The following is a 288,358-nucleotide window of genomic DNA, read 5'->3' as shown; positions in this document are numbered from 1 at the left end:
TGTAAATATCCTCTTCCTATATCTTTGAGTAAAATTCTTGAAGGTTTCGATGCCCTTCTTTGACTGACGTACCCACCATGGAACCTCTTCTGGATTCGGGCGACGTGTGCGGCCATCGGGTCTCGGTGTCTTTCCGATTATAATTTATTGCTTCGCTCCTTAGCCGTTTCCCTCACGTTCTTCCACCGAGGGAAAGGCCTTATTTGCTTTTTCTTCCAAAAACCACTGTTCTTTATTTCATGTTGTACGTTTCCAATTGACTTTTTATGTTCCCTTAAGTGCGAATGAAGTTTCCTCCAAGGTGTTTACATTGACACCTCCTTATAAATGTGTTTTGTTCATTATTTAAGTGCTAGCTTGTCACGCTCGCTGCTAGTGCGGCCTGATTTAGAAAAGCCCTAGTTAAATCCTGCCTGTGAGATGGAACGTTTTTCACAGCCGGGGATTGCGTAATTTTGGTGACAACGTGGAGATCGGTGGGATGCGTCAGAGGGGTGACGGGAAAATACTTCACACGAACGTCGGGGAAGCTATTAATTATTGATTAATTCTGGGAATTGAAAGTTTAAACACAGCTGCGACTAGAGATTGTGGTTTAGACTGGTAACAGGATAATTTACGGCCTCTGAATTACGGCCTGAGGTACGTAAACCCTCATTAAGTGCTGGCTTAGAAATTTCTTCCAAAGCTCAAATTTAGGCTGAAACTATAGTTCTTGAGTTTCCTCAAGTAGGCGTCATGTCGGTAAGCCTATAAGTATGTTTGTCTGTTTATTGTTTAAAACTTTCCTGATGGCGGCCATTTTGGAGACATGTTTCCTTTCAGTAACATTTGAATAGGCCAGGTATGTGCAAACTCTTGGAGGGGTACTCCAGGGCTCCCAACATGACCATATCTGACTACAGATTTATTAGGGATGAAATAGCATTGCTGTGTCATCAGTATTTCTTCAGGATTGCATTGGTATTTTTGTATAGTATATATACTGATGGGTTGTTTTCTACTACAGCCAGCCAGACTGTCTGCCTGGCATTTCTGGCAAATTCCAGATGGGCCAGTCCCCTGCATGGGCAAACTGGGGTCTTATTGCTCACACAGAACGTCCTGAGGCTAGCGGGCATCAGGAATAGGCCAGGTATGTGCAATCTTTTTTAGTTTAAGGGCCATGTTAATCCCAACACAACCATATCCACCTAACAGGTTTATTAAGAATGAAATAACGTTGTTGTCATAGGGATTGCATTAGCATTTCTGTACAGTATATTTACTTATGGACTGTTTTCTACTACAGACAGCCAGGACTGTCCCCCTGCCATTTCTGGCAAATGCCAGATGGGCCGGTCCCCTCCATGGGCTGGAATGGGGCCTTAGCTAGCATTAGGACATTGTGTGTGTACAGTGATCTTCAGTATACAGTACCATAATCTACCCAGTGTTCCTATGAGGGCACCAAGGTCATGGAGAGTCCATGTTATAGTGCTCAGTTTTTTTATCCACAGTACTTGAGTTTCCCTTAATACAAGGCGACATGTTATGATGCATATGTTATTTTATCTCTAGTCAGAACTTTCTCGGTAACAATCTTGTTAATGTAATAACATCGGAGTTGTCTGTAAAACAATTTGATCACCTGTGAAGACTCTAAAGTAAGCCGTCTGGCTTGGTATTCTCCCATCTATACGACAGATGGTGCAACCATCAGTTCCACTGCTCCAAACGCCGATGTTATTTTCCGACTTAAACATTCAGAATTGCTCATTTAATCATCTTTCTTTATTTCTCCGCCTTTTTTTTTGCTGCACATGGCGAAAAGATAACAATGAAGAGAAAAGAAAATGCCACCGTGTACTTATTCCTTTGATCAAACCATATGTTCCCAATCTTACATATTAGGCAGAGTCACGGCAATGTCTTGTTTCATCACAGACAACTCCCGCCGTGGTGATCTCCTGATTTTCTTGGGGAAGTTTCCAGCGGATGATTAAAGTGGTACCTCGGTTCTCGAACTTAATTGGTTCCGGAAGGCAGTTTAAGAACCAAACTTTACTGTATAGCGTCCCCCCCATCCAAGCACTGTAATGTATGGGAGATGGTGGTGCACTGCCTGTACTACTACTGCACTGTATATGCACTCCAGCAGTCTTATACAGCACTGTACAGTATGTGAAGCCTCACCACTGCTTAACTCGCCAGGTACAACCCACCATCCACGCTCGCAAAAACGTTCGAAAAACGTTCGAAAACCGAGCAAAGTTCGAATTCCAAACACTACTTTTGGGTAAATTTTTGTTCGAATACCAAGCAGTTCGAGTTCCAAAGCGTTCGAAAACCGAGGTATTACTGTAGTTTATCTGCAGTGGCCACTAGAGGGGAAGTGTAGTACTGCATCTGGCTATTCAGATTCATGGCCATACATGTTAATTATAGAAACCAATGGGCCATCATGAAATCAGGGTGCAATGAAAATTTAAAGCGTAACTGTCATTTTTCAGAAAACAATAAATATCAATAGTAAAAGCGATTTTAATAAACTCTGTAATAGGTTTTATTTAGCAAAAGGGTTTCCTTCTGTACTGAAAAAGCTGTTTTATTTTTTAACACCCCCCTTACTTCAGAAGACCTTCATGTCTTCTTTCTGCTCACTCATCCCCCGTGGCCTCTCCCCCCTCCATAGGATATAATGGACACAGCCGAACCTGTCTTCACTGGCTTCTCTGTAATGAAGACAGATTTGCTTGAGAATGAAAAGATAAGAAGTGAGAGGAGGAGGCTGGTAAATTTCTTCTTGAGTACAGACAGTAATAAAACCTATTATAGAGTTTATTAAGATCGCTTGCGCTATTGACTTGTGCAACAAAATTAAAAAATAATCAAACATGAAAGTTAATCTTTAAATAATACATACTCATACGATTTCCCTCCAATGCTGTTATAGTGTTGCTTAAAGGGGTAGTTCAGCAAAAAATAAAATGATTTCAAATCAACTGGCCCCAGCTAAAAAAAAAAAAAAAAATCTTTTAGTACTTTTCAGCTGCTGTATGTCCTGCAGGAAGTGGTGTTTTCTTTCCAGTTTGACACAGTGCTCTCTGCTGCCACCTCTGTCCATATGAAGAATTGTCCAGAGCAGCAGCAAATCCCTATAGAAAACCTCTTCAGACTGAAAGGAATACACCCCTTCCTGCAGGACATACAGCAGCTGATAAGTGCTTGAGAATGTTTTTATAAAAGTAAATTACAAATCTGTGGCACTTTCTGGCACCAGTTGATTTAAAAGATTTTTTTTTTTTTTGCTGAACAACCTCTTTAAGTTCTTCCTGCGCACCTTGATACTAGAGATGAGTGCAATCCGAGTATGCTCAAGTTCGATCAGCTGAATAGGCCATAGGCTGTATCCATGTTTTCCAAGAGCTCCAAGCCAATCAAGAAAAAGTGTAGAGCTTATAGAAATCAACCCAAAAGAGCACATTTTGGAGGTGTTTCCAGGTTGTCTTGGGTTGTGGCTTAAAGGGGTTATCCATCCTTATTAAAGCATCCTTGCCTGAGATGTTGCAGAGTTGCACGCTACCTCTGTAGAAATAGCACCACTTTTCTCCATGGGCGACTCTCTAGGAACAAGTAATGTCAGTGGGGAAAAGGGTTGGGTGTGATGGATTTTTTCTGCCCGACTCTTTTGTTCTTGGAGGGATAAGCTGGCACCAGAGTTGTTTGGCTACAGTTTATCCCTCTCCATAGCGAACACATGAACGTTTGGCCATACCCCCATGTGTATGGGTGTGCGGGAGATGCACTTTAAAGTGAATGTACCATCAGGCCCTGGCTGAAGCACTGGACACCCCCAGTGGGAGGTAACCCACTGTGGAGCTGCATCATAGAGGGGCAAGGATTTCCTCCCACTAAGGATGGGTCGGCCTGCCTCCAGTGCTTCAGCCTGGGCCTGATGGTACATTCACTTTAAGTTTGGTTTCTCTTGGGCTGGTTGTTAGGCCCTGTAGACAACAGCATGTTCTTTCAGTATACAAAGCTGTTGCGATAGCTAACCACTAGAGATACGTGAACCTCAAGCACGTTCGGGTTCGGACATTTTATTACCGGCGGATGAAGAAGTTGGATGCAGCCCTAGGGAGTATCCATTTCTTCCAGGCAGCCTTAGGGCTGCATCCAACTTCTTCAGCCACCGGTAGTCAAACTTTGCATCGCCAGGTTCGGACAAACCCAAACGTGCTCGAGGTTCGCTCATCTCTACTAACCACACAACATTGTAGGACTGACTGAACTATTTTATATTCCCATGATACAGAGGGACAAGTATTCGAGGGACAAGTAAAGGCCAGAGAATTGACTTTTTATGGGTATTTCTTATAGGAAATACTAGACTGGATTCTGTCTAATCTGCTCGGCTTCTTATGACATATTGTTGAGGCTTATAGCGAGGCATCTGTATCTCTGCACAGGGATAAGGGATTAGTGAGGGCTTTAACATGTTACTGGGTAATTTCAATTGAAACTGTATACACAATGGATAGGAAATGAAGGCCCATCTTTAGTATCCTCTCCTGTATAGTTACGACTTGAGAGAATAGCGGTTTAATCCTCCTCCAGGTTCCTTCTTCTACCTTACGCCCTTAGGGAGCTGTATATTTCTATCCGGTTGAGGGGTCTTGTCCTGGACGTGATCTTCATATATAACGGTAGACACTACATTCACCGGCCTACTGACCACCGGCTGTTTATTAGGTTATTTGTGGCAAAAGTGCTGAAAGGATCAAGGAGGTACTAAGTCCTTTATAACACCTTTATGACCTTGGGCTGGTGCCACCAATTGACCAATCAGTAGATACCCCAGTATACCCCTCTTCTTTTCCTTGGGTGTGGAAATTGCTTTACTATAAAACCTGTACCCATAGATACAACAGCCATGGTCCTAGATCAATTTCTGTATCATCAACACTAATGTGTACAGTATATAACCACATAACCACATATAGGAGTTATGCTCTTAGATAGATAGATAGATAGATAGATAGATAGATAGATAGATAGATAGATAGATAGATAGATAGGAGATAGATAGATAGGAGATAGATAGATAGATAGATAGGAGATAGATAGGTAGATAGATAGATAGATAGATAGATAGATATGCGATGCCCTGGCCCCTGGGGGCCACTTCCGCAGTGCTGGTGTTATGAGCGGGCAATGACCGGGGCAGCTGCAGGGTGTATACTTGTCACGGTATAGGCCTGAGGGCAGCACAGCTGTAGGGCCGGTCTGAGGAATCTGCGGGTGATGATGGGCATGCGATTCTTCGCTGCACTTAGTCAGGGCACCAGTTAGTGGACACCAATGCCAGGGTTCAGTAACAGCGGTTTTATTATAGATAAGGTAACTAGTAGCAACAGTTCTGTCCGGATGCAACCGGGTATATAGCAGGCTTTGACAAATAAGGCAGGAGTGGTGCTGCATAGGCTGTGAGAATACGTGCCGGATGATGGGAGTAGGAGTATGAGAGAAATAGCGTTGCTGGGTGGATTAGCTTGAGAATAATACTTGCTGTGAATCCTTGCAGCGATGAGGAGAAATAACGGAATGACACCCAGATGAGAGAGAAGAATCCGGTCACTTGAGCAGGCAGATACAGCCGAAGACTTGAATACAGCAGCAGAATCAGTCACTCTTCTTATGGTGAAAAGGCTGCAGAGAAGAAGCCCAACTCCTCTGAGGCAGGAGAGGGACGACACACATCCTCCTTGCTTGGAAGCAGGGGGAAGACCAACTTGTTAGGAGGAAGTGGGAGGTCACATGGTTGCTCCTGGCCAGAACTAGTCGGCCATTGGAGGAACCATGGTTACAGGTCACGTGATCAACAGCCTTGCATACCACTGTACACTGTAATAATATACAGGAATACATGAGAATACACATGAGAATGCACATTACCAGAGAATACTAGGGGAAAACCAGCAGCAGTTGCAGTGCAAACACTTACCAGAACAGGCATTGACACAGCAAGAGAAATGGCCATAATAGGAGTAGTAGTCTGCATGTTCTGGGACACTGCATACCTCCCTAGCAAATTTGAGCCGACCTCGGCGAATCTAGAAGGCAGCAAACATGAATAGACTAGACAATCAAACAACAGGAATGAATGATGAGAGTGAGTGTGATGAGGTGTGTGTTTCCCACGCCCAAGGCACAGGTGAGAAGAGAGAGAGGATGAGAAACCCTAGTGGCAGGACTTCACCTAGGGGTGCCTAACGTACTCTGGCGACCAGGTAGCTAGTGCGTGAACCATCTGACGTGTAAGCCAGGACAAGTTAACTGCTGGCGGGGGACCCTCAATATTCCAGCCAGTTAGACAGTAGGTTTTCTGTTAAATGTGTTACCCTACTGGAGGAGAACGTGAAGACCTGTGTACTATCTTGGCGTGTTTGTGAAATGTCTTGGATACCTGGAAGAGAAAAGAACAAAATAATAAAAGCAAACATACATGGGGGCCCCTTACATACCGGTCAATCATACAACACAATTACTCAATAGGCCAAACACACGAAAGGGTATCCAAGGTGCAATATGTATGGACCAGTGTGAATATTAGGTAAGACTATGTGTGATAACTACTGCGTTGGGACAAGACAGAGGTAAACAAATACTGGAAACAAAAGGAAAGGAAACACAAGGGACAACAAATACTGCGAGGTCTTGAGGAGAACTGGCTCACATGAATCTGAATGAAACCTGAGAGAAATCTGAATGAAAATCTGAGAAAAATCTGCATACGAACTGGCTCAACTAAATCTTTCCAGCTATAGATATGATAATAATACACAATACTGAGACTGGATGAGAAAATACACTCCTACATAAACTGGACTTTCTCTGAGGTATATGTAAACTGACTTCTCTTACTCAGAGGAGGAGCTATCTGTCTTAGACACTGGAAAATATACTGTTTTACAAAAGAGGCGCTCTACTCTGAGGCTATCTATGTAACCTTGTGCTTACTCAGAGGAGGAAATACAAAGACTTCGATAACACTGGAATACAATAGTAGGAAAAGTGCAATAATGAAATAAATGCAATAATACCCTGTGTGGAACACACAATCACAGGAAAGTGCATTAGGAAGGAATGGGTTAAGTGTCTCTGTGAGGTAGAGTCTCTTTTAGGCAATTAGAACATCGTCCATGTAAAAGGCTCTGGGACAGGCACTAGAGAACCTTTTGTTACTGTAAGTGTCCATCAGCTCATGGCTGGTTAGTACAGGGAACTTGGTCAGGGGGACCAGGCACGAACCTTGAACGTTGCATACACTAGAATGGTGAAACAGTTAAGGACTCTGGTCTCTGTAGCGAAGTGGAGGAATTCCTCTGGTAGAGCGCTCAGACCGTCTCAGCGGAGGATCCTCTTCAACAGTGATTGGTGCAGGTACAGGTGGAAGATCACGCCCAGTGTCTGGTTGTAGAGCTGGAGTTGTTGGAGGCACAATTGGAAGTGGAGGGGCCACTGGAATGTGTACAGGGACCGCTGGATAGCCTATGGCCATGAGGAACGGTTCAACTTGGAACATTTCTTCCAGAGAGAGAGGTTTAGCTGGAGCTGCTGGGGGAGCCGGAGGTGTGGATGCAGGTACCGGACACGGTGCTGTAAGGCCCTGTAGGTCCTCCTTAGTGCAACGTTTTATCCTATTCCGGTGCACCGTCTGCGGGGCTAGCCCTGGTTTTTTTACTTCATACACATCAGTCTCTGGGTAAGGGATAGAAGAGATGACATAGGGCTCAGGCTCCCAAAGGCTTTCAAGTTTGTGAGAGCGATGATATTTCTTTAGCCAAACTTTATCTCCCACTTGTAGTGGTGTGGCATTCGCCCTTTGGTTGTAGGCATCCTCTTGGCGCTGCTGAGCTTCCCCCATCCTCCGGTCAACAATTTCCCGGGCATCCTGGATTCTCCTCTGATGCTCCCGAACCCAGTCAGTTTCAGGTAGGGGGTTGAAGGTGTCAGGAGCTTGGACTCCCAGAGCACGGTCCTGAGGAAGTTGGCCTTGGCGGCCGAACATCAGGTAGAACGGGGAGTAGCCAGTGGAACAATGAGTGGTATTGTTATAGATCTCCACTAGTTCATCCAACAAGTGGGGCCACTCTACTCTCTTCGTCACTGAAGCCGTTCGGAGCATGTTGATAAAGACCTGGTTAACTTTTTCACACAGACCATTCCCTTGAGGGTGATAGGCCGTGGTACGGAGCTTCTTACATTCATGGTAGGCACACAGCTCCTGGAAAAGTTGCGACTCGAAGGCCGGTCCCCGGTCCGTCAGCAGAGACTCTGGGCACCCATAGTGCTTTACATACTCCTTGTAAAAAGTAAGGGCGGTGGTCTTGGCGGTCAAGTCCCTGACAGGTACCACGACTACCCACTTGGAGTAATGGTCGACCATGGTGAGGGCGTAGGTATACCCGCATCTTGTAGGGACCAGCTTCACATGGTCCAGGGCGACTAGCTGATTCGGCCGGTGGGAGGTGATTGGATGCAAAGGGGCCCTGACTTCTCTTCCCCCAGCTTTGGAGATATTACAGGCAGGGCACTCGGCACACCAGTTCTCGATGTCAGCCCTCATCCCGATCCAGTAGAACCGCTGTCGGATAGTGGCCTCCGTCTTGTGTACCCCGAAATGACCGGACCGGTCATGGTAGGCATCTAGCACCATCTTAGCGTCTCGTCGGGGAATGAGGATCTGGTGGCACCTCTCCCCGGAGACCGGGTCAAGAGAGTTCCGCAGGATCAGTCCCTTCTGTAGGAAGAGCCTCTTTCTTTGCCTCCAGAGTCGCCTTAGCTCGACATCAGGATAGGGCCTCTTTATCCGCATGGGGACCCGACCAGTAGAGAGGTAGTCATAGATCTCCCCCAGGATGCGGGACTCTTCCTGGATGGTCTGCCACCTGGCCAAGTCTTGCGGGGCCCTAGGTGGAGGCGAAGGCGTTTCAGGCCTAGCTGCATCAATAGCACTCTGGGTAGCGAACCTTTGGTAGAAGGGAGGCATTTCTACATCTTCCCAATCGCTGTCCTCTGGGGCCTCTTCGCCCTTGGGTAGTCGGGACAGGAGGTCTGCATTGACATTAGCCTTGCCACTGCGGTACTTAATTTCAAACTGGAAATTGGCCAGTCGAGAAGCCCACCGCTGTTCCAGGGCGCCCAGCCGAGCAGTGTTGAGATGCGCCAACGGGTTGTTATCCGTATAGATGGTAACAGGGGTGGCAGCCAGGTAGTCCTTGAACTTTTCGGTGACGGCCCACACTAGGGCTAGTAACTCCAACTTGAAGGAGCTATAATTGTTGTCGTTCTTTTCAGCGCCCCGAAGACTCCGGCTGGCATAAGCTACAACTCTCTCTTGGCCATCTTGAACCTGGGACAGCACAGCTCCCAGGCCTTGGAAGCTGGCGTCCGTGTAGAGCCGGAAAGGAAGGTTATAGTCCGGGTAGGCCAGGATAGGAGGCGTAGTCAACAGGCGTTTCAGGGTTTGAAAGGCAATCTCCTGCCGTTCGGACCACTCGACGGGGAGCCGTCGGTTGTAGCTTTCTCGAGGGCAACCCCGGAGTAACTCATTGAGGGGCTCAGCCACTTGGGCAAAGTGGGGAATGAAGCGGCGGTAATAGCCGGCAAATCCCAGAAAACTTCTCACCTCCTTGACTGTCTTAGGGGTATCCCAGTGTTCCACAGCCGAGATCTTCTCTGGATCGGGTTGTATCCCCTCAGCACTCACAACATGCCCCAGATAGTTCACTTGGGGTTTGAGAAGGTGGCACTTGGAAGGCTTGATTTTCAGGCCGTGATCGATTAGGACCTGGAACACTTCAGCCAGATGATGGACGTGATCTTCGTAGGTACGTGAATAGACAATCACATCATCTAGGTAGAGCAGGACACTCTGAAAGTTGAGATGGCCGAGACACCTTTCCATCAACCGCTGGAAGGTAGCGGGGGCGTTGCACAGACCGAAGGGCATGCTGGTGAATTCAAAGAGCCCCATGGGGGTGGTGAAGGCCGTCTTCTCACGGTCTTCGGGTGCCATGGGCACCTGCCAGTACCCACTGGTGAGGTCCAAGGTGGAGAAGTAGGCGGCTGACCCCAAAGCAGCAATAGACTCTTCGATCCGGGGCAAAGGATAGGCATCCTTGTGGGTGATTGTGTTTATCTTCCTATAATCCACGCAGAACCGGATGTTACCGTCTTTCTTTTTCACAAGGACAATAGGGGCAGCCCACGGACTCTGACTTTCTTGGATAACGTTAGAGTCTTTCATCTCCTTGAGCAGTTTCTTGACCTGCTGATAGTTGGCAGGGGGGATTGGCCGATGTTTCTCTTTGATAGGCAAATGGTCCCCAGTGTTGATCCGATGCTGGACCAGATTGGTCTTTCCGAAATCGAGAGAGTGTTTGCTGAAGGCCTCGTGATACCTTTTGGCCACCTTGAGGATGCCGTGGAGGTATTCAAGTGGGGTATTGGCATCGCCAATATGGAGCTCGTCCCACCAAGGGGCGAGAGCCCTGTTTGAGTCCCTTTGAGTGCCACGGATGGATCTCTGATAGGCAATGGTCTCCTCACAGACGATGTCCTCAGGATCGAGTTGGTATAGCATGGCCACGGTGGTGAACTTGGGTAGGTCAGCTGGGGAGTCTCCAAGGTTCACCAGACGGACAGGGACCTGACCATTGGAGACGGTCACCAGGCTTCTAGCGGCCCTGACAAGAGGTTGCCCCTCAATTTCAATAGCATCCAGAAGGGCCACATAGTCAGCATTGTTAAGGCCCGGACGGACCCTGCACCAGATGAGGAACTCACTGTTAGCTGGGATGATGATCGGACGAGCATCTCTAGTGCGGACACGGCAGATTTCTCCTCGAGGATTGGCAAACTTCCGCTGAGCGGTGAGCACTTTAATGGTCTTCTGGACGGCTTGCCTGTACTGAGGAGAAGCACAAGACATAGAGGCATTCAAGGCATCCAACACTTCAGTGAATACATGACGGATAATATTCATGCCTAATACCACGGTCCTACTATCTCCCTGAGCCTCAGTAACAATGATACCCTGACGTGCTAGCTCTTGCTTCCCTATGCAGACAGTGGGTTCCCAGTAACCTAGTTGCACAATAGGACGACCATTACTAGCAATAAGTTTCAGACGGTATTTCTCAACTGGACCTAGGGTTCTCAGATCCCAATGTTCTTCAAACACATGCCTCGGGATAGTGGTAACCTGGGAACCTGTATCTACCAGAGCCTCCAGGGGGACTCCGTCCACCCAGAGAGTCACATGCGGGCATTGTGAGAGGAACCTTGAGAACCACTGTGCTTCCTGCGGGCCTGGATCTCGACCTCCTGGGTATTGGCCCTCGGACCCAAGGGTAGCCCCGTTTAACTGATAGCATTGGGAGCGGTAGTGTCCATGTCGCCTACAGTGGCGGCAATAGGGGCGCTCAGGGGATCTAAGTCTCTGTGGAGGAGGCCGATCGGGAACTGCATACTCAGGGCAGGGGTCCTGTGGTGGTGGAGGTGTTGGATAGGCCCCTTGTAGCCCCCTTAGGGCTTGGCAGAGAGAGTCAACCACTTGCGTAAGGAGAGCAGGGATCGCTGGTGAGCTAGCCGGGATAGACTGTTGGGCAGCTTGTATAGCGGAAACCGGCTGAACCATATTGGGCACTGGAGGTGAGGGTATAGATCCCACCGGGTCCGGGCAATCTGAACCTGGAGTACAGCCGGCACAGGGATTGTCAATGCCAACCACCCTCAGAGCCAGAGTCTTGAAGTCCAGGAAAGGCATTGTAGGGTTTTGGGCAGCTAGCATACGCAGTTGGCTCTGGATGAGTCTAGAGTCCACCCCCTCTATGAAGCGGTCAGTGATCATACTCTCCACAGCCGAGGGGGCTATGGTATCAACCTGTCTCAGGGCCCGGTAGGCAGATTGGAGGGCTAGTGCATAGTCTCTGAGGGTCTCACCTGGCCTTTGTCGTCGGTCATAAAACTTAAGGCGGACCTCCGTGGGTGACTGTACCTCAAATTCTTTACTCAGCCGGGCCAGGATCTGTTGTACATTAGCTTTCTCCGTAGCTGGCCACGACCGCACCTCCTCTGCAGCGGGACCCTCAAGTTGTCCTAGCAGCAACTGCACCTGCTGAGTGGGAGAGAGTGAGACAAGTTCAAGGGTGCGGGAAATTTTTTCCTTGAAATCAGCCAACGTGTGGGGTTCCCCTTTATAACTGGGAAGATTGTTGGGCCCAATGAAGAACGGGACCGCTGCGGTAGCCATAGCAACGGGAGCCGCGGGAAGTCTTCGCCGGGCCATCGGCGGACTGCCGGACCCGTCAGAGTCACTGTGATGGCCGGTGGACATGATGAGGGGTTCTGGTGTAAGGCGTCTGGAAGAAAGCAGAGGTGAGGAGAGCTTGCGGGAACAGCAGGCACCGATAGGCAGGGTGTCCGGGACCGGAGAGGGATAGGGCGGAAGTCAGCACCAACACTTCCGGCGGTCCGGGCACAATCTCCTTCCCTCCTGCAACAGAGGCTTGGATACTGCAGAGTCGGGGCGGAGCTTGAGTGGAGCGCGCGCGCGCGCGAAGACAGTGCGTCACAAGCTGACTTGACCCCTTAGCAGGCCGCAGCGCAGCAATAGCAGAGTCTCTGAGGATGATGAGGGGTAGCAGTACAGTTCTGGGGACACTGACAGTTGGCACAACACAGTCTGTATCCTGTTCGTGACGCCAAATGCGATGCCCTGGCCCCTGGGGGCCACTTCCGCAGTGCTGGTGTTATGAGCGGGCAATGACCGGGAAAGCTGCAGGGTGTATACTTGTCACGGTATAGGCCTGAGGGCAGCACAGCTGTAGGGCCGGTCTGAGGAATCTGCGGGTGATGATGGGCATGCGATTCTTCGCTGCACTTAGTCAGGGCACCAGTTAGTGGACACCAATGCCAGGGTTCAGTAACAGCGGTTTTATTATAGATAAGGTAACTAGTAGCAACAGTTCTGTCCGGATGCAACCGGGTATATAGCAGGCTTTGACAAATAAGGCAGGAGTGGTGCTGCATAGGCTGTGAGAATACGTGCCGGATGATGGGAGTAGGAGTATGAGAGAAATAGCGTTGCTGGGTGGATTAGCTTGAGAATAATACTTGCTGTGAATCCTTGCAGCGATGAGGAGAAATAACGGAATGACACCCAGATGAGAGAGAAGAATCCGGTCACTTGAGCAGGCAGATACAGCCGAAGACTTGAATACAGCAGCAGAATCAGTCACTCTTCTTATGGTGAAAAGGCTGCAGAGAAGAAGCCCAACTCCTCTGAGGCAGGAGAGGGACGACACACATCCTCCTTGCTTGGAAGCAGGGGGAAGACCAACTTGTTAGGAGGAAGTGGGAGGTCACATGGTTGCTCCTGGCCAGAACTAGTCGGCCATTGGAGGAACCATGGTTACAGGTCACGTGATCAACAGCCTTGCATACCACTGTACACTGTAATAATATACAGGAATACATGAGAATACACATGAGAATGCACATTACCAGAGAATACTAGGGGAAAACCAGCAGCAGTTGCAGTGCAAACACTTACCAGAACAGGCATTGACACAGCAAGAGAAATGGCCATAATAGGAGTAGTAGTCTGCATGTTCTGGGACACTGCAGATAGATAGGAGATAGATAGATAGATAGGAGATAGATAGATAGATAGATAGATAGATAGATAGATAGATAGATAGATAGATGATAGATAGATAGGAGATAGATAGATAGATAGATAGATAGGAGATAGATAGATAGATAGATAGATAGATAGATAGATAGATAGATAGATAGATAGATAGATAGGAGATAGGAGATAGATAGATAGATAGATAGATAGATAGATAGATAGATAGGAGATAGATGATAGATAGATAGATAGATAGATAGATAGATAGATAGATAGATAAATAGATAGGAGATAGATAGGAGATAGATAGATAGGAGATAGATAGATAGGAGATAGATAGATAGATAGATAATAGATAGGTAGGAGATAGATAGATAGGAGATAGATAGATAGATAGATAGATAGATAGATAGATAGATAGATAGATAGGAGATAGGAGATAGATAGATAGATAGATAGATAGATAGATAGATAGGAGATAGATAGATAGATAGATAGATAGATAGATAGATAGATAGATAGATAGGAGATAGATGATAGATAGATAGAAGATAGATAGATAGGAGATAGATAGATAGGAGATAGATAGATAGATAGATAGATAGATAGATAGATAGATAGATAGATAAATAGATAGATAGATAGAAGATAGATAGATAGGAGATAGATAGATAGGAGATAGATAGATAGATAGATAGATAGATAGATAGATAGATAGGAGATAGATAGATAGATAGATAGGAGATAGATAGATAGATAGATAGATAGATAGGAGATAGATAGATAGATAGATAGATAGATAGATACGAGATAGATAGATAGATAGATTGATAGATAGATAGATAGATAGATAGATAGATAGATAGGAGATAGATAGATAGATAGATAGATAGATAGACCATTATTTTTGTGGGAATTTTTTTTAGCAGTTGGGGGGGGGGCTTCTTTTAACTATTTTCATGAGTGTAGTGTGTCTGTATCTTGCCATCGCGGTTGCATATTTTTGTGTTTTTTGTGTGTTTGCAACTTCAGCCATAGGAACGTGCTCCTGCCTAGTGTGAATGGTATTCTAGGAGAGCTGACCAAATTTGTCTTTTTTTCTGTGTTCCAGATGGGTGGAGTGGCTGCCTCTACTTGGTCGTGCACTCCACCCATCCCACCCAGGTGGTGTAATTACTTTTGCCGGTATAAAATAGATCTTGCATGCCCAGAGCATAGGCGTATTACATGCCATGAAGAGGCCATAGTACAGTGTAGGGTCCACCCCGGCATGGGGCCACCTTATCGTTGGTGAGGTGGTTTACACTGTTTGCAAATGGTAACCAATAGCCCCATTATTTTTGTGAGAATTTTTTTTTTAGTTGGGGGGGGGGGCTGCTTTTAACTATTTTCTTGTCTGTAGTTGGTCTGTATCTCGCCATTAAGGTGAGCTGTTGCATATTTTTTGTTTTTTTTGTGTTTTAGATAGATAGATGAGAAATACTGGCTCTTCCCCTATTGCAAATCTTAAAGAGGACCTGTCACCCCCCGTGCCGGGGTGACAGGCTCCCGACCCCCCGTTACAGCCCCCTATACTCACCTGATCCCGCCGGGTCCCGCTTCCTGATCCGGTCGGGTCACGGAGATATGAACGCCCGAAGCCCGGCGCGCGCGCTCACAGAAGAGTCCGACGCTCATAGAGAATGAATGGGGAGTCCGATGCTCCGTCATTCTCTATGGGCATCGGACTCTCCTGTGAGCACGCGCGTCGGGCTTCGGGCGTTCATATCTCCGTGACCCGACCGGATCAGGAAGCGGGACCCGGCGGGATCAGGTGAGTATAGGGGGCTGTAACGGGGGTCGGGAGCCTGTCACCCCGGCACGGGGGGTGACAGGTCTCCTTTAAGACCCTATTACACGAAACACGACTTGCTTGACAAAGGATCCTATGGATGGATCTGAAACGTTGCTGTGTGTATCCATGAACCAATAAATCACCGTTTATTTTCACTATTTGGGAGTGCTGCAGTCGTATCCTTTTTGTGGATTATATATATTGCACTGGTGGACCCAGGTGGGACCCGATATACAGCTACTTCAAAGAGTGCTGCGGACTAATCTTATAGATAGATAGATAGATAGATAGATAGATAGAGTGGCGTAGCTACAACGGTCCCAGAGGTCGCAGCCACGACCTGGCCCGCCAACCAGGGGGTCATGGGAGGCTGTTCCTGTCTTTTTATCTGTAACTCTTTATTTATGACAGCAGGTCAGGTTTAACCCTTCTACTGCTCTTCTGCTGCTAATGTAACAGAAGCATCTGGAGGAAAGCAGTCAAAGGGTTAAACCTGACTTGCTGTACTAAAAGCCGCAGATAAGGAGACAGGAGCAGCCAGAGAAGAAAGGGAAGTGTGTATTATGTGTCCCTGATACACAACACACATGTGAGAGCAGCACATCCACATTATAGCTAGCCTTCAAGTGTACCTGTCATTATAGGAAAAAAAAACTTTAGATATGTCTCTATGACATGTCTCTATGATGTCTCTATCTATTCTAATAGTAACTGCTGCCATAAATCACTGCCAGGGGCGTAGCTAGGATCCATTGGGCCTCACAGCAAGAAAGTGTACGGTGCCTCATGAATCTTGTATGCCCCCCCCCCAAATACTCACCCTGCCAGTGGGTGCTGGGAGGAGAAACTACCATAGGGACAGAGGACGTTTGCATGCGCGTGGCGGGAGGGGGTTATAGCAGTCGTGGGATCACCGCCTCCTCCCCTAGATGGGTATACCCCTTTAAAAGAATACAAGCCCTTACACTGCTATCTAAGGGTGCGTTTACACAGAGAGATTTATCTGACAGATTTTGAAGCCAAAGCCAGGAATGGATTTGAAAAGCGGATAGATCCCAGTCTTTCCTTTATGACCTGTTCTCTCTTTATAGTCTGTTCCTGGCTTTGGCTTCAAAGATCTGTCAGATAAATCTCTCTCTGTGTAAACGCACCATAACCCTTCCTGACCTATTATACACATAGTGTGTGCTTACTGTCACTGAGATCACTCTCCACCCATTTAAAGAGGTTTTGTCCAAATCATGTCTATAGTGATGCATTATGTTAAATGAAACATATTACCAATGTACAAGCATTACTTAAAATGTATCGTTTCAGAGATATAGACTCTGTAATCCCCCATGTGCTGCTTAGCTTCAGAGCCTGATACCCTAGGTAACAACCCGCCAGGCATCCTCATTCTTGTGTCGCACATGCTCAGTTCAATCACAGTCACATGATCTGTCTCATTAGTACTGGCAGTTGGTTTTCACTTCCCTTGCAGGCAAGGGGGATTGTGGCAAAGTGTCTAGACTGTTGCCTGGCAACAACGTGTCTGGGCACGCCCATGACATCACATCAGAACCCGACAAGCAGTGACAATAAGTAAGTGATATAATTGGTGATGTCATCCCAGGGCCCTAGAAAAGAAGGTGCAGAGCCCCAGATTCTCTGTTCTTAGGAACTCACTAGCGATCACACTGCCTGTATTACCTGTGCGTTCTGCCTGCGTATACTGTCAGTTTATTTCTAGTGTTCTGATTTTCATCAATCTATGGATAGAGAGGAGAGGATTGACAGGGGTCTTGCCATTTTTGGCAACCTCCTGTGCTATGTGGTTCCAATCCTGGTGGGCTGTCTTTCCACCAGACACCCACTCACCTTGATTGAACCCTTGATCAACCCGCTGAGCTGGGGCAATTCCATCAGCGACCCGCTCAGCTGGGACAACGCTACCAGGGACCTGCAGTGGCCAAATGCTACAGTCAGAGACCTGCCCAGGTTGAACTCTACCATCACCCACCTGCAGTGTCCCAACTTTACCGCCAGAAGTTTGCAGAGGCCCAGCTCCAACACCAGCAGCCTACAGGGTCCAAACACCACCACTGAAGAGCTGCTATACCAGAATGTGACCACTGGAGACCCGATCAGCCTGATCTCGATCACCAGCCATCTACACAGTATGGAAAGCACCTTCTTTGCCCTGGTTAGCTGGATCACCGCTATCAGTGATGTGCTCAGTTGGGTGTCCACCACCAGCCGCCTGCTGAGCTGGATTGTCACTGATAGCCACCTGCTCATCTGGACCACCGCCAGTCTTCAGCAGCTGAGTTGGATCACCACCACCAATGATATAATGTCCTGGATCACCACCACCAGCGACTTGATCATCTGGACGACCACCCTCAACTGCAGCAGCTCCCTGGACATCTGGACAACTGTTACCAGCTGGATCCCCCCCACTACCACCGGTCAGCTGCTAAATTTGATGGGCAGTGTCAGCGAGAAGCTTGTCTGGATAGCCACAACTATTCAGCTGCTCTCGTGGGTGACTAGCCTTTTCAATAGGTGGTCCTGGCTCATAACCGCCAGTGAGACATTAAGCTGGATCAACACGACCTGCAGGATGCTGATCGGCTGTATGACCACCACCAGACTCATACTGAGATGCTTCACCAGCACAGAGGAGCTAAGGAGATGCATCGCCATGATATCCCAGGAGCTGCTCCGTGGCTTCCCCGCCACCACCGCCACACCACGCTCTGAGGGGCATCCCCACCGCCGCCAGAGAATTATTTAAAATACTAAATAAATGTTTTATTTTGCAAAAACGTGTCCTTCTTGTTATTAGGAAATAGACATGGGGGGAATTTAGAATACACCAGCACCTTAAATGTTGGTTTGAAGCAAAAATACATTGGAGTATGGTGTCCCAAGTGTGTAAAAATGACAGTGTGAGACAATATACACCACATCTCTTACACTGTACCTGTCAGCTTGGCTTCCCTAAAGATGGCCGCCCGGCAGTACACACCATTATTGTGTGAGGTGAGGAGGAAAGGAGAACTACAACAAACATGGACGGCACACAGGAGCGCCCCCTGCTGGTCACTCTCCTCCTCCAGCTCTTCTCTCGCCCACTGGCTGTAGGAGTATACTCTGCCTGTTTTTTCTGCCGACCACCAGACAAAAACTCCCGGTGGGCGGGGGTCTCGGTAGATTTATCATGCAGTGTCTGTTTTTCCAATCACAGCTCAGCTTTCACATATTAAATTGCTTTGGTAAAGTGAAAGGGGAGCTCTGATTGGTTGCTATGGGCGACTAAGGGAAATGTATTGTGCTGTCTTATAGTAAGCGACCCATAGCAACCAATCACAGCTCAGCTTTCATTTCTCACATTGCTCTGGGAATATGAAAGCTGGGCTGTGATTGGTTGCTATGGGCAACAAAGAGACTCTTACAATGCCATGGCCTTAAGTGCCATTGCATAACTGTAAATATATGTCATTATTCTTATATCCCCTGTGAGGCGCTATAGCAATTTTTAGGCATCCCATGGGCTCTTGAACTACAGAGCAATCTCATGAGATAGCTCTGTACCTCTCACTGTTAGTAATGTTCCTGCAGCCTGGCCCAGCCTGGGCTAGAGGAATGGGGTTAATAGCCTTAAAGGGGTTATCCAGCGCTACAAAAACATGGCCACTTTCCCCCTACTGTTGTCTCCAGTTTGGGCGGGGGTTTGAAACTCAGTTCCATTGAAGTAAATGGAGCTTTATTGCAAACCGCACCTGAACTTGAGACAAGAGAGGGGGAAAAGTGGCCATGTTTTTGTAGCGCTGGATAACCCCTTTAACCCCTGCCTCCCTGGGCTGGGCTGCAAGACACACTATAATGTACGGCCTTCTTTGTATACTTATGGTCAAATCTGATCCATTAGCAATTAATCTAAGAAAAGGTTACACCCCCGTAATCAGTGGTGCGCCACCGATCCGTGAGAATGCAGCACGGCCCAGGGAGGCAGGGGTTAAAGTTAACCCCATTCCTCCCCAGGCCAGTCTGTGTCCTGAACATGCAGACACAGCGGAGTTCCTTTCTCTCCCCTGTACCTGAATCTTGCACTGCACCCAGCCCAGGAAGCAAGGAAGGGGGGCACTTAACCCTACCTTATAAAATGGTCAATGAGGGGTTTGGGGCATTTTTTTTATAAAAAATATTTATCAATTGTGTCTTGTGTTTGTTTTCTTTACTTTACAGGCTTAGTAGTGGAAGCTGTCTGATAGACGACATCCATTACTAAGTCAGGGCCTAGTGTTAGCTGGTATAAAATGGCTTACACTACCCCCCCCCCCCCCCATTATTACTTCAGTACCCACCGCACCAGGGGTACTGGGAAGAGCCGGGTACCAGTAGTCCCGGAGCGTCAAAATTGGCGCACCTGGACTGGGCGGTAGCAGGCTGGTATTATTAGGGTGGGGAGGGCCAAAAAAATAGCCCTTCCCACCCTTGTACTACTAGACTGCTGCTGTTTGATTTTTTTAATCTGGCTGTTTAAAAAAAGGGGGGAAACCTACATGTTTTTTTTAAGGGTGCGTTCACACGTACAGGATCTGCAGCAGATTTCATGGCGAAGGTTTGAATCTGCAGCAGATCTGGTCCAGATTGATTTGCTTTGAAACAGCAATTTTAAATCTGCACCATCAAACATGCTGCAGATCCTGTACATGTGAACACACCCTTAATTAATTATTATTTTATTTTTTAGCGAGTAACGATTCCCCTATTTTCATAACCAGCCAGGTTAAAAAACAATACAGCATCAGCCTAGTAGTACCAGGCTGGGAAGGGCAATATTTTTTGCCTCTCCACAGTTTAATAATACCAGCCTGCCACCGTCCAGTCCAGGGGGGCCATTTTTAACTCTACAGAACTACTGGCACCTGGCTCTTCACAGTATCCCTGGTGCGGTGGATAGTGGGTTAATAATGAGGAATTAGTGTTAGCCATTTTATGCCAGCTAACACTAAGCCCTGACTTAGCAATAGATGCGGTCTATCAGACAGCTTCCACATCTTTACAGATAGCTTCTTACAGTGTGGCAACCAAGGGGTTAAGTGAAGATAAACACCCCCTTACCCCTTGTTGACCATTTCATTTTTAGGAAGAAAAAAAAAAGGTCATCGACGTAGACCAAAAAATACAACATAGCCATGGACTTCTGCTCTATGTAATGAGCAGTGCAATTAGTTCCGCCCCCATACACAGCAGCCAGACTTCAACAGCAAGGACCTGGACAGGTGAGATATCCCTAGAACTACAACCCCCATCATGTCCTGCTAACAGTTCATGATGGCAGTTGTAGTTTTGCAGTCTGTGTCTCTCCATGTTGCAGCACTACAAAACCCATCATGTCCTGCAGGAAGTTCATGATCGAAGTTTTAGTTTTTCAAATGGAGAGTCAAAGATTGGGAAACAATGATTAGAGAATGACACAGTACAGTAATTATAGGGGACAGTGGTACAGTACATGAGGGGGAGGCGGTGGTACAGTACATGAGGGGGAGGCTGTGGTACAGTACATGAGGGGGAGGCAGTGGTACAGTACATGAGGGGGAGGCAGTGGTACAGTACATGAGGGGGGCATGGGAGAGGGTGTGCTGGGCAGGCCAAGGAGGTTGCACATATATATATATATATATATTTATATATATATATATATGTATGCATAGTGAGCGGCATGGGAGGGGGTGGACTGGTGCTCCAGGATTAGGGTGACACCCCAAAAGCCCCAGGGTGATGCCCCAATTGGGGGCTTCTGTAAGAATGCGGAGGAGAAGAGAAGATTCAGTACCAACCATGCTGTCTTCAGGTAAAGATCTTCTGCGGCATATCAGCAGGTTCATTGGGCTGAACCTGCTGATAGTGCCACTTTAAGTACGAATGTGCGTTCCCTATGAAATACCAACTGAGTTGTGTTGAGCCGTTCATCTGTTATTCTTAGTAGATAGGTATGAATAAGTATCCAACTAGACATTACTAGTTACTAGTTTAGATTGTGTCCTTACATTGTCTGACTTTGTCAATGCTAATTTTATAGTCCTTAAAGGGAAACTCTAGGCATTTTTTTTTCTTTCAAATCTACTGGTATCAGAAAGTTTTATAAATTTGCAATTTACTACTATAAAAAAATGTCAAGTTTTCCAGTACTTCTCAACTGTTGTATGTCCTATAGGAAGTGATCTATTCTTTCCATTCTGATACTTTGCTCTCTGCTGCCACCTCTGTCCCATGACAGGAACACAAAGCGGTATCAAATTCCCATAAAAAACCTTTCATACTTTGGACAGTTCCTGTCACGGACAGAGGTGGCAGCAGAGAGCACTGTGTCAGACTGGAAAGAATACACCACTTCCTGTAGGACATACAGCAGCTGATAAGTACTGGAAGACTTGAGATTTCTAAATAGAAGTAAATTACAAATCTGTTGAACTTTCTGACACCAGTTGATTTGAAAGAAAAAAAAAATCGCCAGAGTACCCCTTTAATAGTGTAGGGGCACACCTCCAGTTAGTAACACCCATTTGAAGTGAATTAGGCTAGGTTGCCATACCAGACACAACCAGTGTACAATGATGGCGCTGTTACCAGAAGAAAGAAACCATTTCTTTTTTCATTTGTTCCCCCCCCCCCCCATAAAACGTATACATTAAAGTGCCTGCAAAAACGCAGTGTGAACCTAGCCTTACCCTTTTGTAGGAGTTGCCCTTTAAATGCAGGCATTTAACCCCCATGTGACTAGGAGGGCTTGTTTGTTTGTTTGGAACAATGGCAGATCCTGATCCTTTCCTCTCTCTAATTAGAAGATGATTTCTATTTCGCTGACTTCCGATACGTCTTAGCTGAATACATTTCCTTTTATCGTGTTTGTTTGTTGGTGTTTATCATGGAAATGGAGCAGATTGAACGCCTCGCGTCTGATTTTATCGTCAAATGAGTATAATTAGCGGTGGGCGGAATTTACGCAACTTCACTTTCCATTCATCTCCCATTTCCGTGGATTGCAGCTTGTTTGCCTAATCAATGGTTATTGTTTATTACATTGATTGAGGCATTGTATTCAGATCTACAAGGAGACCGCAGGGAAACTTTTTAGGTTTTTTTCTATTTTGTAATTTTTTCTTTCTTTCTAGGATTTAGGCGTAGATTGGTGACGTACTACAGACTAAGGGTACTATTACACGTTTAATAACTGTAAACGAGCGCCAATCTGCTAGATCGGCGCTCGTTTACTGGGCCTATTACATGCCCCGATAATCGTTTAACAAGGGCTGCAGGGACATCGTTACCGATGTCCTTGCAGCCCTTGCTTAAACTGTATACATTATCTATCCATGCTGCAGGGCTCCTCTTGCGCTCTGCTTCTCCCCGGGTCCCGCGCGCTGCAGCTTCAGAGCAGTCCCAGCTGACAGGCCGCTCAGCCAATCACTGGCCGTAGCGGTCCCGGCCTGTGATTGGCTGAGCTGCCTGTCAGCTCAGACAGACTGCTCTGAAGCTGCAGCGCGCGGGACCCGGGGAGAAGCAGAGCGCAAGAGGAGCCCTGCAGCATGGATAGGTAATGTATACAGTTTGGAAATCGTCAGCTGCTGGCTGCGCACCGCTATTACACGTAGCGATGCACCGGAATGCAGCCGGGGGGCTATGTTCACACTGCGTATGAATGCGTCCGTAGATCGTACGCCGGCGTACATGTGCGGCTGAAACTACGGGTGTGGGGAAAATCGACATGCGGCCGGATGCGTACGCACCGCGACCATACGCCCGTAGTAGAGTTATGCTTCCCTAGCTTGTTTCGAAGCGATCTGAGGCAGGTCATTTACTTGGAAATCTTCTCCCAGCCCCGTAAACCACACAGAACCTTTTGGATCGAAAAATCAAGTTCAATTCGGCTGAAATAAGTACTCCGTACGGGACCGCAAGGAAATCCACGGCCGTGAGTTTCAACATTTCCGTCCTCAAACAATGGTCTTGTTCATTTTTCACTGCGCCGTATACGATCCGGCGCCGCTCATACGTAGTGTGCACTGTGCGGCCGTATATCGTATACTTTCAAGCGAACGTATCAACCTCAAAACTACGTGCGTACATTCGCGGTTCGCACTACGGACGAATTCATATGCAGTGTGAACATAGCCTTAAGATGTTGAAAGACAAATTACTTGGACAGCAACGTCCTGCGGCTGTCGCTCTGTGCAACAGCCGGCCACTATCTCCTATGGGCTCCCTGCTGATGCTATTACACACGCCAGCAGCAAGCAGGTAAGTGCGGGGAGCTGTGTGTGTGTGGGGGGGGGATGTTGAAAGACAACGGTCAGCCAACATGGTGTATGTCGGCTCGTTGTACTTTTGGCTGAATACGGCCGATAATCGCTTCGTGTAATAGGGCCTTATCTGGTTTCAGCTAGTTTGGGAAGTAACTAAAGGCCTTATTACACAATGCGATTATTGACCATATTCGGACAATAATCGCTTCATGTAAGGGTAGGTTCACACTACGGAACCTGCGCGGATACATTCTGGTGGATTCCGTAGCTCGTACCTGTTCATGGTGACGTGCATATCTGCCGTTCTATGGCCGGGCCAACTCTACATTCTGCCGAAAAAATAGACATGTCCGTTCTTTCAGCGGAACACAGAATCATTCCCCAACCATAGAATGGTGTCTATGGAGCCAGAGGATATGTGCAGCGCCGTGAATGGGTACGGGATATGGTATTCGACGGAATTTATCCGCGTGGATTCCGTAGTCTAAACCCAACCTTATAGAAGACAACGATCAGCCGACATTGTACATGTCTTTCAACATGTTCATCAATGATTTAGATAGCAATGATCTGCTGCCACCGTACCGTGCAATAGGAGCAGCGGCAGCAGACCATTGCTATCTTCCATGGGCTACCCTGTCAATCTAGTGTTCATCCGAGCGCCACCCCGCACAGCTCCCTGAACTTACGATTATCGTTCACATTATCGTTAAGTCGTTTGAATCTAATCGATAATCGTTCGGTTGAACAGCAGTCAACGATTAATGACCGAACGAGAAATCGTTGCTCGTTTAATAAGACCTGGACCTATTTTTATCGTTGCTCGTTCGCAAATCGTTCGCATTGAATAAGACGTCGTTCGGTCTTTCGCAGTAGTGACGAACGCAATAGCGACGTCAAGACGACCGCAAGAACGATCATAAGTAACGATTATCGTCTCATGTAAATGGGTCTTTCGCAACAGCGGTCGTTTGTATCGTTTATCGTTAACGATTATGCAAACGATTATCGTCCCGTAGAATAGGGCCCTAAATGGTGGCCGCAGCGATAAAGCCTGTCTACTTTCTCCTTTGCCGCAAATGAAACTGGAGTTCTAGCTCCGGAGGCGAGACTGTAGACCCGTAACCTGGACTCCATACAATACTATATTTCCTGGTCCTGGTTGACCATTGCAGTGTCCACATCCTGAGAACCTCTGATGAGACGACCCCTTTAAGGGTGCGTTCACACGTACAGAATCTGCAGCAGATTTGATGGCGCAGCTTTGAATCTTTGTCAGTTTTTTCCGGTGCCGCATGGGATCCCGGCTGGAGCGCATACGATGTGTGTATGCTCCGGCCGGGATCCCATTGAAGATAGGCTATGTTCCACCCCGCAAAACTACGGCCGTAGTTCTGCAGCAAGAACTACGGCCGTAGTTTTACGTAGTGTGAACATAGCCTAAATCTACATATAATATAAAGTATCGCATATCACGTCTTCTACAGTCACAACCAGAGCTGCATTGAAATTCTGATGCTTTGCTATCATCAAACGACGGGATTCGGCATCTCCCCGGAGCTCGCAGCTTGTTGAGTGTCTGTACGGCGTACGCTCTTTACAGTAGATAGAATAAAGGAAACGCCATATGCGTCTAAATCACCCAGAAAATACAGAAACTAACAGGCACTAAATATCTGTATGTAACAAGTAATAAATTAGCTTCGGCTTCAGAGGTTCAGAGGCGGCCTCATCGTACGTGACACCGCCAGGTGGAGGTTACGCACCGGCTTAGCCGGGTAGGTGGTAGAAAATTGTTCTGTTTGTTTAGGATGGATCAGCGTAAATCCCTGACAGCGTTTGATCTGTTGCTATAAAGAAGCCTTTGATCTCACTTTCAAGGTGGAAGCAACATGAGTCTTAGATTCCTAAGAAGGAACGGTTTGACATTCAATTAGCCTTCTTAACACGCACAAATAATAACCAAAGCATCTGACAACGAAGACGTCTTATGTCATATCTAAAGTAAGTGGTTACGGTGAACTCTGAGGGTTATCAAGGAAGAAGCTGCAAGTGGTCACATGTTCCTTTGCTGCCCCTACAGGATGAATGGGGTATTACATAAAAATATTGCTACAACACCATAATAGATACGCAAGCCAAGTCTGCCACATTGTAAGCCACTCTACTGTGTTTCTCCAAAATTAGACACCTCAACTAGCCTACCAACCAGCTGAAAATAAGGCACCCCCACCCTAAACTAAGGCACCCCCCCCCCCAAATTAAGGCAAACTCCTCCCCCCCCCCCCCCCCCCCCGAAAGGAAGCACAAGGGGGCTATATAACCGGGGGAACACAGCGGGGGTGCTTTATACTACTGGGGGAGGACAGGGGGACTATATACTACTGGGGGAGCGCACAAAGTGGCTATATACTACTGGGGAGCACAAAGCGGGGGTCTATATACTACTGGCGGAGCGCACATGGGGGCTATATGGGAGGGGGAGCGCACAGGGAGTCAGTATACTACTGGGGGAGCACACAGGTGGGCTATATACTACTGGGGAGTGCACAGGAGGGCTATATACTACTGGGGAGTGCACAGGGGGGCTATATGGGAGGGGGAGCACACAGGGAATCTATATACTACTGGGGGAGCGCACAGGTGGGCTATATACTACTGGGGAGTGCACAGGAGAGCTATATACTACTGGGGGAGCGCACAGGGGTCTATATACTACTGAAAGAGCACACAGGGGGCTATATACTACTGGGGGAGTGCACATGGGGGCTATATACTACTGGGGGAGCGCACATGGGCGCTATATACTACTGGGGGAGCGCACAGGGGGGCTATATACTGCTGGGGGAGCGCACAGGGGTCTATATACTACTGGGGAAGCAACAAGGGGGCTATATACTACTGGGGGAGCGCAACACGTTTACTAATGATGTTCAGCTCGGACCTTCACCTGACAATAGACCCCGGTAAGTGGACCTTCACTAAAAGTTATCGAGTACCCCTGCATCTGTGATCCGGTGACAGAATTATGACCTCCATGGCTACAAAGATGGCTGCTGTAACTTTACATCCTAGGACTAGAATAAGAAGAGTTAAAAAGACAAATGGCCGCCAGAAGAGGAGTTCTCGGCAGAGAGACGTTTTGATTTTGGACCATAAATGTTCCTCATCATCTCATATATAAACAGCAGTTCTGGTAAATTTACTCCAGAAACATTCTTTGCTATGTTATTGTCCTTTAGGTCACACGGTTGATTTTATCTTCACGAACAGAGAGTAGAGAGAGAGTGTGATAGTAAAGCTCTGATGGAGTGTGTCACGTTTGTTTAGATTGGTTGTACTCACTGTCACCGGTGGAGTGATGGCTCTGGAGCACGCTATAGATACAAGAATGCTATAGAAGAGGCGTGCAGTCACTCTAAACATCGTGTACTTCAAGGTAATCTAAGAAGAAGAGGATTTGTCATGACAACAAAAGACGTGTTTTCAGTCTAGAAGAGTCATGGTAAAAGATAATCAAGACTCTTGATACTGGCTGGTTTCTTTAATATACACCTCCTTAAAGAGGTATTACAATGTTTAAAAACTATTCCTCTAATTCTAGTGCCATATAAAAAAAAAATATAATATAAAAACTATACTTACCTATCCTGCTGGTTCCCTGCAACTCCCATTCGGCTCCTTCTATTCCCCAAATATTTCTGCCTACCAATCGGTGTCCCGTCTCGGCCAATGATTGGCTCAGTGAGCAGGTCCTGCTCCAAGTTCTTGTTTCGGAGACAGACAGAAAAGATGAGCTGTAAGATACCTGAAGGAGCCAAGTAAGAGCTGCAGGAGACTAGAGGGGTGGGTAAGTATAGGTTTTTTTTTTGTTTGTTTTTTATAAGATAGCAGCAATATAGCAATTTTTAGTCATGTCAAATCATCCCTTTAAATTACAAAAAAACAAATGATAAAAATATTCGGCACTGCTTTGAAACCATATGTCAACCGCCATGATATTAAAGGGGTTAAAGCAAATATGCAAAATAGCCCCTTTGGTGCACTAGGGGTGATCCCTAGGCCATCAGTGTACTGCTCCACCCACAAGCTTGTATGTCACCTCCTACTTATGCATAGTCACATATGCCTAAAGGCCCTATTCCACCAACAGATCTGACGACAGATTATCTGCCAAAGATTTGAAGCCAAACCCAGGAACAGACTATAATCAGAGAACAGGTCATAAAGGAAAGACTGGATTTCTCCTCTTTTCAAATCCACTCCTGGGTTTGGCTTCAAATCTTTGGCAGATAATCTGTCGTCAGATCTGTTGATGGAATAGGGCCTTAAGTAGTCAGGTATCTTTGCTCTCACCAGATCTCGCACCGGGCTGCTGCGCTTTCTGGCTAAAGCAGAGCAATATAATTATATATTATGCATAAGTAGGAGGAGCCTCGGAGGGAAAAAAGAATAACCAGCGCAGAAATCGGCAACTCTGCAGCTACAGCCACCTGTATGTATGAACCTGCCGCTGATCCCTTTAGTCAGAGTAGACTAAGTTATCTAAAAGTGAGAAAGTGAGTGAAGCAGCATCTCCCTCCCTCCCTGTAGGTAGGCTTTAGATCTACTGGGTACACTTGGATTTAAGATCATCTGCAAAGTTCAGGATATACCCTGGCAGACACCTGCCTTGTCCGATACTGAGGAGAAAGAAAGTACACCTCAGTCGCCTGCGCCAGCAAGGGGGAATAGCAAGGAAAGGAAAGAGTTTTACATGTATCTTCCTTCTGCTACAATTTTCTTTAGCATTCTAGGACCTATTGGGCTTCAGGCCGGGCCTAGTTATCTATGTGATTCTGGATCAATACATCTAGTCGCAAAGGGGGACTGCAAGGAACAGAAATAGTGAGTACTACATGTATCTGCCTTTTGCTCCAATTTCCCCATAACATTCTAGGACCTATTGGGCTTCAGGCCGGGCCTAGTTATTTAGGAGATTTTGAAGCAACACATCTAGTCGCAAAGGGGAATTGCAAGTAACAGAAATAGAGAGTACTACATGTATCTGCCTTTTGCTTCAATTTCGCCTTAGCATTCTAGGACCTATTGGGCTTCAGGCCGGGCCTAGTTATCTATGTGATTCTGGAGCAATACATCTAGTCGCAAAGGGGAATGGCAAGTAACAGAAATAGAGAGTACTACATGTATCTGCCTTTTGCTCCAATTTCCCCAAAGCATTCTTGGACCTATTGAGCTTCAGGCCGGGCCTAGTTATCTATGTGTTTTTTGAGTAACCCATCTGGTTGCAAAGGGGAATTGCAAGAAAAAAAAAGTGAGTACTACATGTATCTGCCTTCTGCTCCAATTTCCCCTTAGCATTCTAGGACCTATTGGGCTTCAGGCCGGGCCTAGTTATCTATGTGTTTTTTGAGCAACACATCTAGTCGCAAAGGGGAATGGCAAGTAACAGAAGTAGCAAGTACTACATGTATCTGCCTTCTGCTCTAATTTCTGATTTTCTACTATTTTGCTAAATCTAAATATTTTATAGAAATCCCCTCTAAATTATGTATTCCATTTACCCGCACTTTTGCTAAAAAACTCGTAGAAGCTTGGAAACTTGTAGTCTGAATTCCGGCCCCGTACGGTATAATTTACTGACTTGTCATCTCCTTTTATTAAATTAAGGCAGAAAATAAATTCTGCGGACAGTGATTTCTCCATGACGGCTACTTTATACTCTCAGGAAACAGCGTGCATGCTTCGTGTAACATTTTAGCCTCGCGCAACACGTGACCCGCACATAATGTAATCATTTTTATGGTGACTGTTTGGGTGGCATTTTGGATTTTTCCAGATGTCGTGTAATGTTCCCAGTTACGGTTTTTATTATATGGTCTGTCAATAAACTTTTATTTTGTAAAATACATACATAAAAATACAGATACATATATACTACATGGATCAATGCATTGTGTTACAATACAGTGTGCGAATATATCCTACGCTCAGGGGACCAATAACTTCTATATATCCCAAAGGTTATGCTGTCAGCTGACCTGATGAGTACAGATGTTTAACGTCAGCTGCTAAGCATGGCCGCAACACTGTGTAATGGTTCTGAAGGTTACTCTATCATAGCTATTGGGAGTAATGATACTCCTTGTGGAGACTGACAGCTGGTCAGGCAATGCTCTCTGGGGAAAAAAAAAAGATATGCAAATGAGTTGCCCTGCTCTGTACAAGGGCAAGAACTCCCAAAGAGCTGTTTACAAAGGGATGTCTCTCTCTTTCAAAGGAAATTCCGGTTTGGTTGACATCCGTATTCATGTTTTAAAGGGGTACTCTGGAGGAAAGAAATTGTGTTCAAATCAACTGGTGTCAGAAAGTTATACAGATTTGTAAATTACGTCTATTTAAAAATCTCAAGTATTCCCATACTTATCAGCTGCTGTATGCCCTGCAGGAAGTGGTATATTCTATCCAGTTTGACACAGTTGCTCTCTGCTGCCACCTCTGTCCATGTCAGGAACTGTCCAGAGCAGAAAAGGTTTTCTATGGGGAATTGGACAAATCCTGACATGGACAGAGGTGGCAGCAGAGAGCACTGTGTCAGACTGGAAAGAATACACCACTTCCTGCAGGACATACAGCAGCTGATAAGTACTGATTTTTTTTTTTTTACATTTTAGTAATTGGCAAATCTGTATAGCTTTCTGACACCAGATGATTTGAAAACATTTTATTTCTGGAGTACCCCTGTAAGGATTGGACATTGGACATTGACTTACAAGAAAAGTAGTTCCAATAGGTGGCACTAGAGAGTTGGTAGAGAGGTCATGTACCTATCTAGACTTACATCTTTTGTTTGAAGGGTCAGTATAAAATGATATAGAGATCTGCTTTCTTCCCCTTCAACACAGCACCACTCTTGACTACAGGCCATCTCTGGTATTACAGTCCAACTTCATTGAGCCGAATTACAATTCCAGGCACAAATTATAGACATTTTCTGGGAAAAAATTATATTGAATGTCATATTGAATTACAGACTGTAAAGAGCGGAGGCATGAAGGACTCTGTATTAGAAAAGTGCAGAATTCTTAATTATTGCCTGAATAAATAGCAAGGCTGGTCTTAGGGACGTGTGACCTGTAGGTCGTATAATAGTTTCTTTGGGATATATTATAGCTTATTCGTATGCTCCGGAAGAAATAACTGAATGCCCTGCAGCACATTCATTATTGGCGCCGATTCCGCGCGTCAAAGCTGCCGATTAGTTCCAGTAAATCGTATAATGGAGTCCCAGTCTCTTCCAGAAATTTTTTGAAAAATCCACCTAGTATGTCTCACATCCTTTTACCCTTTTTACGTGCTATTGTGGCCAATGGGATGTAGGGGACATCATCGCTCCATAGACCCACGACAAGGATCTCGACTCGGAAAAGATGGAGAATAAAGAGTTAACTGCCCAGACATTAAGTTTTTTTTTGTGGTGACAAAACCCAGGCGTCCATGGAAAGGGGGATAACATTACAACTCCAGGGCTGAGCAGCTATGGTCTGCTTTCTATTAGGTTGTAAGGTGCTAGTGGTGGATGCTGTACATCATCTCTACATGTGTATGAATGTCAGCAGATGGCTTCTCTCTCCACTAGTGCCGGCCAACGTGGTCTCAAATGGCGCATAGACATGTGCCTAATATTAACACTGCCGCTACTCCCTATCCCCGGAGTCCTCCTTTATTACTCTTTTCCACCTAGGTAAATTGGAGGAATCTGCTGCTGACTAGTTCTCCATGGTAGTATGCTTTACGCCATACCAGCTGCCTCTTGACATTGGGCACACTAATGTTTTATAGAGCTCACCCTATCTGGAATACAGCTCCAAATCCATTTATAGAGTTAAAGGAGAAGTCCGGCGATTTATAAATTGGGGGGAAATTGATTACAAGTAGGAACTTGGCTTCACCCGTGCCCGCGGTGAAACCGGCCTCAGGACCCGTCAGGCTTCAGGATATCCGGCACTGACACGTTACAACCCAGCTGACGGACTGGCCGTTCAGCCAGTCACTGACTGGGGTGGGACACTGCTCCAGTCACTGATTGGCTGAAGGGCCAGTCCATCCACTATAACAGGCCTTTTTCCCCATCACAACTCAAGGGAAAATGCCTTCCAGCGGGGATCCCGAGGCCGGTCCCGCCACTCACCACAAGCATGAGGTGGAGGTAAGTTCCTACTTGTAATCAATCGACCCCCTGCCCCTGCCAGATTTTAGAAATTGCCGGATTTCTCCTTTAAAGAGGAACTCTCCCTATCTTCTGACCTATCTGTTTTTGGTAAATACTTTGGGGGATATTTATTAAACTGGTGTAAAGTAGAATTGTCTTAGTTGCCCCTAGCAACCAATCGGATTCCACCTTTCATTCCTCACAGATTCTTTGAAAAATGAAAGGTGGAATCTGATTGGTTGCTAGGGGCAACTGAGCCAGTTTCACTTTACACCATTGTGTTCTCCACAAAGTAACAATTCTGGAACTCATCTTTGAACTCTGTGTCGTGCCGTTCCTCTTAGAATAAATTGAAAACTTGGTCTTACCACTTGGGGAGGTGTCCTTAGACTGATACTGACCACCTATCAGTGCCAACGGTATCAGACTGTATAGGAACACACCCCTTTGACAAGGAGAATGGGAAGGCCCAGTTGTCAACTTATAGATGAATTTAAAAGACGATAACGGAGGAATTACACATAGCAGACTTCTAAGAAATTTGACTTCCAAATGTGTCTTTTTATGGGAAATATGAGTATTCACTAAATCAGATGGGTCAGAAGAAGTGGGGGTCATTTATAAATTGTAGAACATTGCCTGCCTGCGGACTGGAGGTGCAGGCAGCCGATGGTGCCAGTTTGACCCCGCCAATGTCCGAGGGATTGGGTGTTAGCGCTAGTTGCAGGTGCCGGCCACGTCAATGCTGCGCCAAGGGGGGGGGGGGGTTGGTTGCTGTTGGTGAGTGAGCTGACAATTTTGTAGGGCCATCATGGTCTTGCACCGTCAAGGCAGACCGCGTGTTTTGCTGATGGGTGCCCCATAGTAGTAGCATGGTCTGCCTCCATAGTAGCTATGCCACTGACGCCTGCAATCATATAGCTGTTTTACTGCAGTTAGTTTATAGTTAAACAAGCCTGAACTTTGCTTCACTTTCAAAAAGTTCATTCATCCCTAGTAGCCACAAAGTGTCTAGGACTGGCCTGAAGTCCTAGTGCAGTTATAGGATCCATGTTCACCTTATCCCCAAAGCCTCTATATCTGCCCATTCATCTTCTCCTTTCTTTGTCTTTAACCTCATGATGGACTGTGAAGTTTCCACTGGGATTTAATCCTCGCTCCGCAGGAATTGATGTGCTCCCAGTGTTTTTGAGGGCTCTCTAACTTTAGAAGAAGAAGGTTTGTTTTTTCTTTATCTACTTTTAGGCTATGTTCACACAACGTAAAAAAACTACGCCCGTAGTTCTCGCCGCAGAACTACGGCCGTAGTTTTGCGGTGTGTAACAAAGCCTTATGAGCAATGGGATCCCGGCCGGAGCGTACACACATCGTATATGCTCCGGCCGGGATCCCATACAGCGCCAGAAAAAACTGACAGGTCAGTTTTCTGCGGCCGGAATTCAGTGAATTCCGGCCGCAGAGAGACCTGTCAGTTCACACAGTGAAGCAAGCGAGCGGTAATGTGAACATAGCCTTAGGCCTTATAGACAGATAGACAGATAGATCTAAAACACCCCAAAAATCTTGACATGGTTTTACATTTTCTTTCAAGTTCGCCGTCGGATCTGTCACAGGAATACGAGGAAGTAAAGACGCCGCTATTTACGGCCGCAGCTTATTTACTCCTATTTCCTGAACATTATGTTTTCTTGCGAGAGAGAAAGAAAGTTCTCAAGTTATGAGGCGTCTGTTACCCTCGTATAATGACATCAATCCTATGGTAAGAAATAATGATAGCCGGCAACAATCAAGTGTTACAGCAATTTACTGCCCTCCACCTCATCCAGGCTGAAAGTTTCACGGTGGAAATAGAAAAGTCAACGATAAAATAAAAGTAATTTGTGTGGAACAAAATAATGACTCAGAAATGAAAAAAAAAAAAAGGCGAGACGACTTCTACCACATGGAAAATGACTTATTAAAGAACATGGATTCTTTACCTTGTAAACCATTTATGATACCAGGCAACTGTGTTTAAGTATAAGGTCTCCAGGGGGCGCTATATTTTACCTAACCGTTTAATAGGCCTCTGTGGGGCGGAGAGACGTGATGCCAGATGGTCTATCTAACCAACTTATGATTGACTCAATAACCCTCACCACTCTGCCTTCACTTTACAGAGAAAATAATTATTTATAATTTTCAAAATTGTGACTTGGTTTAAGAGCATTGCTTTGGTTTAAGAGCTCCCTGTACTGGGTGGGAGGGGGAGTGGAGGAGGGGCATGGTCTGCATAGCGGGGTCTACAGCCCTGTACTCTGACCCAGGAAGTCTCCCTCACCTTCCAAATCATAGCAGATCCACATCAGGCTGGGGCTTCCATCAGGGGACAGCACTGTGGGGGTAATCTCTCCATAGCTGTAACCCCTCTCTCCCCGGACAGAGAGTGCTGCTATACTGTGCTCACATCTGCCCCGCTCATTCCTTCATGCTCCCTGCAGTCTGTCAGCCCTTGTGTTTCCCATCCTCTCCATTACTGTACAGTAACTTATAATATCACATATTCTGCAGTTTCTGAATGTTTGTTTCATTTGTTTTACATATTATTCAGAATAATAAATCATTATTTTTGGGGTGTGGAACCAATTGTCTGCATTTCTATGATTTCTTATGGGAAAATTTGCTTTGGTTTAAGAGTAGATTTGGATTACAAGCACGGTCCTGGAACGAATTATGCTCGTAATCCAAGGCACCACTGTATATATATATATATATATATATATATATATATATATTTGTGTGTTCTCATTCACAATCAGTTTTATCTGTATTGTTGTAGGACATCTAAAAAAAAACTAAGCCATTTTCCTCAGGACTTGACTACCATTTTGTCTTTGGATTCATTTCTAAAGCTCCTTTGCAGTGCTATGTGTCTCCATGGTAACAGACTACAAACGAGTCCTGTGTAGTCTGATCCTGTAGTCATATTTAAAGATCAGCGCAACTCGATTATGCTCAAGTTTTGATCGTTCAGCATTTGAATATCGAATATTCAATTGAATTTGAATATGCAGCCCTAGGGAGTCCTGGAAAACATGGATACAGCCATAAGGGATAACCTACCGGTAAAGGTATACAGGAGATGAAATGTGTTTGTTGTGATGTATTAGCCTTCAATGATGACACCTCTCTGTAATACAGGAAAATAACACCACCATCCACCATCCACCATTTTTTTTGCGGAAATTACATAATTTTATGAGGCACTTCAGCTTCTTAAACTGGATGAAAAGCTTTCTACAATAGGAAACCATAATAAAGGCAACTGGAGCGCTCAAATTCTCCATTGTGATTGTCCTTTCTAAGCAGAAGCGCAATGAAATCCATCACTCGAAATAATTGTATGGGGGGGGAGGGGGGGTCATGGGGTTGGCAAATTACACATAATTCCATCATTGTGCTCCTTTCAAGAACCGCCATCGAGAAGAAACAGAATAATCAGTTTATATATTTAGTCGGGAGATGTGATGTCAACATCGAGAACGCAATTAGGAGCAATTTATCTTTAGAAACTGACACGATTGTTCAGATGTGGCCGGAAAGGATTGTAACATCTCCGAGCTCCGCCGTACAGAGCAGGCATGCTGCGGCGTACAGTGCCAGGAATCTGATGCACAAAGAGCTCGGAAAAATATGGTTGTAAATTTTATAAAAATGAAAAAAATTTTTTTTAAAATAACATGGCATCCAATTAGAAAATTCATAATAAACCGGACGATTATCGTTCGCATAATCGTTAATGATTAACGATCTCAAACGACCGCCATTGCGAAAGACCTGAAAACGTTCAATCATTTCCATGGATCGATAATCGTTACTTATGATCGTATTTGCGATCGGTTTTTCTTCGCTATTTGTTCGCTATTGCGTTCGTATCTATTGCGAATGACCGAACGACGTCTTATTTGCGAACGAGCAACGCTAAAAATAGGTCCAGGTCTTATAAAGCGATCAACGATTTCTCATTCGGTCGTTAATCGTTATCTGCATTTCAACCGAGCGATTATCGTTTAGATTCGAACGATTTAACGATAATCTGAACGATAATCGTCAGGTGGAATAGGGCCCTTAGACTTCAAGTTATTGTCTGGCTAGGCCTCATGAATGATTGCTGGACTGTTCATGAAGCTCTTTATATTGACCGTTGCTGACCATACAACCCCTGTTCACATACGTGGCTAGAGGTGAGCAATACCTCCAGCACGCTTAGGTTTCGAGTGTGGGGCATTTGATTGCCGGTGGCTGAAGAAGTTGGATGCAGCCCTAGAAAGTCCTAAAAAACATGGATACAACCTATGGCTTATGGCTGTATCCATATTTTTCCAGGCATCCAACTTCTTCATCCACCGGTAATAAAATGCTGCACGCTCCGGTTTAGCCGAACTCAAGCTTGCTCCAGGTTTGCTCATCTCTATACGAGGCCAATAATAATAACTTTATTGGCTGCACAAAAGATGGGATCAGCTGACACATAAGGGCCCTATTACATTGGAATCAGGCCAATTCGGCAGATCATTGCTCTGTGTATGATCACTGGCTGATCATGTCTTTTGGTCTGAACTTAAAATCTTTGTCTACTGACCGCACATTGCTACGTGTAATAGTGATGTATGGCCAAACACTGATGAATCTTTACAGAAAATAATAAACTGTATACGTTACCTGGTGTTTTCCTGGCTTCTCCACACTCCTTACAGCCATGGGTACAACCTCAGAGTTGCGCTGTGAAGTGAAAGGCTGCTCAGCCAATCACTGGCCGGGATGGGACTGCCACGGCCAATGATTGGCTGAGAAGCCTGTCACTTCAGAGACCGACTCTGAAGTTGTACTCGGGAGCTGTAGGGAGTGTGGAGAATCACGCATGGACCTCACTGCACGGACATCACTTTCACAGTTACTGGGAACATGTGTTCCTGTGAATACTTTTTCACCTGATAACCGACCTTTGTAAGCTGCTTTTAGATTAAATGAATGGATCTATATCATATCTATCACCTATCACCTATCTACTGTATTTTCCAAAGTATAAGGCGTCTGGGCGTATAAGACGACCCCTGACTTTTAAGAAGATTATTAGGGGTTCGCCTTATATGCTGGAAAATGTTAACCCCTGCCTGACCGCAGCCCTGCTACAGTCAGGCAGGGGTTAACTGCAGCCAAATGGAAAAAAAAAAAAAGTTAACTCACCTGGGGCCCGTTCCCAGCGCAGGTAGTGTAAAGAAAAAAATCCGGAAAATACAGTATCTATCTATCTGTCTGTCTGTCTATCTATCTATCTATCTATCTATCTATCTACTATCTATCTGTCTATCTATCTATTATTTATCTATCTACCTATCTATCTATCTATCTATCTATTTATCTATCTATCCATTTATCTATTATTGATCTATCTCCTATCTATCTATCTATCTATCTATCTATCTGTCTATCTATCTATCATCTATCTATCTATCTATCTATCTATCTATCTATCTCCTATCTATCTATCTATCTATCTATCTATCTATCTATCTATCTCCTATCTATCTATCTATCTATCTATCTATCTATCTATCTATCTATCGTCTATCTATCTATCTATCTATCTCCTATCTATCTATCTATCTATCTATCTATCTATCTATCTATCTATCTATCGTCTATCTCCTATCTATCTATCTATCTATCTATCTATCTATCTATCTATCGTCTATCTCCTATCTATCTATCTATCTATCTATCTATCTATCTATCTATCTATCTCCTATCTATCTATCTATCTATCTATCTATCTCCTATCTATCTCCTATCTATCTAGAAAGGACGATGATCCGCAGCACACCAGTCGAGTGAAAAAGCTTAGTGTTTTATTTTAAAAATTTCAAACACAGCAACACAGCATAGCACGACGTTTCGGCGGGGTATCCGCCATTTTCAAGTGCCCCGCCGAAACGTCGTGCTATGCTGTGTTGCTGTGTTTAAAATTTTTAAAATAAAACACTAAGCTTTTTCACTCGACTGGTGTGCTGCGGATCATCGTCCTTTCTACTTATTGAGGTTCGTGGTCGGAACCAAGTCTGCTGGCACCCGCTTCTCTTGGACTTGTAGTGCCACTCGTATCCAATTCCTATCTATCTATCTATCTATCTATCTATCTCCTATCTATCTATCTCCTATCTATCTATCTATCTATCTATCTATCTATCTCCTATCTATCTCCTATCTATCTATCTATCTATCTATCTATCTATCTATCTATCTATCTCTTATCTATCTATCTATCATCCATTCATTACAGCCATTAGATCCCAGTTAGCCCCTGTCGCATAACTTCCCAGTATTGTGTTCCAGACGTCTGAGCATTCATAGCTTTATATCTGTAGCGGTCGGTATGATGTGAAGCCCACACGTGGCAGGTCTCCCTCTGTCTGTCCTACCAGGATATTTCTCTAACAATCTTTCTCTTCTTGTGAAATGTCCAAAACATGAAAGTGGAAGCCGGGTTATCTGAGCCTCCAAGGACGTGTAGAGTTTGATCTATTCTGGTTTCTTCTTCTTTTAGAAGTCCAGGGTATCAGCAGTAATCTCACCCAGCACCACACTTCAAAGGCGTCCATCTCCTTTCTGTCCTGTTTCTTCACCTTTCACACTGATAGGTTGTATTCCTCGGCTGTCACAGTGGTCGGGGACTTTACACCAGAACTCTTACCCTCCGTGGGCCAGCATAGGGTTGCACTAGCTGTGGTGTCTCCTTGCTTGTGTGCGGTGTCTTTGAGGGTAAAGTGCAGTAACAAGCTGAGGTCACAGGTAACTTGGAACAAATACCTCATGGTTAGTTGGTAGTTTTATATTTTTCTTCAAAATGGAGTTACAATGACTTTAAATATACAATTCCAAACAGGCATGCTGGACATAGCATACAATTTCTCTCCTTGCAGTTCCTGGCTGTGAGGTACACTACTTCAGTGCTGCAATTCCCAACAGTGGGGTGCAACAGATACTCCTGTGGTCACTGCTCACCGCTGGGCGGTCGGTCACAGGTTAGCTGAAACAACGTGACGCCACTTCTGTGGTGGTTGGCCGAGATATAGCTCTGCCTGGTGGTAATCCGTCGTGACGCCAGTGCCGGTTGGGCACACAGGTATGCTGGCACACCTGCTTTTATTTTTCAGTGGGCTGGCTACACCTTTTTCCCCTGTGGACAATAACCGGACGGGCTGTTTCGGGGTCCCTTGGGCAACTATCACGGTGGTCCGGAGTGGAGTAGTGACCCACCCGGACTATTGGCACTGCCACCCACAGAAAGGGGAGATAACCCTAGGAAGTGTGATTACTGTGTTGGTGCTTGGTGAAGAACCACAGAGTCTTTACTGTGAAGATACTTGATACAGGAAAATACAGGATACTTTCATCTTGATTAGTTACTTAATACTTCAGAGTCCAGATCTGTACTGAGAGTAGAAGGAGTGATACAGCTGTGCTGGCTGAATTGCGTGCTGAGAGGTAGAAAAGATCAGAAGAATAGAGAGGAGGATGACAAGAGAGTCCAAACCCAAGTAGTACTGTGCTCTTCCGGAACTTCAGAGGTAGAATAAGTAGAATACTTGAAAGTAGAGAGAACACTTGTACCCGTGTTTTGACTCTTTTGATCTTTGCACCACCTATTGCCCACCAGTGTCGGGTGACCCGTCCTAGAGGGTGACACAAGTCCCAGACCTTGTTAACTGGGATGAGCAGAGTGGTCAGAGTTCTCTGATGACACCAGCGCTGCGAGATAGAGTGCATAGGCTTCTAGCAACTTTGCTCTATCCGGATCAGTTTCTTACTTTGTTGCTCTTGTCCACGGTATGGGTTAAGATGATCCCTGACTTGTCCTCTCTAGTAATGACTTAACACTGCATAGTGTGTACTACAGTTGTTTGAAGAGAAACTGTAGGGAGCATCCTACCTCTACAGAGTCTAAGGCAAAAGACCCCACACTTCCTCTACCCATGTGACTTCCTTCCTACAGCATGTGTAAACTGTGCTGTGAGTGGGTGAGGAGTGTGTGTTAAGAAGTAAAGAAAGAGATGATAGGTAAGGAAAAGAAAGAACTCTCAATGGTTTACTGATCCATGTGGTACATAAGCAAAACATTAACCCTTTCATTCCTACAGCTGTGCAATATCTAGATATACATACTAGTGACAACGACATCTAGTGGCAAAACTTTGGTACTGCTACATCACCACTTACACTTACAAGTACAGGCTTTTGGGAAGGGTGTAACCAATAGCAACACCCATCTATCTATCTCCTATCTATCTATCTATCTATCTATCTATCTATCTATCTTATCCATCCCTCCATCTACCACAGCAACATATTGTGATAGAAGTTTTCTCTTCCACTCTCTATACTAATGACAGTTGAAAAGGAAAAATGAAAAGGCTCAACCAGCAATGTCTCTCTATTACCAAGGCGTTAGATACATTTGCTGACTAAACAGCCCATATTAGTCACATGCAGCGTGTCACTTTAAATGAATGCCCAATAACCCCGACAGGAAGATGAATTCTGTCCAATTAAACATTACGCAGTGTTCCCTTTGCCCACGATGATATATAGTATGGTGTCTACACCGCTGCATTGCCTCAATGTTACCACAGATAATAAATTCTATATTTTCTATGGTTTCCGCGTAATTGGTTGCCTCTCTGTGACCCGGCGCTACCTCGCACTAACAATTAATTTTATGTCTCCTTTATGTTGGTGCGCGTCTCTTTGGCACATTGAGGGCACTTGGTTCAATTATTAGTCTGAAGTGTAAGAAAGTGTCACGAGTTACGAAGACCCTAAGTGTTTAGGACTGACCGAGACACAATGCCGCCCCGCTAGACGTAAATAAGGGCATAGAAAGTGGCGCGCTCTCCTCTTCTTCAGCAGAGGTTTTGGCACTGTGTCATTTATCAGTGTTTCTATGTTCCAGCAACTATAGAGGAGGACACTGAGGGCCTCTTGTGGCACAATTGTGTATAGCAGATTAAAAAAAAAAAATCCAAAAAGCATAAAAAATAAAATTGCCTCGGGCAAAAGGTTTAGAAACCTGAAGGTCCCTTACTCTAAAGCGACATGAAGGGGAGCAGCTGGCAGAAATTATATGCAACTAATAGACATTTAACCACAGACAGGAAATCCTCTCCAGGTCAATGGCATATTACTGTAGTTTTGCTTGACTATATGGGTAAAGACACACTTGATTTTATGTGGTGGCCACTGGCTATATGACTTTGCAGGTAAGCTGTATCTGTATGGCCGTTGTATTTATACCACAGAAACATAACTTATGGCTGCTCCTGGTGAGAGAGGCTAGCCCTTTTGTATTGGTGACCTTGTGAGAAATCCTCTCCCAAGAGGAACACATTTGTGGTGTACCACTGTGGGTGTTGCTATTCTTCACACCCCTCGCAAAAGTCTGCACTTGCTTGTGGTCTTGTTGCAGCTACAGTATTACCAAAGATGACCACTAGATGTCACTGTAATGTATAACTAAGGTCTAGAAGCTGCACAGCCAAAGTGTCTTAAAGGGTTATTGTTTGTGTAAGTCCCAGATTCTGTTAACCAGTAGGATTACTCCTTTCTTCTATCCTATCACCTCTTTCCTTTCCCCTTCTCTATTGCACTCTTTCCACCCAACCACAGCGCATCTTACACGCTGGTTAGGAAGTTAGTCCCTTGGGTGAAGGAGAAGTCTTAGATGAGCTTTGGTGGAGAAAGGACGCAGCTTAGATAACTCTCTACCGTGGTTCTACCTGGGCCCTAGCCCTCTGCCAGGTCCTCTCTGTAAGTTCAGTCTTAGTCAGTGCCCAGCATGGGTAGGACGCAGGACAGAGTACCCTTACAACCTTCTTTCTCGAAGCACCACGCAAGCTGTGTGATGCACTGCTAAACCCTTCAAGAGACGACTAGCCAACAGATAACCTCAACCCTTGCCGAGGAAAAGGAGTCACTACAGTGCAGGACAGTATCCACAAGAGAGCCAAAGAGCTAGGAACTGATCTGAGTGAAGCAAAGTTACTAAAGGTCGATGAACTCCATCTTGCAGTGCGGGTGTACTTAGGAAATCCTAATCATTCAGTTCATCCCAGGTAAAAGGGTCTGGGGCCTGTGTCACCCGTTAGTACGGTTCTGCCAAAGCTAGTGAGCATCAGGTGGTGTGAAGACTATAGGAAAGGTCAATACACAGGCACAGGCTGTTTCTTCCTCTTATTCTACAAGAATTCTTCTCTACACTCCAACCTCCCGGCAGAGCACATTACTACTTGGGTTGAGACTCTCACGGCACCCTCCTCTCTACTACCTCAGTACAACCTTATCAACTCTACTACATTCTACTCTTCACTTATCACACAGATCTGGTGTATTTATTGGAATTGTATCAAGTGTATCTCAAGATTCGTTGTGTTACCTGCTGCACATTTACAAGTAGTAAACCCAGTCAACGTTATCACCTGAGTCTGTTATTATTCATCACCACCTGCACTGCTACAACATCTTCCGGGGGTCACCACATTTATACTGATCAGGTAGAAGCAGCACCCAGACACAGGGTTCCAAGGGCCTCTGTCACATTAGATACAGTACAGGTGTGGTGGGGCCACGTTACAGCTTTTGTACCAGGTGCTTCAAGTTTTGGGTACCATAATGGGGACCAGTTTCGCCCTAGTGCACCCTTTTCTTCTGGTACTTGCAATGCCATAAAGCCATAAAGGTATATCATATTTCCAGTGTTGTGATTGGGTAGAGATGTGTGTAGGTTGAATTCAGTTTGATTTTTTTTTTTCAAATAATTTTATTTTTCCATTATAATGATGACATCATGTCTATACAGCATTGCATGCATTGTGTTTATTTATAAGGAGAGAAACCATTTACATACATGATGATATACATCTAAAATAGAGGCGATCTGCACAATTACTATGTCCCCTATTACAGCTAGTATGGGAGGATTACCCAGCTTTCCTAATGCTTCTGAATGGCAAATCTGTGCAGGTATACTAATCAATAAGGCTTGTTGGCTGAGAAGTAGACCAATAGTCCAATGCATAGCTTCTTAAAAGTGGTCATCCAGGATTAGATTTTTTTTTTTTTAAACAGCACCACCCTGTCCCCAGTTTGTGTGTGGTATTACAACTACATTTATTCAATAGGACTGAGCTGCAATACCACATACTAACAAGAGAGGTGCTGTTTCTGGAAGAAAGCAGTCATGTTTTTTTAATCCTGGATAACCCCTGTAAGAGGATGCTTTAATCTCTCATTGCTCACAGTAGAGGAAAACCTACATCACTATGGAGGTCGAGCAAGGCCAGACATTATTTTCTACTTAAAGGGAACCCGTCACCATGTAAATGCTACCTAAGCTATCGGCATAATGTTATAGAGTAGAAGGAGCTGAGCGGATTGATATATAACTTTATGGGAAAAGAGTCAAGATAACTTGCAATTTATTGATTGAAATCTCTGATGTTTCAATGCTAAAGAGTCCTGCTATTGAGTGACCCCGCCCACTGGACTCCTTAGCCCAGATTTCAATCAATATGTTACAAATTGTACAGAATCTTTCCCCACAAAGTTATATATCAATCCGCTCAGCTCTTCCTGCTCTATAACATGATGGCGATAGATTAGATAGCATTGTCTTGGTGACAGGTTCCCTTTAAAAGCACAAATCCAAAGATCATGGACAAAATAGGAGGCTATTCAATTCCTAATCTTCTTTTCTTTTCTGTTTGCTGTCATTGAATAGAAACCTAAATATTTCTCACAACTGAGTGTTTGTTACAATGTACCCAGCCCAAATGCTCTGTGAGCCCTAGGTTATTAGCCTTCTCCTGCAAGCTACCAGGACAGGAGAAAGACTTGTGCTGCTGATAGTTATCACAGGGAAAACTGCCTGATGCTAAATCTTTTAGCAATTGCAACTTGTATTGTGCTTATACAGTAGTTCGCTAGTTCCTTATCCAAGAACTGACATGTGCAGAAGGTGCTTGGCGGCTTACATAGTATTGTAGGCCTCTTTCTCTTCCTTATAGAGGATATACAGGAAGCAGGCGCTCAGCATCACTCCGGCCAGCTGACAAACAAAAGAACAAACACTGTCAATAAACATGTAAGACCTAAAAGGCACCATGCAAACTTGTTAAAGGGGTTATCCAGAATTCTAAAAATCATTACCGCCTTCTTTCAAAAAGAGTGCCACCCTGTCCTCAGGCTGTATGTGGTATTACAACTCTAATGCTCATCCTGCTACTATAGAGTGCAGATGCCGCAGGGATGAGTTTATCATATGGCACAACTCACAATGATATCTTCTATGTTTTCCATAGGAGGGCGGATTCAATGACAAACTCAACTCTGCTGCATCTGCATCTCCTGTAGCTTCTGTGCCGGTAAGGTTTTAGAGATGGGAAATTCTCATTTAAAGGGGTACTCCAGCCAAAAAAAAAGTTATATAGATTTGTAATTTACTTCTATTTAATAATCTCAACTCTTCCAGTACCTATCAGCTGCTGTATTTCCAGTCTGACACGGTGCTCTCTGCTGCCACCTCTGTCCATGTCAGGAACTGTCCAGAGCAGTAGCAAATCCCTATAGAAAACCTCTCCTTCTCTGGACAGTTCCTGACATGGACAGAGGTGGCAGCAGAGAGCACTGTGTCAGACTGGAAAGAATACAACACTTCCTGCAGGACATACAGCAGCTGATAAGTATGGTAAGATTTAAGATTTTTAAATAGAATTAAATTGCAAATCTAGATATCTTTCTGAAACCGGTTGATTTAAAAAGAATAACATTTTCGCCGGAGAACTCCTTTAACTTTCTTGAGGGTGAGGGTAAAATGCACTTTTCTTCTATAAGGGTCGATGTGTGCAACCTTAAAGGGGCTCTCTGCTTTAGACAAGCCTTACTTGTTTCAAAGATCCTTTAATAACTAGCCGATCACAAAGTGTCTCTGCTGGGATCTCTAGCGATCATAGAAAGGTAGCAGTAAGTGTACAAGTTCCGTGCAGCGCCACCACAGGTAAAATGAAGTATTACACAGCCAATAAGATGTTTGTGTGATACAGGACAGGATAGGAGATCCTATCAGGAGATGCTCTATTAACTCACAGTACCCTAATAGAGTATATGTAAAAATAGTTTTTCGAAATCGGACATCCCCTTTAATAAATCACAGCAGCAATGTGCTGTTACTATGGATACAGCAGCCATGGGGCTATCAGATTCTTGCAGCTGCTTATACACTATATAATATACACAATATAATGTCAGGAGAGAGAGGAGACTGGTAGTTTGTAGTATACTCAACTCTCTTATACTGTAATTTAGAAGAGTTAAAAACACAGGCTGTAATATTACATTTTGTCCAGCAGATGGCGATATTGTCATTAGATTCTGCAAAGGATTTATTTCTGCTGAATTGTGATCGTTTGTAATTTAGATTCAGACGAGAAGCAATCTAAAACCATTCGTATAGGGTCAGGACATAAAGGAGGGCCCGGTTGTTATAATAAAAAATATCTAATATTTTCCATGTCATGAAGGGGATAAGTATGGCAGCGCCCTGAAGTTGAAGATACATCACCCTCTGCCTTTAAAGTGACAATGATTGAAAGCTGGATTAAGTGTTCAGGATGTGTCGTTCCTGTGTAATTTAAAGTGATCCTCTAACTTTTAGCACCAGGTGCTTTTTTTTTTGGCTGAGAGTCTGTGCAGAATAGTTTTCTTTACAGCATTCAGAGGTTTGTTTTTCCGATACAGAGCTCCAAAACCTATGCATATACATAGTATTAAAGCAATCACCGTCAGTCACCACTGGGGAAGCATGAAGCCTGCTGTATACTGTTATATTTTGTATGTCAATGCATAAACAGTATACAGTAAGCTCCTATGCTCCCTCTAGTGGTGGCTTGGGGGAAGCTAAAATGTTATAATTTAAATATTGTTGTTTCAATGTAGAGGAATTAAACTTGCAGAACATTATAGCTCTGAGCAGCGTTGCACTGAAGTTCCTTGGAGCTATCAGAGGCAAATTATTCCGAGCACCCCCTCCCTCTTCCATACTTTTTGTCCATTTTAAAGGAGTATTCCACTCAAACATAACTTTTGATATGTTGCTGCCCATGGTGAGACTAACAATTCTTTCCATACTTGTTATGATCTATTCAGTCTCCTTCCCCCAGTTCTAAGCTGCTACGTTCTGCTGAAGACACAAAAATCTGTGTGTGAGCTTTTCTCTCTGTCCCCCTCTCCTCCCTCCTCCCTTCTGAGACAGATGATGTAAACAAGTCACTGGCAGGCTTTATCTGCAATATAGTAGCTTCTTTGTAATGCTGGGAGGGTTATTCTGAGGTCAAGTTGTTTATGAAGTCGCTGTGATTAACCCTCCAGGCATTACAAAGAAGCTGCAATGTTGCAGATAAAGCAAGGTATCATATGTGTCCTTGACCTAACAGCTATTTAACAGTGTCAGCCGATTGGAACGTAAATTTCAAGCCCGATAGATAGATAGATAGATAGATAGATAGATAGATAGATAGATAGGAGATAGATAGATAGATAGATAGATAGGAGATAGATAGATAGATAGATAGATATATAGATAGGAGATAGATAGATAGATAGGAGATAGATAGATAGATAGATAGATAGATAGATAGATAGATAGATAGATAGATAGGAGATAGATAGATAGATAGATAGGAGATAGATAGATAGATAGATAGATAGATAGATAGATAGATAGATAGATAGGAGATAGATAGATAGATAGGAGATAGATAGATAGATAGATAGATAGATAGATAGATAGATAGATGGATGGATGGATGGATGGATGGATGGATGGATGGATAGATAGATAGATAGATAGATAGATAGATAGATAGATAGATAGATGGATGGATGGATGGATGGATAGATAGATAGATAGATAGATAGATAGATAGATAGATAGATAGATAGATAGATAGATAGATAGGAGATAGATAGATAATAGATAGATAGATAGATAGATAGATAGATAGATAGATAGGAGATAGATAGATAGATAGATAGGAGATAGATAGATAGATAGATAGATAGATAGATAGATAGGAGATAGATAGATAGATAGATAGATAGATAGATAGATAGATAGATAGATAGATATTACTAATTATCTCATACCTGAAAGCAGGCAATGCCTATAGACACGGCCCCAATCAGTAGTAGATGCTTCTGTATGAATTCTCCCAGTATGGTGATACATCCTCCCTGTGGTGAGAAGGAGAGGTCAGAGGAGTGGCTGTAAATCCAGAGGTGACAACTATGTCACATGATGATAGTAGACTATAGTGAGGTGCACACTTAGGGCGAGATCCACCCTACACCCGAATATCTGGACTACATAACCCTTAATCCTTCCAAGTTTACAGGTGATCACTTCCCGCTTAGCCAATAACTGGCCCTGGCACTGTCCCATCTCAGTCAGTGATTGGCTGAACAGGGCAGCTGCAGGGGACACCAAAGAAGAAGGACACCGGGGGGCGGGGACAGGTAAGTATAGATGAGCACTTTTTTTTTAACCTCTCTAAAACAGCTGCCCGCCTGTAATCCTGTAGCTGTTTTAGTGCACTTTGTTCACGGTTCAGTTACATTAAAGTTTGTCGGACCTGCCAAACCGTACTTTTGATATGTTCGCTCACTTCTACTAACCATTCATTCATCATTTCTTACCTCCACTTTATAGATATTCGAGGGGTGGTCCCGTTCCCCACATGCTAGGATCCTAGTCTTGCAGCAGCTGTCGGGCACCTTTCTACGACCGCTATACTCTTCCGTATTGATGTATAGACTGTATCTCCAGTCTTCGTAACTCGTGCTGCCGCAACATCTGAACTGCGGTATACAGATGGGTCACATTATAATCCTATGTCTGCCATTGCACAATAGTTCTATCAATAGCTGGAAACCATCAGCAAGTTGCTGTTGATGGATCTGCAGTCTCTATTTAGTTAACAAGTTGCTGTTGATGGATCTGTTGCTACTATTTAGTACATGGAGGGCATAATGCAATGAGTTAGCATAGGCTAGGTTCACACTGCGTTTTTGCAATCCGTTTTTTCATCCGTTTTTGCAAAAAACGGATGAAAAAAACGGATGCATTTGTGTGCATCCGTTTTTCCATTGACTTCCATTGTAAAAAAAAAACGGATCAAAACGGATCCATTTTTTTTAGCGGACACAAAAGTAGTGTCAGCTACGTTTTTGTGTCCGTCAAAAAAAACGGATCCGTTTTTCTCATCCATTTTTTTGCAAAAAACTAATGAAAAAAACGGATTGCAAAAACGCAGTGTAAACCCAGCCATAGTCATACATTCTCCAACCCTACTTGTTGATGGTTTCCCCAAAGTAAAAACTTGGTAAAATGAAGAAAGTTGAAAAAAAAATTTAAAAATTTATTACAGTAATAAATGTTTTAACGGCTAAATATTGATTTGCCTGACATGACTGACCTTCCCTATATACTTACTGAAGTGCTCAGAGCGGAAATAATTCTTTTTTAATGAAAATCAGGATCCAAAGGAAAATTAGCGATAGAGCGCGGGATTATGGGTTATTTATGTTAAGACCTGAGCTATGCGGCGATTTAATGGAGTGGCCCGTGATCAATCAGGCTTCATTATACGTTATAATCTATGGCGCGCGTTAAATCGCTCTTGAATTTTAAGCGGCGAATTACGGCTTTATTCATCACACATTTAACGGTGGCCGAAGCTGTAACTGCTGGCTGCACTGCTGCATTGTTTAATGATGTTGTCTTCTACTATTGCAGAACTATTACTCCCAGCATGCCCAGATTAGAGATATTAGAATAATACACGTTTTAAATTAACCTCTTATCATATAGCACATGTTTAATCCTACTTCCTGTAATTTGTCCTCATCTAGCTGTCACTAGAGACAGATTTCCCCTGACAACAGGCAGTGGACACTGCATTACAGAGAAGTGAGACATCTAGTGGCCAAGACTTCAGTGCAGTTTTTTTTCAGACCCCCAGCATGGATAGGGGATAACAAGCCCAGATGAGAATATCCCTTTAATGTTACAAAAGCTTACATCCTGCTGCAATTGGTCAATGGCGTAAGTGATGTCTTTCATCTCTGGTTGTCCGTAGTTGTGTACGATGGTTTCGTTGAGGCTTTCTTTAAGTTCTTCGCTTATCTATTCAAGGGGAAAAAAGAATATATGTAAATAAATATGTTGATGATGTCCAATGACCTCTCTACCCAGCAGTGGCAGTGACAGCAGGGGGCAGCATGTATGTTGGTAAAATTTTACATATCCACTCTCATGGCAATAATATTCATCATCATCCTCGCCACCATCTTCAGCGTTTCAGATGTTGTGACTTTCAAAGTAAGATTCTCACCTTCTTGTTTAGGGAGTCACAGAGACTTAATAAAAGTCTCACCTATTACTTTTTCCATCATTCACAATTTTACACATTTGCAGGTAAAATCAGGTCGCTTAAAAGTTGTCAGTGCAAATTACTGATGATGGTCTCATCTTAGTCTTGTTTCTAGTCTCCTGAAAGGATAGGGCTATTTCCTTCTAGAAACATCTCCACTCTTATCCTCAGTTTCTACTTAGTACTGCAGCAAAGTGAATGAAGCCGAGTTGTAATACCACACATGACCTGAGTACAAGTGTGGCGCTGTTTTTTTTTTTTGTTTTTTTTTTGGGGGGGGGGGGGGGGCACTGCAATACCAGACACTGCCTTAAGACAAGGGTGATGCTTTTTTTTTTTTAAAAAAAAAAAGAAAAAAAAAAGAGAAAAGGTAACCTTAAAAGGGATTTCAGGAGCCATCATGATTAATGGGCCCAATCACAGCTGCAACCCCTGCGACCCCTACAGCTAGGCCACTGCTTACAGACCAGATGGTTCTCTGGTCCTTTTGCTTGCATTGTGTAATATAACATTCTGCTGTTCATCCAGGATTATACTTACCGTCTCATAGTACATATAGGAGAGAACGCCAGCCGCAAGCTCTGCTGTGTAAACTGAGATTAGAATGGCCAGGTACTGCAAAATAAAGCAACAATATGTACAGTAACTTATGGCTTCTAGATGGAATTTGAAACAGAAATATTGTGTTCTCTGCCTCCAGTAGAGGGCGCTGTTTTAACATAAAGTACTGCCGCCACCTAGAGGCATTGGCTTAAAATGTATGTATCATTCTGGACAGCTTACCGTGTTATTTTGTAGTACAATATCAATAATAAAATCAAATATAATGGCAAGCACCATATGCTTTTTACATGAAAAATAATTAAGTTCATACTTACCTGTTCTCCTCCGCTGTCCTGCAGCCATGTTCCCCACTCATCACTGACGCTTCTGGCCCTGTCTTTTTAGTATCAGGATGCGCAACCAGTCTCCGGCTGAGACGAGACAGCTCTGCGGTCAGTGATTGACTGAGAAGACGGTGTAAGAAGCATCAGCGGTGAGTGGGGAACATGGGCAGAAGGCTGCAGGACACTGGGGGAGAACAGGTAAGTATGAACATTATTTTTTTTTACATTGTCATCAGCTGTCAACCAATGATCGGCTGATTTGTGGATTAAAAATGAAAAGGGAAATATAAAGGAAAGACTTCAGTATCCTACTGGATTCACTTCTGGCCTTGGCTCAAAAACTGCAGTGGCAGTTTTCAAAAAAAGAAAAAAAACTGCTGTGTGTGTGTGTGTGTGTGTGTGTGTGTGTGTGTGTGTGTGTGTGTGAAACTAGCCTTAAAGCGATTTACAAATATTTTAGAAATCACATAGAGGGAAGTTGTTTGAAAGGACAGTGACCATTTAAATTAGCTTTTTTTTATCTGATAAGATACATTAACAAGATTTGTATAAATCAATAGTACAAATATGAGAAACTTTGTTAAGTGTCAGACTGATTTGAGTGGATGATGAGTGGATTTAACAGAAAATTTATCTGCTCAGTGGAGAACCAGGCATTTTTTTCTGGTAAGATACATTACAAAGTGTCTCATATTTCCTTGTACTACTGATTTATGCAAAGTTTGTTAAAGTGTCAGTTCTATTTAAAAACCTTAAACAATTTGCATTTTAAAGCTGATGTTCTGAACTGTACATATAATTAATAGTTAGTTGTATCAGGCGGAGGGACAGATGGTGCAGATCAGAGATGTCATGAGCAGCATATTATCTTCCCTTCTGGATGAAAAGCGGAGCTGAAATTGTTGCCGATTTCTATACAGAACTACTAGGACAAAAATCATATATGCCGGGTGTTATATACACAAAATACCTGCTGTGATTGTAACATCAAGCCCCTTCAAAGTGAGAGCTATAACCTTCAGCGTGTGTACAATAGAGAGGGGAAGCTGTAGGGGGTCCGAGGTAGCAGTTGCATCAAACAGCCTCTCTACCACATAAGACGGCAGCAGAAGTATAAATCAGAGTTTGTAATGGAAGTTATATCTCCGATAGATATGTATAGTCTATGACAAATTCTAAAAATAAGTTGTCAACTCAAGCAAGTTGTCAGTGAAAGTCTATTTTGACCAGAATATCCCGTTAGAGGGAATCTGTCATCAAGACAATGCTATCTAATCTATCGCTATCATGTTATAGAGCAGGAAGAGCTGAGAAGATTGATATATAACTTTGTGGGAAAAGATTTAATATAAATTGTAATTTGTTGATTAAAATCCCTAATCATTTTATATTAGGAGTCCAGTGGGCGGGGTCACTCAATGGACTGGACTCTTTAGCATGAAAACAATCAATAAATTACAAGTTTTACTGAATCTTTTCCCATAAAGTTATATATCAATCCGCTCAGCTCCTTCTGCTCTATACCATGATGGCGATAGCTTCGGTAGCATTTTCATGCTTACAGATTCCCTTTAAAGGGCTTGTACCAGTCTGCTTTCTAAGAGAACTGTGCTTCTCTAGTTTAAAGGATGTTTGCGGTATTGCCTACTGGCTTGACTAATATACCCCTTCCTCTTCAAGAAGAAACACGCTGGCTTGAGAGTCAGAAGTCATATCCAGGCTCTGGTGCTTCATTTTGCCATGTAATAAAAATACAGTTTATGTAAATAGCGCATTCACATTGGGAACCACAAGCTTAAAGTTACCACTTATAATGTCCCATAGTACCCTTAGGCCCCCTTTTCACACTTCAGGAAACCTGACCCTAAAGGTCCTATAGGGCATGGACACCTTTCAGGATTTTTCCTGACGGGTGTCAGTGCTGGAAAATAGGCCTGGATTGTCTAGAATTCCGGCATGAATGCCCTATAAAACGATTGACTCCTTACCCTGTCAATCCCTTTTCTATCCGGTAGCCACAAGAGGATACTGTTACCCCCCAGCGTTGCAGCTCACAAGTGGTGTCACTGGTGCTCTCGCAAAGTCCGAACAAAGAGAAAGAAACTGTAGGTCACCACTGCAGCCTGCAGCAGGTAAGTATGATTTTTTTTTCTTCTTCGATTTTTATGATCAGGAAACACTGATAGTGTCCTGAAGCCTCCTGAAATGATTCCTGATCAGTGTTTCTTGTAAAAATGGCCAGGGAGGTGTGAAGGAGGCCTTATAATTATAATGCCCCTTATTGTTCCCGATCCTGCAGAATGTCATACTATGGACTGGTTACTAGAGGGAGCTCCACCATGTAGTACCTTGGGCTGGTCAGTAGACGCGCCAGTATACAGTACCATGCCCTGGCCCCTAGATGGAGCATTGGAAACAGTAAAGGTGATACTATCCCTTAGTGTCCCCACTCAGTATTTGTGCCCTCCTTTGTTCTCCTAATAAATGAAAAGGCTAATACTTACCTAGCCCTGCTCCCATGATGACCAGAGCCGCTCTGCATTCTCAGGCTTACAGCCTATGAGATGCTGGAACAGGACCTCTTTGGTAGGTGAACTTGATGACATCACTGACGACCTCTTTGGTAGGTGAACTTGATGACATCACTGACATCACGGGGGTCTTTTCCCAACATTTCATAGGTGTCCTGTATCCTATGAGAGCTAATGTTAACCGCAGCCAGCTCCATTCTCTGCCATAGTATTCAACCGTATCTACATGAGGACACAGATACACTTGATCATTGTCGTCGCCCCTGGTTTGCACTCATAGGGTAAGGAAATGGGGTCAACCCTTGTATAGTATCCGGTAGAAACTTTTTTTTCCCCATGCACTGCACAGACACTGAACCAGCAGGGAGCGCTGTGAGGATTGAGGTCATACCGCAGAATTCTGAATGCAGCTCTTGATGCGATTACAGTTTAAAACCGCAAAATGAATTACAATCAAACATACATTTAGCATAAGGAGCCGGTTTAATTATCGGGTCAGCTTGTGTCCGTGTCGTAGAGGCATATAGGGAAATATCAATCGGCAGACAGCTAGTCTGAACCGAGGAGCCGCATGAACATGAATCATTCAAAACTAATAATGGAAAATTAGGAGATTTGATTTCCGTGGGCTTTAATACTCGGCGCATTTGACATCTCATAAGGAAAAATGAATTCTTGGAATCCCTGTAAGAAAATGAGTGGGATCAGACTTGGAACAGTAGGACTCACCTTCAAAGAGGCAAAGAACGGGCTTATTGCGGAGCCCCCCGCAGGGATAAAAGTGCTGCTGGCGGTATATTTAGCATGCTACGTGTATGGTTAATCATGAAAGGAAATTCTGTATAGAAATTTACAAGAAAAAATAAAAAATTGTACTCAGACTGACAGTATGACATGGGAACATGCAATTACAGCCTGTACTTTGTCTCTTTGTTTTATCTTTTCTTGTCTCGCGTTATATCTGCTGACTATTGTCATATAAAACAAGAGAGATAGACTACTATTGGGAAACTTTTATGTAACCTACCGCCATGTGGACCTCTCATGAACCTGGGTACCTGGGGGGGGGGGGGGGGGCACAAATTATCCACAAACGGGGGCACAACTTATCCACAAACGGGGGCACCTGGCTACCTTAAGGGGGCATCTATCTACTGGAGTGCCCATATCTACCTACTAAGGGTAAACTACCTACTGGTGGTGCCTATCTACCTACTGAGGTGCACAGATCTACATCCTAAGGTGTCTATCTTCCTCCTGTGGGCACCTATCTACCTATGGGGGCACTTGGCCACCTACAGGGGGCAACAACCTACTGGGGGGAATCTGTAGTGTCCCAGAGCTACAGTGAGCCACTACTGTTCTTAGCACACAAGTTGTATTTCTATGTTCTGGGCTGAAGGTTTGCAATTTACTACTTTGCCACTAGGTGTCTCACTGTTCTCATGTACTTGCACAGCTGAAGGGAGTATAATGTGTTAACCCTGCACTAATGTCTTGCCACTTTGTTGTCCAATCCCTGAGCTGGGTACCTCACACACGTCCATCTATCACACGCTTAGGTTATGTCCTTTCCGGAAAGTTCCCCACCAATGGGAGATTAGTCTCGTCCTCTCCTATATATTTCCCTGAGGTTTCCTAGGTAGGACAGCTCAGATCTAGCTTAGTAAGAGAAAGTGTATACAAAAGGCTTTTTCCTGCTGAAGCTTACTCCAGGGCCTGGCCTGGAGGCCAGGTCCCCTGACAGGAACTCTATGTTGCAGCTTATTCTTTCATCTATCTATTTCTATCTATACGGTAGTACTCCGCAGTGCTTAAGCCTAAGGTGGTGTTACTACCACTAACGGTCAACCTACGTGTGGGGTGACTATCCTTCTTCTAACAAGCCAGGACGTTCCTACAACTACAGGTTAGTCTGCAGTGGCGCAAAGAGCAACTACAGCTAAAGAACTCCATTGGTATTCGCTCAGTCATCTTGGCTAACCTTGAGTGGCTGGCTACACCCGATTGTGCAAGCCCGGGGCCCGTGCTACCAGATCTGGCACTCTGTGATCTCTCTGGTAAGCTGCGGTATTCTCCAAAATGTGAGTATGGGTATTTCTTCTATTGTTTGCAGAGGAGCTAAAAGCAGCTACAGCTGAAGAACTCCATTGGTATTCGCTCGGTCATCTTGGCTAATTTTGAGTGGCTGGCTACACCCATTGTGCAAGCCTGGGACCTGGTTAGTAGAGGGAGCTCCACCACTAGTGCTGTTCACTAGAAGCACTAGCATGCAGTACCATGCCCTGGCCCCTAGAGGGAGCATTGGAAACATTAAAGGTTTATAACTGTTAGGCCCCTCTAGACCACTGAAAGTATTAAAGGTATACAACCACCATTTCTTATACTAACTTATATAAAAACGTGACATCTTCCAGGTCACATCTCCAGGCTTTCTGTCCAGAAAACCATTGGTTAATGTATAGTTAATAGCAAATTAACCATAGGAAAATTATATGCAAATTATGAAAAAAATAAATTATTCCCTTAAATGTAATTTTCTAATTGCTTGTATTTTTATTATTATTTTAATATGTTAATTGCTATATAAGTTTTGTTTGTCAGTAGAACAGCTTCCAATATTAGAAGCCTCCAAAAACAGATTGCTCCTAGTCGGGGGAACGGGCCCCTTGATAAGACTCCATGAGATGAGGAAGGAACGATTATTAACATTTTCAGTAAGTTTACACTCCTGGGGAATCAGTGTTCCCTTTAATGGGAATTTTATCTTATATAATTAGAGGTTCCATTTACGGACATTATTGTCACTCCTATTTTTTCCGAGTTATTAGAAAATCAATTAATTTTAAGCGTTTGTTGTCATAGAAGCCTTCTTCAGGATACAGAAATCGTAACGCCATCTAAGTGAATAAAACGTGGAGCAATATGGACAGTAATTCTATCTATACGGTCATACTATGCGGTGCTTAAGCCTAAAGTGGTGTAACTACCACTAAGGGTCAACCTTGCCTACGTCTGAGGTGACTATTAGAGATGAGCGAACCTGGAGCATGCTCGAGTCTATCTGAACCCGAACGATCGGCATTTGATTAGCGGGGGCTGCTGAAGTTGGATAAAGCCCTAAGGCTATGTGGAAAACATGGATATAGTCATTGGCTGTATCCATGTTTTCCAGACAACCTTAGAGCTTTATCCAACCTCAGCAGCCCCCGCTAATCAAATGCCAAACGTTCGGATTCGGATGGACTCGAACCCGAACCCGGTTCGCTCATCTCTAGTGACTATCCTTCTTCTATCAAGCCAGGACTTTTCTACAACTACAGGTTAGTTTGCAGTGGAGCAAAGAGCAACTACAGCTGAAGAACTCCATTGGTATTCGTCAGCTGACCTGATGAGTACAGATGTTTAAGGTCAGCTGTCAAGCATGGCCGCAACACTGTATAATGGTTCTGAAGGTTACTCTATCATAGCTATTGGGAGTAATGATACTCCTTGCGGAGACTGACAGCTGGTCAGGCAATGCTTTCTGGGGGAAATATATATACAGTATATATATATATATATATATATATATATATATATATATACAAATGAGTTGTCCTGCTCTGTACTGACGATGGCATGAACTCCCAAACAGTTTACAAATGGATGTGTCTTTCTTTTGAAGGAGATTCTGGTCTAGTTGACATCCCTACTCTTGTTTTAAAAGGGGTACTCCGGATAAAATAAAATGTTTTCAAATCAGCTGGTGTCAGAAGGTTATATAGATTTGTAAATTACTTCTATTTACAAATCTCAAGTCTTCCAGTACCTCAAGTCTGACACAGTGCTCTCTGCTGCCACATCTGTCCATGTCAGGAACTGTCCAGAGCATTATGAAATGACAGTTCCTGACATGGACAGAGGTGGCAGCAGAGAGCACTGTGTTAGACTGGACAGAATACTTCAATTCCTGCAGAACATATAGCAGCTGATAAGCACTGGAAGACTTGAGATTTTGAAATAGAAGGTAATTTTTTTTGCCAAATTACCCCTTTAAGCGGAAAGCTCCTTCTCCCAAACTTAAACTTAAGTATCATGTGTTTGTGTGTTCTCTATAGAGAGGGGAGAAGCAAGCCCCCACCCACTGGCTTATTCCCTCCCAGAACATTAGGGTCAAATTATGTAAATCCAACACTCCCATCTCTTCTCTTCGCCAACATAATCTGTCTGTAGTTGTTAGAACCCACCAACTACAGTGAATTTGACCAACTGTCTAAGATATATGGGCACCTTAAAGGGAACCTGTCCCCATGAAAATGCTACCTAAGCTATCAGCATCATGTTATAGAGCAGAAGGAGCAGAGCAGATTAATATATATCTTTATAGGGAAAGATTCAGTATAACTTGTAATTTATTGATTGTTTCCATGCTAAGGAGTCCTGCCATTGAGTGACACCGACCACTGGACTCCTTATCACAGAATGATCAGGGATTTCATTCAAGTTATACAGAATCTTTTCCCATAATGTTATATATCAATCTGCCCAGCTCTTCCTGCTCTATAACATGATGGTGATAGATTAGATAGCATTGTCTTAGTGACAGGTTCCCTTTAACACTTTGATTATATATATATATATATATATATATATATATATATATATATATATATATATTTGCATGGTAAATCTGAGGGGTCAAATGCCAAACTGACATAAGAAGTGGGAAAGAAGGAAAATCGGGGACACCTACGTATGGTGCTTCAAATAAAGCAGTATATAGGTAGTTGTACACCATGTAACCATGCAACAGAAGAAGCACCCGTAGTGGGACACTACAACCATACACCAGAAGTGGCCAAAGTAGGCATAATTCAACACAAGGCCAGACCGGTCCCTTTAAAAACCAAAATTACATCCACAAAATACCACAAAAGAACGGTTTTCTGGCGCTCCTACCAGTTGTTCCATGACTTTTGTACCGCCATACATGATATGTTTTAACAAGCCATTCACAGTCATCCCAATTACCATATCTATTGAGCAGAAGGTTCCAGGTGTTTTGTTAACCTATGCGCCTATGAATAAAACTAATCTACAGCATTAATCTCAACAACAGGAACTCGTACTTGAGCCACTAGCGGTATAAAAGCCGCCTTTGTTTTCCCGGGTTTGTCCCTGTGTTACCTGTAAACGTGTTTCGCGCACAATACACGGCGTAAGGAAGAGTTAATATTTCTTTTATTCCCTCTCTGCCTACTTACAACTTAACAAAACTTGGTAAACCTACACAAATTAGTCCCACAGGGCTATAGAAAATCCTCAGCTCCTGGTGGTTGAGGCCTCGCGGGGTTCCCATAATCCCCTGTACATTGGTACACACCAGCTCCTCCATGTCCATAGAAGAGACGATCACGTTCAATTCTCCTTTCCTTTTTTCTTTTCAAATTTGGGAAGATAAAGTAGTTCACTGGTTTTCTATAAATAAGTCGAAAGGGTTTTTTTATACATCTATATACATATAGATGTATATGGTCAGTGAGATTATAAAGGGGGAGACCCATTCACTAGAATGGGGTAGACTATAGTACCAGGCACAGCCATACTCATAGAAGGGTCTTTTTGTCAGGCACTTCAGTGGTTTTGCTAGGGTTAGACGCTCCTGCAATGCACTTCCTGCTCCTGCTGTACAATCTAGCTGGGATTTCAGCAACTTTATCTCCTTACAATTATATTGGGGCTACTGTTGTTGTAATAGACTGGAGGGATGTGGTTTTGCTAGGGTTAGACACTCCTGTAATGCACTTCCTGCTGTCCAATTTAGCTGGGATTTCAGCAAATTTATCTCCTTACCATTATATTGGGGTTACTATTGTTGTAATAGGCTGGAGTCATTAAAATGTAGAAGGAGTGAGATAGAGTCGGCTAGACTGTACAGCAGGAACAGGAAGTCCATTACAGGATGTATACTAGACAGAAAGTGGGACAATAAAGAGAACAGATTTCTGTAGAAGCAGAAGGAGGGTATGAAAGAACACAGAAAGATAGTAAAATAATATAACTTACTAATATATGTTCAGTGGAAAATAGATTCCATCATCATGAAACTCCTTTAAACTTCTTTCAAAATTTTTTTTTAGTACCAAAAAATGTTTACATTTAGTTTTTTAATGCCACTATGGGACAAGACTATGCAGTTTTCTTACAGTATACAGCAATATTTCTGTATTGCAGTGTATGATTGCATACAATTCTATGCAGGTCCTAATACACAAATGCACTGGGCTGCCATGACCCATTGATGCCGACAATCATGGACGACAATGGGGTGTTAAAAGGTGTTCTCTTTCCTTGAGTCCTGAATTTAATAGACCACAAGGAATTAAATACATGTGATTGGAGATAACCTTGATCTCGGCCATTGCAGCAGGGTGTTTGCTACTATCTCTAATCCTGGGAGTTACAGCAGGGTGTTCGCTACCATCTCTAATCCTGGTCAGCGCAGCAAGATGTTCGCTAGCATCTCCTCCTATCTCATCCTGACCATTGCAGCAGCGTGGATGCTATTTATGATCCCGGCCATTGCAGAAGGGTGTCCGCTGTTACCTCTGATCCCGGCCATTGCAGCAGGGTGTCCACTGTTACCTCTGATCCTAACCATTGCAGCAGGGTGTCCGCTGTTACCTCTGATCCTGACCATTGCAGCAGGGTGTCTGCTGTTACCTCTGATCCTGGCCATTGCAGCAGGGTGTCCGCTGTTACCTCTGATCCCAGCCATTGCAGCAGGGTGTCCGCTGTTACCTCTGATCCTGACCATTGCAGCAGGGTGTCCGCTGTTACCTCTGATCCTGACCATTGCAGCAGGGTGTCCGCTGTTACCTCTGATCCCGGCCATTGCAGCAGGGTGTCCGCTGTTACCTCTGATCCTGGCCATTGCAGCAGGGTGTCCGCTGTTACCTCTGATCCTGACCATTACAGCAGGGTGTCCGCTGTTACCTCTGATCCTGACCATTGCAGCAGGGTGTCCGCTGTTACCTCTGATCCTGGCCATTGCAGCAGGGTGTCCGCTGTTACCTCTGATCCTGACCATTACAGCAGGGTGTCCGCTGTTACCTCTGATCCTGACCATTACAGCAGGGTGTCCGCTGTTACCTCTGATCCCAGCCATTGCAGCAGGGTGTCCGCTGTTACCTCTGATCCCAGCCATTGCAGCAGGGTGTCCGCTGTTACCTCTGATCCCAGCCATTGCAGCAGGGTGTCCGCTGTTACCTCTGATCCCCGCCATTGCAGCAGGGTGTCCGCTGTTACCTCTGATCCCAGCCATTGCAGCAGGGTGTCCGCTGTTACCTCTGATCCCAGCCATTGCAACAGGGTGTCCGCTGTTACCTCTGATCCCAGCCATTGCAGCAGGGTGTCCGCTGTTACCTCTGATCCCAGCCATTGCAGCAGGGTGTCCGCTGTTACCTCTGATCCCAGCCATTGCAGCAGGGTGTTTGTTGTTACCTCTGGTCCCGGCCATTGCAGCAGGGTATCCCCTGTTACCTTTATACCTGGCCATTGCAGCGGGGTGTTCACTATTTCTGATGCCAGCCTTTGCAACAGGGTGTCCGCTGTTACCTCTATCCCTGGCCATTGCAGCAAGGTGTCTGCTGTTACTTCTGTCCCCGGCCATTGCAGCAGGGTGTCCGCTGCTACTTCTATACCCGGCCATTGCAGCAGGACGTTCTCTATTATCTCTGATCCCGGCCATTGCAGCAGAGTGTCCACTGTTACCTCTGATCCCGGCCATTGCAGCAGAATGTCCGCTGTTATCTCTATACCCGGCCATTGCAGCAGGACGTTCTCTATTTCTGATCAGCCATTGCAGAAGCCTACCAGCTACATATTTCAACTGCAGATGTCGCCTATATACTGAATATCAGGTGAAGACATTTTCAAGGGTATTTTTTTTTCTATTTTTCTTCATCTTTTCATATTGAGTTTAAACATCTAAAGACACATAAAACTTTCTGAAGTCACTTACCGCTATAGAAAACAGAGGTGACCCTTTGATATTTTCCCACTCGGGATAACAAAGCGTACCTGCTGTCGGTGGAGCCACAGGCTTTAGGAGTAATATGTGCTGCTGGTTTTAGCAGAGGTTACGTGGCAGACCTGCACTATTCTGAGATGTGGATTTGCATTGCGCTCTTCTCTATGCCCTACTTTCTCATTTTCTGTATGGACGGCTTTGAAGAAGTCTGAAATAGCTTACGATGGGCAGAACGCAATCTTCCATGACATGCCCGGATAATGCAATGGAAGATAAAGGCTGCAGATTAGGGCTGACCACTCACAGGATGTTCTCCTTCCATATACACACATTGTCAGGATAGATCTGTGCTAAGATTATTTATGTTATTTCCTAGAAGACCTGCTGTTTAATACAGTGCCGGACTGGAAATGATTCTGAGGGACCACCCTCAATTTCTACAGAGCATATGTATATATCCCCTATTAAAAAAATTCAAGTCTTCCAGTACTTATCATCTGCTGTATGTCCTGCAGGAAGTGGTGTATTCTTTCCAGTATGACACAGTGCTCTCTGCTGCCACCTCTGTCTAAGTCAGGAACTGTCCAGAGTAGTAGCAAATCCCCATAGAAAACTTCTCCTGCTCTGGACAGTTCCTGACAAGGACAGAGGTGTCAGCACTGTGTCACACTGGAAAAAATACACCACTTCTTGCAGGACATACAGCAGCTAATAAGTACTGGAAGACAGGAGATTTTTAAACAAACTAATGAGTAATTATGTTTGGAAGTGGACTGAACAACAGTATTAGTCACTAATAGACTACACTTGGGTATACACTATATACTACATCGGCCTAACTTTCTGCTGTAAATTTGATATATACCCCACGTATACTGCAGTTTTAGTGTCTACGTAGCCTTACTTTCCCCACCGATCCCTGTTTTCCATATGGTATACGGTTCCAAAGTTTCTATCATCTGTCCAGTGATCCCTCTAAGCTGCGAACTCTGGACAGGAAAGAGTTAAAACAACATGCTAATAGGGTTAACAATCTAAGAAGTAGCACTACCTGTCAAGCTTGTTGTAGTCCACAGCTTAGACGCAGGGATGGGGAGCCTTTGGCCCTCCAGCTGTTGCAAAACTACAATTCCCATCATGCCTGGGCAGCCGAAGCTAAAGCTTCGGCTGCCCAGGCATGATGGGAATTGTAGTTTTGCAACAGCTGGAGGGCCGAAGGTTCCTCATTTCTGGCTTAGAGGAAACAGCACTTCTGTCCCTCCTTTTTTTCCTGTCCCAACCTCGGCCTGTCTTCCATTTAGGTTGACCTCCATCTGACCTATTGGACTCCGCTCTTCAAGTCATCGACATAGTCATCGACCCTTTATGCCACACTACAGAGCGGTATGTTTGATTCCCTTTAATTTTTTTTTTAACCATAAAGCCCATGAATATTAATGTCCTCCTCATCGCTAAATAGTTGACACGAAATAAGAAAAAGCGAGAAGCCGCCCAATGAACCATTTGTTTCCGTGATAGTTTTATGGTTAGATGCATAACATTCACTAAATCCTGAGCTATTTTTACGTCTTTCATATTTAGCTTTGTAACTAGATCGAATCTCGACATCAAACGTTTCTCCCTCGCAGAATTCTCCGTGTACGCCGCTCCACATACATTCCACTGAATTCATTTAAATGGCTAATTTCTCTATGGCAGATGCCGCTCTTAATTATAGATAGTGAAAATTCTCCACGCCAATGGAGCCAAATCACTTCCGTTTGACATATTAGTACTATCTATAGGCTGCAAGGGCTATGCGAATACGGGAAAAAAAAAAAATATATATATATATATATATATTTAATTTATTTTATTGGCCAAAGAACAAATAGAGCCTTAGAGAGAATCCTTTGGTTTAAAGGGAATCTGTCAGCACCTAAACCGGACCCCAGATGCTGACAGTGTAGGGTAGGTCTCTGTCCCCTTGTGTGAATTAAATCCATCAGTGCTGTAGATTTAATACAGTGTTGCCCAACACACTGGGGAAGATTTATCAAACTGGTGAAAAGTAGATTTGGCCCAGTTGCCCCTAGCAACCAATCAGATTCCATCTTTCTTTCCTCACAGATTCTGTGGGAAATGTAAGGTGGAATCTGATTGGTTGCTAGGGGCAACTGGGCCAAATCTACTTTACACCAGTTTGATAACTCCCCCTTACTGTAACCAAGTGTCACAGAAGAGTAGTGGCTTGGCATTCGTGCCGCACTTCGGCATGCCTCATCACTACTTACTCCTCCCTAATTCTGCTGAATATTTACCGGTTTACGGCCTTCTGCTCCACCCTGGCGCCATCTTCTTCCACACATGCACCGTTGCTGGCAAGGACCGTGCGCACCGACTTGTTAGTTCGCGTCTGCACTGCCAAGCTCTCGGTCGCACTCTCCAGATAACCATGACTGCACATGTGCCGGAGGAGCACTGAGGGCCTATGGCGCAATTGGGTTGTCAGGGGGAGGGGGCACGAACTGGCAAGTCGGCGCACACAGCCCAGAAGAAGGTGATGCCAGGGTGGAGCAGAAGTCTGGACACCAGTGAATATTCAGGTAGTGAGGCCAACACTACTCCCACTGCTCCTCTGTGACCCTTGGTAAGGGTGCGATCACATTGAGGAATCCACATGGAGAACATCCCTCGGATTCTGGCACTCACCCCCGCATGCTCCCGCTCGCATCTCCACCGGTCCCCTAAACTCCATTCTATGGTCGGCCGAATTCCACTGTCCGCCTAAAGAATTAAAGGGCTTATCCAGCACTACAAAAACATGGCCACTTTCCCCCCTCTCTTGTTTCCAGGTCAGGTGGGGTTTGCAATTAAGCTCCATTTACTTCAATGGAAATGAGTTTGAAACCCCACCCAATCTGGAGACAAGAGGGGGGAAAAGTGGCCATGTTTTTGTAGCGCTGAATAACCCCTTTAACATGTCAATGCCTTGGGCAGATGGCGGAATCCGCCCGACCACAGAGTGGAGTCTATAGCACGGGTGTAGATGTGCGCAGAGTGAGCGGCGGAATCCGCGGAGGGCTATCCGCCCGGATTCTGTAGTGTGAACGTACCCTTATAGTGTGTTTGGCACCACTGTATTAAATCTATAGCACTGGCAGTGTGCACACAAGGGTACAGAGACCTACACTATACACTGCCAGCACCTGGGGTCCGGATTCCCTTTAAAGGAGTAGCTATAGGTGTATAAGAGGACCTGTGCCCTGGATTATAGGTGCCAGAGGGGGCGCTAACAAGCCATTTTCCCTATTTAGATACAAATCTAGGACACCAAACTAAATCGTTGCCCCAGGTGCAGAAATTCGAGGCACCATCACTTCATTTTCCCGTATCTCACTGCCTATGTTCCACTTTCTGACACTCTATACATCACTAGAGTAGTTTATAGAAGAAAAATGATCGCCGTTATAAATTATATGTACAGAGAATGTGCCAAATATTTGTCTCGCTTCAGTAATGGAGGTCTTGTGTCCGAGGTCAGGACAGGCAGCAGCGGGGCGCCCGGATTAGATGTGTCATAGAAATGAAGCTAAAGATTTTTTTATTTTTTCGGATTTACCCTGTAATAAACAAGAATTGCTGACGGCACCTATTCCGGGACCGTATCAAAAAGCGAGCGCCATCATTTGTCTCTATAACAGCAATGTATTCACTGTATAATTGGACCAGGACACCACTGTCTGTTCCAAGGAATAGGACGTGTTCGGAATGTCCTGTTATCTTTAGCAATAAAGATATCCATTTGTTATTGCCTCAAACTATACACCAGGCCATAAAAGAAAAAAAAAGAGAGAGAGATCTGCCATCCAAAAAGTAATTGTATATGGTTTATTCATTGGGATGATTGGGGATGTAACTTGACGCTGGGAAAAGGACTTAAAAAAACGTTTCACGGGAATGTACATATCAGGGGGTTACGCTTCGCCTTGTGGACACTTTTTGGGAAGAGAGGTATGCTAATTAGCTCTCCTCCAGTATGAAAAAAATTGGTCTCTCTAGTGCCACCTATTGGTCATTAGGCTTGAAACGTGATTAAAGTGTCACTGTCATTTAATTTATTTCTTTTTTTAATTTTTTTTTTTTTTAATTGGGTTTATTAGCCAAAAAATGCAGTTTGAAGCTCTCCCCCTGTCTTCATGGTTTTCTATGGAGAGGGGTGGAGGGAGATGAGGTACCAAAACAGGAAAACAAAGAGGTAATTTACAGCTACATCACCGGGCTTTCTCCTCTGAACCTCTGAATACCGGCTTTCACACAGCTCCCACTGTGTAATCCATTGTTCTCTGCTCTCTGCTGGCAACTAACCTCCCTCAGGTCTCCCCTCCCCCCTCCCCTCTCCATAGGTTACACAGGGCCCGACTGATGTGAAAGAGTCAAAATTTCCTGATAATGAGCAGTGAATGAGAGAGAGGAGTGGGGGGAGACCTGGGGAAAGTCTTTTTGAATGCAGATAATAGCATATTTGCCTAATAAACCCAATTACAAAAGGCCGTATTCCACGGTCCGACTCTGAGGAGCAAACGAACGATGTTAGCGCTCGTTTGCTACTTGTTGCCCGCTCGCTGCCGCCGCTATTGCACGCGGCGGCAATGAGCGGGTGAGTCCGGGGAGGGCCGGGAGGAGCTGCGGGGGGGGGGGTTGCGTGGGTGATCGCTGATCGTCCGGGCAGCCCATAGGATATAGCGGCCGTCTGCTGCCGCCGCTCCTATTCCACGTAAAAATAAAAACAATTTTTGTCCCCAAAGCTGCCACTAGGGAAGCTCTTTGCACACCAATTTATACAGCCAGTATTGAAATCATCAGCTGCTGTATGTCCTGCAGGAAATGGTGAATTTTTGACACAGTCCTCTCTGCTGCCACCTCTGTCCATGTCAGGAACTGTCCAGAGCAGGAAAGGTTTTCTTCTGAGATTAGACAGTTCCTGACATGGACAGAGGTGGCAGCAGAGAGCACTGTGTCAGACTGGTAATAATACACCACTTTCTGCAGGTCAATCAGCAGCTAATAAGTACTGGAAGACTGGAGATTTTTAAATAGAAGTAATATGCGAATCTATAGGACTTTCTGATACCAGCTGATTTAAATTTTTTTTTTTTTTTTGCCAAAGTACTTTAACTCCTTTATCTCCTTAGCCCATTAAATCTTAGAGAAAAGATGATTAGTAACAATATGGCATTCTACAATGACCCAACATAGGTTATACTTACTATTAGGAGGCAGGTTTTGTGTTCTCGGATTAAAGAACAGCAGCCAAGGAAACCAGTGATCATGACCACTCCTCCGGCAAAGAGCAGAATGTACGCCGACACTGATAGGGTGCTGTTTGCTAGGAAAGAAATGTAACTACTCTTCTCCAGTAATGTCCATAGGCCTATTCCAATGACTGCAGCCCCTCCAATCTGTGAATAAAAGAAGAATGTTTTTTTTTAATGCGTATCTCAATTAAATAAACAGTAAAACTAGAAATCCAGGCTAAAATACTGAAAAAAAAAGCCATCACTAGGCCCCAGTTGTCATGATAACCCAATGGTACTCTGGGAGCTAATGAGGTAATTGAATAGGCCCACCCTGTGTTTTACCCCTTAGATGCTGCAGTGTCTATTCACCACAGCATCTGAAGGGTTATACATCCAAGCTCCGGAGCAGTATGCAGCACAGGTATCACCTTAGGGCCTCAATTTATCTCTATCACGCTTTATCTCTGGGACCTTCTAAATATAAAGTATAACTCGGATGGCATAGTTTTCAATGGCAAAACCCATCCGTTATTCCTCCTGGAAATGGAATGGTTAACATGCACTTAAAGGGGCTTTCCAGCGAATATCTTTTTCTTTCAAATCAACTGGTGTCAGAAAGTTATATAGATTTGTAATTTACTTCTATAAAAAAAAAATCTCAAGTCCTGCAGGAGATGTTGTTTTATTTTCAGTCTGACACAGTGCTCTCTGCTGACATCTCTGGCCGAGACAGGAACTGTCCAGAGCAGGAAAGGTTTTCATTGGGGATTCATAGAAATCTGAGACAGAGATGTCAGCAGAGAGCATTGTGTCAGACTGAAAATAGAACATTTCCTGCATGACAAACAGCAGCTAGCAAGTATGGGAAGACTTGAGATTTTTTTTATAGAAGTAAATTACAAATCTATATAACTTTCTGATCTCAGTTGATTTGAAAGAAAAAGATTTTCGCTGGACAACCCCTTTAATTATTGTTAGGCTCTCATTGTAGACTCCCCATCGCTCTTACACTAATATACGTACACTAGTATGTCCCACTGGTCTTCTTCCTTCTCCGATCTGGTATTTTGTCCCATTTAAAGGGGTTAATGCAGCCATGATGGGAATTGTAGTTTTGCAACAGCAGAAGGTCCCCCATCCCTGATCTAAACAATCCTTAGATTACATTCCTACAACAAATTTAGCGAGTGGATTTATCGCCCTTGCCAGGTAGGCCTCGTGCCATTGATACGTTTCCAAGAGGAATATCAGAGGAACGCCTAGCTGCAAGAACAGATGGCGTAGAATTGTTTTCCACGGGGGAGACCAGCCGTATCGGGCTGTCTGGTAGCTGCGGTTGCCATATGTGATTCCTCGCATAGTAGACTGATCCCGCGACTGTAGGGGCCGTCCATAATCAGCTGCTAATATCGCCATAAATAGAGAGAAAATTAGCACAACGACTTGACGAATAATTAATGAGTTGAACAGAAGCCCGGATAAAAGTAGGTCAGAACAGCAGATAAAAAAAAAATAAACTGTTTTCCTTAAGTAACTATCCCCACGTCTTCATCACCGAGCGGAAGAAAAATACGCAGATTCCCGCTTAAGCTTTTGCATATCAGGATTATTCAGCCGTAATGATTTCAACCTTTATAGCTCTAGCTGTAAAAAAGAATGTCCTAAGGAGAGTCTTACGAGCGGAGAGATCAGTCTTCTGGTTTGTGCGGTTTACTATCGGCCCCATTTGCAGCGTCCCTGGGGGTGTATCTTTCACAAGGCATATTAAATATACATCTACATGGGACGTGTGAGCCGACCGGCTAGTTTCACCATGTTTCCCTGAGCAAATAAAGATAACGGAATTATACAGGACGTAAGGGGGGGGTGGGGAATTCCCGGATTTCTCCGTAGGCTCTGCGTATTCTAATGTAAGCCGGATCATAATAATTCAATGTTAAATATTTGTTTACATAAAAGATGTGGCTGTCAGAAACGCATGGGATCCTGAGGCCCCCTACCTGTTGCATTCACACAGGTAGCATAAATTACTATTAGGTCTGGCTTAAAGGGGAACTCCAGCAAAACAATGGGGGAGATTTATCAAACATGGTGTAAAGTGAAACTGGCTCAGTTGCCCCTAGCAACCAATCAGATTCCACCTTTCATTCCTCACAGACTCTTGGGAAAATGAGAGGTTGAATATGATTGGTTGCTAGGGGCAACTGAGCCAGCTTCACTTTACACCACGTTTGATAAATCTCCTCGAAGATTTTTAAATAGAAATAATTTTCAGATCTGTATAACTTTGTGACACTAGTTGATCTAAAAAGAAAAAAAGAAATGCCGGAGTATCCCCTTGAAGCATAGCCTCAGGATAGGACCTTGAAAAAGTATTCCCTTAAAAACTGCCTTACGATAGGTCCTTGATATTAGATTTGCAGTGACATACTAAAGTAGACAAACTAAAGTATTACTATAGGAGCAGACTACACAGGGTCTTGATTGTAGTCTGTTACCATGGAGATCTTAATCAAAACCATAGGAGATTTGAAAAAGAAAATTTTAAAGGTTGAAAATCATTAACCAATAAAAAAAAAAATCGGGTTGGAAAAGTGGACATACCCTTTAAATAAAATGATTGTACTTTAATAGTAAACTCTGCAGCACAAGCGGCTCTATACAGATAACTGGACGGTTTTTCTAATTGAAAAATTCCACATTATTTCTTCCCAGAATCCCAGATGAATACAACCGCTCAAGGATGAACTCACCCAAAAGAAGAAATTGAACAGGAACAGCAGATACTTGACACAGACTGTGCCCCTGTCATCCTTCGGCTCATCCAGATCGTGCCCCATCTCCGCCGGATCTAAAAATAAGCAGTCGATAACTCACTAACCGCTCGGCTCGTGTGATAAACGCTTCACGGAGGAGATTTGCATTTAGTAAACAATTGATTTTCCTTCCGCTGCAGAGTGAATAGCAAAGAGGACCAGAAAACATCTCGTCTACACCAGAGAAATCATGTCTTAAAGGGAAACTTAACCTGCTGATATCTCCCAATTGGTAAGTTTCTTACCATCCAATGCGCCATTTCCGTGCTATTCAAAATGTAATCTTTATTCTAGTTAGGCGTTTTGGTGCACTGGGGGCGGGACTACCACCTCTAGTGCACAGATCCGCCCCCAGCCAACCCACCCCTTCTAATAAGTGGGACAGCTGTGGGATATTCCCGCCCCCTGTGCACCAAAATACCTAATTATCATAAAGATTAAACTCCTAATAGCACAGAAACGGCGCCCCATGTGCAATAGGGAGTTAGATTCTACTAACCTGCAGATGGTTTCCCTTTAAAGTGAACCTCCACCTCTTATCATGATGTCATGTTTGGGTCTAAATGTTTATCTTGCTTTATTTCTTCATATATTTTTATAGTTGTTTTTCTGATATAGGACAAAGTGGAACAATGTAACTAGCTGCTTGCAGACACTATTACTATATTCTCTGTATGTTCAATGTGACAGGTTCCCATTGATGTTTGTCATGTTATAATGTAGCATCCCAGTATTTGTGTCCTATTAACCACCCATCAACCCTTCTCTGGCTTGTTTGGTGTACTATAAGTGTACTTGAGTGAACCTGTTTTTGTAAATTTCATGTAGATGTAAGGGGAAAACTGCAGTGTAAGGGTTAGTATTGGCATATTCTGTGTAACAGAGGAATGATGCCTTGGTCACATGATACACAGTTCATGCTAATTGGACTGTGTATCTCCTGTCTGTATCCTGTGCATTACCTGCATTCATATTAGTAACTTTATGTACATTTGCTAAGGGCACACTGGGGACTTTCTCTTTTGTAAATAGGCTGCAAAAGCAATTTTTAAAGGGACAGCGACCAAACAATCAAGGGGGAGATAAACAGGTTCAATTTAGTTGAATCCATCAGATATAAGTTTTTAGATGATAAATAATGTGTTTGTTTTTTATTTTATTTTTTGTGGTTGTTTTCTCAGGTGATGGGTGTGATTATACAGTCAAGCGGTGTCAAGTTGGTGTCACAAGGTTATATGGATTTGTAATTTACTTCTATTTAAAAATGTTATTAGCTGCTGCATGTCCTGCAGGAAGCCGTGTATTCTTTCCAGTCTGACACAGTGCTCTCTGCTGCCACCTCTGTCCATGTCAGGAACTGTCCAGAGCATCAGCAAATCCCCATAGAAAACCTCTCCAGCTCTGGACAGTTCCTGACATGAACAGAGGTGGCAGCAGAGAGTACTGTTCTGCAGGACATACAACAGTTGATAAGTACTGGAAGACTTGAGGTTTTTAAATAGAAGCAAATTACGAATCTTTCTGACAGCAGTTGATTTAAACAATATATATAGTTCGCCCTAGTACCGCTTTATTACCTTTTGCCTATCTCCTCCCTCTTCTATGAAGAAAGTGATTTAGTGTTACTCCATCTTAAAGTAAAGAAAACCTACAGCACCCCACCATCAAGGGCACCCCACCTTTCATCAACCAGGAGACATTGACTCAAAGAGTGCCCCATGGGATTACTAGCACCATCATCCATAAGTGCAATCACTGTGCCAGCCGAACGAGTGTGGAAGGTCTGTTGTAAAGATGCTAACTACCTTGACCAGCCCGTGACTAGAAGTCTCCAATATCCAGCCTCCAAACTGAGTTTCCGTTGAGTTTTTATTGTAAAATAGTAATTTAATGGGGTATTCTAAGTACCAAAAGTTATCCCCTATCTACAGGATAGGGAAGGAAAAGCTAAGGGGTGGAAGATTTTGATTGCTGGTACCCCCACCCACCACCACCAATCAAGAAATTTGAGGAAAATTTCCCCCGCATGAAAAGAGCACATACTATCGTCCTCCATTTATAGACTTCCGATCTGAGCCATTTTAAGCAGGTAGCACTCGAAGAGTTAAGTATCTTATTAATAATAGACTTAATTTTGGCATTTTACCTAAAAAAAAAATGGTTCCCGATTGTAGCTTGATGGAAGAGAATTATCTAAAGGCCATTTCAGCTAATGTATAATTCATCCGTCTGATCGATACATCCAAGAACTGATGCAGGATTCTCTGGTTGGAAACCCATAGACTACACGGAAGGTTATTTCAAGAAGAGATGTTCTACATTGTTGTTGTGTAGCTTGAGGGGATACAGCCACGAAGCGATGGTCTCCATAATATGCTGAACTATATGCTGAAACATCGAGACAGTGGTTACTAAATAAAATAAACCACACAACACGGTGGAGCACTCCTGGCATGGACCATCAATAAGCCATACTTTCCATACCATGCGTGCCTTTGCTTGATTACATAAGTAACATGTCCTCCTCCAAAACTCAGAAGTAACATGTCCTCCTCCAAAACTCAGATTTAGCATTGTATCACTAGCTCGGTTAGCCAGACGAGCACAACTTGAGCATGCTTCAGTCCGTGCTCAAGCATTTGAATACAGGTGGCTGAAGAAGTTAGACGCAGCCCTAGGGAGTTCTGGAAAACATGGATACAGTTTCTAGATCCAAAGTTGAAAAAGATCTGGTACTTTCCATACATTTTCTAAAGAGCAAAGAAGATCCTTAACTTTTTGACCCCCCCCCAAAAAAAACTTGTATTGGATGATCTTAAAAAAATTGACCAAGAATTCTGCACCTAGGTCAACGTAAAAAGGCAGAGCTAAAAATTGTTGCTACAAGTTTTTATGGGACATATGATCATGAACATCTGTCTTGGATGGCTCTACTCCTTGAAGAAACTCATTGGATGTCCCATTGACCAAAAATTTCCAAAGTGGGTCGATGTAAAAATGCAATGGTAAAGTTCTTTTCTACCTTCGAAACTAATTTTTGCATAGTAAACCTGAACAGAGTCTTCGCATCTGTGGTGTTGATCTTAGTGTTTTGGACCTTCCTGTTCCACAACGAACTTACAATTTTTCCGTAAAAACGTTTACCATGAATTTCCTATGTGGGTCAATGCAAAAATGCAATGGTAAAGATCATTGCTACCATCGTAACAATTTCTCATGGTGAACCTGAACATGATCTTTATTTCTATAGTCATGATTTTGATATTTTGTACCTAGTTTTTCAAAAAATTATAGAGACAAAACCAAGGGGTAGCAAGGAAACAACAATCTGCACACCAAAAATGGAAACAATATACAGATGAATTTTATTTAGCACAACATTTTAAAACCATACTTATAGCGAGCACAGAACCTGATAGGGTTCAATGTGCAACCACAACCCCTCCAACTGGAGTAAGGGTGCGGAGAGCTGTCTATAGATGGTTGGAGGGGTTGTGGTTGCACATTGAACCCTATCAGGTTCTGTGCTCACTATATGTATGGTTTTAGTGTTTTTAAATGTTTATATTCAGTAGTTGTGCTAAATAAAATTCATTTGTATATTGTTTCCATTTTTGGTGTGCAGCCTGTTGTTTCCTAGCTTCCCCTTGGTTTTGTCTCCATGTCTTGGAGTTTGAGCTAGGGGCTAGCACTTTATTTCATTTCCAAGTGGTGCCCGCAGGTTTCCAAAAAAACATTGTGGAACTACAATAGTTTTTGAAAAAGTTGACCAAGATGTGGATCAATATAAACATTCAATGGTACAGCGTATGGCCATGTTCACATGGCGTAAGACAACAGCCGTTCTGTGACCCCGCCGGGTCACAGAACAGACGGTGTCAGAGAAGATCACCTGGTTAGTACCGCAGTACCAGCCGGATGATCTTCTTGTCTGATGTATTGGGATATTAGCGCACTCATGTCAGTCCTCAGGTTACACCCACCTTCTCCAGGCAGCCAGATTCAAATGTTAACCGTCTAGGTTTGTAAAAAACCTAACTTTCAGCAGGTTTGTTTGTCTCTAGCGTCCTCCGTTGTTTTTAAAAGTAAGGCTGGCATCCCCCTGCGACTCACCTAATCCCCTCATGGACCTTCACAGACGGCACTGCAGGCATACTGGTCCATGAACCACATCCCGCTGCACGCTCCTGGTCCCACTACTGCTTAAGTGTAGCAACACTGAGGAAATTGGTGAGTATTCCGTGGATGGGGGGGCTGCGGGGAGGCTGTAGGGAGCCAGGGGAGGGCCGGCATTGAGAATCGGGGGAGACTCAGGGGATGGTTGAGGTTGAGAGCTGGAGGGAGAGCCGGGGTTGAAAGCCGGGGGGGGGGGGGAGAGAGAAATAAGACACCCCCCGAAAATAAGACGTAGTGCCTCTTTGGGAGCAGAAATTAATATAAGGCACTGTCTTATTTTCGGGTAACAAACAGGCTAGACAGCCCCTGAACCAAGCACAGAGGGGACACAGAGGTGAGACTGGTGGTGGCTTTGGTTATAAGCGGCCGTCACTGCCGAGGTGAGTCCGTCTCGGAAGTAGCAAACAGAGTGTTTAGCATGTGGCCCAACGTCATGACAGGAGGACACCTGGGGGAATGTGGTAGACGAGAGTAGGCTGGTTATTATTTTCTATGCGCCCCATGAATATAGGAAAAAATATGTCAGCATTAATACTAGAACAAAACTCAACTCTTTGTTCATGTACACACAGGACATATGGCTACGTTCTAGTGAGTTATATTTGTAAAGAATTCCAAAAACAATAGACCGCAGCAAGTCACCTCCATATGGGCTTGTCCTCTACTGGACCTTTGGGGTCTATTGTTGTGCTAGCATCTGGGCCCTTGGGAGGGGGGTCTTCTAGTATTCTGGTGGGCCAGCCTGACCTTGGAGATCAGGATTGTGTATAGATGACAGCTCCTTTGTGATAGAAGAAAGGGCATTGCGGCACAGTGTAATGATGTGATTCCCCTTCCATACAGCTATAGGCGTCACATGCACATCTCTATGAAAGGACGATCACTCATCCAGCCCACTTTATCTTCCCGATCGTTGCTCTTGTAGAGAATCTTTGTCCGTGTAATTATCCATGATTCCTAATACACGGTGAGGAGAAGAAAGCCCCCGGTGACCTGTATTTTCCATGTCTTCGCTGGCTAAATTACCTTTTCTTAAGTCGTGAAAGGAAGCAGGAACACACAGAAAGCAAATAACACATCCAATTCGGAGTTCTTTTCCACTTAAATTGCCCCATTCCGATTCACCTCAATGGTAGATTGCAATTTTAATAAGTCATGAACTCAATAAGTGTTTTCCGCCTGGTGAAATACATCCGAGCGGAGAGAGCGGCCGATCGGAAACTTTGTTAGGTGGTAAAGTATTTCCAATTTATTGGCTGGAAATGAACTGGACGGGATTTGCTTCCTCCTGATTAGTTAATAGGAACGAGATTGCTTTAAGGTCTGATAGAATATTCTCGGTAAATATAGGGCTGCACCTTACGTTTCTGGGCGGTAATGCAGAATTTGTCTCTAGGCCCCAAGCTATCCATTGGCTCCCACATCGGCTTCTATCTCTCCTCCCCTCCCTGCACCCTCCAAAGAGCAGGGGACCCAGGTATTCACTCACTCAGTCAGGACAGTCAGTCAGTGCATGCAGGTTCTGAGCTCTGCTGGGTCTACAGGTTTTGGGCTGGGGGCCCTCCAGTTCTCCGATGGGCCAGTCTGACACTGTCTTTAACCCACTGCTTAAGAGAGAATAATATTGAGAAGTCTTTAGGCACATATGTCCAGGCCATCGGGGCATTGTATCCACTGTTACCAGCCCTAATAACAGATAGTAGCCATTGGGCAGATCTACTTAGGTTGGCTTATACCAAGGGGTAAGTCGCCTATTCTATTGGCTAAGATAAGAAAGACACCAATGATTAACCTGTGTATTCTGTTTGCCCTCAATGCTGCCACCCTTGGTAATAGAGAAGGATATTGAGATGTCTTTGAATACTTCTGTGTAGGTTGACTATAGCGAAGGGGGGGGGAGGGGGATATTCTATTTGTTTGCGCTTATAACATACCTAATAAAAGGGAATAATATTGAGAAGCTGTATGGATGGTCTACCTAGTAGCGGTAGCATAGCTATAGAGGGGTCTACAAATCAGGGGGGAAGCATCATGTTATGGTTAACTGCTCATGTCTGACCTGCCAAAACTCAGCTCCAATGCTCTGCAGTACATGGAGATCTGTGCGGCAGCACCGACAGGAGCAGAGGTGTCACACAGGTTAGAGGTCAGGTGAGAAAAGTCATAAAACAAGAGGCAGCACTAACAGGAGCAGAGGCGTAACAGGTTAGAGGTCAGAGGAGAAAAGTCATAAAACATTTTGTCAGTAGTGTTGGGTGGTCCTATCAAACCGTTCAGATTTGACAATGTTTTCCAAACTGAACGCTCGACATTTCTTTCTCCACGGCTGCAGAAGTTGGATGCAGCCCTAGGACCATAGGCTGTATTCATGTTTTCCAGGACTCCCTTGGGAGGCACCCAACTTCTACAGCTGCGGGAAATTAAATGTGGAGCATTCCGGCTCGGAGAACAATTTGAGCGGTCTGCTGAACATTACTTGTCATGTAACTTTGTCTTTACCATACTCTTATTGAGTGAATGGAGGGAGCCTTGATCTATAACCTAAAGGTGTACGATCATGTATATATGGTGCTTATGCCGCAGGAGAGGCGCTCCGGCAATGTTGCTGCTTTTCTTAGACATGTGCATTTACTTTGTTACACCCTCGGGAGTTATTCTTGCAAACCTAAGGTTTTCATGTTTAAGTATGCACATTTATATCTCGCTATGATTTATTATGTATAGCTGTTTAGTGCTATTAGCAGAGCAGTGATGCATGCAGAATTGTGTGTATGTTCACCTTGGTCATGTTTATTACTTGTGTAATGGTACGTAATTTGCACTTGAGTACTTTGAGATGTAAGAAAACTTGTGTCTGGACTCCTGTGGGCGATAAAAATAATAATAATAAAAAAAAATCTAAATCCCAACATGTTTCACTTATGATGTGGCTTAAAATGTGGCCTCATACAGACGGTAATTTGATGAAGGAAAAAAGAACAGACACGGCGCACATCCACGTGGCTCACACTGACTGTCTGCTTCTCAGCACTATTTAATACTAACATCAGGAGTTAGTTACAATTTGATCATAGTGTATAAGCCCACACACCACCTCAAGGTTCCTGATTCGTGTGGGTTCCTAACCGACAAATGCACAGTGCCACATGGCGACCACCGTCACTACAGCATTGTCCGAGTAGGGTGGGGCCCAGAAGGTTGTCTGCCAGTAGTGGGGTTGCTAGACTGCTGGGTCACTCTCTCCTCAGACAATGTTGTTGTAGCGATGGTGGTCGCCATGTGGCACTGTGCCATGTTGGGTTAGGGACCCACACGAATCAGGAACCTTGAGGTGGTGTGTGGGCTTATACACTTTAATCAAATTGAAACTAACTCCTGATGTTAGTATTATATAGTGCTGAGAAGCAGACAGTCAGTGTGAGTCATGTGGATGTGCGGCCATGTCTGTTTTTTTTTCCTCCATGAAATAAATGTCAGTACAATGTTCAACCCTGACGAGACCGCATTTTAAGCAGCATCAAGTGAAACACGTTGGGATTTTTTTTTTTTTTCATCTTTATCGCCCACAGGAGTAATGGTGCAGCAGTCCAGACACATTTCTGTATAGTATAGTTAGTATACTGACAGTTTCTGCCTGATGAAACCACGTTTTGAGTGTTGAAACATGTTAGGAGAGTTTGAGAGAGATTTTTTTTTTGTAATCAGCAATGTGTACAAATTATTAAGTGCTCTTAGGCCATGTTCTCACAGTGTAAGGTCTATTCTTTTCATCTTCAGTAGTGTTACCCATGCTAGAAGTAAAAAATACCGATAAGCTATTGGGTTCATCTCTTCTGGTTGACGATCCTAACGGTTACGTTGCCGATTCGGTTTGGGTGTAGAGAAGTTTATTGAGAATCTTTTGGACACACAGGTATAGGTTGATGACATTATGGTTGCCACCCATGGCTAAGTTACTGGGCAGATTAGTTTTCCTGTAGCAATATGTTAAATGTCCACTCTTTTTGTCCTCATGACTAGTGTTGAGCAAACTTGACAAACTGTCCAGGTTCGGCAGCGTTCTCCGAGCCCGAACATTCTGCATTTGACTACCTGCGTCTGGAGAAGTTGGGTGCCACCCTAAGGAAAACATGATACAGCCTATGTTTTCAAGCACTCGCTATGGTGGCATCCAAGTTCTTCAGATTCTGGGAGTCAAATGCCAAATGTTGGAGCTCAGAGAACGTTGCCAAACCTGGACAGTTTGGCAAGTTCGCTCAACACTACTCATGAACAGGGATGATCGAACATCAGGAATTTTCAGGTTCGTTCAAACTCGAACCATCGGCTTTCCATTCAAATTGAAAGGAAAGCCGATGGTTCGAGTTCCAACGAACCTAATAATTCCCGATGTTTGATCATCCCTACTCATGAATATCCCCCACCCTAAGTACTGAAAAGCTGTCAGGCAGATCCCTACAGGTTGGCTATACCAATGGGTAAGTTGCAGATTCTGTTTAGCAACAACTCTTCTGTTCTGCATAGAAGCTGTATACCCCAAACGGTAGGATATTCCTCACCTCTATTTTTAAGGTGCACATTTGAGCATCACAGAACCATCATAGTGCTGAATTTCTGTTTGGTAAAAAAAAAAACTTAAAGGGCAACTCTATTCAAGTCTAGCACAACGTTCAACCCAATTTCTATATTACATTATGTAATAAAAGCCTAAAACACAAAGCTTTAATACACCTGGACCTGATTTTAACATAGCTCCGCTTTCTACCCTACACACATTACCCTAAAGGGTTAAACGTCAAATTCAGCTCTGCTACATTGTGTAATTATTAAGAAGAGACAATCTATGCAAAGTACATTGTGGTAATTAGATACATTAATAGCCCTATTAATCGACAGGAATGAGCTTAATGTTCTTTACATCTTCAGTAAAAGTAATGGACGACCTTCTCCAGACGTTCCCATCATTTGTTATACAACCCCCAATACTTTATGGTAAATGAACAACATGCACAAATAATACAGCTACAAGACACATTCAACTCTGCTACATCTATACACAGCTGGTAACCCTAGTACTACTCCGCCACCAGTACAAACACTATTGCAATGCTATAACATAGGTCGTCTTTACTTACCTTCTTGTTGTGTTTACTGGTGCACGGGAGACTTTATGCGTCCTCTGCGGAAACACAATGTAATCAATGTTGTTGTAGGATTTTTTTTTTCCCAGCGGCTTTATTGAGCATGAGACAGCGGCTTTTAACCAGCATGTCTCATCATTAGGCTGACTGAGGCAGATCCTGTGTTATGAGAGTTTCAGAGAATCGAGACGAAGGTTAATTGAACTTTTACTTGGGTGGACTCCAACTTTTTCATGTAGAGTGGAGCCATGATGGTTGTTGACTGCTGCCATCTGCTGGAGGAAGTAGGTATTTGCCTCCAGTGTTTTGTGCTGAAAGACGAAAATAAATATATATATATATATATATATATATATATATATATATATAGTGATGATAAATGGGGTTTAAGCTATACATTTTTGGTTAGGTTACTGAGCCGGACCAGGTGGGGGAACGTATAATGGGGGTATATCACTATAAGTAAGATTGCATAATCCAATCGAAACCCATCGGTCCGGGTATGATGTCACCAGGTCCCTCTTCTATACTTACCAGCAATGCTAAGGTATATAAAAATGTTTTGCACCACACCAACCTTTTTATCCCCTTTCAGTAGTTGGGCAGCCCTTTGTGTCCCCACACAGTAATTAGGGCCCCCTTTGTACTTTAACATAGTAGTAAGGCCCCCTTTTGTGTCCTCTTACTATAATTAGGCCCCCTTTGTGCTTGCAAAAAATAAGCCCCCTATTTGCCCCCTTTTAGTAGTTAGGCCCCCCATTGTGGCTCAAGAACAGAACCCTTTTGTACATCTTTATAGTTGCCAGTCCCTTTTTTGTGCCCCCACCCAGTACCTTGGACCCCCATTGGCAGTGCCCTCTTTGTACCTATAAAAAAGTAAAATAAAATTATGGAAAAATTAACCTCACCTCTCCCTGAGCCCACACTAAGTGACTAGGTTCTCTTCCGGTCATATGCAGTCCCATGCAGACAGTATGATGTTATGACTTTAAAGTGTTGTCCGTGACAAAATGTTGATGTACTACACTGTTCCCAATGCCTTAATTGCTATGGAACTAGGACCTCCTCCGAACCAGGAGAGAAGTGCTGTGGTGCTAAAAGTTGCAGAATAAAGATGACAAGCAGGGGCTTGGTGGGTAGGTGCTCCTCATTAGGCAGACAGCTGCCTTCCTAGCAGATAGTTGCCCCCTAACATGTACAGAATTGTTCCCTACTAGATACATAGCCATCCACAATTAAATTAGATAGTTGCCCCCTTTGTAAGTAATTATCCCTACCACAAAATAGATAATTGCCCCCTAAGTAGGTAGTTGTTCCCCCACTAGATAGATAGCGATCTTCATGTAAGTAGTTGACCTGTATAAGGTACATCAGTTACTCCTCTATTAAACAGTTGTCCCCAAATACTAGATAGTTGCCACACCCCTTACAAAACAGTTATCCCTCATTGGGTAAACAGTTTCCTCCCTGGTAAATAGGTGTACCCTACTAAATGGATATGTGGCCCCCATATTAAAGGGGTATTCCACCCAAGAACTAAAAGATGCTCCCAAACCTAATTGGTCTTACTCGCCAAGTCCCCCTCAGTATTTTGAGTCAACTCCCTTTCTAGTTGCCGCTGTTGCTACATTACATGTTTTTCTAAAAGCCTGTCGATATCCAAGATGGCACCAGCCAGGAAATTTCCCATCATGCAGTGTTTCTCCCTGATTGGTCAGTTTGTGTACCCACCCCTTTAGCTTTCTTTCCAGTGCCCTGCTGTTCATTACCACCTTGCACAGTAAATACAGGACTGTGTTTACTATGCATCTGAAACTGCAACTGAAAGAGAGCAGCCCTGACAGAGCAGACCAATCCCTGACAATAGGAATTATTGAAATTGTGGTGGGCTGCTTGTGTGGTGCTGCAGCTGCGATCGGTCACTTGCTAGATGGTACTATGTGACTCCACTCCTGTGGTGGTTGGTCGGTGGAGTATAGCTCAGCCAGGTGGTAGGTTGTCGTGACACCAGTGCTGACTCAGCACACAGGTATGAGGCATACATGCTTTTATTTTTTTGTGGCTGGCTATACTTTTCCCCAATGGTCGGTGACCTGCCGGGTTGTGATGAGTCCCTTGGTCGCTTATCACGGTGGTCCGGAGTGGAGATATGACCAACCCGAACTGTCGGTGCTGCCACCCACAGAAAGGGGAGATGACCCAAGGTCGGTGTAGCTTGTGTGTAGGTGCTGGTTTAATGATCACTGAGTCCCGATAGAATAAATAAACTTTTTTTTTTACTTAAGAATCTTCTGTGATACAAGTGAGCAGTAAAGTACAATCTGGACTTGAATAGATCTGCACCAAGAACTGTTGAGGTAGAAGTGGAACAGCAGTGCTGGCCTGGTTGCGTGCTGAGAAGAGTAGAGAGGAGTTCAGAGGAATGGAGAGGAGTAGGTCATGAGAGTCCCAAGCCAATTTAGTATTGTGCTCTGCCAGGACTTTAGAAGGAAGAGAATACTTGTGAAAAAGACTTGAAAGAAGATGAATACTTGTGCCTGTGTTTCGACCTTTGTCGATATACCAACTTTTGCCCTGCAGTGTTGAGTTACCCGTCCTATCAGGGTGACACAAGCCCTAGTCCTAGTTACCTTGAGCGAGTTATCCGGTGTCACCTGCATTGCGAGATAGAGCACGTAGGCTCCTAGCTGCTTTGCTCTATCTGGATCAGTTCCCCTAGCTTTTAGGATACTGTCCTGCACTGTGTTTAAGATGTACACAGTGTGGGTTGAGGTGTTCTCTGACTCGTCCTCTCTTTAGTTGTTTAGCACTGCATTGTAGATAGAAGTGTTGCTTTGAGAAAGAAAGTGTCTGTGTCTTCCATAAGCGCCTGTACACTACAGCTGGTCTGTCTCGGACGGGGAACCTAGCAGAGCCAGGTCCCTGGCTAATTCAGCAGGGATGCCTGATCTGTTTGTCTTACTTCTCTGAGAAACAGAAAGAAACTAAGTATGGGTCTACACTTCCTCTCCCCATGTGACGACTTCCTGCAGGGTATGTAACAGCTCCTGTGAGTGGTGGACAAGAGAGTGCAAGGATAAATAAAGATAGAGATAGGCAGAAGAGAAGAGCAGCTCTCATTGGTGTGCAGATCACAAACAAACAATAACCCTTAGTTTACTACAACTGTGAAACATACATACAGAAATACCCATACTACTGACATCTAGTGGCAACACTTACACATGACTTCATTACCACTTTACTTTTGAGTTACAGGCTTTTTCGAGGGGTATTCAAACTAGCAACACCCGTGGTGGGACACCGCAAAATCATTATTAAATATAGTATTATATCATATGCCTTCAAACACCTCCTGAAAATATTCCTACAATACCTCCTGGCATTACTCCTGCAACACCTCCTAGCATGAAATAAGCATTTGTTCACCTACCAACCAGCAAGAATTCTGGCTGTCACAGACCTGTTAGTTTCTCTATAAGAAGCTCCTCCCACTCTGCTCTTATTACTTGGATTAATTGCACCTGCTTGATCTCATTACCTGTCCACACAATCAATCACACTCCAACCTCCAACCAGGGACAAAGTTGTAGACCTGCACAAGGCTGGAATGGGCCACAGGACAATAGGGTAGCAGCTTGTAGAAAAGGCATAATTATTAGAAAATGGAAGAAATAGGAGATGATTGTCAATCTTCCTACGTCTGGGGCTTCATGCAAGATCTCGCCTCGTGGAGCAAGGATGATTCTGAAAAAGGTCAAGAATCAGCCCAGAACTACACAGGAGAACCTGGTATATGACCTGAAAAGAGTTGGGACCACAGTCTCAAAGATTACCATTAGAAGCACTAAGCCGTCATGGATTAAAATCCTGCAGGGTACACAATGTCCCACTGCTAATGTCAGAACATGTCCAGGCCAGTTTGAAGTTCTCAATGACCATCTGGATGATCTAGTGAGAGTCTAATCACCTGGCACCACCTGTATCCCTCGGCTCTGTTTGCTGGTTGTGGGCTCTATAGTCCTGGTTCACACTACAATGTGCTGACACGGGGTGCACACTTCATGAATATCCAATCAATAAATCCAGTGCACAGTAGAGAATAGTCAGTTGCAAACCTTTAATAACATGCTTCAAAAAGTCATTACATCACAGGGAGAAGAGAGCAGAGCATGGTACACCGTACATCGACGGCCCATTTCACACCTATCCGGCGCTGCGTCATGACATTGGACATTGGATAGCAAATATATTTTTTATTATTATTTGTTTATTTTTACATATTTTTATTTGTAAAATGGGGAAGAGGGTGATTTGAACTTTTGTTTAATCTATTTATTTTTACACTTTTTAAGTTCCCCTACGGGGACTATCACAAGCAATCATTTGACTGCTTATACTGATCTATGCTATGCCATTGTACAGCATTGATCAGTAAGATCGGCACTCTGCATGTAGAGGCTGCCTGAGGCAAACTTTAGATGAAGATCGCTGATTGGACAGGTCGGACAAAAGTAGTATTCCTACGTCTGCCAGGAAAACCAGTCACGCTGCAAGGGTCTTGATCAGTCGGTGACAGGTAACACTCCCTTAAATTCCGTGATTGGTACAGATCGCAGCGTTCAAGGGGTAAATGTTAGCAAGCAGCATGAGTACTGCTGCCCATCATTATGGCATGCAGCTAAATGGACATAGATGTCAATGAGTCCTCTCCATTCTATTATTTCCTATTAGAGACAGGTTTCTAGTCTAATCTGTGACCATTGCAGGGAGGGGGAGAAAAGGAGCTGTGACTTTCACCTGTTGCGAATGGTTTGGTCCAGTCTTATACTGGTGTCACCATTTTTCCTTAACAGGAAGTGGTTCCTTATTATTAGGCTTAGGGGCCACAATTTAAAAATTACCTTATGATATAGATAGTAAAATAGAAAATTGGAATTGTAAAATTTTTATATGTTTGTTCTTGGTAATTTGTAAAAGATAAAAAAGGAAGAAATAAAGTAAACAGAAAAAAAAATAGAAAATTGGAAGAAAAAAAATCCATAAAAAGTCTTTAAAAATATGTTTTACATAAGAACATGCTTTGAACAATAGGCGATCATCTGATAATCTGTTCCCTTTGAGAAGAAGCAGCTGTTGCAGTGACATCCAGCAGAGCTATAGAGAGTCCTGTTCTCGGCTGATGAAGTCTAACAGTATGAAGCAGACAAGTCTACAGGTGTCTCGCTGACTAATACTTCTGTCTTGTTTCATAATTCCTCCAGAAAGAAGACATTGACTGATATAGAAGCTACCGGAGCGGAGACAAGAAGACGATTTGCCCTATCTCAGGAGATGTAGACAGGAGGATCTGCTCCACCTATCTACCTATTCACTTCTCTAACCTCCCCCCCCCCCCCTCCGCTTCCTTCTCTGCTCCCCCCCCCCCCTCTCTGACCCCCCCCCCCCCCCAGATACTGTTGAGGTGCTACCCCGTATTGCTGCTTTCTGAAAGGGAAGGGAAGGTGTGGTGCACCCCAATGGGAAATAAATCCAGAGAGTCACGGTTTGCCGTAAACGGCTGACTCCTTTGCTGAAGAAATTACAGGTGCCATAGACTTGTATTGAGTTTCCATACAGGTCTACGGGAATGACACAACAGTTTCTTTCTAAACACAAACAACATTGAAAAAAGGTCATTGAAAAAGGTCTGTTTTTTTTTTATTTTACAGAAAGGTTTCCCTTTAAAAACTTAACCCTGCACACTATCTCACAGCAACAGCGGAAAACTACCAGCTTCTAAGCTTCTTGTGTCATAGATTGGCTTTGTATTAACCCCTTCAGAGTATGGTGCAGGAACAGTGCAATTACACTGAACATAACACAGACACATTACATACAATACAAAGTGCAAGACTACAAAACAGTAAAAGTGTGCATAACAGAACAATACAGTGCAAGATAACCCTTGAAAGTACAATAAAGTCAGATGGCGATGGCCTTCCATTATATAATGTCCATGATCAAAAGTACCCTAACTTCTGGACACTACAATCGCCACTATAACCTACACCACCTTCTCTATCATATACATTTATATCTTTTAGGAAAGAAGAAGATGTGTTTATACCCTGCTGTCTTGTGCTGGACAATGCAGTAGACGGGGGGTCCATGTTAAAGACACTGGTAGATGAGGCTGTCCCTGTTACAGACACTGGTAGAGGTGGGGGGTCTATGTTACAGACTCTGGTAGATGGGGGGTCCCCGGATACAGACACTGGTAGTAGGGGGCCCTGTCACAGACACTGGTAGATGGGGGACCCTGTTACAGACACTGGAAGACGGGGGGGTCCATGTTAAAGACAATGGTAAATGGGGGTCCCTGTTACAGACACTGGAAGACGGGGGGGTCCATGTTAAAGACAATGGTAAATGGGGGTCCCTGTTACAGACACTGGTAGATGGGGGACACTGTTACAGACACTGGAAGATGGGGGGTCCATGTTAAAGACACTGGTAAATGGGGGTCCCTGTTAAAGACACTGGTAGACGGGGGATCCCTGTTACAGACGTTGGTAGATGGGGGACCCTGTTACAGACACTGGTAGACGGGGGGTCTATGTTAAAGACAATGGTAAATGGGGGTCCCTGTTACAGACACTGGTAGACGGGGGGTCCCTGTTACAGACATTGGATTGGTAGATGGGGGACCCTGTTACAGACACTGGTAGACGGGGGGTCCCTGTTACAGACATTGGATTGGTAGATGGGGGACCCTATTACAGACACTGGTAGACGGGGGGTCCCTGTTACAGACATTGGATTGGTAGATGGGGGACCCTGTTACAGACACTGGTAGACGGGGGGTCCCTGTTACAGACATTGGATTGGTAGATGGGCGTCCTGTTACAGACACTGGTAGGCGGGGGGTCCCTGTTACAGACATTGGATTGGTAGATGGGGGACCCTGTTACAGACACTGGTAGACGAGGGGTCCCTGTTACAGACATTGGATTGGTAGATGGGGGACCCTGTTACAGACACTGGTAGACGGGGGGTCCCTGTTACAGACATTGGATTGGTAGACGGGGGGTCCCTGTTACAGACATTGGATTGGTAGATGGGCGTCCTGTTACAGACACTGGTCCCTGTTACAGATTTAACAATGGGGTCTGAGTTTAGGAAACTAAACTTCTGATCTGATGATACTTTCCTACTGGCCACAAGAGGGGAACATACGCATACACTTCTTCTTCCATACACAATCTGCATTGTTAAAATCCAATGATTTAATGTAACCCTGTAAAATCTACTTAACTAATTTAAGGCATAAATGGTGCCAACAAGGCACTTCTCCAATAACCTCCTGTGCAGATCAGCTCCTGCCTGCGGCCGTAAGTACTCGGCTCCCGATCAATACAGAAGAAGAAAATGGATATTGCTGGTTTCAGAAAAACCCTACAGGTAGCTCAGAGCTTTTAGGAGTCCGCTAGAGGTTGGATGGAGCCCCATATGCCGCTAAATGCTTCTCTCCAGGTAATGTGGAGCACCTTGCCATAAATCAGAGGAGGAGAAGGTGCAAGAGGGATGTTATTTATATGAATAAGTCATGATGTTCAGTGCTTCAAGGGGTAGTCCTGTTAGAAACTCATTTATATGTACCCTAATAGGAAATTCTAAGAAAATAGAGGAGGGGTTAATTGCCTCCGGGCCTCGCAACAGTCTGTCATGTCCACAGTAGCGAGTCAGCAGTTCTATCTATTTGTTAGAGGTCAAGAGATTTATATAGGTCACCTAAAACGTAGGGGGAGATTTATCAAACATGGTGTAAAGTGAAACTGGCTCAGTTGCCCCTAGCAACCAATCAGATTCCACCTTTCATTTTCCAAAGAGTCTGTGAGGAATGAAAGGTGGAATCTGATTGGTTGCTAGGGGCAACTGAGCCAGTTTTACTTTACACCATGTTTGATAAATCTTCCCCCCAGGTGAAAAGTGAAACTGGCTCAATTGCCCCTAGCAACCAATCAGATTCCATATTTCATTCCTAGCAGATGGCAGCAGAGAGCACTGTGTCAGACTGTCACTTCCTGCAGGACATACAGCAGCTGATAAATACCAGAAGACTTGGGATTTTTAAAGTAATTTCCAAATCTATATAACTTTCTGACACCAGCTCATTTGACAGGAAAAAAAACCCGCTGGTGTACCCCTTTAATGAACACTATGTAATGCTTCCTTTTACCTGTGGTGGAGCTGCAGAGCGATTGAGCACGTTCCTCCACAGATTAAAGCTGATCTCTTTGTGATCGCCTCATTTTCAAGGGACTCCTCTAATAAAGAGTGATGGTTTTAACCCTTAAACCCCCTATAAAAAGGCATTGCACTCAATGAATTATCCATATCAATGGGAAAGGCAGACATGAATAATTGAGGGTGAGTTCCTCTAAAAGGGCACAGAGCATTTTTAAGAAGGAGCAGACTCTACTCATTACACTCCTGATAGGTCTGCGCCTGTTCTGTTCCGCTCTTCAGTATTCGCGCCCTGTTATATCATTTCTAGCTTACAGCTCCTAAGGGAAAGTGACATGTGCCAGGGGTGTACAGGAGGGGAGAGCAATTAAATTTTATTTTAATAGAGAAACTGAATACATTAACCTAAAAACCGGAATCATCCTAGGCAGCGTAACACTTGCTTTTTTTTTTTTTTTTTTTTTTTTTTAGTTAAATTAACTTTCTAAACCTTTAGAACACACTTATTGACAGCACTTTGTTCCTGCCTTTGCTGTGGAGCAACATGGAGTACATATTGCCCCCTGCTGGTGCGATGATGTGGAGGACACAAGGCCCCCCGCTGGTTTGATGATGTGGGAAGGACAATTCGGCCCCCGCTAGTGTGATGATGTGGGAGGACACAATGCCCCCTGCTGGTGTGATAATGTGGGGGAGGACACATTGCCCCCTGCTGGTGTGATGATGTGGGAAGGACACACTGCTCCCTGCTGGTGTGATGATGTGGAGGATACACTGCCCCTGCTGTGTGATTTGGGGAGGATATGCTTCCCCATACTGGTGTGATGATGTGGAGAGGACGCACGGCCTCCTGCTGGTGTGGGGATGTGGGAAGTACACACTGCCCCCTGCTGGTGTGATGATGTGGAGGACACACTGCCCCTGCTGTGTGATTTGGGGAGGACATGCTTCCCCATACTGGTGTGATGATGTGGAGAGGATGCAGTGCCTCCTGCTGGTGTGGTAATATGGGAAGGACACACTGCCCGCTGTTGGTGTGATGATGTGGAGGACACACTGCCCCTGATGTGTGATTTGGGGAGGACATACTTCACCATACTGGTGTGATGATGTGGAGAGCACGCACTGCCCCCTGCTGGTGTGATGATGTGGAGGACACACTGCCCCTGCTGTGGGATTTGGGGAGGATATACTTCCCTATACTGGTGTGATGATGTGGGAAGGATGCACTGCCCCCTGCTGGTGTGATGATGTGGGAAGGACACACTGCTCCCTGCTGGTGTGATGATGTGGGAAGGACACACTGCTCCCTGCTGGTGTAATGATGATGAAGGACACACTGTCCCCTGCTGGTGGGATAATGTGGGGAGGTCACCAGGCCTGATTTCCTAGAATCCTATCAACTCTAAGTGTACTCATATCACCCTGCAGAGGAAACAACTTACAGCTCAACTTTACATATTAAAACGGTCACTGATATCTCTATAAACTATAAAGAAATAGTAGTGAATAAAAGAATCTTTATAATATCTTACCAGAAAAAAATCCTTTTTTCTCTAATTATCAGGCTCATTTCTGCTCCTCTCATCATTCACCCTTGAAAAACAGATGACGTTCTTCTTCAACTTACTAAGGGATCGAGTTAAATACTACCTATAGAAGTCTATGGAGAGGGGAGGGAGGATAGGGAAAGACAAGAGGATTTTTTGGTGAGAACCAGAAGCAGACAGACCGCAGAGAAACTATAAGAACATACTGTATATTCAGTACTAGATCACAGGGCTTTATTTACAGCTTAAACTGTTCACTACTGCTCTATAATGTCCTCAATGCTGCCACTGCTTCTGAGGGTGTAATGCAGAGATAAATGGGAACGGGATCCACTCTTCTGTGTGAGTGAAGTGGAAAAGAGACATCATAGACACTAGACTACAGCCACTAGCTCAGGGACAACTGAAAACTAGAGATGGAGCCTGCAGAGGGGAAAACTGGTGATATACATGCGATATATAAGATTGTTAAAAATGTATTTGTTATTTCAGTCTCTTTGGAACTAGGCATTGAGTGTTAATCCCCCCGCAATGATAGGTTACATCCCTGGTGGTCTAGGGTAAGGAGGTTAAGGGTAACAAACCAAGTGGGTCAGTGGTCACCTTTACAAATAAAAACTTAAAGGGGGAAATTTATCAAACATGGTGTACAGTGAAACTGGCTCAGTTGCCCCTAGCAACCAATCAGATTCCACCTTTCATTTTCCAAGGAGTCTGTGAGGAATGAAAGGTGGAATCTGATTGGTTGCTAGGTGCGACTGAGCCAGTTTCACTTTACACCATGCTTGATAAATCTCCCCCTTTAAGTAGTGAGAAAATATGGAATTATACATGGAAAGCTAGTCACCCTGCGAAATGCCCAACTAGCAAAGCAATCAGTGGATTATATGGAGTATATCGAGTTACTTTTTCATTTGCAGGAATAGGATTTTTGTGCCAATTTGGCTCCTCGAAATAATTAGCAAGTGACAAGCGCTGTCTCTTACCAATGTATTATTAGTTCAAGGACACTGTATAACAAGGTCTTGGCATCGTCAGCTCCAGATGTCCTACATTTTTTTTTTGCTTTATTATATTAAAGGGGAAGTCCAGCACAGGGCAACAAAAATTATTTCGGGCTGGGGGTGCTCAAACATACAAAAAAAAGTCGTATCCACCTGACCCTGTGCAGTGCTGTGTCCTGCTCCTGGACCCCAGCCGACTGTCTTCTTAGCTCACCTCTGGCTATGTCAAGACCCAGATGGCGGATCCCCTGCTCAGCCAGTCAGTGACTAGGGTGGGACACCGCTGCAGTCACTGATTGGCTGAGCGGCTAAATCCCACCCACTTGTGATGTTTCATCCGGGTTGTGACATACCCAGAACCGGGTATAGGAGCCCGGTGATGCGGCACAACGCTAGTACGGGGACAGGTAAGCTTAGTGTCTTTTTTATTTTCCTCCCACCCCCTCCCCTTAATGATTTTTGGCCTCCCTGCCGGACTTCTCCTTTAATTTTCTTAAAGTGACTCTGTATCCACCAACCCACCCCTCCAAACCGCTAGTACCATCCGTTTGATGAGAGTAAGTCCTTACCGGTCATGTCTTTTAAAATGCACCCGTGCCTTGCAACGCTTTGTCATACTGGCGTGGCCTAGAGTGTCGGTGTCCCAGGTCTGCATTGCCTCTCTTTTCTTCCTCCCCACCCTCCTCATTACGAACGCCTCCAAGCAGGATTTCTATTAATCACCTGTCTATACAGTGCACATGGGCCATAGCGACACAGGTGCACTGTTTAGATAATCAATGAACAGAAATCCTGCCTGGGGGGCTTCCTAATGATGGGGAGGGTGGGGAGGAGAGGCATCACAGACCTGGGGCACAGACACTCCAGGCCACACCAGTATGACACAGCGATGCAGATTAAAAGTTAATTTTTTGCTCTAACCAAGGCATGGGTGCATTTTAAAAGACACGACCGGTGAGTATTTACTGTCATCAAACAGACGGGTGGATACAGAGTCGCTTTAAAGGGGTTCTCTTTTTCCTACTGGATATCAGGGTTTATAGACAATAAGGTGATTTTAGTGGCCCCCCTGTTAGTACCCCAGAAATCAGCTGCTATCTATGATGAAAACTGCCAGTGAGGGTTTAATTTCTTTACAGCGCCACCACAGGAGCAATGAGACATTACTGAATGCCTATTCAAATCAATGGGTTGTCTGTGTTCTATCTATCTATCTATCTATCTATCTATTATCTATCTATCTATCTATCTATCTATCTATCTATCTATCTCCTATCTATCTCCTATCTATCTATCTCCTATCTATCTATCTATCTATCTATCTATCTATCTATCTATCTATCTATCTCCTATCTATCTCCTATCTATCTATCTATCTATCTATCTATCTATGTTCTATCTATCTATCTATCTATCTATCTATCTATCTATCTATCTATCTATCTATGTTCTATCTATCTATCTATCTATCTATTTATTATATATCTATCTCCTATCTATTTAACATCAATCTTATATCTATCAAACCTTCCCATTCACTTCCCTTAAAATCCACCACCTTTCCATCTGGTTTCAGCTGGTTTCAGAAAGTTCTAAAGATTTGTAATTCTATTGAACCTTCCAGTACTTATCAGTTGCTGTATGTCCTACAGGAAGTGGTGTATTCTTTCCAGTCTGACACAGTGCTCTCTGCTGCCACCTCTGTCCATGTCAGGAACTGTCCAGAGTATGAGAGGTTTTCTATGGGGATTTGCTACTGTTTTGGACAGTTCCTGACATGGCCAGAGGTGGCAGCAGAGAGCACTGTGTCAGACTGTCACTTCCTGTAGGACATACAGCAGCTGATAAGCAATGGAAGACTTCCGATTACAAATCTATATTTGATCTGAAAAATCTGATTTCCCCTTTAACATCTTAACACCCAACTATAAATTCCACATAAGATAAATAAACCTTTTAATATTTCAGTGACTCAATAAAATGGAACATTATCAAATATATATATATAAAAAACCACATTGACAAAAACAGAAACCTGAATCTGCGGGATCCCTGACTCATAGAGACATGATGTATTTGATTAATATTTATTTCGGTACAGGAGACATCTGCCGCGCTGCCTGCCTACCCTGGTAGTCATCTCCGGCATGGATGGCGCACGCTTTATTTTAGAATTTCCTTGTGTAAAAAAATTAATTACATTTATAATGAGGAATTTACATCCACATTTACTAAGCAGCGGCCAATAGAAATCCTTCCTGGGCTCCCGAGTCTCCTGGTAATTCTAATATTTGATAATTAATTAGAGACAGCGACAGATTTTAAGAATCATTAATGGCGCTAATAGCGTCTGTGAGAAAATTGTATCCGCAAAATATTTTAAAAGCTGAACGTGTTCATCATAGATTTATAAGGTGGCCACAGAGAGGACAGACAGGTGGTCTACCATTACAGAAAGGTTTTACCCATTATGTAACAGGCCCTGCCATCATATGATAAGAGGTGACACTGTCTCTGCTGCCATCAATGGCTGTGTTGGAAACTGCAGGGCTGCTCAAGCTCTGGTCCTGGCAAAGATACATATTTCTAGCCCTTCATGCATATACCAGCCTCCCCTGATGTCTAGAAATTACACTTGGGGAAGCTGTCTGTGTCACTAGTGCTGCAGCCTCCCCTGATGTCTATTCTAATGTATGTCAGTATTAGAATAGACATTACACTTGGGGGAGCTGGCTATGTCGATAGTGCTGCAGCCTCCCCTGATATCTATTCTAATGTATGTCAGTATTAGAATAGACATTACACTTGGGGGAGCTGGCTATGTCGATAGTGCTGCAGCCTCCCCTGATATCTATTCTAATGTATGTCAGTATTAGAATAGACATTACACTTGGGGGAGCTGGCTGTGTTGATAGTGCTGCAGCCACGGGACAGAGTAGCACAGTGCTTCTCAAACTTTTTATTCTCGGGCCTCACCCGGCAATCCATGTTGATGCTCGGGCCTCACCAACAAACATATACAGTTATGAAGCGCCAGATACCGCCACGTAGTGCACATAATATCCCAGAGCAGCGTCAAAACAACACCAAAGTGCAGAAATAAATGTTGTTTCACCTTTAGTAAACCACCAGCACAGTGCAGAAAATACATACTGCTCCACCTGCAGTGACCCATCACCACATAGTGCTCCACCTGTATACCAGCCCCACAATGCAGCATTTCTTTCTCCATAACCCACCTGGCAGCTTACACACACGCACGCTAGCATGATTCTACTCTTAACCTCCTCTTCCTGTGGTAGCTCCCTTTCCCCTCATTACTCCATTTCTGAGCATTTGGCAATCCTGTCACTGTCAGAATGATGTGCAGTGTTCCTGGCACTGTCAAAGTAGTAGGTATTCCTATAATAGCTCCCATATAGTAGTTAATACCTTCAATAGTGCCTTACAAATAGTAAATTCCCCCACTAGTGCCCCACAAACAGTTAATAACCCCACTAGTGACCTACAAATAGTTAATTCCCCTGTAGTGCCCCGCAAACAGTTAAATCCCCCAGATTAGGTATGTGGGTTGCCCCCTGTGCGTAAGACCCCCTGCTTTTCCCCATATACTAATAATGCCACAGCTTTGACACTCATACAATAATAATGCCTGCTGCTATACCGTTATATAGTAATAATGTCCCCTGCTGTGCCCTCCATATAGTAATAATGTCCCCTGCTGTGCCCTCCATATAGTAATAATGTCTCCTGCTGTGCCCTCCATATAGTAATAATGTCTCCTGCTGTGCCCTTCATATAGTAATAATGTCCCCCTGCTGTGTCCTCCATATAGTAATAATGTCTCCTGCTGTGTCCTCCATATAGTAATAATGTCTCCTGCTGTGTCCCCATATAGTAATAATGTCTCCTGCTGTGTCCTCCATATAGTAATAATGCCTCCTGCTGTGTCCCCATATAGTAATAATGTCTCCTGCTGTGCCTCCATATACTAATAATGTCCCCTGCTGTGCCCTCCATATAGTAATAATGTCTCCTGCTGTGCCCTCCATATAATAATAATGTCTCCTGCTGTGCCCTTCATATAGTAATAATGTCCCCCTGCTGTGTCCTCCATATAGTAATAATGTCTCCTGCTGTGTCCCCATATAGTAATAATGTCTCCTGCTGTGCCCTCCATATAGTAATAATGTCCCCTGCTGTGCCCTCCATATAGTAATAATGTCCCCCTGCTGTGTCCTCCATATAGTAATAATGTCCCCTGCTGTGCCTCCATATAGTAATAATGTCCCCTGCTGTGCCCTCCATATAGTAATAATGTCCCCTGCTGTGCCCTCCATATAGTAATAATGTCCCCCTGCTGTGTCCTCCATATAGTAATAATGTCCCCTGCTGTGCCCTCCATATAGTAATAATGTCCCCCTGCTGTGTCCTCCATATAGTAATAATGTCTCCCGCTATGTCCCCATAGTAAATGCCCCTTGCCCTAGTGTGCCCCCATAGCAATATCCACCGTTCCACTCCCCCCACCACCACCATAACACAAAAAAGTCATACTCGCCTAATCTGGGCAGAGAGCGGGTCTTCCTCTCTTCTCCAGCTTCTGAGCCACTGGAAAAATCACGTCCAGGCCTGGTGTGCAGAGTGAGGTCCGAGGGGGACAGAGGGGGGAGAGAAGGAAAGAGGGGGAGAGAGGAAGAGAGAGGAGGTAAAGGGGGTAGATGAGGTGAAGAGGGGAAAGGGGGGGAGGAAAGAGGAGGTTATGGGGGAAAGGAGGATAGAGGGGGGAAGGAGAGAGGAGGTAAAAGGGGTGAGGGGGAGAGAGAAGGATGGAAAGAGGAGGTGATGGAAAGAGGAGGTAAAGGGGGAGATGAAGAGAGAGCGGAGGTAAAGGGGGTGTGGGGGAGAGAGAAGGGAAAGAGTTGGTCATGGGAAGAGGACAAGAGAGGGGGTGAGAGGGATAGAGGAGGGAAAGAAGAGGTGATGGGGAAAGGTAATGGAGGTGAGGGGGAGAGAGGAGGTAAAGGGGGAGATGAAGAGAGAGGAGGTAAAGGGGGTGAGGGGGAGCAAGGAGGGAAAGAGGAGATGATGGGGAGAGGAGGTGGAGGGGAGAGAGGAAGTAAAGGGGGTAGAAAGGAGGTGGAGGGGGAGAGAGGAGATTATGGGGGTAGAGAGGAGGGGGAGAGAGGAGATGATGGGGGTAGAGAAGATGATGGGGTACAGAGGAGGGGGAGAGAGGAGATGAGGGGGGTACAGAGGAGATGAGGGGGAGAGAGGAGATGATGGGGGTAGAGGAGATGATGGGATACAGAGGAGGGGGAGAGAGGAGATGAGGGGGAGAGAGGAGATGATGGGGGGAGAGAGGAGGGGGAGAGAGGAGATTATGGGGGTAGAGAGGAGGGGGAGAGAGGAGATGATGGGATACAAAGGAGGGGGAGAGAGGAGATGAGGGGGAGAGAGGAGATGAGGGGGGTACAGAGGAGATGAGGGGGACAGAGGAGATGATGGGGGGAGAGAGGAGGGGGAGAGAGGAGATGATGGGGGTACAGAGGAGATGATGGGGGGGAGAGAGGAGGGGGAGAGAGGAGATGATGGGGGTAGAAAGGAGATGATGGGGGGTAGAGATCAGAGAGAGAGAGAGGAGATGATGGGGGTAGAAAGGAGGTGGAGGGGGAGAGAGGAGATTATAGGGGTAGAGAGGAGGGGGAGAGAGGAGATGATGGGGGTAGAGGAGATGATGGGGTACAGAGGAGGGGGAGAGAGGAGATGAGGGGGGTACAGAGGAGATGAGGGGGAGAGAGGAGATGATGGGGGTACAGAGGAGATGATGGGGGGAGAGAGGAGATGATGGGGGTACAGAGGAGATGATGGGGGGAGAGAGGAGATGATGGGGGTACAGAGGAGATGATGGGGGTACTGAGGAGATGATGGGGGGAAAGAGGAGATGATGGGGGGAGAGAGGAGGGGGAGAGAGGAGATGATGGGGGTACAGAGGAGATGATGGGGGGAGAGAGGAGATGATGGGGATACAGAGGAGATGATGGGGGTAGAGAGGAGGGGGAGAGAGGAGATGATGGGGGTACAGAGGAGATGATGGGGGGAGAGAGGAGATGATGGGGGTACAGAGGAGATGATGGGGGGAGAGAGGAGATGATGGGGGTACAGAGGAGATGATGGGGGTACTGAGGAGATGATGGGGGGAGAGAGGAGATGATGGGGGGAGAGAGGAGGGGGAGAGAGGAGATGATGGGGGTACAGAGGAGATGATGGGGGGAGAGAGGAGATGATGGGGGTACAGAGGAGATGATGGGGGGAGAGAGGAGATGATGGGGGTACAGAGGAGATGATGGGGGTACTGAGGAGATGATGGGGGGAGAGAGGAGATGATGGGGGGAGAGAGGAGGGGGAGAGAGGAGATGATGGGGGTACAGAGGAGATGATGGGGGGAGAGAGGAGATGATGGGGGTAGAGAGGAGATGATGGGGGTACAGAGGAGATTATGGGGGTAGAGAGGAGGGGGAGAGAGGAGATGATGGGGGTAGAGGAGATGATGGGGTACAGAGGAGGGGGAGAGAGGAGATGAGGGGGGTACAGAGGAGATGAGGGGGAGAGAGGAGATGATGGGGGTAGAGGAGATGATGGGATACAGAGGAGGGGGAGAGAGGAGATGATGGGGGGAGAGAGGAGGGGGAGAGAGGAGATGAGGGGGGTACAGAGGAGATGATGGGGGGGGAGAGGAGAGGATGGGGGTAGAAAGGAGATGATGGGGGTAGAGATCAGAGAGAGAGAGAGAGGAGATGATGGGGGTAGAAAGGAGGTGGAGGGGGAGAGAGGAGATTATGGGGGTAGAGAGGAGGGGGAGAGAGGAGATGAGGGGGAGAGAGGAGATGATGGGGTACAGAGGAGGGGGAGAGAGGAGATGAGGGGAGAGAGGAGATGAGGGGGGTACAGAGGAGATGAGGGGGAGAGAGGAGATGAGGGGGGTACAGAGGAGATGAGGGGGAGAGAGGAGATGATGGGGGTACAGAGGAGATGATGGGGGGAGAGAGGAGATGATGGGGGTACAGAGGAGATGATGGGAGTACAGAGGAGATCATGGGGGGAGAGAGGAGATGATGGGGGTACAGAGGAGATGATGGGGGGAGAGAGGAGGGGGAGAGAGGAGATGATGGGGGGAGAGAGGAGATGATGGGGTACAGAGGAGGGGGAGAGAGGAGATTATGGGGGTAGAGAGGAGGGGGAGAGAGGAGATGAGGGGGAGAGAGGAGATGATGGGGTACAGAGGAGGGGGAGAGAGGAGATGAGGGGAGAGAGGAGATGAGGGGGGTACAGAGGAGATGAGGGGGAGAGAGGAGATGATGGGGGTACAGAGGAGATGATGGGGGGAGAGAGGAGATGATGGGGGTACAGAGGAGATGATGGGAGTACAGAGGAGATCATGGGGGGAGAGAGGAGATGATGGGGGTACAGAGGAGATGATGGGGGGAGAGAGGAGGGGGAGAGAGGAGATGATGGGGGGAGAGAGGAGATGAAGGGGGTAGAAAGGAGATGATGGGGGGTAGAGATCAGAGAGAGAGAGAGGATATGATGAGGTAGAGAGGAGATGATGGGGGTAAAGAGGGGGTAGAGAAGAGGTGGAGGGGGTGGATTTGGAGTGGGGAGAGGGGGATGTGCTATAACTGAGAGGGGTCTGGCCAGCTTCCGGTAAGGTCAGCGAGGGGGTAGTGGTGCGCGCGGCTACCCTGCCAGAGGCTCCTGCAGCAGTGGATTGTGGACCGGCAGATGTGGCACCACACTTCCACCGGCAGCAGCGTCAGCCGTAGCACGTGGGGGGCCCCATCCCCCGGTCCACAATCCGCTGCAGGAGCCGCGGGCGCGGTAGCCTCGCACACACCACAACCCCCTTAGCCACTGACTTTCCTTGTGGCCGTGCTGTTTCGGCGGCCGCCTGCAGGGACATCAGCCTGCCGCTGCCGCATCTCCTATCCGCCTGTGCGGGCCGACTCAGACAGCCTGCCCAGGACTCCCCCGGCTGCCGCATAGCCTCCTAAAGCCCCCGATCCTCTGACTTCATCCTTCCCCTAGCAGCCTCACCAAGTCCCGTACCCCACAGAACACTGCTGAGCTGCTGCTGGGGGAAGGATGTGAGGGCAGCGGCAGTGATAGGTGCCGGGACACTGCTGTGTGATAGCAGTGTCCCGGCACCCAAAACAAAAGTAATTTTTTCCCCCCACCTCCCCGTGTACCCCCTCAACCTGCGGCCCGCACCCCCTGGGGTACACGTAACGCAGGTTGAGAAGCCCTGATTTAAACAGCAGGTCATAAATCTTGGAGTCCCTGCTGTGTGCCAATGTCAGGCACAGACCGGGACCCTGCGCCTCACCAGACTGTGAGTTGCGCCTCACAGTTTGAGAAGCGCTGGCGCAGCACACTGAGCACGGCGGGATTCCACGGTTAACCATAAACAATCTCGTTTGCGATCGTTTATTGTTAGTCGTTAATCGTTAAAAATCCCTCCGTGTAATAGGACCCTATCATGGCCTGGTCTGGGGAAGAATGGAGTTAACTTTAACCCCCCTGATTGCCGGGGTGTCACCCTTTCTTAGATCCGCCGCTCCATTCCTGAGTTACGGCCTTCTGTACCTGCTAATGGATCAGATCTGACCATCAATATACAAAGAAGGCCGTACATTATAGTTTTTCTTGCAGCCCAGGGAGGCAGGGGTTAAGGCTATTAACCCCTTAAGGTCAAAGCCTATTTTCGTTTTTGCGCTTTTGCTTATTCCATTTTAAGTTTAAAAGTCCATAGCGCTTGCATTTTTTCACCTAGAGACTTATATGAGTGCTTATTTTTTGCGAAACCAATTGTACTTTGCAATGACAGGCATTATTTTTCCATAAAATATGCTGCGAAACCGGAAAAAAATCATTTGCGCTGTCAAATTGAAAAAAAAAACGAATTTGTTTTGATTTCGGGGAGTTTTGCATTTACGCCGTCCGTCCTATGGTAAAACTGACTTGTTATGCATGTTCCTCAAGTTGTTACGATTACTATGATATATAACGTGTATAACTTATATTGTATCGGATGGCCTGTAAAAAATTCAAACCATTGTTAACAAATATATGTCACTTAAAATCGCTCCATTCCCAGGCTTATATCGCTTTTATCCTTTGGTCTATGGGGCTGTGTGAGGTGTCAGTTTTTGCGCCATGATGTGTTCTTTCTATCGGTACCTTGATTGCGCATATACGACTTTTTGATCGTTTTTTATTACATTTTTTCTGGATTTGATGCGACCAAAAATGCGAAATTTTGCACTTTGGAATTTTTTTGTGCTGACGCCGTTTACCGTGCGAGATCAGGAATGTGATTAATTAATAGTTCGGGCGATTACGCACGCGGCGATACTAAATATGTTTATTTATTTATTTATTAATTTATATTTTTTTAAATGGGAAAAGGGGGGTGATTTGGACTTTTATTAGGGGAGGGGATTTTTTATTAATAAAAACACTTTTTTACTTTTTTTTTTACTGTAACTAGAAGTCCCCCTGGGGGGCTTGTATATACATAGCACTGATCTCTCATAGAGATCAATGCTGTTTATATACACAGCAAAGATCGATTAGATTGGTCATAGATTACTATGGCCTGCTGCAGGCCATAGCAATCTATTGCCGAGCCGGGATCAGCGTCATTCCGACGCTGAGGCCCGGCACGGGCGGAAGAACGGATCTCCCCCCCCGCGATCGCATCGCGGGGGGGAGATCCGTCCCACTAGACACCAGGGACGTGAGGTCTGAAGCCTCTAAGTGCAACTGTCAGGTTTGACAGCTGCACTTAGAGGCTTAATTAGCCGACGCGGCAACGGGACCCGCGCCGGCTAATAGAGGCACTGCCCGGCTGCACGTGTCAGCCGGGATCAGCGCCGTTCTGAACACCCCGAGCGGCACCATGTCGTATCAGATACGTCATGGGTCGCTAAGGGGTTAAATCCCCTTTAACCCCATTCCTCCCCATGTCAGGCTGGGCCAGGCTGCAGGAACATTACTAACAGTGACAGCTACAGAGCTATCTCATGAGATTGCTCTGTAGTTCAAGAGCGCATGGGATGCCTAAAAATTGCTATAGCGCCTCACAGAGGCAATAAGAATAATGACATATATTTACAGTTATGCAATGGCACTTAAGGCCATTGCATTACTGTAAAGTAAAAATCTAGTGATGGGTTCTCTTCAAGCTTTCTAATGGTAAGAGTCTCTTTGTTGCCCATAGCAACCAATCACAGCCCAGCTTTCATATTCCCAGAGCAATGTGAGAAATGAAAGCTGAGCTGTGATTGGTTGCTATGGGTCGCTTACTATAGGACAGCACAATACATTTCCCTTAGTCGCCCATAGCAACCAATCAGAGCTCCCCTTTTTCTTTACCTAAACAATTTAATATGTGAAAGCTGAGCTGTGATTGGTTACTATCTGGAAAAAAGGACACTGTGTTATAAATCTACCGAGACCCCCGCCCACCGGGTGTTTTTGTCTGGTGGTCGGCAGAAAAAACAGGCAGAGTATACTCATACAGCCAGTGGGAGAGAGAAGAGCTGGAGGAGGAGAGTGACCAGCAGGGGGCGCTCCTGTGTGCCGTCCATGTTTGTTGTAGTTCCCCTTTCCTCCTCACCTCACACAATAATGGTGTGTACTGTCGGGCGGCCATCTTTAGGGAAGCCAAGCTGACAGGTACAGTGTATAGTGTTTATATTGTCTCACACTGTAATTTTTACACACTTGGGACACCATACTCCAATGTATTTTTGCTTTAAACCAACATATAAGGTGCTGGTGTATACTAAATTCCCCCCATGTCTATTTCCTAATAACAATAAATACACATTTTTGTCAAATAAAACATTTATTTAGTATTTTAAATAATTCTCTGGCGGCGGTGGGGATGCCCCTCGGAGCGTGGTGTGGCGGTGGTGGCGGGGAAGCCACGGAGCAGCTCCTGGGATATCATGGCGATGCATCTCCTTAGCTCCTCTGTGCTGGTGAAGCATCTCAGTATGAGTCTGGTGGTGGTCATACAGCCGATCAGCATCCTGCAGGTCGTGTTGATCCAGCTTAATGTCTCACTGGCGGTTATGAGCCAGGACCACCTATTGAAGAGGCTAGTCACCCACGAGAGAAGCTGAATAGTTGTGGCTATCCAGACAAGCTTCTCGCTGACACTGCCCATCAAATTTAGCAGCTCACCGGTGGTAGTGGGGGGGATCCAGCTGGTCACAGTTGTCCAGATGTCCAGGGAGCTGCTGCAGTTGAGGGTGGTTGTCCAGATGATGAAGTCGCTGGTGGTGGTGATCCAGGACATGATATCATTGGTGGTGGTGACCCAACTTAGCTGCTCAAGAATGGCAGTGATCCAGGTGAGCAGGTGGCTATCAGTGAAAATCCAGCTCAGCAGGCGGCTGGTGGTGGACACCCAACTGAGCACATCACTGATAGCGGTGATCCAGCTAACCAGGGCAAAGAAGGTGCTTTCCATGCTGTGTAGATGGCTGGTGATCGAGATCAGGCTGATCGGGTCTCCAGTGGTCACATTCTGGTATAGCAGCTCTTCAGTGGTGGTGTTTGGACCCTGTAGATTGCTGGTGTTGGAGCTGGGCCTCTGCAAACTTCTGGTGGTAAAGTTGGGACACTGCAGGTTGGTGATGGTAGAGTTCAACCTGGGCAGGTCTCTGATCGTAGCATTTGGCCACTGCATGTCCCTGCTGGCGTTGTCCCAGCTGAGCGGGTCGCTGATGGAATTGCCCCAGCTCAGCGGGTTGATCAAGGGTTCAATCAAGGTGAGCGGGTGTCTGGTGGAAAGACAGCCCACCAGAATTGGAACCACATAGCACAGGAGGTTGCCAAAAATGGCAAGACCCCTGTCAATCCTCTCCTCTCTATCCATAGATTGATGAAAATCAAAAACACTAGAAATAAACTGACAGTATACGCAGGCAGAACGCACAGGTAATACAGGCAGTGTGATCGCTAGTGAGTTCCTAAGAACAGAGAATCTGGGGCTCTGCACCTTCTTTTCTAGGGCCCTGGGATGACATCACCAATTATGTCACTTACTTATTGTCACTGCTTGTCGGGTCCTGATGTGATGTCATGGGCGTGCCCAGACACGTTGTTGCCAGGCAACAGCGCAGACACTTTGCCACAATCCCCCTTGTCTGCAAGTGAAGTGAAAACCAACTGCCAGTACTAATGAGACAGATCATGTGACTGTGATTGAACTGAGCATGTGCGACACAAGAAAGAGGATGCCTGGCGGGCTGTTACCTAGGGTATCAGGCTCTGAAGCTAAGCAGCACATGGGGGATTACAGAGTCTATATCTCTGAAACGATACATTTTAAGTAATGCTTGTACATTGGTAATATGTTTCATTTAACATAATGCATCACTATAGACATGATTTGGACAAAACCTCTTTAAATGGGTGGAGAGTGATCTCAGTGACAGTAAGCACACACTATGTGTATAATAGGTCAGGAAGGGTTAGTATTAGGCTCTGTTCCTACATTGCTTTTATGGAGAAAAAAATAACCCAATGTGGTTTACAACAGTTTTCTTTCTAATTCTTTTTTGTTTTTGAAATACCAGTATCCTGGGATTCAGTGGACTACAAAGATGACCAGCATTTTTTTATTTATTTATTTATTTATTTTTTTAATAAAATGGTCAACAAGAGGTGTTTTTATTTCAATAAACAATTACCCCAGTACCCACCGCCATAGGGATACTGGCATTAGCCCGGTACTACCCATCCTAAAGCAATGACACACCTGGCCCTTCTTACCCTAGGCTTCTGCTATTCATTTTTTTTTTAATCTGGCTGGTTATGGAAAAAGGGGGAGGGGCTACAATGTTTTTTTAATTATATTTTTTTTAAAAAAGCTCAAGTTTGTAAGCGAATATGCTACCACCACAGGGAAGAGTACCCACAAGGCTGTGTTTCCCACATTGCACAAAACTTATCTCCACGCCCCCGGGGCCATCACTTTGGGGCATCAGCGCAAACTCCAGCTACAGGCCGGAAGCAGGGCCCCTTGGTGCTACAGAAAGTTTGGACACTCTCCAAATGTGTGTGGATACCCAGAGGTAAACACCAATGTTGTATGGATCATCTATGGTGCCCAGCAAATGGGACTAAGTTACAGCAGTCCCTGCTCCTGTACATACTTTCTGATACAGTAGGGCACCACAGAAAATATTACCAGGAGTCCCTGTCCATGTGCACTGAGTAGCAGGGATGCTGGAGGCCTTGCTGCGTACACTCACTGGTATATTCACTGGGATCGGTTTCTACCAAATTCATATTAGACAATGAAACCAAATAAAATCTGAATTGACCCTAAACAAATTTTAGGAGATTCACTCATCTCTACCCCTGTCCTATAAATCAGGCCAATAGGATGATAACAGAAATAGATGAGTTGAGCAGGGGTGGACCTGTGAAGAGTTTGGCCTGTGCAGGGGTGGGCTTGTGCAGAGGTTGGCCTGTGCAGGGGTGGGCGTGTGAAGGGTCTGGCCTGTGCAGGGGTGGACGTGTGCAGGGGTGGGCCTGTGCAGAGGTGGGCGTGTGCAGGGGTGGGTCTGTGCAGAGGTGGGCGTGTGCAGGGGTGGGCGTGTGAAGGGTCTGGCCTGTGCAGGGGTGGACGTGTGCAGGGGTGGGCGTGTGCAGGGGTGGGCCTGTGCAGAGGTGGGCGTGTGCAGGGGTGGGCGTGTGAAGGGTCTGGCCTGTGCAGTGAAGGGCGTGTGAAGGGTCTGGCCTGTGCAGGAGTGGACTTGTGCAGGGGTGGGAGTGTGCAGGGGCGGGCCTGTGCAGAGGTGGGCGTGTGCAGGGGTGGGCGTGTGCAGAGGTGGGCCTGTGCAGGGGTGGGCATGTGCAGGTGTGGGCATGTGCAGAGGTGGGCGTGTGCAGGGGTGGGCGTGTGCAGAGGTGGGCCTGTGCAGGAGTGGGCATGTGCAGGGGTGGGCATGTGCAGAGGTGGGCGTGTGCAGGGGTGGGCGTGTGAAGGATCTGGCCTGTGCAGTGGTGGGCGTGTGAAGGGTCTGGCCTGTGCAGGGGTGGACGTGTGCAGGGGTGGGCTTGTGCAGGGGTGGGCCTGTGCAGAGGTGGGCGTGTGCAGGGGTGGGCGTTTGAAGGGTCTGGCCTGTGCAGTGAAGGGCGTGTGAAGGGTCTGGCCTGTGCAGGGGTGGACGTGTGCAGGGGTGGGAGTGTGCAGGGGCGGGCCTGTGCAGGGGTGGGCATGTGCAGAGGTGGGCCTGTGCAGGGGTGGGCATGTGCAGGGGTGGGCATGTGCAGAGGTGGGCGTGTGCAGGGGTGGGCGTGTGCAGAGGTGGGCCTGTGCAGGAGTGGGCATGTGCAGGGGTGGGCATGTGCAGAGGTGGGCGTGTGCAGGGGTGGGCGTGTGCAGAGGTGGGCCTGTGCAGGAGTGGGCATGTGCAGGGGTGGGCGTGTGCAGAGGTGGGCCTGTGCAGGGGTGGGCATGTGCAGGGGTGGGCATGTGAAGGGTCTGGCCTGTGCAAAGGTAGGCCTGTGAAGGGTCTGGCCTGTGCAGGGGTGGGCCTGTGAAGGGTCTGGCCTTTGCAGGGGTGGGCCTGTGCAGAGGTGGGCCTGTGCAGGGGTGGGCATGTGCAGGGGTGGGCATGTGAAGGGTCTGGCCTGTGCAAAGGTAGGCCTGTGAAGGGTCTGGCCTGTGCAGGGGTGGGCCTGTGAAGGGTCTGGCCTGTGCAGGGGTGGGCCTGTGCAGGGGTGGGCCTGTGGGTGGAGCTGGAACCATTTACGGTCAACCCTCTTGTAGTAAGTCTGATAATGCTGATTGTACGGGATACAGTTCATTAATAATAGAACTAGTTTGATTGAGCAGGGAGAGAAGACCATCGCTGAGCGCTTCCTTCCCTCACGTGCTAGTACATTCAAAAGTTCTGACTTCTCTCCCACAAATTTTTTTTTTTTAAAGTGACTGGTACACTTTAACAAAATTAGCGGAAAGGTAAGGGTGGCTACATCCGTAAGGAAAGGAGACAGCTCTAAAGATTAGTTTGCATCTTTCTCGTGTCTACGCTATGACATCCAGCACTATAACATCTGCCGTCTTTACCAACACGGCAGACTGCTAATAGCTATAGTGATGTTATTATGTAACTGTATATATGATGCCAGAAACAATCATGCAGCACTAAAGGCTTTTATGGCAAGTAGCGGCATTCGTGCCCTTTTAGTCAGACATCCCGTCTGCCGTGTATGATATTAAATAGCAGACCAGTATAATCTCCTATGGGAGAATGTTACACAAGACTGACAGGCTGCGGGGATCCTTCCTTATTATACTAGGCTTGTAAATTGCTGCAGATGTTTCTGACATATTTTCAGTTTGTATATTGCCATAGAGCAGCTAATGCCCATCAGATCCGAGCCAAATGCCGGGAAATAGGTAACAGCCTTGGCACAACCACAGCGAGAAATTTCATCCCAGCTTAAATCAGTACGGAAGTTACATCTGTCTCTATCAGGACGAGAGTCATTTAAAGGGGAATCCCAACAATAGACCTCTTTAAGGCGTTTGTGTTGCTGCCCAGTACCAGTGTGATAGGCGATGGTTGGTCTTCATAAGAGACTTTCGGGAGTGCACTTGGTAATTGCCACCACTCTCCATATGTGGTATCCCACCACGGGTGTTGCTATTAGTTACACCCTTTGCAAAAGCCTGTACTTATTGTAAGTCAGTGGGGATGTAGTAGTGATAAAGTGATATAGATATATGTACTTAGATGGCGCACGGCTGAAGTATGGAAAGGGTAATTGTTTATTTGTGTGTCACGTGGATCTGTGAACCTATGGAAGTACCTTCTTCTTCTGTCCTATCATCTCTTACTTTGCTTCTTCTTATGCACTCTTCACCCATTCACAGCACCTGGATATGCTGGAGATAGGAAGTCACATGGGTAGAGGAAGTTTAGAGGTCTTTTGTCACTAGACTCTGTAGGGGAAGGACACAAGCTAAAACGCTCCCTACAGTGGTCCCTTTGGGCCCTGGCCCTCTGCCAGGTCCCCCCCCAGCCTTCATAAGCAGTCTTAGTCAGGTTCCTGTATGGTGAGGAAGCAAGACAAGAGGCACCTAACAGTTTCTCCTCAAGCACTTTACTAAACACTATGCAGTGTTAAACCCCTCACAGGAGAGGACACGTCAAAGATAATCTAAACCCACGTCGTGGACTAGGAGAGTAACAGTGCAGGACAGTATCCACAGACAGCAAACAAGCTAGGAACTGATCCGGATAGAGCAAAGTTGCTAAAAACCTAGGATCTTTATCTCGCAGTGCTGTTGTCAGCAGGGAAACCTCAGCAGTCCGCTCATCCCACGTAACATGGTCTGGAGCTTGTGACACCCTCATAGGACGGGTCATCCGACACTGGTGGGCATAAGGTTTTGCGAAGACCTAAAAGTCAAAACACAGGCACAAGTATTCTCTTCTTCTTCAGTATACTTCTACCTCATCCTCCAACATCCCAGCAGAGCACATTACTACTTGGGTTGGGACTCTCACGACATCCTCCTCTCTGCTCCTCTGATTCTTCTACGTCTCCCTCAACACGCAACTCAGTCGGTGCGACTGTACTCCTCACTTTACTCTTATCACAGATCTGAATCCTGTATTGTCAAGTGTATTATCAAGTGTTTTATCAAGGGTTCCATCAAGTGTACTGTATCCTGTCAATGCACATCTGTATGTCCTGCTGTACCCTAAGAATTTTTTAAGTAAACAAGAGATTATTTATGATAAAGAGACTTTGTGATTCTTCACTCCGCACCAGCACAGTATACACCACATCCTTGGGACATTTCCCCTTTCTGTGGGTGGCAGTACCGATAGTCCGGGAGGGTCACTACACCACTCCAGCCCGCAGTGATAACATCCCAAGGGACCCCTTGCAATGGAGACACTTAAAGGGGTACTCCAGACAATTTAAAAAAATGTTTGAATAATTAATTTACTTCTATTTAAAAATCTCAAGTCTTCCAGTACTTATCAGCTGCTGTATGTCCTGCAGGAAGTGCTGCATTCTTTCCAGTCTCTGCTGTCACCTCTGTCCATGTCAGGAACTGTCCAGAGCAGGAGAGGTTTTCTATGGGGATTTACTACTGCTCTGGACAGTTCCTGACATGGACAGAGGTGGCAGCAGAGAGCACTGTGTTAGACTGGAAAGAATACACCACTTCCTACAGGACATACAGCAGCTGATAAGTACTGGAAGACTTGAGATTTTTAAGTAGAAGTAAATTACAGATCTATATCCTATTGATTTAAAAGATTTTTTTGCCAGAGTACCCCTTTAAGTGCACCATCACTCCATTAACTATCTATGGAGCAGACAGAGATAACTGAATACAGTGTTCATGTATTTTTGGCAGTGTCATAGACAATAACTAATGACAATGACTATGCGTTACTCACTGCTCAGTTCTGAGGTGCCTGTCCTGAGATCATTGGGGATCCCAGCGGTCAGACCTTACACGATCAGAGATGTCGTTCAGGGTGTCTGGCTCATGTAATGGCAGTGTGACATGCTCCTATGGATCACTAGGATGTGCAATCACTATGATCCATGGGGGTCTGACCTCTGGGACCCCTGCTGATCATAAGAATGAAAGTTACAGAGTATTGATGTACAGCTGGATAGAGGATAGAGATGTATGAAGGGATAGTAGCTGTGTCCTATTATGGCTTCATACAGCAAAAAACCTGAATGGAACGGTAACAGGGTGATGCGCATTTCTCATCTACACGCTGCAAATAACCCCCAACCCCCATCCTGCCATGTGTTACAAATGTGCATTTATCTGTCCTAATTCCGAGCCCTGCAGCCTTATCAGCTTAAAAGGTGACACCAATTAAACTACTGTCATCCGCCAGCTGTCTGTATGATACCGCCAGGAACGGACCCCGGGACGGCCAGGTGCACAAGAGATAGATGCACGGCCTAAAAGTCAAAGGAAGGAAGCTTACAGCTGGATATAATTGCCATCCATAATAACTAGATGCTGGGCAGGTGGGCTTTACACCCAGCACATTGACACTAGTCATCAATTTATACTATGGGAAGCCCCTGCCCCGGTTATTTATAGTCATCATCATAAATGGCATTGTATAACAGTATAATAAAATAAAACAGTACAATAAAGCACTGTCTAGTAATGGAGAAGATGCCCATAGACTCCCAGTATTAATCCAAACAGCCAATAAAGTTTACAGTATTTAGTAACTATTGAATGGATTCTCCACCTTCAGTCAACTTTAACATTTTGGTGATTATGGCTTTTCCTTTTACCACAATTTTCCATGTAGACATCCTGGGGTTGGGTAGTATAGTTGGGTGTAACCATTGAGACAAATCATGTGACTGGTATAAGACCCCTAAAGAGAGAGGGCCCGGCCCTGGTTTGTTTCGTACTCTTTGGTACTGGGTAGTTCAAGGCATTGTTAGTAGGGATGAGCCAATTTACAGTACTAGCGAAGGCTCGTCGGTTGGCTTGTCAGCTGTCTGCCTTTGGACTCCAGTCCTAGGAAGCTGGGAGAAGTTTCCCAGGACTGGATCTAGCTTTTCCAAACACCCATAAGGGCGTTATCCTTGTACCGTACTGCCCCAAACATATACTGCCCTTGGCACCACTTACCTGCATGCTGCCAACCTTGTGAGGGTGGATTGGGCCCCATTCAGGGGCGTAGCTACCACAAAGGCAGGCCAGGCAGCTGCTATGGGGCCTGAGCCGCGGGGGGGGGGGGGGGATGCACACGGAAGATAAGAGCCATCCTGTGTCCTTCTGCTTAACCCCTTATGTAGTGCAGCATGTAAGTGAACCAATGTTCACTTACAGATGTAGCCAGGCTTAACATGAGTTGTAGCCAGGATTAACTTGATCCTATGTTGATTAACACTATGTTGTTAGGTCAAGTTAAACGCGTTATTGTGATCAAGTTAACCCTTTAACCCTGGCTACAACTCATGTTAAGTCTGGCTACATCTTTATATGCTGCAACACAAAAAAAGGCTTAAAAAGCAGAAGACAAGGAGATCTCTGCTTCACTGCTCTGATAACCCCTGACCTCTGTTCTCCGGCTGCAAGCTTCGAGGTAAAGGGTTATCAGTGCACAAGCAATGAAGCAGAGATCTCCTTGTCTTCTGCTTTTTAATCCTCTTTTGTGTTGCAGCATTTAAGTGAACTTTGGGTCAATTACACACTGCAGTACAAAAGGGGTTAAGCAGACGGTAGTCTGTTCCTGCATCTACTGTATGTATTTAACCATATGGGCTCCTAACTGGCACCTTTAATTAAATACAGTGGACTGACAGAGCAAGCAGTCATTGGCTCTCTGCTCTGCCAGTCACTCTTGTGGCTGCAGCCAGGATTCTGCCTTTGGTCATGAGAGATTTAGTTTTTTGGATATATATATATATATATATATATATATACAGTATTTGGCGCCTATAGCACCTAGCCTGAGGTGGACATAAGTGTCTGAGGTGGGAAATCCCTGTAACACATTGATCATATAGCATACTGTATGCCTGTGCTCTTGGCACTCCGGGACACCATACCGCATAGAGGAGTATCCGTACTGCTGGAACACTCCATATCATTAATTACATTCATGCAGAACACTAAAAGGCTTTGAGCAGTTCAGTAATCGTATCCAGCTCCGCCGCTCCTGCTCTCAAATGAACCCGACGCTATTCCGCTCTAGTCAGCTGTTTTATGCTTCACCTTTCTCGCAAATCAGGATTCATTACACAATGGAATATTAAACTTCTTCAGAACTTTGAGTTATTGTTCTCAGACAGGAGCGCTGTACAGAACCACAAAGGCTCAAGAGCAGTGGCGTAGTCACCGTGGTCGCAGGGGTCGCCGCTGCGACCTGGCCCGGCGTCGAGGGGGGCCCGCGCCCAACAATCTATCCCCTGCTCCCGGACGTCCTCCGCCGCGGGTTCCCGTCGCACTGATCACTCTTGTGACCGCAAGCATTCTTTCACTTGCGGTCATAAGAGTCAGTGTCGGACGGGCCCCGGGCGATGCTCAGCTTCCCAGTGGTGTCCCCGGCATTCCCGGGCAGCATAGGCACCAGGGAGCTGTGTGCACCGGAGTTGTTACTTCCGGGTCAGGGAGCGCGTCGCGGAAGTAACAGCCCCGGCAGCGCACACTGAGCTCTCTTGTGCATATGCTGCCCGGGAATGCCGGGGACACCACTGGGAAGCTGAGCATCGCCGGGGGCCCGTCCGACACCTCAGAAGAATAGAAGAGAAGGGAGCTGCGACGGGGGAGCGAGGTGTTAGGTGAGTTTTTTTTTTCTTTGTTTTTATCTGCTTTTCAGGTGACAAATATAAAAGGACAACACAGGCAATCTACAAGGGGGGTGGCAACAAAAGGGGGGCATGTATAGGGGAACAACACAGTGGGGGCATCTACATGGGGGGCAGTATAAGGGGGGCAACAGAGAGGGGCCATCTATAAGGGGGGGGCATCAATATGGGGGACAACATAAGAGGGGCATGTATAAGGGGGCAACACAGAGGGGCCAGCTATAAGGGGGGGGCAACATAAGGAGGACAACATAGAGGAGCCATCTGTAAGGGGGGCAACACAGGGGGCTATCTAAAAGGAAGGGGGGCAACATAAGTGGTCCATCTACAAGGGGGGGCAACATAAGGGGAACAACACAGGAAGGCATCTATAAGGGGGGGGGGCAACATAAGGGGGCCATCTATAAGGGGAGGCCTTGTAAGGAGGGCATCTATAAGGGTGACATCACAGGGGGCCATCTAAAATGGGGGCAGAGGGGGACAACACAGGGGGCATCTTTAAGGGGGAATACACAGAAATGGTCAATCTGTAAGGGACACTACACAGAGGGGGGCATCTATAAGGGGGACTACACAGGGGGGGTGTATACTATAGGGGATACAGAGGGGACCATCTATAAGGGGGACTTCAAAGGAGCCATCTATAAGGGGAACTAAACGAGGGGGAATCTACTATAGGGGACTACACAGAGAGGGGGTGCACAAAGGAGATGCACAAGGGGCCATCTATATGGAAGACTGAGCTATGGACCATCTACACAGAGGGGGGCATCTATAAGGGGGACTACACAGGGGGGGGGGGGTGTATACTATAGGGGATACAGAGGGGACCATCTATAAGGGGGACTTCAAAGGAGCCATCTATAAGGGGGACTAAACGAGGGGGAATCTACTATAGGGGGACTACACAGAGAGGGGCTGCACAAAGGAGATGCACAAGGGGCCATCTATATGGAAGACTGAGCTAGGGACCATCTACACAGAGGGGGGCATATACTATCATGGGGATGACATAGTCAGCCTACCCACTTAAAGTGACTGTACCACCAGGCCCAGGCTGAAGCACTGGAGGCGACCGACCCACCCCCAGTGGGAAGAAACCCTAGCCCCTCTATGACGTGTCTCCATTAGAATCAATGGATCCCTATCATAGAGGTGCGGGGGTTTCCTCCCACTAAGGGTGGGTCGGCCGCCTCCAGTGCTTTAGCCTGGGCCTTGTGGTACAGTCACTTTAATGAGGGTGTAAAGGGGCCAATACAGATGTGCAGTGTGTATAGAGATGAGGATGGTGCCAGTATGAGGAGCCTAATATGTTTGTCTGTCAGATTCTGTGGATTCGTGGCTCGGAGAAGTTCTCATGACGGCCCAGGACAGATGGAGAAGAAGATGAAAAGGAAAGAACTCCAATTAGAGAAGACGTCCAATGTGAGTCACTTGATATAACTGCACTGTAATGTATATGGTGTACAGAGCCTGTGTAGAGATGGGGCTGCCTCTATATGACTGGATGAGGTGATGGTGATCTGTGTACAGTGGATGTTAGTCAGTATGCGGTGGTGTTAGTCAGTATGTGGTGGTATTTGTTACTTGTAATCTGGTACAGTGTTTTATTGGTCTTAGTATACTAGATTTGGTCAATAACAATATGGTGGTGATGGTAGTGGTTGTGGTGGTAATATTTCCCCCTTGTATACTGGTATTATTGGTAATATCAGTCTCAGTATACAGGATTCTGTTAGTAACAGTATGGCGGTAATATGTATGGTGATAATATTTCCTATATACTGGTATTATTGGTAATATCTGCCTCTAGCTATTATCTATGTATCGCATCGCTTGGTCGAGGAACGGGGGGGGGGGGGGCCCAAGTTGAACTCTTGCACCAGGGCCCAAGGGACATTAGCTACGCCCCTGCTCAAGAGGCCCGCTAGCCATTGACCTGGGTGTGGTACACAGCTTTGGTATAAGGGGATCAAAAAAAAATAAAAAATTTATCTAAAATAACAACCCCTTTAAACAGGGTTAAAGGGAACCTGTCACCCCCCGTGCCGGGGTGACAGGCTCCCGACCCCCCGTTAGAGACCCCTATACTTACCTCATCCCGCCGGGTCCCGCTTCTGGATTCGGTCGGGTCCCGGAGATCTCAGCCGCTGCAGCCCGGCGCGCGCGCTGACAGATGAGTCCAACGCTCATAGAGAATGACGGAGCGCTGGACTCTCCTGTCATTCTCTATGGGTGTTGGACTCATCTCTCAGCGCGCGCGCTGGGCTGCAGCGGCTGAGATCTCCGGGACCCGACCGAATCCAGAAGCGGGACCCGGCGGGATGAGGTAAGTATAGGGGTCTCTAACGGGGGGTCGGGAGCCTGTCACCCCGTTACGGGGGGGTGACAGGTTCCCTTTAAAAAGCATTAGATAAATATGGCCTTTTCCAAAAACAGCGCCCCTCGTGGTTGCCCCTGGTATTGCACGGCTCCATTCAGTGCTGTTTCAGGAAGTAAGCCACCATCTTTCTCTATTTCTATATTCTATGCCCTTTAAGTGGTTCCACTTTTATCTGTTAATATCAGAAGACTTGATCAATTAGAATCCGCGTTCCGGAAATTCTCGGCACCTCCGTCACATTATCATTCACTATTTGAAGCTGTTTCTGTCAGGAACCTTCCAGAAACTTGACTGACAGGACTAAAGCAATTTAGATTTCTTTTTCCTCGGCTTACTGAAAATAATAAAATTCTCCACTACAAGAGCAGCGCTCGATCTGCTGGTGTCATAGATTACATCCAGATGCGGCGCATGTTCTCGCCTTCAAGAACATAGAACACAATAACTACTTCAATACATCGGGGAGAAAAACAGATCTGAAATTTGTCGCCTGAGGCCACGGTACCGTATGTTCTCCTCTTTATATTGTGAGATCTTTTGCCTAAGCGAGTATCATAGCAATCCAAGACCCCCGATACATTCCAATATATTCTTACATCCCAATAAAAGAGAAATTCGAAATTCTGCTCTTCCATTTTTGTTCTTCCTGGAAAATTATGAATACGTTGACCATTAGGCGTCGCCATGCTTATATCCATGGGATGACCTTAAAGGGGTTGTCCGGCGAAAAACTTTTTCTTTCAAATCAACTGGTATCAAAAAGTTAGATAGATTTGTAAATTACTTCTATTAAAAAATCCAGTACTTATCAGCTGCTGTATGCCCTGCATGAAGTGGTGTTTTATTTTCAGTCTGACACAGTGCTCTCTGCTGACATCTCTGGCCAAGCCAGGAATTCTTGTCTCTGTTTTCTATGAATCCCCATAGAAAACCTCTCCTGCTCTGGACAGTTCCTGACATGGACAGAGGTGGTAGCAGAAAGCACTGTGTCAGGCTGAAAATAAAACAATATTTTCAGCAGGACATACAGCAGCTAATAAGTATGGGAAGACTTGAGATTTCTTAATAGAAGTAAATTACAAATCTATATAACTTTCTGGCACCAGTTGATTTGAAAGAAAAAGATTTTCGCTGGACAACCCCTTCAAAAGGAGCAATAGGGGTCTTAGAAATGAAAATGTACAGCCTTTGTAGCACAATCATGCCTTCAAATTAACAAAGCCACACCCCTTGATTGTTGACTCCTCCCTCGGATGGAATATTTTTCCTTATTGGACTCTTACTGCAACATTTATTTATCACATAGTCAATTGATTTTAACTGAATCTGTAATACTCAATTTCTCCTGCGGGGGCACTGCAGGAGAATTAAGCACCTACTGTAACATTCATTTTAAAGGGGAACTTCAGCAATTCTTTTAACATTTATTAATATATATATATATATATATATATATATATATATATATATATATATACAGCAGACTGAAAGTCTTAAGATTTTTTTTATAGAAGTAAAACACAAATCTCTGACACTAGTTGATTTGAAAATATATATATATATATATATATATATATATATATTTTTTTTTTTTTTTTTTTTTCAAATCAACTAGTGTCAAAGATTTGTGCTTTACTTCTATAAAAAAAAATCTCAAGACTTTCAGTCTGCTGTATGTCCTGCAGGAAGTGGTGTATTCTTTCCAGTCTGACACAGTGCTCTCTGCTGCCACCTCTGTCCATGTCAGGAACTGTCCAGAGCAGCAGCAAATCCCCATAGAAAACCTCTTCTGCTCTCCAGAGTGGAAAGAATACACCACTTCCTGCAGGGCAGAAAGTGTCAGATAGTTATATAGAATTGTAATTTACTTCTATGTAAAAATCTCAGGTCTTCCAGTACTTATCAGCTGTTGTATATCCTGCAGGAAGTGGTGTATTCTTTCCAGTGTGACACAGTGCTCTCTGCTGCCACCTCTGTCCATGTCAGGAACAGTAGTAAATCCCCATAGAAAACCTCTCCTGCTCTCCAGACTGGAAAAAATACACAACTTCCTGCAGGACATACAGCAGCTGATAAGTGCCAGGAAAACTAGAGACTTTTTAATGAAAGTAAATTACAAATATCTGGCACTTTTGGACACCAGTAGATTTGAACGTAAAGATTTTTCACTGGAGTACCCATTTAAATTTCCCCATAACTTGCTTTTTTAGTACGATTTTCTATTAGTTGGCGCACAAAAATGCTAAAAAAGAGTGACTCGTTCTGGATTCATTTATTATATAAAGTGGATTTTACTGGGACTATGTTTCCTTACAGAATTGAACACTCTCACTTTCATTCACTACACAGACAGGCTATTCATTTTAATTAGACCATGTAATTCTCTCTTTCCCCTGTGGGGGCACTGCAGGGGAATTAAACACTGGCACAATTATTCATTACACAGACAGTCTATTGATTTTAATTGGATTGTGCAATACTAACTTTCTCCTGTAGGGGCGGAGTTCAGATCCATTTATTAAACAGTCTATTGATGTTACTCTCTCCTTTGGGGATATTGCAGAGAAATGGAAAACTTTCTGTCACATTTCCTTACAACTTACTATATTTGATTACTTTAATTCAGGGGCTGTTTATTTTAAGACCCTCGTCTATCAGCCAGGGCACAGAGGTGCTAAAAGTAGAGTAATTCTGCTATATTCCTTCATTAAAGTTCATTAATTTTAATTATACCATGTAATGCACACATTTCCCTGCGGGGGCGCTGCAGGGAAAATGAATACTTGCTGCCACATTACCCTACAACTGGAACTTTGGGATATTGCCCATGTTAGGGCCATCATCTATTAACCAGGCCACAGAGGTTCTAAAAATAGAGTGATACTCACTATGGATGACCTGCCACATCCATCCGTTACATTCTAAGTTTTAATTGGACTGTGTAAGGTTCACTTTCCTCTATAGGGGCAGTTTAATTAAACAGTGTAATACTCACTTTCGCCTGTGGAGGCACTACAGGAAAACTGAACACTTACTTCCAAATTCATTAATTACAAGGAAGTCTATTGAGTTTAATTAGACTGTGTAATTCTTCTTTTTCCCTGTGGGGGCACTGGAGAGAAGTTAAATATTTACTGCCACATAACCCTACAACTAGTTGCGAGAACTTTAATTAGTGTGTGTGTAGGGGGGGAGGGGGGACATTTGAGGACCCTCGCCTATTGACTAAAACACAGGTCTGGAGGACCTGCCATGTAAACTCATTACACAATGTATAGATTTTAATTAGACAGTGTAATACTCACTTTTTCCTGTGGGGGCACTGCAGGATAATTAAACACTTACTCATTCCCTATTCATTCATTACAGAGACAGTCTATTTATTTTAATTAGACAGTGTAATACTCACATTCCCCTGCGAGGGCACTGCAGGAGACCTGTACACTTACCTCATTTTTATTAAAGTATTGTATTGCTCTCCAAAAGTTATACAAATCACCAATATATACTTATTACGGGAAATGCACATAAAGAGCTTTTTTCCCTGCACTTACTACTGCATCAAGGCTTCACTTATTGAATGAAAATGGTGATGTCACTTCCTGGATAACATGGTAATGTCACTTCCTGGATAAAATGGTGATGTCATGACCTGACTCCCAGAGCTATGCGGGCTGTGGCTGCTGGAGAGGATGATGGCAGAGGGATGCTCAGTGTCCCTCCAGTGCCTTGTGACCCTCAGTGTCCCCCTGCCATCATCCTCTCCAGCAGCCACAGCCTGCACAGCTCTCGGAGTCGGGTCGTGACATCACCATGTTATCCAGGAAGTGACATCACCACGTTATCCAGGAAATTACATCACCATGTAATCCAGGAAGTGACATCACCATGTTATCCAGGAAGTGACATCACCACGTTATCCAGGAAATTACATCACCATGTAATCCAGGAAGTGACCTCACCATGTTATCCAGGAAGAGACATCACCCTGTTATCCAGGAAGTGACATCACCATGTTATCCAGGAAGTGACATCACCATGTTATCCAGGAAATGACATCACCATGTAATCCAGGAAGTGACATCACCATGTAATCCAGGAAGTGACATCACCATGTTATCCAGGAAGTGACATCACCCTGTTATCCAGGAAGTGACATCACCATTTTCATCCAGGAAGTGACATCTCCATGTTATCCAGGAAATGACATCACCATTTTATCCAGGAAGTGACATCACCATGTTATCCAGGAAGTGACATCACCCTGTTATCCAGGAAGTGACATCACCATTTTCATCCAGGAAGTGACATCTCCATGTTATCCAGGAAATGACATCACCATGTAATCCAGGAAGTGACATCACCATGTTATCCAGGAAGTGACATCACCATGTTATCCAGGAAGTGACGCCTTGATGCAGTAGTAAGTGCAGGGAAAAAAAAGCACTTTATAAGCATTTCCCGTAATAAGTGTATATTGGGGATTTGTATAACTTTTGGGGGGCAATACAATACTTTAATAAAAATTTTCACCTGACCTCCTTTAATTGGACTGTGTAATACTCACTTTCTCCCGTGGGGGCACTGCAGTGAAAAAGATCATGTTCTGCAACATCCTGCCACAACTTACAGTGGCCAAAGCCAAAAAAAAAGAACCCCTTTAATTTCCTGATGACATTTTTCAACGTACATTTTGCACTTAGAGATTACTTTATGAGAAATGAATCTGAACCAGCCTCTATATTAAGCGGCATCACACTGTACTGCCAAGTGCGTCTGCCAGAGAGAAAGGAAAACAAATCTGTCCATTAGCTAAAATGAGCTACAGCAGCGGAGGCCTCCTAAAGGAGGATCCCGACCTCCTGCAGGAGTGCGGTGAGATCTGCGGAGGATCAGAAGGCGGCACAGCTGCAGCACATTGCTGGAGATATATACAACGCCCTATACTGTATATACTGTATACCGCCCAGATGATTTACCGTATGCAGAATACAGAACGGGTATCGGGGTTACTGAATATATCGCAGCACTGGAGGCTTCAGCTGCCGATCAGGATTTATGCCAACGTTTAGTGCTGTAACCTTAGATTTCAACACATTTTTTTCTCTTTTGGGGGATTATGGGGGAGATTTATCAAACATGGTGTAAAGTGAAACTGGCTCAGTCGCCCCTGGCAACCAATCAGATTCCACCTTTAATTTTCCAAAGAGTCTGTGAGGAATGAAAGGTGGAATCTGATTGGTTGCTAGGGGCAACTGAGCCAGTTTCACTTTACACCATGGTTGAGAAATCCCCCTCTATAACTACTAATTTGGCATTGGAGAAATCTGCCCGGATTTTAATGCTAAGAACACACGCTCATATAGATGAGAAGGAAAGAAAATGGTGTAAGAAAGTGTCATAGATTGGTATTATACTTCTATTAAAAAAATCTCGTCTTCCAGTACTTATCAGCTGCTGTATGTCCTGTAGGAAGTGGTGTATTCTTTCCAGTCTGACACAGCACTCTCTGCTGCCAACTCTGTCCGTGTCAGGAACTGTCCAGAGCAGCAGCAAATCCCCATAGAAAACCTCTCCTGCTCTGGACAGTTCCTGACACGGACAGAGGTGGCAGCAGAGAGCACTGTGTCAGACTATAAAGAATACTCCACTTCCTGCAGGACATACAGCAGCTGATAAGCACTGGAAGACTTGAAATCTCTTAATAGAGGTTAATTACAAATCTCTGGCACTTTCTGTCACCAGTTGAATGAAAGAGAATTTTTGGGGTGAAGAACCCCCTTTAAGGCCATGTGCACGTGCAGGAAATTCTTCAATGATTTCCATTAAAGTCTAAGGAAATAACGGACATTGGTTCACCCAGTCTATAAAATAGCGGCCGTGTCATGTTCATGTCATTGATTTTCGGCTGTTATTTTACATTGTTCACACATTGGTTTTCTCCACTGTCCTGTCACCAAATTTCCACTATATTGAATGATACTTTAAAACATTTGAAAATCTCACATCCAGTACTTATCAGCTGCTGGATGTCCTGCAGGAAGTGGTGTACTCTTTCCAGTCTGACACAGCGCTCTCTGCTGCCACCTCTGTCCATGTCAGGTACTGTCCAGAGCAGGGGAGGTTTTCTATGGGGATTTGCTACTGCTCTGGACAGTTCCTGACATAGACAGAGGTGGCAGCAGAGAGCACTGTGTCAGACTGGAAAGAATACACCACTTCCTGCAGGACATGCAGCAGCTGATAAGTAATGGAAGACTGAAAATTTCTAAATAGAAGTAAATTAGAAATCTATTCAACTTTTTGAAAGAAAAAAAAACGTCGCTGGAGTACCCCTTTAAGCAGCCGCCTTCCATGCTGTACCCAAGGGTCTCTGTAGCCTTTGGTTTCACCCCGTCCACATGTGGCTTACAGGTATTAAAATAATTAGAGAAATTATAATGAATTTGGGGACTTGAGTAACTTTCCACCTTTTTACAGATGCAAATGCTGCAGAAAGCGATGGTTTGGGAGTATCCCCAGAAGAGCGCGGCTCATTACCAATACGCAGCTGATATGGATTCCTTCCTAGGCCTCAGTCTGATTTACATATAGAGAACTAATGAGTGCGCTAATGGTGTCAAAAAGTCATAGACAATAGAGACAAATTCACCTTGCTGACGGTTTCCTCATTACAATGGAGCCATAAAAGATATAATAAGCATTTATAGCAAACCCACCTTGTACTTGATCCCATTGTCTTACAGCAGTCATCCCCAACATGAGGCTCCCCAGCTATTACAAAGCTACTGTACAGAATATAATCTGCAAATCCATAAACAGCTGCTTGCTGATGGTTTCCATGCTGCAAAAGGGCCAAGAGAAACCCACCTTGTACTATTGGAATACAGCACTGATTTCCGACCTGTTGCAAAACTAGAAGGCGCAGCAGGGTGTCTGTTAGGGAATACTGGCTGAGTGTTGTAGTTCAGCGACAACTGTAGAGCCACAGGGGAACACCGGTGTAGATGTATGTTTTCCCCATAAAAAAAACTTTTCCTGCTCTGGACAGTTTCTGACATGGACAGAGGTGGCAGCAGCGAGCACTGTGTCAGACTGGAAAGAATACATCACTTCCTGCAAAAAATATCCAGTACTTATCAGCTGCTGTATGTCCTGCAGGAAGTGGTGTATTCTTTCCAGTCTGACACAGTGCTCTCTGCTGCCACCTCTGTCCGTGTCAGGAACTGTCCAGACTCCAGAGCAGTAGCAGAGCAGTTCCTGTCATGGACAGAGGTGGCAGCAGAGAGCGCTGTGTAAGACTGGAAAGAATACACCACTTCCTGCACGACACACAGCAGCTGATAAGTACTGGGAGACTGGAGATTTTTAAATAGACGTAAATTACAAATCTACATTAATCTCTGATAAGTCTTCCAGGACTTATTAGCTGCTGTACGTCGTGCAGAAAGTGGTGTATTCTTTCCAGTCCACACCGTGATCTCTGCTGCCACCTCTGTCCATGTCAGGAACTGTCTAGAGCAGTAGCAAATCCCCAAAGAAAACCCTCTCCTGCTCTACAGACTAGAAAAAATAAATCTATTCCTGCATGACATACGGCAGCTGATAAGTACTGGAAGACTTGAGATTTTTAAATAGAAGTAAATTACAAATCTGTATAACTTTATGGGGGGAAAAAATTGTACCCCTTTAAGTATTATATTTGTTAAACTTAACTACATGTGTTAAAATCTGTATACATATACTGTACATACTGTACAATCTTTGTATATCAGTTCAGGAAAGCAATGGTTAAGCCCACCAAAGCATTATAGACGAGATTATAAAATCTAATGTCAGGTGGCCACATTATGCTGTTATAAATCTAGATTAGAAGAACCGCATAATCCTAATGCTCGATAAAAAGGTCAACGCTGAGAGATCAAGTGGCGGAGCCGGAGCACAGGACGCACCTTCCCAGTCTGCCGTCACATGAACGATCACTCTCTGGAACCTTTCATTCGCAACGGACAGATAAGATTTTATTGGATTCCATATGCTTTCACTATCAATATTATGCCAATATGGGATACCAAGGTTCCCTACCCCTATGCTAGAGGTCGCCCAGGCTATAATGGAAGTGCTGACTGGCTTTGGATGTTTTATTCAGTGGTTAGTACCTAGCAATAGTGGGACCAGGGACAGGGTCATTGGAACCCAAGGATTATTGATGCATTTAGGGAGCGAAGGCCCATCCACTGTCCACTGTACAATGGGAACATGATCATTGATGAGCAATAGAAGGAGGAAGCACCTGGTCTGACGCGTCATATGGACGGACAGGTGCATGTGCATTACTTACCTTAGGGCCCTATTACACGGAGCACTAGCCTGATTCGGTCGATTATCACTCCGTGTAATAGAGACAACGATCAGCCGTTGAAATGATCATTGGCTGATCGTTGGTTTAGGTCATTGACTGCGCATCACTACGTGTAATAGCTGACGATTGCCCAAACACCTGATACCTTACCTCTCCCCGGTCTTCTCTCATGTGTTCTGCGGCTCCCCGGTCCCTGTGGCTGCAGCATCTGAGCAGCTAACAGGCCGTGGCGGTGATCAGCTGAGATCAGCTGACAGGCTGCTCAGATGCTGCAGCTGCGGGGATCGGGGAGCCGCAGAGCACAGCAGAGAAGACCAGGAGCGGGGAGAGGTAAGGTACGGTACGGTCTGAGATTTTTCACCCTCCGTCCCTTTTCCATACACTGTTACCTAATATACTATAAAGATAGTGGAATGGATCTCAGCATCCTGGTGTGTATAATGTACTTAGTGTTCCCTAACCTCTGACTCTCCATCTGCTGCTAAACTGCAATTCCCAACATGTCCTGAGCGGTGTATTTTATTAGAAAAAAATAAATAAATAAATAAAACCCAACGACCTTAAATGGCCTTGAACAAATCCTAAAGAATGAATTTAAAAAGGTAAAAAGTAAAAAAAGTAATACATTAAATAATAATAATAATAATAATAATAATACAAAAAAATAATAAAATAATGATAAAATAATAATAATAATAAGTACTAAAATAATAAAAATTTATATATATATATATATATATATATATATATATATATATATATATATACACACATATATGTATCATGGGCCAGATATACAAATGACCTACAGACTAGTCCAAATTTCTAATACAACCATTCCCTGGACCCATACTTATCAAAGCCATGAGCCCTGTATATAATGTTTATATAGAACTATTTCAATATATCAGTTTATATAAAATAATAAAATATATACCCATACCCATTAAGGCTATGTTCACACTGCGTATGAGTCCGGCAGTAGTTCGTACGCCGCCGTACATGTGCGGCTGAAACTACGGGCGTGGGAAAAATCGACATGCGGCCAGATGCGTACGCACCGCGAACATACGCCCGCAGTACAGTTATGCTTCCCTAGCTTGTAGCGAAGCGATCTGAAACAGGTCATTTACTTGGAAATCTTCGCCCAGCCCAATAAAACTCACAGAACCTTTTGGATCGAAAAATCAAGTTAAATTTGGCTGAAATAAGTACTCTGTACGGAACCGCATGGAAATCCACGGCCGTGAGTTGGAACATTTCCGTCCTCAAACAATGGTGTTGTTCATTTTTCACGGCGCTGCATACGATCCGGCCGTAAGCTCATACGTAGTGTGCATTGTGCGGCCGTGTATCCTATACTTTCAAGCAAACGCATCAACCTCAAAACTACGTGCGTATATTCGCGGTTCGCACGACGGCCGGACTCATACGCAGTGTGAACATAGCCTAAAAATTAAGCTGCTAGATATGGGGAAAAATTGCCATGTATAAAGTGTTGCCTAATAAACATAACAGGCCTGCTTATACCAATACCTACTTCATATCTGTGATAATAAAATGGTGACAGATTTCATATATTTGCCCCCACAATATCTCGGGAGGGAAAATTGAATAGAGGGAGAGATACTGAGCGCTGGGATATATAATTTTTTGTGATTTTATTCAGTAGTTTCATGTAAATTTTGCTTTGTTTTGCTGTAGTCATAATGGATAAAGCCTGTGAGTCCAGCTTTCCCCGCCCACACCCAGTGATTGGCAGCTTTTCCAGTCAATCACTCTGTGTGGGCGGGGCAAGCAGGACTCTCAGGCTTTTTCTATTTTTAACAGATTTTTGTGAAAATACTGAAATAAATCAGAGGAAAGTATATGTCCCAGAATTCAGCTTGTCCCCCTCTATCTTATACTGCCCTTAGATTGGAGATTTGACAGATTCCCTTTAACCAGATTTGGGTTACTCCCCGCTACTTCAGCACAGTCTTAGGAATTCAACCTCCTAGTCTGTATCCTTATGACAATACAGCTAATCACTGGTCTCACTATATACTGCTATATACTATATACTACTTTGGTACATGGGCACAGCTGCAGCCAAATAAACACAGGACTGGAGGGATAACACTCGGTTAGGGTTTATTTTCTTATGTTATCACATTTTCTTGCTTTGCTTTTTTATTTTCTTATGTTATCACATTTTCTTGCTTACCTTTTTTTTTTTTTTTTTTTACATCTCAGAAAACTCCCACTTTGAACATTTTTGGCCCCGTTAACCATATGTGTCAGAAATCTTGTAGTAAATACAATAAACTTGTCCATAGATGCCCATTACCTGACAGATGCCAAAGGAGTGTTTAGGTGTTTTACATCAGGGTTTATGCTTATTTGTTGCATGGAATATTCCACACAGCGGCATACAACAAAAAACATATAGCAGGCGGTGTGTTTTCAATGTTAAGTTCTATTTGTCAGCTGCCTGAGGCAGAAACCCTTGGCACTATAAGTGCCAGCAAACCCACCCTGAAGATTAATGTTAAGGAAGCTGAATATGGATATAGCAGAGACAGTCCTGTTATTTCTGTCATTCCATTGGACTGCAGGTAGATAGATAGATAGATAGATAGATAGATAGATAGATAGATAGATAGGAGATAGATAGATAGATAGATAGATAGATAGATAGATAGATAGATAGATAGATAGGAGATAGATAGGAGACAGATAGATAGATAGGAGATAGATAGATAGGAGATAGATAGATAGATAGATAGATAGATAGATAGATAGATAGATAGATAGATAGATAGGACATAGATAGATAGGAGATAGATAGATAGATAGATAGATAGATAGATAGATAGGAGATAGATAGATAGATAGATAGGAGATAGATAGATAGATAGATAGATAGATAGATAGATAGATAGATAGATAGATAGATAGGAGATAGATAGATAGATAGATAGGAGATACATAGATAGATAGGAGATAGATAGATAGATAGATAGATAGATAGATAGATAGATATGCAACAAAGGGGTCCGTGGAGCCTCAGTTACGAGTCTCAAAACACGGGAATAGCCAGATATCCCTCTCTCCAGAGAAGGAAGCCCATTGCCAAGGGGTGCCTCCTAGTGGGGAGAGCACCAAACCACAATGATACATAGTCCCTCAGGTCCTCACTCTGTAGCGAGCTTTGGGACCTAAATAGGGAAACACCAGGGTGGCCCCTGTGAGTCAAAGTCTAACTCTGTGGCGAGTATAACGACATAAGACAAGGGTTACCAAGGCTAGGCATCCATCCACAGACTGCAGTTTCGGGGTATTTGCCCCTCGTCAGTGTGGAGCAGGATTCTGGCTACTGGGGCAATGAAAAATAGACCAACAAAACACAACAATCACTGAACTCAGGGAGAACAGTGAAAAATTCCAATATAGTACTCATTTACGAGTCTCCATTGATTGTCCCATACAAAATTTTGTTGGTCTATTTTTCATTGCCCCAGTAGCCAGAATCCTGCTCCACACTGACGAGGGGCAAATACCCCGAAACTGCAGTCTGTGGATGGATGCCTAGCCTTGGTAACCCTTGTCTTATGTCGTTATACTCGCCACAGAGTTAGACTTTGACTTACAGGGGCCACCCTGGTGTTTCCCTATTTAGGTCCCAAAGCTCGCAACAGAGTGAGGACCTGAGGGACTACGTATCAGGGTGGTTTGGTGCTCTCCCCACTAGGAGGCACCCCTTGGCAATGGGCTTCCTTCTCTGGAGAGAGGGATATCAGGCTATTCCCGTGTTTTGAGACTCGTAACTGAGGCTCCACGGACCCCTTTGTTGCATATTCAAATTTTGTATGGGACAATCAGTGGAGACTCGTAAATGAGTACTCCATTGGAATTTTTCACTGTTCTCCCTGAGTTCAGTGATTGTTGTGTTTTGTTAGATAGATAGATAGATAGATAGATAGATAGATAGATAGGAGATAGATAGATAGATAGATAGATAGATAGATAGATAGATAGGAGATAGATAGATAGATAGATAGATAGATAATAGATAGGAGATAGATAGATAGATAGATAGATAGATAGATAGATAGATAGAAGATAGATAGATAGATAGATAGATAGATAGATAGATAGATAGGAGATAGATAGATAGATAGATAGATAGATAGATAGATAGAAAGATAGATAGATAGATAATAGATAGGAGATAGATAGATAGATAGATAGATAGATAGATAGATAGATAGATAGATAGGAGATAGATAGATAGATAGATAGATAGATAGATAGATAGATAGGAGATAGATAGATAGATAGATAGATAGATAGGAGATAGATAGATAGGAGATAGATAGATAGATAGATAGATAGATAGATAGGAGATAGATAGATAGATAGATAGATAGATAGATAGATAGATAGATAAATTGGTAGAGACGAGTGGCACTCCAAGTCACAACGTAGCGGGTGCCAGCCGATATGGTTCCGACCACGAACTACAGTCCATAAAGTAACGATGATCAGCGGCACACCAGTAACGTGAAAAACTGAATTAATTTATTGTTCAAACTTCAGCAGGGCCGATTCTGGCTTTCCCGCCGCCTGAGGCAAACCTCAGGTGGCCGCCCCCTCACTGGCCGCCCCCCCCCCCCCCCCGCGCACGTCCGTAACGACCCGAATACCGCCGCCAACACCGGCATCCGCCACCCCCCCTGCTGACCACACTCACCCCCCGCCGTCCCGATCGCCGCCCCGAACGCCTGAACGCGACCTCTGCCGACCCCTGGCACTCACCACAGCCTGGAGGAAGATGAGAGCTGCTGGGTGACGTCACTGGAGCCCGGCGGGACATGGGGGACATCCGTGAGTGTGGGCGGCTGGACGGCTGCTGCGGGACATGTGAGCGGCTGCAGGGCTGCTGTCATTTTAGTTAAGTGAAACTTAACTAAAATGACAGCAGGGGGAACATTTTGCCGCCCCCTGCAGGACCGCAGAATCTGCCGCCTGAGGCGGAATGCTCATTCCGCCTCATGGCAGAAGCGGGCCTGAACTTCAGAACATTCAAAATATGCAGCACAGCAAAGCACGACGTTTCGGCGGGGTGTCCGCCATTTTCAAGTCTTGAAAATGGCGGACACCCCGCCGAAACGTCGTGCTTTGCTGTGCTGCATATTTTGAATGTTCTGAAGTTTGAACAATAAATTAATTCAGTTTTTCACGTTACTGGTGTGCCACTAGATAGATAGATAGATAGATAGATAGATAGGAGATAGATAGATAGATAGGAGATAGATAGATAGATAGATAGATAGATAGATAATCCACTCGTATTGCTAGCGGCACCACCATTCAGGTTCAGAGTCCGAGTGCCAGCTGGATTGTATCTGACCCACGATACCAATAGCTAAACAATAAAGAATGTCCAGCAGCACTTCAAGTGAAAAAGTCTTCAGTGGTTTATTCCATAAAAATCATACAAAATTCAAGTGCAGCACAGCAAATAAACAGGGATATGATGCGACGTTTCGGTGGCCTCCGCCACCTTTTTCAAGCATACCCATTCAGTGAACAACTTCCTTTTTATACATGTGTGTGAAATTAACACGCCTACTAATTAGTTCATGCAAATGTTGTGCAAACTCTTTGCTAGTGATCCACCCCCAGTGGCTAAGGTACGCCTCCTCTAGTCTGGCGTACTACAATTAAAAATAAAATTCATTATATGTAATCCATATCGTGAAAAAATCATTTAAGTAGTAAAATATAGTGCTCTCCAATTAGTGTTAGCAATCTGTTAAAAAAAGGCTTGAATATAGGTTGCAGAGAATTTCATGCTTAGTTACAGAGATAGCTTCAAATGCCGCGGCGTCTGAACTCACCACCTCAACTAAATCGGACTCCGGGAATAAATGGCAGGGTGAAAGTCCATATAATAATATACCGATAATCATTCTCAGTATTACTTCGGACCATCCAGGGGACATACTCATACATGCAAAAAGTTACACTATCGTTTGGCACAGGTAGCATGTTCAGGACGAATAACCTCGGAAATCTTCCCTGCAGCAGACCGCTACTAAGGTTGACATCCATCTGGTTCTCGACGTCCACATCTATCCCGGCCGAATAAGCCTCTCCAGGCTGTTGCATACGATTAATACAAGCAAAAACGCACGTCCCTCCGGTCCATGTAAACACTGCTTAAGAGGTTGTTACACTTCTTTTCCCGTCCTAGTGGTGGTGAGTTCATCTGCCAGGGTTAACAAGTGAAAATTCTTATCTATGAGAAAATAAGAAAGAAAAAATTAATGATAAATGCTCAGAAGTTGTTACAGATATAAATACTACTGGAGAAGACATTCAATTTGGGATCATATGGGGAATTGTTCACCTTCTAACATATTTACTAGTTTTATATTCTACATTAAGGCCCCAAGGTCCCAATGCTTCAGTGTCAAAAATCCATTTTAATTCTCTCTTCTTCAATATTAGTATTCTATCACCACCTTTTTCCAATGGTGGAATACGGTCCACAATCATGCACTTCAGATCCCTTTCATTGTGTCCTGCATCAGAGAAATATTTGGAAACTGGTAAGTCTTGTTTTTTGGATCTTATTGTGTATCGATGCTGGTTCATCCTAGTTTTAAAATCATAACTAGTTTCGCCAACATAGATTTTGTTGCACGGGCACCACAATATGTATACTACCCAATCCGAGTTACACGTCAAGTAATGATTAATATTATACTCCAAGCCAGTCTGGGGATGTATAAATTTTGGTCCCTTTACCATGTATTTACAATTAATACAATTTAAGCAAGGGTATGAACCTGTTTTTTTCTTTTGTGTCAACGAAGTTTGTGTTATACTTTTTTTACTCACGTCAGTTCTTACTATCCTGTCTCTCAGATTTGGCACTCGTCTATAGGAATTCAGCGGAGGTGTCTGGAACTCAGGAACCTGTGGGTAAGTATCCCTGATAATATACCAATATTTATTGACAATTCTTGTGATTTTAGGAGAAAAATGTGTATAAGTTGTGATGAATGGAATTCTTTGTACCTTTTGCTGTTTAGGTTGTTCTTCTAATAATTTCCTTCTATCTAACTGTGTCACCTCTTCTCTACTTTGTTGTATGACCCTATTCGGGTAACCCCTGTCCTGAAATTGTTTAGACATTACATTAAGGGATTTCTGTAAATCCTCAGCTTGTTCTGTTATTCTAAATGCTCTAAGCATCTGACTTTTTGGGAGTGAATCCTTCATTTTTGGTGGATGACAACTATGGTATTGTAAAATATTATTACAGTCTGTGTCTTTCACATACAGTTTTGTTGTCAGTTTGTCATTTTGTTTGGTCACAGTCACATCCAAATAATGGATAGATGTCATGTCACATGTCATAGTGAATTTGATCGTGTTGTCTATTGTGTTTAGATACTTCATGAACTCCTGCAGTGCACTCATCTCACCCGTCCATATCATAAACACGTCATCGATAAAGCGTTTCCAGGTAAGTACTTGATGGAAGTGTGTTGTATTGTATATACAGTGTTCTTCTAATTGAGTGACAACTATATTTGCATACGTAGGTGCTGCGTTCGCACCCATAGCCACTCCCCTTGTCTGCATGTACCATTTACCATCAAAAATGAAATAATTATACGATAAAACAATTTCCAATAATTGCATGATAAAATATTTCTCTTTACTCTTCAAAGACAATTCTTCTATGGCTTTATCTATTGCTCTTAAACCCATCGTTTGTTCAATAGAGGTATATAAGCTTGTTATATCCATGGTCACCAGTATTGCTGTGTCTGGAACCTTGAGATCTTTTATTTCTCTCAAAAAATGTGTGGTATCTTTTACATATGATTTAGCCTTCATAACTAATGGTCTAAGGACCTTATCCAAGAATATTGAGACACGACTGAAAATCGAGTCGCGTCCCGATACAATTGGTCGCCCTGGTGGTCTAGTGAGGTGTTTATGTATCTTAGGTAAGAAATAAAGTTGTGGTGTCTTAGGAAACTTAACAATTAAGTATTCACTCATTTTCTCATCAATGACATCATTATTCACACCTTCATTCACAATATTTTCAATCATTTTGGCTATTTTAAATTTTGGGTCACTACTTAGAGGTTTGTATACTGTTGTGTCTTGTAGTTGTCTATGGGCTTCTTCCATGTATAACTCCCTGTCCATGACCACTATCGCACCACCTTTGTCAGCTGGTTTAATCACGATTCTGTGGTCATGGATCAGGGAGTTGAGGGCCTTGAAATCATTTATAGACATATTGGGAAAAATTACTTCCCCTTTGTCATACAGATTTTGCAATTTTTTTATTTCCATTTTTATTAACTTGTTATATGTTTCAATTGCTGGGGATACATTGGTAGGGTTAAACGTACTTTCCAATCTCAACTCAAGAGCCTGTAAGGAGAATTTTTTGTTAGACAACTGTACAGTGGTATTCTGCATAGTAGATGGTTTATTACAATCAAACCAGACCTTTAAATTCAAACGTCTAATAAAGTCAGCCAAATCTAAATCAAGATTGAACCAGTCTATGGATTGACTAGGGCAGAAATTCAACCCCTTATTTAACAGTCTAGTTTGTTCTGGTGTTAGAATAATAGAAGAAATATTTACCACATTGGGCTTCACTTCTTCCTTGTTGTTGGTCTCGGTGTCTGTGTACGACTGCCCCTCTGTGGTCTTTTTCCGGTCTTGCTTAAATTGTATTAATTGTAAATACATGGTAAAGGGACCAAAATTTATACATCCCCAGACTGGCTTGGAGTATAATATTAATCATTACTTGACGTGTAACTCGGATTGGGTAGTATACATATTGTGGTGCCCGTGCAACAAAATCTATGTTGGCGAAACTAGTTATGATTTTAAAACTAGGATGAACCAGCATCGATACACAATAAGATCCAAAAAACAAGACTTACCAGTTTCCAAACATTTCTCTGATGCAGGACACAATGAAAGGGATCTGAAGTGCATGATTGTGGACCGTATTCCACCATTGGAAAAAGGTGGTGATAGAATACTAATATTGAAGAAGAGAGAATTAAAATGGATTTTTGACACTGAAGCATTGGGACCTTGGGGCCTTAATGTAGAATATAAAACTAGTAAATATGTTAGAAGGTGAACAATTCCCCATATGATCCCAAATTGAATGTCTTCTCCAGTAGTATTTATATCTGTAACAACTTCTGAGCATTTATCATTAATTTTTTCTTTCTTATTTTCTCATAGATAAGAATTTTCACTTGTTAACCCTGGCAGATGAACTCACCACCACTAGGACGGGAAAAGAAGTGTAACAACCTCTTAAGCAGTGTTTACATGGACCGGAGGGACGTGCGTTTTTGCTTGTATTAATCGTATGCAACAGCCTGGAGAGGCTTATTCGGCCGGGATAGATGTGGACGTCGAGAACCAGATGGATGTCAACCTTAGTAGCGGTCTGCTGCAGGGAAGATTTCCGAGGTTATTCGTCCTGAACATGCTACCTGTGCCAAACGATAGTGTAACTTTTTGCATGTATGAGTATGTCCCCTGGATGGTCCGAAGTAATACTGAGAATGATTATCGGTATATTATTATATGGACTTTCACCCTGCCATTTATTCCCGGAGTCCGATTTAGTTGAGGTGGTGAGTTCAGACGCCGCGGCATTTGAAGCTATCTCTGTAACTAAGCATGAAATTCTCTGCAACCTATATTCAAGCCTTTTTTTAACAGATTGCTAACACTAATTGGAGAGCACTATATTTTACTACTTAAATGATTTTTTCACGATATGGATTACATATAATGAATTTTATTTTTAATTGTAGTACGCCAGACTAGAGGAGGCGTACCTTAGCCACTGGGGGTGGATCACTAGCAAAGAGTTTGCACAACATTTGCATGAACTAATTAGTAGGCGTGTTAATTTCACACACATGTATAAAAAGGAAGTTGTTCACTGAATGGGTATGCTTGAAAAAGGTGGCGGAGGCCACCGAAACGTCGCATCATATCCCTGTTTATTTGCTGTGCTGCACTTGAATTTTGTATGATTTTTATGGAATAAACCACTGAAGACTTTTTCACTTGAAGTGCTGCTGGACATTCTTTATTGTTTAGATAGATAGATAGATAGATAGATAATAGATAGATAGGAGATAGATAGTAGATAGATAGATAGATAGATAGATAGATAGATAGATAGATAGGAGATAGATAGATAGATATGAGGGTAGATAGATAGATAGATAGATAGATAGATAGATAGATAGATAGGAGATAGATAGATAGGAGATAGATAGATAGATAGATAGATAGGAGATAGATAGATAGATAGATAGATAGATAGATAGATAGATAGATAGGAGATAGATAGATAGGAGATAGATAGATAGATAATAGATAGATGTAGCAGAGATGACTATTTTTAATGGAAACACACACACACACACACACACACACACACACACACACATATATATATATATATATATATATATATATATATATATATATATATATATATATATCTTCTGTTACATCTGCACTATAGATAGAACTGATGGAATGAGGAGACTGCATTGCCTTCTGTATGGTTATTTGGTGGCTCCCCCCCCCCCCTTACAGGAACATCCTGTCTCATGTGGCTATGGGTTTTCATTAGAAATAAAGTCAATCATATAAAAGGCAGCAAGCTACAGGGGCTACAGGAATCCTCCTCTCCAATCAGAAGGCAAGGGGGGGCTTTAAAGAGTTAATGGGCTGACCCAGAAAGAGGAGATCTATCTGTAATCTGCACAGCTCCATCCCCACAACTAGGAAGTGGCAGATTATTCATAAAAGTTCATGGAGACTGGTTTCATTCTGGAGATGCTATAAGACATAATAACCAGGAGCAGAGGAGACAGAAGAGAGGAGGAGGAGGAGGAGGAAGAAGAGAAATCAGTGCTGCGAGAGGATTTCATTTCCTATATGGAAGTAATATACAGCCTCTTCTAATAAAGCAGCCTCCAAGTTTTCCCAGATGAAATAAAAACACTTGACTCGATTGCAAAGAGCATCCCAGTCTGGAGAAGTTGTAGTGGTGGAGGTGGTCACCATCATCATCCTCACCAGCAGCAGCATCACTACCAGGAGACCATGCTGTGATCTACCAGCAATCCTCCCCCCTCTAAGAACCTCAGGTCATGACATTTCTGAGAGATTTCTTCCACCCTTGGCAACCTGAAGGGTTAAAAAGTGCAAGTTGTGGCCACCTGGGAGAGGAGAAGAACTTTGGGAGAACTTGAGAAGAAGAAGAAGAGAAGAGGAGGAAAAGAGATCCATTGTTTCTTTCTTCTGGATTCTGTTTACACTTAATTTGATACATTTGACAATAAACAATTTATAAATAAGTAAATAAAGGGAAAGGAACTGACTGGCTCTTATGGGAATTAAGCACTCCTCCCGCTGCTTGCTTCTTAGGAGGAAGATGGCTGAAGCAGAGAATGTGGAGGTAGGAGATGTCTTGGTGGTGGGGAGGAGGAGAGGGAGAGGAGGCTCGTGGAGATGCAGCAGGGAGAGTCCTGGACAGGTTGGGAACTTTGCATGGAGCATATGGGGTGTAGTGGAATGTAGGGCTCCCTAGATGCGTGACTAACCCACTAGTGTCCATGGCTGAGTCACTGCCTGATGCTCAGAGCTTCCCTGGGCTCCTATTGGGGGGGTATACATTGTTGCTGCATTTCCAGCTGGGATCTGTAGTCAGCAGTGCAGTGGAATTGTCACAGCCCGTGGATGGCTCCCACGTCCTCACCTGACTGACCTACATTGTGCAGCAGGCAGACAGAAGCCGCATTGCCATCGCACAGGACATGAATATGTGTGTGGACTGCTTGTCCTTACCTAGGATGCAGAGCTATGCCTCTTCTGTGAGTATAGAGGGGGAGGAGGAGGAGAAGGGGGAAGAGGGGTAAACTAGGCAGCTACAGGCACATTGTGCCCTTGACATAGTGTGGAGGGGGGTGTACTTAGTGGCTGTGGAGAATGAGTGGGGTACAGGCAGAGGGGATGGGTGCAGAGATGCATAGTGCCTGTATTGGGGTTATGTAGGTGCAGTGCACTTGTGTATGGAATGCAAATATTTAGGACATTATTATGTGTGTAGTGAGTGGGGGGTATATACACATTATATATATATACTGAAGGACTGTACATGTGTATTGGGGGTCCTGTCCATTAAAGTATTATGTAGCGGTGAGTAGGGGGCATTCACATACTGAGGGTGCACTACAGTGCTGTACATATACATTGGGGGGGGGGGGGGGGGGGGGGGGGATTCTGTCCATTAAAGTACTATGTATGCAGTGAGTAGGGGGCATACACACACATATATATACTGCAGGACTGTACATGTATATTGGTCTAGTCCTTTAAAGTATTATGTATGCAGTGAGTAGGGGGCATTCACATACTGAGGGTGCACTACAGTGCTGTACATATACATTGGGGGGGGGGGGGATTCTGTCCATTAAAGTACTATGTATGCAGTGAGTAGGGGGCATACACACACATATATATACTGCAGGACTGTACATGTATATTGGTCTAGTCCTTTAAAGTATTATGTATGCAGTGAGTGTGTGGGGGGGGGTACACACAGACTATAGGTGTACTACTACAGTGCTGTACATGTGTATGGGGGGACATACATATAGACTATAGGTGTACTACTACAGTGCAGTACATGTGTATGGGGGGACATACATATAGACTATAGGTGTACTACTACAGTGCTGTACATGTGTATGGGGGGACATACATATAGACTATAGGTGTACTACTACAGTGCTGTACATGTGTATGGGGGGATATACATATAGACTATAGGTGTACTACTACAGTGCTGTACATGTGTATGGGGGGACATACATATAGACTATAGGTGTACTACTACAGTGCTTTACATGTGTATGGGGGGACATACATATAGACTATAGGTGTACTACTACAGTGCTGTACATGTGTATGGGGGGACATACATATAGACTATAGGTGTACTACTACAGTGCTTTACATGTGTATGGGGGGACATACATATAGACTATAGGTGTACTACTACAGTGCTGTACATGTGTATGGGGGGACATACATATAGACTATAGGTGTACTACTACAGTGCTGTACATGTGTATGGGGGGACATACATATAGACTATAGGTGTACTACTACAGTGCAGTACATGTGTATGGGGGGACATACATATAGACTATAGGTGTACTACTACAGTGCTGTACATGTGTATGGGGGGACATACATATAGACTATAGGTGTACTACTACAGTGCTGTACATGTGTATGGGGGGACATACATATAGACTATAGGTGTACTACTACAGTGCTGTACATGTGTATGGGGGGACATACATATAGACTATAGGTGTACTACTACAGTGCTGTACATGTGTATGGGGGGACATACATATAGACTATAGGTGTACTACTACAGTGCTGTACATGTGTATGGGGGGACATACATATAGACTATAGGTGTACTACTACAGTGCTGTACATGTGTATTGGTCCAGTGCATTAGAGTATTATAAATGCAGTGAATGGGGACATATATATATATATATATATATATATATATATATATATATATACATATATATATACTCATAGTTGTGCTGAATTGCTGTACTTGTACTTTCCATTAAAGTAATATCCGTGTATTGAGTGGGGGGACATAGAAACACACACACACACACACACACACACATATATATATATATATATATATATATATATAAAATGTACTGCATGACTGAGCTGTGCTTACAGCCAGCGTGTCAGGGATACATAGACAGGTGTAACACTCTCTATTACGATACGTGTTATGTGGAGCTATGTATTACGTGCAGTGTATTCATAGAGTATTTGGAGGACAGAGAGGTCATGTAGTTTATAGGATGATTCCTACAGATACTGAGAGACATCATGATAGAATGAATATTTCACATTAAATGCATAGAGCACCAACATAATCTGCAGCCCTGTACACAAATCATATCTCATTAGCTATAGGTACTAGGAAACATTATTATATTATTAGTATTGCGCCAGCATATGCTGTAGCACTGTACACAAAATGGATCACATAAGTTTATTTTTGATATATATATATATATATATATATATACAAACAGGTGTTATGTACTGTGTCTGAGTAGAATAGAGTCTTGTTAGTGGTATACAGCTAAGAACCCTCTGTATACTGTATGTCCTATGTGTTGCGTTATAATACATAGAGCATTTACTGTATAGATATACTGTAGGACTCATGCAGCAACAGGTGTTATACGCACCCCACTGTACAGTTGTAATAGATGGAACATCGATGTATAGAACATGTATGGATTTTCCGTGCCCTTGTACTGTACTATAGGTAATGGAGGTTACATTTGCAGTTGTGATGGATGCAGGTGTGTATATACATTTGTTATGGCTGTCAGGTGAACAGGTGCATAACACTACAGTGACGTATAACATTGCGCTGTTCATTGCATGAATATAAGGATTCCGACTGTGCCCCATCTCCCCAGGTGAGATCGAACATGTGTCTCTTCCCTAGGCAGGTGCTTGCAAAGAAAGCAGGGAAGCAGCTGCCTGGCATTGGGTATACAGTACAGTCATTAATAAAAGCTTCAACAAGCCATATGATGTCTAACACCCTAAATGGGGGTGGGGGTGGGGGGTATAGGTGACGTCACATTCACCAGATTTATGTGCAGACATCCCTTTCACTGATATATATATATATATATATATATATATATATATATATATATATAAATAATTGGGGTTGCAAAAATCCATGTAGCATAGTTAATAAAGTTGAGAGAAGACAAGAGTCCATCAGGTTCAACCTAGAGAAACCCTACTGTGTTGATCCAGAGGAAGGGAAAACCCCTTATGAGGCAGATAACAATTGCCCCATCACAGGGGGAAAATTCCTTCCCGAATCCAATGACGATCAGAATAACCGTAACATATCGCCAGAAATCCATGTGCTTCCCTTAGGGCCAGTTCAGACTGAGTAAACGGCGTAATTCTGCGGCGGACCTCTCCGCCATGGAATCCCGCCGTGCTCAGTGTGCTGCTGTAAGTGAATGAGACGGCGCGCTCGTCCGCTCCCTCTCCTCTCCGCTCAAAGAAGTGACATGTTGCTTCTTTTAGCGGAGAGTGGCGGCAGCGGACGAGCGCACGCCCTCATATTCACTTACAGTAACACACTGAGCACGGCGGGATTCCGTGGCGGAGAGGTCCGCTGCAGAATTATCTATCTATCTATATTTAGATAGATAGATAGATAGATAGATAGACACACATGTGTATTTCAAAAAGTCCATTCATTTGAATTGCTGGCATGTAATACTACATTTCCCCTGCAGATGTCACTGCTGAAAAATAAATAAATATATAATATCTATCTATCTATCTATCTATCTATCTATCTATCTATCTATCTATCTATCTATCTCCTATCTATCTATCTATCTATCTATCTATCTATCTCCTATCTATCTATCTATCTATCTTCAACCAGGGCTTCCGCCAGTGGCCATGCATGTGGGTAGCTCTCCATTTGTGGATTCTAGATTGCCAGTGGTTAACAAAACCTGCCACCACCTCTGCAGCCATCTGATCCCTAGGTTGCTTCATTATTTAAAAAAAAAAAGAACAATCCCTTTAAGGAATTGCACTGACATTTGTAATGGGAATATGTTATGGATGCATATATGGAACAAAGTGGAATGTGTAGGATCGCCCTTTCCCGTCATTGACATTTCTCTTTAGTGAGAGATATGTGAGTCACAGTGAGAAAGATAGCGGACAAGTCCCCTTTAAATTTGAAAGTTGGTGAACCAGGCGAGATCTCTTTGATACATAAGGGGAGATTTATCAGACATGGTGTAAAGTGAAACTGGCTCAGTTGCCCCTAGCAACCAATCAGATTCCACCTTTCATTTTCCAAAGAGTCTGTGAGGAATGAAAGGTGAAATCTGATTGGTTGCTAGGGGCAACTGAGCCAGTTTCACTTTACACCATGTTTGATAACTCTCCCCCTTAGTTGTGATTAGAGTGCAGTCATTTGTGATATAGTCTGGCAGAGAGCAGATGTGTATTATTAGTTATATCCAGGGGGCTCGACAACCCATAGAGACCTCCATGAAGTCTCTAATATAGTCACTCTCTTATCTCCTTGCTGAGAGTGGGAGCTCTCTGTTACATCAAGACCAGTTTAGATAAAGTGCCTTCATCCATGTCCCCTGAATAGAACAGCATCATTGTTTTCCTTAAAGGGATTGTTCCATGATGACAGCTCCATCTATAACCATTGCCAGAGAGCTTAGTGCGGGACCCTTTCATGTGTCGGCAGGCCTGTAGGGGGCGCCATGCCTGATTAGATGACAAGTCGCTTGTTTACTGTAAATTGGATTCTGTGCAATAAAAAGTCCCATGCATCAAATGTGGTTGTGGAAACGCCATCCGCTCACATTAGTAATGGATCAGCAGCTGATTTAATGCTGGCTTTAGTTCCAGAATCCGGGTCATTTGTGACCTTATAACCTTAACTAAAGCGCTGTATGGCACTATTCATCAGGGCACTATACATCAGGGCACTATATGGCACTATATATCAGGGTACTGTATGGCACTATACATCAGGGCACTGTATGGCACTATTCATCAGGACACTGTATGGCACTATATATCAGGGTATTGTATGGCACTATTCATCAGGGCACTATACATCAGGGCACTATATGGCACTATATATCAGGGTACTGTATGGCACTATACATCAGGACACTGTATGGCACTATATATCAGGGTACTGTATGGCACTATTCATCAGGACACTGTATGGCACTATATATCAGGGTACTGTATGGCACTATTCATCAGGGCTCTATACATCAGGGCACTATATGGCACTATACATCAGGGCACTGTATGACACTATTCATCAGGGCACTGTATGGCACTATTCATCAGTGCACTATACATCAGGGCACTATATGGCACTATACATCAGGGCACTGTATGACACTATTCATCAGGGCACTGTATGGCACTATTCATCAGGGCACTGTATGGCACTATATATCAGGGCACTGTATGACACTATTCATCAGGGCACTATATGGCACTATATATCAGGGTACTGTATGGCACTATTCATCAGGGCACTGTATGGCACTATTCATCAGGGCACTGTATGTCACTATATATCAGGGCACTGTATGACACTATTCATCAGGGCACTATATGGCACTATATATCAGGGTACTGTATGGCACTATTCATCAGGGCACTGTATGACACTATTCATCAGGGCACTATATGACACTGTTCATCAGGCCACTGTATGGCACCTTTAATCAGGGCAATATATGACACTATTCATCAGGGCACTATATGACACTGTTCATCAGGGCACTATATGACACTGTTCATCAGGGCACTATATGACACTATTCATCAGGGCACTGTATGGCACTATATATCAGGGTACTGTATGGCACTAGTATTTAGTTCAATGCATTGCACTTTAAATCAAGACACTGCATGGCGGTATTGATCAGAGCACTGTAATAAAGGTGATGTATGACACTATTCATCAGGGCACTGTATGGCACTATTCATTAGGGCACTGTATGGCACTATTCATCAGAGCAATATATGGCACTATTCATGAGGGCACTGTATGGTACTTTTCATCAGGGCACTGAATGGTACTTTTCATCAGGGCACTGTATGGCACTATCCATCAGGATAATGAATGGCACTATTCATCAGGGCACTGTATGGCAGTATTGATCAGGGCACTGTATGGCACTACTCATCAGGGCACTGTATGGCAGTATTCATCATGGCACTGTATGGCAATATTCATCAGGGCACTGTATGGCACTACTCATCAGGGCACTGTATGGAACTACTCATCAGGGCACTGTATTGCACTATTTATTAATGCACTATTAACTAGAGTAATATATGGCACTATTATTGAGTCCAATTTATGGCACTGTGCACTGCATGGCGCTATTGCTCAGAGCTCTGAATTAATAAAGTCAGTGTATGTTGCTATTTATCAAGGCACTATATGGCACTACTCACCAGGGCACTATATGGCACTACTCACCAGGGCACTATATGGCACTTTTAGTAACTGTATTACACTATTCATCAGGGCAGTGTATGGCACTTTTAATAAAGGTAATGTATGGCACCATGCATCAGGGTACTATATAACACTATCCATCAGGACACTGTATGGCACTATTCATCAATGCACTATATGACACTATCCATCAGGACAGTATATGGCACAACACATTACTGCACTGTATAGCCTGTTTTATGTATTGCTTTATCTGAATAGTGAGGAGGCGGCTCAGGCAATATTATGTAGCATGTAATCTATCTATCTATCTATCTATCTATCTATCTATCTATTTATCTCCTATCTATCTATCTATCTCCTATCTATCTATCTATCTATCTATCTATCTATCTATCTATCTCCTATCTATCTCTCTATCTATCTCCTATCTATCTATCTATCTATCTATCTCCTATCTATCTATCTATCTATCTATCTATCTATCTATCTATCTATCTATCTCCTATCTATCTATCTACTATCTATCTATCTATCTATCTATCTCCTATCTATCTATCTATCTATCTATCTCCTATCTATCTATCTCCTATCTATCTCCTATCTATCTATCTATCTATCTATCTATCTATCTATCTATCTATCTCCTATCTATCTATCTCCTATCTATCTATCTATCTATCTATCTATCTATCTATCCTCTCTCTCTCTCTATCATTCTGCCTAGGTGGTACAGAAGTTGGGCGATCAATACTAAGGACACATACACTACACATCTATATCTGTATTCAGTCAACACCAACATTGTGATTCTGACACAGTGATGAATGGGCCCCTATGTGGCTGGAGCGCCTAACAATTGTATGCAGCAGAGCTGAATCTGTCACTATGTTGCATACATTGTGTACTGACATTTACATGGGGCTGCAGATAAAAGTACAAGTAATGCAGGACACCATGAGCTCTGCTACATCTGTAGTGACTGCATGGTAGCAGAGGAGGGATGAGGAGGTGTATAGTAAGGGCAGCCCATTAAAGAGCCCCTGCCTGTAGCTGCTGGCAGCTCGGATCTGATTTACTGAGGCTGCAGGGAAGCTGCTCATTGGTTTTGCTGCAGCAGAGTCCTGCATCCCAATGAGAGCAGAGGAGCATGGAGGCAGCGCGCATGCGCGGAGCAGTCAGGAGCTCTCCATGGTGCTGCAGATTACCAGAGACCCGAGAGCTGCAGGACAGGAGGAGGGGGACAGGAGGAGGAGGAGGGGGACAAGCAGCTCTGCCGTACTATGCGGCTGCTGTCATAGAGATGAATAGCTCTGCTGGCCTACACTGAATGGCAGCTCCAGGGAACAGTGCAGTCTGGCTGTCAGTCTCATTGGCTGCAGGGATGTCTCTTTCATGTAGATGCAGGATGTCTCTTATAGACTCCGCCATCTCCAAAGTTTTATAGATGAGAATGTCTAATGATACAGTGGTAATGAGTTTGTCGCATAGTTTGGATCCGTGTCTCTTAGATGGAGCTGACTAGAGTTCTAAATATAGCAGAGCTGAGTTTGCGATATCCAACATTTTAGGTGTTGCAAAGCTAAGTAGGTCTGATGTAGTGATGTAGTGGAGATGAGTTTGCTACTTTTGACAAACACAGATCCAAAATATGTGACAGTTTAGAGGTCCAAATATAGCAAAGCTGAGTATGTGGAATAGGAGATTTCAGAAGTTGGCAACTTAAAGGGGTACTCCAGAAGGAAAAAAAAATATTCTTTCAAAATCATTGTCAAAAAGTGACAGAGATTTGTAATTTACTTCTATTTAAAAATCTAAAGTTTGCCAATACTTATCAGCTGCTGTATGTCCTGCAGGAAGTGGTGTATTCTTTCGAGTCTGCTGCCACCTCTGTGCATGTCAGGAACTGTCCAGAGCAGAAGAGGATTTCTTTGGGGATTTACTACTGCTCTGGACAGTTCCTGACATGGACAGAGGTGGCAGCAGAGAGCACTGCGTTAGACTGGAAAGTCTCAACCGCGCGCTAGGAGTGGAAGGTCGTGCAGAGCTCAAAACAGTGTAGTTAGTTGTTTTACAGATGAGTACATCCCATGATGTAGCAGAGCTGTGTTTGTCATACTGGATTGGAGCGGTTGCAGGATTGAGGATGTCTGATGATGTAACATGCCACTTATGTTTGTCTCATGATGTAGCAAATTTGTTGTGTTGCAAAGTTTTCTGTGTTCCAGATATTGCAGAGCTGAGTATGCTCCATGATGTAGTAGAGTTAAGTTTGTCAGATGATGCATAACTGTATTTGTCAAGTGGGAGCGATAAGTTTCAGCGGTTCCAGATCTGAGTACATCAGATGATGTAGGAGAGCTGAGTTTGTCAGATATTATTTTGCTGCCTGTGTCAGATGTAGCAGAGCTGAATTTGAGATGTCAAAGAATAAAGACACAGACCGGCACAGCCAGGTAAGCCTCTAGGAGTCTGCTGGATACAGTAGTACGGGGGGATGTGCGTCTGCTATATGGGGTGCTCAGCCAGAAATATCAATGTCCACTATAAATATAAAAAAGGAGCGGCACTCACCATCAAATCGTGCAGAACATCATGTGTATTTATTTCAGCAAATTCATGAATGCATACAGCTAGCAGACAAGACGCCAATCGGCCATGATGTTTTTAAGTGACAGCTCTCCAGGTCTGGAGAAGCGTTGGATAACGCGAAACAGCTGTCACCTAATAACATCATGGCCAATTGGCGTCTTGTCTGCTAGCTGTATGTATTCATGAATTTGCTAAATAAAAATACGCATGATGTTCTGCATGATTTAATGGTGAGTGCTGCTCCTTCTTGATATTTATAGTAAATGTGAGATGTAGCACAGCTAAGTTTTAAACTGTCAATGTTAAATTTTTTTTTTTTTTTTTTTTTGCATAAATCAATAGTCCAGGCGATTTTAAGAAACTTCGTAATTGGGTTTATTAGCCAAAAAAATGGATTTTTATCATGAAAAAGCAGTTTGAAGCTTTCTCCCCTGTCTTCATGATTGTTTATGGAGAGGGGAGGGGTGGAGGGAGATGAGGCACCAAAACAGGACAACAAAGAGTTCATTTACAGCTACATCACTGGGCTATCTCCTCTGACGTCAGCACTGACCTCTCTGACCTCTGAATATGGCTTTCACACAGGTCCCGCTGTGTAATCCTTTGTTATGTGCTGGTGACTAATCTCCCTCCTCCCCCCTCCCCTCTCCATAGGTTACACCGGGTCCGACTGATGTAAAAGAGTCGAGATTTCCTGATAATGAGCAGTGAATGAGAGAGAGGAGGGGGGGGGGGGACCCGGGGAAAGTCTTTTTGAATGCAGATAATGGCAGATTTGCCTAATAAACCCAATTACAAAGTTTCTTAAAATCTCCTGTACTATTGATTTCTGCAAAAAAAAAAAAAAAAAATACGAAACGACGGTGACACTTTAAGTATTGCAAAACTGCTTTCCTGGGGGGCAAATCAGTGTTTAATATGCCACACACCTGGCTGTCATAACATGCTGGGAGTTGTAGTCTTTCAATAGCTGAACACTGGTGTATATCAGTTCTCATTGTCACAGGTGACCTTGTGCTCCTGGGTTTTTGCTCAGTAGGACAAGACATCACTATTGTCATACATTGTCAGTCTCTGGGGGGAGCGACGCTTCGGCAGGATTACACACTGGAGTGTTTACGGTTCATTGCAGTTTATCTGACATTTAAACGTTTGTTGCATTGCGTGCGGCGAGGACGGCTGGATTATCCTAGGCTTCCTCTCATCATTCCAAGATGCTGCTTCCTCTCCTTACTCATTGCATCCTGCATAGTCCATTGATTTCTGTGTAGAGCTAATGCTAAAAGATATTGATAACATAGATCGGGTCCAAAGACGGGCTACAAAAATGGTGGAAGCATAAAAGTCAAGAGAGACTTAAAGGGAACCTGTCGCCATGAAAATGCTACCTAAGCTATTGGCATCATGTTATAGAGCAGGAGGGGCTGAGCAGAATGATATATATCTTTATGGGAAAAGATTTAGTATAACTTGTAATTTAGTGATTGTTTCCATGCTAAAGAGTCCTGCCATTGAGTGACACCGCCCACTGGACTCCTTACCACAGAAGGAGCAGAGATTTCAATCAACACATTACACGTTATACTGAATCTATTCCCATAATGTTATATATCAATCCGCTCAGCTCTTACTGCTCTATAACATGATGGGGATAGATTAGATAGCATTGTCTTGGTTACAGGTTCCCTTTAAGGATCTAAATCTGTACAGTCTGGAGGAAAAAAGGGACAGGGGGGCCATGATGGAAACCTTTATATATGTTATAGGACTACATAAAGTTCAAGAGGGAAAAACTGAACACAAGAACAGGGAACACAATCTGATGTTACCTGGGGGGAAAGATCAGAAATAACATGAGAATATATGAATTTACTGAAAGAGTAGTAGATACTTGCAACAAACGTCCAGCAGATGTGGTTAAAAAAACTGCAGTTAGTGAATATAAACCTACCTGGGATAAACGTATATATATCCTAAGATAGTAAGATAAGGGCGGACTAGATGGACCAAATGTTTTCTCTCTTCTATGCTTCTATGAGTAGCATTATTTCAGGTAATTCTATAACTTGCATATGACATTTTTCTGCAGTTTTCTCCTCTGCAGACTATATCTGTAATTTTTAGTTGTCTCTGAGCTAGTAGCCTCTACGATGGCTCCTATGCGCCACATACACAGGAGGTGTTTTTCTTTTATCTACATATAGGATACCCCAAGAAGCGGCAGCAGCATATAGGACAATACAGAACAATACTGAGCAGTGTAAGCTGTGACTCAAGCCCTGGGGTAAGATCTAATACAGTTGTCTCTGAGCTAGTAGGTCTATAATAGCATCTATGATCGCTCCTATGCGCTGCATACACAGAAGGTGTTTTTGTTTTATCTACATATAGGAAACCCTAAGAAGCGACAGCAGCATATAGGACAGTACTGAGCAGTGTAAGCTGTGACTGAAGCCCTGGGGTGAGATCTAATACAGTTTTCTCTAAACTAGTAGGTCTACCCTAGTATCTATAATGGCTCCTATGCCACCGTAGAGATGTTTTTCTTCTGTCTCCTTATAATACACTCTAAGAAGCAGCAGCAGCATAGAGGACATTATAGAACAACACTGAGCAGTGTAAGCTGTGACTCAAGCCCTGAGGTGAGATCTAATACAGTTGTCTCTGAGCTAGTAGGTCTAGAATAGCATCTATGATGGCTCCTATGTGCTGCACACAGAAGGTGTTTTTGTCTTATCTACATATAGGAAACCCTAAGAAGCGACAGCAGCATATAGGACATTATATAACAGTAGTGAGCAGTGTAAGCTGTGACTCAAGCCCTGCGGTGAGATCTAATACAGTTGTCTCTGAGCAAGTAGGTCTAACCTAGTATCTACGATGGCTCCTTTGCCACTGTAGAGATGTTTTTCTTCTATCTCCTTATAATACACCCTAAGAAGAAGCAGCAGCATAGAGGACATTGTACCTGAGTACTAAGCTGTGTAAGCTGTGAATCAAGCCCCAACACAGTTCTCTCTTTGCAGTCTTTGGGTGGATTTATTGAGACCGACACATCAGCCTTAACTAAATCCTCACCCCTGTGTCCCATGCGCCCTACCCCCCTCACTGTCTTCTATATACAGTTTTACACTAGATGTATTTTCTGGCATCTGAGAAGGCTTCCAAACATCTATAGACATCCAGGAAAGGAGAACAATAGACCTCCTCTAATATATTCTTCTTTATTCACCTACGCCATTCTTCTGGGGGGCACTAATACATCAGGTGTGTCGTGACTAGGGAGCATTTGTCATTCATGTTGGCAGTTTCTATAGCCGCTTTGTATTCTCCCATTTACACGTATGCCAAGTCGTATATAACACCCGGATTAATAGCAAATGTACAGCGGCTGCGGATTGTGTTTAATAATGACATTTTCCTGGGATGTAACATGAATCTCGCTGTAAAAAAAGCAATTACTGTGAATGGGCCGATGGCTTCTTAATTTGCTAAACTAATGATTTACATCTGAGCTTTGTGTAATAGGTGATAGAGTGCGGCAGATAGAGGGGAGGGCAGGGGATACCAGGAAAGCTTAACTTGTATACAGGTGTATTACCTCCATATAGCTGCCAATATAAAGCCATTGCATATTATCTATCTCCTATCTATCTATCTATCTATCTATCTATCTATCTATATATCTATCTATCTATCTATCTATCTATCTATCTATCTATCTATCTCCTATCTATCTATCTATTATCTATCTATCTATCTATCTATCTATCTATCTATCTATCTATCTCCTATCTATCTATCTATCTCCTATCTATTATCTATCTATCTATCTATCTCCTATCTATCTATCTATCTATCTATCTATCTATCTATCTATCTCCTATCTATCTATCTATCTATCTATCTATCTCCTATCTATCTATCTTCTATCTATCTATCTATCTATCTATCTATCTATCTATCTCGATAGATAGATAGATAGATAGATAGGAGATAGATAGATAGATAGATAGATAGGAGATAGATAATAGATAGATAGATAGATAGATAGATAGATAGATAGATAGGAGATAGATAGATAGATAGATAGATAGATAGATAGATAGATAGATAGATAGATCCTCAGTATTTAGCTGTAATCTGTGACAAATCCTGGCACCATTGTTTGCCTGTAGCACCCCTGCAGGTAAAATAAAGCATTACACTGTTCCTATTAAAATCAATGCACTATCTATGTGATATCTATATATAGGTGTGGGGTCCTCCAGGGTGATACGCTCTTTTTGTAGCTACTGTAGTCTTCTTTCTAGCCAGAAGATGAGGATCCTGATTGAGTTGCCCCACCCCCCACCCCCCTTATTACCTCAGGATTCTATTTTAGGGAACTGAAAATGAGATTTCTGCAGCAGCCTATCCCTTTAATGATCGGTTTCAGTAACGTCCGATGGGAGAGATGTACAAGGTGTAAACACGTCTCATGCAGTTAAATACTTGTCAGGAATTTTAGTTTAGGCAATTGGACGGATCAAGAGATCTAATGGCTTGTGTCAGCCGTCCCCCGAAATAGACAATCCTCCACAACAGATAGCGTGCCGGCCTGCTCTCCCTGGAAGGTGGCTGCTCCGCTAGGTTTAGGTCAAGAATAAATACAATTCAAAAAAAATAAAAAAATTGTTTAAATCCAGTAATTTGGATTGTAGCCTGGATGACAGCAGGAGGAGGCTCCGATGAGAAGTCACGGCAGAAGGGAAGCAAAGGTCGCTCAAGGACTAACTAGAATAGCAGACGGAAAACAGATAATAAAAAACCTAACTTATGCCATCATTTATCCAATATATTTTGGATTATTTTATACCAGCGATTTTCGATGGCAAAGAACTTTTTTTTTTTGTTTTTTTAAAGGGATACTCCAGTGAAAAAAAAAATCAGCTGGTGTCAGAAAGTTATACAAATTTGTAATTTACTCATATTTATATCTTCAGTCTTCCAGTACTTATCAGCTGCTGTATGTCCTGCAGGAAGTGGTGTATTCTTTCCAGTCTGACACAGTGTTCTCTGCTGCCACCTCTGTCCATGTCAGGAACTGTCCAGAGCAGGAGAGGTTTTCTATGGGGATTTGCTCCTGCTCTGGACAGTTCCTGACATGGACAGAGGTGGCAGCAGAGAGCACTGTGTCAGACTGGAAAGAATACACTACTTCCTGCAGGACATACAGCAGCTGATAAGTACTGGAAGGCTTGAGATTTTTAAATAAAAGTAAATTACAAATTTACATAACTTTCTGATGCCTGTTGAGTACATCTTCCTATCTTTAAAGGGGTACTTAATTTTTTTTTAAATATTGCTGCCTATATATATATATATATATATATATATATCCTATTCTTTCTTCACCACTATCCCCGTCAAAGGCCTTCTTAGTGACAGATTTCAGATCCTGTTTTACTGCGAGGCGCATGTACATTGCCATGCAGACCTTCATATAAAGGGGTATTTCTATGTCAACTAATATAGTTATACTTGTAGGACCCATCAAGTTAAATATTTTTGCAAATACTTTAATTTACAAAACTTGCCTCCTTCTCATGATATGCTGTCCTTTCCCTCCCATTGTTTACAGCTCATTGCCTAGGTTACCGATCACCACTCTGCTCTAAAAGCAGTAGTCTGGCTTATGTATATATAGCTTTAGTATACATATTTATATTATACAGTGTATATATATATATATATATATATATATATATATATATATATATATATACATCTACATTATAGCTATAAATACACCAGCCAGATCACTGCTTTTAGAGCAGATCCATGGTCGGTAACCTAGGCAATGAGCTGGGAGGGAAAGAGCAGCATATCATGAGAAGGAGGCAAGTTTGGTAAATTAATCTACAGTAATACCTCGGTTTTCGAACGCTTTGGAACTCGAACTGCTTGGTATTCGAACAAAAATTTACCCGGAAGTAGTGTTTGGAATTCGAACTTTGCTCGGTTTTCGAACGTTTTTCGAACGTTTTTGCGAGCTTGGACGGTGGGTTGTACCTGGCGAGTTAAGCAGTGGTGAGGCTTCACATACTGTACAGTGCTGTATAAGACTGCTGGAGTGCATATACAGTGCAGTAGTAGTACAGGCAGTGCACCACCATCTCACATACATTACAGTGCTTGGATGGGGGGGACGCTATACAGTAAAGGTTGGGGAGGAGTTAGTGACTACTGTACTATAATTGCTGGTTCTGATGAACATTTCTTATGTGTAATGTCCTGTACAGTATAGTGCTGTACTGTACTGTACTGTAGTGATTATACTGAGCACTTATCAGTGTAATAAATGAGTATTGTAGGGAATTATTGGTGGCTGCTGGAACCAATTAATCACATTTACATTATTTCCTATGGGAAGACACTGCTTGGTTCTCAAACTGCCTTCCGGAACCAATTAAGTTCGAGAACCGTGGTACCACTGAATTTGCAAAAATATTTAAATCCTACAAGTTTAACTGTGTTAGTCAAGATAAGAATACCTCTGTAAGCCCCGCCCCTGAGGTTCCTACTAAAGCCTCAAACAGCAGGACTGCCTCCCAATGTCTCATTCTGGGTGTTTCTTACATCATTTTTTTCTCTTTTTATGGGATTGTCCCAACAAAATCAGAAGTAAATTATTCTGAGATTGCTGTGATGTGACTAGGGCTGAGCTGCAATACTATACACGGCCTGTAAACAGATGTGGCAGGGTTTTTGTAAGAAATCAGACATGTTTCTTAGCTCTTTATGCAAAGTCTTCCGAATAAAACCAGAATAGTTTTGCGCACAAAATATAAAATGCTAAAGAAATGAAACTTCCAGCTTTTCAATGTCACGAACAAATAGTGTTTTGTGCATTTGTGCAGTATCTGGAGGGCACAATAGGTGTCAAGAAGTGACAGGTTAGGTGAGATCCGAGCCTTAATATAGCCCAGGCCTGTGCCACTGATAATAGATAGAGTGAAGCTCCCCAGTGACACCTCTCCCCGCAGCACAGGAACCTGTGACTTCCAGTCAAATACCTGTCTGTCCGCTAACAGCTTCCATACAGAGACATAATTCCAAAAATACAAATAATATAGAGGAAGAAGCAAACAAATAAGAGAAGACTGTCTATAGGCAAAAAGGTATTACGTTAAAAGTAATTCATAGAGCATACAAAATAGAGTCATTTAGAAAAAAAATATTGTATTGATCGAATGAAAAACTAATCCTGGCGATATGTAAATTATTACCCTGCTGTTGTGATGATGTGGAAGACACTTTGCCCCCACTGATGTGATCATGTGGAAGACACAGTGCCCCCTGTTGGTGTGATGATGTGGAGGACACACTGCCCCCTTCTGATGTGATGATATTTAGAACACACTGCCCTCTGCTGGTGTGAACATGTGGAGAGGACACACTGCCCCCTGCTGGTGTGATGATATGGTGAGGACACACTGCCCCCTGCTGGTGTGATGATATGGTGAGGACACACTGCCCCCTGCTGGCGTGATGATGTGGGGAAAACACGCTGAACCCTGCTGGTGTGATGATGTTGAGGAGGACACACTGCCCCCTGTTATTGTGATGATGTGGGGAGGACACACTGCCCCCTGCTGGTGTGATAATGTGAAAGAGACACTGCTTCCTGCTAGTGTGATGATGTGGAGGATATACTGCCCCCTACTGGTGTGATGATGTAGAGGACACACTGCACCTTTCCTATGTGATGTTGTGGAGGATACACTGCCCCCTGCTAGTATGATGATGTGGGGAGGAGGCGCCCATGCCTTAAAGCTCCGGGTTTCCTAAGGACCTTTTCCCCCATCACTCTGTATATGAGCAACAAGATCCTTATAGACCTTTGTCTTCCTGCTTCATTTCACTGTAACCCCAGCTTGTGTTGTTGACCTTGTCTTCTTGTCCTCTGTCTGTCCACTGCTCATGGCCACCTCTACCCATCTCTAATTGTGCCTCATCTGACTATGATCTGGTACTTTGGTGCCATGACGAGGTGTCTTCAGCCTCTTTACGATGACCACCCAACCTTCCATGACCACCCAACTTTTAATGGCCACGCAACCTTAGATGACCACCCAACCTTTGATGACCTTCCAACTTTCGATGGCCACCCAACCTTTGATGACCTCCAGGGGCAAAAAACAGTTCCATAAGAAGTATTGGTCAGGAGAATTTCCCTGTTTTACCCACTTTTACCTTTAACACTCCTTTAAAGGAGAAGTCCAAAGAAAATTTTTATTAAAGTATTGTATTGCCCCCCAAAAGTTATACAAACCACCAATATACACTTATTACAGGAAATGCTTATAAAGTGTTTTTTTCCCTGCACTTACTACTGCATCAAGGCTTCACTTCCTGGATAACATGTTGGCGTCACTTGCTAGATAACATGGTGATGTCACTTCCTGGATAACATGGTGATGTCCCTTCCTGGATAACATGGTGATGTCACTTCCTGGATAAGATGGTGATGTCACTTCCTGGATAACATGGTGATGTCACTTCCTGGATAACATGGTGATGTCACTTCCTGGATAACATGGTGATGTCACTTCCTGGATAACATGGTGATGTCACTTCCTGAATAACATGGTGATGTCACGCCCCGACTCCCAGAGCTGTGCGGGCTGTGGCTGCTGGAGAGGATGATGGTGGGGGAAACTAAAGGGACACTAAGCATCCCCCTGCCATCATCCTCTCCAGCAGCCACAGCCCGCACAGCTCTGGGAGTCGGGGCGTGACATCACAACGTTATCCAGGAAGTGACATCACCATGTTATCCAGGAAGTGACATCACCATGTTATCCAGAAAGTGACATCACCATTTTATCCAGGAAATGACATCACCATGTTATCCAGGAAGTGACATCACCATGTTATCCAGGAAGTGACATCACCATCTTATCCAGAAAGTGACATCACCATTTTATCCAGGAAGTGACATCACCATTTTATCCAGGAAGTGACATCACCATGTTATCCAGGAAGTGACATCACCATCTTATCCAGAAAGTGACATCACCATTTTATCCAGGAAGTGACATCACCATGTTATCCAGGAAGTGACATCACCATGTTATCCAGGAAGTGACATCACCATGTTATCCAGGAAGTGACATCACCATGTTATCCAGGAATTGACATCACCATGTTATCCAGGAAGTGACATCAACGTGTTATCCAGGAATGACATCACCATGTTATCCAGGAAGTGACATCACCATGTTATCCAGGAAGTGACATCACCGTGTTATCCAGGAAGTGACATCACCATGTTATCTAGGAAGTGAAGTCTTGATGCAGTAGTAAGTGCAGGGAAAAAATCACTTTATAAGCATTTCCCATAATAAGTGTATATTGGGGATTTGTATGACTTTTGGGGGGCAATACAATACTTTAATAAACATTTTCACTGGACTTCTCCTTTAAGTGTCGCTTGCTCTAGAAGCTGAAGGATTCAGTAGCTGTGAGTTGGCGGCCAGGTCCATCAATCTAAATAGGTTTACTTGAATTATATTCTGAATCAATAGGAGCCGGTCAGCATCTTTGCAGCAAAGATCTCATTTAAATCCACAGTTTCTAAGTCGATGAGAACCTCAATTCCAATTTTAGAAGTGCAAGTTTTAAAGGGCCATTAAATGATGGACAAGTAACAGATTTCCAGATGCCCCCGGGCAAGACACCAGGGAAGCGTCTCAGCAAAGCAGGAAAATGTAAAAATAACACTGGCTGATGGAAACTGAAGGAAGACTTACTAAATAAGGAGCGCTGGTCCTCTGCTACTCCACATACATCATACAAACATCATGGCAGCCTGTGTTATAGGGGTAGTATACAGTGGTACTATAGGGGTAGTATACAGTGGTATTATAGGGGCAGTATACAGTGGTATTATAGGGGTAGTATACAGTGGTATTATATGGGGTAATATACAGTGGTATTATAGAGGGTAGTATACAGTGGTATTATAGGGTGTAGTATACAGTGGTATTATAGAGGGTAGTATACAGTGGTATTATAGGGGTAGTATACAGTGGTATTATAGGGGTAGTATACAGTGGTATATGGGGTAATATACAGTGGTATTATAGGGGCAGTATACAGTGGTATTATAGGGGTAGTATACAGTGGTATTATATGGGGTAATATACAGTGGTATTATAGAGGGTAGTATACAGTGGTATTATAGGGTGTAGTATACAGTGGTATTATAGGGGCAGTATACAGTGGTATTATAGGGGTAGTATACAGTGGTATATGGGGTAATATACAGTGGTATTATAGGGGGTAATATACAGTGGTATTATAGGGGCAGTATACAGTGGTATTATAGGGGCAGTATACAGTGGTATTATAGGGTGTAGTATACAGTGGTATTATAGAGGGTAGTATACAGTGGTATTATAGGGGTAGTATACAGTGGTATATGGGGTAATATACAGTGGTATTATAGGGGTAGTATACAGTGGTATTATAGAGTGTAGTTTACAGTGGTATTATATGGGGCAGTATACAGTGGTATTATACAGTGTAGTATACAGTGGTATTATAGGGGCAGTATACAGTGGTATTATAGAGTGTAGTATACAGTGGTATTATAGAGGGTAGTATACAGTGGTATTATAGGGGTAGTATACAGTGGTATTATAGGGGTAGTATACAGTGGTATCATAGGGGTAGTATACAGTGGTATATGGGGTAATATACAGTGGTATTATAGGGGTAGTATACAGTGGTATTATAGAGTGTAGTATACAGTGGTATTTATATCCACCAGGCGATGGCAGTAGGCAGACAAGCTTTTACAGATAAACTTTAAAAAAAGGGTTACTCCAGTACAAAAAAAACTTTAAAAACAACTGGTGCCAGAGATTTGTAATTTACTTTTATTAAGAAAAACTGAAGTCTTCCAATACTTATTAGCTGCTGTATGTCCTACAGGAAGTGGTGTATTCTTTCCAGTCTGGAGAGCAGTCTTCCAGTACTTATCAGCTGCTGGATGTCCTGCAGGAAATGGTGTATTCTTTCCAGTCTAACACAGTGCTCTCTGCTGCCACCTCTGTCCATGTCAGGAACTGTCCAGAGCAGGAGAGGTTTTCTATGGGGCTTTTCTCCTGCTCTGGACAGTTCCTGACATGGACAGAGGTGGCAGCAGAGAGCACTGTGTCAGACTGGAGAGAATACACCCCTTCCTGCAGGACATACAGCAGCTGATAAGTACTGGAGGACTGGAGATTTTTTTTAAATAGAAGTAAATCTCTGGCACCAGTTGATTTGAAAGAAACATTTTTTTTTTTTGCTGGAGTACCCCTTTAACTTTACAACTTATTAAAGCTATAAAAGACTAAAATAAAAACAAACAGGTTTTCTGATTCCAAAATTCCAGCAAATATTTTTTTTTTACCTTTCTTTTATAAACTTATATAAGTTTTTAATACATTTTTGTAAATGTATAAATTTAGCAAATTTTTACCCTGTCTCTCTGCTGCCACCAGTGGCTGTGTCAGGAACTGCAGGGCTGCTGTTAATTATTCTAAGGCATTCTAGTAATATAATAATGCTTGCACTCTTGGTAATAGGCTTATATCATTTGGTTATGGTGGAGCATGTGTTTATTGGGAAACCGGCACGTTACGGACTTACCTTTAATCATAGTAACTTATGTGACGGACAGAGAAATCCAGACTCCACTCATGTAATCTAACAAAGGAATTATTGTTAAGGAGCTGGAAATCCTTGAGGTCTTTTCTTGTTAGCATTATAATAGACATTAGACTTGGGGAAGCAGCTTGTGTTACTAGCACTGCAGCTACAATATCCTGTAGCGGTGATTGACAGTTATCCCCACTCGCTCTTCTACACTGTAGCCTGCAGCGCTAGTGACACAGACAGCTCCCCCAAGTGTAATGTCTAGTATACTGCTAACATGTATAAGAAGAGATATCAAGGAGGCTTTGTATCTCCATGCAGCAGCACTAAACATAGGTAAGTAGGCCCAAACCAGGGCTTGAGTAGCCTTGGTGGTAGCAGAGGGGGCTGTGTTGCCCCTTACTGCTGCTGATCAGTGCATCAATGTTAAAAAAAAAAAAAAACACTTTCTTTAATAAAGGTATGCTACAAAGTTATATATAACTTTATAAAAGAAATGTAAAAAAAAATTATAACATAAATAAATAAAAAATAAATAATGAAAATAAAATAAATATTAATAAAAATAATATATATATATTTATTTATTTATGTTTTCATTTGCTGGAATACCCCTTTAAGAACTGCCTAATATATCCCACCCACAGGTATCATTGTCATGATGTATCAATGGTATTCATGTCACTTGTGAGTAGTTGTTCTAGGGCTGAGCATTTTCATAAGGCCACTATGTTGTTCTATGTGGGTATGATACTATGCCAGCTGGGCACTATATATGTAACATATGGCACTCTCTGCATAGTATTTGGCTCGGTGAGACAAAGTGTTACACTCGGCTTTGTTTAGCTCCATGCTGATGCAGTACTCAATCCTCTTGGCACTACTTAGCACTAGCTATTTACAGTATGACACTATGTGGGCACTGTTTGGCATTATCTCTTGGAGAGGACTTGTGCCCGCGCCAGACTCTATTAGTAAATACTAGAATTTCCTATGAAATAATTCTAGACCATGTTTTCTTATAACTGTGTATTGTGCCGCCCCTCTGTTTATCTGCAACATTGTAGCTTCTTTGTAATGCTGGGAGGGTTAATCACAATAAGTTCTTTAGCAACTTGACCTCAGAATAACCCTCCCAGCATTACAAAGAAGCTGACACACAGATTCTTGTGTCTCCAGCATGAGGCAGCAGCTGAGAACTGGGGGAAGGAGACTGAATAGATAATAACAAGTGTGTAATGAATTGTTAGTCTCACCACGGGCAGCAACATATCAAAAGTTATGTTTGAGCAGAATACCCCTTTAATCCTCCCATGCATTACAAAGTTGCTACAAAGTTTCAGACATGGACTGCTTTCACACAGTTTTCTGTGTCTTCAGCAGAAAGCAGCAGCTCAGAACTGGGGAAAGGAAATTGAAATGCTATTAAGTATGGAATAAACTGTTAGTCTCACCATGGGCAGCAACATATGAAAAGTTATGTTTGAGTAGTTAAACATTTCTTGTAAGGGAAGTTACCACCAGTAGGTGTCACTGTAGAGTAAGTTCTTTACCTTCTATGCATATTGCATATTTTTTTCCCTATGGAGAATTGCATGGCTTATAAGACTTCATATGCCTCCAGGTGATTGACTACTCTCCTAGCCTAACATTGAACTCCTCACACTAGCAATCCAATGAGAGTCTGCTCACTTGGCACCACCTGGTTACCTTAACTCTGTATGCTGGTTGTGGGTTCTTAAAGCCTCGTTCACACTATCATGCATTGACACGGGGTGCACACCTCAGAAAAAGTCCAAGCGGCAATATCCAATATCAATAAAGAAAGGAATTAGTGGCAAACCTTTAATAACGTGCTTTAAAAGTTTGTTACATAGCAGGGAGGAGAGAGCAGAGCATAGTACACCTTGCAATGATGGCCTGTTTCACGCCTGTACAGCGCTTCATCTGGCTGCATCTGGCTTGAATAAACTACAGTTGCAAGCAGGTCTTTGGTGAGTGTCTGGAACTTTTTTTCCTGCATCTTACTGAAGACACCCAGTTGGCTATTTACATACAAGTGAGATAGTTCTTGGCTCATTCAGCCACCGTCCATCTCACCCAATCATCCCACACACCAGCGCTCTCTTGGCTGGTACCGGATTGCTGTATTGCAGTATATTAACACATAACTATGGACGACGCAATAACATTTGTCTTCTTTAATGTAATTGTGATTGGATTTCCCCCCCAATCTCCTACCTGTCCTATGGGGCGTCATTCATCTCGATAATCAAGCTGGCATTATCCGCCATTGTTTTGACAGTCCGTTCGGCACCAGGCATTTTCTGACTTTTATACTTTTCGAATATTTTAAAAGTCAGATGTGGCGTCTGGTAGATGTTTGGAGGGTGGCATTTGTCATAATTGCTCTCTTTCAATCTATCAGGCAATCATTTCCGCCTTCATATACAATAAATACGTGGCGCGCCTTCCCTTTTGCCGATTCCGTTTTGTAAAGGTTGTCTCAGAACAGATTGATTGATTTTTTTATTATTATTTTTTTCGGGAGCTGGCATTGTTCTTGCCTTTTTCTTGTCGCGATCTGGATTTTCTAAACTAGCGTATCCATTTACTCAAACGTCGGTCCATAAAGTAATTTAGGATGTGAATGTTTTCGGAATTCTAAAGAATTCTATTGTTACTGCTGTATACCGTAATGTCTACCATAATACTTATCAATGCACAGATGGCACTTAAAGGGATACTAACCCTTAAAGTGTCAATGTTGTTCAAATTTTTTTTGCAGAAATCAATAGTACAGGCTATTTTAAGAAACTTTGTAATTGGGTTTATTAGCCGAAAAATGCATTTTTATCATGAAAAAGCAGTTTGAAGCTCTCCCCCCATGGTTCTCTTACGGAGAGGGGAGGGGTTGAGGGAGATGAGGCACCAAAACAGGACAAGAAAGAGTTAATTTACAGCTACATCACTGGGCTATCTCATCTGAAGTCAGCACTGACCTCTCTGACCTCTGAATATGGCTTTCACACAGGTCCCGCTGTGTAATCCTTTGTTCTCTGCTCTCTGCTGGCGACTAATCTCCCTCCTCCCCCCTCCCCTCTCCATAGGTTACACAGGGCCCGACTGATGTAAAAGAGTCGAGATTTCCTGATAATGAGCAGTGGATGAGAGAGAGGAGGGGGGGAGGGACCTGGGGAAAGTCTTTTTGAATGCAGATAATGGCATATTTGCCTAATAATCCCAATTACAAAGTTTCTTAAAATTGCCTGTACTATTGATTTCTGCAAAAAAAAAAAAAAAATGACAGTGACACTTAAGGTGTACCCCTAATTTCAAGTAAGGTTTTATGTCTGTAGCATTATTTCTGGCCATTATATAACTTGTACATGGTATTTTTCTGCAGGTTCCATCTCTATTTTTTAGTTATCTTTCAAGTAGTAGGTGGAGCCTAACCTCTCTGACATCCCCAATACACTGCACACACACACAAAAGAGAAGACTATATTCTATATTTCTGGCCATTATATAACTTGCATATGGGAATTTTCACCAGTTATCCCCTCTAGGGCCACCATTTTTAATTTTTAGTTAACTATTAAATAGTGGGTAGAGCCTAACCTCTATGATGTCTTCAATACACTGCACACACACAAAAGAGGAGACTGTGTTATTCTGTATCTCTAGCCATTATGTAACTTGCATATGGCATTTTTCACCAGTTATCCCCTCTACGGGCGCCATTTTTCTATCAATATCTCTGAACTAGTGGGTAGAGCCGAACCTCTATGATGTTCACAATATACAGCACACACAAACACACACACACACACACAACTCACACACACACAACTGTTATTCTGTATCTCCAGCCATTATATAACTTGCATATGGTATTTTTCACCAGTTTTCCCCTCTGCAAGTTCCATCTCTAATTTTAAGTCATCTCTGAACTAGTGGGTAAAGCCTAACCTCTGTGATGTCTCCCATACACTTCACACGCACACAAACACACAAAAGAGAGGTCTGCATTCTTCAATATCTCTGGCCATTATATACTTGTATTGTCAGGAAGGGAAGGTAGGGATGAGACAAGACAGTGGGCTCTGAGTCTGAACCCACCCACTGTCCCTACCTACTTGCCTCAAACGGCCCTAGGCAGCCGCGGACAACCACAAAGACGTGCCCTATACTGTACAAGTGTAACACAGAACGAGACGGACAAACAAACACAATAAGGAGAGTCAACAAGCCAAAGTCAGAACCAAACGGCAACGCAGTACAAAATCAGGGATCAAACGGATAGTCAAAGGTTAGGCGGGAGGTCAGGTAACAGGTCGAGCAAGCAGAAGAATTAGGAACGGGGATCACAGGAATAGACATGGTGAGCTGGGATCAGGGTATGAACCTTCACAGCCAGCAGAGAAGGACTGGCTCAGCTTTCTTTTATGAGGATCAAGAGCCCAGTCCGGATCCCCAATGGACCGGTGCTCTGATCCTCCAGGTTCCAGACAGGCAGTTGAATATGTCAATCAAAAGCCTTGCTCAGCTGCAGCAATCAGGTCTAGCAGAACTCAGTGTAACTCCTGCATTGCCGGAAGCTGAGAAGCAAGCGGGTGTGTCACACAAAAGTAAAAACAGGCCCAGTTCACACCAGGCTACTGCCCATTCCTGACATGTATATTGCATTTTTTTACCAGTTTTCCCCTGACTCCATCACCAGTCATTTCTGAACTAATGGGTACAGCCTATGTATGGGTTCTTCCCTACTTGCCCCTCCTCTTTCCATAGACTTGTATGGCAACATATAATTTGACCTCTCAGTGGGTTGCTAACCCATCTTTTAAAGACAAAACTAAATTAAGTAAATGAAAACAGTGAATGTCCCAGTTCCAGTAGCAAATTTTTATTTTTATTTTTACTACCTGGTCGCCACCGGCGCAGGGATCCCAGTGGCGTGGTCCATTTTTCATAGTTCTCGGAATCAGTGTAAGTTTTTTTAAGTGCACCGGCCCACTCTATGCACTAGAGGCAGGCCCGGCGCCCCCAGTGCAATGATATTCACTCCCCTCAGTGACATGGCCGGTCACTTGATTCTAATGAAGGTGCGTCACCGATATTATCACACTGGGGGCACCAGGCCTACCTCCAATGTATAGAGCAGGCTGGTGCATATGACAAAACTGGCGCTGATCATGGGAATCTGCGGCATTTTGAAAATGTGAAAAAAAATCACTACTTGAACTGGTACATTTGCTTTAAGAGTGGTAGGGTCAAGAAAGGAGACTGATAAGAGGAGAAAGAAGATTTTTTTTGTCTGATAAGATATACTACAAATTTGTTCTTGCACTTTACCCCCTTATCTTGCCTCTTGTGTATAACATTTAAAGGGCTATTACAATATCAATTGTTACCCTCTAACCACAGAATAAGGGATAACTAGCTGGGAGCACCACTGGTCATGAGAACAGAGGTCAAGTGAATGGAACCTGATAAGAAGAGAAAGAACTTTTCTCTGATAAGATATACTACAAATTTGTTCTTGCACTTTGCCCCCCTTATCTTGCCTGAGTGTGTATAACATTTAAAGGGCTATTACAATATTAAATGTTCTCCTCTAACCACAGAATAGGGGATAACTAGCTGGGAGCACCACTGGTCATGAGAAAAGAGGTCAAGTGAAAGGAGCAGCATTATGTATGCTTCCCCACTGTTTCATTCATTCTTTACTGGATATCTGAACATTGTCTCATATAGGACCATTATAACCATTAGGCTATGTTTACAAGTTGTAAGACACCTGCCGAATGGCCGGTGTCAGAGAAGATCATCCCGGCCGGTACTGCAGTGATGAACTTCAGTGCCACTGAATTCAAATGTGGGCGCATCCAAATTACCCGCTGCTCACAATGGAGTGTGCGTCCGGAGCCGCACGCTCCATTGTGTGAACTGATAGGGTTTTCCTTCTGATCTTAGGGAATAGAGGTCTTTCGGAATTATTTCCAATTTATAGAAAGTATCCTCAGCTGAACCACCCTGTGCCCTCGGTAGCCAGGTACAATTCCTTCATCAGTATTTCGGTCCCGTCCACGTAGATGTTCCTGTTTTAGCATATAATAATCGGGGGTTAATTACAGAGGTGATTATATTGTGGAGGAAGAGAACAAAACAGCTTTTTAATCTGTTATCGGTGTGCACTAATGGACAATTTCTAAAGATGCGGCTTCTGGTAAATTATTATGGATTTGTTTGGGCTATGAACCGATCATTAGACGGCTTTAAGTCAAACTTAATGCTAATCCATGGAAGTAATGATGCTGTAATCTACGGCCAAGAGCTGCCGCTCCACTTGACTGTTAACCAGCTGACTGGGTCTTAAGAACTCTAATCAGATTAGCGTAAACTCAATTTCCACCATTAAGTCAGAGTAATCTGGGTAAATGGAATGTTTTGTGCGGCAGATATCGCGGTGTACGGGTGGTATTGGAAAACATTTGCGTTATGGTTTTAATTAATTGCTATTATGATGATAATCTAGATCGTGAAATGTAAATGACTTATACAGTGTGGATGGTCTAAACCAAGGACAACGGAGCTCCTGAGATCTCCCAGGATCTCCGTAACTGCCTTCCTTTACTCCTTTCAGATCCATAAAAGTAGAACAACTTGCTCTTTTACTCAATGGGCTGCAGGCACTATTGTGAGGCGGTCACAGCTGTCAGACCCCCAACTAATCCGGTGGATAGTTCATAACTAGAAAAGAGCAAGCTGAGCCTCCTGAATCTAGTTTCATTGCGAACTTTTTAAAAAGTTTTGTTTGCTGCAGAAGAAAACTTTTTGCAAAGTTCGGGAAGATGGAGGCCATACATCTAAAAAAAAAGGAAAGAAAAGTATACTTACCTGTCTGCCCTCCCCCAGTGTCCTCTTGTGGGTCTCTTCGGTATCTTCAGCCTCCTGTAGAGTCACAGCCTACTCCGCGTTGCTGGCCCTGTGATTGGCTGAGTGGGCTGTCACCAGAGAAGACAGGACGGGAGGGGGGAAGAAGGAAACCGGGGGAGCACGGACAGGTAAGTATGATGAGCGATCTTTTAGAACCGCAGTAAAACAGCTAAACATCTGCAATTATTTAGCTGGTTTTTGTTTAACGTTTGGTTTGGGTTGGACGAACCCAAACTTTACATTAAAGTTTGGTGAGCCAGGCTAACTGAACTTTTGAAAAGTGTACTCATCTCTGTTCATAACTTTTAATCTGTATTTATTCCTGTGTATGAAACCCTTGCCGATCAGCTATTATGAAGCTATATCCTGAAACACAATAACCTACAGTGGCCTCACATTAACCCTCCCAGCATTACAAAGAAGCTACAATGTTGTTTACATCAGCTGTCTCAGAAGGGAGGGGGAAGGAAGGGGAGACAGAGAGAAAAGCTCACACACAGTTTTTTATGTCTTCACCAGAAAGCAGCAGCTCAGAACTGGGGCAAGGAGACTGAATAGATAATAACAAGTATAGAAGAAATTGTTAGTCTCATCATGGGCAGCAACGTATGTAAAGTTATGTTTGAGTGGAATACGCCTTTAAGCCTTGGGCACATATTATACTTCTTCACGCACGTCTTCCTAGCCACTCACAGTTCATTGCAGCGAAATGTCAGATGGAGTTGGTGTCCAGTTTAGGAGCCTTTTCAGTCTGATTAATAGCCCTGATTACAATGTTTATCCTTAAGAAAATGAGTTTTCCGATTGTTCTAGGAAGCTCCTGACCTTTAATTCCGCCATCAATCAGACAGTGAATTGCAGCGGTGACACGCTTATGTTTTACTGCGTTATAATGACAAAGCTTTCATAGACCATCTCCTGTTATTAAGTGTGGGAAAGTTTCTAAATGCAAAACGCTTCTGGTCATCAACATCTAGTAATAAAAATATAATCTGCTTATAGACATTATGGGGGAGATTTATCAAACATGGTGTAAAGTGAAACTGGCTCAGTTGCCCCTAGCAACCAATCAGATTCCACCTTTCATTTTCCAAAGAGTCTGTGAGCAATGAAAGGAGGAATCTGATTGGTTGCTAGGGGCAACTGAGCCAGTTTCACTTTACACCATGTTTGATAAATCTCCCCCTACATTTCTATTCAGGAATTGTAAGCTGATAGTCCCAAATGCATGGCTTGGGGCTCTTAGGCAGACACCCAATTGTCAATGGCGGTCTAGCAGGGACGTAGCTATAGAGGTCGCAGAGGTTGCAGCTGCGACCAGGCCCAAAAATCAGGAGGGCCTCACCTCTTTAACATTCACTGCTTATGGCTGACCTGCTAAAATTCCAATGATTAGCACAATATGGAGGTCTGTGCAGCAGCACTGACAGGAGCAGAGGTGTCACACAGGTTAGAGGTCAGCAGAGTAAAGACATAAAACAAGAGGTTGCACTGACAGGAGCAGAGGAGATAATAGCTGTGTGTTATCCTCTTCCCCTCAATTTGGTATCTGCCTATACTGCTCACCAAGGGTTAAAGGAGAACTCCGGGCTAGGGTGATTTTGGCTAGGAAGGGGGAGGATGAAAGAAGTAACATGCCCTCACCTCCCCCCCATCCAGCGCTGGTGCTGGTATCCCGCTGCCCTGGGTCTGAGTGGGGACCTGGGACGTGATGCCCGTTCAGCCAGTCAGCAGCCGTAGCAGTTTCCTGTTTCAGCCGTTGACTGTCTAAGACGGACCTAACACATCATGTCCCAGGTCCCCACTCAGACCTAGACCCAGGAGACAGCTATATCTATAAGAAAGACCATACAAGGGGGAGGGACCAAGCCAAGTGTTTTACGTTGGTACTGTAAACCTTCAGCTAAACCTCTGTGGTCTAGAACGGATCCACATATTATAATAAGGGATGTATTATGAGTTTATTGTGTAGAGATGAGTGACTCCCCCCAAATTTTTGTGGGTAAGTTCATTTGAATGGGCTCTTTGATTCAATATGAATTCAACAATTCAAGAGCAGGGACTCCTGTCACAGATAGGAGTCCCTGCTCCTGTACACTGAGTGGCAAGGCATATGTAAGCAGGGATTCCCTGCTTAACGATTGAAAACTAAGCCACAAGGAATAGAAATGTATGCTTCACTGCTCAAACTTCGGGAGCATGGACTCCTGCCTTTGACAGAAGTCCCTGTTTTTGTACTGTCAAATCTAAATCCAGATACTGTATATACCAACAGGCAATTGAAGCTAAATGACCCCAAACCTTGTACTTACTTTCCTATTTTATCACCATAACACCCAAAATGAAACCAAAAATTTGGATTGAGACAAATTCGAAATTTTCAATGAATCCAAAAATTTCAATTGAGATAAATTAAAATTTTTGGGAAAAAAAAATCTAAGCGAATTTGATCAGAATCAATTCACTAATCTCCAATATTCCTGTTACACCCCGCACTGCCCCTTTAAGACACTCCATTATTTTAAGCTAAAGTGTGACTACAGTCCCGACACCATTCATCTGCTTATTCACCATCTTACAGCTAACACCGTCGTCCTTGCTGCTTCATTAAAAGCGCTGCCCGGCTTGAAAAATTCATCTTTACAAATACCGAATTATTAGACAGGAGTCTTTCAATCATGACTGGAGCGAGAAGCAGTTACCAGGAAAGTCTCTCCGGAGGACCCAGCGTGTGCAATTATATAGACAGACAATTGATTTCACTTAGGGTTTGCTGTTTCCATTATAACCTATGAAGGGGGGAGGGGCCAAGGGGGATGAGTGAGCAGGAAGAGGAGAGAAGCAGCTGTGCAGTTTGGAGACTGTATGGGCACATAAAACTCTGGATTCACAGGTCTGAAAGCTCAGTGCTAGTCTGGTAACATGGTGAGATAAGATTCCAGGATGATGTGCTGTGCAGGGATGCCTTTTCTCCTCTTCTTGATCACTCACCCCCCTTGACGCCTCCCTATAATGGATGCAGAAATTCTGCTTCTTCTGAAGTGGGGGGGGGGGGGGGGGGGGTAGGAAAACAGCTTTTTGGGTAAGGAATTCAACTTTTTTGCTTAATAAAACCTATTACAGAGTTGCTTGAAATCGCTTGAACTATTGATATGTTTTGATTTCTGAAAAATTACATTTAAAGGGAGAGTCAATGCTTCTTGTAGGGGGGTGCATAACTTTTTTTTTCTTTCCAGACTTAGGGAGAGATTTATCAAACATGGTGTAAAGTGAAACTGGCTCAGTTGCCCCTAGCAACCAATCAGATTCCACCTTTCATTCCTCACAGACTCTTTGAAAAATGAAAGGTGGAATCTGATTGGTTGCCGGGGGCAACTAAGACAATTCTACTTTACACCATGTTTGATAAAACTCCCCCTTTGTCTCCGTCCAACCTATAACACGCATGGATTTTTCTTTTCTTTTTTTTTCCCGATAATCATAATTAAGTTGAGTGTTTTTTTTAAATATCTTGCAAAACACACCCAATCGATACGGTTTACTGAAAAAGTCGTCAAGGCAAAATTAATCAATCCCAGAGCAATGTGCCTCTTATTCTCTGATTGTTCCCTTATAAATGTTAGCAACCTTCATAATCAATGACCGGTCGATACATTTCCACATATATACTCCTCAGTGAGGGCTCCCAGGCAGGACTAATCAATCATCCAATAATATATTGCAGCTGCTAGCTCCATACTGCAGTGTAATATTATAATAAATACATCACCCAAGATTACATAGGACAAATAAAAATTAAGCCTGACAACATACAGTAGTCCAATCTTGTGCTGTATATGTTGGACAAGGTCTCTTTGTACTCTATGCTGCTTCACCGATGGTTTCTTCTTTATAGCAATCCCGATGGTAAGGCATGGTATTGCAGGCAAAATATATCCATAGTTTTAAAGCAAATGCACCACTTCCTGTAATAAGTTTTTTAAGATTTTAAATGGCCGCCCGGTTCCTGCCATCTGCACTGGTTTCTCTGTATGCAAATAGGGTCACTCGGTGCACTGGAGGCGGGTCCAGCACCCCCAGTACACTGATATCTTCTCTCCTTAAGAATCAGGTCTGGCCTTGTCACTTAGGGTAGGGGATATTGATGCACTAGGGGAGTTTGGTCCGCCTCCAGTGCACTGGGTGGCCCTATTTGCATATAGAGAAACTATAGAAGCTGTAGATAGCGGGAATCGGCGGCGGTTTGAAAAAAGAATGGCACCACCAAGATCTTCACGCCGGTGCCGACCAGGTGTGCTTACAAGATCAAATAAAAAAAATAAATTGTTACGAAAAGTGATACCTTTGCTTTTAGGATTACTTGGGCACAACACTTTTAAAAAACGTCTTGTATGAAAGTATTTTCATCCATTCACCGCTATTATAGCACACCCGATGGTAAGGCATGGTACTGCAAGCAAAATATATCAATAGTTTTAAGGATTATTTAGGGGCAACACTTTAAAAAGACATCTTGTCTTGTATTTTCGCCCGCTCACCACTATTATAGCACACCCGATGGTAAGACATGGTATTGCATGCAAAATATATCCAAAGTTTTAAATTTAGGCATGTCTAAAGTTAGTGATCGGAGAGGGTCTCACTGCTGACACCCACTCTGACCAAAAGATATAGCCAGGGAAAGATGTCGGCAGTGCGATCCACTCGCTAAATGTCAAAATTTCCCTTAGGCTTCTTTAGGGAATTTTGACGGGTTGCTGGCAGGGGATTGCAGGTGAGACCCACTCCGATCAATAACTTTAGACATGTCTGATGAGTTAGTTTTAGTGACAAATACTCTTTAAGGATTATTTGGGGGCACTTGGAACACTTGGAAGTTATTTCCCCGGCTCGTCCACATTATAGCACACCCGATGGTAAAGCATGGTATTGCAGGCAAAATACATCCAAAGTTTTAAGGATTATTTGGCAGTAACAGCACAAAAAATAAAGTCTTACCTGGAAGTCCCACCCTCCATTAGCGCTACTCTAGCACCCTCTATTGGTAGCCAATATGTATGACACAACCCTAGGCCAGCACCAAGATTATCATATATAATTTATATTAGCTCTACTGTTTTAAACCAATTACTTGGGTAATGCCATTCTTCTTAAGAGCTATTAAGGAAATTCAACCTACCCCGCCCCTACCTGAATGAATATAATACCCAGACTGTAAAAGCTATTCATACTCATTGAATTGCAGTATGTGTTATTCGCTGCTGGCACCGACCTCTATAGTTAGTAACATGAATACAATTGCACTTATAATTTTATTATATTATTTTGAACTAAGTACCTTAAATCCATTAGTTGTGATATATTGTCAAGGAGCTGCGGGCTCTAGGCACTCTACTCTATTGACAGCTGTCGGAGAGCTGCCATATAGCCAGGAAGGCAGTGATATACGGGATATTTAAGTGAATTAAGCCAGTAGTGCTTTTAATACGTGCTCTACGTCTATTGTCGGGGTATGAGTTAATGCATCTATTTCCCCACATATAGATTATACCTCCCTGGTATCTTCTTTCTTGTCCAGAAAGCCTTCAGATCTATAATGTTTGTTCTCATTTGGAAACAGGTAAATTGTAGACTGGGTGAATGAGAGTGACTTCATCAGGGGAATAGTAATAGGAGAAGGTAAAAGGTATCACTACATGTATAGGTTGTATAGCTACTGCTGTATACCACAGTATATACGGACAGTATATATGCACTGTTGTATACTGCCTGGCAGGCCCGGGACAAGGAGTTTTGGTGCCCTAGGCAGGGAAGGCAAATTGCGCCCCCCCCCCCCCCCCCCCCCGAACCCAGCGTTATCAGAATCGGTGGTCAGTTTCCCTAAAGGCCCTATTCCAAGGAACGATTGTCGGGCCATATTCGGCTGATAATCGTCTTGTGGAATAGTAGGCAACGATCAGCCGACATCGTTCATGTCGGCTGATCGTTGCGTCGTTTGTCTTTCAAGCATGTTGAAAAACAAACGACTGATTCTATCATTTTACTGCAACACATACTGTACATGCCTTCACCACTGCAGTGGGATCCGGTGACTTGCTAAAAAACATTTTTATCACAGGTTGAGAGTGTCAGGGAGGTGGGTCTGTGACAATGTCTGTGCACGCCCTGCTCTATGGCTGCTGCATCTTCAGGTCGTCTCCACTCCTCCAGCTGTCACTTATTCTGGAGGACGTGGCAGCTTGAAGATACAGCAGTGGCCAGAGAGCAGGGCGTGCACAGACATCGTCACAGACCCACCTCCCTGGGATAAAAATGTTTTTTAGCAAGACACGGGATCACACAGCAGCGGGGAAGGTTTGAGACAGCAACTGTATTGCTTCCCACTGTGCCAGTGCTCCCCCTGTGCCCCCATGTAGTAGACAAGCCCCCAAAGCACCCCATATAAATTGGTTTGCCAAATATGTGCCCCCATACAGTATAGGAGATCTTCTTTGTGCCTCCATTTAGGTAGGGTTTAGTAGTGGAGGTATTGTGGATAAGGGGTGTAGTAGTACAGGTATAGATGAGAGGTGTAGTAGTGGAGGTATTGTGGATAAGGGGTGTAGTAGTACAGGTATAGATGAGAGGTGTAGTAGTGGAGGTATAGTGGATAAGGGGTGTAGTAGTTCAGGTACAGATAAGGGGTGTAGTAGTTCAGGTATAGATAAGGGGTGTAGTAGTGGAGGTAGAGTGGATAAGGGGTGTAGTAGTTCAGGTATAGATAAGGGGTGTAGTAGTGGAGGTAGAGTGGATAAGGGGTGTAGTAGTTCAGGTATAGATAAGGGGTGTAGTAGTTCAGGTATAGATAAGGGGTGTAGTAGTACCGGTATGGATGAGTGTTGTGTCAGTACATGCAGGGAGTTGCAGTGTTGTCACAGGCTGACAGCTAACCTGTGACAACACTACAACTCCTTGCATGCACTGACAGCCTATGACATCACTACAACTCCCAGCATGTACTGGCAACCTGTGGCAACACTACAAACCTGTGGCAACACTACAAATCCCAGCATGCACTGGGATCCTGGGAGTCAGTACATGCTGGGAGTTGTAGTGTTGTCACAGGCAAGCTGTCAGTACATGCTGGGAGTTGTAGTGTTGTCACAGGCTAGCTGTCAGTACATATTGGGAGTTGTAGTGTTGTCACAGGCAAGCTGTCAGTACATGCTGGGAGTTGTAGTGTTGTCACAGGCTAGCTGTCAGTACATATTGGGAGTTGTAGTGTTGTCACAGGCAAGCTGTCAGTACATGCTGGGAGTTGTAGTGTTGTCACAGGCTGACAGCTAACCTGTGACAACACTACAACTGCCAGCAAGTACTGGGAGGGATACACACATATACACTCACTCACTCACTCTCACACATACATGCATACATCCACTCTCACACACACATTCCCATGCAGGCACTTACATTTCATGAGGGATCTCCTTCTATCTTCCCAGCACCTGCAGCTCCTCTGTCGTCCTCCTCACCGGCACTATGCTCTCCCGCCCCTCCCCCTCCTGTCCTGCACAGACAGGAGACTGAAGCCATGAGGTGAGAGCCGGTGAGACCTACAGACTGCTGACAGGGGAGGGAGCACGACCCCAGACTGCATCCTAGTGAGAAGGACAGCTCTGTAAAAGTCTGTTCTTCTCACTAAGCAATGCAGTATACAGCCAGCAGCACCGTCCCCTCTCTGTGAGTCACCTGGCCCCTACAGCACTCCCGTCACTGCGGCCCTGGTTACAGTGCAGGGTGGGCTGGCGGGCTGGCGGGCGACAGGATGGATGGGTAAGAAAATTAATTACCCATCCAGACTGCGCCCCCTGTAGTTTTGCGCCCTAGGCCATCGCCTACCCCTGCCTACTCTTTGTCCCGGCCCTGCTGCCTGGGTAGTATTGTACTGCCGTATGCTGGGGTAGCTATGTGGTGTTGTGGCGACTCTGTGGGTGTTGGGTCACTTGGGCACTTGTCACGGTGGCCAGGAGGGGTGTTGAAACCCACCCCCGGACAAACGGGTACTGCGCCGGAGGTTTAAGTAGCATGGTGTGAACTGGTGTGTAGGTGCAATAAACAATAGACCAGAGTCCTATGACTTAAACAGGAGAACTTCCGTTTACTCAAAATCTTCAGTGAAATACAAGGATATAGGAACTCTTTGGCATGCAGGTGCGGGCAAGAGATAGTTATAGTAGACTTTGCGAAGTGAGAGTAGAATAGAGTAGAGGAGCGTCTTGAGGGCCCTGTCCAATGTAGTAGTGTACTCTGCCGGGATAGCGTAGTGGAGAACAGAAGAAGAAGATATTCATACCCATGTATAGATACTGTGCATCTGACAGCTTCTGCCGTATAGTGTCGGGGTACCCGTCCTGCTAGGGTAGTACAAGGTCTCTGCTTTGGGTTGAACAGACTTTTCAAGACTTCCCAGAACAGCCGTGCGTTGCAGTAGGATACGTCAGTGTACACGTTGCTTTGTCCTACATGGGGTCAGTACCCAACTCCAGGGATACTGCCCTGTGTGTTGCTGAAGGTATCCATGGCGTGGACAAGGTTCTCCTCAGAGGATGTCACTTCCTCCTAAGGGTCTAGCACGGCATGCTAGCAGTAGTTAACAGCAGGAAACTAGTAGCTTGATTGGGTGTCTCAATCCCTCCCCACCTCTACTGACAAAAGACCCTCCCACCAGGAAGTAGCTCCTTTTATACCTTAACTATATACTCCCTTGGCAATGTTGCAGTAGGTCCTATGTAAAGTTGAGGCATTACTGTATGCTTCATGGGTAATGTTATAGTGAGACCTATGTAAGACATGAACACTACTCTATACTCCATTGGTAAAATTTAAGTAAGCCCTATATAAGGTATAGGCACTATTATATAGCCCAAGGGTAATTCTGTATTTGGCACTACTGTGCGTAATACATGGGCAGCACAGTATACTTCATGGATAATTTTGAAGTTTACATCAGGTAAAGTATGGGCACTGCTGTAATCTCATCGAGTAATGTGGGCACTGCTGTATACAGTGGGTAAAGTTATAGTAAGCACTATGTAATGTATAAGCACTGCGGTATACTTTCTGGGCAATGTTATAGTAAACATTATGTAACGTATAGGCACTGCTATATACCCAAAGGGTAAAGTTATATTGAGCACTGTGTAATGTTTGAGCACTGCTGTATACTCAAGGGGTAATGTTGTAGTTACACTATGTAGTATGTAGGCACTGCTGTATACTGTAAGGGTATTGGTGCAGTAAACACTATGTAATATATGGGCACTGCTGTATGCTCTATGGGTAATGTTATAGTAAGCACTATTTAATGTATAGGCACTGTATGGTTAATGGTATAGAAATTACAATGTAATGTATGGTCACTGCTCTATACTCTAATGGTAATGGTATAGTAAGAAGTATGTAATATGTGGGCACTGCTGTATACTGTATGGGTATTGTTGCAGTAAACATTCTGTAATATACTTTATAGGCATTGCTGTACTCTCTCTGGGTAATGTTATAGTAGTTACAGTAAGCACTATACTGTATACTCTGGGTTATGTTTTTATAAGTCCTATATAATGTATGGGCACTGCTGTATACTGTATAGGTAACTTTGTAGTAATCACTACATAGTAATAAATAGTAAGTAATATATAGGCACTGCTGTATACTCTATGGGTAATGTTATAGTACGCAGTATGTAATATATATAGGCACTGCTGTATACTGTATGGGTAATGTTGTAGTAACACTATGCAATATATAGGCACTGCTGTGTACCCTATGGGTAATGTTGTAGTAAGCGGTATGTAATATGATTGAGAATAGATATAATAATAATTTATGGTCACCACTGTATATCTATGCTGTTAAAGGGATCACCCACTTGACTACTTAGCCCTAAATGAGCAGAGATTGACATGAATAAATCACAAGTTATCTTGGAACTTTTTCCCATATATTATAAATCAATGTTAATACTCTAAATACTCTTACATATCCTTAGAAAAATAAAATAAAACAGCACCCATGGTCATAGTGTCCATAATATAACTATGGGTAACATATACTGTTCCTCATGAGGAGTGGTGTAAAGCATGTAAATGCGTGTATAAAAGAGCTTTTCACCATGGATCCAGAGATATAACTCTTATTTCAATCCACTGCTCCAGTGCTAGGCTATAAGCTTTAGAAGTCATATGCAAATCAGGAAATAAAACCCATGGGATGTTGTCTTGGGATGCAAAAAGTCAAATGTTACTGGTCTTTTGCAGCCATGGAGAACGTCCCCTGGGCTTTACCTCATAATTTGCATAAAACTTCTAAGGCTTAAATCTCAGGTCTGGAGTGATGGATTGAAATAAGAGTTATATCTCCTCATTAAGATTATGAAGCCCTGTTGTGCCTTTACTTCAGTCAACATGGCAAGTGCACTAAACAAGAGCATGTCTGTGTCCTATATGTGGCTTATTCCATAAATTAAATTGCAAAGAAGGTGGAGCAGAGCTGCTTAAAGGGGTTACCCAAGCCTAGAAAAACATGGCCACTTCCAGAAACAGCACCACTCTTTTCCTCAGTTCGGGTGTTGTATTGCAGCTCAGTCCCATTAAAGTGAATGGAGCTGAATTGTAATACCGCACACAACCTGAGGATGGCGCCATTTTTCCAAGAAAGTAGCTGTGTTTTTGCTGATCCTGGATAATCACTTCCAGATTGCTCAGCTACCAAAGAAACTAATCTGTGGTTTGTTTACGTGCCATGAAGAAGAAAATCTGAAAGACTATCCAATAAGGGTGGCTAGCCCATATCATGTCCCAGGAGGAGCTGTATAATACAGTCTTCTGCACCCCCCTATCTTCCTGTAACATTCCACTGAAGTGGCAGCGGCACTGCATTACTCCAATGTGATTATTTGCATCTTTTTCTGAAACATTAATGACCCTAGAGACGGACGTGCGCCATAAAATCCAAATACTTTCTGTCTGCCCAGTGCCAAATGTTAGATGTGATGGAGAAAGCAAATGAAGGGATGAAAAAAAAAGAAAAGCTAAAGAAAACTATTTACCAATGTAAATGATATCTTCTTCCTTATTTTCTTGAGTAAAATATGAGAACTACAAGAAAATCAGTCAATTGGAAATATAACAACCAGCAGAGCGCTGCCTGGAGATAATACTGGAAATATAATACTAGTCATATAATACTGGTGTGATAATACTGGAGATATATTACTGGAGATATAATACTGGTGATATAATACTGGTGATAATACTGGTGATATAATACTGGTGATAATACTGGTGATAGTACTGGTGATATAATACTGGTGATATAATACTGGAGATATAATACTGGAGATAATACTGGTGAGATAATACTGGAGAAAATACTGGTGATATAATACTGGTGATAAAACTGGTGATATAATACTGGTGATATAACACTGGACATAATACTGGAGATATAATACTGGTGAGATAATACTAGTGATATAATACTGGAGAGATAATAGTGGAGATATAATACTGGTGATAATACTGGTGATATAATACTGGAGATAATACTGGTGAGATAATACTGGTGATATAATTGTATGTAGAAGAAGCACGTAATAGCACTCACCAGTAGTTTTCAACTTGCTGTCTTTATTTATTCCATGGGAGCGGGGAGAGGAGATAGGTGCAGACGCGTCCTGGGTTCACCTGGTCGACCAGGTGAACCCAGGACGCGTCTGCACCTATCTCCTCTCCCCGCTCCCATGGAATAAATAAAGACAGCAAGCTGAAAACTACTGGTGAGTGCTACTACGTGCTTCTTCTACACACAAATTTATGTCTTCATTCTGTAGCCTGCACCCCTGTACAGCAGTCTTAACTCCACGGAAGGATCAGAACTGAGTTTATCAAAAGACTTCCTCCACTACAGTGCTGTTTTCCTTTGGCATGGTGTGGGTCACTACATCTCATCATAGCACTGGTGATATAATACTGGAGATAATACTGGTGATAATACTGGTGATAATACTGGGGATAATACTGGAGATAATACTGGTGATAATACTGGTGAGAATACTGGTGATAAAATACTGGTGATATAATACTGGAGATATCATACTGGCAATAATACTGGTGATATAATACTGGTGATAATACTGGTAATATAATACTGGTGTTAATACTGGAGATATAATACTGGAGATAAAACTGGTGAGATAATACTGGAGATAATACTGGTGATATAATACTGGTGATAATACTGGACTTATACTACTGGAGTTATAATACTGGTGATATAATTAATCTTGGTGATAATATTGGAGTTATAATACTGGTGATATAATACTGTTGAGATAATAATAGTGATATAATACTGGAGAGATAATACTGGTGATATAATACTGGAGATAATACTGGTGATATAATACTGGTGATATAAAAATGGTGATAAATAATACTGGAGATAATACTGGTGATATAATACTGGTGATATAATACTGGAGATATAATACTGGAGATAATACTGGTCATAATACTGGGGATAATACTGGTGATATAATACTGGAGATAATACTCGAGATATAATACTGTTTAGATAATACTAGTGATATAATACTGGAGAGACAATACTGGAGATATAATACTGGTAATAATACTGGTGATAAAACTGAAGATAATACTAGAGATATAATACAAGTGATAATACTGGTGATAATACTGGTGATATAATACTGGTGATATAATACTGGAGATAATACTGGAGATATAATACTGGTAATAATACTAATGATATAATACTGGTGATAATACTGGAGATATAATACTGGTGAAATAATACTGGTGATAAAATACTGGTGATATAATACTGGAGATATAATACTGGAGATAATACTGGAGATATAATACTGGTGATAATACTGGTGATATAATACTGGTGATAATATTGGAGATATAATACTGGAGATATAATTCGGGAGAAATAATACTAGTGATATAATACTGGAGATATAATACTGGTGATAATACTGGTGATATAAAACTGGAGATAATACGGGTGAGATAATACTGGTGATATAATACTGGAGATTTAATACTGGTGATAAATAATACTGGAGAGAATACTGGTGATATAATACTGGAGATAATAATGGTGAGATAATATTGGTGATATAATACTGGGGATAATACTGGTGATATAATACTGGAGATAATACTGGAGAAATAATACTGGAGATAATACTGGTGAGATAATACTGGAAATATAACACTGGAGACATAACACTGGAGATAATACTGGAGATATAATACTGGTGATATAATACTGGTGATAATACTGGTGATATAATACTGGTGATAATACTGGAGATATAATACTGGTGAAATAATACTGGTGATAAAATACTGGGGATATAATACTGGAGATATAATACTGGAGATAATACTGGAGATATAATACTGGTGATAATACTGGTGATAATATTGGAGATATAATACTGGAGATATAATACGGGAGAAATAATACTAGTGATATAATACTGGAGATATAATACTGGTGATAATAATGGTGATATAAAACTGGAGATAATACTGGTGAGATAATACTGGTGATATAATACTGGAGATTTAATACTGGTGATAAATAATACTGGAGAGAATACTGGTGATATAATACTGGAGATAATACTGGTGAGATAATATTGGTGATATAATACTGGGGATAATACTGGTGATATAATACTGGAGATAATACTGGAGAAATAATACTGGATATAATACTGGTGAGATAATACTGGAAATATAACACTGGAGACATAACAGTGGAGATAATACTGGAGATATAATACTGGTGATATAATACTGGTGATAATACTGGAGATATAAAACTGGTGATATAATACTGGCGATAATACTGGTATTATAGTACTGGAGATAATACTTGTGATATAATACTGGTGATAATACTGGTGATATAATACTGGAGATAATACTGGAGATATAATACTGGTGAGATAATACTAGTGATATAATACTGGAGAGATTATACTAGAGAGATAATTCTGGTGATAATACTGGAGATAATACTGGTGAGATAATACTGGTGATAATACTGGGGATAATACTGGAGATAATACTGGTGATAATACTGGTGATATAATACTGGTGATAATTCTGGTGATATAATACTGGAGATAATACTGGAGATATAATACTGGTGATATACAGTAAGACTGGAGATAATACTGGTGATATAATACTGGTGAGATAATACTGATGATAATAGTGGGGATAATATTGGAGATAAAACTGGGGATAATACTGGAGATAATACTGGTGATATAATACTGGAGAGATAATACTGGAGATAACACTGGAGACAATATTGGTGATATAATACTGGTGAGATAATACTAGTGATATAATACTGGAGATAACACTTGTGATATAATACTGGTGATAATACTGGTGATATAATACTGGAGATAATACTGGAGATATAATACTGGTGATATAAAACGGGATAATACTGGAGATAATACTGGGGATAATACTGGAGAGAATACTGGTGATATAATACTGGTGAAAATACTGGTGATAATACTGGGGATAATACTGGAGATAAAACTGTGGATAATACTGGAGATAATACTGGTGATATAATACTGGTGATAATACTGATGATAAAATACTGGTTATATAATACTGGAGATATTATAGTGGAGGTATAATACTGGTGATAATACTGGTGATATAATACTGGTGATAATACTGGAGATATAATACTGGAGATAATACTGGTGAGATAATACTAGAGATATAATTTTGGTGATAATACTGGAGATATAATACTGGAGATAATACTGGTGACATAATACTGGAGATAATACTGGTTATATAACACTGGTGATAATACTGGAGTTATAATACTGGTGATAATACTGGAGATAATACTGGTGATATAATACTGGTGATAATACTGGTGATATAATACTGGGGATATAATATTGGAGAGGTAATACTGGAGAGATAATACTGGTGATAATACTGGTGAGACAATACTGGGGATATAATATTGGAGAGATAATACTGGAGATATAATACTGGAGATAATACTGGTGATATAATACTGGAGATATAATACTGGAGATAATACTGGTGATATAATACTGGTGATAATACTGGTGATATAATACTGGGGATATAATATTGGAGAGATAATACTTGAGAGATATTACTGGTGAGATAATACTGGTGATAATACTGGGGATATAATATTGTAGAGATAATACTGGTGAGATAATACTGGAGATAATACTTGTGGTAATACTAGTGAGATAATACTGGAGATATAATACTGGAGATAATACTGGTGATATAATACTGGAGCTAATACTGGTGAGATAATACTGGAGATAATGTTGGTGATAATACTGGTGAGATAATACTAGTGATATAATACTGGAGAGACAATACTGGAGATATAATACTGGTGATAATACTGAAGATAATACTAGAGATATAATACTGGTGATAAAATACTGGTGATAATAATGATGATAAAATACTGGTGATATAATACTGGAGATATAATACTGAAGATAATACTGGATATATAATACTGGTGACATAATACTAGTGATATAATACTGGAGATAACACTTGTGATATAATACTGGTGATAAAACTGGTGATATAATACTGGAAATAATACTGGAGATATAATACTGGTGATAAAACTGGGGATAATACTGGAAATAATACTGGGGATAATACTGATGATATAATAATAGAGACAATACTGGATATATAATACTGGTGATAATACTGAAGATAATACTAGAGATATAATACTGGTGATAATACTGGTAATATAATACTAGTGATAAAATACTGGTGATACAATACTGGAGATATAATACTGGAGATAATACTGGAGATAATACTGGAGATAAAATACTGGTGATAATACGGGTGATAATACTGGTGATATAATAATGGTGATAATATTGGAGATATAATACTGGAGATATAATACTGGTGAAATAATACTAGTGATATAATACTGGAGAGATAATACTGGTGATATAATACTGGAGATAATACTGGTGAGATAATACTGGAGATATAATACTGGTGAAATAATACTAGTGATATAATACTGGAGAGATAATACTGGTGATAATACTGGTGATATAATACTGGAGATAATACTGGTGAGATAATACTGGAGATAATACTGGAGATATAATACTGGTGAGATAATACTGGTGATAATACTGGTGATAATACTGGTGATAATACTGGTGATATAATACTGGAAATAATACTGGAGATATAATACTGGAGATATAATACTGGTGATAAAACTGGGGATAATACTGGAAATAATACTGGTGATAATACTGGGGATAATACTGGACATAATACTGGTGATATAATACTGGAGATAATACTGGGGATATAATGCTGGTGAGATAAAACTAGTGATATAATACTGGAGAGACAGTACTGGAGATATAATACTGGTGATAATACTGAAGATAATACTAGAGATATAATACTGGTGATAATACTGGTAATATAATACTATTGATAAAATACTGGAGATATAATACTGGAGATAATACTGGAGATATAATACTGGTGATAATACTGGTGATAATACTGGTGTTATAATACTGGTGATAATATTGGAGATATAATACTGGAGATATAATACTAGTGATATAATACTGGAGAGATAATACTGGTGATATAATACTGGTGAGATAATACTGGTGAGATAATACTGGAGATAATACTGGAGATATAATACTGGTGATATAATACTGGAGATAATACTGGTGATATAATACTAGTGAGATAATACTAGTGATATAATACTGGAGAGACAATACTGGAGATATAATACTGGTGATAATACTAAAGATAATACTAGAGATATAATACTGGTGATAAAATACTGGTGATAATACTGATGATAAAATACTGGTGATATAATACTGGAGATATAATACTGAAGATAATACTGGAGATATAATACTGGTGAGATAATACTAGTGATATAATACTGGAGATAACACTTGTGATATAATACTGGTGATAAAACTGGTGATATAATACTGGAAATAATACTGGAGATATAATACTGGTGATAAAACTGGGGATAATACTGGAAATAATACTGGTGATTATACTGGGGATAATACTGGACATAATACTGATGATATAATACTAGAGACAATACTGGATATATAATACTGGTGATAATACTGAAGATAATACTAGAGATATAATACTGGTGATAATACTGGTAATATAATACTAGTGATAAAATACTGGTGATACAATACTGGAGATATAATACTGGAGATAATACTGGAGATAATACTGAAGATAAAATACTGGTGATAATACGGGTGATAATACTGGTGATATAATAATGGTGATATATATTGGAGATATAATACTGGAGTTATAATACTGGTGAAATAATACTAGTGATATAATACTGGAGAGATAATACTGGTGATATAATACTGGAGATAATACTGGTGAGATAATACTGGAGATATAATACTGGTGAAATAATACTAGTGATATAATACTGGAGAGATAATACTGGTGATAATACTGGTGATATAATACTGGAGATAATACTGGTGAGATAATACTGGAGATAATACTGGAGATATAATACTGGTGAGATAATACTGGTGATAATACTGGTGATATAATACTGGAAATAATACTGGAGATATAATACTGGTGATATAATACTGGTGATAAAACTGGGGATAATACTGGAAATAATACTGGTGATAATACTGGACATAATACTGGACATAATAATGGTGATATAATACTGGGGATATAATGCTTGTGAGATACAACTAGTGATATAATACTGGAGAGACAATACTGGAGATATAATACTGGTGATAATACTGAAGATAATACTAGAGATATAATACTGGTGATAATACTGGTAATATAATACTATTGATAAAATACTGGAGATATAATACTGGAGGTAATACTGGAGATATAATACTGGTGATAATACTGGTGATATAATACTGGTGATAATATTGGAGATATAATACTGGAGATATAATACTAGTGATATAATACTGGAGAGATAATACTGGTGATATAATACTGGTGAGATAATACTGGAGATAATACTGGAGATATAATACTGGTGATATAATACTGGAGATAATACTGGTGATATAATACTAGTGAGATAATACTAGTGATATAATACTGGAGAGACAATACTGGAGATATAATACTGGTGATAATACTAAAGATAATACTAGAGATATAATACTGGTGATAATACTGGTGATAAAATACTTGTAATAATACTGATGATAAAATACTGGTGATATAATACTGGAGATATAATACTGAAGATAATACTGGAGATATAATACTGGTGAAATAATACTAGTGATATAATACTGGAGAGATAATACTGGAGATATAATACTGGAGATAATACTTGTGATAATAATGGAGATATAATACTGGAGATAATACTGGTGATATAATACTGGAGCTAATACTGGTGAGATAATACTGGAGATAATGTTGGTGATAATACTGGTGAGATAATACTAGTGATATAATACTGGAGAGACAATACTGGAGATATAATACTGGTGATAATACTGAAGATAATACTAGAGATATAATACTGGTGATAAAATACTGGTGATAATAATGATGATAAAATACTGGTGATATAATACTGGAGATATAATACTGAAGATAATACTGGATATATAATACTGGTGAGATAATACTAGTGATATAATACTGGAGATAACACTTGTGATATAATACTGGTGATAAAACTGGTGATATAATACTGGAAATAATACTGGAGATATAATACTGGTGATAAAACTGGGGATAATACTGGAAATAATACTGGGGATAATACTGATGATATAATACTAGAGACAATACTGGATATATAATACTGGTGATAATACTGAAGATAATACTAGAGATATAATACTGGTGATAATACTGGTAATATAATACTAGTGATAAAATACTGGTGATACAATACTGGAGATATAATACTGGAGATAATACTGGAGATAATACTGGAGATAAAATACTGGTGATAATACGGGTGATAATACTGGTGATATAATAATGGTGATAATATTGGAGATATAATACTGGAGATATAATACTGGTGAAATAATACTAGTGATATAATACTGGAGAGATAATACTGGTGATATAATACTGGAGATAATACTGGTGAGATAATACTGGAGATATAATACTGGTGAAATAATACTAGTGATATAATACTGGAGAGATAATACTGGTGATAATACTGGTGATATAATACTGGAGATAATACTGGTGAGATAATACTGGAGATAATACTGGAGATATAATACTGGTGAGATAATACTGGTGATAATACTGGTGATAATACTGGTGATAATACTGGTGATATAATACTGGAAATAATACTGGAGATATAATACTGGTGATAAAACTGGGGATAATACTGGAAATAATACTGGTGATAATACTGGGGATAATACTGGACATAATACTGGTGATATAATACTGGAGATAATACTGGGGATATAATGCTGGTGAGATAAAACTAGTGATATAATACTGGAGAGACAGTACTGGAGATATAATACTGGTGATAATACTGAAGATAATACTAGAGATATAATACTGGTGATAATACTGGTAATATAATACTATTGATAAAATACTGGAGATATAATACTGGAGATAATACTGGAGATATAATACTGGTGATAATACTGGTGATAATACTGGTGATATAATACTGGTGATAATATTGGAGATATAATACTGGAGATATAATACTAGTGATATAATACTGGAGAGATAATACTGGTGATATAATACTGGTGAGATAATACTGGAGATAATACTGGAGATATAATACTGGTGATATAATACTGGAGATAATACTGGTGATATAATACTAGTGAGATAATACTAGTGATATAATACTGGAGAGACAATACTGGAGATATAATACTGGTGATAATACTAAAGATAATACTAGAGATATAATACTGGTGATAATACTGGTGATAAAATACTTGTGATAATACTGATGATAAAATACTGGTGATATAATACTGGAGATATAATACTGAAGATAATACTGAAGATAATACTAGAGATATAATACTGGTGATAAAATACTGGTGATAATACTGATGATAAAATACTGGTGATATAATACTGGAGATATAATACTGAAGATAATACTGGAGATATAATACTGGTGAGATAATACTAGTGATATAATACTGGAGATAACACTTGTGATATAATACTGGTGATAAAACTGGTGATATAATACTGGAAATAATACTGGAGATATAATACTGGTGATAAAACTGGGGATAATACTGGAAATAATACTGGTGATTATACTGGGGATAATACTGGACATAATACTGATGATATAATACTAGAGACAATACTGGATATATAATACTGGTGATAATACTGAAGATAATACTAGAGATATAATACTGGTGATAATACTGGTAATATAATACTAGTGATAAAATACTGGTGATACAATACTGGAGATATAATACTGGAGATAATACTGGAGATAATACTGAAGATAAAATACTGGTGATAATACGGGTGATAATACTGGTGATATAATAATGGTGATAATATTGGAGATATAATACTGGAGTTATAATACTGGTGAAATAATACTAGTGATATAATACTGGAGAGATAATACTGGTGATATAATACTGGAGATAATACTGGTGAGATAATACTGGAGATATAATACTGGTGAAATAATATTAGTGATATAATACTGGAGAGATAATACTGGTGATAATACTGGTGATATAATACTGGAGATAATACTGGTGAGATAATACTGGAGATAATACTGGAGATATAATACTGGTGAGATAATACTGGTGATAATACTGGTGATATAATACTGGAAATAATACTGGAGATATAATACTGGTGATATAATACTGGTGATAAAACTGGGGATAATACTGGAAATAATACTGGTGATAATACTGGACATAATACTGGACATAATACTGGTGATATAATACTGGGGATATAATGCTTGTGAGATAAAACTAGTGATATAATACTGGAGAGACAATACTGGAGATATAATACTGGTGATAATACTGAAGATAATACTAGAGATATAATACTGGTGATAATACTGGTAATATAATACTATTGATAAAATACTGGAGATATAATACTGGAGGTAATACTGGAGATATAATACTGGTGATAATACTGGTGATATAATACTGGTGATAATATTGGAGATATAATACTGGAGATATAATACTAGTGATATAATACTGGAGGTAATACTGGAGATATAATACTGGTGATAATACTGGTGATATAATACTGGTGATAATATTGGAGATATAATACTGGAGATATAATACTAGTGATATAATACTGGAGAGATAATACTGGTGATATAATACTGGTGAGATAATACTGGAGATAATACTGGAGATATAATACTGGTGATATAATACTGGAGATAATACTGGTGATATAATACTAGTGAGATAATACTAGTGATATAATACTGGAGAGACAATACTGGAGATATAATACTGGTGATAATACTAAAGATAATACTAGAGATATAATACTGGTGATAATACTGGTGATAAAATACTTGTAATAATACTGATGATAAAATACTGGTGATATAATACTGGAGATATAATACTGAAGATAATACTGGAGATATAATACTGGTGAAATAATACTAGTGATATAATACTGGAGAGATAATACTGGAGATATAATACTGGAGATAATACTTGTGATAATAATGGAGATATAATACTGGAGATAATACTGGTGATATAATACTGGAGCTAATACTGGTGAGATAATACTGGAGATAATGTTGGTGATAATACTGGTGAGATAATACTAGTGATATAATACTGGAGAGACAATACTGGAGATATAATACTGGTGATAATACTGAAGATAATACTAGAGATATAATACTGGTGATAAAATACTGGTGATAATACTGATGATAAAATACTGGTGATATAATACTGGAGATATAATACTGAAGATAATACTGGAGATATAATACTGGTGAGATAATACTAGTGATATAATACTGGAGATAACACTTGTGATATAATACTGGTGATAAAACTGGTGATATAATACTGGAAATAATACTGGAGATATAATACTGGTTATATAATACTGGTGATAAAACTGGGGATAATACTGGAAATAATACTGGTGATAATACTGGACATAATACTGATGATATAATACTAGAGACAATACTGGATATATAATACTGGTGATAATACTGAAGATAACACTAGAGATATAATACTGGTGATAATACTGGTAATATAATACTAGTGATAAAATACTGGTGATACAATACTGGAGATATAATACTGGAGATAATACTGGAGATAAAATACTGGTGATAATACGGGTGATAATACTGGTGATATAATAATGGTGATAATATAGGAGATATAATACTGGAGATATAATACTGGTGAAATAATACTAGTGATATAATACTGGAGAGATAATACTGGTGATATAATACTGGTGAGATAATACTGGAGATAATACTGGAGATATAATACTGGTGAAATAATACTAGTGATATAATACTGGAGAGATAATACTGGTGATAATACTGGTGATAAAATACTGGAGATAATACTGGTGAGATAATACTGGAGATAATACTGGAGATATAATACTGGTGAGATAATACTGGTGATAATACTGGTGATAATACTGCGGATATAATACTGGAAATAATACTGGAGATATAATACTGGTGATAAAACTGGGGATAATACTGGAAATAATACTGGTGATAATACTGGGGATAATACTGGGGATAATACTGGTGATATAATACTGGAGATAATACTGGGGATATAATGCTGGTGAGATAAAACTAGTGATATAATACTGGAGAGACAATACTGGAGATATAATACTGGTGATAATACTGAAGATAATACTAGAGATATAATACTGGTGATAATACTGGTAATATAAAACTATTGATAAAATACTGGAGATATAATACTGGAGATAATACTGGAGATAATACTGGAGATATAATACTGGTGATAATACTGGTGATAATACTGGTGATATAATACTGGTGATAATATTGGAGATATAATACTGGAGATAAAATACTAGTGATATAATACTGGAGAGATAATACTGGTGATATAATACTGGTGAGATAATACTAGTGATATAATACTGGAGAGACAATACTGGAGATATAATACTGGTGATAATACTAAAGATAATACTAGAGATATAATACTGGTGATAATACTGGTGATAAAATACTTGTGATAATACTGATGATAAAATACTGGTGATATAATACTGGAGATATAATACTGAAGATAATACTGGTGAGATAATACTAGTGATATAATACTGAAGAGATAATACTGGAGATTACACTGGTGAGATAATACTGGAGATATAATACTGGTGATATAATACTGGTGAGATAATACTGGTGATAATACTGATGATAATACTGGGGATAATACTGGAGATAAAACTGTGGATAATACTGGAGATAATACTGGTGATAAAATACTGGTTATATAATACTGGAGATATAATACTGGAGGTATAATACTGGTGATAATACTGGTGATATAATACTGGTGATAATACTGGAGATATAATACTGGAGATAATACTGGTGAGATAATACTGGAGATATAATTTTGGTGATAATACTGGAGATATAATATTGGAGATAATACTGGTGACATAATACTGGAGATAATACTGGTGATATAACACTGGTGATAATACTGGAGTTATAATACTGGTGATAATACTGGAGATAATACTGGTGATATAATACTGGTGATAATACTGGTGATATAATACTGGGGATATAATATTGGAGAGGTAATACTGGAGAGATAATACTGGTGATAATACTGGTGATAATACTGGTGAGACAATACTGGGGATATAATATTGGAGAGATAATACTGGAGATATAATACTGGATATAATACTGGTGATATAATAATGGAGATATAATATTGGAGATAATACTGGTGATATAATACTGGTGATAATACTGGTGATATTATACTGGGGATATTATATTGGAGAGATAATACTGGAGAGATATTACTGGTGAGATAATACTGGTGATAATACTGGGGATATAATATTGGAGAGATAATACTGGTGAGATAATACTGGTGATATAATACTGGAGATAATACTTGTGGTAATACTGATGAGATAATACTGGAGATAATACTTGTGATAATACTGGAGATATAATACTGGAGATAATACTGGTGATATAATACTGGAGCTAATACTGGTGAGATAATACTGGAGATAATGTTGGTGATAGTACTGGTGAGATAATACTAGTGATATAATACTGGAGAGACAATACTGGAGATATAATACTGGTGATAATACTGAAGATAATACTAGAGATATAATACTGGTGATAAAATACTAGTAATAATATTGATGATAAAATACTGGTGATATAATACTGGAGATATAATACTGAAGATAATACTGGAGATATAATACTGGTGAGATAATACTGGTGATATAATACTGGAGAGATAATACTGGAGATATAATACTGGTGATAATACTGGTGATATAATACTGGAGATAATACTCGTGAGATAATACTGGAGATATAATACTGGTGATATTATACTGGTGAGATAATACTGTTGATAATACTGGGGTTAATACTGGAGATAAAACTGGGGATAATACTGGAGATAATACTGGAGATAATACTGGAGATAATACTGGTGATAATACTGGTGATAAAATACTGGTGATATAATACTGGAGATATAATACTGGAGATAATAATGGAGGTATAATACTGGTGATATACTACTGGTGATAATACTGGAGATATAATACTGGAGATAATACTGGTGAGATAATACTGGAGATATAATTTTGGTGATAATACTGGAGATATAATACTGGAAATAATACTGGTGACATAATACTGGAGATAATACTGGTGATATAACACTGGTGATAATACTGGAGTTATAATACTGGAGTTATAATACTGGAGATAATACTGGTGATATAATACTGGAGATAATACTGGTGAGATAATACTGGAGATAATGTTGGTGATAATACTGGTGATAATACTAGAGATATAATACTGGTGATATAATACTGGTGAGATAATACTGGAGATAATACTGGAGAGATAATACTGGTGATAATACTGGTTGTAATACTGGAGATAATACTGATGATTATACTGGTGATATAATACTGGAGATAATACTGGAGATATAATACTGGTGATAATACTGGTGATAATACTGGTGATATAATACTGGAGATAATACTGGTGATATAATACTGGTAATAATACTGGTGATAATACTGGAGATATAATACTGGAGATAATACTGGTGATATAATACTGGAGATAATACTGGTGAGATAATACTGGAGATAATGTTGGAGATAATAGTGGTGATAATACTGGTTGTAATACTGGAGATAATACTGGAGATATAATACTGGAGATAATACTGGTGATAATACTGGTGATATAATACTGGAGATAATACTGGAGATATAATACCGGTGATAATACTGGTGATAATACTGGTGATATAATACTGGAGATAATACTGGTGATATAATACCGGTGATAATACTGGTGATATAATACTGGAGATAATACTGGAGATATAATACCGGTGATAATACTGGTGATAATACTGGTGATATAATACTGGAGATAATACTGGTGATATAATACTGGTGATAATACTGGTGATATAATACTGGAGATAATACTGGAGATATAATACTGGAGATAATACTGGTGAGATAATACTGGAGATAATGTAGGTGATAATACTGGTGATAATACTGGTGATAATACTGGAGATATAATACTGGAGATAATACTGGTTATATAATACTGGTGAAATAATACTGGAGATAATACTGGAGATATAATACTGGTGATAATACTGGTGATAATACTGGTGATATAATACTGGAGATAATACTGGTGATAATACGGGTGATAATACTGGAGATATAATACTGGAGATAATACTGGTGATATAATACTGGAGATAATACTGGTGATATAATACTGGATATAATACTGGTGATATAATACTGGTGATATAATACTGGTGATATAGTACTGGTGATATAATACTGGAGATAATACTGGTGATATAATACTGGAGATAATACTGGTGAGATAATACTGGTGATAATACTGGTTGTAATACTGGAGATAATACTGGAGATATAATACTGGAGATAATACTGGTGATAATACTGGTGATAATACTGGAGATATAATACTGGAGATAATACTGGTGATATAATACTGGTGAGATAATACTGGAGATAATACTGGAGATATAATACTGGAGATATAATACTGGTGATAATACTGGTGATATAATACTGGAGATAATACTAGTGATATAATACTGGTGATAATACTGGTGATAATACTGGAGATATAATACTGGAGATAATACTGGTGATATAATACAGGAGATAATACTGGTGATATAATACTGGAGATAATACTGGTGAGATAATACTGGAGATAATGTTGGTGATAATTCTGGTGATAATACTGGAGATATAGTACTGGAGATAATACTGGTGATATAATACTGGTGAGATAATACTGGAGATAATAATGGTGATATAATACTGGTGAGATAAAACTGGAGATAATACTGGAGAGATAAAACTGGAGATATAATACTGGTGATAATACTGGAGATATAATACTGGAGATAATACTGGTGAGATAATACTGGAGATAATACTGGTGATATAATACTGGTGAGATAATACTGGAGATAATACTGGTTTTACTGTTGATATAATACTGGTGATAATACTGGTTGTAATACTGGAGATAATACTGGTGATATAATACTGGTGACACATCATTTTGAGACACCAGGGACTAGGGCAAATAATCTATGGACACCAGGGACTATGGCGCATAAAACTAGGACACATAATGTCTGGACACCAGGGACTATGCCGCATAATCTATGGACACCAGGGACTATGCCGCATAATCTATGGACACCAGGGAGTACGACACAGAATCTCCTCGAGACACCAGGGACTAGGGTATATAATCTCTAGACACCAGGGACTACAGCACATAAAACCAGGGCATATAATGTCTGGACACCAGGGACTATGGTGAATAATCTCTGGACACCAGGGACTATGGCGAATAATCTCTGGACACCAGGGACTAGAGTGAATAATCTCTGGACACCAGGGACTAGAGTGAATAATCTCTGGACACCAGGGACTAGGGTGAATAATCTCTGGACACCAGGGACTAGAGTGAATAATCTCTGGACACCAGGGACTAGGGTGAATAATCTCTGGACACCAGGGACTAAGGTGAATAATCTCTAAACACCAGGGACTAGGGCAGATAATCTCTAGGCACCAGAGACTACGGTGAATAATCTTGGCACCAGGAACCAGGGCACATAATTTCTGGAGACCAAGGACCAGGACAAATAATGTATGGACACCAGGGACAGGGCACATAATCTCTGGACATCAGGGACTACAGCGAACAATCTATGGACACCAGGGACTATGGCAAATAATCTCTGGACACCAGGGACTAGGAAACAAAATCTGGAGACAATGGACTAGGAGACATAATCTATAAACACTAGGGTGTAGGACACAATCTCTAGACACCAGGGACTATGTTGCTTAATCTCTAGATACCAGAAATTTGGGAATAGAAATACGGTGGACACCAGGGACTTGGGTGCATAATCTGTACTAAAGCAAAGATTAGGGCAGCAGGGACTAAATCTCTAGACACAAATTACAGGGTGCATTACCCCTGGACACCAGGGAACTTGGTGGCACTAAGTATTAGAAGAATTCCACCTTCTCCCAGACCTATGCACTTTTGTATGGAACATTGCATCCTCCTCATTCTCAGGATGAGTGGGGGTCCCTGAGGCGAGACCCCACAGACACTAATGCCAGGGATATGCCAAGACACAATGTATCCCAGACTGTGAGCCCAGGCCACTTGCATCGAAAAGTCAACTTGAAGCCATTGATAACCAGGAGGAATCTTTCCTAACTCTATGTAGGTGACATCCTATGTGCTTCTCTCTGTATTCCTGCTCCTACCTTCATGCTGCCCGCTGTGATTTTCCATTAGTCTTTATAAAAATCGTAAAAAATTATTTTACTTATACTGTTAAAAAAGGCAAAATTATAGAGCAAAGAGACCAAATAACAGAAGTAAATTACAAATCTCTGGCACTTTCTGGCACCAGTTGATTTGAAAGAATTTTTTTTTTGGACTACCCATTTACTTCTATAAAAAAAAAAAAAAAAAAAAAAAAAGTCTTCCAGTACTTATCAGCTGCTGTATGTCCTGCAGTAAATGTTTCATTTTCAGTCTGACACAGTGCTCTCTGCTGCCACCTCTGGCCGAGACAAGAACTCTGTCTCGGTTTTGTATGAATCCCCATAGAAAACATCTCCTGCTCTGGACAGTTCCTGTCTCAGCCAGAGATGTCAGCAGAGAGCACTGTGTCAGACTGAAAATAAAACAACACTTCCTTCAGGACATACAGCAGCTGATAAGTACTGGAAGACTTGAGATTTTTTAATAGAAGTAAATTACACATCTTTATAACTTTCCGACACCAGCTGATATGAAAGAAAAAAGATTTTTGCTGGAGTACCCCTTTAAAGTAACAGAGTATAGGAATAGCTAACGAAGGAAGAAAATTGTCTCTCTACTATCACCTATAGTGTACCATATATATATATATATATATATATATACTCCGACTTCCAGCATCATCTCTTTGACCAATGCAGACTAATCTGTGACTATCACTTTCCTCCAGTCCTCCACACTCTATGATTCTTCTTTGGGTGTTAGTGCTGGTTTTCTTTTAGCTTTTCTATATATAAATCCCAGTAGATGCAGCCAGCTTCTTCTCCCCATCTGTTCTCATCTTGCTGCACATGTGCCACGCATGTTGCCTGTGAGTTTTCTATCCTAACACTTTGACATCTTCTTTGATTTCCTCATACGTTTCCATTCCCATTCTGTATATACTTGCATCAAATGATACACACAACTCATCCTCTGCCGTACGCTGTGCTAGATTTCCATCTTGAAGGAGTTATCTAATTGTTTCCATTTTCTCCATTGTCATCTTCCTTGTTGGGGACATTAAAATATGTTTGTTTTTCAAATGAACTGGTGCCAGAGATTTGTAATTTACTTCAATTATAAAAAAAAAATGAGTCTTCCAGTACTTATCAGCTGCTGTATGTCTTGCAGGAAGTGGTGTATTCTTTCCAGTTTGACACAGTGCTCTCTGCTGCCACCTCTGTCCATGTCAGGAACTGTCCAGAGCAGCAGCAAATCCCCATAGAAAACCTCTCCTGCTCTGGACAGTTCCTGACATGAACAGAGGTGGCAGCAGAGAGCACTGTGTCAAACTGGAGAGAATACACCAATTCCTGCAGGACATACAGCAGCTGATAAGTACCAGAAGACTTCAATTTTTTTAACAAAAGTAAATTACAAATCTTTTTTTTTTTTTTTTTTGCTGACCTGCCCCCTTTAATATTTAGGGATGCTTGTAGCTATTTGATCATCATAAAATGGAACCTATTACATTTGGTGTCAGAGGTGGGATGTAGGTGTACAAATCATAGGTGTAAGGCTATGATCACACATAGTATTATGGTCAGTATTCCTGTGAATATTTTAGTCAGTATTTCTGACAGTATTTTGGTCAGTATTTCTGTACTTTGGCTAGTATTTCTGACAGTATTTTGGTCAGTATTTCTGTCAGTATTTTGATCAGTATTTCTGTCAGTATTTTAGTCAATATTTTTGTCAGTATTTTGGTTAGTATTTCTGTCAGTGTTTTGGTCAGTATTTCTGTAAGTATTTTGGTTAGTATTTTGGTCAGTATTTGTGTCCAAAATAAGGAATGTAACCAAGGAAAAATTATAATGGAAAGATTTGCACAGTTTCTCTGTTTTCAATCCACTTTTGGTTTTGGTTGAAAAAATACTGAGCGAAATACTGTGTGTGAACATAGCCATATAGTTGCAAAGTTAAATTCTGGAAAAGGAGACAAGAAATCTGTTAACCCTTTCAGGACCGGGATAATTTTGGCCTTAAAGGGGTTATGCAGTGCTACAAAAACATGGCCACTTTCTTTTAGGGTGCCTTCACACATACCGACTCGCAGCAGAAAACTCCCTGCGAGTTTCTGCTACGAGCCGAGGTCCTGGAAGGCCCCTATCACTACATACAAGCAGTGGTCTGAAAGCCCGCTGCGTGTATGTAATGCAGCCGCCCCCTTAACCCCTTCGGCTCCCGCACCGGTCCCGTGTCTCCATACATTACCTGGCTCTGGCTCTGGCACAAGCATTTTTGTGTTTTTCTTTTTTCCTTCGACATTATTTGCATTGGGGGATATGGGGATTATGTTTTGTTTTTTTTTTTTTTCTTCACATTTTTTCTTTTTTTACTGTCTCACTTTGGGGACTTCATTGTCTGATTGCCTGGTGACAGGCATATTACATTGCAGTGCTGATTTGCCATGTATTATGCCTATCATAGCCATCGCTGATCATCGCTGCCTCAGGGCAGAGTCTGATCCGCTTCTGTAGCTATGGCACTTGAGGTCTCAGGGAGGCCTCAAGTTATCATAGCTATCATCAGGGCCACAAACTGGCCGCAGCATCTATAGGGTTAACTGCCAGGATCTGAGGCCGTCTCCTATGTCTGTTTCATCTGAAGACTTATCGGCATTTCTATGTAAGGGAAAAGGGGTAAAAAATGTGTGTCCATCTGTAGGAAGAGTGTTAAAGGGGTTTTCCGTCCAGGACCCCATGGACCAAAACAGTGGAGTATAGGTTACAACACTGTTAGATAGCTGTTGGGTCAAGGAGACACATATTACATTTCATATATGTCTGTGCTTCCAGAATTCAAGGGCAAAGTTCAAATCAGCCTTTATGCTGCTTACAGCTGACTGTCAAGCATGAATAGGGGTGGGAGGGGGAGCAATGAGGCGTTATCCACCTTGGCATTTCAGGAGTTTGGGAGAGCCTCTTTGAGTGTTTGCACCAAAGAATAAGTACAAATGGATACATGAAAGGTACCACGTAGTGGCGTAGCTACCATAGAGGCAGAGTAGGCAGTTGCTACGGGGCCCATGCAGAAGGGGGGCCCGAGGGAGAAGGTAAGAGCTTGTGTCCTTCTGCTTAACTCTTTATGTACTGCAGCGTGTAAGTGACCCAATGTTTACTTACATGCTGCAACACAAAAAAAGGGTTAACAAGCAGAAGACAGAGATCTCTGCTTCACTGCAGTGATAATCTCTAACCTCTGTAGGAAAGGAAAATGTGCAGAGGTCAGGGGTTATCAGTGCACCAGCAGTAAAGCAGATATATATCTCCTCCATCTATCAACTGTCTAACAGTTTCAAGAGTTTTGAACCTGAATTATAGCTGACAGATTCACTTTAAGTCCCCTGGTGGGTTCATAGATCACAATGATGTGCACTCAATGCTTGAGGGTTGTGACGCCATTCAGACAGAGCCAATCAGTGGTAGACATTCATGCGGCTCTTATATAGTAGAAGACTACATTATGTGTGGTATGAATCTGTATATCAGTGCTGAGGGAGAAGGACAGGCAATGGGGACTGAGGAGACGAGGAGATACAGGACGAACAGCAGGCATTGTAGCTATGGTCAGGTTACCTTATCTGGAAATGTTAGTCACCTGTCATTAATCTAGCCTTAGATTTGGCCGATTATCGCTCCATGTAATAGAAACAACGATCAGCCGATGACATCGATCATCGGCTGATTGTTGTTTTAGTTTTGGACCTAAAATCATGTAATAGCGATGCCCAGCCGATGGCGGACGATTCCCCAAACACTTGACACCTTACCTCTCCCCGCTCCTGGTCTTCTCTCCTGTGCTCTGCAGCTTCCCGGTCAAATGGCTACAGTGTCTGAGCTCAGCCAATCACAGGCCATGGCGGGAGCGGGAAGCTGCGGAGCACAGGAGAGAAGATCGGGAGCGGGAGAGGTAAGGTGTCAGGTGTTTGGGCAAGGGCTGCATGGACATCACTAACGATGTCCATGCAGCCCTTATGGTGCGTTTACACAGACAGATTTATCTGACAGATCTTTAAAGCCCAAACCAGGAACAGACTATAAACAGGGATCAGGTCATAAAGGAAAGACTGGGATCTATCCTCTTTTCAAATCCATTCCTGGCCTTGGCTTCCAAAATCTGTCAGATAAATCTGTCTGTGTAAATGCAGCATTACTGCCTGATTATCGGGCCGTCTAATAGGTCCAGTAAACGAGTGCCGATCCAGCAGATCGGCACTCATTTACTAAAGTTGACCCGTGTAATAGGACCCTTAGAAATAATAAAAGACCTATTGTTAAAGGGGTAGTTCACAAAAAAAAATCTTTTAAATCAACTAGTACCAGAAAGTGCCAGAGTCTCTTAAAAATTCTCCAGTTTTCCGGTACTTATTATCTGCTGTATGTCCTGGAGGAAGTGATGTATTCTTTCCAGTCTGACACAGTGCTCTCTGCTGCCACCTCTGTCCATGTCAGGAACTGTCCAGAGCAGTAGCAAATCCCCATAGAAACCTCTCCTTCTCTCCAGACTGGAAAGAATACACCCTTTCCTGCAGGACATACAGCAGCTGATAAATACTGGATGGCTTGAGATTTTTTTTAATAAAAGTAAATTACAAATCTCTGGCACTTTCTAGCGTCGGTTGATCTGAAAGAAAAAAATTTTTGGTGACAAAACCTTTAATAATATATTATAGGACAGGGGTGTCAAGCAAAGCTTTGGCTGTCCAGACATGATGGGAATTGTAGTTTTGCAACAGCTGGAGGGCCACAAGTTTGACGCCTTTGCTTAAGCGGATGATATTACTCCATTTTAGGTTATTGTGGACTATATCCTAAGACTGAACAAATAAATAGAGGATATTCTGGTGGTCATTTATCAAAGCGGAGTAAAGTGGAGTAAACTGGTGTAAAGTAGGCCCAAATTGGCTCAGTTGCCCCTAGCAACCAATCACGTTTCACTTTTCATTCCTCACAGATTCCTTGAAAAATCAAAGGTGGAATCTAATTGGTTGCTAGGGGCAACCGGGCCTATTCGGGCCTACTTTACACCAGTTTGATAAATCTGCCCCTCTGTGTACAATTTTCCGAGGTCTCTATCCCCTTAATTCCGTTCTTCCTATAAATTACATTACTTTTTCTTTTTCAAAGCTCTGCCAGAAATGGATTTATCACTATCTCGGCAAACTATATAGGGAATAGAGGCTGTCTGCACTTTCACCTAGTCTTTGGCTAATGTCTTATTATTTGCCAGGGGGATTGATCATTTGTCTGCATTTGAACACATATGAAATAAATCATTACTACAAAGTCCAACCTCATTGGCTGGGAAACTCCGATAGAAACATCTTACCTTATTACTAGACCCCAGAACCTATCCGCAATATTAGGCGGTGGGCGGGTAATGAGCTGTTTTATCTTCCATCCAACTTCAACTTACTCTTAATTAGATATAATGACTGATTACATGGTAGGATCTGCCGAGCGTAGCAAAAAAATAAAGTATTACTATGTAATTACTAGCAATATCATTTACTGTAAATTTACTGGATTGTAACATTGATGCCCTACCCGCAGGGTGACCATCAGTACCTCTCCTGTCCTCAGTTTGGGTATGGAGGGGGATTTGCAGTTCCATTGAAGTAAATGGAGCTGAATTGCAATACCACACACTACCTGAGGAGAAGGGTGGCGCTGTTTTTGCAAGAAAGTAGCTGTGCTTTTTGGATTTTGGATAACCCCTTTAACTCTTAAAGGGGTTTTCCACTTAAAACTAACTTGCGAGGGGTCCAACCTCCATGGCCTCCAGCGATCACCAGCTCCTTTGTTTTAAATACAGCCGTGGGCTGTGGCTCTATTTATTCTCTATGAAGCCACCAGAAAGAGCTGAGTGATATACCTAGCTCTCTCTGACAGCTCCACAGAGAATGAATAGAGCTGTGGGCCACGTGCCAACCCATGGCTGTATACAAAACAAAGGAGCCAGGGGCTGATCTGGAGATTGCTGGGGACCCCCCACACACCATCTCTTTCTTGTCGTCTATTCAAGTTAGTTTTAAGTGCAAAACCCCTTTAAGAAAATAGAGGACAAGTAGGAAGTAAGTAAGTTATTTTTCAAGGCCCTGTCCTTTTTGCAGATTACTTGAAGTGAATGAAGCTGAATTACAATACCACACACAGCCTGAGGACAGGGGTGGCGCTGTTTGTGCAAGAAAGTAGCTGTGCTTTTTTAATCTTGGATAACCCCTTTTAGGTCTTAAGAGAATAGAGGACAAGTAGGAAGACGCAAGGAAGTTATTCTTCAAGGCTCTGTCTTTTTTCCATATCATTGACTATAGTGATGTCTTACGTTTGGCACCTGTACAGCAAAGAGGAGGGACTCGACTACTATCACTTTCATATTGCCACAGTGGGGTATTATTAGTCTCTTTACAATCTATTGCCACAACTAGATGCCAGAATAACAGGAAAGGGGAAATAACAGGTATTTAAATGTTTGCTCACTTCTGACATCATGTGTAAAAAATAAGATGCCTCACTCATCACTTTGGTTGTGGTTTGTGTGAATGGAGCTGAATTACAATACCAAACACAACCTGAGGACAGGGGTGGCACTGTTTTTTAAATTTTGGACGACCCCTTTAGGTCTTAAGAGAATAGAGGACAAGTAGTAAGACGCTAGTAAGTTAGGGTACTATTACACAAAACGATTTTTCAATGATCAACGATTAACGATTAATGATCTCAAACGACCGTTATGGTAAACGACCTGAAATCGTTCACCCAATTACGCGGAACGATGGTCATTGCTTATGATCGTTCTTGCGGTCGTCTTGTCGACGCTTTTGCGTTCGCCGCTACTGCGAATGACCGAACGACGTCTTATTCCATGAGAACAATCAACGATAATCAAACGACTAACAATTTCTTCTTGGTCGTTTAATCATTATCTGCTATTACACTAAACGATTATCGTTCAAATCCGAACGATTTAACGATTTTTCAAACGATAATCGTCCCGTGTAATAGGGCCCTTATTCTTCAAGGCTCTGTCCTCCTTCCATATGGTGATATCTAAAATTTGGCACCTGTACAGTATAGAGGAGGGACTATTCCTTTCATATTGCCACTGTGGGGGTATTATGAGTAGAGATGAGCGAGCATGCTCGTCCGGGCTTGGTACTTTTTCGAGTATTAGGGTACTCGATGGTACTCAGACCAGTATCTTGCGATACTCGAGACAATGGCATCTTCCTCTTCCTGCATGTTTGGCAGCTTTTTCTCAGCCAATCATCATGCTGGAGAGTCTTTGGGAGCTCGTAGCATCACGTGGGAACCCTACATAGGGATTGGCTGGCCAGATCAGATGACCTGGGCATATAAGAATCAGGTCCCGCGGTGCTCGCGTCAGATGCAGGCTGGATGAGCTTAGGGAGAGAGCTGCTGTCTGTCAGGGAGAGTGTTAGGCAGGGAATTACTGTGCAATTAGGCAGGAATCCGACATGGAAAACCCAACAGTGCTACTGTTGGGTGCTGGCTTGGACTTGTAGTGCAGCTTTCAGTAGTCAATTTCTCCTGTTGCTGACATTTTCTTGGCTGGCTGGGATCTGTAGTTCAGCTATACCTATCCTCACTATGCTGTGTCCTGTGCACGTGGTGCTGCCCCTGCTTTTTCCTATCCATTTCCGTGTTGTTTCCATCATTTTCTGAGGTTTCCAGGTTTTAACACAACCTTCCCTGTGCAGAGCTTTGGTCCCATGCAAAAACGCTCGAGTTTCCCATTGACTTCAATGGGGTTCGTTACTCGAAACGAGCACCCGAGCATCGGGAAATATTCGTCTCGAGTATCAAGCACCCGTACTGGCTCATCTCTAATTATGAGTCTCCTTACAGTCCATTGCCAACCTAGACATCAGAATAATAAAGAAGAAACTTAAAATGTATGCTCACTTCTGACACCATGTGTAAAGATGCTCCACTCCCAAGGTGTCAACGTTCTTTAATATGACAAACCAGAATACTTCCAATTATTTCCTGTTACATTAGCATTTCCTCATAACTTGCTGAAAGATCTACTTTGCCGAGATATCCTAGACTAGAGGATTTGTTTTTTTATTAGAGAAAAGAGGTCAGGGGTTGACAATTATAGGTATATGGATGAATCCACAATGACAGACACCTAGATGATTTATGGGCCCCGTCACTTTAAGACATCAACCGTATAATTGCTTCTTCCAGGACGGTGTATATATTGCTTTTCTGAGAAACACTGGAAAGCAGCTGAGAAAAGGCATCAGGTTATTTTTAGAAGGAAAAGGCTCGGAATTTATATCCATGGCGGCACAGACACCTGAAACATCCCCCGTCCTCACTAACAAATTAACCTCTTTGGCTCCTGACAAGTTTGCGGAGCTCAGAATTTCGCCGTCCCTTTTTTTTCCTCTGCTCGGTCGTGGTCGCGGCTGAATTTTAAAGGGAAGATTTTGTGGAGATTTTCTATGCGCTGTCCAAACGCTATTATACAATTCCCCTTGCAGAGTCTATTTTTAGTGCGCTCTTTTAGGCTGTTTTGTCTGTCTTCTCTTTGATCTTCCTTCTTTCCCATGTCAACTTGTCATTGTGATTATTTTCCTGTTGAATAACACAGTTCATTGGGTGTAAATGGAAAAAACGAACCTGTTAAAGGAAAAGTGTTTATAAAAAAAGTGGGGGAGGGGTATTGAGCTTTAGGGTCCATTTACACAGAAAGATTATCTGACAGATTATCTACCAAAGATTTGAAGCCAAAGCCAGGAATGGATTCGAAAAGAGGAGAAATTTCAGGCTTTCCTTTATGACCTGATCTCTGTTTATAGTCTGTTTCTGGCTTTGGCTTCAAATCTTTGGCAGATAATCTGTCAGATAATCTTTCTTTGTAAATGGACCCTTAGGTAAAGTGATAACTATTTTAGCAACTGGGGTTTCCATTACTAGGATTTGGTGTTGATAAAGTTTTTTTATTTTATTTGTTTATTGGAAACCATCAAGCAGTTATGGAAGGATCTAATACTCTGTGTGTGTGTGTGTGTGTGTGTGTGTCTCTCTCTCTCTCTCTCTCTCTCTCTCTCTCTCTCTCTGTGTGTCTCTGTCTGTCTGTCTGTCTCTCTCTCTATGTATATTACTTCTATAAATATTTTCTTCTGTTTAAAAATTTCAAGTCTTCAAGTACCTATCAACTGCTGTATGTCCTGCAGGAAGTGGTGTATTCTTTTCAGTCTGCTGCCACCTCTGTCCATGTCAGGAACTGTCCAGAGCAGTAGCAAATCCCTATAGAAAACCTCTCCTGCTCTAGACAGTTCCTGACATGGACAGAGCTGGCAGCAGAGAGCACTGTGTCAGACTGGAAAGAATACATCACTTCCTGCAGGACATGCAGCAGTTAATAAGTACTAGAAGACTTGAAATTTTTGAATGGAAGTAAACTACAAATCTATATGACTTTCTGACACCAGTTAATTTGAAAGAAAACATTTCTCCAGAATACTCCTCTAATAGTTGGGGTTGACGTTACTAGAGTTTGGTATAGGAAAAGTTTTTGCTTGTTTTAATTTTTTTTATTTAATGGAAACCATCAACAAGCAGCTGTTGACGGATCTCATACTTATATATATTCTGAAAGCTAAAGCTTCGGCTGCCCAGGCATGATGGGAATTGTAGTTTTGCAACAGCTGGAGGGCCGAAGGTTCCTCATCCCTGCGTTAATACATGAATATCCGAAAGATTTAAAGGAATTTCAGGATACTTTTTCACAGATACAATTGCTTCTTCTTGTGTAGGTCTGTGGTGGACCTTCCCAACCCGTTCAGCCGGTGGTGCTCCCGAAGCCTGTACAGCCCGTACAACATGTGATCCATACCCCTATCCAACCCAGCTGCCCCGGTAGAGGCAAAATGGCCAAACTGCTAAATCCAGAAGAGATGACCTCCAGGGATTACTACTTTGATTCCTATGCCCACTTTGGAATTCATGAGGTAAGATGACTTTATTGGGACTAGACTTTATTTTCTTAAAGGGGTTACCCAGTGCTACAAAAACATGGCCACTTTCTTTCAGAGGCAACACGACTCTTGTCTCCAGTTCAGGTGCGGTTTGCAATTAAGCTCCATTCACTTCAATGGGACTGAGCAGCAAAACCCCGCCCGAGCTGGAGACAAGAGTGGGGCTGTCTCTGGAAGAAAGTAGCCATGTTTTTGTAGCGCTGGATAACCCCTTTAAAAAGGCTTCTTACCTATCTCAGAGGTCAGACGCTCATCAATCCCAAGAATGGGGGTCCCGTATGGAATGAAGCAATGGTTGAGTGTGCACACTGTTACTCTATTTGAAGTCTATGGAGTACCTCATGACAACTGGTGATAAGTTTTAATCTTGGTAGGACCCGTTTAAGGGTAAATTCACAGGGGCGGATCCGCCGGGAGTCTCACGCACGAAATCCGCAGCTAATCCGCAATACACGCATTAGTAATAATAAGAATAATACGTGTATTGCGGATTAGCTGTGGATTAGGTACGGATTTCGTGCATGAGACTCCCAGCGGATCCGCCCGTGTGAATGTACCCTAAAGCGCATTTTTTTTTCTTTCAAATCAACTAGTGTCTTAAAGTTATATAGATTTCTAATGCTGCGTTTACACGGAACGATTATCGTGCGAATTTGCACGATAACGGTCGAATTCGAACGATAATCGTACGTGTAAACGCTGCGAACGATTGATCTTTCAGCAGGTTCTCAAATCGTCGTTGATCGTTCGCAAAAAATTTGCAGATCGTTCCACGTGAACAGTCATTCGCCGATTTAACCAATGTGTGAGATAGGCTTTAAGCGGTCACAAAACGATCGCAAAACGAATTTCCGTACGATATATTGTACCGTCTAAACGCTGATCGTTATGAAAATAAAAACTTTACTCCGACATCGTTAATTGTACGTTCGGGCCAATTATCGTTCCGTGTAAACATAGCATAATTTGATTTTATTATTTAGAAAGTCTTCCGGTACTTATTAGCTGCTGTATGTCCTGCAGGAAGTGGTGTATTCTTTCCAGTCTGACACAGTGCTCTCTGCTGCCACGTCTGTCCATGTCCATAGCAAATCCCCATAGAAAACCTCTTCTGCTCTGGACAGTTCCTGACACAAACAGAGGTGGCAGCAGAGAGCACTGTGTCAGACTGGAAAGAATACACCACTTCCTGCAGGACATACAGCTGCTGATAAGTACTGAAATACTTGAGATTTTTAAATCAAAGTAAATTACAAATCTATATAACTTACTGAAACCAGTTGATTTGAAAGAAAAAAAATCTCTGACGTACCACTTTAAAGGGGCCGCATGCAGTACCAGACATGTCCATAGACAAGTGTGGCACCATTTCTCAAATAAAGCAGCCATTTTTCTAATCCTGATATAACCCTTACTTCTAAAACAAATGTTTTCCAACTATACAAAATTCGAGCAAGTTAAGTGTCCGCCACAGTAAATCTCTGAGACGCTGGAATATTTCACAGTATATAAGTCTTCTCTTTTCATCCTGTCTTGTTTTCTCCACTTTCAGCAAATCTACATTTTTGAAACCCAGCAGAAAAGTTGCGACTGATAATATCAGTGAAATGAATAGATTATTCTCAGCAGATGTCTCTCGTCCTCACAAACGGTGCTGTGGAACTAGAGATTATCCATAAAAGTCAAATAAAACCAAATGTAGGCAGATAGAGAAGTGCCGGAGAAGATAAAACCTACAGAGAAATACAACTTCCCTCTTAATCTCAGAAAAAGACAATCCTCCGCAGCTGCTAAACACAGTAATATGAGGTTTTTTTGTTTTTTTTTTAGCTCTGTACCCACAATCCTAAAAAACAACTTTTAAAGCGTAACTGTCATTTCAGGGACATTTTTCTGAAAACATTAAATATCAACAGATCAAGCGATTTTAAGAAACTCTGTAATAGGTTTTATGTACTAAAAAAGCAATCTCCCAGCCTCCCCCCTCACATCAGATGAAGCAGGATTTCTGTGTCCATTATGTGGCTATGGAGAGGGGAGGGGCTGTTAGGAGTGACTGAGCACGGAGCAGTCCTGCAAAGCACAACACCCTGCAATCTTCTCTCAGTAAGTTCATAGATAAGCACTGACCTTTCTGACACCTGAATTTAGCGTTTTAGGTGCCCAGAGAGTTTACAAACAGCTGACCTTCATGTCACCTCTTCCTGCTCCCTCATCTCCCTCAGCCCCTCCCCCCTTCATAAGGATAGAATGGAGAGAGCAGAGCCCGTCTTCACTGGCTTCTCTGTAATGAAGACGTGTTTGCCTGATAATGCACAGATAAGAAGTCAGGGGGGGAGGCTGGGAGATTGCTTCTTGAGTACAGAAAGAGGCTTTTTTGGCGGATAAAACCTATTACAGAGTTTCTTAAAATCGCTTATACTACTGATTTCTGCAATAAAAAAAATATGACAGTTACGCTTTAAACTTGCAGCCTTGTGTCAAATTGGCGTGGCCTAGAGCGTCTGTGCACTAGGGCTGCACCGCCTCTCCGTCCCTCCTTCCCGCCCTCTGCAAGATTTCTCCTATTCATCACTTGTCTGAACACTGCACATGTGCTGGATCATTAAGGCACATGTGCAATGTTCAGACAAGTGATGATCAGGAGAAATCCTGCCTGGGGCATTCCTAATGGTGAAAAGGGCAGGGAGGAGGGACGGAGAGGCGGTGCAAGGCTTTGGCACAGACACTCTAGGCCACGCCAATGTGACACAGGGCTGCAAGTTTAAAAGTTGTTTTTAGGACAATAACTGCATCCCCTGCCGAACGGACCCCAGGACAGATCTTGGATTAAAAGCAGCTATCCGAAGGTACAAGTGGTTTGGGGGGGGTCAGATTGTGGGTACAGAGTTGCTTTAAAGGGGTTTTCAGCCTTTTTATCCTTTTAACCCTTAGCAGCCACTCATTTATGTTTTTATCTTAGCTGAGTGGGAACTTCATATACAGTTTAACCCCCTAGAACAGTGATGGCAAACCTTGGCCCTCCAGCTGTTGCAAAACTACAATTCCCATCATGCCTGGACAGCCAATAATATGGCTTTGGCTGCTCAGGTATGATGGGAATTGTAGTTTTGCTGGAGGGCCAAGGTTTGCCATCCCTGCCCGAAAACAATATCGATCATGGCATGTACAGAGGTCTCATCTGTCCTCCTGTGAGCAATTATGGGGTGCTGATTGGGTATCATGATAGATGGAGGTCTTCTTATACGGGTACTCCTGAGAACTCTATTTTTTATCTTTTCAATCAACTGATGTCAGAAAGTCATATGGATTTGTAATTTACTTCTATTCAAAAATCAGCTGCTGTATGTCCTGCAGGAAGTGGTGTATCTTTCCAGTCTGACACAGTGCTCTCTGCTGCCACCTCTGTCCACGTCAGGAACTGTCCAGAGCAGGAGGAGATCCCCATAGAAAACCTTTCCTGCTCTGGACAGTTCCTGACATGGACAGAGGGGGCAGCAGAGAGCACTGTGTCAGACTGGAAAGAAAACACTACTTCCTGCAGGACATACAGCAGCTGAGATTTTTAAATAGAAGTTAATTACAAATCTATATAACTTTCCGAAACCAGTTGATTTGAAAGAGAACATTTTTCGCTGGAGTACCCCTTTAAGATAATTACAAACCAATACTACGGAAGGTGCGGTGCCAACTTTTTGCCTGCGTTTTACATCCATTCCCAGTGCTTTGTCCTTTATTATAAGAGTAATTGCAATTTCTCACAACATTTCCTTAGAGGATTGGCCTTTCAAAGCAAATTGATTTTTCCATATAAAATAAAGACTTAATAAAATGGTTTTTAGGCAAATTCCGAGAAAAAAAAAAAAAAAAAAAAGAGCAAAAAGATTGAAATACAACAGATCTAATGATAAAAATGTTCCATAGAAGTGAAGCATTGCCGCAGAGAGCGATGAATAATACGTCCCTGACGTTGTTGGCATAAATAACCAGACAGACATTATCTATATTGGTCTGGCTCACGTCGCTGCGTTGGCGCATACGGCTCCTTTTCATTGAGATGCTTTATCGCTTTAATTGAAGGAATACATTACAAGGGGCACGGCCAAGATACTTACTCACTTCTGTTTTGCTGTATTAATCTACATAGAGTAGACGGCTTTTTTGATGGGAATCTCTGCATAGAAGGATCAGAGTAAATCTCCAGCACTGCAGTTGTAGCTATGTCACCTGGGGTAAATATTCAGTGCTGCAATACCAGACATGGACAGGTGTGGCGCTGTTGTGGAAGAAATCAGCCACGTTTTTCTAATTCTGGACAACCCTTAAAGGGGTTATCCACCTAAAAGCAAAAATATAAGATCCTATCTGATCTTACTCACCAAGTCCCCCTGAGTATTTTGAGCCGTCTTCTGTCTTTCTAGCGGAGTTACAAGTTTTTCTAAAAGACAATCTATAACCAAGATAGGAAACTACATTTCCCATCATGCATTTCCCTGATTGGTCCATTTGCGTACACGCCCCCTTAGCTTTCTTTCCTGTCCACTGCCATCATTACTATTGCACAGAAAACACAGGACTGTTGATCACATGACCCCAATATGTATTCTATATTAGCTGATGATGTAGTAGAGCAGACGCGCACATGGTGTAGCAGAGCAGAGGCGCACATGGTGTAGCAGAGCTGACGCGTGCATGGTGTAGCTATGTGCTGCATAACGGGCATCTGTTTACCGGGGTGGGGGTGTAGTGTAAGTTTAGATTTCTGCTTGCTGACTGTGAATTAAAACATTCTAGTTCCATCCAGACTCTAAGAACATCTATAACATTTACAATATACAGAGCTGTGACACAAAGACAGGTACATATGCCTGCATTCACTGACTTCAAGCAGAGATAGAACTATAACTTTTCATATTACAGAAACCTAGGCTCAGGGACACATGTAAGTCTATGGAAGCAGCACAGGTGCATGGAGATGATGCAGATAATGTCTCCTGGGGGTCGGGTTACCAGCTAATTCGGAACCCAGAGAGGAGATTACATGTCTTGTGACTACAAAGGGAGAGAGGAAGAGGGAGCTGAGCGTGGTCAGAGTGGACCCAGAGTAGAGGATTTTACATGTTTAAATAGAAAAAAACCCGGAACAAATCCGTTTTATTTACGTACACAAAAACATGGTCGACTACATTTTTGTGTTTGTTAAAAAAAGGAATGGGACAAGAAAAAAACGTAATTAAAACGGTTGCACACAAATGCATCTATTTTTCATACTTTTTTGTAAAAATAGATGAAAAACATGCAGTGTGAACCCAGCCAACGCTGTAAAGAAACACCAAATTAATATAGTCATTACTAGTGATATTGAACCCAGCTTAAAGGGGTACTCTGGGCCTGAGCCTTTTTTTAATATATGCCCACGGATAAGTCAGTTGAAATGAATAACATACACTTACCTCCCTGGCTTCCGCAGAATTGACTGTGTTTTACCGTTTCACTTACTGTTCATCAACTTCCTGGACCTGGTGTTGGGGCTTCCAGGCCAATCAATGACTGCAGTAGTAGTAGTAGCTGATTGGCTGAGCAGGCCTGCAACGTCACAGCCCCAGGCGCCGGGAGCAGCCTAATAGCGGAAACAATCAGTAAAATACTGGCGGCGCTGTGGGAGCCAGGGAGGTAAGTGCACTTTATTATTTTAAACCTATCCCTGAGCATATATTAAAAAAAAAAAAAACTTCAGTCCTGAGTACCCCTTTAAGTTCCCATATTACAAAGAAAATGGATACGAACAAAATTATACTCAGGCTATTTAACTAAGTCAAACCTGAAAGAATTTCATGATATTTGCTTGTCTCTATTAACCCATTTATTACGGTGTACCGACTTTGTTCTAGATAAAGTAGTACCCCATTTGTAGCCTTAGGATATAACTAACTTAGAGACTGATCCTATATATATATATATATATATAAGCACTCCCGCAGTCCCCCCCCCCCATATAAAGCGACACCCACCAGCTCTATTGTTGCAGTGTCATCTGTTTCATCCCAGCTCTGCTGCTTCCATATGTTTCATTGCTGTATCTGGGTCATGTGACCTCTGATCAGCCACAATCTTGACTTTCAGACTGCAAATTGCATCCTCCCTGGCTCTCAATCCCAAGATGCATCAGCACACCACCGCATGGGCAGCCAGAGCCGGTAACATCGCTGCCTGCTGGGAGAATATTGTAATAATCCTCATCTCCCTATATATCTAAATAGCTAAGAGACTGTAAGTATAGAGTGAGGGAGGCCGATCTGTCAACCAATCCATTATAACCATCATCAGTTACTGTGATGGGAGTTTCTGTCTCCCCCCCCCTATTAAGAGCTTGTGTGGAAAAGTCCATACAGAAGGTTCTGCTGGCTGAGATGGAGAGCACAGAAACACATGTATTTTCCAATGGGTCACCATGAGATCACATGACCTAACTAAAGGCTCGGCTTGACTAATGTTGTCCGTGTTCAGCCAGATCCTAGTGGGTTTGCCTGGTTCTGATGCCGACCCTGACTATTTCCATAATAGCTCTCTATTAAAGAGTTGGGAGTAATCATCTAGCACTAGGACCATGGGAATTCCTTTGAAGAAGCAGAATTAATATAAGTTAAAGTAATAAGATTTATCTGAGTATTATAATATATTCCATTTAATAGTTCATTCAGAATTCCGGCGATATTGATTAAGAAGTTGTTCTCGTGTAGCACCATGCGGCCATTTGCATATAATAGGCGAATCCTTGATATTAAATTCACTTTAAGTAGAGTTTAATTCAGCTATTATATGAAATAATTTCTGAGATACGAGGGATGTCATGTACTCCGCTGGCAGTTTCCAGTTATTATGGGACTTTTACATATTGGGGGATTTTAATTATAGACAGAGATGGTGCGATCCGGTCTTTACCATTGATCACTTAAAGGGGTTGTTCTCTATGTGAAGGGCTGTCAGGTAGGTCTCAAGCAGTAGCTTTCTCTGCCTCTTCCTATTCACCCATGTTCTAAGGCTCATGAATGACCTGAAGGGATGCTACAGCCAATAGGTGGCACAAGAGAGCAAGCTAAGATGGCTAATTTGCATATATTTCTTCCCAAAATCCCTTGCTCCTGAGTGTTCACAAGCCTTTTTGTTCTCTCCACAAGAAGAAACTTTGCCCCTTGGTCCTATCCAGACTACATACATGCTCGGATAAGTGTATATCTATGTTTTCAGTCCACCTAGGCTGAGCTTATACTCATCAATATAATATATATGTATTGCCTTGATCTGTGAGATTGCTGCTCTACTAGTATTATCTGCCTGAGGCATTCCATAGTAGCAGATCTCAACATGGCAGACACAGAGGCTTTAAAGGGGTACTCTGCAGAAAGATTATTTTTGTTTTAATTCAGCTGGTGTCAGAGCTTATCAGTTGTACTTATCAGCTGTTGTATGTCCTGCAGGAAGCAATGTATTATTTCCAGTCTGACATAGTGCTCTCTGCTGCCACCTCTGTCCATGTCAGGAACTGTCCAGAACAATAGCAAATCCCCATAGAAAACCTCTCCTGCTCTGGACACTTCCTGACATGGACAGAGGTGGCAGCAGAGAGCACTGTGTCAGACTGGAGAGAATACACCACTTCTATTGCTGCATACCTTGTTCCAATGGTGCCGAAATGTGCAATTTCCAATGGCTCATGTTAAACCAGTGCACTGTGAGAAGGACAGATAAGAGAATAAGTTAGCTTTACTTCATTCAGCAACAGATCATCCATAGATCTCTTACCAAGGTGCAGTTCGAGGATGAACAAGAGATGGTAATAGTTAAAGGGAACCTGTCACCAAGACGATGCTATCTAATCTATCACCATCATGTTATAGAGCAGAAGGAGCTGAGCAGATTGATATATATCTTTGTGGTAAAAGATTCTGTATAACTTGTATTCTGATCATTCTGTGTTAAGGAGTCCAGTGGGCGGTGTCACTTAAAGGACTGGACTCTTTAGCATGGAAACATCAGAGATTTCAATCAATAATTTAAAAGTAATACTGAATCTTTTCCCATAAAGTTATATATCAATCCGCTCAGCTCCTTCTGCTCTATATTATGATGCCGATAGTTTAGGTGGCATTTTCATGGTGACGGGATCCCCTTTAATAGTAATAGTCCCTGAGATGACAGAAAGAAACCAGTGGTCTAAATCTGATTGAAGGTGAAATACACACACAGACTGATAAGAGCTCCTTGAAAACCATTACCCTCTATGACTGGGAAAGAGAAGTGATGATGGTCACAGAAAAGAGGTCCCATAGGCCACGGCAAGGTGACTACGCAGGTTAATCATAGAGCCCCATGGAAACTGGCTTGGTCCCATGCTAACCGGGATAAGCCTGTCTACTTACTAAGGGGGCATTCACACCTTCCTGGCATCTCCATTCATGGGAGTTTCGAAACTGTTTAAATCTTCATGCTACTGTACTGACACACAGAGTGTCAGTACGGTAGCGCAAAGATTTAACCAGTTTAAAGCTTCCAACATCATTATGATGCCGGGAGTTCCGTATTCTACCCTGTAGAAAACCATCCATTTATGGACCGTGCACGGAACGTGTAAACGCTCCCTTATTCCTCGTGCTCAGCTCTGTCTCTCTGTTTTCGCACTGTAACCATGTTCATATTTTTATGAGTTTTTTCTTGTTTTTATAGGAAATGCTGAAAGATGAAGTCCGCACGTTGACTTATAGAAACGCCATGTATCACAATAAACACGTCTTTAAGGATAAAATTGTACTGGATGTAGGAAGTGGGACTGGAATTCTCTCCATGTTCGCAGCAAAGGCCGGAGCAAAGAAAGTGTACGGGGTGAGTAGGTCCTATCATGTTCTATGGCATGGCTGCCGTCCTTGCCTACTGTGTAAATAACATTTTAGTTTGTAAAAATCCTATTGACATTAAGCTGGAAATAGCACCAAACATGTCAGGGTCAATGATCTAGTTACTAGCCTGGAGAACTGCCAGATATATGGTATACATCCGAGTGATGTCTCAGTACAGCTCCATCTACTGACCACTCTTGTTCATGGGTTGTAGATAGACCCCTGTCATTGTACTCCTGTCATTGTCATCTATATACTGGTGTCATTGTACTTCTGTCTGTGTTATCTATATACTGGTGTCATTGTACTCCTGTCTGTGTTATCTATATACTGCTGTTATTGTACTCCTGTGTGTTATCTATATACTGGTGTCACCTGTCACTTTACTCCTGTCTATGTTATATATATAATGGCATCACCTGTCACACCAGTATATAGAAAACACAGACAGGCGTTCAGTGACAGGTGACACCAGTATATTGATAACACACAAGTATAGTGACAGATGACAGCAGTATATAGATAACACAGACAGGAGTACAATGACAGCAGTATATAGATAATACAGACAGGACTACAATGACAGGTGACACACATATATCACACAAGTATAGTGACAGAGTTGACACCAGTATATAGATGACACTGACAGAAGTACAGTGACAGGTGACACAATTATATAGACAACAGAGACAGGAGTACAATGACACCAGTATATAGATAACACAGACAGGAGTACAATGACACCAGTATATAGATAACACAGACAGGAGTACAGTGACAGATGACAGCAGTATATAGATAGTACAGACGGGAGTACAGTGACAGCAGTATATAGATAATACAGACAGAAGTACAATGACAGCAGTATATAGATAACACAGACGGGAGTACAGTGACAGGTGACACCAGTATATAGATAACACAGACAGGAGTACAGTGACAGGTGACACCAGTATATAGATAACAGACAGGAGGACAGTGACAGGTGACACCAGTATATAGATAACACAGACAGGAGTACAGTGACGGGTTACACCAGTATATAGATAACACAGACAGGCGTACAGTGACAGGTGACACCAGTATATAGATAACACAGACAGGCGTACAGTGACAGGTGACACCAGTATATAGATAACACAGACAGGAGTAGAGGAATAATAGTAGAGGAATAATATTGAGGGCTCTTTAAGAAACTTGTCCCTAAGTTTCCTCCCTCCGCCATACACAGCAATGCCTGAGGTGCAATCTCCTCGCTCTTCACGTTAAAACAATTGTTATTCCAGCATTTACAATATCAGGGCAGAAATAAAAGCTGCAGATACATGGCTGCAATTAGCTGCGGAGTTACTGCACCCCTGGGACTCTCAGTCCATTCCAGCATTGAGTTTCCCCGGTGTTCTCACTATTTCCTCCCTTATTATGGGGAAGGTGTCGCTGATTGCCTGTTACACTGTAAAACACAGGCTGTTCCCTACCACGCTGACAGCACAGGAACTAATGGGCGGAGGACTGCCATACAATTGCTAATATTATTCTCCCTGGTGTTAGGAGAATTGCAGGTCCCACTGCAGGTGCTGTCGCCTTCCACTCACTACAGCCTCCGGATTTACTGCCTTATAAGATTTTTTTTTAATATAGAGAACTAATATAAGAAGAAGGAACAGCTGGTCAATGCTAAACCACTTATAAACCAACATGGTTAAAGGGGTATTTAGGTAAATATATATATATATATATATATATATATATATATATATATATATATATATATATAATTGTTGTTGTTATATTTGTTATTTAGATTTATTATTATGTTACATTATTAGATTTATTTATTAATATTTTTACATTGAGCAGCAGAGGTCAGACATGATACTACCCCTTTGCTGCCACCTATGGCTGTATCAGGAACTGCAGGGCTGTTCAAGCCCTGATGACAGCACTGCTTCATTACACTTAGGGAAGCTGTCTGTGTCAGTATCAATGCAGTGTATGTGGTTAAAGGGGTATTTGGGCGAAAATACAGTGTGTGTATATATATATATATATATATATATATATATATATATATAAGTTATAAGTTCCACATTCGACATTACACATCACCATCATCATCGTCGTCATTCGTGTAAGTTTCTTTGTTCTCATTCACACAGTAGCCCTGACCTACCTATTGTGCCTTCTCTCTTTTCCCTCAGATCGAATGTTCCAGCGTTTCTGACTATTCAGAAAAAATCATCAAGGCCAACCACCTGGACAACAGTAAGGCACCTGGGGATGTATCACGTTCCCACATATAAAACTATTTTCTTTATGTGCGTTCTCTAGAACAACCTTGAATACTATTATGGTTTACACTTAGGCTTTTATATATGTGGAGGCTGGAATTTTATGTTTGTGTCTGTAGCAGAATAGGTGTGATAGGGCCTGGGCCAAGGGATTGGACTGATGACGTCAGTGATGACTGACAGCTATCTCTCCCCATGCACAGAAACCTTCAGCATGACCGAATATTCTTTTGTTTGTTGTCTTCTATTACACGAGACGATTATCAGCCGCAACTGCTGAATACGGCCAATAATCGTATTGTGTAATAGGGCCTTTAGACCGTTCTGGCTGTGGCTTATCTCTTCAAGAACAAAGGGGTCAGGCACAGGCAGTGATCATTTCTGACCCCAACATCATCTGTTGTGGAGTCAGGAGCAGCCCATACATTTTATACTGATGACGTATATTTAAGACTGATGATGTATAAGGTATATGGGGACCTCTATACAAGTTGAAGCTACTATTTCTGATTCTGATACCTAGTTGAAAGAGGACACCTTCTCTTTTTAGGTTTCTTAAAGGGGTACTCCAGCGGAAAGCTTTTTCTCAGTAATTGAAACACATTACAAAGTTATATAACTTTGTAATATGCTTCAATCACCTATCTGCCCCCCTTCCCTGTCTTTTCCCTCCTCAACCCCCCACCAGGAAGTGAAATAAACTTATTCTTACCTAATGACTGTTGACCCCAGGCTGCTCTGTGGCAGCCATTTTGTGACAATGACATCATCAAGAGGGAGGCGGGTCTAAGCCCTGTTAAGCCACCCTCCCTTTGTCAGATGACTCAGGTTGCTCAGCTCTGATTGGCTGAACAAGATGTAAGCCATCTAACAGTTTTACAGAGTCAGTTAGACATCACAAGAGACAAAGTGCATCATGGGATAGACCAAACCAGGAAGTAAAGAAAAAAAGAAGCCACCAACTGGAGCTTCAGGGACCTGCAAACAGTGGGAAATAGAGATGGTCCAAACCGAGTTCGGTTCGGGTTCGTACGAACCCGAACTCTTGGAAATGATTCCCGCTGTCTGCCCGCTCCGTGGATACGAACCCGAACCTCGGCAGTTTCGGACCATCCCTAGTGGGAAATTCAAACGGAGACAGACTCCAGAGGGGTGGTAAATGTAAAAACTATGTTTATGATTGATTGATTGATTTTTTTTTTATCAGCGCCGGAGTACCCCTTTAATCTACTTTAGCTTGGTTACAAAATCACCCCGAGCTTTGGAGGACACACTGACTGTAATACCTCATTTCACCTGTGGAAGTGCTCCAGGGCAGTCAAATGAGTATTCCTATCTAGACACAGTATGCCCTATTCATGGTATCTTATGGTTGTGAGGGAACACAGTAGTCAGGACCCCCACCATCTCAAGAATGGGGAACTTGAAGTCACATGTGTGCACTGCAGCTCTATTTATTCTCTATGGAGCCACTGGAGATAGACGAATGTGTTCGTTGGCAGCTCCATGGAGAAGGATAAGAGCGGTACTGTGAATGTGCACCCCTTCACTCTAGTTGGGATTTCCACCATTTCATACACAATGGAGGGTACTACCATATCATACATAATGGAGGCTACTACCATGTCATACACAATAGAGGGTACTACCATGTCATACACAATGGAGGGTACTACCATGTCATACACAATGGAGGGTACTCCCATGTCATACACAATGGAGGCTACTACCATGTCATACACAATGGAGGATTATACCATGTCATACACAATGGAGGGTACTACCATGTCATACACAATGGAGGGTACTCCCATGTCATACACAATGGAGGCTACTACCATGTCATACACAATAGAGGGTACTACCATGTCATACACAATGGAGGGTACTCCCATGTCATACACAATGGAGGCTACTACCATGTCATACACAATGGAGGATTATACCATGTCATACACAATGGAGGGTACTACCGTGTCATACACAATGGAGGGTACTACCATGTCACACACAATGGAGGCTACTACCATGTCATACACAATGGAGGGTACTACCATGTCATACACAATGGAGGGTACTCCCATGTCATACACAATGGAGGGTACTACCATGTCATACACAATGGAGGGTACTACCATGTCATACACAATGGAGGGTACTACCATGTCATACATAATGGAGGGTACTACCATGTCATACACAATGGAGGGTACTACCATGTCATACACAATGGAGGGTACTACCATGTCATACATAATGGAGGGTACTACCATGTCATACACAATGGAGGGTACTACCATGTCATACATAATGGAGGGTACTACCATATCATACATAATGGAGGGTACTACCATGTCATACACAATGGAGGGTACTACCATGTCATACACAATGGAGGGTACTACCATGTCATACATAATGGAGGGTACTACCATGTCATACACAATGGAGGGTACTACCATGTCATACACAATGGAGGGTACTACCATGTCATACACAATGGAGGGTACTACCATGTCATACATAATGGAGGGTACTACCATGTCATACACAATGGAGGGTACTACCATGTCATACATAATGGAGGGTACTACCATGTCATACATAATGGAGGGTACTCCCATGTCATACACAATGGAGGGTACTCCCATGTCATACACAATGGAGGGTACTACCATGTCATACATAATGGAGGGTACTCCCATGTCATACACAATGGAGGCTACTACCATGTCATACACAATGGAGGATTATACCATGTCATACACAATGGAGGGTACTACCATGTCATACATAATGGAGGGTACTACCATGTCATACACAATGGAGGGTACTACCATGTCATACACAATGGAGGGTACTACCATGTCATACACAATGGAGGGTACTACCGTGTCATACACAATGGAGGGTACTACCATGTCATACACAATGGAGGGTACTACCATGTCATACATAATGGAGGGTACTACCATGTCATACATAAAAGCTGTTAATCACCCTGTGTGAATTGGGGAAAGTACAGTAATATTTTACTCTAGGAGAGTCATATCAGAATATCAGAATTTTCACTTTAGAGTCCTATGCTTCAGCAAATACTATTGAATAATAATAATAATAATAATAATAGTAAAAAGATCACCACAGCAAAATATATATAAATATAAATACATATAAATTACATATGCAATAAAAAAAAAACAAGGCTGTATATTTCAACTTACAGCACCACTCTTATATGTAGGCTGTTTCTGGTATTGCATCTCACTCCCTTAGCTATACATTACACTACAAGCTTGCTGAAATAATCGGTCACACACCCCTCCGCTCCCCTCCCCCCCATAGGTGCTATCTTCCTGTCATTGTATAAAATTACTTTTTCTGCCACGACAGCTCCATAAAATACAGTTACATCTTAGAAGGACACAGCAGATATTACGGCAATCCATACACATGCTTATTAAGATTCATCAGTCGATGAAAATTGAACAGAGGATTTTCCATGTCGGGGTATATATATATATATATATATATATATATATTTTTTTTTTTTTTTGCAATTTTGTTCCATCCACATACCTATCCATCATAGTGATGGCGGGGTCTGTTCACGCAACTGAGCTTCCCAGCAATGGCTCCCCCAGCTATCATATCTCATCCATCAATGGGTACCGTGCCCTTGTGCTGTTATTGAATGAAGACACCAACTTGTTGCATAATGGGCTTTTTTTTTTTTTTTAATACTGAACAATTTTCCTGCCATTGAAAGCAATTGCTATGCCTCACATCCTATATCCATACAGAATGGTGTATACATCACTACAGGGGAAAACATGGACTCACTTACTGGTTTCCTTAGTGATAACGTTAAAGGGCCTCCCTGTCGAAAATCTTTTTCTTCAGATCAATTGGTGTCAGAAAGTTATATAGATTCGTAATTTACTTCTATTTAAAAATCTCAAGTCCCACACGTATCAGCTGCTGTATGTCCTGCGGGAAATGTTATTTTCTTTTCAGTCAGGAACTGTCCAGAGCAGGAGAGGTTTTCTATGGGGATGTGCTGCTGCTCTGGACACTTCCTGACATGGACAGAGGTGGCAGCAGAGAGCACTGGAAAGAAATCCACCACTTCCTGCAGGACATACAGCAGCTGATAAGTGCTGGAAATTTTAAAATAGAAGTAAATTACAAATCTGTATAATTTTCTGAAACCAGTTGATTTAAAAGAAAAAAAAATCCTGGATAACCCTTTTAAAACAGCTAACCTTGGGGACTTGTCTGGGACAAATTTATATATATATATATATATGTGTGTGTGTTTTACGTTATATACAGCAGTATAGAAGGAAGGGATTGAAACAGTGAAGGGGGATATACAAGGAGGGGATGGATGCAGGGAAGGGGGATAAACGAGGAGGGGATGGATGCAGGGAAGGGGGATATACAAGGAGGGGATGGATACAGGGAAGGGGGATAGATATACAAAGAGGGGAAGGATACAGGCAAGGGGGATATACAAGGAGGGGATGGATACAGGGAAGGGGTCTATACAAGGAGGGGATGGATAAATGGACGGGGGGTATACAAGGAGGGGATGGATACAGGGAAGGGGTCTATACAAGGAGGGGATGGATAAATGGACAGGGGGTATACAAGGAGGGGACGGATACAGGGAAGGGGGATATAGAAGGAGGGAATGGATATAGGGAAGGGGGATATACAAGGAGGGGATGGATACAGGGAAGGGGGATATACAAGGAGGGGATGGATACAGGGAAGGAGAGTATACAAGGAGGGGATGGATACAGGGAAGGGGGATATACAAGGAGGGGATGGATACAGGGAAGGAGAGTATACAAGGAGGGGATGGATACAGGGAAGGGGGATATACAAGGAGGGGATGGATACAGGGTAGGTGGTATACAAGGAGGGGATGGATAAATGGACGGGGGGTATACAAGGAGGGGACGGATGCAGGGAAGGGGGATATACAAGGAGGGAATGGATATAGGGAAGGGGGATATACAAGGAGGGGATGGAGATACGGAAGTGGGATGTACAAGGAGGGTATTGATGCAGGGAAGGGGGTATACAAGGAGGGGATGCATACAGGGAAGGGGGAGAGATGATAGGTTCTATACATATGGATTAATGTTATTTTGTTCTAAGAACTTCTTTAAAGGGAACCCGACCCCCGTTAGAGCCCCCTATACTCACCTAATCCCGCCGGGTCCCGCTTCTGGAGATGGTCGGGTGACGGAGATCTCAGCCGCTGCAGCCCGGCGCGCGCTCTCCTCAGATGAGTCCAACGCTCATAGAAAATGACGGAGCGTTGGATTTTCCTGTCATTCTCTATGGTTGCTGGACTCATCTGAGGAGCGCGCGGGATTAGGTGAGTATAGGGGGCTCTAATGGGGGGTCAGGAGGTGCCCCCTTGTCTCTCCAGACGGAGGCGGTGCCCCCTTGTCTCTCCAGACGGAGGCGGTGCCCCCTTGTCTCTCCAGGTGGAGGCGGTGCCCCCTTGTCTCTCCAGGTGGAGGCGGTGCCCCCTTGTCTCTTCAGGTGGAGGCGGTGCCCCCTTGTCTCTCTAGGCGGAGGCGGTGCCCCCTTGTCTCTCCAGGTGGAGGCGGTGCCCCCTTGTCTCACCAGGTGGAGGCGGTGCCCCCTTGTCTCTTCAGGTGGAGGCGGTGCCCCCTTGTCTCTCCAGGTGGAGGCGGTGCCCCCTTGTCTCTCCAGGTGGAGGCAGTGCCCTCTATTCTCTCCAGGCGGAGGCAGTGCCCCCTTGTCTCTTCAGGTGGAGGCGGTGCCCCCTTGTCTCTCCTGGAGGAGGTAGTGCCCCCTTGTCTCTCCAGGCGGAGGCAGTGCCCCCTTGTCCTTTGAGGGAGTTTTACCTGGAACATCTTTTCCCCATATTTCTTGTAGGGGCCATTTATATATTTAAATATATTAATCATATCTCCTCTTATACATCTCTTCTCCAGACTTAACATGTTTAATTCTTTTAATCTCTCCTGATAACTAAGATGCTCCATTCCCCTTATTAGTTTAGTTGCCCGTCTTTGTACCCTCTCCAGCTCTAGAACGTCCTTTTTATGAACCGGGTTCCAAAACTGGACAGCATACTCCAGATGAGGCCGCAGCAAAGCTTTATGGAGCGGTAATTATATCCCTGTCCCGAGAGTCCAGGCCTTTCACTGATTGGCTGAGCGGCCAGTCCATCCGCCAGGACAAGCCTGACGTCATCACAACTTATGGGAAAGCGCCGGGGTACAGGGGGAGGTAAGTTAGTACATCTTCTTTAACCTCTTCACATCCATAATGAAAGGAGGGGAAAAATACCAGTTTTTTTTTTTTTAATATTACATATTAGAATTTTTTTTTATAAAAAGCGGTCAAAAGTGTTTTTTTTACCTACCAATAAAAACTAGAGATTGTGACCTGGACATCCGTGCAGCAATGTCCTTGGTTAAGAAGGGGTTAAAATCGCTTGTACTATTGATTTCTACAAAGTTGTTTGTAAATGACAGATACACTTTATATAAGATGGAGTATACTGTATATGCATATGGGGATATGACATGTGGCCACATGGAAGATCACCAGAGGGCACAATATGGCAAATCTGTACCCACCCCCACAAACCACTGATATCAGTAGATAGCGGCCTTCCATGTCCTGTCCTGGGGGGATTTGTGCTGCTGATGCTGATATTTTCTTCAAAAAGCTCTCTTGCTCCGTCGGTGTGTTGTCAGAGGGGCGGGGCCTAAAGCATTCGTGCCCTAGGCCCACAGCACCTATATGGTCTTTCTCCACACCTCCCTACTTTCCAGCTACGCCCCCTGGGCAAGGACACTTTAGGCCCTACCCAATTGACACCATGCCACCTAGGTTGGGGGAGTGAGGTGGATTTTTCGCCTGTACTGTCCTTATTGTAAGGAGCTTAGTTAGGAGGATACAGAGGGAGGCGATGTGTACAGCACAGATGACCACTGTAACCCACACCAGTCCTGCAAAATGTAGTCCCCAAAACGATATCACAGTATGAGTACCCCAGCATATTATAGACCCCAAGTATAATATAGATCCCAGCATCAGGCCCCCAGCCAGTGGCGTAGCTACCAGGGTCGCAGCGGTCGCCGCTGCGACCTGGCCCGCCATGAGGGGGGGCCCGCGAGGCCCCCCCTCGCCACTGCACTCTCTTGTGACCGCAAGCATAATTTTGCTTGCGGTCACAAGAGTTCTATGTTCCCCGACTGATGCGTGGCTGCCGGGGGTGTCTCGTCCTATCCCCGGCAGCGCAGCGAATCAGTAAGCTCCCTATGCCGGCTGGGGCCCTGACTTCCGGCACAGGAAGCGCACGTCAGAGACGCTTCCCGTGCCGAAAGTCCCAGCCCCGGCGTACAGGGAGCTCACTGATGCGTGGCGCTGCCGGGGATAGGACGGGACACCCCCGGCAGCCGCGCATCAGTCGGGGACCGGACCAGGAGGCGAGAAGTTCGACGTGGGAACGGATGGCAGGTGAGTTTTGTTTTTTTTTGTTACCTGCTGTGCACAGGGGGAGGAGAGGAGGGGGGTAATCTATAAGAAGGGAGAAGAGGGAAGCCATCTATAATGGGGGGAGGGAGAGGGAAGCCATCTATAATGGGGGGAGGGAGAGGGAAGCCATCTATAATGGGGGGAGGGAGAGGGAAGCCATCTATAATGGGGGGAGGGAGAGGAAAGCCATCTATAATGGGGGAGAGGGGGAAGCCATCTATAATGGGGGAGGGAGAGGGAAGCCATCTATAATGGGGGAGGGAGAGGGAAGCCATCTATAATGGGGGGAGGGAGGGAAGCCATCTATAATGGGGGGAGGGAGAGGGAAGCCATCTATAATGGGGGAGAGGGAAGCCATCTATAATGGGGGGAGGGAGAGGGAAGCCATCTATAATGGGGGGAGGGGGAAGCCATCTATAATGGGGGGAGGGGGAGGGAAGCCATCTATAATGGGGGGAGGGAGAGGAAAGCCATCTATAATGGGGGGAGGGAGAGGGAAGCCATCTATAATGGGGGGAGGGGGAGGGAAGCCATCTATAATGGGGGGAGGGGGAGGGAAGCCATCTTTAATGGGGGGAGGGAGAGGGAAGCCATTTATAATGGGGGGAGGGAGAGGGAAGCCATCTATAATGGGGGGAGGGGGAAGCCATCTATAATGGGGGGAGGGGGAGGGAAGCCATCTATAACAGAGGAGGGAGAGGGAAGCCATCTATAATGGGGGAGAGGGAAGCCATCTAAAATGGGGGGGGAGGGAGGCCATCTATAATGGGGGGAGGGAGAGGGAAGCCATCTATAATGGGGGGGATGGAAGCCATCTATAATGGGGGGAGGGAGAGGGAAGCCATCTATAATGGGGGGAGGGAGAGGGAAGCCATCTATAATGGGGGAGAGGGAAGGCATCTATAATGGGGGGGAGAGGGAAGCCATCTATAATGGGGGGAGGGGGAAGCCATCTATAATGGGGGGAGGGGGAGGGAAGCCATCTATAATGGGGGGGGGAGAGGGAAGCCATCTATAATGGGGGGAGGGAGAGGGAAGCCATCTATAATGGGGGGAGGGGGAGGGAAGCCATCTATAATGGGGGGAGGGGGAGGGAAGCCATCTTTAATGGGGGGAGGGAGAGGGAAGCCATTTATAATGGGGGGAGGGAGAGGGAAGCCATCTATAATGGGGGGAGGGGGAAGCCATCTATAATGGGGGGAGGGGGAGGGAAGCCATCTATAACAGAGGAGGGAGAGGGAAGCCATCTATAATGGGGGAGAGGGAAGCCATCTAAAATGGGGGGGGAGGGAGGCCATCTATAATGGGGGGAGGGAGAGGGAAGCCATCTATAATGGGGGGGATGGAAGCCATCTATAATGGGGGGAGGGAGAGGGAAGCCATCTATAATGGGGGGAGGGAGAGGGAAGCCATCTATAATGGGGGAGAGGGAAGGCATCTATAATGGGGGGGAGAGGGAAGCCATCTATAATGGGGGGAGGGAGAGGGAAGCCATCTATAATGGGGGGGGGAGGGGGAAGCCATCTATAATGGGGGGGGGAGAGGGAAGCCATCTATAATGGGGGGGAGAGGGAAGCCATCTATAATGGGGGGGGGGAGAGGGAAGCCATCTATAATGGGGGGGGAGAGGGAAGCCATCTATAATGGGGGGGGGGAGAGGGAAGCCATCTATAATGGGGGGGGGAGGGGGAAGCCATCTATAATGGGGGGGGAGAGGGAAGCCATCTATAATGGGGGGGAGAGGGAAGCCATCTATAATGGGGGGGGAGAGGGGAGCCATCTATAATGGGGGGGAGAGGGAAGCCATCTATAATGGGGGAGGGAGAGGGAAGCCATCTATAATGGGGGAGGGGGGGGGAGAGGGAAGCCATCTATAATGGGGGGGGGGGAGAGGGAAGCCATCTATAAGAAGGGGGAGAGGGAAGCCATCTATAATGGGGGGAGGGAGAGGGAAGCCATCTATAATGGGGGGAGGGAGAGGGAAGCCATCTATAATGGGGGGAGGGAAGCCATCTATAATGGGGAGGGAGAGGGAAGCCATCTATAATGGGGGGGAGAGGGAAGCCATCTATAATGGGGGAGGGGGGAGAGGGAAGCCATCTATAATGGGGGGGGGAGAGGGAAGCCATCTATAATGGGGGGGGGGGGAGAGGGGAGTCATCTATAATGGGGGGGGAGGGAAGCCATCTATAATGGGGGAGGGAGAGGGAAGCCATCTATAATGGGGGGGGGGAGAGGGAAGCCATCTATAATGGGGGGGGGGGGAGAGGGGAGTCATCTATAATGGGGGGGAGGGAAGCCATCTATAATGGGGGAGGGAGAGGGAAGCCATCTATAATGGGGGAGGGGGGGAGAGGGAAGCCATCTATAATGGGGGGGAGAGGGAAGCCATCTATAAGAAGGGGGAGGGAGAGGGAAGCCATCTATAATGGGGGGGAGAGGGAAGCCATCTATAATGGGGGGAGGGAGAGGGAAGCCATCTATAATGGGGGGAGAGGGAAGCCATCTATAATGGGGGAGGGGGGAGAGGGAAGCCATCTATAATGGGGGGAGGGAGAGGGAAGCCATCTATAATGGGGGGAGGGAGAGGGAAGCCATCTATAATGGGGGAGAGGGAAGCCATCTATAATGGGGGGAGAGGGAAGCCATCTAAGAAGAGGGGAGAGGGAAGCCATCTATAATGGGGGGGGGGGAGAGGGAAGCCATCTATGGGGGAGTGGGGGGCCATCTGTAAGCAGGGGGGAAAGGGAGCCATCTATAAGGGGGTATAAGTAAGGGGGGAGAGGGCCTATAAGGAGGCTACACAGAGGGGGGCATATACTATAAGGGGGATCACATAGTGTCAGCCTACCCACTAAATGAGGGCATATAGGGACCAATACAGATGTGCAGTTAGTAGAGAGATAAGGATGGTGCCTAATGGAGTGAGGAGCCTAATATGTTTGTCTGGCAGATTCTGTGGATTCGTGGCTCGGAGAAGTTCTCATAACGGCCCAGGACGGATGGAGGAGAAAATTAAAACGACTCTGATCAGAGAAGACGCCCCTTGTGAGTCACCTGATATAACTGCACTATAATGTATATGGTGTACAGAGCCTGTGTAGGGCTGGGTCAGCCTCTATATGACTGGATGAGGTGATAGTGATCTGTGTACAGTGGATTATTCAGTAGCAGCGGTGGTGTAAGTCAGTATGTGGTGGTAATATTTGTTACTTTTATCTGGTATCTGGTGTTTTATTGGTCTTAGTATGGATTTGGTCAGTAACAATATGGTGGTGATGGTAGTGGGTGTGGTGTAGCGGTAATATTTCCTTCCTATATACTGGTAATATTGGTCTCAGTGTACAGGATTTGGTCAATAACAGTATGGCGGTAATATGTATGGTGATAAAATGTTTTCTTCCTATAGGCTGGTGTTATTGGTAATATCGGTCTTGGTCGTGAAAAGGGGGAGGGGCCCAAGTTGACCTCTCGCACCAGGGCCCAGGAGACATTAGCTACGCCCCTGCCCCCAGCATATTACACACCCAAGTGTCAGGCCCCCGGCATGTTATAGACCCTAGTATCAGGCCCCCAGCATATTATAGACCCTAGTATCAGGCCCGCAGCATATTTTAGACCCCCCCCTCCCCCCAATATAAGGCTCTCAACATATTATAGATCCCAGTATCAGGCCCCCAGCATATTATAGACCCTAGTATCAGGCCCCCAGCATATTATAGACCCTAGTATCAGGCCCCCAGCATATTATAGACCCCAGTATCAGGCCCTAATATATTACAGACCCCATTATCAGGCCCTCAGCATATTACATACCCCACTGTTTGACCTCAGCAGATTGTATACCGCGGTATTAAACCCCCAACAGTGCATTGTAGTCAGTCAGTAAGAAAATAATTCCATAAGAAATAACACTGGAGACGTTTTTGATTAGAAGAAGCAACGCTTCCTTTATTAAAGATATTTGTAGTATTTTATTGGGGAGTCTTACAGGGGTATTAGCCGAATTGCACCTGGACTTGGACCGTATAACAGGGACAAATCCAGCTGAAATTTATATGTGCAAACTATGGCCGCTACCCCCCTCTAAGAGCCCCCAGCGATAGGCAGAGGTTCCATATTCTATTACATAATGCGGCTGGCGGCTCTTCTGGCTCCAGTGGAGTGTGAACCCGAAGAGTCACTGCTGAGTGATCCAGAGGAAGGCGAAGAAAAACCCCCGAGATTTCAATCTCAGGGGAAAAAATAATTCCTTCCTGACCCCACAAGTGGCGATCGGATATCACCCTGGATCACGGCTATCATCTGCCTACCGCTGCCGACCCTCACCTATTTATGGGGAATTCTAGGGCCAACGCCGTCAGGTGGTCTTCTTGATGTAGATATTCGTTCTTGCACGGGAAGTCTTTTCCTCCAACGGGCGGTCTCTTTCTCCCACGGGCAGTCTCCTTCTCCCACGGGCAGTCTCTTTCTCCCACGGGTGGTCTCTTCCTCCCATGGGCGGTCTCTTCCTCCCACGGGCGGTCTCTTCCTCCCACGGGGCGGTCTTCCTGAGCTCCTCTTCCATTTGCTTTGCCAACATCAAATGCTGAAAAAGACAATTACAGAAAAAAAAGGGGGGGGGAGACTCTCACCTTGTATGTATAAATGCTGCTCACGTGCTCCATGCAGGTTACTGATGTTCCTGATGCAGACATCTTCCCAAGGGGCGGTCTCTTCCTCCCATGGGCGGGCGATCTCTTCCTCCCACGGGCGGGCGGTCTCTTCCTCCCACGGGCGGGCGGTCTCTTCCTCCCACGGGCGGGCGGTCTCTTCCTCCCACGGGCGGGCGGTCTATTCCTCCCACGGGCGGGCGGTCTCTTCCTCCCACGGGCGGGCGGTCTATTCCTCCCACGGGCGGGCGGTCTCTTCCTCCCACGGGCGGGCGGTCTCTTCCTCCCACGGGCGGGCGGTCTCTTCCTCCCACGTGCGGGCGGTCTCTTCCTCCCACGGGCGGGCGGTCTATTCCTCCCACGGGCGAGCGGTCTATTCCTCCCGCGGGCGGTCTCTTCCTCCCGCGGGCGGGCGGTCTCTTCCTCCCGCGGGCGGGCGGTCTCTTCCTCCCGCGGGCGGGCGGTCTCTTCCTCCCGTGGGCGGGCGGTCTCTTCCTCCCGCGGGCGGGCGGTCTCTTCCTCCCGCGGGCGGGCGGTCTCTTCCTCCCGCGGGCGGGCGGTCTCTTCCTCCCACGGGCGGGCGGCCTCTTCCTCCCACGGGCGAGTGGTCTCTTCCTCCCACGGGCGGGCGGTCTCTTCCTCCCACGGGCGGGCGGTCTCTTCCTCCCTCGGGCGGGCGGTCTCTTCCTCCCACGGGCGGGCGGTCTCTTCCTCCCACGGGCGGTCTTCCTGAGCTCCTCTTTCAGGCTTTCCCAACTTCAAATGCTGAAAAAGACAAAAATAAGGGGGGGGGGGGGAGAGACTCTCACCTTGTATGTATAAACACTGTTCAGGTTACTGATGTTCTTGATGCAGACATCTTCCCACGGGGCGGTTTCTTCCTCCCATGGGGCAGTCTCTTCCTCCCACGGGGCGGTCTCTTCCTCCTACGGGTTGGTCTCTTCCTCCCACAGGCAGGCGGTCTCTTCCTCCCACAGGCGGGCAGTCTCTTCCTCCCACAGGTGGGTGGTCTCTTCCTCCCACGGGGCGGTCTCTTCCTCCCACGGGGCGCTCTCTTCCTCTCACGGGGTGCTCTCTTCCTCCCACGGGGCGCTCTCTTCCTCCCACAGGCAGGCGGTCTCTTCCTCCCACGGGGCGCTCTCTTCCTCCCACGGGGCGCTCTCTTCCTCCCAGGGGGTGCTCTCTTCCTCCCACGGGGCGCTCTCTTCCTCCCACGGGGCGCTCTCTTCCTTCCACAGGCAGGCAGTCTCCTCTTCCCACGGGGCGGTCTCTTCTTCCCACGGGCGGTCTCTTCCTTCCACAGGCGGGCGGTCTTCCTCCCACAGGCGGTCTCTTCCTCCCACGGGGTGGTCTCTTCCTCCCACGGGTGGTCTTCCTGAGCCCCTCTTCCAGGCTTTCCCAACTTCAAATGCTGAAAAAATGCCAAAAAAAAAGAAGGGGGGGCAGGGGGGAGACTCTCACCTTGTATGAATAAACGCTGTTCACCTGCTGTTTATGCAGGTTCCTGATGCTGATATCCCCCGGAGGTCTGTCTCCCACATGCAGTCTATTTCCCACAGGCGGTCGTCTATCTCCCATAGGCGGTCGTCTATCTCCCACAGGCGGTCGTCTATCTCCCACAGGCGGTCGTCTATCTCCCACAGGCGGTCGTCTATCTCCCACAGGCGGTCTTCGTCCTCTTCCGCTTTTGTTTGAGGCTTTTCCTGCTGCAAAATACAAGCAGGAAAAATAGGGAGGGGGGAGAGACACTTACCTGTATAGATGAGGAGCCGGACTGCTCAGCCAGGAGGAAGCTGCAACTGAGGCGCCCCAGCCGTGTGAGATTCCTTCTATGTATATATGACATTGTGATGTCATAGAAGGATGTGATGTCACATGGGCGTGTCCGGTCAAGCCTCAGTGACATCACACCATCTAGTTACCTTTGTATCCAGCTGCTCCTAGTTAGTGCGCGGTTACTAGGCAACAGTCAGACTGTCCATAGGATTGTCCCATTAGGGCACCTGCTTAATTCCCTTAGAAACAGAGGATCCTTCGGGCAGTTAAAATCCAATAGGGGAGATTTATCAAACATGGTGTAAAGTGAAACTTGCTCAGTTGCCCCTAGCAACCAATCAGATTCCACCTTTCATTCCTCACAGACTCTTTGGAAAATGAAAGGTGGAATCTGATTGGTTGCTAGGGGCAACTGAGCCAGTTTCACTTTACACCATGTTTGATAAATCTTCCCCATTATGTTCAATCCTCCAGCAACATCTGGAAAGAGAATGAGCCCCATCCCCCATATACACACAGATAGAGAGAGAAAGAAAGAAAGAGAAAGAAAGAAAGAAAGAAAGAAAGAAAGAAAGAAAGAAAGAAAGAAAGAAAGAAAGAAAGAAAGAAAGAAAGAAAGAGAAAAAAAGAAAGAAAGAAAGAAAGAAAGATGTCAGTTAATGTTAGTGCAGGTTCTGAGCTGGGGGCCCACTGGTAGATCCTCCGGTGGGCCAGTCTGACAGTGATCTGGTACTTAGTAACCTCTGAGATCCCCTGATGAAGAACATTCACGTCTCGATTTGTTGAAACCTTCCTTGATTCCTTCAGACGTTGATTTATTTCAGGAGAGATCATTGTAAGTCTCAGCGTGCCGTGTTCTCCAGACAATATGTGGAGCTGATAACTCCCACCAACATGTCACCCAAGGAAACAAGGCATGAATGGTTTATTCTAAAAATAATAACACAAGTTCCACTAGGAGATCGAGAACAGGAACATTATATTCCACTTATTTTATTACGTAAACTATGAAAGCTAAACTTTACTATGTAAAAACAGATGAATATATAAAGTGGACTAGATAGATAGATAGATAGATAGATAGATAGATAGATAGATAGATAGATAGGAGATAGATAGATAGATAGATACATATATATATAGATAATAGATAGATAGGAGATAGATAGATAGATAGATACATATATATATAGATAATAGATAGATAGGAGATAGATAGATAGATAGATAGATAGATAGATAGATAGATAGGAGATAGATAGGAGATAGATAGATAGATAGATAGATAGATAGATAGATAGATAGATAGAGGAATAGGAGATAGATAGATAGATAATAGATGGATAGACGAATAGGAGATAGATAGATCGATAGATAGATAGATAGATAGATAGATAGATAGATAGATAAATAGATAGAGGAATAGGAGATAGATAGATAGATAGATAGATAGATAGATAGATAGAAGATAGATAGATAGATAGATAGATAGATAGATAGGAGATAGATAGATAGATAGATAGATAGATAGATAGATAGATAGATATGCAGAGAATCCACAGCACTCCAGTGTAGTGAAAAAGCTCAATAAGCTGTGTTTATTCAGTCAATTCATAGTGCACCACTCCAAACGCAACGTTTCAGTGACTCTCTGTCACCATTTTCAAGCGTGAAAATGGTGACAGAGAGTCACTGAAACGTTGCGTTTGGAGTGGTGCACTATGAATTGACTGAATAAACACAGCTTATTGAGCTTTTTCACTACACTGGAGTGCTGTGGATTCTCTGCATATATACTCACTACGATCTTTGGTCTGGATCAAGATCCGCTGGCACCACCATTACCACATTAAAGCAGTGCTGCTTCTTCTCTTTTGCTAGATAGATAGATAGATAGATAGATAGGAGATAGATAGATAGATAGATAGATAGATAGATAGATAGATAGATAGAGGAATAGGAGATAGATAGATAGATAGATAGATAGATAGATAGATAATAGATGGATAGACGAATAGGAGATAGATAGATAGATCGATAGATAGATAGATAGATAGATAGATAGATAGATAGATGATAGATAGATAGATAGATAGATAGATAGGAGATAGATAGATAGGAGATAGATAGATAGATAGATAGATAGATAGATAGATAGGAGATAGATAGATAATAGATAGATAGATAGATAGATAGATAGATAGATAGATAGATAGGAGATAGATAGATAAATAGATAGAGGAATAGGAGATAGATAGATAGATAGATAGATAGATAGATAGATAGATAGAAGATAGATCGATCGATAGATAGGGGATAGATAGATAGATAGATAGATAGATAGATAGATAGATAGATAGGAGATAGATAGATAGATAGATAGATAGATAGATAGATAGATAGATAGATAGAGGAATAGGAGATAGATAGATAGATAGATAGATAGATAATAGATGGATAGACGAATAGGAGATAGATAGATCGATAGATAGATAGATAGATAGATAGATAGATAGATAGATAGATAGATAGATTTATTAGTTTTTGTGTATACCTATTATCTATCTAAGTACTCAATTACATTTGCAGGGAGGAATGGTCCAAAATTGCTCCCCAACTGTGTGCAAATTATTTAGAGTGTAACTGTCATTTTTTTTTTTTACAGAAATCAGTAGTATAAGTGATTTTAAGAAACTCTATAATAGGTTTTATTAGACAAAAAAGCCTCTTTCTGTACTCAAAAAGCAATTTCCCAGCCTCCCCTCTCACTTCTTATCTGTGCATTATCAGGCAAATCCGTCTTCATTACAGAGAAGCCAATGAAGACGGGTTCTGCTGTGTCCGTTATATCCTATGGAGGGGGGAGGGGCCGAGGGGGGTTAGTGAGCAGGAAGAGGAGACCTGAAGGTCAGCTGTTTGTAGACTGTCGGAGCACCTAAAACGCTGGATTCAGAGGTCAGAAAAGTCAGTGCTTATCTAGGAACTTGCTGAGAGAAGATTGCAGGGAGTTGTGCTCTGCAGGACTGCTATGTGCTCACTCCTCGCAGCCCCTCCCCTCTCCATAGGGATATAATGGACACAGAAATCCTGCTTCTTCTGAAGTGAGGGGGGGGGCCTAGGAAAACTGCCTTTTTCAGTACAGAATGAATCTCTTTTGCTAAATAAAACCTATTACAGAGTTTCTTAAAATCGCTTGTACTATAGATATTTATTGTTTTCAGAAAAATTACCCTGAAATGACAGTTGGCGCTTTAAGTAACATTTGGGGGAGAGAGATCTATTGGTTAATGTTTAATTATGTTTTCTCCATGCACTGTGGATGTTTACTCAAAGGGCAAAATAAATTTGAACACTACAACTGTATGTTATTAGATCTGTGTCTATATATAGTCACATAAATATAGTTAAGCACTGACCAATAGATCCGCCGCCAACAAATGTTACTTGTAGGCTACAGCATCTCTATAGGATCCATGTCAACACCCTGACTTAATCATTTCAAAACACTTATCTTCTTCTTTGTCAGCCGTTCTTTTGTTGATTTACTTGTGTGCTTTGACCCATTCTCTTGTATTATTCAACATGTTTTCAACTTGAGATCATGAACATGGTCGCTTAAAACGTTTGCCGGGGTGATCATGACCACACGAAACACCTACTTTTTAAAAACCTTTTTAATTTCTTAATTTTACGAACCGATTAGCAAATTATCTTTCAAAGACCAACGTTTTTTTTCCGACATGCTGAAAAACTATTTTGAACGACAATATAACGATTTCGCCTTTGTCGTTCGCTCGTTTACACCAGTTCCACAAAGCAATTATCGTTAAAGAGCGGTCGTTGGAGCGAATTTATGAACGATAATCGTTCCATGGAATAGGGCCTTTAGAGAGACATTATTAAAGCCATTTTTCCCCCTGCCCTGTGGATGTTTACTCAATTGTACTCAATAAAAGACACAAATAGTACAAAGCCATTAAGAAATTCAGGCAATTCCAAACCTTTCACTTACTTTTCATTCCAACTGTATCTATCTACACAGAAAGAATAGTCAGCACTCCAAGGTATTAAAGTATTGTTTCATCATTATTATTATTATTAGAGAGGTCAGTGCTGACTTCAGAGGAGATAGCCCGGTGATTTAGCTGAGAGCAGAGAAGAAAGGATTACACAGCGGGAGCTGTATGAAAGCCGGTATTCAGAGGTCAGAGAGGTCAGTGTTGACTTCAGCGGAGATCGCCCGGTGATTTAGCTGTAAATTAACTCTTTGTTGTCCTGTTTTGGTGCCTAATCTCCCTCAACCCCTCCCCTCTCTATAGAGAACAATGAAGACAGGGAGGAGAGCTTCAAACTGCTTTCTCATGATAAAAATGCCTTTTTCGGCTAATAAACCCAATTACAAAGTTTCTTAAAATCGCCTGTACTATTGATTTCTGCAAAAAAAAAAAAAAATGTAAACGACAGTGACACTTTAAGGGTATAAACCCACACACCGTATAAGCAGCGTATTTACTGCTGCGATACGCAGCAAACACGCAGCAAATACGCAGCAAAAACGCAGCAGATTAGATCTAAAGAACTGAACACAGCATCAAATCTGCACCACCAAATCTGCTTCAAATCTGCTGCGTTTTTGCTGCGTATCTGCTGTGTATACGGTGTGTGTGTTTATACCCTAAAAAGGAATTTTCTGTTATAAGAACAGATCACCAAGGCTCATAAGCTGCCCATGTATGGACTATGTAAACCCAACACATAAATAGCCATAAAAAGTCCCTGGGAGTTCGGTCTGAAACATCACATGTTTTTGGGAATATAGAAATCTCCTCTTTGTTAGTACCTTGGAAATCTATTTTTGATTCTTTGTATTATTGGGAAACAAGGTCGCGGCCCTGAGGACGGTGCCCGGTCGCTGCAGGCTGCCAGCGTATAAATATTACCTTAGTCAGAAACCAAGTGGAAGTACAGATAATCACACCTCTGTAAGCAAACATTACAGCAAATAACACCCGGGAGCCGGCAGTCCAGGTGACGGCCAGGTCGGACGCAGCTTTTATTAAAAGTTTTTGCCAAATCCTATAAAACAGACTTCTTTTTCTTTTTCTTTTTTTTTCAGAGAAATGAACAGGTATATATAAAAAAAGATAGATAGATATATAAAAATATTTAGCATACATTCTCTTAGCAATAACTAGATTGGTTTTGTAAGAATATTTTTCTTGAACACCAACTGTATGCCGGCTATCCAACACTAACACTCTCATAGGCAATGTTTGGCTGATAGGAACTACCTGCTGCTCTAAGCAGATCTCATACGGTGTAGGGCAGGATCTATCTATCTATCTATCTATCTATCTATCTATCTATCTATCTCCTATCTATCTATCTATCTATCTATCTATCTATCTCCTATCTATCTATCTATCTATCTATCTATCTATCTATCTATCTATCTATCTATCTATCTCCTATCTATCTATCTCCTATCTATCTATCTATCTATCTCCTATCTATCTATTTATCTATCTCCTATCTATCTATCTATCTATCTATCTATCTATCTATCTATCTCCTATCTATCTATCTATCTATCTATCTATCTATCTCCTATCTATCTATCTATCTATCTATCTATCTCCTATCTATCTATCTCCTATCTATCTATCTATCTATCTCCTATCTATCTATTTATCTATCTCCTATCTATCTATCTATCTATCTATCTATCTATCTATCTATCTCCTATCTATCTATCTATCTATCTATCTCCAATCTATCTATCTATCTATCTATCTATCTATCTATCTATCTATCTATCTCCTATCTATCTATCTATCTATCTATCTATCTATCTCCTATCTATCTATCTATCTATCTATCTATCTATCTATCTATCTATCTATCTATCTCCTATCTATCTATCTATCTATCTATCTATCTATCTCCTATCTATCTATTATCTATCTATCTCCTATCTATCTATCTATCTATCTATCTATCTATCTATCTATCTATCTATTATCTATCTATCTATCTCCTATCTATCTATCTATCTATCTATCTATCTATCTATTGATCATCTATCTCCTATCTATCTATCTATCTATCTATCTATCTATCTATCTATCTATCTATCTGTGGTGTGAGCCTCCGGTCATGATGTTATTATGTCGGAGGATTGGCCGGTCACTTGTCAGATAGTGATGTGTGACACCACTCCAGTGGTGGTTGGCCGAGATACAGCCGGACCTTGGAGTGTTACTTTGTAACGCCAGTGCCGGGAAGCCACACAGGAGTGATGGCACGCCTGCTTTTATTTGACAAGGCCGGTTGTACCTTTTTTCCCTGTGGTCAGTGTCCTGCCGGGTTGCTACAGGGTCCCTTGGGATAGTGTAATGGAGTGGTGTAGTGACCCTTCCGGACTATAGGAACTGCCACCCACAGAAAGGGGAAGTGTGTCCCAAGGTTACGGTGTGTGCTGTGTCGGTGGATGCGAAAAATCACAGAGTCTCTTTCACTTAAATAAGCTTAGGATTTTACTAGAAAGTGCTTGGTTGCAGTAGGTTGCAAAATTATCATGTATCTCTTGATAAACCACCAGGTAATACGCTTGACAATAGTTCCAGACAAATACTTGACAATACAGAGTAGAAAACGCAGTGTAGGATATAGTTGTGCTGACTGGGTAGTGTGCTGAGTGATACAAAGAAGCAGAGTAGCAGAGAGGAGGATGCCGTGAAAGTCTCAACCCAGGTAGTACTGTGCTTTGCCGGGACGTTGATGGATGAGATAAATTCTCAAAAGAAGAAGAACACCTGTGCCCGTGTATTAACTTTGAATTAGTCTTCACACCACCTTATGCCCACTAGACTTGGTTGAACCTTCCTAGAGGGTGACACAGGCCCCAGACATTGATACCTGGGATGAGCAGAATGCTGAGGGTTCCCTGCTGACAGGGAACATAGGGTTCCCTGCAAGATAGAGTTCCTAGGCTTATCGTAACTTTGTTCTATCCGGATCAGTTCCCAACTCTTTGGCTTTTTGTCAGGAACTTACCTCACCAGGTTCCTGCAGCGTCTTCTTCTAGCTCGGGAGCGACAACCAAGGAGGCAGCGGTCTCACGTGACTGTCAGCTGGTTGGCCGCCACACAGCTGAGCGGCTTCTTCGCAGGCTGGGTGACAAATCGCTCGGCCACTCAGCCTGCAGTGCCGCAGCTGTTTCATGGCTGGATTCAGGAGGCTGTCCCAATCAGCCTTTGGTCCGGGCTCCTGATCCAGTATAAGTTTTAGTCAGAGCCAGCCTACAATCGCTGGCTATTAGGTTAACTCCTGGTCCCAGCTGCCCCCTGTCTACTCCTGCGAACCCCGTCCTAACCCCTTCTTCCTGACCGACTTGTTATTCTGACCCCTGACCCCGCCTGACTTGTGACTATCCCGTTATATTGCTGATTCTGTACTGCGTGCCCATGTGGTTTGACCCGGCTTGTCCACTACTCTTTATTGTGTTTTATTTGTCCGTATTGTTCTGTGTTTCACCTACGTAGCGTAGGGAACGTCTTCGTGGTTGTCCGCGACTGCCTAGGGTCGATTGAGGCAAGTAGGCAGGGTCAGTGGGTGGATTCAGATCTAGGGCCCACTGTCTCTGTCCTGTCTGTACCTGCCAGTTCTGATACTTTTGTTGTGGATACTGTCCTGCTCTGTTACTTCTCCTAGTCAACGGCATGGGTTGAGGTTGTCTCTGGCTTGTCCTCTCCAAAGAGAGGTTTAACAGTGCATAGGGATGTGTAGCGTTACTAATAAGAAAGTTGTTAGAGGTGTACTGTCTTGCAACCTTCCCATACGGAGTTCTAGATAAGACTGACCTACTCTTCCTGTCTTCCACGTGACTTACTTCCCCAGCGTAACTAACGTGCGCTGTGAGTGGGTGAAGAGTGCAACAGAAGAAATAAGGAGAGAGTTGATAGGAGAGAAGAAAAACAGGTTCCTACTGGTCTGCAGATTCAGGTAACACATAAAGAAACAATAACCCTTTACATACTTCAGCTGTGCGGCTTCCAAATACACATATACAACTTTAGTACTACTTTCATCACCACACAAGTACAATAAGTACAGACTTTTGCGAAGGGTGTATATAACTGTAACACCCGTGGTAGGACACGACATCCATCTATCTATTTATCTATCATCTATCTATCAATCTATCTCCTATCTATCTATTATCTATCTATCTATCTATCTATCTATCTAGCTATCTAGCTATCTAGCTATCTCTTTCTATCTCCTATCTATCTATCTATCTATCTATCTCTCTTTCTATCTCCTATCTATCTATCTATCTACTATCTATCTATCTCTCTATCTATCTATCTATCTATCTATCTATCTATCTATCTATCTATCTCCTATCTATCTATCTATCTATCTCCTATCTATCTATATATCTCCTATCTATCAATCTATCTATCTATCTATCTATCTATCTATCTATCTATCTATCTCTCTTTCTATCTCCTATCTATCTATCTATCTACTATCTATCTATCTCTCTATCTATCTATCTATCTATCTATCTATCTCCTATCTATCTATCTATCTCCTATCTATCTATATATCTCCTATCTATCAATCTATCTATCTATCTATCTATCTATCTATCTATCTATCTATCTCCTATCTATCTATCTATCTATCTCCTATCTATCTATCTATCTATCTATCTATCTATCTATCTATCTATCTATCTCCTATCTATCTATCTATCTCCTATCTATCTATATATCTCCTATCTATCAATCTATCTATCTATCAATCTATCCATCTACTATCTCTCATCTATAAAACATAATATTTATTATAGTCTGCCTTATCTCTCAGGGCTATGAATGACTATTATCTGTGTATTAGCTGCCGGCTTGTCATATAACCCCGTCCCTCAGTGATACAGACAGCGGTAATCATGAATGCTTGATCTGACATAAGCTCTGCACCGTCCATGTGTTTTGATGAAATAATATTAATAAGAAGAAATAAGACATGAGTTTAACTGGCAGATATTGCAGAAAGAATTATGAGATAAGCCGGGCTATTTTTACAGCAGAGAAGATGGAAAAACATTGCGGCATTATGTGACCCGATTCTTAAAGTGGAAATTCGCTTTCTGGAGCGCCATACTAATATATAACTAATATAAAAAGTAATAATATATGGGAAAGGTGTAAACAGCAAATCCCCTAATAAATCAGAATGGCCAATTTACAAGGAATAGGGAACATAAAGTATATTTAGAACATAGCATATTATATAAATCAGGTTTTTTTCTACAACCTGGACATTGATTTTCCCATTGATCTTTCTTCTGCAGGAGACCTGATCTGCATATTTTTCCCATGAAGCATAGCAAACACAGCATGATCTCCTCAATGAGTACCCGCTAGAACAGTGCTTCTCAGACTTTTTGTTCTCAGACCTCACCAGGTGATCCATGTTGATGCTTGGGTCTCATCAACAAACACATACTACTATGCAGCACCAGATACTGCCATGTAGTGCACATAATATCCCAGAACAGCACCAAATCAGCACCATGTTGCAGAAATATATACTGTTCCACCTGTAGTAAACTAAGACTGCCTGTAGTAACCCAACACCATATTGCAGAACTACATACTGCTCCACCTGTAGTTACCCAACACCACAGAGCAGTAATACATACTGCTCCACCTGTACTTACCCAACACCACAGTACAGAAATACATACTGCTCCACCTGTACTTACCCAACACCACAGTACAGAAATACATACTGCTCCACCTGTACTTACCCAACACCACAGTACAGAAATACATACTGCTCCACCTGTACTTACCCAACACCACAGTACAGAAATACATACTGCTCTACCTTTAGTAATCCAACACCACACAGCACCAATATACATTGCTCCACCTGTATAACCCAACATCACACTGCTTTATCTGTAAACCAGCACCGTAGTGCAGCACTCCTGTTTTCATAACCCACTCCTCTAGTCACCTAGCAGTTTTCACACACACATACACACACATACACACACCAACCACACACAAAGCAGCACTGACTACAACCCACCCACCCACCACCCCGTCTCCCATTAAGGACCTGGAAGATCATAATATCATTGCAGGTCCTTAAAGGGGTACTCCGGCGCTGATTTAAAAAAAAAATCAATCATAAACATTGTTTCCCCACTTACCATCCCTCTGGAGTCTGTCTCTGTTTGAATTTCCCGCTGTTTGCAGGTCCCTGAAGCTCCAGTTGGTGGCTTCATTTTTTCTTTACTTCCTGCTTTGGGCTTTCCCATGATGCACTTTGTCTCCTGTGATGTCTAACTGTCTCTGTAAAACTGTTAGATACCTTATATCTTGTTCAGCCAATCAGAGCTGAGCAACCTGTGTCATCTGACAAAGGGAGGCTGGCTTAACAGTGCTTAGACCCGCCTCCCTCTTGATGATGTCATTGTCAGAAAATGGCTTCCTAGGGTTAACAGTCCTTAGGTAAGAATGAGTTTACTTCACTTCCTGGTGGGGGGTTGAGGGGGAGAAAAGATAGGGAAGGGGGGCAGATAGGTGATTGAAGCATATTACAAAGTTATATAACTTTGTAATGTGTTTTAATTATTGGGAAAAAGCTTTTCCCTGGAGTACCCATTTAACCTCCTGTGAGTACGGATACTATTTATATAATGAAATCTTGTAGCCACCAACAGTTGTATTCCGTAATATGTCTTTGACCATATTACGGAATACAACTGTTGGTGGCTGCAACCATATAGAGGAGCAGCCCTATGCTTAGTGTAGGGTGCCAAAGAAACATACTACATAGAAGAGCAGGGACTCCTTTGTTTGAAAGGAGTCCCTGCTCTTGAACATATAGTTTTCATGGTACCCTGATGAACAAGCCCTACTGTTGGGTTCTACATGAACCAGGATTGTAACATTGTACTCTTATAAGGCTTTGTAGAGAGCTCCTCAGTCATTTTCAGGTCCTCGGGGGAGGAGCCTTACTCTATCACTTCCTGTACCTTTTCAAACAGTTCCATTCTTTTCATCTGCCATAAAGCACTAACACCCTGAGATACAGTACTGCCCATAGAGAGTATACGGGGAAGGGGAGTGTGTTTCTCACTTATAGTTATATGATTTTATCTTCTTTTTTATGATTATTATTATTATTTCTATTCTTTATACCATTTACACCATATACCAAATAATCTGGTAAATTATTCCTGATTCTTCAGGTTATTACAATTGTGTGAATAACCTAATAGGTGTTGGTTTTTCATTTATTTATGTAATGTGCTAGAAAACGTATTTTCGACCTTTCTGTTTGCGCCGACGTTATTATTTTTCTTTAATTACATTTTTTTGTTCCATTCTTGTTAAATCCCATTAGGGCTTAGTGTTTTACCTGTTTATCTTCCACTCATAATGTATGAGCATACTTCCCTATGCTAATACATTGAGCATTTTAGGTATGTTTTTTATTTATACACATTTTTAGTGCTTTTTTTTTTTTTTTTTTGCAAATTTGCTCTTTGCATGCTATTTGTACAGAAAAGGCATAAAAAAAGTTCAAGATAAAGTCTTACACCTGGAAAAATACACTTTTCATTGTAATTTAAAGAAGCACTCTGGAGGGAAAAAAAATGCTTTAAAATGAACTGAATATCAAAAACATTTGTAGATTACTTCTATTTAAAAAATCTCCAGTCTTTTAGTACTTATCAGCCGCTGTATGCCCTGCAGGAAGTGGTGTATTCTTTCCAGTCTGACACTGTGCTCCCTGCTGCCACCGCTGTCCATGTCGGGAACTGTCCAGAGCAGTAACAAAGCATTTTTTCATTTCTTTGGAGTATCCCTTTAAGAAGAGAAATTATGAACCAAAAATATATGTCTTTTTATGAGTAGTACAGATGTCCTGCACTTCAGTACACACCTTGTACTTGTGCTTGAATATAGCCTTAAGGTTCCCATTTACCTTACACCTATATTGGTTGTACAGGCATAAGGTATATGGGATTGGCTTGAACAACCACAGACAGATGGTGTCAGTAGTGATAGGGGCTGGATGTAATGAGAAATCACTGGCGACCCCTTTGGTCAGGATAGGGAATGCAGGAATGCTCGGCCATTACCCGCTTTGGACAATCCTTTTTGATCTCCAACATTAAAGTGTCACTGTCGTGTTTTTTTTTTTGTTAGTTTTCTTTGCAGAAATCAATAGTCCAGGCAATTTTAAGAAACTTTGTAATTGGGTTTATTAGGCAAATCTGCCATTATCTGCATTGAAAAAGACTTTCCCCAGGCCCCCCCCCCCCCCAATCCCTCCTCTCTCTCATCCACTGCTCATTATGAGGAAATCTCGACTGTTTTATATCAGTCGGGCCCTGTGTAACCTATGGAGAAAGGAGTGGGGAGGAGGGAGATTGGCAGCAGAGAGCAGAGAACAAAGGATTACACAGCGGGACCTGTGTGAAAGCTTGTATTCAGAGGTCAGTGCTGACTTCAGAGGAGATAGCCTGGTGATGTAGCAGTAAATTAACTCTTTATTGTCCTGTTTTGGGGCCTCATCTTCCTCCATCCCTCCCCTCTCCATAGAGAACCCTGAAGACAGGGGGGAGAACTTCAAACTGCTTTTTCATGATAAAAATGCATTTTTCGGCTAATAAACCCAATTACAAAGTTTCTTAAAATCGCTTGGACTATTGATTTCTGCAAAAAAAAATTTAAACGAGAGTGACACTTTAAGTTTATCCAAGGGTTTCAAGGTTAAAGGGGGTTATCCAGTATTTGAAAACCATAGCTGCTTTTATCTAGAAACAGCGCTGCCCTTTGTCCTCAGGTTATGTGTGGTATTACAGTTTAGTTCTATTTTGAACTGAATGGAGCTGAGTTGTTTCTCCATTGAAGTGAATGGCGTTAAGCTGCAATACCGCACACAACCTGTGGACACATGTGGCACTGTTTTTATTGGAAGGGATCAGACGTGTTTTTATAATCCTGGGCTACTTCCAGGGCTCTCCCATGCTAATACAATCCTGTCTATGCTTTTTCTTGACATCAGGAAGGTTACGTGTTTTCATGCCACGTTTACTGCCACGTTGCACTTTTCTGTACGTTTTTCAGTAATTACAATATTTAGGGGCAAAGTTGAAGAGGTGGAGTTACCGGTAGATAAAGTGGACATTATCATCACTGAATGGATGGGATATTGCCTCTTCTATGAATCCATGCTGAACACTGTCATCTTTGCACGGGATAAATGGCTGGTAAGTGTTATTTATGCATAAAGTCAGTCCCCCATGCGGTGTTGAATAGATAAGAAAAACATAACTTTATTTTGTAAAAATAGCGCCACACCAGTCCACAGGTGGTGTGTGGTATTGCAGATTGGCCCTATTCACTTCAATGGAGCTAAGCTGCAATACCAGACACAACCAATACAATGGTGCTGCACTGTTTATGGAAGAAAGATGCCTTGTTTTTTTTATTGTGCAACCCCTAATCCTGATAAAGGGGTTATCCGGGATTTGAGGAAAATTGCTATTTTTCCCCCTATAAATAGTGCCAGTCTTTTCCTCTCCTTACATCTCAATTCCATTGAAGGGAAGGGCGATGAGTTATATAAATTTGAAATTTACTTCTACTTAAAAATCTCAAGTTTTCCCACATTTATCAGCTGCTGTATGTCCTGCAGGAAGTGGTGTATTCTTTCCAGTCTGACACAGTGCTCTCTGCTGCCACCTCTGTCCATGTCAGGAACTGACCAGAGAAGGAGAGGATTTCTATGGGAATTTACTACTGCTCTGGACAGTTCCTAACATGGACAGAGGTGGCAGCAGAGAGCACTGTGTCAGACTGGAAAGAATACACTTCCTGCAGGACATGCAGCAGCTGATAAGTATTGGAAGACTTGACATTTTTAAATAGAAGTAAATTACAAATCTATATAACTTTTTGAGGCTAGTTGATCTGACAACAATTTCTTTACTCTGGAGTACCCTTTTAAGGGATCACGTCTTCACCTTCCAGGAGCCAGTAGTCCTTCTATTGCACATTAAAGACTCAACAAATCTTTAAGTGCCCCCGTGCAAAATATACATGATATTCCTCCTGGAAATGTATGAATAAAATGACATTTGGGTATGGTCATGCACTTATTAGATACCATTGAACCAACATGAATGCTAGATCAGCCTGACCCTTTTTTACATTTATTCACCTTCCACCCATCCCCTGACGAATCTGTTAAAGGGAGGAAACCTGTTGAGAGTGTAAGGGGGTATTTAAGGGTGAAGTAATAATAATAGTCCAGGGTAGGTATAAGAACCCCTGTAAGAATACAATAGGGTGGGTTTTTCACACCCCCTCCAGTGGAACTATTTTTCTTTCAAATCAAAAATTTATATAGATTTCTAATTTACTTCTATTTAAGTCTTCCAGTACTTATTAGCTGCTGTATGTCCTGCATGAAGTGTTGTATTCCTTTCATTCTTACACAGTCCTCTCTGCTGCCACCTCTGCCCGTGTCAGGAACTGTCCAGAGTTTTTTTTTTTATCAGGATTTGCAGTTCCTGTTATGGACAGAGGTGGCAGCAAAGAGCACTGTGTCAGAATGGAAAGAATGCACCACTTCCTGCAGGACATACAGCAGCTAATAAGTACTGGTAGACTTGAGTAAATTACAAATCCTTATAATTTATTTAAGAAAAAAATAAAATCTAAGTACCCCTTTAAATAACAGTAAGCAAAGGTCTTTATATAAAGTATGTTTAAAAAAAAAAAAAAAAGTTTTCCTTCTACAAAGAATAACCCTTATTTGTTGAAACTACAATAGGTATCTAAATGTATGGTTATTTTTTATTTTTATTTTTTTTTGCCGCCATGTAGAGAAACTTTCCCTGCAAACAAAAAGCCTCCTCTTTTGTGTATCCCCCCAAACGCTGACCCAGTCACCTGCACGGCTGCTATTTGCTATTCTTAAATCCTTAAAGTAGCGTCTTCAGATGTGACCGGAGAGCGTAGTCAGCGGGTAGACCTTTCATTTCTCTAAGCCTCTCGGTGACTGACAATCACTTTGATTTAGAGAGACGTTTTTATCTCTGTGTTTTGCCTCCGGCTGATGTATCCACTCAGATATTAAACAGTGTGTGACAGTGTGATGGAGGATAGTAAGCGTGCAGGGGGTACTTGTCTGGATTTTATATGTGCAGTTCAAACTGTGATGTCTTTGTCAGGTGAATAGATTACGAGACCCATTTCCCCCACAATTCATCAACAGAAACCTGGAGGGCTCATGTTTCCTGACCGAGCGGCTTTGTACGTCGTCGCAATAGAAGACAGACAATATAAGGACTTCAAGATTCACTGTGAGTATGGCATTTATTACAGGCGTCCTCCAGTTCCTCTCGTGACCCCGTTACCTAGATCTCACAATGGTCTCTGACCCATAATTGTCATCTTTGCTTTCTGCTAATTTTATGAAACCCTTCCCATATCCCAATGTACAGTAAGGTCAAAGTTGCTGTGGGGTACTATGGAGTTGGCTTAGGAGCTTTGCCCACTTATTATAAACTAAAAATCAGTGTTCAGTAGAGATGAGCAAACCAAATATCACAAACGAGATTCGTTACGAACTTTGTAAAAAATTTGGTTTGTCACCGAACCAAACTTTTTGCAAAGTCTGTAACCAGTTTATAAAGATGGTGGCTGCATAATTTAATACACATAAGAAACAAAAAAGAGTCTATACTTACCTGTCCTCCTACGGTCTCTGGTTTATCTGTAAAAAGTAAATATACACAAAACAAGTTGGCAGGGTAGAAAGCAATCAGCATACATCTATTGCTTTCTACCCCGCCAGCTTGTTTTGTGTATATTTACTTATCACAGCATGTTTTCGTTCCAGTGCAGGAAACTAAAAACATTGGAACAAAAACATGCTGTTATAAGTAAGTATATCCAAAACAAGCTGGCATGGTAGAAAGCAATAGATGTATGCTGATTGTGTTCTACTCCGCCATTCCAGTTCCAGTGTTACTGTTAATTCCACTGTTAATGTTAATGTCACTGTTAATTCCAGTGTTACTGTTTTATGTTACCAACAGCAACACTGGGACGAAAACATGATGTAATAAGTAAATATACACAAAATAAGCTGGTGGGGTAAAAAGCAATTGGCATACATGAAGATCGTATCTTTGCAAAGTTAGTATACAAAAAACTAACTGAATGCAACTGCTTAATCCCCTAAAATAATATAAACTATATTATTTTAGGGGATTAAAAAAGTTTGGGCTCATATGAACCTCCTGAAACCTTTTGGAAATTTCACTTACCCCTAGTGTTCAGCAGTTAAACCCCCTAGATTCCACGGTTCATAAGACCAGCAGCATCCAAGCAGTTACATACAATTTGCCGGCCTGTTTGGCCCTCAATGATCTCCTCTGACAACGACAACAGTTATTATGGCTTTGTCAGCAGTTGCCAGGATCAGTGTTTAGGCCAATTCCATTAGTTTAACACTCTAGATCCCACAGTCAATAGAGATATACAATCATAGTAGTGGTCATGGCAACAGTGGTCATGGTCATGGCAATAGTGGTCATGTCCTCCATGCCTGCCATGAGTAATCCTCTATTACACCCTGCCATAGGCATAGGAGAACCAGTTTAAACAGAAGGATTTTGTACATTTGTACAAATGTAATAAATGTAATAAAATTAACTGTAAAAAAAAAAGTTTAAAAATATATTTAAAAAGTTTTACATTTTTTCCCCCACATAAAACGAAAGAAAATTTCCGTAAATGTTATTGCCACGCTCCCAGCTGGATGAATTATTAATATAATGTTTCTTATCACACATGATGAATGCTATAGTTTAAAAATAAAAAAAAAACATCCAGAATTGCTCATTTTTGGTCACCTCTTATCTCAGAAAACATTGAATTAAATAATACAAAACAGAGGTGCATAGGTAATGGTCGCCCCAGGAGCCCAAGGTATCCAATGTGCTACCAAAAGTAGACCTTGCCCTTCCATGCCAACCGCCCACCAAGGTCATGCCGACTCCCCGCCCCCTACCTCCAACCATGCAGGAAGTTAATGGCTACCGCTTATGTATAACTGCTGAAGACTAAACCTTGTACCTTTTTCGTTGACAGGGTGGGAGAATGTGTATGGATTTGACATGACGTGTATCAGGGATGTCGCCATGAGGGAACCGCTGGTGGACATTGTAGATCCAAAGCAAGTGGTGTCCAATTCCTGTTTGATAAAGGTTTGGTGATATCCAATGCAGAAAGCAATTACGTTGTATGAAACAATTGAAATTACTTTCAGGCTGAAAACTTCAAGGAACCAACTTAAAGGGAACCTGTCATCACTTTCATGGTGTCTGAACCATTATGGTGGTTCCCGGAGGCGTCTTCCTACCCTCTCGGCTTTGGTTGATGGATATCTTCCTATAACGGAAAAGGGAAAGAACTATCAATGAAAGTTGGTGGGATGGGAAGAAATCTCCGAGGACTCCCCCAATGACTCACGGTTCGGGCAGATCCCGTTAGATTTAAAAAATATGGACACATGAAGAATAAACATAACGCATGATAGTGGTTGGGTGGGATGGCCATTGTCTAAGTCATTGGTCTTACATAGACCCAGGCTGAATGGGGTTTCTGTACCATTGGTTTATATGATGTAGCAACTGATAATTTGATAATAAAAGCCTCATTAGAAGAGGTGAACGGCCAAGCCCCCCCGGACCCCTCCCTACTAATGCCACTAAAAGTCTGGTGAATATCTGAGAAAAGCTTGGACAAGACCCTCTTCTCAGTAGAAGGTTTTACTTGGTTGTTTGGTTATATAGCTATGCCCATTTAGGCTACAGAAATGCAATTAAAAAAAATTTCAAAAAAATAGATATTGTATGTTTGATGTGAAATCAGGCAATATAGATGTTCTAAGTGTTCTAGACCACTGAATCGGTTACACAACCTGTTCCACAATGACATTAGACTGATTACAATTGTAAATGATCACCCGTTCCTAGAGGAAACAAGGAAACTACTTGCAGCCATCCAGATCTCTGCCTGTGTACCCAGGTATTCCTCCTCCCTTCTTCCTCCTCTACACTGCATAGACTTGCCTTAATTATAATTTGATCCCTGAGCTAGATACAGGACAGGACTATGCTGAAGACAGTCTAGTAGGGAGGGATAGAGAGGAAAGATGTTTGATAACAGAAGAGGGAAGCATTTTTGTCTGATAAGATATCTTACCAAGTTTTAGTATATCCACTTCTACTGTTGTTCTATGCAAAATTTTTGGAAACAACCATACTTATTTAACCCCTTATTGGCAAAGGACATAAATGTATGCCATGAACATCTGTGCCTTAATAACATTTATGCCATTATCTGCAGGGGCTTTATGAAGCGAGCTGAGCTCACTTCATAGAGGGTGAGGATCTGGCCCCTTCAGTGTCACCCTCCTGTCACTGTCCGATCGGGACCCCCACAGTGTGACTGCCGGAGGAGTAACACTTATCCCCGTGCAGTCAGCTCAGCAATCTTCACATAGAGTCTGCTACAGGTAGACTTTATGGGAAGATCACCGATAACAATGATCAATGCTTTGTAATGGCATTGCATTAAACAATGTTATCAACACAATGATTGCATGATAGCATGTAATAGTCCACTAGGGGGACTAAAAAAATAGGGGGGGGGAGTTAAAAATATGACATTAAAAGTTAAAATGACCCCCTTTACCATTCTATATATAAAACACATAACAATAAATAAATAAACATATTTTAGATTATATATACTATTAAGCTATAACAATATTATTCCCGTATGGTGAATAGTGAAAACGAAACGAGGAAAAAATCGCCAGGATTATAGATAAAATTGGCTCTATCCTTAAAGGGAATGTGTCACCTTTTACTGATTAGAGTCAGATGCTAACCCTTATTCACTTATTCTAATCTGTTTCTATTTTCTGACTTTATTTATTTTTTATTTCTCTTTTTGTCCATTGTTATGGGGGGCTGCCATATTGCCTGGGCTGTTCTTAACAGCATTTAATGACATGCTTTACAGCAATACTCATGGACATAGACGACAATAGACAGACTCAGTTCTAGCCCCAGTGGTGAGAATGAAATTAGAAAAAATGCCACCAGAAATTCTTAAAAAATATTTAACATAAAAACATTATTTAAACAATAAGTCATTTACTGATTACACATTCCCTTTAAGGCCAAAATCTGCTGTGTCCTTGAGGGGGTTAAACCTGTGATGGTCCCCTACAAAAATGGCAGCCGTCATCATGTATGTGAAGTCCCAGGTCCACTGATTTCTAAACCTTCTGCCATATTTGCACCCAATATAACAATATACACGGTATACCCAGTACATTGCAACATCCTGATTGGTTTATTTTTGTTGGACGCAGGAAATCGACATCAATACCGTGAAGATTGAAGAATTAGCCTTTACATCCGCCTTCTGCCTACAAGTGCAACGGAACGATTACATCCACGCACTGGTCACCTACTTCAACATCGAGTTTACTAAGTGCCATAAGAAAACTGGATTTTCTACAGGTACGGGTTTTCGTTCTAGGTGCAGTGTCCTGTGACCACCTCCAGGGGGAGCTGAGATTTCTTTTGGGATTTAAGTGATTATTATGGCACAAACAAAGAAGAGGAAAAAGTATATTGTATGTGCTCAAAGCAAAACCGTCTGTAGAGCTGTCTGTAGCCATGGACCTGCAGCTATGCACAGCACTATGGATGTACATCCATAGCCATCAGCTATTGCACAGACCTACTCTTTACAGACCCTTAACATCTAGGGGTGTGTGAACGGGGAGGCTCTACCCACAGAAAGGGGAAAAATTGACTGTGTCTGACCACTTTCTGCCCCCTGGTATAATAGAACCCATACCAGGAGGGTAGTACAAGTCCCAGACGTTATTATCTAGGTGTCTGAGGTTTCCCAGTTACCTGCACTGCGCGATAGGATACGTAGCCTTCTGTACTGGCTGCTTTGTCCTATCGATGCTATTTCCTCTCTTGTTCAGGATACTGCCCTGCTCTTTGTAGACGTATTCCTGGCATGGGTCATGGTGTTCCTTGGTTACTACTCTCCCTTGGGTGTGCTTAGCACTGCATAGTCAAGATAATAGTAGTAGTGAAGAATAGTAGTAAAAGAAGCGTTGGTCTCCAACTGCATCTGTTCACGCTGGTGACTAGACTAGACTCAACTCAACTGCACTTCTGTCCCCGACAGGGGTCTTGGCATAAGCCAGGTCCTGGCTTAACTTCTGCAGGGACTGTTGTCTCTTGTGTCCTTCCTATCTGAGAATCTGGATAATACTAACTGTACTTCCTCCACCAGTGAAACTCATCCTGCAGGGGCCCTCTGTATGCCTGACTATGAGTGGTGGGAATGACTGTGTGAAGAAGAAAGAAGAGAAACAATAGGTAGAAAGGAAAGGGCACCTTCTATTGGTCAGCATAACACACATGGCATAACATAACATTAACCAATGACCTTCCTCAACTGTGCATATAAGTACACGAGAAATACTGACACCTAGTGGGGAAACTTAATACACTTCATCCACCACTTAACCAGAGAGAAAGCTTTACGACAGGTGCATATGAGAAGAGAAAAACACCAGTGGTGGGACAACACATGTGCATTTTCCATAATAAGTGTATATTGGTGATTTGTATAACTTTTCGGGGATAATACAATACCTTAATAAAAGATTTCGCTGGACTTTTCCTTTAAGCGCCGCCAAACTGAGTTGATGTGAGTAAATACTCTGTATTAATGAGAATACTGTGTTCTTTCTGTGTAGAAGAGGATTTACGCTCAGTGGTTGGGCTTCTGCTTTGGGAGCCGCATTCACAGGTCAGACGCTTGTAATAATTTGTCATATTCGAGATTTGCTGAGAACGGGAAAAAATGACCACTGCAGATCCCAGATAGCGGAGAGCCGGGGGATTAACTCCAGCTCCGGTCATGCAGATTACTGTACGCTACTTCACTAAACAGACCGGAGGGATGAATATCCGGCAATGGTTCTTTATTGGGTAAAAACTGCAAACAGTGGGGGTTTTCAATGGCCCCTGACTTCAAAATTTCCATAAATCAGTAGTACAAACACATAAATGAAACTTGGTAGCCACTTAAAGGGGGTTATCCAGACTTAGAAAAACATGGCCGCTTTCATCCAGAACCTCTGTTGTCTTCAATTTGAGCTCAGATCTATTAAAGTGAATGGAGCTGAATTGTAATACCAAGCACAACCTGAGGACAGGGGTGGCGCTGTTTTTGCAAGCAAGTAGCTGTGTTTATTCTCATCATAAATAACCCCTTTAATGGCTCCCTTTACTTCCTCACTGATTCTCAACTTATTATTCCAATCCGTCTGCAAAAGCCTATCTTAACAAAGGAGCTCACTAAAGGCCCTATTCCACGGAACGATTATCGTTCATAAACTCGCTCCAACAACCGCTCGTTAACGATAATCGCTTCGTGGAATTGGTGTGAACGAGCGGACGACAAAGGGGAAATCATTATACTGTCATTCAAAATAGTTTTTCAGAATGTCGAAAAAAAAGTCGTTGGTCTTTAAAAGATAATTCGCTAATCGGTTCGTAAAATTAGAAATCTTTCAGTCGTTCGTAAAAAGGTTTAAAAAAAAGTAGGTGTGTCGTATGGTCATCATCACCCCGGCGAACGTTTTAAACGACAATGTAACAACTGCAAAATAATCGTTACACTACATATATCGTTCACGTTATGTGTTATCGTTTGCTCAAAAAAATGGATTAGTAATCGTTAACGAGCGGTTGTTGGAGCGAGTTTATGAACGATAATCGTTCTGTGGAATAGGGCCTTAAGTGTTCTGTAACTCCCAGTGCTAGATTTACAGCTTACACTGTTCAGCACTGCTCTATAATGTCCTATATGCTGCTAAAGCTTTTGAGAGTGTGCTATAAGAGATATAAGGCAATGGGATCCCCAGTGGGTGTAGTGTATGGGAGACATTGTAGCTGGTACCCTCCTAAAAGTGTGCTATAGAGATTTAGGGAAACAGGATAACCTCTTCTGTGTGCAATGTATGGGAGACATCTAAGCAGCCCTTCTCCTGCTTCTGAGGGTATGCTATAAAGTTAAAGGGAAGCAGGATCCCTTCTCGGTGTCAGCACAGTGTATGGGAGGCATCATAGCAGTTGGTCTACTGTTTCTCAGGGTATACCATAGATATACAGGGGAACAGGATATCAGCTTTATGTGCATGCAATATATGGGAGACATCATAGCAGCTAGTCTCATCTGCTTCTGAGGGTGTGCTATAGTGATACAGAGGTGCAGGATCCTCTGGGACACAGTGCTCTCTGCTGCCACCTCTGTCCATGTCAGGAACTGTCCAGAGCAGTAGCAAGACCCTATAGAAAACCTCTCCTGCTCTGGACAGTTCCTGACATGGACAGAGGTGGCAGCAGAGAGCACAGTTTCAGACTGGAAAGAATACACCACTTCCTGCAGGACATACAGCAGCTGATAAATGTGGGAAAACTTGAGATTTTTAAGTAGAAGTAAATTTCAAATTTATATAACTTTCTGAAACCAGTTGATTTGAAAGAATTTTTTTTTTTTTTTTTTTTTGCCGGAGTACTTAACCCATTTGGGGCACCGACTTTTGCATTGTGACAGCCATATTTTTTTCTGCATTTTACTTTGACTTATGACACCATCGGCCTCCTATTTATCACACCTGTGCCGGAACACAACCATTCTTAGTATATAGAACACACCAAATGCACCTGCTCACCGGAAAAGATTCAATTAGGTCATGTCCTACTTTCCCTCTTAGCCGCTCTCACTTGCACTCATATGTATCTCCAGGTCATCAATTAGGGAATAACTGGCTGATCAATGCGGCTCAGAATAATGGGACGCAAATCAATCATGAGAATGAAGAACAACTGTCCACTAAGTGAATGGAGCAGCACTGCACATACTCAACCACCACCCTCTTCATTCTATATAGGACTTAAAGGGGTACTCCAGCGGGGAAAAAAAAAATCTCCAGTCTTCCAGTACTTATCAGCTGCTGTATGTCCTGCAGGAAGTGGTGTATTCTTTCCAGTCTGACACACTGCTCTCTGCTGCCACCTCTGTCCGTTATAGGAACCGTCCAGAGCAGCAGCAAATCCCCATAGAAACCCTGTCACCTAAATTTTCTTTTACTGATTAGACCAGTGCTTCCCAACCTTTTCCACCTCGGGGCACCCCTACTAAATAATGTTCTACAAAATAAGAAAACCGTCATACAGTGACTCACCGGTGACGTCTTCTTTGATCTGAGGCGTCACTTCCCCTTTTCCTCTCCATCCGCCATGATGATTTCTTCCAGATATGTTTCATCTCTTCAGAACCTGCGAGACAAACAATTAAGGCTCCGCACATTTCTAGCAACTTCCTTCCCTTCCTCCCTCCTGTCGGCTCCCATAGTAACTGCGCTGTGTGGTGTTATGTGCAGTAAAGTGAGTAGGAATGTGGGATGCCCCCTGTATGTAGGATTCCCTGCTGTGATGAACTAATAATGCCCCCAGAGGGGCCCCATTTATTCTAATAATGCCCCCAGAGGTGCCCCCCGTATGCTAATAATGCCCCCAGAGGGGCCCCCATATACTAATAATGCCCACAGAGGTGCCCCCATATGCTAATAATGCCCCCAGAGGTGCCCCCATGAACTAATAATGCCCCCAGAGGTGCCCCCATGAACTAATAATGCCCCCAGAGGTGCCCCCATATACTAATAATGCCCCCAGAGGTGCCCCCTATGAAGTAATAATGCCCCCAGAGGTGCCCCCATGAACTAATAATGCCCCCAGAGGTTTCCCCATGAACTAATAATGCCCCCAGAGGTGCCCCCCATGAACTAATAATGCCCCCAGATGTGCCCCCCATGAACTAATAATGCCCCCAGAGGTGCCCCCATATACTAATAATGCCCCCTGAGGTGCCCCCCATGAACTAATAATGCCCCCAGAGGTGCCCCCATATACTAATAATGCCCCCAGAGGTGCCCCCCATGAACTAATAATGCCCCCTGCTCTGTCCCTAAAAACAAACAAACATCCTACTCACCTAATCCGCGCTGTGCAGGCAGCAGCTCTTCCTCCTCTTCGGGCTCCATCTTGCGAGCCTTGGGGACGGGACTTCCGGCAGGCGTGATGACATCACATGATCACGCCTGCCGGAGAGGTCACGTCCCGGCCTCCCATAAGCTGCTGGTATGAAGTGCCGGCGGTCTATGGGAGGGAATATAGGAGCAGGACGCTGACACTTCCTGCTCCTACATTATGCTCACTTTAATGTTCCGCCCGCTCGCAGTGCAGGCGGAACATCAAAGTGATCCGTGCATCCCAAGAAGCTGCGCGGCCGCAGCTTCTCGGGATGCTTAAAGAGACAGCGCACATTTCCCACCGGGATCCCGCGGCACACCACTGTGCCACAGCACCCCGGTTGGGAAACGCTGGATTAGACAGATGCTAAATCTTATTCTCTTATTGTAACCTGTTTCTATTTTCTGACTTTAAAGGGGTACTCCAGCTAAAAGTTATGTAGATTTGTAATTTACTTCTATTTAAAAATATTCCCATACTTATCAGCTGCTGTAGGTCCTGCAGGAAATGTTTTGTTTTTTTTTCTTTCCAGTCTGACACAGTGCTCTCTGCTGCCACCTCTGTCCATGTCAGGAACTGTCCAAAGCGGGAGAGGTTTTCTATGGGGATTTGCTACAGCTCTGGACAGTTCCTGACATGAACAGAGGTGGCAGCAGAGAGCACTGCGTCAGACTGGATAGAATACACCACTTCCTGCAGGACATGCAGCAGCTGATAAGTACTAGAAGACTGGAGATTTTTGAATAGAAGTAATCTTCTATAGGATCTTAGGATCACCCCTTTAATGCTAGATGTATCCAGATTTTGAGCTCTGGGGCCCTATGTAGACTCTCTATAATAGGGCCCTACTTACTCCCATGATGCCCTAGGCATACTGGCGTAGGTATGACCCCCACCTCTGCCCCTTTAAGAGCTTCCCCCTTCTTTGAACACCTCCCATAGAGAATCCGAATCTTATTAGATTAATCCATTCTCCATGAAACAATGCGCCTTACACACATGATGCCGGGCCTCATGCCAGTTAGGACGCCCACGCTCTTCTTACCTTTACACTTTAATGGCGTGCCTAACAATATATGAAAGTCTAATGACACGTAATGGCTCCATTCAATGGATCGCCGTCAGAAATCCTCCCGGGATGTTTAACATTTCATTGAATGTCCTTTCTTTCTTAATCTTTTAAATCCCGGTATAATATAATATCCACAGAGTAGAAGAAAAGCCGTCAGTCAGATGGCGGCCATTGTGCACTTTACAAAACATTCAAGGGATTTTTTTCATTCCGCTCTTTTCACGTTGTGCGTATTATTCTTATGGCGTTGATTGGTATATATAGATAAATATTGAATTTCTTCTCACCGTGGAGTCACCACCTTCTCAGGTATTAAGTTCCTCTCTGGCCATGTTGAGTTCTCCATAAACCTGTAGGCCGTCCTTGTGACCCTCATACTCTGATTATAGACCCTTTTAGGGTGCGTTCACACCTACAGGATCTGCAGCAGATTTGATGCTGTGTTCAGTTATTTAAATGAAATCTGCTGCAGAAAATCAGCTGCAGATCCTGTAGGTGTGAACACACCATTAATGTTTCTTGCCGTACCATCCTGCATTGGTAGTTTAAGGGGATTTCCCATAATGAAACCTCCATTCTGTGTAAGGGTATATGCACACAGAGTAAATATGGTGGATAACTCAGCGGGGATTCCGCTGCTCATCCCCGTGCGCTCCCGCTTGGCTCTCCGCCCATCCCATAGACTCCATTCTATGGTCAGGTGGATTCCGCTTTCCACCCAAAGAATTGACGTGAATTCTTTGGGCAGAAGACAGAATCTGCCTGAGCATAGAATGGAGTCTATGTGACGGGCGGGACTTCAAGTGGGAGCACAGTGGGGGAAGGGAGAAGGGGTGGCGAGTAGGGATGGTCTGAACCCGCCGAGGTTCGGGTTCGTACGAACCCGAACTCTCGGCAATGATTGCCACTGTCTTAAACCTCCGTGGAGAGGGTGGATACAGCGGGAGAACCGCCTGGAAAACCGGGATACAGCCACAGCCATGGGCTGTATCCCAGTTTTCCAGGCGGTCCTCCCACTTTATCCACCCTCTCCACAGCGGGAATCATTGCCGAGAGTCCGGGTTCGTACAAACCCGAACCTCGGCAGGTTCGGACCATCCCTAGTGGCGAGCGATAGAATCCCCTCGGCGTTATCTGCCACATTTACTCTGTGTGCCCATACCCTAATAGATGAACATAATAGGGTAAAAAATTTATATATATATATATATATATATATATATATATATATATACATACAGTATATATATATATATATATATATATATATATATATATATGTATGTATATATAGTTAGTAACCAGGTATTACTCAGGTCTAGGGATGGTCCGAACCCTCCGAGGTTCGGGTTCGTATGAACCCGAATGCTCGGCATCAGATTCCCACTGTCTGCCTGCTCCGTGGAGCGGGTGGATACAGCGGGAGGACCGCCTGGAAAACTGGGATACAGCCTATGGCTATGGCTGTATCCCAGTTTTCCAGGCGGTCCTCCCGCTGGATCCGCCCGCTGCACGGAGCGGGCAGACAGCAGGAATCATTACCGAGAGTTCGGGTTCTTACAAACCCGAGCCGAACTCGGTTGGGACCATCCCTACTCAGGTCCACTAAATGATCTTTCACCATTTCTTCCTTTATTGTACCAAATCCCGTATACATCAGAGGTCGAATCTTTTTTTTTCCAGCCTTAATTTTCTTTTAAAAGGGGTATTCTGCTCAAACATAACTTTTGATATGTTGCTGCCCATGGTGAAACTAACAATTCCTTCCATACTTGTCATTATCTATTTAGTCTCCTTCCCCCAGTTCTGAGCTGCTGCTTTCTGCTGAAGACACAAAAATCTGTGTGCGAGCTTTTCTCTCTGTATCCTCCCCCTCCCTTTTGAGACGGCTGATGTAAAAAAGTCCCTATCTGCAACTTTGTAATGCCGGGAGTGATTTCCCTCCCACACCCCCAGCAATGTCAAAAGGCAGGGGGTATAGATTATAGTGCCAGACCAAGGCAGGATGAGGGGAAACAAAGGCTGAGAAGCCCCTCCTTGGTAACTCTGTCCACCAATGAGCACTCATGTGTATGGGGGGTATTGGGAGATATAGATGTTAGCCAAATGAACATACAAATATGAATGATTACCTCTAGCCACATGTACCTCGACTGCCATGTTATTCTGCCTTAAGCCTCCCATACACTTTCAATAACTGACAGACGAACGATCGCCCAGCAGTCAGTAATATCTTCCACCCATCCTCCCCATACGTTCTGCATGGTTGAGTGTTTCTGTGTTCCTCTCGCTGCGGCTTATCTCTCCTGAAACAAAGGGGTCGGCTGTGATTTTCCATCATGGCCGACCCCTATCACCAACGACATCATCTGTTCGGGTTCAGCCGACTAAAGTTTAAGGTGTTTTGCCACCTTTTAGAGATGATGGGGGAGATTTATCAAACACGGTGTAAAGTGAAACTGGCTCAGTTGTCCCTAGCAACCAATCAGATTCCACCTTTCATTTTCCAGAGAGTCTGTGAGGAATAAAAGGTGGAATCTGATTGGTTGCTAGGGGCAACTGAGCCAGTTTCACGTTACACCATGTTTGATAAATCTCCCCCGATGTTTCTAGAAGAGAAGAGCCTCCGTCCAGTATAGGCCCATAGCATTCTATGGAAATCGTAAGAGAACTATTCTACTCCTAGAAGTCTTCCATATAAGCTTAATGTTGAAGTGAAATCTCTAGGAGGTCAGACGAGACGAGGTAGGTCGGCCTTGCTTTAATGGTTGTGATAAGACAAGGCCGGGACCATTCCGCCACATGACTGCTTATCGGATTCGCACACCCGGTTGAGCCCGAGCGTCTAATTGCCGGGATGGTAATGAGCTACAAAGTTAAGATTAATCAACGAGCGGAAAGGAATTAGAGAGCACAGATAAGGGTCACATCCGAGAGCCCTACACCAGTCACCGCGTGCTCAAGAGTCGATTGAACGGCCTTTCCAGATATCGAGTAGATGTCACCAAGTGACACGTTATTTAAGGACTATTTATTTCCAGCCTTTAATTATTTATTCTCCTCCTTAAAGGGGTACTTCAGCGGAAAACTATTTCCTTCAAATTAACTGGTGTCTGAAAGTGCCAGATATTTGTCATTTACTTCTACTGTATTAAAAAATTCCAATACTTATCAGCTGCTGTATGCCCTATAGGAGGTGGTGTATTCTTTCCAGTGTGACACAGTGCTCTCTGCTGCCACCTCTGTCCAAATCCTTATAGAAAACCTTTCCTGCTCTCCAGACTGGGAAGAATAAACCACTTCCTGCCGGACATACAGCAGCTGATAAGTACTGAAGGGCTGGAGATTTTTAAATAGAAATAAATTGCAAATCTATAAAACTTTCTGACACCAGTTGATTTGAAAGAATTTTTTCCCTGCTAGAGTGCCCCTTAACAGAAGTAAATAAAAAAAAAAACTGGCACCTTTTGGCACCAGTTGATTTGAAAGAATTTTTTTTCTTCTGCTGGAGAACCCCTTTAAGCCCAAGCACTCTTTTAAATATTCTTCCCAACCATCTAACCGCTTGTGTTTTTATTTAGAAAGGATTGGCATCAGCTTATTTGACATGATACAATTTTTTTTATAATTTTGATGATGTTTTTTCTAATTTTCCATTTACTTTTAATTTTTAGTCAGGCCACAAGACTTAACATACAGCTGAGATTTCCTGTTCTGCCTGTGATGATAAAGAGGAGCCTGCTGGAAAGTGAGCTGTCCAGCATTACAGCAAAAAATGATAGGCAAAATTATATGCGCTCAGCTTTCCATCTTCTGTAGAAGGACCTCTGCACAGGCCACAGAGCATGCTCACAAAGGTGTCCCATACAGAGAAGAAGGACTAGAGTTCATTTTGTCTATGTCCCTAAAGCTTACTGTAAAGCATATCACTAAATGTTGTTAAAAACAGCTCAAGCAAGATGCTCAGGTCACTGAGTTCACAAACCACACTATGAAGTTGGAGATTTAGCTGGCTTAATTTCTTTTCTGTAACCATAGAATTGCATAGGAGCCATATTTAAAATATGATTTTTTTTTTAATTTAAAGGGATTATCCAGGATTAGAAAAAAAAACAGCTACTTTCTTGCAAAAATAGCACCACCCCTGTCCTCAGGTTGTGTGTGGTATCACAATTAAGCTCCATTCACTTTATTGGAACTCAGCTTTAATACCACACCTAAACTGAGGACAGGGGAGGTGCTGTTTCTGGAAGTAAGCGGCCATGTTTTTCTTAATCTTGATAACCCCTTTAAGATAATGCTATGCAGTAAGTAGAAAAAGTAACAAAAGTGAAAACGTCCTTATCCGACTCACGACATTAAGAACTTGGCAAAAGAATTATTTAAAAAATTGGCAATACATACAATTTTTACTCTCCTTTTTTTTTCAATAATTAAACTTTTATAATACATTTTGGTTTCATCCCCCTTGAGCCATGGAGACAGAACCAGGTTTTTGTACAGGCTTAAAGGCAGAACACTTTTGGCTGCCGTCCTCACACTTTTAGAAGGGAAATTAACTAAAAATCATGACCCACTTCCTTTTTCCATCAGACTTCAACAGTTAAAGGGAACCCCTGACCATGAAAATGCTACCTATGCTATCGGCATCATGTTATAGAGCAGAAGGAGCTGAGCAGATTGATATATAACTTTATTGGATAACTTGTAATTTATTGATAGAAATCTCTGATGTTTCCATGTTAAAGAGTCCAGTCCATAGAGTGACTCCGCCCACTGGACTCCTTAGCAGAGAATGAGCAGGGATTTCAATCAACAAGTTACAAGTTATTCTGAATCTTTTCCCACAGATATATATATCAATCTGTTCAGTTTTACCTGCTTTATAGCATGATGGCGATAGATTAGATAGCGTTGTCTTGGTGACAGATTCCCTTTAAAGACCTGTCCATTGATTTATAGAACACCTGTGTTCAGTATAAAAATAAAATTAGGATTTTTATACCATATGATGCTAGGGGTATATAGTAGGCTTAGGAGACAAGAATCAAACTCGCAATCTCTGGTCTAGCATTCACAATTCCTTTTTGAAGAAAAAGTTCCCGCCCATGTGACTATTTAGGCAAAATTGCTGATCGTCAACCCCTTTAAGAATTTTTTTTATGCTCTTGTGACTTTTTTTAACTTTTAAGGTGATGTCTGATCTTTTGCAGGACTAGAACTTTTTATGTAGATACAGTATATATTGTGTGCTTGCAATCATAGAGAACTGATAGTATATTGTGGGTCCCTTGCAGGTATCCTCAACATCACTGGTCAACACCGTTGTGGAAGTTATGTAAATTTAAATCGGCACTGTCACTTTAACAGCGTAGAGACATGCCAAAAGTTTTGATCAGTCGAGTGTGGTTTTAAACTGGGGCCAATTGCTAAAACAAGCGTATTGCCTGCTGATAGCCCACTATTTCGTACAGGACGCAGAGGAGGAAGGTATGTCTCTTACCTTCCTCCTCGGTGCAGTTCCTGTGCTATTAGCAGTGTAATCCTCTGTCCGGAGCACCGGTAGGAGCACTGCCCCACCCGCCAGTAAACAAGTAGTAAGCTTACAAGCAGGAGCATAGGTAGGAATCAGAGCCCCACAGCAAAATACTGTACCTTCTACTTAACCTTTATGTACTGCAGTGTGTAAGTGACCTAAAGGTTGCTGATATGCTGCAGCACAAAAAAAAAGGTTAAAGAGCAGAAGACTAGGAGATCTCTGCTTCACTGCTCATGCACTGATAACCCCCTGCAGAGGTCAGGGGTTATCAGAGCAGTGAAGAAGAGGTATCCTTGTCTTCTGCCTTTTAACCCTTTTTTGTGTTGCAGCATGTAAGTGAACTTGGGGTCACTTACACACTGCAGTACATAAGGAGTTAAGCAGAAGGACACAGGATGGCTCTTATCTTCCCTGTGCATCCCCTGGCCCTCCTGTGGCACAGGCCCCATAGCCGCTGCCTGGCCTGCCTCCCCAGTAGCTATGCCACTGCTTTCAAGCTCTCCAAGTGGTGCAAAAAAAATCAGTAGGCAATCAGATGCAATGAGATCATCATTGACGCAGCAAGTAAGGCAGGTGTGAACATACCCTAAAGATGTATTTAGAATGAGCACATAAACTAAATGGTGTTTGAGCGTGAACCTTCCCTTGAAGCTTACGCCATCCAACACTCTTAATTTCCTGCAGTCGGATGCAGCTCTCTTATTCTTTTCCCTTCCTTTATGTGTTTATTGTGCAATATACTGAGGAAACACAAATCCTTCATTACTTTTAAATTGCTTTCTATTTTGCTCTGGAAACTCCAGGCTCGGTGAATGGGATGAATTGTTTTGCAACAAACGTTAGGAAATTCGAGGTGTTAATTGAAAAAAAAAAAAGGTCTTTGTTAAAAAGAGTGTTTGCTGTAAATGCGTTTAGCGGCTCCTTGATCATCAGTCACTGCTGAGAGAAAAAAAATTAACATTGCAAATAAAGTCACGTGCTCCAGCAGGGATAAAAATAGAGCTGGGATCTGCCGCAATCTAAATTTGTGGTCCGATACTGTTAAGAATGAAGTGGTGGATGCCGTGACTGGCTGAGAGCTAATGTGATTTGCTATACGTAATATTGGTGCCGCTCTGCATTACTTTGTGTTCATTTCAGAGTACAAGGCGACAGCATATTGCTTATTACTAACCGGGTAAGTGGGATTAGCTAATACACATAGGGTATCAGTGTCACTCTTGTCAATGTTGATATTGCAGCTCAGCTTACTTGTATCAGCCCATGAACAGGAGGGCTGCTTCTTTAAAAAAAAAAAAAAAAAGTAGACCTTTTGTCTAATGTTCTAATGTTATACATACATTTTATTCTTACTATTTGTTCCCTAGTGCTGGATTTGCATTGTTTTTTTTTTTACCTCTAGGCTCACTGCTCATAGATTTCCTAACAAACTGCTCCTCGGGGGCGGAGCTTGGACATTTTGTAAGACTGATTTTTTTTTTGTCTGTTTGCCTGAATGCTTCTTTTGCATTCCTGCACATACCCCCCTCCCTGCTTGTCTACTTACAGGGAAGGTACCTCCCTTAGGTGGCACTAGAGAACATGCCCTTTTTCTTCAGGAAAAGATTTGTTTGTATACTTTTTCCCAGGCCTTGTATGGGAATGCAGAGGAACTACTTTTCCATCTAAAGATGGGATACTTTGCAAAATTTTTCTAAGGGAGGACTGCATGGCCTATAAGTCTCCAGAGGACAGCTTGTCGGGCTCCCCAAGAAGACAAATCACCTTCTAAATCCCAAATCAAAGGCCTCTCTGCATGTCCTCCAGCACCTGAGGGGCAACGGTAGACTATTGAGTTACTGATAATGGGATGTAACCTCTTTTCTATCGGAAAAATAAATCTCCTTTTCAAAAAGAGCATTGCATGGCCTATAAGACTTCTTAGGCCAGCTAGGGGGTCTTCTCAAATCAAAAACCTGGTGTTCACTGATCTGTGTGGCTATCAACATTTTCAAAATAAAAAGCAGGACATTTAAACTATCAGCAGGCATCTAACCTCCTATATAATCTCCCTATAGTGCACTACACGGCACTGAGGATGAAGATAATTTTCTTCCCTAATCCTCGGGGCCATTTTCAGGAATTTATTAGATAAGTAAATGAAGCGAGGTTGGTGCACTGTGGTGGAACTACCACCCTATTTGTGCGATATTGGGAAGCCACTCTGCCTCGACGTCACTCCGGCACTTATCGCTGGAAAACGCTGGATGATTATTCGCTAGAAAGGGCGGAAAGGTAGAGGCGAATCAGTGGTAGTCCCGCCCCCAGTGCACCAAACCACCTTATTTACATATCTAATAAACTGCAAAGTTCCCAAAAACGATGCCGAGGTTCAAGATAAGAAAATCGCCTTCATCCTCAGCTCCCCATGTGCTATAGGAACATATCAACAGGATAGATTCTTCTAACCTGCTGATAGTTTATATTTAGGTCCCACCCCCAGGACCACCCTAGATTGACCCCAAAATAATCACACGTAGGTGTGGTTGTACATAAACTCTGGCTCCTTTGAAGCCCAGTTTTGGCAAAATCTGGAGTTTTTCCAGTCTGACTGTCCATGAAAGGAACTGTCCAGAACAGTAGTAAATCCCGATAGAAAACCTCTCCTGCTCTGGACAGTTCCTGACATGGACAGAGGTGGCAGCAGAGAGCACTGTGTCAGAATGGAAATAATACACCGCTTCCAGCAGGACATACAGCAGCTGATAAGTATTGGAAGACGTGAGATTTTCAAATAGAAGTAATTTACAAATCTATATAAAATAACTTTCTTACACCAGTTGACTTAAAGGGGTACTCCAGCAGGAGGGGGGGACTTTTTTGCTGGGACCGGGGAGGAGGTGGCCGAGGGAAAATAGGTCCACTCACCTCCCCGGTTCCAGCGGCGGGTCCCACATCGCGGCGCTCCGGTGCCCGGTTCCCGTCCGATTCCGGGTGTCTGACGCGGGCCCGAGAGGATACATCTCAGGTCTGCTCAGCCACTCAGTGACAGAGACGGGATCTGAGCAGACTTGAAACGGATCCTTCACTGAGTGCCCCCCGCTGGAGTACCCCGTTTAAAAACAATTTTTTTTTCACCAGAGTTCCCCTTTAACTGTCTCTTAAAATTTATGAAATAGAAAACTAAATAAATATTTACCCAATTAAATTCTCTAATCAATAAAAAAAAACTCACATAGAGTATTTGGATGTACATCTAACAACAGTATATCCGGATGATTTAGTTACATTACAAATGTTTAGCTTTAGATCTAAGCCAAAACAAGGGCACAGATCAAAGCCGTCACTCCCAGCAGAGCACATGTCTCCGAGTAGATTTATATTCTGATCTGGGATAATGAGTCATTTGAATTATTTAGCACATTGCCTTTTCATGTTCAACCCACAACCAGCGACTATATCGAGTACAGATATGGCGGACATCTTTTTGAAGTTTTGTAGAACTGTGTAAGACAAATTCCGTTCCCAAAAAAAAAAAATCTATATTTTGTTAAAGGGGAACTCTGGCCATTTAAAAATGTTTTATATACTGCTTCTTTTGCAAAGAACATAATAAAGATCCTATCCTTCCCTAACCACAATTCCCCGGTGTCCTCCTGCTGCATCTTTGGATCCATGGTTGAACACTCCCACCACTACTTCCGCTCCCACCACTACTTCCGTTCCCATCACCACTTCCGCTCCCACCACCACTTCCGCTCCCACCACCAATTCCACTCAGCCAATCACTGGCCGTGATGCTGCCCCACTTCAGTCAGTGATTGGCTGAGGTGGCTGTCACTCCTGAGATGGATCTCATAAGTGGTGGTGGGACCATTCAGCAGGGGGAGTATGGTTAGGTAATAATAAAGTAATACAGTGTCCATATAAAGGAGACTTCCAGCATCCAAATAACAAAAAGGCATAGAGTGCCAAAATAATAGAGACTTTGAACGTCCAGATAAAAAAGGCATAAAGTGCAAAAATAATGGAACCATATGTTGCCCTAAAAATAGCGTTATGCAGTGGGCAAAAGAAATTCATGCAACACTCAAATAATAGAGCTAATACAGACTAAATAAGAAAGCCATGCAATGCTCTAATAATAGATCTTGTTTTGCATATTTAAATTTTTGGGGGCATCAGTGGAGACTCTTGATTGAGTACTTCATTGGAGTTTTTTTCACTGTTCTCCTTGAGTTCAGTGATTACTGTGTTTTGTTGGTCGATTTGTTATTGCCCCAACTAGCCAGAATCCTACTCCATGCTGATGAGGGGCAAATACCCCGAAACGGCTGTCTGTGGGTGGAGGCCTGCCTTGGCAAGCCCTTGTCATGATCGCAATACACGTACCTTGAGTTAGACATTGACAAAAAGGGGCCACCCTGCTATTTCCCTGTTTATGTTCCAATACTCGCAACCGAGTGGGACTTAAGGGGCTATTTATCAGGGTGGTGTGGTGCTCTCCCTATCATGGAGGCACCCCGTGGCAACAGGCTAGAGATATCTGGCTATCCCTTGTTTTAAGACTCGCAACCGAGACTCCACAGACTCTTGTTTTGCATATTTAAATTTTTGGGGGCATCAGTGGAGACTCTTGATTGAGTACTTCATTGGAGTTTTTTTCACTGTTCTCCCTGAGTTCAGTGATTACTGTGTTTTGTTGGTAGATCCATACAAAGTCAAATAATACTGCCATATAATTATAACAGAAGAGCAAACAATAGCCCAATAATAGAGTGATATAATAATACAGTGCTAAAATAATAAAGCCACGTAGTGCCCTAATAATAGTTCCATACACATCCAAATAACAAAGCCATATAATAGTACAATAATACTATAATAGATCCATACAAACCAAAATAATTATGCCATATAATAGTACAGTGCCCTAATAATAGATCCATACAAACCCAAATCATAAAGTAATAATACTATAAAAATACTATACCCAAATAATAAGAATGCCATATAATAGTGCAGTGCTCTAATAATGGAGCCCTACAAACCCAAGTAAAAAAGGCATATAATACTATAAAAATACTAAACCCAAAAATAGAGCTTTTCAGTGCCCAAATAATAAACACATAGGGGCACAGATTTACCGTTCCAATATAGAGTGGCCTAATAGTAGAGCAAACAATACCCTAATAAGAGAGTGACATAATAATACTAAAATAATACAGAATACTAAAATAATAAAGCCATGTAGTGCTCTAATAGTAGAGCCATACAGCGCCCAAACAATAGGTTATATGGTACTCAAATAACAGAGAATACAGTAGAGTAATTTTGATCATCTATTCTTATTGTCCATAGATTTACTAACAAGCTGCTCCTCAGGGGCGGAGCTTTTTCATTTTGTAAGAATGGTATTTTTTATGTGGAGTATAGTATCCTAAAGTTGTACAGTACCCAAATCATAGAGCCATAAAGTCCCCTAAAAGAACCAAGTACAGTAGACAAATAATAGAGCCAATCTTGGCTTGTTGGGTTTTATTAGGAATTCCAACCGGAATTTACAAATACTTATTTCCATCTAATTTACCCTTTAATAGCTTTTATTAACCCGGATTACCTCTGCCCAGATGGAACAGAAGCCAAAGTTAAATTCCCGGAGAAAACACATTGACTTGATAGGTTTCAATTCACGTGCGAGTTGAAGTGATTTATGTCAAGCGCCATTTCGGTAATGTGATACAGAACGGCTTTCTACAGATAGGCTTTGTTAAAAAATGGTTTTCAGTTTCAATTTACAAGCTGTCACAATATTGGGGAAGGAGCAGACATGGATATTTGGAAGCTTGTCTGCTAAGACCCCTGTCAGCGCCTCGGCCTTAAGCACTGAATTAGATATTACCTGCCTCCGGAATACAGATCAGGATTAGCGTCCTTGCAAAGAAATTGTGCTTGGCGGTGACAAAAAGTTTGCTTTCAATAAAAAAAAATGTAAAAAAATTGAGATGGCAAAAATGGGAAGATTTTTTTTGAATTTTGTGTACATTTTTTGTGTAAAAGGAGTCTACCTACAGGGGTATTACCTACATGGGGGATATTATTTACTGAGTGGGGCAACTACTATGGGGACTACCTATAGGGGAGACACAGAGGTGCTATCTGCAAGAGGATTACCTACCTAAGGATAATTTTAACCAGAGGAGATCCCCACACTGAGGGGGAGGGGGTTGGCTATAAGGAGACTACCTACATTGGGGATATTATTTACTAGGGGGGCAACTAACATGGGATCTACTTACATGATGGATTCTCTTAACTGGAGGGGGTGGGGGTAACTACCATAGTGGTCATGAGAGGATGGTATTATTTGTCTCTTGTACACTGGTATTATTGGTAATGCTGGTCTTGGTGTACAGGCCCTGTTGGCCTCAATTCACCTGAATGGATGCCATGTGATACTCCTGCTGTATGTTGGGGACTCAGGAGGTCGGATTAAAAGTTATGGTCTCTAAAGGGTTAACCCCACAATCATTGGTTACTCTAGAAAGTTCTGCACCTTATGAGGCCCTGGAGACTTGAGAACCCTGGGCCTTGAGAAGGGCCTACTGCGCATGCTCAACTGTATTCTGTATTGACTAAACTAAGACTATATTACTTTCCTTCCACAGCTCCAGATGCTCCATATACACACTGGAAGCAAACCGTCTTCTACTTGGAAGATTACCTAACCGTACGGAGAGGAGAAGAACTTTTCGGAACGATTTCTATGAAACCTAATGCTAATAACATTGTAAGCCGTCTTCCTCTTAAACTTTTGTCTCTGAACTAAAAGAGTGGGCACCATAGAAGCAACCATCATAGCTGTTATAGGGCCTATAGACTGCATCCCTTGTTGAACAGGGGTCCTTGGATGCCAAGCATCCCAATCCATCAGAAGACAACCTCCATGTCCACTCTTCACATTGTAACCTTTTTTTGCTGTTATTACACATAACTAGAGATGAGCGAACCGGGTTCGGGTTCGAGTCCATCCGAATCCGAACGATCAGCATTTGATCAGCTGGGGCTGCTGAAGTTGGATAAAGCTCTAAGGTTGACTGGAAAACATGGATACAGCCAATGACTATATCCATGATTCCCACATAGCCTTAGGGCTTTATCCAACTTCAGCAGCCACCGCTAATCAAATACCGATCATTCGGATTCGGAGGTCGAGGTTCGCTCGAGGTTCGCTCATCTCTACACACAACATATCATCAATGACTTCCAAGTCTGATCCTCAAAAAATAGACCGTGGTGGGAAGTGATAGACTTCGAAACCCATTTGGGACTCCATTGTCATATGACATATTGTAACGACTGGAGTCGTGGATCCGCTGTACCGTTGATAGCGATGGCATAAGCTGCACCAGGGTGTGGAATCTAAGGGGCCGCTGGTCTTTACCAGTGGACACCACAACTCAGGATCGATTCACTGTGGCAGGTGACCCCCAGGTCACTACCCCTGGCTTGGCCTGCCAGCGGTGGCGGCCGAGGTGCGGCTAGAGACTGGTAGGCAGGCAGGAACACAGCAGGAGTAAAAATTAAGAACGGCAGGAATCACAGAGAGCTGGGACCACACACTATGGAAGCATGCAGAGGCACCCAGCAGGGAATGTCAGGACAGGTGCAGCTTTATAGGGGAGGTGATTGGGTGCACATTCAATTAGGGACACACTGCCACGACTGGGAGATGGGGGAGACAGGAGCCGAGGCTGGTGAGGTGCCCGAGAGGGCTGAAGAGATGCATGTGAGCTCCGGCGTCCGCTAGGCAGAGCCGGCGGGGAGAGCGGCAGCAGCCCAGGGCACGGACCACTGCTGTGGCCATGACACATATGAAGATCCTTCTGGTGTGACCCTCACCCCATATTCTTTCCGCACAGGCGGGGACTTATGCATACCAAACAAAAGAAGACTAGAAGAGGGGGCCTTCTCCAAGCCAAGGTCATTGTGACATCTACCAAAACGGGTGCCATTTTGACTTCTCCTATATGCCCCAGGTTTAAAGCTGCAGTTTTTTCCCAGCCCGGGTTTTCAGTACTGAAAAAGAGATGATCACCTGGGAAAATCAGCACGATGGCAGCACGTTGTGACTGATCAGTATGCAGGATGCAGAGAGTGCGATTCCTAGCTGCCGGCACAGCCTCTCTCCTATTGCGCGCCTTCCTCTACACATGCTAATACACCTCATTTGTCATGCTGATCTCTAACAAGAAGGAAGGATGTTATTTCTACAGCATTTATATTTGCTCACTGTCAGCCGAAAGAGATGCTCCGGTACACAGGATAAAGCCGGCGTAATAACAACAATTTATAAGCTAAAGACGTTAACCATAGACTTACAGCTTTCATTTGCTCTACGGGAAATCCATCGGTAATAGAAGACAATGATGATATATTAAAATGCGCTTTGTTCAGGATTAAAAAAAAAAATCATAGTTGTCAAGAAGATTTACGAGTAGTGTCATATGATATATGAGGGTCTTGTGGTTAGCCTGCTATTTAGGATGAACTGATTGACCCTCTGATTTTCCCAGTATGCTCTAGTTCATGACTGCTGGGCGGTGTAATGCCCAAGGTCAAGAGGGCTATTTTAAAGGGGTTTTCAAGATTATAAAACATGTATGAACCTTTTCACATGACCTGATGCACGCCGCTGTGCTGATTCTGCTGGTGTGGCTTTTTCAATCAGCCACCCGGTTCCCGATACCTTTACCATTTTTACAATATGCAAATGTGGTGTACTAGAGGAGAGCCCAGCTCCCCCAGTGCACCGATAGCTACGGCCGCGGGTGATGCGCGCCTTCTCACTTCCCTTAGTCCCGCCTTCTGTGTCAAGTCCGGCCCCGGATTCGTCTCCAGAGCAGGGTATAAGTCGTACTGCGTAGGCACATACCCCGCTCAATGCACCAATGAACAGGCAGTGCTGGCCACATCAGACTTGGCACAGATGGTGGGACTGAGAGAAAAGAGAAGGCTCATGTCCCCTGGAGCTGTAGATATCGGTGCACTGGTCCCGTCTCTATTGCACCAAAAGACCTCATTTGCATATTGTGAAGATAGCAAAGATATGAGGAATGGGGCAGTGGATTGAAAAAAGGGCCACACTAGCAGAATCAGCGCAGTGGCAGCAACAGGTCATACTAAAAGGTTGCATTGAAGTGGTACATTCGCTTTAAATACCTTATTTAAGGAAAGGTAGCTGAAATCACGCCCATACTAACCTGTTAGTATTGATAGATTGGGGCTGCAATACTGAGATGAATGCTGTGCTTCATTTATAAATCGGTGGGCTGGTTCCCGAGATATTGCCCTAAAGTGTTCTATGCAAATAAGCTTCCTTGGTGCACTGAAGGCTGTTCTATCAATGTCTTCCATTGATACTGCTTCATCAAAATTCAGGAGGATTCAACATGGGGCGACACTGCTGCTTAATCATCATCAATAATGATGAAGCGGTGTCAATGGAGGGATGGAAAAACAGAGCACTGAGGATGCTGTGACCACCTCCAGTGCACCAAAGAAGCTCATTTGCGTGTAATGTTTTAGGGTATTATGTCAGGTACAAGACCACTGATATACAAACAGAGGACAGCATTGATCTGAGCATCACAACGTTGATCTGACCATACTAACAGGTTAGGTTTCTGCTAAATTACCTTTAAGGGATTTTAAAGCACCTATTGATGTGGAGGACCTGTCCTGTCCTGTAGCACTCAGACATCCCATTGATATATATTAGGGCTGTGTAATGCACAGTTTCGCCTGTTGGGGTGCTGCAGAGAAATAGAAATGCTAGGTTTCTATAGCTTATAGATGATCGTGGGAGGTGCCAGCATGGGGACACTTTGTGATCAGCTTATTGTTGAGAGACCCTTATAGAAAGTTGGGATTGTCCAAAGCGGAGAACCCCTTTACCTACATTCACACAATTCTTCACTGTTAGAACTTAGAGATAGATAGATAAATAGATAGATATGTTATTAGGGCATGTGGATGTCATAGAGGAGAGTTTCCCGCTGGGGACCCACCTACCCTTATTGTTCCATGTCAATATATTGACACCATAGCCTTAGATTTTTAATAGCGACCATTCCCAGGCCCGATTGTGGCACCTAAGTGGTTAAATACAATAGCTAAACTAATATCTCTGCTCTCCCTTACAGCGTGATCTGGACTTCACAGTAGAATTGGATTTCAAAGGCCAGCTATGTGAAGCCTCAATATCTCACGACTATAAAATGCGTTAGGACCAGCACCCGATTCCCATTAACCCTCTACCTGCCATACTTGAAGCCGCCGGTACTTCTGAAGAAACAGATCGGTCACTGGAAAGTCAGTACAGCTTCATGAGAAGAGGAGAAAAAAAAAAACACGTAAAAAAAAAAATGTAATGAATTCTTCATGTCGTTGGAAGTAACTAATAAATGAATCGAGCCAATATTCTGTGTATATGGGTCAGTTGTAGGTTTACAAAGTCCTTGATGGGAATGTCTGATATTGAGATTGATGCTTGTACTATGGCAATAAAGTGATGTATACTATGAAACGTCTGCGCTTTATCTTAGGGGATGTTATAGTCTTGTCATGATCGGTTTGTAAAGAGCGCCCTCCAGCACCGCTTTGAGGAACTACAGGATGATTTCAGGCATCTAATCATAAAACTTTAGGACTTATTACATGGAGCGATTATCTGCCCGTTCAGGCCGATTCGGGGAGATATCGCTCCATGTAATAAAGACAACGTTCAGCCAATCACTGGCCACGACGCTATCCCATCTCGGCCAGTGATTGGCTGAGCGGCCCGAGAGCAGGACAACGCTGAATGTGAAATAAAGTGGAGCTTCGACTAATAAAACATCAGGTAATTTAAAATATTCATAAAAAAATATATATATATATATTTAAAAAAATACACATACAATAGTAGAACATAATTTATTTGCACATGTACAATAAAACAATACCAAAAAAATCTGGAAAAACAAACATTTCACATAAAAATCAAGAACAACAGGCCATAAAATATTTACATTAGCATATTTATAATAGCTTTTCCCTGTTTTATTATCATCGTAATAAACCCGGTTCTCTTAAAAATATAGAACTTCCATAGTTCTACAGCCTGTCTCTAGAGATGAGTGAACTTTAAGTTTAAGTCTGCGTTTCGGCAACGCCCCCGTAAATCTAAAAAAGTTGTTTGCCGCCCTCGGGAGTCCTGGAAAACCTGCATACAACAACCATAGGCTATATCCATGTTTTCCTGGCAGCCCTAGAGCAGTGTGGGGGTGCGGGGAAATAATAACGAAAAATCACACCTCGGTTGCACTGCGCCCGGGTCTGGTTGACGGTAGGCTTGATCGAACATTGGGAAAAGGTAGCCCGGGGACCCCCTGGAATTCCGGGATTCAGCCTAGGTCCCGGAGATGTCTCCTCCTTCCGCACGAACCGGGAAGGCATCAGCAATTAAATGGGGAAGGTCGGTTAGAGTTCGATGGAACCTAGCTTTTCCCGATGTTTGATCAAGCCTAGTTGACGGTCACCAGATCGGCTGGAAACCAGCTATGTAACGTACCCAGCTCTTCCAGCTGCAACGCCACGACCCGGCTGAGCGATTGCCCGCTCAGCCAGTCAGTGACTGGGAAGGTCTGCAGTAGGGATGGTCCGAAACTGCCGAGGTTCGGGTTTGTATGAACCCGAGCGCTCTGTATCAGATTCCCGCTGTCTGCCCGCTCCGTGCAGCGGGTGGATACAGCGGGAGGACCGCCTGGAAAACTGGGATACAGCCTATGGCTGTATCCCAGTTTTCCAGGCGGTCCTCCTGCTGTATCAACCCTCTCCACAGAGCGGGCAGACAGCGGGAATTATTGCCAAGCGTTCGGGTTCGTACGAACCCGAACCGAACTCGGTTCGGACCATCCCTAGTCTGCAGCCCCAGTCACTTACTGGGCAATCACTTAGGAGACATTGCAGCTGGAAGACCTGCAGGACAATGGTGGCTGTCAACGAGACCCAGGCGCTATGGGGCACGAGGATAGGTAAGTTTACTTTGTTTTTTATTTTCCCGCAAACCCCTTCTCGGGATTCCTGACTTTTTTTTTCTTATTTTTGCGGGACTTCCTCTTTAAATGCCGAGTGTTCAAGTTCAGGGAAGTTGCCAAACCGAGATTTAAACTTGAAGTTTATTCGTCTCGACCTGTCTCTTGTCACGGTTTGAAAAAAAAAAAAAAATTGTAATTTAAAATTAATGGAAAATTCTGGCCACGTTGACATACATTGTAGATTTAAATCATATATATATATATATATATATATATATATATATATATATATATATTTATCTTGAGTTTCAATATTTGCTGGAATCAGTTAACAGTAGAGACAAGCAAAATTGAATTGATTAAAATTTCCTAAAAAATCTACCTTTTTTTGTGTGCAAATCTTAAACTTTTGGGGCTTGTTTTGGGCAAAATTCGCAAAATGGCATTCACTGCTTCTAGGCCAATACTACCGCACATTTCCTGCATTGTCTGTCATGTTCCACACTGTCCTGCTGATGCACAGGAAAATATAAAAAAAAAATTGTTATACACAACTTCTCATACTAATAGTCAGACTAAATGTATTAGGACCAATTCACTCCCTGGAAAGTACATGAGCAGAATATTTTATCAGGGAATAAAAAAAAAATCTGCTTTCATTACCTTATCTCTTTACCTATTTATCACATCCACCAGGAAATTTACGATGATTTCCTTGAGAGCTGTTTTGCATATCCTTGATTATCTTAAACAACCAGGGATTTTGAAATTAGTTGATAGCAGGCCCCGCCCCTGAGGTTCTAATAAGATGAATTTAGGTCCCCATAGACTGCAGTGTAATTATGGAGGGTCCAGATATCATTACAGATGTTAGAATGTGACTCCTCTTCTACAGTTATATGAAACCTTTCTAAGGCAATATATTTACTCAGTTACTTAATATTATTGATGTACCTTTTTACGCTATTAGCTGCATCACAGAACCTGTATCATTACAAAAAAATTCTGTTAATCCAGTATCAACAGGATCAGGTAGCAGATTAATAAACAGTCTGTATACAACAAAGAAGATTTCTATCTAAAAAAATTACTTTAAAGAGAACATATCCGTTAGAAAACCCAATAAAACATATTTTTCTATCACATGTTCAATAGTTTTCTCCTTCCTCATCTCTGTACCTCTTTATCATGATTATAAAAAAAATACAGTTAGTTCTTTAATTAACCTAGGCAACCAATGGGTTTAAAATAAATTGATAACAGGCCCCGCCCCTGAGGTTCTTAAGAGCTGGGTTTAGCTCCTCATAAACCCCTGTATAATTATAACAGTCATGGAGACTGACATGGAGAAGACCCGTAACACAAAATTTATTTAAAAGAAACATATCCTTATAGAAGAACAAAAATTATTTTGCGGCCTAAAATACAATATTTATTATATGAAATATCTTATATTCAACAGAGATCTGTGGAAAAAGGGGATTCCCACCTGTCACATTGTAAAACATCCTAATTGGAACAACATTTTACACTGGCCGTCTGTTTGGATGATTTGTTCATAAGAGGTGCAGCCCCGCCTACTTAAAAAAAAAAAAACTTGAATAATCAGCATTTTTGAATTTATTTAGATTTTTTTTTATTTTTTTAAGAGGCAGACTTTTTAAAATATGAAGACAATATACAAAAGTAATTTTTTATTATTTAAGGTGCTTAAAAGTCTGATCCCATAACATGTATGGAAAATCAGCACATCTAGGACATATATCGTGGGACCTAATAACAGGTCCTCTTTAAAATGTATATCTAACAGTGAATTCAGAAACTTTCATTGTCACAGATACTCATTTTGGAGATGCCCAACACTTACGTAGAGTGACGATAAAGAATTATGGTTGTATCTGGTTAATTAATGAATGAGTGAGAAATATGAAGTTACATTGACAATCCTGACGTACATGTACATAATTTAAGATATGATTAGCAGCACATTATTCACATTATAGTCTGTATACTATAACTGAAGCTACGGCAGGGGATAACTCCCACAGAGTCAGGGTGACACAGAATTTATAGACACCCAAATTAGACAATCCTTTTAGTTCATATGTTGCAGCAGGTGCTGTGGAAAGGGCAGTGGCAGGGAATCAGGTAAGATGAGTTTGGGTTAATTTTATTTTGGCACTGTTATTTGTTACTGTTGTCTTGAATATGAAATCCCCCTTTAAGTTAGTGTTTTTGTGTTCCATTTACATAGTGCTATTTTCTAAAATTTACACAATTTATCTATTTACACAGTTGTATTATTACAGCAAAATTCCTTTAAAAAATGAATGAATAACTGTTGTCGGGGGTTCTCAAGGAACAACTCACAGAACAAACATGTAAGAAGTACATGGACAGTGCATGTATAAGATCTGAGTACTGCTTGGTATTTGGTTTATGTCCAGCTTTAGGGGTTGTCTAAGAGTAGAAAAACGGATGTACAATTTTTTTTTTTTCTAAAAACGGTGCCGCTCTTGTTTATGGGCAGCTAAGTGCACTTGAAAAGTTCTGGACTGCAATAGCCGACACGGCCTATAGACAAGAGTGGTGCTGTTTCAGGTTAAAAAAATTGTACTACCTAGTTGTCGTGAAGAATTCAATGGTCGTTCGGATAGTTTAAAAAAAACTGGAAAAAAAGACATCACAAAGTGATCAACAGAGCCAATAGAATAGGAATGGTTACCGACACCTAGAATGGTCAGTACTATGAGGCCATGGACAGTCAAATCAGTTCTGGTAACAATAAGCTTTGGACTCCTACCAACCAGACTTCATGGGTAGGTGAGAGGAGGAGAAAAGGTGAACCAAGAAACTTACATATGTGTCCACATTTACCTTTCCCCAAATATTGTTAAGGCAAAAACCTTGACAGGCTGCAATACACATCTCAACCACTGGGTGGTCACATATAGCGTAAACAACTCCCGACAGTACCGTAAAATCTGAATTTATCTAAAGACATTGGTCCCAACCTCAACCCATACATATCCACAGTATGTACTCCGGGATCATGGCTTCCTCCAAACCACCACTTCTAGGACGTCATGAATCATTTAACGGACAATGCCATGTATTTCTGCCATAGAAGCAGAAGATGTAATAGATTGACTATAAACCACATATAAAATTATATAAAAGCAACAATAATCGATTCTTAGTCTTAGTACAAAGACTAATCTCTAGCCCAGGTCTATGACTTCCCCATCTAAGGACAGACTAAGTGAAATATCAGACAAGCTAATAGCATAATATAAGGTAGTATTATACTACATAAACATCGGGCCAGGCGCATAGGCCCGTATGGTAGTGTATACATAGTAGGAGATGTAAACGCTTGCAGTCTACGTTCTGCTACAGCAGTTTTTCTTCTTCGGCGAGTCACCTAGACGGACGGTTTTCTCCCTCACTTTATCTTCTTGCTCTTTTAGGATCCTGGGGAGACAAGAGATTAGAATTCATGGCTGCTTTCTTCCAGTTGACATTGGGTTTGGTCCAATATTTGCAGTGGCGCCCCCTAGCTACAGTGCCTCCTTGCCCTGTCTATGTGCTAGGATTGCCTAAGCCCCAGGGTAATGAAAGGCCCTAGGGACTCCCATCAACCCTTCCTATCCAAAGACTAGTATTTGGGCTGATCAGCCTGTTTTAAGGCCCTATTCCACGGAACGATTAGCGTTCGTATTCGGCCGATATCGGCCGCTACGGACGATAATCGTCCGGTAGAATAGAGTGCAACGATCAGCAGACATCGTTCATGTCGGCTGATCGTTGCAGTCGCTTGTTTTTCAACATATTGAAAAACTAGCGACTGATATAGCAGCGATCTGCTGCCGTCGCTCCGTTGAATAGGAGCATCGGCAGCAGACGCTGCTATATCCTATGGGCTGCCCGGACATTCAGCGATCCCCCGGGCAGCCCCCCCGCAGCTCCCCGCCGCCCCCTTCCGCACTCACCAGCTCGCTGCAGCCGCGTTGAATAGCGGCGGCAGCGAGCGGGGAACGAGGAGCAAACGAGCGCTGAGAGCGCTCGTTTGCTCCTCTAAACGACCTGTGGAATAGGGGCATTAAGTACTACCACCAAAAAATGGAAGGAATCGGTAGCTATAAACTCTCTCAGGCCACAGGTACCTCAAGCCAGTGGCCCAGGAGCCCCGACTCTTCATGCCCACCTGTACCATGTGGCTCACAGCACTGCCACTGGCCAGAAAAAAACTACAGCTTGAAATACACTGTTCATTATGGGAATAGGTAGTTCTGTGAGGGTACTTTCACAGTATGGTGGCACTAAGAGGACATTTTGTTCATGTCATGGGTACTAGGGGGCACTAGGTGTATGTATAAGGCATTAAGGGGAGATTTATCACACTATGGGGGAGATTTATCAAACATGGTGTAAAGTGAAACTGGCTCAGTTGCCCCTAGCAACCAATCAGATTCCACCTTTCATTCCTCACAGACTCTTTAGAAATGAAAGGTGGAATCTGATTGGTTGCTAGGGGCAACTAAGCCAGTTCTACTTTACACCATGTTTGATAAATCTCCCCCTATGTGCAAATGAGTGGAGCAGTTGCCCATAGCAACCAATGAGATTCAAGCTTTCATTTTTCAGAGGCCTTTTTAAAAGTGAAAGGAGAAATCTGATTGGTTGCTATAGGCAACTGCTCCACACAGGGTTTGGTAAATCTCCCCCTCTGTGTATACAAGGCGCTAAGGGAGCACTTCCTGTATAGAGGAGTATGGGGGTGGGAGGGGCACTAAGGTGGCACTTTGTGTGGTGGCCGGTAATATGAGGGCACTTTGTGTGTGTGTGTGGGGGGGGGGGGACCTTTAACCATATTTTAAGAAATATTACTATGTGCAGAAAAAGGGGCACTATTACTGTATTTATACCACTATGGGGCATTATTACAATGAGGAGCACCAAGACGGCGGGGTACGATTACCCCATGGCTACGATGGAGAACCTCCAGCCCCCCCCAATATTGTCAATAAGGACTAACATGTCAGATGTGATATGACTAAAAAAAAAAGTAAAAAAAAAAGAAAAAAATACTATATAAGGCCATGTTCACATACCGTGAATACCGTAAGTTTTGCATAAATCATGTCCGTTGTTGCATGTTGCCACAACGGCCGTGATTTATGTAAAACATATGTTGTGTGAACATGGCCTAATTCTGTATACCATATTCTCACTGATCTATACTGATAAAAGGTATTAAACCCCAAGACAGTGGAAGCCACGGTTACTCTATATAAGGTGGTCAAACATTTATTTACTATACAGTGCCTGTAGGTGGCGCTGGAGAGACCTGTTTTGCATCTTTTCCCCAGGAAGCATTGTGTTAAAAAGTCTTAAAGGGGACCTGTCACCCCGGCTGCCAGGGTGAAGCCCGCCCCCCACAGTGGAGCCCCTTATACTTATCCCCTTCTGGAGCGTCATTCTCTATGGGTGTCAGACTCATCTCTGGTGAGTGCGCTCACGGCTTATGACGGGGATTTCTTGGCGATGGGGCGGGGTCCAGGACCGGGACTTTAAGGAAGGGATACGTATAAGGGGCTCCGCCGAGGGGTCGGGCGGGCTTCCCCCCTGGCAGCCGGGGTGACAGGTCCCCTTTAAATACTGGATCTCGATCAGAAGAGTTAATAGAGATAGTAAGGCTTTAAAGGGAACACACTGCCGGACGGCGCTGCAAATATAACTTACTTTGCTAAATCCAGAATTGATTCTTTCACATTCTGCCCAGTTGAGGCGCTACATTCATAGAAAATTAAGCGGCAATCCTAAAAATAAAGGTAAACAGACTTCACGGATAGTTTCAGACCAAATCATAGACTAAATTAATAGGATGCTCCTGGACTTGAAGAAGCCAGGTAATATATGACTGTACTTTTATTTGTATATTGTGCACGCTGGCTCTCCTCCAAGAAGAAAATCATGAATCTCTACTGCCACCTATAGGAGGATCTATTAAATTTATAAATTTGTAAACAGCAGAAGAGAGCTCATTTGCATATCCCTTTTCCCTGTAAGCAATGTGTGTCCTACCCAGCAGGTGCTCTACATGAGGAGTATCAGCACTGGCCTTATTATATGTAATGACACATTTCGTTGCATCAACCACTATGAAAATATGCAAAGAAATTTTTCATCTCAGGATCTTACACTTCAAACAGACACAATGATAAAATCAGAAGACTTTCAGATTTTCAGCGCTGTCAGCACACCTTTTTACAGACATTTCAATGTATACGGATTGAAATGTAGTATAAACTCTATACCTTAGCGAGATGTTCCCCCAATCCACAAGGCACCTCTCTTTCCTTTTCAATGTCTGTTTTATTGCCCAGCATCAGTATGGGGATGTTCTCACCAGCTCCTTCCTGTAAAGAGAAATTCTGAATCTTATATTCTTGTACAATAATGTTCTGCAGCAGCTGAGGAGTAGTATAAGGGTTCTGCAGCAGCTGAGGAGTAGTATAAGGGTTCTGCAGCAGCTGAGGTGTATTATGAGGTTCTGCAGCAGCTGAGGTGTAGTATAAGGTTCTGCAGCGACTGAGGTGTATGATGAGGTTCTGCAGCAGCTGAGGTGTATTATGAGGTTCTGCAGCAGCTGAGGTGTATTATGATGTTCTGCAGCAGCTGAGGTGTATTATGATGTTCTGCAGCAGCCTAGATGTATTATGATGTTATGCAGCAGCTGAGGTGTACTATGATGTTCTGCAGCAGCTGAGGTGTAGTATGATGTTCTGCAGCAGCTTAGATGTATTATGATGTTATGCAGCAGCTGAGGTGCAGTATGATGTTCTGCAGCAGCTGAGGTGTATTATGATGTTCTGCAGCAGCTGTGGTGTATTATGATGTTCTGCAGCAGCTGAGATGTATTATGATGTTATGCAGCAGCTGAGGTGCAGTATGATGTTCTGCAGCAGCTGAGGTATATTATGAGGTTTTGCAGCAGCTGAGGTGTATTATTATGAGGTTCTTCAGCAGCTGAGGCAGATATATCTGTATACAGTACTACGGAATATAGAACTGTATATAATGTTGCCCCACCCCAATGCCCCTGCCTCTTACCTCTACACTGTTGAGCCATTGCCGCACAGCAGTGAAGGTGTCTTTGGAGGTGATATCATACATTACTACGACGCCATCAGCTTTCCGAAAGAATTGCTTGGTGATACTGCGATACCTAAAGGGAGAACAGGAATCGAGCTGAAGACACTCCGACATATCTGATCTTTAGTGGATAAATGAAAAGTCTCCATTGTGATTGGACTATCCTGTCAAGGGGACCCCAAAGGAGCACGGTTTGCCTACTACCCAAACGTGGTGCGCGTTGCCATAATGTCATATTGTGGGGGGGGGGGGGGGGGGGGGGAATGTTGGCTGAAAGGGGCACTCTGGCGGGAAAAAAGATTCTTTCAAAACAACTGGTTTTAGAGGGCAGCCCAAACTAGTGACAGAAATGCTGAACAGATCGGTGTATTACTTACATCATTCTGTTCAGTCGTTCTCCTAATATGCAAGAGAATAGGATTCTTGCCACACCCCTCCCCCCGCCCTCCAGCTGCTGATTGACAGGTGTCTGCCTATATACAGCATGTATAGATTACTGCCAATCAGCAGCTGGTGGGTGGAGTTTTCTGCTTCTCATGAATATCCAGGACTACTGGGCTCATGCACATAATGGAGAGGACTACTTATTGTCCATGTTATTCAGGAGGAGATCTCTGGATCAGCTGCACAGAACAATGTAAGTGATACATCATTCTGTTCTCCATGACCCTTGGTCCAGTTCACTACCTCTAGCTTGCTAACAATGAACCCCTGCACTGGATCCCGAGTCCCCAGCCCCATGGTTTGCGTCTGTAGTATGTACACCATTGTCCTCTGCATAACAAATTATGCACCCAAAGCATGCTCTGGCTCATCTGAACTCGAGCCTGTGACAATTGATTACCAGTGGCTGAAGAAGCTGGATGCCGCCCTAGGAAGCCTATGGTTGTATCCATGTTTTCCAGGACTTCCTAGGGCTGCCACTGGTAAACGAGTGCCACACGCTCAGGTTCGGCATGTCATCTCCACACAGTCGCCCAGTATTACATAGTGTAGAATAAAAGACCTTTCTTGCCCAGCGGTGTCCCAGAGCTGCAGGGCCACCTGGCAGTTGTCCACCGTTACCGTCTTTACACTGTAATCGATACCTGCAGGACCAAAGGGAGACAGGGAGTCATGACATGTTATAATGAGCAGGCTGTGACATCATCCTAAAGAACCATTTGTTTCCAGTCCTGGTCAACCCTTGCTAACTTCAGCTTTACACTTTCTGGCTATGTTTAGATTGTAGAGCGGGACACATGGACCTCTACCACAGTGCTCAATATCCCAGGTAATTCTTTTGCAGAAATAGTGGAACCTCAGCTCCCTGCCCTGCCATTCTCCTTGTCTTTAGTTCCGCCCCCTGAATGTATTTCTTCTATTCAGCCTGGTTATAATACTGCGCGTGCGCCTGAGCAATGGGAAGTGGCTCAGCTAAATTTCTCGTTTTAGGTGCCTGTGCTGTCTTCACCAGTGTTTGGTATCTATCATGTGTGTGGCGTAAGCGCTGTGAGAGTGACTGCCGGAGCCCAGACCTCTGACAGCGCCTATCCTCCATACATGACAGATCTCAAATGCTGGTGAAGACGGGGCAGGCGCAATAGACATAGTAGCCTACAACAAGTGGCTTGGCTGTGTCAGTGTGCCTGCGTTGCTTACTCTGGCACATGCACAGTATTATAACCGGATATGCAGCCAAAGGGGCGGAGCTAAAGACAAGGGGGGAGGAGAAAGAAGGAGGAGAGGCATTGCAGGCCTAGGCCACGCCTCATTGACACCGCTGCTCAGGAATTAAAGTTTTTTACCTCCAACCACGGCACCAGGCAGATTTTGGTTCATACAACCGGGAAGGATTTACTGTCAGCAATCGAACGGTTCCAATGGTTTAGGCGGGTGGGTTGGTGAGTACAGATTTTCTTAAGAAATATTAACCCCTAGGTCCTACACTATTCTTGTTTCAATCCTGGGGTTATCATCACTCTCATCACTCAATATCTCTCTACATTGCCCGTATGTCATCTCCTTTACCTGTCTACAAGAATAATATAATATACACAACAAAATAATAAAAAAAAAAACATAAGAATAATAAAAAAAAAATACATTTCTGAGGGAAAGGGGTCGGTTGGGGATTTTCCATCACACCTGACCCCTATCACCACTGACATCATCTGTCGGTGGTCGTTCAGGATAGATCTATACACTGAATATGGAAGCCTTTAGACTCAGCTCATACCACTGCTTTTAGAGCAGAGCGGTGGTCGGTAACCTAGACAACGAGCTGTAAACAATGGGAGTAAAAGAGCAGAAAATCCAAGAATATTTAACATGACGAGCCCTATATTAGTTAAAATTGGAACACCCCTTTAAAACATGCAAACAAACCTATGGATCTGTTCATATTAGCAATTTCTTCCCAGAAATAGAAAGAAAAGGAGTTTCACCCTTGACCTGCCAGAAAATCTGGAATACAGAAGGTTAATTTATGACAGCGTTTCGCTGCGGCCGGAGCTCTGTGGATAAGGTATGCATGGATGGGCAAGAGTAGTTTTTGGCAGCATAACCTGTAATATCACAGATCACAGTCTGCGCTCGCTGCATTGATAGAACCCAAGGGAGATATTACACTTTATTTCTAAAGGAGCGAAGCAAGAGAACCTGAATAGGTAATGGAGCGTGAGAGGGGAAGTGTTTAAGCAGGGGTATAAGCTGCCGATGAGACTTACAAAGGAGGTGCAAAAAATTGGATTCATCCACCTATTTGGAAGGAAAATAGACCAGGCTGCCCGAGATTTCCGCATCTAGCACTATCAATAGGCCCAAAGTATAATAGTATAGTATAATAATAATAATAATAATAATAATAATAATAATAATAATAATAATATAATCATTCAGCCTCTTGATTATGATGCATGAGGAGCTAAATGTAATGTAGTATATATATATATATATATATATATATATATATATGTGTGTATAGTTAAATGCTCGTAGGCCCATATTGAAAGCTACAAAGTGTGATGCATGTTCAGGAAACCCTTGACGCAATTTTGCGCACGTCTGGGGTTGCTGCCCGTTAGTGCAACCCTGGGTTTATGTACGAAAATGAGTTAAACAGTGTAATTTGAGCAATGGTAGGTCACGGCATCCAGCCAGAGACCTATCATCACATGGCCTGGCCAGGGATCGCTGTGATTGGTCCGTGTTTACAGGTGGACCAATTCCCCATAATAACAGGAGGGGTCGAAATCTGACAGCTCTCCCTGCCCTGATCTCCTCCTCTTTGTATGGGAGGAGTTGAGAGCCAGGAGAGAGCTGTTAAGTATAAATCACAGATTAACCCTCTTTTCTTCCCTGATCGCTGCCCCTGCCTTCTTGCTGTACCTAATAGTCACCCCTAACCACTGTTGCTGTACCAAATGAATAACCCTGACCCCTGTTGCTGTGCTAAATAGTTGCCCATGTCCCCTGTTGCTGTACCTAATAGTTGCCTCTGACCCCTGTTGCTGTAACTAATAGTCGGCCCTAACCCCTGTTGCTGTACCTAATAGTTGAACCTGATGCCTGTAGCTGTACCTAATAATTGCCCCTGACCCCTGTTGCTGTACCTAATAGTTGCCCCTGACCCCTGTTGCTGTACCTAATAGTTGCCCCTGATGCCTGTTGCTGTGCCTAATAGTTGTCCCTGACCCCTGTTGCTATACCTAATAGTTGCCCCTGACTCCTTTTACAGAACCTAATAGTTGCCCCTGGTGCTGGTTGCTTTATCTAACAGGCTTCCCTGTCTCTTGCTGCTGTATCTAATAGTGTCTCCTGCCCCTTGTTGCTGTATCTCATAATCTGCCATGTCCCCTGTTGCTGTATCTGATTGTCTCCATTGTCCACCATTACTGTACCTATAGTCGCCCATTATTGTAGCTGATATTCGTCCCTGTCCCCTGTTGCTGTATCTGATACGGGATCTTTGCTCCTGTCTTGTCCCTAACCCCCCCCCCCCCCTTTCCTTAGTGTATCTGACTGTCGCAGCTGTTAGTGTACGTGGTCGCCTCTCCTGTTGTGGTACCTAACCACTGATCCTGTTACTGTACCTGATTGTCACCGCTGTTATTGTACATGAAATTTGAAACATTTTCTGCTAAAGTTTTTAAGCGCTATAACATCCTAAAAGGTAAAAGGATCTTTACCCTTTAGAGAAATGTCATTTTTTTTCCTTTTTTTTAATCACATATTAGAGATTTGTTTTGTTTTTGGAAGGGTGTACATTCAGGAAAATAGGTCAGAAATTTATAGAGCCTGTCCTATTTTTGTCCTGATTTCCAAAATGGATTCTATGAGGATTTGCTACTGCTCTGGACAGTTCCTGACATGGACAAAGGTGGCAGCGGAGAGCACTGTGTCAGACTGAAAAGAATATGCAACTTCCTGTAGAATATACAGCAGCTGATAAGTACTGAAAACCTTCAGATTTTTAAATAGAAGTAAATTACAAATCCATATAACTTTCTGACACCAGTTGATTTGAAAAGTTGATTTTATTTTTCCACTGGGGTGCCCCTTTGAGCATCGTTTATGACACTCTTAAAAGTCTTAAAACCCTTTGTAATCCATAAAAAACAGTGTCTTTTTTTCCAATTTTGGAAAGTTTCTTTAAATGGAGGAAAAAAAACTATAAATTCTATCATGTTCCGGCTAACTTACTTCTGCGAGGTAAACTCCATCTATAGATCATATAAACATCTTTTTAGTACTTTTAAAGTTGAAATAAGCAGGAAGCGCGCATGACCCCATAGTAAAACTCTCGGAAGCCAGGAGCGATATTTCTACGGAAGAGGCTTGGAAGCGCTGCACGGGTTCCGCTCCCCTGCTGTCACCTCTTTCCGATCATATTAAAACTGTGTTTATTGTGCACTGTGGATCCTTTTTATATCGTTTCATGGTGCGTTTTAATATAAATTATGCTGATGTGATGCAAAACAGCCAAATGCTTATGATAAATCAAGAGAAATATTCATGAGACGGAGCACGAGATGCTGCAAACCCTGGGAATTAAAGACTGTTAACTATATTTTTTCTGATGGGCCGGTGGGAGTTTTGTCATAGATGTGGAGTTTTCTTGTGTATATTTATCTATTAAATTTACCCGCCACTATAAAACTACTCGGTACGACTCTGTAACTGCGCTGTCACCAATACATACAAGGAATTCATTGTATTATAAGCCACATGTACTGAAGTAGTGCTTAGTTGTCAGTGCGATGTGGTGATCAGGTGCTGCTGCCCCTCTTCTGAGAGAGTAGTGCCTACCTGTCTCTTACTATAAGCAATAAAGGCAAGAATAGTAGTGAGTCTTTGTTTCTTCATGTACATGATGAAGGCACAGATGGTACTGTATGCCTTTCTCTTCCTGTAAATAATGAAGACACAGATAGTACTGTATGCCTGTCTCCTATTGTAAATTATGAAGGTACAGATGGACTGTATGCCTGTCTCTTCTTGTAAATTATGGAGGCACAGATAGTACTGTATGCCTGTCTCTTCCTGTAAATTAAGGAGGCACAGATAGTACTGTATGCCTGTCTCTTCCTGTAAATTATGGAGGCACAGATGGTACTGTATGCCTGTCTCTTCCTGTAAATTATGGAGGCACAGATGGTACTGTATGCCTGTCTCTTCCTGTAAATTATGGAGGCACAGATGGTACTGTATGCCGGTCTCTTCCTGTAAATTATGGAGGCACAGATGGTACTGTATACCTGTCTCTTCTTGTAAATTATGGAGGCACAGATGGTACTTTATGTCTGTCTCTTCCTGTAAATAATAAAGGCACAGATAATAATGTATGCCTGTCTCCTACTGTAACCTATAAAGGCATAGATAGTACTGTAGGCCTATCTCTTCTTGTAAATTAGAGCGGAACAGATAGTACTGTCTCCCTGTTTTTCTCTGTAAATGATGTCTGTCTAATTCTGCGACTAATAAAGGCACAAATAGTACTGTATGCCTGTCTCTTTCTGATAAAGGCACAGAAGGTACTATGTCCATGTCTTTACCTGCAAATAATAAAGGCACAGATAGTATTGTGCTCCTGTCTCTTCCTGTAAATGGAAAAGGCACAGATAGTACAGTATGCCTCTCTATTCTTGTAAATGATGAAGGCACAGATAGTACTGTCTCCCTGCCTTTTCCTGTAAATGATGAAGGCAGAGAGAGAGAGAGAGTGAGTACTGTATGCCTGTCTCTTCCTGTAACTGGTCAAAGGACAGATAGTAATGTATGCCTGTCACTTCCTATAAAAGACGAAAGCACAGATAGTGCTGTCATCCTGTCTTTAACTGCAAGTAATAAAGGCACATATAGTACTATGTCCCTGTTTCTTCCTGTAAATGATGAAGGCACAGATAGTACTGTCTACTCCTCTCTTCCTGTAAATGATGAAGGTAAAGATAGTAGTGTATGCCTGTCTATTTCTGCAAGTAATAAAAGCATAATAAAATAATACTGTGTCTCTTCCTGTAAATGGTCAAAGCACAGCACTGTCTCTACTTGTAAATAATAAAGGCACATATAGTACTGTGTTTCTGTCTCATCCTGTAAATGAAAAAGGCACTGATTGTGCTGAGTCCCTGTTTTTTTATTTAGATGATGAAGGTACAAAGAATGCAGTGTCCCTCTCTAGTCCTGTTAATTATGAAGATACAAATTGTGCTTCCTCCTCTCTTCCTGTAAGTGATAGTGGCACAGATGCTACTATGTCCCTGCCTCTTCCTGTAAATGATGAAGGCACAGATAGTACTGTTGCCTTGTATTTTCCTGTAAATGATGACGGCAACGATTGAACTGTGTCGATATTTTTACAGAGAATGCCGTGTCCCTCTCTACTCCTTTAAAATGATGAAGGTAAAAATTGTACTGCCTCCCTCTTTCTTCCTGTAAATGATAATAGAATTGATGGTACTATGTCTCTTCCTGTAAATAATGAAGGCACAGATAGTACTGTCTCACTCTGTCCTACTGAAAATGATAAAGGCAGATAGCGCTGTCTCCCTCTCTTTTTCTGTAAATGATGAAGGGAAACGATAAAACGGTCTCCTGGCATTTTGTACTGCCTACTAGGCCCACTATATTGGCACATATAGTGCTACCTTCCTGTCTCCACTTGTGATTGATCTAGATACAAGAGAACACTTCCTGTAATGATATAGATACAAATAATACTGTCTGCCCATCTGTTTTTCTAAATAACAGAGGTACAGATTTCCCCATCCTCCATAACACATCCATCACACCTACCTACTGTAGCCGAGGTTCCAGGGTAAAAGCTGTCTTCACAAAACCTTCTAAGGAATGACGTTTTTCCCACACTGGAATTTCCAACCATAACTATCTTAAATAATCGATCCGGGGGGGAATTAACACGTTCTTCCTTCAAATAAACCAATTCAGAATGAATACATAATATGCGACTGATGAGACTATCCACCATGTACCTGCCTAGCACACTCACAATTGGCAAAGTCTCTTTCCCAACCGGTTGTCCTCTCGGAGAAGACGGCACGTCCTCCTCAGGAATCTCCTCCTTGTTCTCCATGACCTCTTCATTGTGCGTTAGGTTTTCCTCCTTCTCATCCTCCTCCTGCCAGTCATTTAATGGTCTCTCATTGTGATTCTCTAAATATTGGGGAAGATGATCCTCTTCAATGGATATTATTCTCTGTAAATGGCGGCCTTTGCTCGGTTTGCTCTCCACTTGACTGTCAGTCTCAGTTATGGACATAGAAACTCCATTCAACCCCACAGAGTTCCGTTTGGGAGGAAATACATCGTCGTCCTCAGATGACTGACTGGAGACGTGGCAAAAGAATCATAAAATTGTCAACCCAGGAAAAATTTGATATAGTAACAGAGATTATACAAAAATTTTTTTTTACAAAATTAAATTTTTTCGCCAATGTGGGTATATAAAAACCCAAGCATGCAGCATTTGATTACTGGTGGCTGAAAAGGTTGGTGGAACCCCAGGCAGTAGAGATGATCGAACATCGGAAAAAGTTAGGTTCTATCGAATTCGAACCTTGTCGAACCTTCCGCATTTGATTCCCGATGCCTTCCCGTTCTGTGGGGAAGCAGGAGACAGCCCGAGTACCGCCTAAAATTCTGGGATACAGCCTATTACCTAGGCTGTATCCCAGAATTGCAGGCTGTACTCGGGCTGTCTCCTCCTTCCCCATGGAACGGGAAGGCATCTGGAATCAAATGCGGAAGGTTCGACAAGGTTCGAATTCGATAGAACCTAACTTTTTCCGGTGTTCGATCATCTCTACTAGGCAGTCCTTCCTGGAAAACATAGACACAGCCTTAAAGCCTTCTTCAGCCACCAGTAATCAAATGCGCATGCTAGGGTTTGGACAAACCCAAGCATGCTCGAGGGTCGCTCATTTCTATTCTTCGCTCAAAAGACTTTAAGCAGTTGTCTGGGCAAATTCAAAATTTGCAGGATAGCCCGGCGTGGTTTAAGGCCCTATTACACAAAAAGATTATCGGCCTTACTTGGACGGATAATCATTAAATAATAGGACGTGCTAAAAGGTCATGATCAGTCGACATGCATCATGTCAGCTGATCGGGGTCTTTCAACATGTTGAAAGAGAATAATTTATGCAGCAACGTCCTGCACTGCGTTCCGTGTAATAGACTGCCACTGTCTTTAATAGGCTGCCAGAAAGATCTAAGGATCATTTGGGCAGCACATCTCGCTGTTCCCCGAGCGAGGGGGGAAGTGAGCACTGAGATGACAGGTTGGCGCTCGCTTCCCCCGGATTATCGTGCCCTGTAATGCAGCCTTTAAAAATGTACAAGCTATACACACCCGTCCCAGTCCTTTGCGCTTGCCATGCCACCACTCCTGGTTCACTGCTGATCTCCAGGAAAGGCCAATCAGTGACGGGATACTACTGCACCCACTGATTGGCTAAACAGGGAACTTCCTGGGGGAACATGATGTCACAGGAACTGGGATATAGATGAGACCAGTGAGGGACTGGTGGCTCAGGGAACCAGCATAGGCACTTATAACTTGTTACGTTTACACCACCCCCTGCTGCCCTGCAACTTCTGATTTTAATCAAGACAACCCCTTTAATAAATTATGTTGACCCACTGACCCCTTTAAGACGGCCATTTTGACTGATAAATTTCAATGAAATGTCTAGCCACATATGATGAAACGTTCTCAAGTAGCTGGAAGGAGCATATATGTATGGTGAAACAAAGGTAGGCATGGTGAGCAACAGTCTAGGAAAGGGGCGCAGTTTTTGGAGTGAAAAAAATACTGATAAAGGTAAATGCTCCTTAGATGGCAGTATACATATATGGGTGGGACTGGATGTATATGGGTGGGATAGTATGCAAAATTGTTAACCTTTCTTCTTGGCTCAATTTAGCCCAAGATAATTGGCATTTTGGGGGGAAAACATGATTTTGTGACATTCTGTAGTTGTTTATGCTATAGGATACTGTATATGTTTATGCTATAGGATACTGTATATGTTTATGCTATAGGATACATGGCTGCCAAGTGGTTGTGATGTCATGACATTCTGCACTTGGTAGTTCCTCTGTTATTCTTCCTAAAAAAAAGTAGGAATACATTGACAACTGGGTGTTACCAGTCAGAAGTCTGATGATGTTCTCGGCGTCAGACAGTATAGGGACACGCCCCTTTGACAAGTTTAAATGGTGACACCTAGCTGTCAATTTATTCATACATTTCTAGGAGGAATAACAGAGAAACAGTCAAATGCAGAGTTTTAAGAAAACATGTCTCATTGTTTTATGAATGGCCCTCTTTAAGAAGCTTCAGGGTTTTTTTTAAATCCTTTTAAAGAAGTTTTTTCACCGGCGGACAATGCACTCAATGACTTCCTATAGAATAATGTCAGTGTTTCCCTCTTTAACACGTAGAAGATGTTAAAAAAATAGGGCTTTCTTGCTAAAACAGCGCCACCCCTGATCTCAAGTTGTGTGTGGTATTACAATTAAGCTCCATTCACTTCAATGGAACTGAGCTCCAAAAACCCGCACCCAAACTAAGCACAAGAAATCGGACGTGTTATTCTAACCCCTTTAACCATTCTTAAGTAACTTTTTGAAAAAATTTTGACGAAAATACGATTCCGAAAGCCTGTTGTTGCGGCAAATCATCCGGTACAATCCTGTCTATTTTGAGCCGTGCCGCGCCTGTTCCTGTGCGTGCAGCATTGTGCGCATTCTGGCTATAATTCATCAAATTCAATTAATTGTGACGAAGAAGAATAATTGAGAGCGTCTCTTAGGATGTGCTTCCAATTACTGAATAATTAGGCGATGTGAGAACGCATTACAATATAAAATAGTCCACCCAGCACTCAAAAGTAATTCAGGCTCCTGTGAAGCCTCCTAAAATTAGATGTTCTTCTAACAGAAAAGAGGACTTCATTAATTGTAAGGCGCACAAAGAGCGGGGACGGACGTGAGCGGATGGTGGATGGCAGAGAATTTTTTTGAGTCCATTATGGAACATAAATTTATTTTTGTTATGTAATTTGTAAAAAAAAAAAAAAAGCGTCAACGCTAAACCAACATCGAGGTGACGTATGACTACATGAGCTTCGTGTAACCCACGCAGAGGATTGTTATAAGCCTCTTCAAACAGTATATATTTACTGTAATGGATGACTCACGGATACTTGATAGGGTCGGTTTGGGAACATTAAAGGGACAGTAAATCGAAAAAATAACAAGCGACCCGTCGTTGATCTCTTCTATGTATGCCCCAGGATACATCTATAGGTCTTCTCCAGTCGCTTCTATTGGAAGCCTTGGGGGCCCTTGTGGGAGAGTTCCTTGAATGAGGGCAGTCATGAAATTATCCTCTTTGAGTCTATGGAGGGAGATTTATCAAACATGGTGTAAAGTGAAACTGGCTCAGTTGCCCCTAGCAACCAATCAGATTCCACCTTTCATTTTCCAAAGAGTCTGTGAGGAATGAAAGGTGGAATCTGATTGGTTGCTAGGGGCAACTGAGCCAGTTTCACTTTACACCATGTTTGATAAATCTCCCCCAATATGTGTAAAATTTGATCCCGCCTCTGCCACTGATTAGCTTAGCGGACTTGAAACGTCACGTCTCAAGCCCGCGTCAGTGACCAGGATGCGGCCGGGCAGAGCGGACCGGAGCGGCGCAATCCGGGACACGGCGCTGGAACCAGGGAGTTAGGGGACGTCATTGCCCTCATCCACCTCCTCCCCGGCCATAGGCAAAAAAGCCCCCAGTCCGGAGTACCCCTTTAATCACATTAAGCTCCATAATGCTTCACAACATCCTGAAGAAATAATAGTTGCATTACCTTTTCACCGATGGCTTCTTTTCAAAATATTTCCCAATTATGGATCCTGATCTCTGATTCTTTATTGAAATAGTTGGCTTCACCTTGGATTTCTGGGTAATAGATATAATTTGGTATCAGAACTCAATAACTAGTTACCAAAGCAAGTTGCCCATCTCTATACATAGCATAGTTATTAATGTTTTATTCACCAAAATTAGGATGGTGAAGACTTGGAAACCCACTTTACAGCCCACTTTAGGGAGGGTCTGCACAAACCCCACCTCTTTGTGATATAGTATGCATGACTGTCCCACCAATTTTGGTAATATTAGCACGCGTATCAAAAATTTTTCCATTTATTCAGGGTAGATCATCAAATAGACAGCACCGATACATCAACTGAACATGTCCAGAAATCTTTACTAGAGATGAGCGAACCTCAAGCACGCCCGGGTTCTTCCCAACCCGAACAGTCTGCTTTTGATTACCTGTGGCTGAAGAAGTTGGAAGCAGCCCTGGAAGACATTGATACAACCATAGGCTATGTTAACACAACGTATATTTTCATAAAACCACGGCCATTGTACAATGGCCGTGATCATTACGAAAATATACACAGGGTATACGCTTCGGCCGGGATCTCTAGCGGCGCCAAACAACTGACATGTCAGTTTTCTGAGGCCGCTATTCATTGAATAGCAGCCGCAGAAAAGCCTGTCAGTGCACACTATGGAGCGAGAGGATCCGGCCGCACGCTCCATAGCGTTCAGTGGAGAGTTCTGATGCAGGCACGCACGGATGCGCCTGCATCAGAACATTGCGGCGCCAAAGATCAACCGGCCGGTACTGCAGTACCGGCCGGGATGATCTTTTCAGAGACCGGCCGTTCTGTGACCAGGATGGGTCACGGAACGACTAGTCTCTTACGTTGTGTGAACATAGACATAGGCTGCATCTATTTTTCCAGGGAGCCTTAAAGCGACTCTTTACCCACAAACCTTCGGATAGCTGCTTTTAAACCAAGATCTGTCCTGGGGTCCAGTCGGCAGTTGATACAGTTATTGTCTTAAAAAACAACTTTTAAACTGCCGTGGCTTAGATTGTGTATGCATTAAGCTGGCACACCCTCTCTGTCCCTCCTCCCCGCCCTCCTCATCATTAGGAATGCTCCAGGCAGATTGTCTCCTATTCATCAGCTGTGTGAATACTGAACATGGGCTGGATTGTTAAGGACCTGTGCAATGTTCAGAGAGGAGAAAATTTTCCAGTGGCATTCCTAATGATGAAGAGGGTGGGGAGAAGGGACAGAGGGGTGGGGTAAAGTTAGGGCACAGATACTTTAAGCCCCGGCCATTGGGCACGGGGCTGCAAGTTTAAAAGTTGTTTTTTTAGGACAATAACTGCATCACCTGCCGAACAGACCCCAGGATAGATCTTGGATTCAAAGCAGCTACCCAAAGGTACATATGGTTTGTGGGGGGGGGGGCAGATTGTGGGTACAGAGTCACCTTAAGGTCGCATCCAACTTCTTCAGCCACTGGTAATCAAATGCGGAACATTGGGATTGAGATGAATCCAGGCGTGCTCGAGGTTTGCTCATCTCTAGTCTTTATTAACCCAACTCATCTCTACAAATCTGTACAGTCGGGACAGGCTGTAGGCTACCAGGAACAAATTTCTTGTACTCGATAATAGAACATGAAGCTTTCTAAAATTTGTCGATATAGTGTGAGGCAATGTTCACACGTTGTAAGAGACCGGCCAGGATCTCTACCTCCACTGAATTCGGATGCGGGCACATCATAATTCCCTACTGCACACAATGAAGCGTGCAGCCAGAGTCACACGCTCCATTGTGTGAACTAGCAGGGTTTTCTGCAGCCGCTATTCGAGGAGAGATTTATCAAACTGGTGTAAAGTGAAACTGGCCCAGTTGCCCCTAGCAACCAATCAGATTCCACCTTTCATTCCTCACAGACTCTTTGGAAAATGAAAGGTGGAATCTGATTGGTTCCTGGGGCAACTGAGCCAGTTTTACTTTACACCATGTTTGATAAATCTCCCTCTATGTGTATACACTCCGGCCGGGATTCCTTAGAAAGTACCACTACAAAAGTTCCGTAGTAATTGCGGCCGTTGTTACAACGGTCGTGATTATTAGGAAACTTACGTAGTGTGAACTTGGCCCTAAGCTGACCATACACATTATGATTTTGGCCACACATAATGTGTATGGGGCCTCTTGAGTCTGACCCAACAGCAGATGTTGGGGGACATGTTGGCTTTAAACTGATCCTTTAATTCTCAAAGAGATAAGCTGAAACCATAGGGGTCTGGCAGAAGCTTTTTCCTCATTCAGAACACATGTATACTTGGGTGAGCATGCGTATGTATGTACCTCTCAGTTGACAAATATGTTATATGTATGGACAGCATAAAGAGGTGTTCAGATTATGAAGCCTATTTTCAACGGTCTAATAAAAACAGACTTCCTGTTCCTGCTATACACTATAGCTGGGATTTCAGTCAATTTATCTCCTACCTTTGTGAAAAGATTATATGGGTATAATGGCAGGGTTATAGACAAGATAATGTGGTGGGAAAAACATAGAGTTAAAAAAAGCTTTGAGCTTTACTTGTGTTATCTAGTATAAACTCAAACTCATTTCCTATGCAGAAATCCTAATTAGCGCCATACCTGTATAAAGCTGTCTCTTTCATCCCGTAAATGTTTATTCATTTCCCTGAAAATAAAAATTAAAAAAAGCAAAATTTTTAAAATGACAATTGTATCAGTGTGAATATGGTGGAACTGATAAAACTAATTCTATTGCGAACGACCTGAAATTGTTCACCCAATTACACGGAACGATGATCGTTACTTATGATCATTCTTGCGGTCGGCTTGTCGTCGCTATTGTGCTCGTCGCTACTGCGAATGACCGAACGTCGTCTTATTCCATGAGAATGATTTGCGAACGAGCAATTAAGCGATTCATTAAGCGATCAACAATTTTTCGTTTGTCGTTTAACTGTTAACTGCTATTTAACCGAACGATTATCGCTTTGTTCCGAACGATTTAACGATTATTTGAACTATAATCGTCCCGTGGAATAGGGCCCTTACGGTCCTATTACACGGAGCGATTTTTAACGACTAACGATTGCAAACGAGATTGTTTATCGTTCACCTGAAATTGTTCACCGTATTACACAGAACGATGGTCGTTCGTTACGATGGTTCCTACGATCGTTACTAAGATCGTTTATTCCTTCTGATCCCAGCAAAACAATGAACAATGTGCAATTACACTGAACGATTGTGTAACTTGAGCGAATGAATGTGGAATTTCAGAGAACGATTATCAAACGATTAGGGAACGATAATTTTAGGATCAGATCTAAATCAACGCTCAACGACATATGAACGATTTTTCGATGGTTGCCTGCAATTACACAGAACGATTATCGTTTAAATTCGAACGATATAACGATTTTTCACACAATAATCGTCCCGTGTAATAGGGCCCTTAGACTGTCAGTATAAGGACTGAGTCATGTATACCTGTAGGTGACCATATTAGAAATATTTATCCACAGTGAT

General features: G+C 43.0%; 3 protein-coding genes across 6 annotated transcripts in view; 1 reads left to right on the top strand and 2 right to left on the bottom strand.

Moving 5' to 3' along the window:
- Positions 1 to 42,924: 42,924 nt before the first annotated feature.
- Positions 42,925 to 80,098, bottom strand: LOC138772492 (tetraspanin-11-like). 2 transcript variants are annotated; one of them, XM_069952927.1, is made up of 9 exons: positions 80,024 to 80,098; positions 78,385 to 78,701; positions 69,011 to 69,108; positions 66,228 to 66,419; positions 50,087 to 50,161; positions 49,195 to 49,299; positions 47,811 to 47,972; positions 47,262 to 47,348; positions 42,925 to 44,166 (listed from the first exon to the last, which is right to left on the bottom strand). In XM_069952927.1, exons 3-9 carry the CDS (start codon positions 69,095 to 69,097, stop codon positions 44,089 to 44,091), a joined length of 786 nt encoding a protein of 261 aa, XP_069809028.1. In that variant the 5' UTR covers positions 69,098 to 69,108; positions 78,385 to 78,701; positions 80,024 to 80,098; the 3' UTR covers positions 42,925 to 44,088. The 2 variants fall into 2 exon arrangements, with proteins under 2 accessions (XP_069809028.1, XP_069809036.1); XM_069952935.1 differs by lacking the exon at positions 47,262 to 47,348.
- Positions 80,099 to 99,658: 19,560 nt separating this feature from the next.
- Positions 99,659 to 264,753, top strand: PRMT8 (protein arginine methyltransferase 8). 2 transcript variants are annotated; one of them, XM_069952906.1, is made up of 10 exons: positions 99,659 to 99,910; positions 197,943 to 198,137; positions 206,889 to 207,044; positions 209,263 to 209,326; positions 236,483 to 236,625; positions 238,638 to 238,725; positions 240,521 to 240,636; positions 242,817 to 242,967; positions 260,834 to 260,955; positions 264,371 to 264,753. In XM_069952906.1, exons 2-10 carry the CDS (start codon positions 198,057 to 198,059, stop codon positions 264,452 to 264,454), a joined length of 1,005 nt encoding a protein of 334 aa, XP_069809007.1. In that variant the 5' UTR covers positions 99,659 to 99,910; positions 197,943 to 198,056; the 3' UTR covers positions 264,455 to 264,753. The 2 variants fall into 2 exon arrangements, with proteins under 2 accessions (XP_069809007.1, XP_069809015.1); XM_069952914.1 differs by lacking the exon at positions 99,659 to 99,910 and adding an exon at positions 193,148 to 193,219.
- Positions 264,754 to 267,985: 3,232 nt separating this feature from the next.
- CRACR2A (calcium release activated channel regulator 2A) overlaps positions 267,986 to 288,358 on the bottom strand; it is a 73,894-nt gene continuing 53,521 nt past the window's right edge. For both annotated transcript variants that reach the window (XM_069968523.1, XM_069968533.1), the window contains 9 exons: positions 287,453 to 287,498; positions 284,773 to 284,864; positions 280,893 to 281,229; positions 280,679 to 280,811; positions 274,410 to 274,491; positions 273,362 to 273,476; positions 272,566 to 272,667; positions 271,991 to 272,067; positions 267,986 to 269,719 (listed from right to left, as the gene is read on the bottom strand). In XM_069968523.1, coding sequence (XP_069824624.1) covers positions 269,629 to 269,719; positions 271,991 to 272,067; positions 272,566 to 272,667; positions 273,362 to 273,476; positions 274,410 to 274,491; positions 280,679 to 280,811; positions 280,893 to 281,229; positions 284,773 to 284,864; positions 287,453 to 287,498 — 1,075 coding nt within the window. In that variant the 3' untranslated portion in view covers positions 267,986 to 269,628. The remainder of the gene's footprint in view (positions 269,720 to 271,990; positions 272,068 to 272,565; positions 272,668 to 273,361; positions 273,477 to 274,409; positions 274,492 to 280,678; positions 280,812 to 280,892; positions 281,230 to 284,772; positions 284,865 to 287,452; positions 287,499 to 288,358) is intronic.

This window comes from Dendropsophus ebraccatus, chromosome 1 (assembly GCF_027789765.1).
Source record: "Dendropsophus ebraccatus isolate aDenEbr1 chromosome 1, aDenEbr1.pat, whole genome shotgun sequence".
Classification (NCBI taxonomy): Eukaryota; Metazoa; Chordata; class Amphibia; order Anura; family Hylidae; genus Dendropsophus; species Dendropsophus ebraccatus.
Note: the sequence above shows the minus strand (reverse complement) of the source record. Positions and strands in the feature narration are given on the sequence as shown.

Bases quoted from the DNA above. Each gene is read 5' to 3' on its own strand.
- LOC138772492 (XM_069952927.1), bottom strand. From the start codon at position 69,097: ATGGGGCACGATCTGGATGAGCCGAAGGATGACAGGGGCACAGTCTGT. The intron at 50,162-66,227 runs GTAAGTATAACC...TTTATTTTGCAG, and splicing joins ACAAAACCTGCCTCCTAATA to TACCTGGCCATTCTAATCTC. The intron at 44,167-47,261 runs GTATGAGATAAT...TTTGTTTGTCAG, and splicing joins TAGGCATTGCCTGCTTTCAG to CTGGCCGGAGTGATGCTGAG.
- PRMT8 (XM_069952906.1), top strand. From the start codon at position 198,057: ATGGCCAAACTGCTAAATCCAGAAGAGATGACCTCCAGGGATTACTAC. The intron at 207,045-209,262 runs GTGAGTAGGTCC...CTTTTCCCTCAG, and splicing joins GAGCAAAGAAAGTGTACGGG to ATCGAATGTTCCAGCGTTTC. The intron at 242,968-260,833 runs GTACGGGTTTTC...TTCCTTCCACAG, and splicing joins GAAAACTGGATTTTCTACAG to CTCCAGATGCTCCATATACA.